The sequence below is a fragment of the Lemur catta genome, chromosome 23 (genome assembly GCF_020740605.2).
Source record: "Lemur catta isolate mLemCat1 chromosome 23, mLemCat1.pri, whole genome shotgun sequence".
Classification (NCBI taxonomy): domain Eukaryota; kingdom Metazoa; phylum Chordata; class Mammalia; order Primates; family Lemuridae; genus Lemur; species Lemur catta.
In genome coordinates, this window is record NC_059150.1 from 26991125 (window position 1) to 27279482 (window position 288358).

The 288358-nt window shown below is 38.2% G+C and overlaps 3 protein-coding genes and 2 pseudogenes across 4 annotated transcripts in view; 2 read left to right on the forward strand and 3 right to left on the reverse strand.

Moving 5' to 3' along the window:
- GLRX2 (glutaredoxin 2) overlaps window positions 1–7742 on the reverse strand; it is a 7858-nt gene extending 116 nt beyond the window's left edge. Inside the window, exons 1-4 of one of the 2 annotated variants that reach the window (XM_045536351.1) lie at window positions 7625–7742; window positions 3908–3971; window positions 1081–1257; window positions 1–169 (exon numbers count right to left, since the gene is read on the reverse strand). The exon at window positions 1–169 is cut by the window's left edge and continues 116 nt beyond it. In XM_045536351.1, the coding sequence (XP_045392307.1) occupies window positions 35–169; window positions 1081–1257; window positions 3908–3971; window positions 7625–7725 (477 nt within the window). In that variant the 5' untranslated portion in view covers window positions 7726–7742 and the 3' untranslated portion in view covers window positions 1–34. Of the gene's footprint in view, window positions 170–1080; window positions 1258–3907; window positions 3972–7429; window positions 7545–7624 lie in introns of those variants that run through there. The other variant, XM_045536352.1, reaches the window with a different exon arrangement.
- Window positions 7743–29148: 21406 nt separating this feature from the next.
- Window positions 29149–156726, forward strand: CDC73 (cell division cycle 73). The gene is made up of 17 exons (XM_045536353.1): window positions 29149–29468; window positions 31820–31925; window positions 35650–35719; window positions 41472–41534; window positions 41615–41667; window positions 44790–44878; window positions 50349–50565; window positions 57796–57894; window positions 60924–61002; window positions 62652–62716; window positions 113120–113177; window positions 121177–121212; window positions 121523–121610; window positions 138030–138191; window positions 140755–140855; window positions 150793–150934; window positions 151819–156726. Exons 1-17 carry the CDS (start codon window positions 29338–29340, stop codon window positions 151853–151855), a joined length of 1596 nt encoding a protein of 531 aa, XP_045392309.1. The 5' UTR covers window positions 29149–29337; the 3' UTR covers window positions 151856–156726.
- On the reverse strand, window positions 56523–57005 carry LOC123627098 (annotated as a pseudogene).
- LOC123627162 lies at window positions 82356–82456 on the forward strand (annotated as a pseudogene).
- B3GALT2 (beta-1,3-galactosyltransferase 2) lies at window positions 84157–91854 on the reverse strand. The gene is made up of 2 exons (XM_045536354.1): window positions 91228–91854; window positions 84157–86815 (listed from the first exon to the last, which is right to left on the reverse strand). Exon 2 carries the CDS (start codon window positions 86689–86691, stop codon window positions 85423–85425), a length of 1269 nt encoding a protein of 422 aa, XP_045392310.1. The 5' UTR covers window positions 86692–86815; window positions 91228–91854; the 3' UTR covers window positions 84157–85422.
- Window positions 156727–288358: the final 131632 nt, after the last annotated feature.

Below are 288358 nucleotides of genomic sequence, written 5' to 3' on the forward strand. Positions count from 1 at the left end.
CTGACATTTACTAGCAAAGTTTTGAATACCTATGTCACTGAGATTCTTCCCTCTTACTTTTCTTTAAATAACACTGATGAACTAATGGAAGCAATTTCCCTTCTTTGTGAAGCCTATGAGTGTCAGCTGCACCTCCAATAAATGTTCCATTGACAAATATTCTTGGAACCTGTTGGACAAATAAAGGATAGATTAGGCTTCCCCCAGCATCAGAACTGTAAGATCATTTCACATAATAATAGACATTCACACTCTGGGTACTTTTATGAGCCAGGCACCACACTAAGCTCTTTCACAAATTAGATCTTTAAATCTTTACAATCCTTGAGGAAGGTATCATTTTTAGCCTGATTTTGGAGGAAAATGAGGCCCAGGAAATTGCCCAAGATCACAGTGATAGTAAATGAAAGAGCTGGGATTCAAATCCAGGACAATCTGATTCTAAGACCCTTCTTCCTAATCACTATGGTTTATAAAAGATAAACTAAGCAGTCTAATTATTAATAATGTTTAAATGGTTATGTCTTACATTTGTTTACCAAAGGGGAAGAATGGGCTATAAACTTCTTTCATGCATATATAAACAAGAAGGAAAAAAGTGGCAATATTGTATATTTTTTGATTATCCATATTATGGAAAAATCTACAAATTTCAAGAGCCTATAAACATGAAGCATTAAAGCACTCCTATTAGCACAGTACTTGAAAGCCAACCCCTGTTCTGTATTGTCCAAGTAAAGGCAGGAGGGACACTTTTATCTCGCTTCAAGCGCCATAGACAAGCTCTTATGACACCATTACCCCCCCTGCTCCAGTCAACCCCCACACAGGCATGCACACACATGCACACACACACACACACACACACACACACACACACATGCACACACGGTAAGAATAAAAATAAAATGAATTAACTCTGCTGTTTCCTATTGCAAGAATCTAGTTCCCAGATCTGCAGTTTCTTTATCAATATAAGATACTCAATGTCTGGCTCATTTTCCTAACACGAGAGTCTAAGCTCTAGGTAAGCCAGGTCAGAACCTACGAAGGAGGAATAGCACCAGAGGATATACTCACAGTTCTGTCACCAGTCATTTGGTAAAGAGCATCTTGAAACTGGCTTCCGTATTCGAGCAAGTCCAATTCCACCACTTTATAGTTAACATTCATGTCATGGAAAAGCTTTTTTGCCATTTTACAGTAAGAACAGGATGTTTTTGAGAAAATCACTACACAATGATCAGAAATTGTTTCCTGAAATAAAATTTTAAAAAATCATCTTAATTCTAGACATTACCTTTTAGAATAATACTATAATGTTGTAGAAAGGGTGTAGATTTTGGAGTCTCATGATTCAGACTCAAACTAAGTCTCTATCATCTATTTTCTCATCTGTAGACTAAGGATATTATTCCCTTCAAAGAATGTTTTAGGAAAAAACGATGTAACAAATAGAAAGTACCAGGCATGGAATAGCAATATTACTAATAATAACAAATAATAATCACAGCCAATTCATATTGAGCAAACATTTCTGTGTGCCAGGCACTATTCTCAACACTTTGCCTTTACCAGGCCATTTAAACATCAATCCTGAGATAGGTCCTATTATCATCCCCACTTTGCAGATAAGGAAAATGAAGTACAGAGTAAGATAAATAACTTGTTTATGGTCCTCAGATAACAAGTGGGAGAGCTGGGATTTGAACCCAGGCAAATCTGGCTCTGTAGTCCAGGTACTTATTCTCTGGTATCCTGCTGCTCTAAGATTCAGTAGGAGTTCAGAAGGAGTTAACTCCTTACCTTCTATAAATTTCTTTGTTTTGAAACAGCAGAAGATATGATTTATTGTACACTTGTTACACTCAGCCACAACTGAGAACAGAGCTAGTCCAAAATGTCAGGTGCAGGGCAGAGGACCAATAGGCACTGTTTTGGTATGAGCAAGATGGGTCTCTCAGACATGGTCTTGGCGATGGGATGACAATGAAGTTCTAGATCCACTGAGAGGCAAGTTCTGGACAGTGGCGTGCAGTCCAGCAACTGGTCCCAGCATCCCCGGGCCCTGGTCTTCCACGTTTCTCTCTTGTGGCCTTCACGTGTGCACAGCTGGTGGTGTACTTGGGCCTCTGCCTCTTCCTTTTGTGCGTCAGCCTGAACATTCACTTCTTCCTCCACTTGGCTCTCATGGCACGGAGGTTTCTGGAAAGATGATGCTAGGGCCAAGAGGGTACCTTCCATAACTTTCAGTGGTGAGGAATAATGTGTGAGCTCTCTTTAAATGTAAGGCTTTCACTGATCCAGGTATAAACAACAGCACACTCTTCCACTTCCACCCCTTCCGATACATATTCATAGCGCAAAAGCTGTTGTCACTGCATTGATATTCTCGTACCGTTGGTCCTGGGAAAGCTACTTCCAGAAATGCTGAGTCAATGATTTTGAGACTGAGGTCAAAATCTGTAGTTTTTAAAAACTTTCCCAGATGATTCTTGTATCATCCTGGTTTGGAAACTAGTCTCCAGACCTTTACCACAATGACCATGAGATTTTGCTATGCATCTGCACAGCCTGTTAAGTTTACTTTGTCTTTTTGCTTTTAGATATATGAATGGCTAGGTCCTTTAAGAAATTTTCAATGGATAGGTTTAGTACCCACGCATTTGTCTAGGTTGTTCTTCTGTGGTGAGTGGTCATAGCAGCACCTTCGAGATGAAGGCCAAATATCAGAAAGTACAGTACCCAGGCAAAGTGCTTCAGAAGTTGTACCCACCCTCGGGTGTTAGAAGGGTCCTAAGTTATAGCCTAGCTGTCTGCAAGTTGGTCTGTTTTTATACTTTCTCTTCTGCTTACTCATAATATTTATTATAAAAGTCTCCCTCAGGGAGGGCCAGCCATACCAGAGATGTATATTAGTGAATCCATTTTACAGATGACAAAACTGAGGCTGAGGTTCACAATACCAGGATTTGACCCAACCCTGTCACGACAGCAAAGCCAGTGCTCTTCCCTCCACCACGCTGCCTCAGGTTACCGGCACACTGAGACCACTGTGAGAGAGAGATGAGCCTCGTGGGTGCCAATACGTAGTAAAAACAAGTAAAAACACTGACAAACAGATTCCAAAGTGAGCTGAAACTCAAGACGACAGTGTCAGGGTTTCTTGAACCCTCTTCCCAACTTTTCTGAAGTTCATCCTTACTTTACATCTCATGATGTTGTATTTTTATTTTAAAAAATGCAATTCCCTCACAACAGGTTTCTAGTATTACTGTTACATTCAACAGCTGTACGTTTAGCCAAATCAATTAAAGGGAAAATTTTTTTGTATGTGGTGATGGTGATAAGCAAGAAAAAGAAAAAAATGAGTATGTCTTATAAGCTGCAAGGGAAGAAAAACATACATATAAGAGAGTTTCTGGGGCAGAATGACTAAGCTTTGCAGTAAAAGAGAGGAGAACAAGAGAACACAGCAGCGTACAGTACGCCTGAGAGGATCATTTATGGAGTAACTACTGCATACTATGTTCTATGTTAGGGAAGAAAGCTGTTAAACAGCTGCCCGGGCCAAAATCCAACAAGATCCCTAGCTAAGGGCAGCTCGACTGCTGCCAACAGTGGACCTGAGGTGGGTGTGATGAAAAGGAGCAGCCGACCTCATAGAGCCAACTTAGAGGGGGTGAATACCTCACTAAGAATAAATCTCATAAATTTTTATTAGCAAAATCATCTCGGACTTCTTTGTTACATGGATTATTTTGACATATTTTAAAATAAATAGTAATTTAGTAATTCATTTTTTGCTAAGTTATATTAAGTCTGGATATTGAATAAGCAAAGTAAATACGTAAAATAATTCTTTTTCCACAAAGGAAAGTGTTCCCACATCTCCCATATCACTCACTTGGATCTGGTTCACAGGAGCAGTTGCTGACTTCCCCAAAGATGACGATACGCTGCTCCCCATCCTAAATGGAATTAAAAAGGTCAACATGGTTTATTAAGCATTGAAGGTAATTTATCACGAGTTCTATTTGAAGAAAACCTTATATACAAATATATCCAAACTTATAAAATAGAAAAAAAATTACTTATTATCAGTACAAAAAATCAGTTTACAAAGTATTCATTTACTAAAACCAAAAGGGCCTACGTGCTTATCTAACTAGCTTTCCAATGTCCTAAATTATTTAATAAAATCACATTTACTGTGTTTAAAGCCCATCACATTTTCATTTGTGACCATCAAATTTCAAATATTCTGTTCTACTTATTGGCCATATGACCTGACCATTGATTAAAAAATATAGTTTCCATTTTCTTATTAAAACTTGACAAAACTCCATGAACATTCTGTGAAGCAGAGAACCCACAAATATTTAAAGATTTCAAGGAAACTAAGATGGCTCAACCACAACAGTCCATAGCTCCAAATATTCCAGTCTATAAAGCGGGCACAGCAATCACTCTCATCTCTGAGGGTTTTGTGACGATTAAATGAATTGATACACAGAAAGTAGAACAGTGCCTTACACAGAGTAAGTGTTCAATAACCTTTGACATTACTACCATTACTTCCTGCTTATCGCGCCCCTCATTATGTCAGTATTCATTATCCAAAACCTAGCTGTTGGGAGCTTGTGAAAGCAAGCATTTGTTGTCGGAAAATATTCATTAAAAAAAACCAACCAGTTTAACATCATCAAATCTCTCTGTTTATCCCTAGAACCTTTCTTTCCCCATCCACTCATCCTTCTTGGTCAGTCAGGCCCTACTGCATTGTTGGAACAATATCAAATACCATGATGCACACTAACTGCAGAGTGAAATTATCACACAAATCTTACAACAGAATAAGATATAACAGATGCTTCAAAAGAGAATTACTCAAATATCTAAGAAATGAGAGCAAAGATTTGAAGCTTCAAATATTTTTTAAAATATCCTTATGATTATCTTGCAAAACTCAAATTTTGACAGAAAAATTTTCTCCAAATCAACAATTTAGTCATTCATTAGTGAGTGCATTTAAATTTAAATGTTCTCAAATATAAAAATAAGCTATTTTTATAATGTTTTCTTTCACTTTTTTCAAAGTTAATCCACTCTAAATGGCTCTTTCTAATATATGTTAGTTATCTTTGGATGATGAACATCTGCTGTATATAATAGTTTCCCTTTATCTTTAGTTTCAGTTACTAAGGTCAACTGTGGTCCAAAACTATCAAATGGAAGATTCCAGAAATAAACAATTCATAAGTTTTAAGTTCTGAGTAGCACGATAGAATCCTGTGCCATCTAGCTGTCTCCTGCCCAGGATGCAAATCCTCCATTTGTCTGGCACATCCACGCTGTGTACCCTGCCTACCCGTTAATCACTTCCCAGCCCTCTGGATGATCACACTGACTCTCACAGTATGGCAGTGCTTGTGTTCATGTAGCCCTTATTTTACTTAGTCATGCCCCCAAAGGACAAGAATAATGATGCTGGCAATTAGGATAGGCCAAAAAGGAGCCCTAAAGTGCTTCCCTTTAAATGCAAGGGTAAAAGTTCTACACTTAACAAGGAAAGAAAAAAAAATCGTATGCTAAGGTTACTAAGATCTGCAGTACAAGCAAAGCTTCTATCTGTGAAACTGTGAAGAGGAAAAAAAATTCATGCTAGCTTTGCTGTCACACGTCAAACTGCAAAAGTGACAGCCACATCGCATGTAAGTGCGTAAAGCATTAAACTTACCGAGACATAAACAGAAAATGTGTTACAAGGATGGCAATGTGTTAAGCCAGAAAGCATTCAGCCTCCGCAAAGATTCAGTAAGGGAGCTCTTGAAACGAGTGTTTTATTATTAAAATGATTGTTCTACTTTATTGTTATGATTGTTAATCTCTTATTCTGCCTAATTTATAAATTAAACTTTATCAGATATGTATGTATAGGAAAAAACATAGTATATACAGGGTCCAGTACTTCATTTATTTATTTTATTTTATTTTTACTACCAGAATTCCCTGACAGACAGGGTTCAGTACTATCTGTAGTTCCAAGCAGCCACTAGGGTCTTGGAATGTGTCCCCCATGGGTAAGTGGGGGGAATACTGGATAGTGATACCCCACACAGAATAAGGCAGCTATAACAAACATCACCTTCAGTTATAACAAAGACTAAGAGAGACAGGAACTACTGCAACTAAACATTATGACATTGTAACTATCCAATGCTTACAATCTTTTATTCCTTGCTTCCCAATAGATTAGCAAGAAAATCTTTAAAACAAAAAAGTCCTGTGTGTTTAATTCAGGAAGGAGTTAGGAGCAGCGAGCTGGGGAGACTGCAGCCAACTCAGGAGCGGGGTGCAGGTTTAAGAAAAAAGCAGGCTGAGTTCCTGAAGCCTAAACCAGAAAAGAAACGGTCAGGCAGCCCCGGCCTGGACCTAAGGAGGAGTGTCGGTGGAATAAGCCGGAAGGCTGTTTCTAGTTTATCAACTAAGAAAACAAACCCTTTCCACCAAGCCCAGCATTTGACTGTCATCCCAAACCACGTGTCTGTCACAGCATTCTTTTTATTTCTTTTTTAGCAGCCCACTGTAGTGATGGCATTTTTCATTTACTTATTTTTCCACACTATTTATTGTCGAAACAGGCTCTCCAGTAGACCTTTCATAAGAGATTGTTTCCGTGGGAAGTGAGAGGAGATAGGAGGTGCACTTTGAACCTGCTTTTTTCTTAAACCTGCACCCCGCTCCTGAGTTGGCTGCAGTCTCCCCAGCTCGCTGCTCCTAACTCCTTTCTGAATTAAAAGAGAAAGTTTCTGGAAGGCACTCGTCCCCTCGGATTCCTGGCTGACCTCTGTGACAGCGACCGCCCGCACGCGCGGAGGAAGCCGGGGCACAGCAGCCGCGCCGCGCAGACGGGGCGCCGAGGATGCGCCAGGCAGGCAAAGCGCTACGTGCCCCGGGGACACGTATCAGAAAAAACACCACGGGACCTCCGGGGTCTGTCAGTCCAACAGTTAACACCACGCGATTGGCGCATTCCGGAGGGGGTCTCCAGCTTGGTCTGGAAAGTGAATTACGAGTTTCTGCCGTCCCGCAAGACGGGGGTTCCCAGATGCAGACGGGGCGCTCCCCGCGAGGCGCGCATGCGCCCTGGCAGGCAGCGAGCCGCGGGCCCACGCGACGGGGGACGCAAGGAGAGCACTGTTCCCGTCTAGCCAGCGGCGCTACCAACACAAGTCACAGTGCTCAAATCCTTGGCCACTTAGTAGGAATCGTCACCTTCACCTCCTGCGGAAGGGTGGCCAGGTTTCACAATAAAAATGCAGGACGACCGATTAAGTTAGAATTTCAGAGAAACAGAGGGTAACTCTTCCGTTTTAGGGACGTCCAGTGCGACAGCCACACTCGGCCTGAAACCATCACTGTTTACCTGAAGTTCCGGTGTGTCGGGGCGCCCGGTGCGTGGCCGGCTTCTCCCCGGGGGCCGGTGAAGAGAACGCCACGCGATTCCCCGAGCCCCCGGGAGCCCACGCGACACGGCCGCTTAGGGCGCCCTCCTGTCCCCGCCCGTCCGGGCCCCCGCGCCCTCCCCGGACCCCGCCCGTGCGGCCGCGCGGCCCCGTACCCGGAGGCCGCCGCTCCCGCCGCCCCGCCGAGCCGGCCCGGCGAGCAGCTCCCGCTCCGAGCGAGCCGCGTCCCCGCCAGCGCCGCGCCGCGCCAGTACATGGTCACGTCCCTCGGCAGCCGCGAGCGGGGCGAGCCGAGACCGCGACGCCGGAGAGCCCGCCCCCTCCGCGCCCCGCCCCGCCGGTCTCCCGGGCGCCGCCCCGCGTCGTCCCCCCTCGGCGGCCGGGAGCGCGGAGACCCGGCGAGGCCCGGGGGCCTCCCTCGCCGCCCTCGCGCCGTGTCGCAGCCCCGCCCTGTTCCTGTTAGGGCGGGACCGGCCCGTGAAGGCTCGCCGGCGCGGGGACACGGTGTGCGGACACGGTGGCCAACGTTCTGGAGGAACCGAGGAGGAAGAAAAGGTCCGACACGGAATCGCAGCGCCCGCCGCCCTCCCGGCTTCCTGGCGGACAAGTTTCTGGGCGGGCGACGGGAGACGCGCCGGTGCCGCCCAACCTCGGGGCGGGCCGAGCCCGGTCAGCCGTGCGCGGGGCGCGCTCTCCGCTCAGAGCGAAAAGGAAAAAGTAATCCAATGCTGAATGTTTATTCCAAAGAAAACAAAGATTATGGTTTCAAAATAAAAATGAAATTAGAAAACGAAAGACAATGAAATAGCTCAGAGGTGTTTCTCCAGGGCTGTAAAAATGAGCGAGAGCCGCTAATGACAAGATTGTTTAGGCCACTCAGTGATGGTAATAATGGCTCTTTGTGTAGGTCAAGATTAGCCTTTACGTTTATTCACTCAGGACCCTGAAATCTATTTCCTAAAGTCAAAGATTAAATGGTATGTCTAAAATTCTAAGCAATTATTAAAACAATCCAGACTTTTTTTGTGATTTTTCGTGTTCAACTAAGTATAAAATTCATGTTACCAAGGTACAAAATTAGAACTTCTGTTTCTGAAAGTTCTTTTCCTACTTTCAAATGGGCTGTGGTTGACGACTTCATAAAAGAATGGAAGTTAGTTGCAAAACTAAATGCTCCCAGAGAGTGTGAAGTCATTCCTCATAAAGCCATATTTAACTTTAATAATTAGGCATGTTATCTATCTATACTGTGGGTTTTTTTAATTAACAAAGCCTTATTTGGGAAGTTTACTATATTGTTTTCGTTATTGTTGTAAGATTTTACCTTAGTGTCTCAAATTGTTTTACAAAATAAAAAATTTGAAACAATCATGTTACAGTTTAATTTTAATACCGTGTGGATGCATTATATCAAGCATATAATTCACTGGACAGATTTTTTTTTTTTTTTTTTTTTTGAGACAGAGTCTCGCTCTGTTGCCCAGGCTAGAGTGAGTGCCGTGGCGTCAGCCTTGCTCACAGCAACCTCAAACTCCTGGGCTCAAGCAATCCTCCTGCCTCAGCCTCCTGAGTAGCTGGGACTATAGGCATGTGCCACCATGCCCGGCTAATTTTTTTTTCTATATATATTTTTAGTTGGTGAGATAATATCTTTCTATTTTTAGTAGAGACAGGGTCTCGCTCTTGCTCAGGCTGGTCTCAAACTCCTGACCTCGAGCAATCCTCCCGCCTTGGCCTCCCAGAGTGCTAGGATTACAGGCGTGAGCCACCGCGCCCAACCTGGACAGATTTTTTTTTTTTAAAGTACTTCAGACAAAAATGTTATGGCTGAATTAAGCGAAATATATCGATAAATGTATTGATGACTTTCAACATCTTTGTGCTTCATAGGGTAGCTACGGAAGTGATGATTTTTGGTTATAGTTGTAATGATTAAATAGCACATTAAGAAGTATGTTGGCAGAGAGTAGAATAGTGGTTGCCAGGGGTTGGGGGAAGGGGGAAAGGAAGAGATGTTGGTCAAAGAGTACAGAATTTCAATTATGCCAAGTTCTAGAGAGCTAATGTACAGCAATGTGACTGTAGTTAAGAAAATTGTATTGTGTACTTGAAATTTGCTAAGACGGTAGATAGTAAGCGTTCTCATAAAAAAAAAAAGAAAATGTGAAATGTGAAATGTGATGGATATGTTAATTAGTTTAATTGTGGTGATTATTATACAATGTATACTGCTATGGTTTAAATGTTTCTCTGTTCTGAAACTTGTGTTATAATTTAATCTCCGATGTGGCAGTATTGAGAGGTGAGCCCTTAAGAGGTGACTGGGTCATGAAGGCTCGCACTTGAATGAATGGATTAGTGGATTAGTGAGTTATCATGGGAGTGGAAGTGGTGGCTTTATAGGAAGAGGAAGAGAGTCCTGAGCTAGCATGCTGTCAGTACCCTGGTCACACAATGTCCTACACAGTCCCTACTGGAAGAATGCCCTCACCAGATGAGCCTCTCAGCCTTGTACTTCTCCATAACTATAAGAAATAAGTTTTGTTTCTTTATAAATTACTGTTTCGGGTATTGTGCTATAAGCAACAGAAAACAAACACATATACATACATTAAAATTATTTAATTTTAAAATTAAATAAGTAGGCTGGGCACGGTGGCTCATGCCTGTAATCCCAGTACTTTGGGAGGCTGGGTGGGAGAATCACTTGAGGCCAGGAGTTCGAGACCAGCCTGGGCCAGTGTGAGACCCCATCACTACAAAAAATAGAAAAATTATCCAGGAGTGGTGGTGCATGTCTGCAGTCCAAGCTACTGAGGAGGCTGAAGCAGGAGGATCGCTTGAGCCCAGGAGTTTGAGGTCACAGTGAGCTATGGTGATACCACTACACTCTAGCCAGGGTGACACAGTAAGACCCTTTCTAAAAAAAATAAATAAATAAGTGACATTAAATGCAGTATAAATAAGTTCACATTGGAAATCTAATAACATTTGTTAGAACAGAAGGCTGATGATTTGCAGAAAAAAGGAACTATAATGATCTTCTTATTCATACTGAATTAGTTAAAATCTATAATTATTTCCACAATACAAATATGGGAAAGAGTAGAGCAATAATATAGGGAGATAATCAAGCTCTTTTGAATCCATTCTAGCCCCTTTTAATCTGATCAAGCAGCTTATGAAAGAGGCCTTCTCTTACAATATTACATAAAATAGCTAACACATTCTACACTCCCTATACCTCTTATTGCTTTATATTCCTCCAGACTATTTTATCTCTTCTTGATAATGTATGCTTGTTTGTATTCATATTTATTACCTGTCTTCCCCAAAGAATCTAACCTCCATAAAGGCAAGGGCCTCAATTATTTGGTTCACTACCAGATTTTCAGGTCCCAGAACTTTGCATATCATGTTGCAGACATTCAGTAAGTATTTGATAAATGGATGAATTATTTCATTGCATTTTGGTACAGAATATAATTTTTTTTTTTGGAGACAGATTCTTGATCTGTCATTCAGGCTGGAGTATAGTGATGTCACCATAGCTCACTGCAACCTCAAACTTCTGGGCTCAAGCGATCCTCCTACCTCAGCCTCCTGAATAACTAGAACTACAGGTATGCACCACCATGCCTGGTTAATTTTTAAATTTTTGTAGAGATGGAGTCTCGCTATGTTGGCCAGGCTGGTCTCAAACTCCTGGCCTCAAGTGATCTGCCGGCCTCAGCACCCCGAAGTACTAAGATTATAGGCATGAACCTCTGTGCCCAGATAGAACATAACATTTTAATTTAGCAGTCATCAAAAAAAAATTCACAGCTATCTATTGAAAAATAGTAGAATTTTTATTACAATATCTTATATAATGTAATTATTTCACTATTGTTAACCCAATATTTAGTTCTATTTCATAAGTCATAGAAAAAGAAGTATTTAACTCGAGCATTTCAAGAAATGAAAGTTTTATCATTTGTCTATCCAAACTAGAATCTCTAGTGCCGGGGGGTGGGGGGGGAACCTGTAGCCTTAAGGCCACATGTGGTCTTCTAGGTCCGTAAGTGCAGATTTTTGACTAAATCTAAATTTTATAGAACAAAAAATTTTATTTTTATTAACACGTTTTTGTTCTTCTTTTATATATATATTTTTTTTTTTTTTTTGAGACAAGAGTCTCACTTTGTTGCCCAGGCTAGAATGCTGTGGCGTCAGCCTAGCTCACAGCAACCTCAAACTCCTGGGCTCAAGCGATCCTCCTGCCTCAGCCTCTCGAGTAGCTGGGACTACAGGCATGTGTCACCATGCCCGGCTAATTTTTTCTGTATATATTCTTAGTTGTCCAGCTAATTTCTTTCTATTTTAGTGGAGACGGGGTCTCGCTCTTGCTCAGGCTGGTCTCGAACTCCTGAGCTCAAACGATCCACCCGCCTCGGCCTCCCAGAGTGCTAGGATTACAGGCATGAGCCACCATGCCCAGCCTATATTTTTATTTTATTTTAAAAATGAACATATTTAAAATCCCAAAGTATAAAATAAGTTTCAACAAAATAATCCTCCCAGATTGACCAGAACAATTAGAACATAAGTAAACCATAAGGGCTAACCTGACGGCTGCCATGCTCATGATTTAGCTCTAACTTCCCCTTCATGACAGGCACCACTACCACATGAGGCTGGCTAGCAAGAGTTTATGGGGGTCAAGTACACCAGTCTGTTATCAGCTCTTGACAACAGTGCACTGTGTTTCTGCTTGAAGTGGAATTCGTGAATAGTTGCAGGGCTCTACAGTATTTTTTTAATTCTGTCTACTTAACAGCCCATCATGTCAAAGCAGATGAAGAGAACACTGAAGGAAGAAAACATATTTTTTACTGAGGATTGGAAATTGCAATATTATCTTGTTTCTTCTAAAAATAAGATGATTTGCTTTGCTTGCTTTGTGATACTGCAATATCAACATTTAAAAAATTAAATGCTCATCATAATTATAACACTCATAAGGACTGCAAATATTTTAAATTGGAGAGATGTGAAAGGTTATATTGAAGAAATTAAAAGATGAAAAGCAAAAGCAAAGACAATTCTTTCAAGCAGCAATAAGACCCGGAAATAATGCCACTGAAGCAACTTATAAAGTAGCTTACATACTCGGAGGAAAAAAGGGAAGCCATTCAGTGATGTAGAAATTGTGAAAGAATGCATTGGTGAAGTTGTAGGATGCTTAGGCCCTGATGACATTTGGAAGTAAAAACAACTGTCTCTTTCAAGGAAAACCATAACTGATCAGCAGCATGAATCAGCCTTCAACTGAACAGAACAACTTCAAGCAGTACTTCAAAAGGACAATATATACTATTCAATTGTTTTGGATGAATTGATACTACTGACTGGTGCAGGTTTTATACCTCATTTGGGTCATAACAGAAGATTTTCTTTGCTACGAAGAGTCTACTCGCTTTGGGCACTCTTGGGAACTGAACATGGGAAATAAGTATCTTCAACAACTTTCAAGATAAATGTTGTGAAGTTGCACTGAATTTGGTAAATTTAGTGTGTGTGTGTACAGATGGTGCACCTTTCATAACAGGAGAACATGAAGGGTTTATTGCACAGATAAAAAAAGTATTAACAGATCCAGATGCTCTCAATTCTTTTCATTGTACCTTGCATCAGCAAAATCTCTGCACTGAAGCTACTATTTTAAGTGACACTTTGCAGCAAGTTATAAGTATTGTTAACTATATTTGTGCAAATGCAACACAGTATCCTCAGTTTCATAGCATGCTAAAGTTGAAGAATGACATATTTAGTGTGGATTTGCCCTATTATTCTAAAGTGCATTGGCTATGGCAGGTACAGGTGTTAGCCAAAACTTTATCTCTGCAAGAAAAGATAGTTAAATTTTATGAAGAACAGAATCAGCAATGTGAATTATTGAAAGAATATTTCTATAGGAATGCAGCATTTCTGTATGATATCATGTCAAATCAAAATGACTTGAATATTTCTTTGCAAGGTAAAATGAAGTCTATACATGATATATGGCCCAAAATCCAAGCATTTTGAAAAGAGCTATCTTTTTTCCAAAACACTTCTTCAAAAAGAAATTTCAGATGATTGATGAGCAGGATGATATATGCAAATCATTTGAAGAATACACAGCTGTTATAGACCTATTAATTGGAGAATACAATGAAAGTTTCACTGACTTTGAGAATCATGACATCACATTCAAATTAGCATTTCAGCCCCACCTAGCTGATATCACTAAGGCACCTAAGGAACTACAGATGGACTTGATTGAGCCCTCAGTAGATGACATTTCATTGTTTGATGCTAAGAAAGATCCAACTGAAATTTGGAAAAATGCAGTGGAATACCGACACCTCAGCAACATGCCCGAAAAATGCTTTCTTGCTTTTCAACCACTTAGTGCTACGAATCTACATTCTCCTACCTAACCCAAATCAAAATTGCCCTTAAGGTCACAAATGACTGACACTGACACAGAGGATCCAGCTGAAACTGCAGACCTCCATGCTGCAAACAAATATTAATATTCAAATGATTTCCAACAAAAAGCAGACATAACAAAGTCACTAAAAGTTTAGTTAACTTTAAAATTAACAAATAGTTTTAATTTTTTGAAATTATTAAGTGCATAGTAGATTTTTACAAAATAATGTGCATTTTTAAGTATATCTAATTAAAGTTTCTTGAATGGGGCCTTATTGATTATAGCTAAAGGAAAGCGGCCTTTCAACATGAAAAGTCTCCCCACCCCTGCCCTGGTTCCTTTTATCTCTAAATGTGTAAAGTGAGATAAATGCCATTAGTAGCTGAAGGATTTCCTTTAAATTGTCAAAAAAGGCCGGGGCATGGTGGCTCATGCCTGTAATCCTAGCACTCTGGGAGGCAGAGGCAGGAGATTTGCTTGAGCTCAGGAGTTTGAGACCAGCCTGAGCAACAGTGAGACCCTGTTGCTACTATTAAAAAATATATATATAGAAAGAAATTATCTGGACAACTAAAAATGCATATAGAAAAAATTAGTGAGGCATGATGGCACATGCCTGTAGTCCCAGTTACTTGGGAGGCTGAGGCAGGAGGATCGCTTGAGCCTGGGAGTCTGAGGTTGCTGTGAGCTAGGCTGATGGCATGGCACTCTAGCCCAGGTGACAGAGTGAAACTCTTGTCTCGGAGAAAAAAAAAAAAAAATTGCCAAAAAAAAAAAAAAAAAAGAGTTAAGAACACACACTGCTTATTAGTCATCATCATTACTCTTATTTAGTGTTGGATTAAAAATGTGATTTTTTGAATACAACAGATGCTTTTGTGTGGACCCAAAGCTATATTCAAGTGGAAAGATATTAAGCATATGTGAGATGCTTCCTGCAATTAAGCAACTGTATAATTCTCAAACTAAAATTCTGCTGTTATGAATAAATCTCCTTTAGTAATAATAGCAAAAAGATTCCAACTGTGTTTTCTTTTCCTTTTATAATTCTTGTCATAACATATATTTTATGCCCTTTTACTTATTTGCCTTGCTATAAAGTGAATTGACTTAGTATGGATTCTTCATTTATTTCATAGCATAGTTTTTATGTTTTTTCAAACATAAAATAAAAACAATACTTTTTTAAAAAAAAGAATACAATTATGATTCAAAATGAAAGAGCATGTACTCAAAAAGTAATTTCCCACTGTGAAAATAAATGAAGACTATCCCAATAAGACCAAGAAGAGGCAATTTATTCAGAGCTTGCTGTAGCAAGGGAGTCGGCCATCATAACTTGCAGTTTGACAGCAACTCAAAGGCGAGCAAGGGAGTGAGAAAGCTTCATCATGAGAAAGAAGGAAGGATTCAGGTATGCACTGATTAGAGGTTACTGGCTTGAGGAAGCTGGAGTCAAGCTAAGGGAAGCATGCTACATGACTGAACAGTCCTGACTGTTCTGGTGTGTTTGCTGCAGCAGTTATGGGTCAGAGTTCTGTTGTTATATATAGTCTGGCCATTATCCATTTGTATATTCAGTCTCTCACCATTAAATGATGGGATTCCACAAAGAGCTACACTTGTGTTCCTGGATTCAATAAATTTTACGTGCCTACCATGTGCCAGGCACTGTACTGAATAGTACAGAAATGATAGTAGCATTTATGAAAATGTAGGAGAATGCATAAGAGGAGAGCCTAGATTGAGTTTGAGGATTTGAAAAAGCATACCAGAGGAAGTAACTTCTAACCTGAAGTTTTAACAACCTTTGAGTAAGAATGGATTTAACATTTTTAAAGGGTTGAAACAAACAAAAAACAAAGAAGACTATGTGAATGAGACTATATGTAGCTTGCAAAACCTGAAATATTTTCCATTTGGCCCTTAACAGAAAAAGTTTACCAATCCCTGTTGTAGAGAAAATGAAGATACCCAATTATAAAACTACCTCCGCTTTGTGACACGAACCAAAGCAGAGCACAGGCCCGCGGCCTCCAGCGTTCTTCAGAATTACCTATCACAGACTCAAAATCGAGTAAGTCTATCTAACATCTTCTTACAGTACCACTGCACAGAGCACATAGTGCGCTGTCTCCCTTATAGCAAACAGTCAATACACCCAACTTTATTTGACTAAGAAATGTATGTCAAGAACAGGGATCAGCAAACTGGGGCCAAATCCTGTCTGTGGCCTGTTTTTGGATGGCCTGAAAGCTAAGAATGATTTTTGCATTTTGAAAGGTTGTTTCAAAACAAAGAAGAATATGTGACAGAGCCCATGTATGGCCTATGAACCCCAAAATGTTTGCTATCTGGCCCTTTATAGAAAAAAATTGCCAGCACTTGGTCAAGAACTGTGAAGAGTCTGAGATTTTATTTTACTTGCAAGCTGACAAGTTAGTTTGTCACAGTTTCATGGATGCTGGCAAAGACACAAGACTCTTGGGTCAACAATGAAGAACTCTTTATTATTGAAAGTCGTAGCCAGAGTGTTGACATATTTGCACTGCTTTCCTGAGTCCCAATTCCACAGGAAGACATGGAGGGTCAGATGACACCAGTATACACAGCAGGTTGCTCTACAAGAGGAGGAAGCAGGGCCAAAGGCCTAGCACTTTTTGAGCAAGCAGCAAATATTCTAGCAAGATTCAATCAAAAGCTAGTCCTCCTCTCCTGGGGAGCGAGTAGTAGTCATGCTGAAGTTTGCCTTGATGTATTTAGTTACCCTATGTGACTAGCTACAGCTACTCAGGATCAGGAGGTAGATGGACTTGCAGTTTGGCAGCCTCAGAAGAACTTGTAGGGATGCTCGGGGCCGATGGCAGACTCCCTCTCCCCACAGTGTACATCTGCTGGTGTGTGTTTGTAGGTCATTGACAGAAGTAAAGTTTCCACCAGGATTCAGCTGAGATCCTTGCCGCTGCAGAGTAGGACCTTCAACTCTCTAGTGTGACATCTGCAATCTTATGCATCCTCCTGACTAAGAGTCCCAGGCCCAAAGTGTGGAGGCAAGTTCACACTGAACTGAGCACCAGTGTTCTGTTGAAGTCCTTCACGTTGGATTTTATTTTGGTTTTCCTGGAAATAAGGTCCCCTGGGATCCTTCCATTATCTGATCAGACTTGTATTGTTCCTCACTAAAATTTTTTTTCTAGCCTTGTAACGTTTTCTCCTATGATCTGTCTGCTTGTCTAGTTGTCGATGAGAGGAAAAGTCCATAGAAAGAGACCAGGCAGAGGCCCTATCAGTCTACCCTTATGCTGGTCCTGGGGGCTGAGAAGTTCAGGTCTCCCCAGATCAGCGTCTTTGCACCAACTTTGCCTTGAGTTTCCATTATAAATTGTACAAAGACATCCTCCTTGGTCTTGCCTTTGTGTCTCTTTGTTTAATTTTATCTGCTTGGAATCAGGAGTTTTGTCCAATCCATATTTGGTGACCATTAGCCTTTGGCCAATTTCTAGAGATATGAAGTGCACAAGTACCATTTTAGGGAACACTGGAGTATTCATAGGGTCTTCTCAATTGAAACCTGCCTCTTTTTTGCCAAAAACCTACTTGCCTTATGTCTTCGCACTGTCTTGTTAACTTGTATGCTTACTACTCTAACCAGCACAATTTTAGCAAGGACATTTTGGGGTTACAGTAGCCACTTCAGCTACTGTTGACAAGAACAAGATTGTTCATGTAAGAGGTGCTTTAGAACAAAAAAGAAAGAGGCTTTCACGAAGAAGTTTTATTGTTTGTCTAAAACAGAGAAAGCACATTTTATTTAAGGTAGGAGACAACTCCTCTTTTGTGTCCTTATTTTGAAAATTAGTAAGTGCTGGCTTTTTCATTGCATGGCTTTATAAAATTGTCAAGGAACGAAGTTATTCTTTAAATCAGTTATAACTGTGCTTTTTTTGTTTGTGTACATGTTAAAATGAGTATTTCTGTATCTAAACTTTCTCTTTTTTTGTCTTTTCCAGAGAAAGCATAATTAGCTTTATATAGTGATAATTTCATATTTGTCTGAAGCCAACTCTTTCTCATTGTATTGTTTCTCTTTCTCCATTTTAGCCCTCTCTTCAAAAATTCTAAAGATTAATGGATCAAAACCCAAAAACATTCAATTACTGTGTGCTCACTCTAAGAATATCTAGTTTAGATAAAGTCAAAATGTATAAAAGGAAAAAAGTCATCAAACTCTTTGTTTTTATTTTGTGAACTCTGAAAAGAATATTTGCTGACTAGCCCTGGTTACCGTAGTTACAAGGTAAGAAGACAAGGACTTAGTTAATTCCAAGATAAGAATGAAACTTTTGGCATGATTCAAAATCTTTAAATTTTAATACCATATAAAAAATGTCAATAAAATATTTTGTTTCAAACAGGACCAGGGTTAAATTTCATATGGTTTGAACTTCCTAAATTTCCTACATTGGTTTTATGAGTTGAATAATTTATCACTGTTTCTATAACATGTTTACATTTACATATGCAAATGTATATGTGTGTATACATATATATAAGATTGTATTCAATGAAATGAAAGGGGACTAACATATCCTTTTTAAGGGTTAAATTCTATTAAAATCTTACAGTGCTAAAAAAAATGAGGATTTAATGTGTTAACTAAAATTGTAAATTCCAGACCCTTAATTGTCTTTAAGATGTTTAACTGAATAAGTTAATTAATAAATAATCTTTCATGTATGAACAATTTCTAAGTAAAAAATAGGCATGTCAGGTTCTGCACATAAGGAGTTTGGAAGTTGCCATTCTGTCCTAACATCAAATGAAAAGCTGAACAGATTAAAAATTAATAACGCTTCTTGGATCCAAGTGAGGATGCAGGGCAAACACTGCCCCCAAGATGGGAGAGACAGGTGAAGACAGGGAGTCAAGCAGAGACTCCTGTGTGGAAATGGCCACAGGAACCAGTGCCAGAGTAGGAAAATTTCAACTGTAATTGATAAATTGTTGGAAGCTCAGTGTGGACAAGTTAGAGAGTTCAAAATTCCAGAGGGATCCAGCCACGGTGACAGCCTCATACTTTTGTGAGTCTTATATCCAGGAGCTTGACCAGGTTCTCACAGTATGTATGGGAGAAAAATCTCCTCCTATTTTCAGCAGGAGGAGGGAAAGAGTAACCATTTGGAAATATACCAGAGCACTCTGTTCTTCTTAACCAGGCCTGCCCTCAGGAAAACTAGTCAACCAGAGTCTAACCTGCTGGGGTTTTATCAGAGCCTGATTGAGCAAAGGGATGGGAAATACCCAGCCTTAGCCACCTCTAGTCATCCTGTCCCACCTGTGGGTGGTGGGAGGACAGGGAACTGAGGAACACTCGTGAAATCCATGGTCTAGAGGCGCAGACAGGCTCACTGAAAGACTGAGACCTAATCAGGACTGTAGAGTACTTCCCCTCCCCCACACCTTACCACTGCATTACTGAAGGCCTATTTACATCAACTCCTTTTACTGGCTACATCATGCCCAGCTATCTGAAAGAAAATTACAAGGCTTACTAAACGGCAAAAAACAGACTTGAAGAGGCAGAGCAAGCATCAGAACCAGATATAGCAGGGATGTTGGAATTATCAGACCATAAATTTAAAACAATGAGTAATATGCAAGTGCTTTAATGGATAATGTAGACAGCATGCAAGAACAGATGGGCAATGTAAGTAGAGGAATCAAAATCCTAAGAAAGAACCAAAAAGAAACGTTAGAGATCAAAAACTCTTAAGAGAAATGAAGAATACTTTTGATAGGTTTGTTACTAGAATGAACATGGCAGAGGAAAGAATCTTTGAGCTTGAAAATCTCTCAGTAGAAACATCCAAAAATGAATGGCAAAGAGAAGAAAGACTGAAAAAACAGAACATAATATTCAAAGACTGTGGGATCACTACAGTAGATGTAATGTACATATGATGGCAATATCAGAAGAAGAGAGAAAAAAAATTTTTGAAACAACTGAGAATTTCCCCAAATTAATGTCAGATACCAAACTGCATATCCAAAAAGCTCAGAGAACAGCAGGCAAAATAACTCTGAAACAACAAATGCTGGTGTGGATGTGGAGAGATAGGAACACTCACACACTGCTGGTGGGACTGCAAACTAGTGCAACCTCTATGGAAAGGAATATAGAGATACCTCAAAGAACTAAGAATAGAACTACCATTTGATCCAACAATCCCACTACTAGGCATCTACCCACAGGAAAAATAGTCATCCTAGAATAAAGACATCTGCACTCGAATGTTTATAGCAGCACAATTCGCAATTGCAAAGTTGTGGAAACATCCCAAGTGCCCATCAATACATGAGTGGATTAATAAAATGTGGTATATGTATACCATGGAGTTCTACTCAGCCATAAAAAACAATGGTGAACTAGCACCTCTTATATCATCCAGAATGGAGCTAGAGCCTATTCGAAGTGAAGTATCACAAGAATGGAAAAATAAGCACCACATGTACTCACCATCAAATTGGTACTAATTGATCAACACTTATGTGTACACATGGAAGTAATATTCACTGGGTGCTGGGCAGGTGGGAGGGGGGTGGAGGGGATGGGTAAATTCATAACTAATGGGTGTGGAGCACACTGTCTGGGGGATGGGCATGCTTGTAGCTCTGGCTTGGGTGGTGCAAAGGCAGTATATGTACCCAAAATGTTCTTACCCCCATAATATTGTGAAATTAAAAACAAAACTACACTTCGGCATATCATTTTCAAACTACAGAAAAACACAGATAAAGAAAAAGTCCTGAAAAAAGCCAGAGGGGGAAAAAACCTTATCTATAAAGGAATAAAGAATTTTATCTGACTTCTCAGAAACCAGGCAGGCTAAAGAGAGTGGTGTGAAATATTTAAAGTGATGGAGCAAAAAAACCCACCAACCTAGAATTCTGTACCTTGCAAAATTATCCCTCAAAAGTGGAGGGGGAATAATGACTTTCTCAGACAAACAAAAATTGAGGGAATATTTTTACTAGCAGATCTGCCTTGCAAGAAATGTTAAAATAATTTTTTTAGCGATAATAAAAGTAACATAGGTCAGAAACTCAGTTCTTCATAAAGAAAAGATGAAAGAATGTACTTGATTATGTATGCTTATGTATATATCTTCTGTATATATGTATATGTATATATTCTTATGTATGCTTATATAGAAGTGAAATGAATGACAGCAATGATACAAAGCACAAGAGGGAGAAATTAAGATTATTTTGTTGTGACAAGGTACTACTACCACCTGTGAAGCAATATAGTGTTATTTGAAAATGGACTTGGATTAGTTGTAGATGTACATTGCAAACTCTAGGGCAAACACTAAAAAGAAGTAAAAAAAAGAAGGATAACTAATATGCTAAGAAGAGAAAGAAAATGGAATCATATAAACTGCTTAATTAAAACCAAAAAAGGCAGAACAAGAGTGGCAGACATAAATAGGAACAAAGGCAACAAATAGAAAACACCAACAAATATGGTAGATATTAATCCAACTATATCAATTATCACTTTGAACATCAATGGTCTAAATGTACCAATTAAAAGACATAGATTGTAAGAGTGGATTACAATATGAGATCCAATTGCATGTTGTCTATAAGAAATGCACTTTAAATGTAAAGACACATATAGATTAAAAATAAGTGAGTAGAGAAAAATATACCACACTAACACTAATCAAAAGAAAGCAGAGTAATATTAGTTTCAGATACAGCAGAGTTCAAAGCAACGAAAGTTAGGAGAGATAAAGAAGAGCATTACACATGATAAAGGGGTCAGTTCTCCAGGAAGACGTAACAATCCTTAATGTGCATGTGCCTAGCAACAGATAGTAAAATTATGAGGCAAATACTGAGAGAATCACAAGGAGAAATAGATGAATCCTCTATTATAATTGCAGATGTTAACTCCTCTGTATCAGACATTAACAGAACCAGCAGGCAGACAGTCAATAAGAACATAGTTGAACTCAATAATGTCCATAATCATCTGGATATAATTGACATCTATATACTACTTCAATCAACAACAGCAGAATAAACATTCTTCTCAAACACACGTGGAACATTCATCAAGATAGACCACATTCTGGGCCATAAAACATACCTTAACAAATTAAAAAGAATAGAAATCACTCAGACCACAATGGAATTAAACTAGAAATCAACATAGCTGGAAGATTCTAAAATACGTGGAGATTAAACAGTACACTTTTGAATAACATATGGGGCAAAGAAGAAATCTCAAGAGAAATTTTAAAATATTTTGAACTAAATCAAAATGAAAACATAACTAACCAAAATTCATGGGATGCAGCAAAAGGAGTGCTTAGAGGAATATTTATAGCATAGAATGTATATATTAGAAAAAAGGAAATCTAGAAATCAATAATCTAAACTTTCATTTTAGCTGGATATGGTGGCTCACACCTGTAATCCTAGTACTCTGGGAGGCCGAGGCAGGAGGATTGCTTGAGGTCAGGAGTTTGAGACCAACTGCAGCAAGGGCGAGATCCCATCTCTATTAAAAATGCAAAAAATTAGCTGGACAACTAAAAACAGAAAAAAATTAGCTGGGTGTGGTGGCGCACACCTGTAATCCCACCTATTTAGGAGGCTGAGGCAGGAGAATCACTTAAGCCCAGGAGTTTGAGGTTGCTGTGAGCTAGGCTGATGCCATGGCACTCTAGCCTGGACAACAGAGCAAGACTCTGTCTCAAAAATAAAATAAAATAAAATAAAAATAAATTTCCACCTTAGGAAACTAGAAAAAGAAGAGCAAATTGAATCCAAACTAAGCAAAATAAATGAAATAGTAAAAATTGGAGCAGAAATCAGTGAAACTGAAAATAGAAAATCAATAGAGAAAATCAGGGAAACTAAAAGCTGGTTCTTTGAAAAGATCAAGAAAATCAGTGAACTTCTAGCCAGGCTAGGTCAGAAAAAGAGAGGACACAAATTACTAACATCAGAAAAAGGCAGGCATGGTGGCCCATGCTTGTAATCCCAGCACTTTGGGAGGCCAAGGCAGGAGGATCACTTGAGGCCAGGGGTTTGAGGTGAGCCTGGGCAGCATAGCAAGACCCCCATTTCTACAAAAAAAAATTTTTTTTTAATTAGCTGGGTGTAGTGGTGCACACCTGTAGTCCTAGCTACTCAGGAGGTTGAAGCAGGAGGATCCCTTGAGCTCAGGAATTCTAGGCTCCAGCGATCTATAATCATGCCATTGACACTGCACTCCAGCCTGGGCAACAGAGCTGGACCTTGTCTCTCCAAAAAATAAAAAATAAAAATAACAATAAAAAATAAAAAAGAGACATCAGTATGGATCCCATAGACATTAAAAGAATAATCAAGGAACTCTGTGAACAACTATGTCCCACAAATTTGATAACCTAGATTAAACGGAACAACTACTTGAAAGACAATCTGCCAAAACTCACACAAAAGGAAATGGACAATCTGAATAGACTTATGTTTATTAAAGAAATCATATAAATAATTAACCTTTCAAAACAAAAATTACCAGATCTACACAGATTCACCTGTGACTTCTACCAAATATTTAAGGAAGCAATGATACCAATTATCTACAGCCTCTTTCAGAAGATAGAAGTAGAGGTAGTAGAGGTAATACAGTTGACACTTGAACAACAAAGTTTCCAACTGTATGTATTCACTGCAGATCTTCTTCTGCCTCTGCCCCCCATGAGAGAGCAAGCCCAAGCCCTCCTCTTCCACTTCCTCCTCAGCCTACTCAGTGTGAAGACAATGAGGATGAAGGTCTTATGATGATCCACTTAATAAACAGTAATTATATTTAATAGTTAATAAATAGTAATAAATAGTAATTATATTTTTCTCTTTCTTATAGTTTTCTTAATAACATTTTCTTTTCTCTAGCTTGCTTTATTGTAAGAATAACAATATAATACATGTAGCATGTAATACATGTAACATGTAATACATGTAGCATAAAAAATATGTATTGACTGTTTTTGTTATCAGCAAGGCTTCCTGTTAATATTAGGTTATTAGTAGTCAAGTTTTGGCGGAGTCAAAAGTTATAAAAGGATTTTTGACTATGTGAGCGGTCAGCACCCCTAACCCCCTTGTTACTGAAGAGTCAAATGAGTCATAACTTGTTCTATGAGGCCAGCATTACCTAATACCAAGTGGAACTTATCCCAAGTATGAAGGCTGGTTCAACATTTGAAAATCAGTTAATGCAATCCATTGCATCGATAAGCTAAAGAGGAAAAATCACATGATTGTATCAATAGATTCAGAAAAAAACATTTAACAAAAATCAAACACCATTTCAGTAAAGTGGGGAACTTCCTCAACCTGATGAAGAATATTCACACATACAAGAAAACCCTATAGATAATATCATACTAAATGGTGAGAAATTGAAATCTTTCCCACAAATATCAGGAATAAGCAAAAGATATCCCCTGTTACCATGACTTTACAACATGATACTGGAAATTCTAGCTAATGCAATAAGAAAGTAAATAAAAGGCTTGTAGACTGGAAGGAAGAAATAAAACTGTCTCTGTTCACAGATGGACATGACAGTCTATGTGGAAAATCTGAAAGAATTAACAACCACAACAAAAAACTCCTGGAACTAATAAGCAATTATACTAATAGTAAGGTTGTAGAATACAGAGTTAATATATAAAAGTCAATTGCTTTCCTATACATCAGCAATGAACAAGTGAAATTTGAAATTAAAAACACAATACTATTTACATTAGTATCCCTTAAAATGAAATACTTAGGTGAAAATCTAACAAAATATGTATAAGATCAATATGAGGAAAATTACAAAACTCTGATGAAAGAAATTTAAAAAACTAAATAACGGAGAGCTATTCCACGTTCATGGATAGCAAGAGTCAATATTCTCAAGATATCAGTGCTTCCCAACTTGATCTATAGACTCAATGCAATCACAATCCAAATCCCTGCAAGTTATTTTATGTATATCAGCAAACTGATTCTAGGTTTACATTGAAAGGCAGAAGACCCAGAATTGCCAACACAATGTTGAAGGAGAAGAACAAAGTTGGAGGAATGATACTACCTGATTTTAAGACCTACTATCAAGACAGTGTGGTATTGGCAAGAGAATAAACAAGTAGATCAATGGAGCAGAATAGATAGCCCAGAAATAGAACCACATAAATATAATCAACTGATCTTTAACTAAGAAGCAAAGGCAACAATGGAGAAAAGATGGTCTTTTCAACAAATGGTGCTGGAACAAGTAGAAACACACAGGCAAAAAAAAAAAAAAATGAATCTGGACACAGACCTTACACCCTTCACAAAAATTAACCCAAAATGGATCACAGACCTAAATCTAAAATGCAAAACTATACAACTTCTAGAATATAACATAAGAGAAAACCTAGATGAGCTCGAGTTTGTTGATGATTTTTAGATGTAACACTGAAGGTCAGATCCATGAAAGAAATGATAAGATAGACTTGATTAAAATTAAAAATTCCTCCTTTATGAAATACACTGTCAAGAGAATGAGATGACAAGCCACAGACTGAGAGAAAAATATTTGCAACAGACATATCCGATAAAGGAATGTTGTCCAAAATATACAAAGAACTCTGAAAACCCAATAAGAAAACAATTTGATTAAAAATGGACCAAAGACTTCAACAGGTACCTCACTAAGATATACAGATGGCAAATGAGCATGTGAAAAGATGGTCCACATCATGTGCCATCAGGGAAATGCAAATTAAAACAATGATATACCACTACAAACCTACTAGAATGGCCACAATCCAAAACAGTGACAACACCCAATGGATGAGAACGGGAACTCTCATTCATTGCTGGTGGGAATGCAAAGTGGTACAGCCACTTTGTTAGACAGTTTGGCAGTTTCCTACAAAACTAAATATTCTCTTACCATACGATCCAGCAATCTTGCTCCTTGGTACTTATCCAAAGGGACAGAAAATTTATTAATACACCCACACAAAAACCTGGGCACAGATCATTTATATCAGCTTTATTCATGATTGCCAAAATTTGGAAGTAACCAATAGGTCCTTCAGTAGGTGAAAGGCTAAATAAACTGTGGTACATTCAGACAATTTAGTATTATTCAGTGCTAAATGGGAATGTGCTATCAAGCCATGAAAAAACATGGAGGAAACTTAAATACACATTACTAAGTGAAAGAAGCCAATCTGAAAAGGCTGTGTACTGTATGGTACCAACTGACATTGTGGAAGAGGTGAAACTATGGAGACAGTAAAAAGTCCTATAAAATGGATAATGAAAATTTGCAGATGCTTTGTTACTATGTAAGGACAAAGCCATAATAAAAGTGGATCTTAATGAAAATGCTTTGTGGTATTAAACACAATATCAGAAATAAACTGCCAATGATCTGGAACTGACATTAGTGGGGCAATTTTAGGGGGTTTGCTGAGGATGTTTCCAATGGCATTCCATTGGCCAAGGACATAATACAGGCAAGACTAAAGGTAGGACATAGAAGTCAAGGCTTTGAGGCCCCTTTGAAGACTGCAAACTGTATTTAACACCAATTCACACAGGAATAAGTTATGAATATGTCCAAGTTATTGTTTGCCTATTCTCTAGATGCGCTGAGGCTTCTCCTTGTTGGAGAGCTATAACTCCATCCCTTGTCTTACACAAAGTTTAGAAAAAGTAAAGAGAACTAATAGAGTCCTAAAACTAAAATTATGAAAGTTCTCAAAAAATTGAACTTTCATGGCCTTTCATATTGCCCTTAGCCTTGGTGGTAATAAACATACCCCATTTAGTACCTACAGTTTACAGTTTACGTCTTCATGAATCAATAGCCTCTCCCCACCCATGTATTTGAAAAATTTGCTTCCAATCCTAAGTTCTATTCATTACAGACTAATGTGAATAAACGCTTCATGAGACTTAGGTTACTTCTAGAATTATCACTAGTAGGTTCAAGTGCATTTCCAAAATACCTACCTAAACATATCATAATTGATCTAAAACTCGGGTATCTGGTCATCTGAAAAGGCACCAGAATAAAACTGCCCTTGAGCATAGACAGAAAGTACCTTATCAAGTACTGGTAACAACTGAGGTAGTGATTAAACTCCAAGGTAATGATCTTGGATCCAACATACCACTTTCTTCTGATTGCCAGATATTTATTCTATCAGAAGAATTCAAACTAAGGATTGTTAGGATTTCTTCAGGAGCTGATGACTGGAGAAGCAGACAGTTTTTTTCCCAAAACAAAGAAACAAGACTATTTTTCTAATTTTTTTCTAATTAATTTTCTAATTTTGGAGGTCTGCTACTACTAATACTATCTTTTATTATGTCTTGACATCCTCCATTGAACTAATAGTAGTGGGTCACTTAAATGGATATTTACATAAAAACAAAAATGATCTGTAAATTTCAGCCATTTAGCTGTTAAAAGCAACTAATTACTAATGATATATCTCACTATTTTGAGTTTAAGAATCATTAACGTCAAAAACACAATTCATTCAAAAAGAGAGATTATTTGGTTATTACTTGAGTATGAAATAAAACTAAGCATCATTCGAGAGGGTTATAGTTGACTCTCCTGTCAGGCAACCTTGACTTCCCTGCACTCATCCATTTATTGCTTCAACATTTACTAGGAGCCTCCATCCATTTATTAACTTCACCCATTTATTAACATTACTAGGTTCCTGGTGGCAGAATGCTGTGCTAGACACTGGGATATGATGGCACAGGTCTATAGCCCTTTGGTTTTTTGTAGGAGGCGGCAGGCAAGTAAACTAATGCCTGGAATCAGGCAACGTGGATCCGGGTGCTGTACTCCTGGTATGAACAGAGAGTGTGGGGGAAAGATAAGAGCAGTCAGTCCTTTCTAACGCGTGTGTTCGGGGTGAGGTTCAGCAAAATTCCACAGAAGTGAGAACATTTGTGGAACAGAAAAATTTCACAAATTCACAGTTGCAAAAGCGCTAGAGATAATAGGAAATGAACCGCATAATTCTATAGCCACACTCCTCTGGGCTGCACATAAAAATTGACTTTTTCCAAAACATGTCAAGGAATTTGGTTATATCAATAACAAAGTTGTCTTATTTTTTCTTTTGCCATAGCAAAAGGTATCGGAAGAAAAATGGGGCCCATGGGATGGTTTGTTAACGCACACAGGCCATAAACGTATTCCAGCGCTCCCAGCACAGCCAGGGCAGCGGTGAGCCTCTGAGGGCCGTTAAAAAAAACTGGGTAGTCAGAAAGTGCTCTGATTCGGACAATTTGGGGTTTCTGTTCGAGTAAGTTTCCCATTTACGTCTTGGAACAGAGCCATCTGTACGCAGCCTTCGTGACTGGCGGGGAGAAGAGACCGGGATGGAGAAAGCATCCAAGAACCGGAGCCGGGGGATGCAACACGCGCGGTAGTTTGTTGACTGCTGCACGCTTTCGCCTTGCTCGGGCGTCGCCCCGCGCTCGCGGCCAACCGGGCGGCGCCGTGGGAAGGAGGGGGCTGACCCGCGTCAAACCGCAACCAGGAAAGAGCAGCGCCCAGAACTGCTCTTCACCCGGCTCGGTCTTCTCCACCCAAACCAACAGGCAACAAAGCTGGTCTCACACATCAAAACCAAACCCCCACCCCCACCCCACGTCCCCACCCCTCTGAAGGGCTTATCCGGAGCACTGAGACCCCGGGCCTTCGGCCAGGCCTGGTGCTGTCTAGGGCACGGCGATGCCAGTGCTCCGCGACTGCTTCGCTGGGCTCCCCCCGGCCAACGCGGGCCCGCAGCCCGCAGCCGCCCACACGGCCGGTCGCCGGACTCCCAGCGCGCGCTCCCGGGACGCAAGTTCCACCGCCGCGCGGGCGCGCGCGCACCTGTCGCCCCGAGTGCGCGCCGCGGGGGCCAGGCACGCGCTCGGCGCGGGCGCGCGCCCGGCAGGGCTCCCCGTGCGTGCGCCGTGCGCGGGTGCGGTGCTCCTGCGGCCCGCGTTCGGGGCGGGAGCGGGCTCGGCGCGGGCCTGGGAGGGGCGTTTCGCCGGGCGGCCCGGCTCCCCCTGGCGGCGGGCGTGCGGCGCGGGAGGAGCGCAGTCAGGCGTTCTCCGCGGGCAGCCGGCGGCGGGGCCTCGCCTGATCGCGCGGGGTCCTCGGCGGCCCGGTGGCTCTTTCCCCTGCTGCCGTCGCAGGCGAGGGCGGCTGTTGGGGCCGCTGCTGCTGGGGCGCGGCGGCGGCGGCGGCGGCGGCGGAGGAGGAGGGCGAGGCGGCGGGGAAGGAGGAGGCGGGCGCGGCGGCGGCGGAGGCGCCCGGGGCCGGCGGCGGCGGGGCGGAAGATGGCGGACGTGCTCAGCGTCTTGCGACAGTACAACATCCAGAAGAAGGAGATTGTGGTGAAGGGAGACGAGGTGATCTTCGGCGAGTTCTCCTGGCCCAAGAACGTGAAGACCAACTATGTGGTTTGGGGGTAAGTCCGGCACAGCTGCGGTCCGGGGCTGGCGGCCGGAGTCGGGCGCCCCCCGGCGACCTCTCGTTAACCCCTCCCCCCGTTTCCCTCGGGGATGGGATGGCGCGGGGCTCGGGAAAGTTTCTCTCCGGAGCAAAAGTTGCACTTTTGGGGTGAGGAGGGAGAGGAGTAGGAGCTCCTTCGGGAGCGGCCCATCTCTTTAAACCTCTGAGAAGGCAAAGGGAAGGGTGCCCTGGGAGTTCCTGAGTTTTCCAGTTCGTTTTTACCGACCTGCACCAAGTGCCGGCGGCGCGTGGAGCGGGTGCGCAGGAGAACCCGGAGCGGCCGGGGGCGTCCTTCCGTCTCTGCTGTTTCGAGGCTGCCCTGTGTTGCAGCGGTCCCCGCCGGTCCGTCAAGCTTCTGGTCTGTGTCTTCTCCTTTCATTAGTGGGGAGGGGTTGCCTCTCAAGAAGAGAGAAGGGAACCAACTATGTGAAGTTAGGACGGGAAGGAAATTTGGTGTATTTGGGAGAGTCATCAAAATCTGTGTTAGGGGTGAAGGCAGGAGTTTCTCGGGAGAAAGTGACTGGTGAAATGGAGTGTGAGCTTTACAGACCTAAGAAATTGATAATGTGTGTGATTTTGCGAAGTGTATTTTAAAGGGAAGTGTTTTGTAATGTTGGTCCACGTGGAGTTTTATGAATTTAAGTCATTCAAGAAAAACATCTAGTCACTGTCATTGGCGCTTCATTTGGATAATTAGAACCTTGAGCCAGAACTCCCTGCTCATTTTGTTTGATTGAATGGAGCGAGCTTTAAGAGTCGATGAAAACTAGTGGAAATTTTTGTTTGTTGGTTGGTTTTGTGTCTTTATTTTTTATTTTTTGGCCTTATAATTAGCTCTATGAAATGTTGATTAAGTGATGTCATTCTGAATTTCCTGTGTTTTTACTCTTTGAAGGAATTTGCATAGATAGAATTACATTTGATTGGGTTTTTAGTGGATTTTTTTTCTTTAAAAATTTGTTAAGGAGTATCTAGAGTGTATGGGGGTTCATTCTGAGAAATAAAACAATTTCTAACACCGGGGATTCCTGACTCAAAGGCAGGAACTTAATCTGAATAGAGGAGATTAAATAGGTAACTTGATGTGAAATGCTTTCTAGCTTGTAAGAAGAGAGCAATCACTTCTAGTTGGAGGTGTTCAGGGAAGGTTCCATAGAAGTGTGTTTGACATGTTTGTGTCCAACGAAGTTTTCTTGAATAAATGAATGAACAAACGAATAAGCTTTAAAGAATGGATAGGAATTGTCTGGGTGAAATGGTGGATTAAGTCTTGCAGGATGAGTGAACTCTACGCTTAAAGGAATAAGAACCGGAAAGGAAATCTGTTGACAGAAGTTCAGTGAACCCAGTGAAAAAGGAATACTTAGAACTTTTCAACACTGATTCACACCAAGAAATTATTTTTATTTTCTGTATGCTGTGTGCACATTTAAATATGTACATATATAAAAAACACGAAAGACATTTATGCATGCAGTGCATTCTCCAAGGTGTGGTTGTTACCCATGTACTAGATTTCATAGTACAATAATTGATAGTGGTATGTGGTTTGAAATGCATAGGTATAGAGGAAAAGTGGGAATAGAGGCTAGACAAGTAGGTTTAGGGCTGATTATAGAAAGCTGTATTCAGATGAAGTCAAATAATACATTGATATTTCTAGATGGGGAGAATGTAGGAGTAGGGTGGGATTGAACACTAGGTAATATATATGCTTGGATCAGAGAGCTTGCACCCCTAGACTACTTGGTTTATCACAGGTAGAATTATATTTTGATTTTGCGTCAGTGGTCTAGTTGGAGAGATATCGTAAGAATCATACTCCTGAAATTCAGTGTTGTGTTTACTGTAAGAATGTTGTTAAGGGTGTTGTTCAGCAGTTATCTTATTTTGAGAGAGCCATAGCATACATTTTGTATAAGTTTAGCACCAGTGATAGTTGTGCTTCTCCTAAGTAGTTTGTTTTCTCTGATGGATCCTCATCAGTCTGTAACTGGTTAGGTTTTTCTCTTTATTGACAAAGCCCATAGCATAAATTGGGCCTAGTTCTAAAAAGCATATAGTACCTTAGAGTATGAATTTTGTGTACCTTTTCTATTTTTTGCCTTTTGTCATTGCCTTCCTTTGTGTTCCTTTTCCCTAATGACATTCCACTTATTAGATGTTATACTTTATGTGTATCTTTGTTAGCCATGTTAAATCCATTGTTGAATGGCAAAGTTGTATAGATTAACTGAATACATGTAATTAGGCCCAAAGAGTTGAATTAGAATTGTGAGTAAAAAAATCTTGCCTTAATTATTTCAGGACTGGAAAAGAAGGCCAACCGAGAGAGTACTACACATTGGATTCCATCTTATTTTTACTTAATAATGTACACCTTTCTCATCCTGTTTATGTCCGACGTGCAGCTGTAAGTAGAATTTACTTTAAAATTTTTTTGTTTTGTTTTGTTTTACTTCTTGATAGTAGGTATCATTCAGTGTGGATAACTTCCCTCTTGGGTTTCAAATCAAAACAGTGAAAGGTTTGTATGAGTCTCTTGGAGGGTCAAAATTAGTCTATTGTGTGATTTATACAAATTTTTAGTCCGATTTTTTTCATGTAAAATGTGGGTAATGTTTATAACAACAGAAATTTTATAGGCATTTATAGGGATGTTTTTAAAAATTTATAAGCCTGGGGAAGGACTCTGATATTTCAGAACTCTAGTTTAATCTCAAGAAAACTTTTTTTAGTCATAAGGGTCAAAATTAACACACATCTTTTTAAAATTATTATTATTGTTTTTTGAGACAGTCTCACTCTGTTGTCCTGAGTAGAGTACCGTGGCATCAGCCTAGCTCACAGCAACCTCAAACTCCTGGGCTCAAGTGATCCTCCTGGCTCAGCCTCCCAAGTAGCTGGGACTACAGGTGTGCGCCACTACGCCTGGCTAATTTTTCTAGTTTTAGTAGAGGCGGGGTCTTGTTCTTGCTCAGGTGGATCTCAAACTTCTGAGCTTGATCAAGCCATCCTCCCACCTCAGCCTCCCAGAGTGCTAGGATTATAGGCATGAGCCATTGCACCTGGCCTTAAAATTATTTTTTAATCAACTCAGTACAACTATTTTTGTACTCTTGATAGTTGGTTTTAGTTTTTCCTGCTTTCTCAGCGTCTGAAAATTTATTACTCAGAGGAAATCTTTAGAAACAACCAAAAATAACTGATTTCACATTGATGAGATTCTTCATCTGTAGGGAACCAGTATAAGTAAATGGGCTTCAGAATTATTTGGATATGATAGCTGTATGACATGGTAAATTACCAAAAGTGCCCTTAAAAGATGATATTTAATTTTCTAAATGAGACCATCCCTCAGATTATTTTTGGTAGAGTTGAACATAAAATTTTTTTGGAGACATAATTGAAATAATCAAGTGTCTGGTTTTACTTTTGTCATTTTCACTTTACATGTCCATACTTAAAATTAAGTATGAAATATATTAACTTACAAATAACTACTTTTTCCCATTTCCTACAGTTCTTAAAACAATTCTATTCAAATTTTCACAAGCATCATCATTCTGTCTGTCATCACTAGAGCCAGTTTTTGATCTAACACAGTTGCTAGATTACCCATTAAGCTGTGTGAAATTTACTTCCATATCCTTTCCCTCCCTCCGTGCTAGCAATAGTTGAAGTTTCTGGCTTATCTGAGGTGTCCTTCAAACAATAGCTTATTATTTAAAGCATTTGAGAAAAATATGCCATCGTGTAATGGGCTTTGTAAGTATTAAACTGTAAGTTTCTGCTGTTTTGAACAACAAATACATATTTAGTGTTAAATACTTATTTAAAAAAATAAAATTAGGGTGAAACTACTTGGGAAATAGTGTGAAAAAGTAGTGACATCTCTCTCTTTAAGATTATTTTAACTCATTAGATCCTTAAAAACTGAATTAGGCAGTAATTAGAATGTTTTGTTGGATATAACCATTCATTTTGTGGTAATAAAGATTAAGATACTTGGTTTAGATTTTCAGATTATGTTTTAGAGGAATGGTTGTAGTACATAATGGATAGCTATAATTGTTACAGTGGTCCTTAGGACGCTTGGTTGCATAATTTAACTCTTATTTTTCTTAAATACTTGCCAAATTGAAAGGGCAGAATTCTAAAACCTAGGGTTCTATGAATTTGAGGTGTCATTTCCTAATTACTTTGTGCTATTTGCTCTTTCTTGTGAGCAGACCACTCCTGAAAATAGGAGACCCATACCTCCTATTTTAGTGTGAGTAGATGTACTTCCTTTTCAGTTAGCTATAATGTGTACATAACTCAGTAGTGACCAGATGATGAAATACCTCATCAGAGTTAGGAACAGTAAAGAAAATAAGTTCGGCCAGGCACAGTGGTTCACGCCTGTAATCTTAGCGCTTTGGGAAGCTGAGGTGGGAGGATCATTTGAGGTCAGGAGTCTGAGACCAGCCTGAGCAACATAGCAAAACTGACCCCATCTCTACAAAAGATGAAAAAATTAGCTGCGTATGGTGGCATATGCCTGTAGTACCAGCTGCTTGGGAGACACTGAACCAGGAGGATTGCTTAAGCCCAGGAGTTGGAGGTTATAGGGAGCTATGATGTTGCCACTGACCCTGTCTCAAAAAAAAAAAAAAAAAAGAAAGTTAGGTCAAATATTTCCATGTAGACAGGTTTAAAAAAAATGCAAGCCCACAAAAACTATGGACACTTAAACTTTCATACTCATAAACAGAACCTAAAATTTAGCCTGACCTTTAAGATTAATTTTTAATTGATTAAATACAGTTTATATGAATCATCAAGGAGTCAGTGCAGAATGTTTGGTGCAGTGAAATGTAATTAGTATTCAACATAAGATAATTGGCCAAAGATACTAAGGATTCATCTTCATTGTTGGTGTATAAGGTGACAGAAGATTTACACTATGTAATCCCATGGCCATCGGTTTTTCTTGCACTCTGCTATTTCTTGGCATTAGAAAAATGATGTGGAAAATTGTGGTAAAGACAGGATTCATTGAATTCCTGGCCCAAAGATGACTTGATGCTTTCTTCTTTACAAATAACTAAGGTAGGCAATGAAAGGAAAATTACACATTTTGGTGAAAAGGATATTTTTTCAGATTTAAGGTTTTATTTTTTCTCCCTGTTTACAGAATTTATTCACACTCAAGGCTAAAAAAAGTAATAGGTAATGTGGAAGTTAAACAACCACTACTGATGTTTTCCTGTATATTCTCCTATACTTTTTCCTGTGCCTCAACAACATGTGCCTATTGTGCCTATTATCAAAATTTAGTTTTAGAGGCGAATTTAGTTTATTTGAAAGAGTTTAAGTAGAATATTTTGAAGAGGTCTTGTTTGTGTGTGAGAAAAGAAAACATTTTGAGGATGCTGCTTTAAATGAGAAAGCCGTGGGACTAAAAAGGTATCAGTCCCACATGTGCACACCATCATGTGTGCAATTAAAAAATAAATACCTAGAGGAACCCAAGGAGAAAAAAAAAAAAGACCGGAATTGGTATTTTGAAAAGGGATAGATAGAGTCATTGTTTCATTTTTTATGATTATCTTTTGTATATCTTCCTGGAATTTCAAAAATGAAATTACCAAAAATTAATGTTGAAAAATTTTCAAGATTTTTATTAGTTTCTTTTAGCCTAGTCATTTTTTTGCAAATGTGATTTTAAATATATGTTACCAAAATATGTTGGAATAAAATTCAGACATTAGGCTAGGTGCAGTGGCTCATGCCTGTAATCCCAGCACTTTGGGAAGCTGAGGCAGGAAGATCACTTGAGGCCTGGGGTTAAGACCAGCCCAGGCAACACAGGGAAACCCTGTCTCTACAAAAAAAATAAAAAAATAAAATAAAAAAAAGCTAGGGATGGTGGTGCATTCCTGTAATCCTAGCTACTCGGGAGGCTAAGCCAGGAGGATTGCTTGAGCCCAGGAATTGGAGGTTATGGTGAGCTATAAATGGTGTCACTGCACTCCAGAGCCTGGGCAACAGAGCGAGACCCTGTCTCTAAAAAAAAAAAAACTCAGACATTATATGATGATAAGTTTTATGTAGTTATTCATTTGATATTTAATGTAAAATTTTGTCTTCAGACTGAAAATATTCCTGTGGTTAGAAGACCTGACAGAAAAGATCTACTTGGATATCTCAATGGTGAAGCATGTGAGTATTTTTTAAATTGCTCCGCCTTTTAAATACACATTGTTTCTTCCCCCCCTCCCCACCCCCGTGAAATAAGGAGTAGTGGGAAGAGAATTTATATTTCCACTAAAAAATTAACGTTCTTCAGCTTTGTCCATATGATTTTTCTTTCTTTTTACAGTGAATGCACTCTTTGCTCCTTAAAGCCAATCACCCGTTCCTTGTGTAGAGATTCCATCTTTGACAGTCTCAAAGGCTTTGTCTTTGTAAATTGTTTCTCAATTGCATCATGAGTTTTCTCTTTCTTTCCGGATTATTCCCTTTTAGAATACATAGGATCTCTCATCTTTAAAAGATGTTTTTGACCGCACATTCCCACTATCTACTGCTTCATTTGTCATCTTCCTTTTACTGCAGAATTCTTTACAAGAGTTGGCATGATATCACCGCTGCTTCTTTACCTCTCATTCTTTCTTGAGGTCACTCCATCCCACCAAAATAGCTGTTTATAAGGTCAACACTAACTTAAGGATTGTCACAGCCTTTTGTGTCTCTTACCATACTTGACCTCTCAACAACGTGTGATACTGTTGATCACTTCTATTTTGAAAGCCTTTCTTCATCTGGCATTGGGACACCAGACTCTTGGGTTTCTTCCTACTCATCGTCCACCTTTCAGTTTATTTGCTTACTGCTATGCCTGACCTCTAATTCTTGAAGTTTTCCAGGACTTGATTTTTTTCCTTTCTTTTTTAATCTTTAATCTCTGGGTGACCTCTTCCAGTTTTATGCTTTAAATATCTTATATGTAATGCTGATAAATTCCAAATGTTTTTCTCTAGCGCTGACTTCTTCCTGAGCTCCAGATTTGTAAATTCACTGTTAAATCTTCCCTTGGATGTTTAATAGGCATCTGAAATTTAACCTATCCAAAATAGAATGCCCAGTTACCTCTTTCCCATCTCCCCTCACACTAAACAAAATGAGTCTGTTCTTCCTGCGGTGTTCCCATCTGAGTGATGGCACCCGACTCACGCAGCTGTGTAAGCCAGAACTCTGGTGGAATCTTGGATTTCTTTCACATCTCACACCCATTCTATCCTCAAGTCCTTTTCTCTGACTTTAAAAGTATGACGACCTTTTACGATTCTGCCTCTACCCTGTTCCATCTTTCCCCGTTAGGTTATTGTATAGCTTACTCACAGGTCCCCACTCTTGGTTTCCTGCAGTGTAGTTCTGCCTAGCGCTTACGAGTGACGTGTTTGTGAAAAAGCATGTCAGCTTGATTGTGTTACTCCTCTCCTTAGGGCCATCCTGTGGCTCCCGTCACACTTAGAGTTCCTTTTCCTTACCCTGGCCTACATGATCTTGCTTCTGCCTAAATCTCTGTGACCTCATCTTCTACCAGTCTTCCTTTGCTCTCAGGAGTCAGTCTTACTGGTCTTTTAGCTGTTTTAATCTTAGAGTCTTTGCATTTGCTCTTCTCTCTGTTTTTAATTGTTTCTATATTGTTACTTGGCTTCCTTCCTTACTATCTCATTCAGATCTGTGCTCAAATGTGGCTCCAAATGTTGTTTGATCAGAGAGAGCTTCTCTGACCACTCTGAGATCTAAAATATAAAATAGCATTGCTCCCTCCATCCCTGTCTGTGTAGTACCATCCTGATTACTTTTCATCAAATCCCATACGTTGACCTGAAATTATATATTTGTGTACCTATTGTCTGTCTTGTCCACCATATGGTAAACCCTCAGGGGGCAGTTGTCTTGTTTATTGTTAAATATCAAGCATTTAGAATAGTGGTGCATAGTAGGTTCTTAACTGAATAAACATTGATTTGCTATCTTACAGAGTACAAATAAATTGATACAGAACTGTTTCATCTCACCTTCTCTGGGGTGGGGTTTACTACCTTTAAGTCATTATTCTGTGCTCCATGGTATTAAGCAGTAAGATTGATTTACACAGAGAATCTTGTGCATAATGGAAAGATCATCAGGCATCTTTTCTTCCTGTGCTGTCTTCATTCAGCAAGTATTTATGGAATGCTTTTTCTTAAAGGCCTTATGCTAGGTGCTATAGAAATTGGAAAATCCCTGTTGTAAACATATAAACATACTTACTCTAAGCAAAGGCGGTTTTATACAGAAGGTTAGAACCCTAGAGGAGGATCGAGGAGGGAATCTCAATTCTCCTATGGAAAGGATGGAGTTGGGGAAACTAGGGGAAGGCCTTTTTTTCTTCTTTTTTTGAATCAGAGCTAATTTAACTCTTTGGAGCAGTATTTCCATAACTTCTTAAATAATGAGAATCGTGTGTTACACTTGTTAAAAATAGTTTTTTTTTTTTTTTTTTGGCTTCAGAAGATCTGGTGTGGGTCTAGGATACTCTATTCTTAATAAGCATCTCAGCAGGTGAGCCTGAGAAATAGGTTAGTTTTGGGGGAGTACTGTAGAGCAAATGGCTTTTCTTTTTAGAACCCCAAAATAAGTTGTCATTTATCCATGCATCTCATTTCTTATAGTTTCTATAGGACAGATACATTTAGTCATCAAGTATATTGCTTTGCCAATTTAAAAAAAATTTAATAAAAAGGTCAAACAAATAAGACCATGTTCCTAGACAAGAACACATAGCAGCTTATGGATATTAGTTCTTAATTTATAAATTTAACATGGTGTCAATAAAAATCTCTAGTTTTTCTTGAGGAAGGGGCAGAACTAGATAAGATGTTTCTAAAGTTCATTTGTAAAAGTAAGCATCCTGAATATTTCTAGAAATGTAATGAAAAAAGACTAGCCATTCTAGAGTTTAGAACTGGGGAAAGATATTTCAACTCATGTCACATATTGTAAATATTACATATAGATATCATGTATCAACTCATTTCAAAGCTGAAGATTAACCTCACTAATAAATGAAGTGGTCTTGGAAATGTAAACATAGAAGACCAACAGTATAATGGATTATGTCATACACTTCACAGAAAAGATGATACAGTCATATGAAAAATGCTTAATTTTGTTCATGATAGAATTGCAAATTTAAACTATACAGAAATAGCATTTTTTTTACCTGATAGACAAAAATCTACAAATTTGATAATACGCTCTAGTGAAGCTATGAGGAAACAGTTGCTATACTATATTGTTGGTTATGATGTCGATTGATAGAACCTCCGTTGAAGAAATTGGCAGTGATATGTCATCAAAAATTTTACATAGAAATCCTATATCTGGGACTTTATCCTAGAGGTATGCTTGAAAGTGTATGAAGTGATGTGTGTGTGTGTGTGTGTGTGTGTGTGTGTGTATTTTCATAGTGCCATGGTTTGTAATGACAAGACTTAAAATTGAACTGCTCATTGATAGGAACCTAGTTAAATTAATTATAGTAATTCATATAATAGAATAAAAAGCTGTAAAGGGGGAGTTAAGGAAATGCTTCGCATATTGATATGGAAGGATGTGGGAGATAAATTGTTAGGTAAAAAACAAACCAGGGTTCAGAACAGTGTGTATAGCCTTCTACCTTTTGTATAAAAAGTAAAAATAAAAGTCTAATTTTGTATTTCTTGTATTTTCAGAAAGAAACTTTTGAAGGATATACAGGAGATTAACTGATTACTTAGGGTGATGGGAACTAGGTGGATGGGGACAGGTACACCCCTTTTTTATAGTTAAATTATTTTGAGCCATTCAAAAATCAAATGATTAATTTAAAAATAATTTAGGCTGGGTGTGGTGGCTCACACCTGTAACCTAGCACTATGGCTCAGGCCAAAAGATCACTTGGGGCCAGGAGTATGAGCCTATCCTGAACAAGAGTGAGACCCAGTCTCTACAAAAATAAAGAAAAATTAGCCAGACATGGTGGCAGGCACCTGAAATTCCAGCTACTTGGCAGCTGAGGCAGGAGGATCACTAGAGCTTAGGAATTTGAGGTTGCAGTGAGCTATGGTGACACCACTACACTCTAGTCTGGAGACAAAGCAAGGCCCTGTCTCAAGAAAAATAAAAATAAAAATAGTTTTCTACCAGTTGTGAATAACTAAACATTGCATGATTAAGGTGAATGCTAACTTAAAACTTTCTATCATGTATATACATTTATTTATTTAAATGTATAAGTAAATACATTTATATATTTACGTATTAGGTCATTAAATATGAAATGTCCAATTTCTAATCAAAAGTATAGTTTGTTATATCTCAAACAAGAAGCAGTCCAATTAATCAAAGTATGTGCCTAAACTATTGACACAGTTTTGCCATCTTAACGGTAGCTTGTTTATGCCAGTAGCGAAGAAGCCTGGAGAGCAAGTGGCAATGAAATCAGAAAAGACACGTCCCACAGCTTGTTGAGAATTGAATATTTTTCCTTGCAAGAAGTGGTCCAAAGCCTGGAAGAAGTGGTAGTCATTTGGTTCAAGGTCTGGTGAATATATGGTGGATGACAGAGACTTTGCAAGTTCAGCTTCTATAGTTTGAGCAGCACTGTTTGTGTGACATGTGGTTGAGCATTGTCTTGCAAGAGGATTGGCCTGTCTCTGTTGACCAGTTTTGGCTGCGTAATCACAAGCATCCTCATCATTTCATCCAACTGGTTGCAGTAGACATCTGCTACAATCGATTGACCAGGTTTCATGAAGCTGTAGTGGATAATACCAGCACTGGACCACCAGACAGACACCATTAGCTTTTTTTGATGAATATTCAGTTTTGGACTGTATTTTGGCACTGTGTCTTTATTCAACCATGTGGCAAACACTTGTGATTGTCAAAAAGAATCCATTTTTCATCACATGTAACAATACAGTGTAGAAATGGTTTGCCTTTATGTTGTGGCAGCAAAGAAAGTCAAGCTTTGAGACGATTTCTCTTCTGACACTCATTTAATTCATGTAGAACCCATCTATCCAACTTCCTTACTTTGCCAACAACTTGTTTCAAATGGTCCAATATTATTGGAATAGTGACGTCAGACCTTGCTGCTAATTCACACTGAGGTTCAGATGGATTTGGTTCCACTACAGCTTTCAGCTCATCGTTATCCACCTTAGTCTTAGATCACCCATGTGACTCATTTTTTCAAGATTAAAATCACCAGAATGGAACTTCTCAAATCATCGACATACAGTGCGTTCATTAGCCACATCCTTCCCAAACACTTCATTGATATTTCGAGCTATCTGTGCTGCATTGGTTCCATGACAGAACTCGTATTCCAAAATAACACAAAGTTTTGATGTATCCATGATTTCACAAAAATTGCTCTAAAAAAAATTTGAAAGCCAATCACAAGCCAAACCATGCATTTGAAAGACTGAGGATGTACTTTCATGATAGACATAAAACAAGAAGTGTCAAAGTGAAATGTCAGAGATAACAACTGTCAAACTTAGTATTTAAGGAAATCAGACATTTCATACTTAATGACCTAATATTCATGTTTAGGTACACTTTTGTGTGTGTGTGTGTTATAATATTGGAGTGTATTCTTTAAGTGACCAGTTAATTTCACCTAGATCATCTCAGTAACTTGTAAGCTAAAATGTCAAAAACAGTTTGTCCTCTTAGAGACGTTCTAATACAGGTTAATCTTTTTAATAGAATGCTTTTACAGAGCTGCCTTAAAACTTAATATTTTTCTAAGGGAAATCACCATATAGAATTAAGAAATATAACAAACCTTGAGCATTTCACTTATAATAATATCCAATATATGTATTCAAATGTTAACATTCTTATATGAATCTTTTTAAATCTTCAGCAACATCGGCAAGTATAGATAGAAGTGCTCCCCTAGAAATAGGTCTTCAGCGATCTACTCAAGGTATGTCTTGTCACATGTTTATATTGAACTTGCTAAAACCCATCCCAAACTATACATTTATTCACTTCTTTTTCTTGTAGTCAAACGAGCTGCAGATGAAGTTTTAGCAGAAGCAAAGAAACCGCGAATTGAGGTAATGGAACTTTATTTTAAAGGTGGTTCATATTGTTACTGAAATTGGAATTGTGTAGTAACAAGAATTCTCTGTTTTTGTTGAGATGGGGCTGCTCTTTGTTGCTTAGGCAGGTCTCAAACTCTTGAGTCAAGCTATTCTCTCACTTAAAGCCTCTCAAGTAGCTGGGACTACCGGTACCTACTATCACACCCAGCTAAAAATTAATTTAAATTTTTTTTTTTTAAGAGACAGTGTCTTGCTGTGTTGTCTAAACTGGCCTTGAACTCCTGGGCTCAAGCAGTCTTCCTGCCTTACTTAGCCTTCTGAGTAGCTGAGACTACAGGCATGTGCCACCCTTTCTGGCTGTAGGAGCTTTTTTTTATTCCTGGAAAACTTTGTGTAGTAGAAAGAACAGTTGATTAATAAGTAGCTTGAGCTATACTTTTAGCTCTCTCACATCTAAGCTATGTGGTGGACAAATCATTTTCTTTTCTTTTATGTCCTTATTGATGAAAATATTAGACTAGATCAAGAGTCAGAATACTTTTTCTATAAAAGGCCAGATAGTAAATATTTTAGGCTTTGTGGGCCAATACAGTCTCTGTTGTAGCTATTCTCCTTTGCTATTGGAGTGTGAAAGCAGTCGTAGACGATACATAAATAAACAGGTGTGGCTGTGTCCAAGTAAAACTTTGTAAAACAGGTAGTGGGCCGTAATTGGCTTTGGGATGTGGTTTGCTTACCTCTGGGATTAGGTGTTATGGGGATTTGCTTTTTTTTTCAGAGCTGTGAACATTAAGTACTTATTATAGTTACTTCATTAGAATATTGACACGACAGGTTCCAGATTTCTTGTAGCATTTTATAGCCAGCAAGTAGAATATTAATATTTGTTAATAAGGATAGTTCATGGGTAATAGAAGCCACAAAAGAAATTCTGTTACCTTTAGAGATCTCTTGTACAACATGGTGACTATAATTAGTAACAGTCTGTTGTATTTTGAAAATTGCTAGAAGAGTAGATTTTAAATGTTCTCACCATAAAACATGATAAGTATGTTAAGTAACTCATATATTAATTAGCTTGATTGAGCCATTCCACAGTGTATACATATTCTAAACATCATGTTGTACATGGTAAATATGTTTATTTGTCAATTAAAAAAAGGAATGCCATTGGCTTTGGAAGAAAAAGCTACTATACTGCATAAGACAATTAAACCTTTTAATTATATGCTTATTATATTATTTATATAAATGTATAATAAGCCCATCAGTTACACATAAACCCCCCTGAAGTGGTGAATAATGTACTACAGGCATACTTAAAATCTGAGAAATTAAACTGGTCATGTCAATTAAAACAGATAAAGGAATAACATTTGTAGTCATCAATCTTTTCATTTCAGACTCCTATAAAAATCAAAGAGTTAAGTGTATATACATTTTGTCTGCCACATAAACAGCAAAACATCCACAATTAAGGATAAGAAAGGTAACTTGAAGGGACAAGATTGGTTGGCAAATATTTACAGTAGAATCAGTGACAAAATTCATGCTAAAATAATATAATTTTAAGTATATTCTGAGGCATGGACCTGTTTTTTTTAAAGCAGTGATAGTAATAACTGACTCATTATTATTGCTTTGTGTGTGCTACGTGATATTCTAAGCACTTTATGTGTATTAACTCACCCTCACCACAACCTCCTGAAGCTGGTAGTAGTATGTGTGTCCCCGGTGAGCAAACAGGTTCAAAGAACCAGGATTAGAACCTGGGCAGTCTGGCTCTAGCCATTCTGCTAGACTGGGTACAAATTTTGTGGCAGTAAAACTGAAAATTTTCCCAACTTTCCTTGTGTGCAAGGCAGTTGTGGCCCACCATGAACAAAGCGAGAGAACCTAGGGATACCGTTTACTTGGAAAAACCTAAACAGCACAGTCTAATTATGTGAAAAAATGCAGTATGGCAGAGATGCTAATTTGGTAGGATTCTGAAAAATCAGCAGGAAATAGCATAATAAAATTCTTTTCAGATCATTTGTAGAGTTGAAATGTGTTAAATAAACAGTTGTATTACCTAAAGTTTTCATGCCCAGAATATGTCCGTTGAGGACCTGTAGGGCACTATGCTAGGAGAGAAAAACTTTGAGGACAGCAGAGATTCTGATTTGATTAAAATCTAGGCCACAGTTGTCTTTAAAATCAGCATTTTTTTAAGTAATTGCAGTAAGCTAGGTTATAGCTTTATTACAAATGGAAAAAATGTAATACATTTGCCGAAATATTACCCTTATATTCATTTCAGCTGATACGTCTGTTTCAAGATTTTTACATTAGATTAATAATAGGACATGAATTGGGGCTCAACATTTTTTGGGTCTGTTGAGTGTGCTGGTGCTTTCTATACAGTTTCATATTCCATCAGCTGTAGACACTGACTTGGCTCCTCAGTTTGTTTGTTGAATGTGGATGTTGCTCTAAATCAGAGTCACCAAGTTTCGTTTTTAAGCAACCAAATGCTTTTCAGACTAAATTTTACCTGTCATCTTAATATGTAGATTAGATAAAAGCTGAGTTACTTAGATTAAATTTCAGATAAGATCTGGAAGTAGCCCATGGGGCACTTTGTATGAAACTTCTAATGTTTTGAGGAACATGCTTTGAAAACCATTAAAGTTTCACTTATATTATTTTGATCTGTGCTAATGGATTCAGGACTTGTGGCAACAGACAAAAAAAAAAAAATCAAGACCCACAATGAAATTTTTGACTCTGGTGAATGCTTCTCATAAAATTTGGTTATAATTTTTCTCAAAGAGAAGGAATTTATTTGTAGTATGATATCTTTCTGAAGAAAGGTAGCCATAATATATTGTGGGAAGAACACTTAATCATAGGAAAAAAGTGACTAAGCAAGTTTTTTCTAAGCTTCTAGTTGATTTCAGTCTTATATATGATCCAACATATGTTTACTATTATTATCTTTATGTAACTAAAAGTAATCTTAAAGTTAATTTAAAGACAGTGATATGTGGAATTGTATAGGTGGAGATTTTGGTAACTCAAGTTATGTGTAGTGCTTTTTCTTTCTAAAAGTTAAATAAAAATTGAAAATACTCATCAGTGATTATTTCCAGGATGAAGAATGTGTGCGCCTTGATAAAGAGAGATTGGCTGCTCGTTTGGAGGGTCACAAGGAAGGGATTGTACAGACTGAACAGATTAGGTAAGGATTCTTTAAGTAGAAAGTAGGTAATTTAGGTATATATAAATGTATATGAAAAGGGTATATTAAAATGCTATCCACATTTACATTTTCCTCTTCCATTCATTATATATTTCTGTGCCCTAAGTTCACATGAATATGTGTGGACATGTTTTATGATGGGGGGGTTGGAGGCCTTTGTGCTTATCATGCTTTCTGGAAAGCCTTCTTGATTCTATTGCCATATTAGTCTTCTTAAAAATTACTTCATAATCTGACACTCATTTTATCATGTAAACTCTTGTTGATTTATAGCACAAGTCAGCAAGCTTCCTGCACAGTGCCACATGTTGAATATTTTTAGCTTTATAGGTAATAGGGTCTGTTTTGCAACTACTCATTCTTTATTGGTAGGGAAAGAAGCCATAGACAATACAGAAATGGATGGGAAGAGCTAGATTTGACCTGTGGCCTTAAGTTTGCTGACCCCTGATTTTTACTGTAATTAGAATCACTTCATAATATTTCGTTAGTACAGTATAATCCTTGTGGAAGTTTTATCCAAATCAAGATAAAGAGTATAACCTCACTCCCTTAAATTTCCTGTGTACCTTTGTAATTCCCTGCTTCTGCCTATCCCTACATCCTTTCCTCCCTAGGCAACCAATTACTGTTACAGATTAGTCTGTTTTTTCTAGAGTTGTATGTAAGTGGAATTGTGCAGTATGTACTCTTTATTTGGTCTGGGTTTTTAGCATGTTTATTTTGAGATTCATTATGTTGTTGGATGTTTCAGTAATTTATTCTGTTTTATTGCTGAATACTCTTCCATTGTATGGATGAACCACAGTTTACCCAATCACCTGGTTGTAGTCATTTTGCCCATTACCATTTTTTGCTATTACAACTAAAGTTGCTGTGAACATATGTGCAAGTTTTTGCAAGGACATAATGTTTTCTTTTGTCTTAGGTAAGTAACTAGGAGAAGAATAGTGGGCTCATATGGTAGTGTAGATTTAACTTTTTAGGAAATTGCCAAACTGTCTTCCAAAGGGCTAGTCCCATTTTATGTTTCTGTCAGCAGCGTAAAAGAGTTAGTTTTTCCATATTCTTGCCAACAGTTGGTATGGTCAGGCTTTATAATTTTAGTGATTCTATTAATAATAGGTCTTACAGTTTTAAGTTTTACATTTAAGTCTGTGATTCACTTTCAGTTAATTTTTTTAATGTATGGTATGTGGTATTGATCAAAGTTCATTTATTTTTTACGAGATAGGGGTTGAAGTTCCAATTAGTGCATATGGGTAGTCAGTTGTTCCAGCACTATGGAGTGTCCGCTGAATTGTCTTTGCGCTTCTGTGACATATCAGTTGTCCAGTTGTCCATGAATGTTTAGGTCTATTTCTTGACCCATTCTGTTCCACTGATATACACTGTTTTAATTATTGTATCTTTATAGTAAGTCTTGAATTCAGGTAGAATTAGCTGTCCAACTTTGTTCTTCTGTTTGAAGAATGTTTTTGGTATTTTAGGGCCTTTGCGTTTCCATGAGTTTTGGAATTACCTTGTCAATTTCTACAAAAACAGCTTGCTGGGATTTTGATTGAGATTGCATTGAATTTATAGATCATTTTGGGGAAAGTTGGTATTTAAAAATAACGAGTCTTTTGATATAAATAAGATAATATTTGTTTATTAGTGGAGACATTTAGTTCTTTTATTTCTCTCAGCAGTGTTTCATAATTTTCAGTATACTTGTATTAGTCACTTTTTGTCATATTTATTCATAAATATTTCATATTTTAATGCTGTTGTAAGTGGTATTTTTTAAATGCTGATTTCTGGTTGCTTATTGCTAGTATAGAGATACAATTGATTTTTATGTATTCTTGTATCCTACACTTATGATAAACTCATTGATTAGTTCTTGTAACTTTTTTGGTAGATTCCATCACTTTTTATAAATATTCAGTCACATTTTCTATATATAAGTAACATATTATTTATTTCCAAACTGGAAGCCTTTTGATTTCTTTTCTTCTTGCACTGGCTAGGCTTTCTTATTTAATATTCAGTAGAAGTAGTGAGACATTAGAGATTCTTTTCTTGTTCCTGATCTTGGGAGAAAGCATTCAGTCTTTTACCATAAAGCATAATGATATGCCTTAGGATTTTTGTAGCTTCTCTTTATCAGGTTGAGAGGGCAAATTCCTAATTTACTGGAAAGTTGTTTTTTTTTTTTAAATCAGAAATGAATGTTGTATATTGCCAAATGCTTTTTTTGGTTCTGTTGAAATCATATGGTTTTTCATTTTTGTCAATATGGTGAATTAAATTGATTTTTTTGAAAGTTTGCATTCCATGGATAAACTCTATTGCTTATTTTATTATTTATCTATTACAGTCTAAGAGATTACCCCAAAACATAGTAGTTTAAACAGCACATGTTCATTATCTCACAGTTTTCTTTGGGTTAGTTGTTTTGACATGGCTTGGGCTCTGTTTCTCAGTCCCTTAGAAGGCTGCGGTTAAATGTCAGCCAGGACCAAGCCTCATCTGTAGGCTTGACTGGGGAAGGATCTGCTGCTTCCTAGCTCACTTGTGTGTTGTCATCCTTATCTATTTTTTAATGAAATGTGTCTTTTTCCTCTGGCTGGTTTAAAGTTTTTCTCTTTTGCTGGTTTTAAGCCATTTAATTATCTCATGTTTCTGGGTTTTTTTTTATTGTTATTTTTTATTTTTAAATGTTTCTTATGCTTGAAGTCCATTAAGCTTCTTGGGATAATTTTTGAGTTTATAATTTTCATTAGGTTTGGAAAATTTTTGGCATTGTTTCTTCAATTTTTTTTTCTGTTTCCATCTTTCTGGACTCAATTGCTGCTTGAAGTTGTCTGAAGCTCATTTATGTTCTTTTGGATTTTTTTTCTTATATTCTTTCTTTGAATTTTTAAAAAAAATTATTTTGGATAGTTTCTTTTGTTGTGTTTTCAAGTTTAGTATTATTTTTTCTATAATTTCATGTATTTTTAGTCTCTAACATTGTAGATTTTATCTCTAGAAATTTGCTTTGTTTTAAAAAAAATGTATTCCAAGTCTCTACTTATTGAATGTATGGAATATAGTTATAATAATTATTTTAATGTCTTTGCAGTATTTAATGTCTTTGATTGATGTTTCTCCTCATTCTGGCCCATATTTTCCTGCTACTTGCATGGTTTGTGATCTGTGGGTGCGTACCAGACATTGTGTGTTTTACCTTGTTAAATGCTACATATTTTTGTATTTCTACACTTCTTTTTTTTTTCCTCCACATTATTTTTAGCCTTGTTTTGGGACATAGTTACATCACTTGGAAACAGTTTGTTACTTTTAGGTGTTGATTTTAAGATTTGTTATTTGAACAATGGTCAGTTTGGATCGTTATTCCCCACCCCACTGAGGCAAGACCATTCTGAGTACTCTGTCTAATGCCCCATGAATATGAGGTTTCATTCTGGCTGGTGGGAGCAGGTACCCTTCTTCACTTGGTGTGAGCACTGGGCATTATTCCCTCTTACTCTCTTGGGTGGTGCTTTACCCAGTCTTAGACAGTTTCCTCCTACTTATGTGCTAATCCGTATTCTGCTGGAATACTTGAGGGGGATCTTGTGTGCAGCTCTCTCCTCAGGTACCCTGGCCTATGAATTCCGACCACCTTGGTCTTGCTATAATCTCAGTTCCATTTCCTCAAGTCAGGGAGTCTGCTAACTCCACCTGGGTTTTCCTCCTTATGTCCTGTCTTGGACGCTTTCAAGGCAGTAAGCTGAGGTAGTCATAGGACTCACCTTGTTTATTTCTCATTTGTCAGACACTCATTGTCCTTCAGTGCTTGATATCTAGTGTCTAGTAAACCATTGTTCCATGTATGTTGACTGGTCATTTCAAGGCTGGAGGGTTAATCCAGTTTCTGTTACTTCATCTTGGCTGGAAGTAAAAGTCCTGTGATTGAAAGTTCAATTCAGGCTTGATGATAGTTTAGAAAAGTACCACAGTCCCCCTTTATTTATCCTCAGGGGATATGCTCCAAGACCCCCAGTGGATGCCTGAAACCTTGGATAGTACCTAACCCTTGTCCAGGAATGGCAGGGTTACCTTTTCACTTACAGGAAGCACTTGATGGTTTCTCTTTGGCAGTGGCATATCTGAATTGCCAGCATCACTATTCTTGTGCTCTGGGGCCATTATTAAATAAGGGTTGCTTGAACATAAGCGCTGCTGTACAGCAACCGTCTGTCTGATAGTCAAGGTGGTGACCAAGTGACTAATGGGACAGGTAGTGTGTACAGTGTGAATATGTTTGATAAAGAGATCATTCATGTCCCGGGCAAGATGGCACACAATTTAAAAGTTAAAGAATCGTTGATTTCTCGGATTTTCTGTTTAATATTTTTGGGCTGTGTTTGACAGTAGGTTACTGAAGCTGCGGAAAGCCAAACTAGGGGACTACTGTATTTGGATTTGGCTTAAAGTATGCTGGTATGCTTTACATTTTAAGAGAAAGTTACACAGTATTATACAGAGTGAGTCAAATACCGGATGCATATTGAGCATCTGCTATAAAGTACCTTCGTACCTAATCTAAATAAAATTAGAATACTATATAATGCTACTGTATTTAAACCTGCAGGAATTTTCGTCCTTTTTCCAGCTTTTGTGTAACGTATTTCAAGATTTTCATCTTGTGACTAAAGTAATATTTTTGTCTACTGTTATTAAGGTACCCAAACACTTTTTAATTCTTTTTCTCATATTACATGATAAAAAAAGATACTTTGCTTGAGATTATCATCTTATGAAATCTGTGCTTTCAGTGTTACATCTTTTTTTATAGTTCTGTAAGCATAGCTTCTCTTTGTTGCTTTACCTATTTGAAAATCAGGTAAAGGGAAGAAAAAGAAAACTGTTCAAAATATGGTTTCATCTTCCAGCGATTAAAAGGAGTAGTGTTTCTGTGGCATGTAAAAGCCTCTGTCACCTATAAAATACGTTGTACACTATGACATACAGGTTTGACACCTTGAAATAAATTTCAAAGAAAACCTAAGCTTTGAACTTTCTACGGAATGAATTTTTCAGCCTCCTTCCAAGGTGGCCTCTGTGCGTGTGTGTGTATAATTTCCATACGTAGAGGTGGGTTAGCTAATAAAGTTTCAGAAAATATAAAGAAAAGCACCCATATTAATGAGTCCTTTTTTGGAGAGAAGAGATGAAAAAAAGTGAAGATTTGCATTGACCCTTCTAAGAAATTACGGATTTGCTCAAAAAGTAATATCTTTACATGATTTGTTTATAAAAATCTTATTACAGAATATCAAGTGAATTTGACAGATAAGAAACCCTTAATTATTGCCATTAAAGTGTTTTTACCAGAAACTCATAAATGTAACAAAATGTATTCTGATGTGCTTCAGGAATCCCTGCTGTAAAAATTAAAAAAAGAAATTGCTTTTAGGTCTTTGTCTGAAGCTATGTCAGTGGAAAAAATTGCTGCAATCAAAGCCAAAATTATGGCTAAGAAAAGATCTACTATCAAGACTGATCTAGATGATGATATCACTGCCCTTAAACAGAGGAGTTTTGTGGATGCTGAAGTAGATGTGACCCGAGATATTGTTAGCAGAGAGAGAGTATGGAGGACACGAACAACTATCTTACAGAGCACAGGAAAGGTAATTAAACTATTCTACTTATTCATTAGAGTGTGTGTGTTTAATCTGTGATTGGTTATAGAATTGGTTAAAATTTATTAGGAAGAGGTTTCAAGCTTTATCTCTTTGAAAGATCTGTGAGAATAGATTTCCAAAGGGCCATATTTACCATTCCATTCTTAAATATGGTTGTTGGTCACCAAAGAAGCTGATGAAAAAGTTTGAATCAAAATGCAAGCCCCTTCACACATTTGTAAATCAAAGAGTGGGCCAGTTTTCCTGTTGAATCAGATTTTTGCTTAACTTAATGAACAGGGAATATTAATGGCAAATTCTCTGGTTATTAGTATCATCATTAATTTTTTTTCCCATAAAGTAGAGAACTTATGGAAATCAGTTAACAAACACTGATTGAGTGTATTTTATAAATTCTGTTGTGTGGGTGTAGCAACTGATTTTTTTATTAGTTCCTTATTAATGGAGATTTTTCGGTTTTCTTTTTGCCTCCAGGATTGTGGGATTTTCCTCCCTTTTTCTGACCCTTCTTTCCTTTTCCTCCCTACCTCCTCCTTTTATCCTCCTTTTCTCCTCCATCCCTTTCTCTTTCTACTTTGCTCCCCTCTTACAAATAATGCATTAAAAAAATTCTTGTACATATCTCTGTGCATTTATATGTGTGTATAGCCAAAGGATTAATTCTTGGAAATGAATTGTTGGTCAAAGGAGATGTATGCTTTAAATTTTGAAAAATAAAAATTTGAAAGATAATGATATCCATTATTTTAATGGATCTCCAAAAAGAATGCATTGAATCTGTTTCACGTACTTATTTTCATCCATCTTTTTCTCTCCCATAAATGTCAATTTTCTCATAACTTAATTTTCCACTGATGCACAATTGTTAGTAGTGATGATATGGTAAAAATGCTTGAAGAAGTATACAAGATTACTGATGAAATTGAGCTTTAACATTGTTCTAGGTAGATAGGTTTTGGTTGTAGAATTTTGGGATTTTATCTTTAAATTTACTGTGCTGTTCTGTTAGGAATAAAACTGCTAGCAAAGAGCATATAAAGAAAATTCTTTTGTACTTTGATTTATTTTACATAATCCTTAGGAAGTTGAGATTAAGAATTATTCTCCAGAGTTTAGAATTACAGAGAAATCTGAGGCTATGAGTAAACATCTATTTTTGTATTTGCATTGAAATGGTCTGCTGATACTAATTTTCACTGCCTAATATGCCTAATACTTGAATACTACTGTGATTTATGTTGACCCACCAGTGTTCATTATAATTACTGAAAAATCTGAAACTCATAGTAAGGGAATAAAACAGGTGATATACGCTGCCTTGCTTTTAGACCAAACATTAAATTTTCAAGTAACTGAGATGAACAATTGTCTTTGAGCTCTAGGTGGCAGGATTGTACCACCGCTTCAAAACTTAGTGTTCTAATTTAGTTTAATGTTGTTGGTACCACTGTATCTTTTTAAAGATAAGTTAATAATTCAAGAATTGTTTGATAACTAGGTTTGCCTCTATGAGTATTAACATTTAAAAAAATAAAAACCAAATATTTTGACTGATAGTCTGTGTACTGTTTTTATCCACTAAACTCTAGAAATACTCTTAGGTACTTACAGCCCTATAGTTTTTAGTCAGATCTTTATTATTACCAGTTATTATGGCCTTCTTATTTTTTGAGTTTGAGGAACAAAAGATAGTTTCAAGAGTCTATAAGAAATGTAAATATATTCCTTTATGCAGTTACATTATTAGTGCAAGCACCCCAAATAAAACAATCAGATTTTATAATGACTTTAAAAAAACATACTTTTAGGATGGGGGTCATGGCTCATGCCTGTGATCCCAGCACTTTGAGAGACCTGGGTGGGAGGATCACTTGAAGCCAGGAGTTCAAGGTCAGCCTTGGCAACATAGTGATACTCTGTCTCTACCAAAAAAAAAAAAAATTATCTGGGTGTGCTGGCATGTCCCTGTAGTCCTAGCTGTTTGGGAGGCTGGGTCGGGAGGATTGCCAGAGTCCGGGAGTTCCAGGCTGCTGTGAGCTATGATCTCACCACCACAGTCCAGCCTAGGGCGACAGACCCTTTCTCAAAAACAAACAAACAAACCAAAGAAAACACACTTTTAAAGTATAAGTTAGTATATGTTCATTGCTGAAAATTTGATAAAAAGGTGTCAGTAAAAGGAAGATAATAATCACCTGTAATTCTACCATACAATAGCTGATAATAACATTCTGATTGACGTTTATAGAGTGTGTTTCTTACTACTTTATTAATATTTTTTAAATGGTGAGATTTGCTTTTCACGTATTTTCAACTACTTTTATAGTAAGACTAAGATTTTATTTGTCTTTTTCACTGCGTTGACCTCTGCAGTGATGTGCAAAAGCAAGGGTTGGTGAAACCGCCGGCACCGTGACCTGAGTCAAGGCAGTGTCACTGAGCCTTACTGGAAGGCACTGTATTCTTCACTTGCTAATAATGTCCTTTATGAAGTTTTAAAATTTATTAACTTTGTTAAATCTTGACCCTTCAATATGGCTTTTTAATTTTTTTGTATGATGAAATTGGAATGTATAAAGCGCTTCTGCGGACCAAAATGCAACGGTTATCTCCATGAATAGCACTTGTGCCACTGTTTGAATGTGAGCTTAATCACCGTTTTTTTAACGGAAAACCATTTTTTATTTGAATAACTATGTTACTCAGATTTGAGTGGTTGGCAAACTTTTTTTTGAAAATGAAAGAAGTAAATCTGTTCCTTCAAGGTAAGCAACTGATGGTATTTTTTGCTGGTGGTAAGAAGTGTGAGCTTCCATGAGGAAATTAGAAGTTTGGGAAGTTTCTTTATGCTACTGTGACTGTAACAGCTTTCTGATTCTTACAGACTCTTCTGATGAGTTTTCTATAAATGATGATATTAACAAGTGTAATTTGTTGACATTGTATAATTCACCATGTTAATATTTGGAAAGTATGCATAACTTGGTGATATTTAGATGACCGTGAATGCTGTTATAAAATCATGCATGACCAGAAAGTCCATTTAAAGTGCAAGAAAGACTAAGGGATTTTAAAGTAACAATAGAGAAAGTGTATGGATGTGGTTTCCACATTGCATTAACCTTTAAGAAACTGCCACTTATTGTGTTTTGGTATGACAGCAAAGAAGACTATCCACAATTATCTGAAAAAGTATTACAGTATTCCTCCCTTTTTCAACTGTGTATGTATAGATTTTCTTCATACTCTTTGACGAAACAAGATAGCACAACGAATGTGGAATGTGGAAGCAGATATGAGAATACAGCTGTTTTCTATTAAGTCAGGCATTAAGGAACTTTGCAAAAATTTAAAACAGTGCCAGTCTTTCTTGTCACTACTTTTTGTGCATTTTGGAAAATTTTTCATAAGATATACTATATTTACATGGAATCTTATTTTTAAAGGAGTTTAAGACATTTTTCAGTTTTAATCTTTAATGCAATAAATATTGTAACTTACACAAACCAGAGTTCTTTGGGGTCCTCAGTAATTTCTAAGAGACCTGTATTTGCTGCTCTAAAGAATTACAGGAACTGGTTAGTACTATGGTACCATGGTAATCGTTGTTTCAAGCTGCCCTCTTACTGTGTATACATTTTTATTTGCATAATATTTATTTAATATCTACCAACCAGGGAAGTGTTAGGCACTAACTGGTGATGCATTGGTCCTAGCTCTCACAAAGGTCATATTCCTTAGCAGAAGACAGAAATTAAACCATAATTATGACATGCATTATAGGGTGGACATCCAGCAAGGGCAGTTAGCTTAATTGAGAGTAAAGGAAGAGAATGATACATGTAAGAATTCTAGAAGAAAATGTTAGAAAAACTCTATAGACATCGACCTAGGCAAAGAATTTATGGAAAAGACCCCAAAGGCAGTCAGAGCAACAACAAAAATAAAAAAATGGGACCTGATCAAATTAAAAAGCTTTTGCACAGCCAAGGAAACTATCACAAGAACAAACAGACAACCTACAGAATGGGAGAAAATATTCGCATGTCACATATCCGATAAACGGCTGATAACTAGCATCTATAAAGAACTCAGGAAAATCAGCAAGAAAAAAATTAACCCTATCCAACAGTGGGCAAAGGACACGAACAGAAACTTTTCAAAAGAAGACAGATGAATGGCCAAGAAACATGAAAAAATGCTCAACATCTGTAATCATCCGGGAAATGCAAATCAAAACCACAATGAGATAGTACTTATCTCCAGTGAGAATGGCCTTTATCAAAAAGCCTGAAAATAATAAATGTTGGTGAGAATGCGGAGAGATGGGAACACTCATACACTGCTGGTGGGACTGCAAACTGGTACAACCTCTGTGTAAAGTAATATGGAGATACCTCAAAGAACTACAAGTAAAACTACCATTTGATCCAGCAATCCCATTACTGGGCATCTACCCAAAAGAGCAAAAGATATTCTATTAAAAAGACATCTGCACTAGAATGTTTATAGCAGCACAATTCACAATTGCAAAGATGTGGAAACAACCCAAGTGCCCATCAATACAGGAGTGGATTAATAAAATGTGGTACATGTATACCGTGGAGTTCTACTCAGTCACAAAAAACAATTGTGATCTAGCACCTCTTGTATTATCCTGGGTAGGACTGGAGCCTATTCTACTATGTGAAGGTATCACAAGAATGGAAAAACAAGCACCACATGTACGCACCATCAAATTGGTATTAACTGATCAACACTTAAGTGTACATACAGTAATAACATTCATCAAGTGTCTGGTAGATGGGAGCGGGGACGAGGGGATGGGTATATACACACCTAATGGGTACAGTGCACAGTCTGGGGATGGACACACTTGAAGGTCTGATTCGGGTGGGGCAAAGGCAATATATGTAACCCTAAACATTTGTAACCGTGTAATATACTGAAATTAAAAGAATTTTAAAAATGAATATGCGAATAAAAAGTAAGGTAGGTGAAGTATTAAGGTGGAAAGAATGGTCCAAACCGAGAACATACAATGCTTGTCTAGATAAGAGAAATAATGTTATATTTGAGTTTCATGAGGGTAGAGACTATGTCTTTTTTGATCATCACTGTATCCAAGTGCCAAGTAAGATGTTTGGCTTGTAATATATTCTTAATGCATATTCCTTAAAATGATAGGTGATTGATAGGCAGAATGCGAAGAGCCCCAAAGACACTGTTAGACATTAGGGGGAAAAACCAAGAAAGAGCTGTGTGTCTTAGTCCATTTTTTGCTGCTGGATGCTACAGACTGGGTAATTTATAAAGAAAAGAAATTTATCTCGCAGTTCAGGAATAGGGTGCCAGCATTGGATGGTCATCCCATGGCAGAAGGCAGAAACAAGCATGTGGGACAAGAGAGAGAAATGGGGCCAAAGTTTTTCTTTTGTCGGGAACCCAGTCCTGCAAATAATGGCATTAATCTATTCATGAGGGCTCTGATCACCTTTTATTGCTGTTAACAATGGCAATTGAAGTTTTGGAGGGGATGTTCAAATGATAGCCCAAGGAAGAATATTTCATGAAGGAAAGGATAGTCAGATTAGTTACCTGTGTTGAATGTTGCTGAGATTGTTTATATAAAATTTTGTTTGAAGTTTATTTGTAAATGTAGATGGACTTATGATGGTTCAGCTTATGCTATTTTCACTTTACAGCGTGTTTGTCAGGAAGTAAACCCATTGTTAGTTGAGAAATATCTGGACTTATGATGGTTTGACTTGAAATTCCTCAACTTTGCAGTGGGTTTATCAGGGTATTAAATGGATTTTTGACTTTGTGATACTTTTGACTTACAGTTGGAATGCAACCGCATTGTAAGTTGAAGAGCACCTATATCTTCCAACTTGGAAATCCTTAAAAAGTACACACTGACTTTTTTCTTTTATTATAATTTATTTTATTGAACAATTTAGGAAGTTTGCAGCCATTATCAGTTCCAGTGCAATTGTGAATTCAGGAATCTCAGTGGAGCTGTTAGTATAGCTAACCCTGTAGGTAAAATACATGCATACTTTTTAATTATTATTATTATTTCAGCATATTGTGAGGGTACAAAAGTTTAGCTTATGTATATTGCCCTTGCCCCCAACCCCCGAGTCAGCTTCAAACGTGTCCACCCCCCAGGCAGTGCACATCGCACTCATTATGTGGTGTGCATACTTTTGATAGCACATTTGAAGGACTCTCTCTAAAATTGACTTCATTGGTTTTGTTCTCAGCAAACTGACCTGAGCTACTCAACATGGCTTTTATTGTTGCTGATGTTAGTGCATTTCTCTTATAACAGTAAATTCATGACCATCAGGAGATATCAATTTGACGTACATGGCATCAGGGCCTTCACAGCCACCATAGGCTTTTTCCTATCCATCCATTATGTTCTTAGGAAATTCTGCTTTACTTCCTTAGGAACTTTAGTAGTTGCATTATCTTATTTAAAAACAACTCTTCTGTGGCCAGGCATGGTGGCTTACGCCCAAAATACCAGCACTTTGGGAGGCCAAGGTAGGAGGATCACTTGAGGCCAGGAGTTCAAGACCAGCCTGGGCAACACAGTGAGACCCCATCTTCATTAGCGCTGTAGGCACCACAGCTAGGTCCCCGTGTACTGCCACAGCCCCTACTCCAGGGCCACCCCCTCAACCTCCAGCTGCCTGCCCCTATGGGTTCTGAGGCAGCTGGCAGCCAGAAGAATTACTTCCACAGGATCATACTGACTTTTAACAGTATCCCAAAATTTTCAACATCTCATGTAATCTGTAGCAATCTAAAATTAGCACTGGAGTTTATTATACAGAGAAGGATATAGTAGTTTATTTCTTTATGAATTAGGAAGCTTCTTTTGATAAGTCTGTTACATTTTTATTTAAATATTTTGTCTCCTAGTTATATATTTGAATAGATACAGAATATGAATACATGTGTAGCCAATTATGCAGTTTAGGTAAAACAAATAATAAAATGAATAGTACTGGGTTTATAACAGTTCCTGGGTCAATTTCTTAGTAAGTAGTTGGTTTTTACTTATGTGTAGAATGATGATACATCATTATGATACACTAGGAAGAACTAATAGGAAGAAAACTTAGTTCTAAATTGTTTATTAAGTAAATTTACTATCTTTGTATATTCAAGTGGACTTAATTAAAATAATTTATATTTTAGAATTTCTCCAAGAATATCTTTGCAATTCTTCAATCTGTAAAAGCCAGAGAAGAAGGACGTGCACCTGAACAGCGACCGGCCCCAAATGCAGCACCTGTGGTAAGGATGTTTTATTGCTTTATGATAATTTTAATGAAAGTGCCATGTGTATTTCAGTGTTGTAATTTTGAAGATATCTTAATGTTTTAAAATCAGTAGGTTCTAAGTCTTTTGCTGCTTCAATGCCACTGAAAGATGGGAAAGCCATTCCCAGAATTAAAAGTTACTTACTTCTGCAGTAATTCTTAACTGGAGTCATACCAAACTGTAGATGGCCTACTCATTATTGGCTGGGAACATAACTAATCATTGTTAAAAAATACAGATCCGTATTACCTTCCAGTTTGGGGCTCTCTTTGATATGATTGCTCTCTGTGACATCTTGGTGAATGTATTTCTCCTGACCCCTACCCATGTGGCCCTTTCAGTGTGCCTCAGTTTCAACTGCTCTGAAGATCGACTGCCTTCCTCTTTGAGATGCCACATAAGACCCACCCAAAGTAAATTTTATGTGTTACGTAATAGCCTATATTTAAACTCAAACATACGCTCCAATTTTGTTATATCCTTGGAGCTGTTACACTTTCATGAGTCAACAAAGGAAAAAAAAGTTCACATTTCTATTTTATATAGAGTTTTAAAAAGCATATTGAAATGTGGTAGAGTACTAATACATCTTTGTAAGAGGCAGTATTATTTTATTTTATTTTATTTATTTATTTCAGGATATTATGGGGGTACAAACATTTTGGTTACATGTTATGACTTTGCCACACCCAAACCACGATTTGAGGCGTGCCTTTCCCCCTACAATGCTCACCGCGTCTATTAGTTGTGAGTTTACCCTGCCCAACCCCCCAAATCCCTGAAGAATATTACTACCGTGTGAGCACCATAGTGTTGATTGGTTAGTGCCAATTTGATGGTGAGTACATGTGGTGCCTATTCTTCCATTCCTGTGATACCTCACTTCGGAGAATGGGCTCAAGTTCTATCTAGGAAAATATAAGAAGTGCTAGGTCACTGTCGTTTCTTACAATTGAGTACTATTGCATTGTATACATAAACCAAATTTTGTTAATCCACTCATGAATTGAGGGGCACTTGGGTTGTTTCCACATCCTTGCAACAGTGAATTGTGCTGCTGTAAACATTCGGGGGCAGATGTCTTTATTATAGAATGCATTTTGCTCTTTTGGGTAGGTGCCCAGTAGTGCTATTGCTAGATCAAATGGTATTTCTATTTTTAGCTCTTTGAGGTATCTCCAAATTCTTTTCCACGGAGGTTGCACTAATTTGCAGTCCCACCAGCAGTGTTAGAGTGTTCCTGTCTCTCCACATCCTTGTCAGCATTTATTGTTTTGGGATTTTTTGATAAAGGCCAGTCTCACTGGGGTTAGATGATATCTCATTGTGGTTTTGATTTGCATTTCTCTAATGATTAGACATGTTGAGCATTTTTTTATATGTTTGCTGGCCATTATTCTGTCTTTTGAAAAGTTTCTGTTCATGTCCTTTGCCCATTTATTGATGGGGTTGTATTATTTGTTCATGAAATCATTGGTATTTAACTTTTAGAGTTAGTAGATTTTTGCTGATAATTAGACAGATACTTTTAGTTGACTCTGCAGTAACTATTTCAGTGTACTGTTTGTCAGACGGTATGCTGGGGATCTGGAGACGCAGTGAGCAAGATTCACAGTCTCTGCCCTCCTTGAGCTTATAGTCTAGTAACGTAGACTTACTAGATTTAAAAAAAAAAGCGGGGTAAGTGCTATGATGGTAAAATGCAGGGTATTTATAATTATGAATTGGTTGACATTTTGAATAGCAGTTGATGGGAAATAATGTCAAACCTTAAAACACTTTAAGCATCATCTTTGTGACTGTAAATATTCTTTGTGTGTATTTACATAATCATTAGAATTGATGATTGAAAATTGTAATGTTTGGTACTTGATTACAGAAGTGTATACCTAGTTACTGTCTTGATAAGTATCTTTTATTTGGAATAATACTTGAGGTGGAATCCCACTGTAACAAAATGAAGAGTATTTCATTCTTCATGAATTTCCCAAGCAGCTTTGGGATTATTCTTTAAATATGCACTTTTAGTTTCTTACAGACTATAAGTTTTGGATAAGGTATTCATAAATTAAATAATGCATCATTAGATTGCCAATGCTTTCTAAGTATTTAAAAAATAACCCCTGTTACTTCAGTCATACCCTATACATTTATAATGGGTTTAATGTCATAGCTTTCATGTTTGTTTAATTTGAGGGTTAACAATTTGGTATGTAATTCAGTTAAAAGGCCCTAAAATTTAGCTCAATAAACTCTGAATTAAAGGGTTTTTTTTCTCTTTTGGTTAAAAAATCATAATTTGGAGAATATTATTTCACAAAGATACTTAAGTAACCAGAAGGAAATTATTAGACACACCCATTTTATTTCTGCTGAGAATTTTGCCTTTTGCCTTGGTGTAAGTATACTTAGGATCCTTTGCCCTTGTTCCTGATAGGAATGGTAGTTTTCTAGCAGTAAAGAGTATCATGAAAATAAGCATCAAATGACTAGTGGTCTACTTCCAGCTTTTTGTCTTATTGGCTCTAGTGAAAAAAAAAAAAAGCTTAGAAAATAAATACCCCAGGCTGGGCGCTGTGGCTCACGCCTGTAATCCTAGCACTCTCGGAGGCCGAGGTGGGAGGATCGCTCAGGGTCAGGAGTTCGAGACCAGCCAGAGCAAGAGCGAGACCCTATCTCTACTAAAAATAGAAAGAAATGATTTGGACAGCTAAAAAATATATAGAAAAAATATATAGAAAAAATTAGCCGGGCATGGTGGTGCATGCCTGTAGTCCCAGCTACTCGGGAGGCTGAGGCAGGAGGATCACTTGAGTCCCAGAGTTTGAGGTTGCTGTGAGCTAGGCAGACGCCATGGCACTCTAGCCCAGACAACAGAGTGAGACTCTGTCTCAAAAAAAAAGAAAGAAAAGGAAAATAAATATCCCTATTATGGTTTTAATTATGAGTATTAAATAAGTATCATTTAAAAATATTAACATGTAACTTTTATTTTTCTGCAGGATCCCACATTGCGTACTAAACAGCCCATCCCAGCTGCCTATAACAGATATGACCAGGAAAGATTCAAAGGAAAAGAAGGCAAGTTGCTTATTCTTCCCCTTAACTGTGGTTGTGCTGAACTTAAGAGGCAGTACGGCCTGATGTTTAAGAGCAAGGGTTGACAAAATAATGTCTGCAGGCCAAATCTGGCCCACTGCATATTTTTGTAAATAAAGTTTTTTTGGAACACGGCAATACTCATTCATCTATGTATTCTCTATGGCTACTTTAGCTCTGTGACAACAGTATTGAGTTGTTTCAGCAGTCTATATAGCTTGCAAAGTTTAAAAATGCTGTCTGGCCCTTTACAGAAAAAAAATTGCTAACTCTTGGTTAATAGATGGATTCTAGATCCAGGTAGCTTATGTCACAGTTAAGTTTTTTGTGTGAATTTTAATGTTACTTTAATTGCATCCATCTCATTTTCTCCTGTGTATAATTATAATACTAATAGTATTAGTACCTGTCTCTTAGGGTTATTGTGGAGATTGAACTAATTAATAAGTATTAAGTCTCCAGAATAGTATCTGTTATGTAATAAGCTATCTGCAAATGTTTGCTGTTATTAATATTAGTTCTGTTTCTAAAGAATTTATTTTAGAGTGATGATTCTATATATCAAATCATGTTTCCCAAATTATAAATGCATATATTGAGAACTTAGGAAACATAGACTTGGAGCAATGATGTAAGGACTTATTTTTGATAGCCTACATGGTATTGTGGCAATAATGAACCATTTCTGTGATAGGTGATTACCGAGGTGGGGCCAACAGGAGTATAACTTCTTGGGATCTTCATTCATGTTGATTTGATTCATGAAAATGTGAGATAGAAGCAAGTGGAAGTTTAAAATTTATAATGTTTTACCACATAACCTGAAATCTCCATTTAAGTTTCTTTAAAGGCTGTATATTGCCTTGATGCAGTGAATTTTGTGGGCTGACTTCATTTCCTAGATAAGGACACATGCTGAATATGTGTCGTAGAAAAGCAGTGCACTGTTCACTGCAGTGTTTTTCTTTAGGGATGAATTTATAAAAAGCAGAGATTGGCAACTTACAGCCCAAAGACCAAATCTGACCTTCTGTGGGCCAAATTGGGCTGCCCCCAACTGAATGCACATATTGTTCATCCTGCTTTTGCACTGCAACTACAGAATTCAGTGGTTCTGACAGACACGTTATGGCCCACAACGTGTGAAATATTTTCCATATAACCCTTTACAGAAGGGCATACTGGGACTCTGCTCTGGAACTTTCTCATTATTATTTACAACATGGCTTCCTACAAAAGGTATAACATATGCCTCATTATAACTTTGGAACACAACTTTTTATAATGTAGGGACTTCTTATTATCTTAGGTACTTTTAGTGGTACTATCATTGAGAATTAGTAGTGAGTAATTTGAAGGTTATAAAGTATTTTATTCAATGTGATTTTTGAACATAATTGCAGAGATAGTCTTAACCAGCTTGTATACAATAGGCTTATTGGTGTATAGGAAATATATTTGGAGGTTGGTGTCCTTTTTAAAGTTAGTATCTTCACAAGTACGTAATTCAACTTTATATATGGGCTTTGTATACTGTTGAACTGTCAGATATCATACAGATTATTATATTTGTTATAGATCATAAAATGCATGATTTATAAAATCTAACAGTAAACCCCTTTTCTTTATAGAAACGGAAGGCTTCAAAATTGACACTATGGGCACCTACCATGGTATGACACTGAAATCTGTAACGGTAAGTTGTTTTGACTGCAGATGGTCTTTTATTCCAGGTATTGTGTGTGAGTAGCAGATGTTGAAGAAAATCTTTGTTCTCTAGTATTTCCTATTTTGAACATTGTCTTTAATGACCAGTTGTGCTGATTGATCTGTGTGGTGTATTGTTCAATTCACCGGTATCCTGTCTTGTTTTTTGTTTTTTTGTTTTTTTTCAAACTGAGTTGAGTATGTGTAAATAAAAGCTGTTTCGATGAACTCACAAATAGGATGATGCTACCTGCTTAGATTATTTAAAGCCTTTGAATTACAGGGTCAGTTTGGGAGAGTTCTTTGCTGTAATATCTTACGTTCTTTAAAATGTAATACCTTATGTTCTTTAAAAAGGCAGATTGCAGTGGTTGATGTAATGCTTACAAAGTACATACTTGACAGAATCAAATACTTGGATGTCCATAAATATAAGCCTTCGGTTCATTTTTAGCAAACTTTTCTTTTTTATCTTTTTAACCCCTAAAGTTGTTTATTTCTAGATATTCTGCCCAAGCCACATTTAACAGTTTTAATTTTTATTTAGTGAATCCTAGGACTTGGTGATGTAGAGTAGGAATTCTGTTGACCTCTATTTGCATGTTTATATTCTAGAGTATTATACCTTTTGTACCTTAAATAAAATACTATGTATGTGTATTAATTAGACTGTCTATATACTTAAAGCACTAACATTAAACTTACTTTTGTCTTTGCTTGTGAATTATCAGATCTTTGTGGACTCTATGACATGGAATCATTATATAGTTGATGTGATTTTTCAGAATTAAGGTATATCTTTTCCAAGCACTCTGGGAGGCCGAAGTGGGTGGATCGTTTGAGCTCAGGAGTTTGAGACCAGCCTGAGCAAGAGTGAGACCCCGTCTCTACTAAAGATAGAAAGAAATGATCTGGACAGCTAATAATATATATAGAAAAAAATTAGCCAGGCATGGTGGCACATGCCTGTAGTCCCAGCTACTCGGGAGGCTGAGGCAGGAGGATTGCTTAAGCCCAGGAGTTTGAGGTTGCTGTGAGCTAAGTTGATGCCACAGCACTCTAGCACGGGCAACAGAGCGAGACTCTGTCTAAAAGAAAAAAAAAAAAAAAAGATATATCTTTAATACCTACTGGGAATTTACCATGCTTTATTTACTCATTTCCAGAAGCAGATAGCAAATAAGAGTATGGTATCTGATTTTAAAAGTTAGAATTTGTAAAAATTTTTTTGGACTTTAAATTGAGTTTCAGTTATTTTGTCAATGTACTTGTCTTAAAATATCATCAGATTTGTCTTTGTATTATTAAAATTGTATGAAGCTGGGTGCGGTAGCATTTTGGGAGGCTGAGGCGGGAGTATCACTTGAGGCCAAGAGTTCGAGACTAGCCTGGGCAGTATGTTGAGAACCCCCATCTCTACAAAATTTTTTTTAAAAAATTTGGCTGGTCATGGTGGCTCACGCCTGTAGTCCCAGACACTTGGGAGGCTGAGGTGGAAGAATTATTTGAGCCCAGGAGTTTGAGGCTGCAGTGAGCTATGATAGTGCCCCTACACTCCAGCCTGGGTGACAAATTTAGGTAGATTTCCAATATGTATGTTAAGAGGTGTAATATCACCATCAACTCTCACTTTCAGGAGGATCTCAGTCTCTCAGCTAGGTTATATTCTTTTTTTTTTTTTTTTGAGACACAGTCTCATTCTGTTGCCCAGGCTAGAGTGCTGTGGCATCAGCCTAGCTCCCAGCAACCTCAAACTCCTGGGCTTAAGTGATCCTTCTGCCTCAGCCGCCTGAGTAGCTGGGACTACAGGCATGCACCATCCTGCCCAGCTAATTTTTTTTCCTATATATTTTTAGCTGTCCAGATCATTTGTTTCTATTTTTAGCAGGGACGGAGTCTCGCTCTTGCTCAGGCTGGTGTCGAACTCCTGACCTCGAGCGATCCTCCCGCCTTGGCCTCCAGAGTGCTAGGATTACAGGCATGAGCCACTGCGCCTGGCCTCAGCTAGGTTATATTCTTAAAAGTAGGAACGCATGCATTAGTATCTTCCCCACCCTACCTTTTTATAAAGCTTTTATACATCCTTGTTGTAAAGCTTCCTTCATTCTCTTTGGTTGTTGATTAATTTGTTGGTCAACTTAGATTGAAGTGTTGAGGGAGAGCTGCGGTAGCAGTAACGTTCTGGAGCTGTGTCTAAGCCCAGGCCTGCAGAAGATGGAGATAGTTGTTTAAGGCTTTCTTCCTTAGGGCTCTCTTTCCTTTGTTTCCTTCCTCTCTTCCTTAAGCAGATACTTGTTGAGTGTATGCTATGTGCCATTGCCCTATGCTGGGTGCTGGAACATCAGAGATGAACAAAACCAGATGTGTTCTTGTGGACTTGACTGATGGTCTGGTTGGGGAGAGACACATTAGTCAGTCCCTCAAATGCAACATTGTGACTGTGCCAAGTAGGTAGAGGTATATACAGTGCCAGAAGAGCCTAAACCTGGGGGTTTTGTTGCATTAGTCAGAATACTTCATTGAGGTAAGACTTGAAGTAAGATCTGAAGTTTGTGTGGGAGTTAAATTGGTGAAGATGACAGGAAAGGACATTTTAGGAGCAGTGAACAAAAAGCAAGAGTAAAAGCCCTGTGATGGGAAGGAAGAGCATGGCAGGTAAGAAGACTGGCAAGAAGACTGTGCTGTGTAGATTGGAGGGATGGCTGTGGAAGTTTCTTCTGCCTGGGGTTAGGTGCAGCCTGCTTAGGCATAAGTGTCAGTGCACTAACACAGTGTGTCTCTTTGAGCATACTTCTGGAATCATTCACTGTGCCAACCTCAATGTGGCCCCAGATATGTTCCATTATAATTTAAATTTTTATTTTATTCACCAACATTTAAAAATAAGAGTTTGTCAGATAAACAGTCTGGATTTCTAGCTTCTTTCAAGAAGCTGTCTGGCATGACAGGGTGCTGGGTTCACATGGCCACAGCGGCATCCACCTAAGCAGTGGCTGCCTTCTGTGGGGAAGATATTTTCTCTAGATTGCCAGAGGCCTCACTACTGTGTTGTCCTTTATCTGGCCCTCGTCACTTACTTATGCTACCTTCATAGATGCTATTGGCCTTTCAGTTTGAAATTCCTGATAAGCAATGCCAGCTTATTAAAGAGAAGTTAATCAGTTGGAAACACAACAAATGTAAAGCTTTGAAGTCAGTCCTGGCTAGAATCCCAGCCCTGCTGCTCATCCTGCTGCTGATTAAGTTAAGATGGTGATTGAACCTTTATCAGTGGTGTTTTTATTTTACAGTAAAGATAATATAACTTATATCTTAGCATTGTTGGAGAGTAAAGGAGTCCCTGGGTGTAAAATGCTTAACACAAAGAAGGCTCAACAAATGATGGCTACTTTTATTATGAATTAATGATTCCATAATTAATCTTATTTTAACTTATATGTTAATGTAGGCAGCTATAGCTTCATTGATGTATTTAAGATTACCTGTTTGATGATTCAATTTTCATTCAAAGTTATAAAGACTCATTTATTTAAATACTAAGAGAATTATTTTCCTCTCAAGTAATTGGGGTATTTTTTACTACAGCTGTGTATGTTTATCTGATAGCAGAGAGCTTTTGCCTCTGACAGAAAATAGCTACAAAGAAGTTTTATAAAGAGGATGATAACTAGGTTAGCCTTTTCCATCTGTTAGGGCTCATATATAGAAAGAAATGTAAATTATTTAGATTTAAATTATTTACTTTGATCTAAATAGTATATAAAGTGTTTGGAATTTTAATATATTGTCACAGAATTATAAGTAGGAATATTACTTTTATAATATGTGATTTTTGGCACTCTGCATTTAGACTGGAATATTATTCTGCTTGAGAGTATTACATTGCACTTGAAATAATTTTCAAAACTGTTGGTTGTCTTGATATTTCAGGGAACAGGTTTTTCTATCCTAAGTCAGCCTGAACAGTATTAAGGTGTACCCCCTAAACAAAACAACATTATTTGGTTTCTTATGTATAAATAGCTTATAAAATACAAAAATTAAAATATTATATATAATAACCCATTATATCTCAAGCTTTTGAAGTTTATATACTTACTACTTGTTACATGAAGTAATATATCAGTGTTAACATAGTGTTTTGTGTACAGTTCATTTTTTTATCAGATCTGCATTTTCATAGACTTTTCTAAGAAGCCATCACTAAATTGAATAGGCAGTATTTTTTCTCTGTACTCTTAAAACATCCCTCATGTCCCTTGTATAGTTAGTTTCTTCTTGATTATTTCAGCTTTTTTTTTTTTTTTTTTGGTAATGTTCTAGTAATAGACTTGGACTGTATCTTATATAGGAGAGGTACGAGAGAGAACTTGCTATTATGATGTATTGGCTTATTTGTTGTGGCAAATTAAGCATCAGTTTTAGTTTTCTTGTCTGAAAAATGGTACAGCTTCCTTAGGGATTTGTTTTGAGGTTTAAATGTGTACAGTTATACTTTGTTTAGCATTGTTCTTTTTAGTGCTTTTTCATTGTAGCATGTAATTATGGTTATTGCAGAAATGTCTTTATATTAAATTTATAAAATATTTTGCAAATTTTTTATACTGAATGATGTAGATAATACTTTTTTTCTAGTTGGCTAGTATTTAGAATGAATACTTATTTAGAAGAGTAGGTATTAATTTCATTACACTTACACTTTTGTGGTAAGAGGTGTTAGAATATGATTTAAGCTTAATATTTTGTGAGCATAATCAGTATTTTGAGGCAGTATACTTAACGAAAAATGAATTATAGCAAAAGAACATATTAATTGATATCAGGGAATCTTCATATAAAGTGAATCTTATTTTTATAATGTTTTTCAGTTTATGTATCTTAGATTTATTGAAGATCCATTGCATACCGGATGGTACTTTTGGTGTAACTCTATACAATTAAACTCCATAAATTTAGCTTTGCATTTCCTTAAAGGGTAATTATTGTTTTACTCAAAAGATCTTAGTCATTTTAGTTAATATCTGTAGCATACCTTTTAAAATTAATTGGCCAGTGACCGTGTAGTTAATGCCACTGTTACATAACACCTGAGATTTACTGTTGAAAGATATATAGACACAGTTATTTTTGGCACATATGTCAGGAGTAATCTGGAAACCATTGTATAATAATTTTAAATAAGTTTAACATTGCCTTGCTCAAAGTGTTTTAATGTTGATCATTGTAAGAATAGGAGAAAATAGAAACCAGTTTGGAAATGTAATGGTGTTTTTTTAACAATATAATACAAATTTATACTGTGAAATTTGTTTGATTATATATGTTCTCTTAATTGTAGTTCAGTGTATAATGCTGTCATTCTACATAACTCTCAGAATTGCATAAAAAACAGATTTTAGTTTTCTTTTAGGCTAATATTCTCTTCTGGACATATTAGAATAGAGCTTTTTATTTCAATTTCTATTTACCTGCATCAGTACAAGTTTAATCCATTCAATTTTAACAAAATTAGTATATTAAACATATTTAATCACTTTTAAATTCTAACTTCTCGGTGTACTTATAGACTAACCACTACTGTTCTTTAACATACAAATGCTTCCATTTTAATACTTCTTTTCATTATTTTGAAGAACAAAGATTAATCTTTAATATTGCCTTTAATTTCATGACATGACTTGAACCAGTTTGTTCATATGAAAAACACTTAGTCTGTTTAATAACATGCTATATTTTGATGTTTAGGTATGTCACTGATGAGTGCTTTTCCATTGGCTGAGCTTTAATTTGCTACGTCAGTTTCCAGGTCTTTCAATCGATTTAAATCTTCAGGCGATTTTCAATCTTTTATATAATTCTTGCATACAAATATTATTTTCTTAGCTGTCTTAGTATTTTTGTCTTGGTCTAGTCAGTTCATCCCCTCCCTTCTTCCCCTTCCCCAGCCTACCAAACATCATTTGATCTTTAATTCTAAGTTTTGGTTTCTTTTCCAGGTCTTTTTCTTGATGGATGTTTCTTTTAGTGTTGTTCTTCTTGTCTTTGCTGCTTCTCATGTTCCTCTGTGAGTGACTGTTCCCATGTTTATTTTAAATATCTGTTTTTAAACTCTTATTTGCTTCTGGTCTGGACAAATCTTGCTATTTAGAAACTAAGCTTTTATTTGAAATTTCAGACTGTGAGTAAGTTGAGGACATTCATTTGAAATACTTAAAAATTAAAACTTTTTAAATCTTATTTTTGTTCTAGAGACAAAAGTCATATTTTAGGCCAGATGTGATGGCTCACACCAGTAATCCTAGCACCTTGTGAGGCCTAGATGGGAAGATCGCTTGAGGTCAGGAGTTTGAGACCAGGCTGAGCAAGACTGATACCCCATCTCTACAAAAAAATAGAAGAATCAGCCAGGCTCAGTGACACCCACCTGTAGTTCCAGCTACTCAGGAGGCTGAGGCAGGAGGATCACTTGAGCCTAGGAGTTTGAGGTTGCAGTGAGCTATGATGAAGCCACTGCACTCTAGCTGGAGCGACAGAGTGAGACCCTGTTTCAAAAAAAAAAAAAAGTCATACTATAGAACTTGGGTAGTGGTCTCACTGTTGAAGTTGACATATTTTATGGTGTCATTGAAAAAGCTTTTCTTTACATTTAAGTTTTTGTAACAGTATAAAAGATGAAATAGAGTTATTTTGAAATAAATACAATTAACAGTTTTACAAATTACAGTTAGAATTCATTTAATCTTTTATCATCATCTATAAATAATGAATTGGGGCTGCTATGAATTCTGTAATCATTTACCTCCCCAAATGTAGTATTTTTAGATATCTGCTTCAGTTTTCCTGAAGTATATTTTTGTCATTTCTGTTATAGATGTGTTGCCATAAATAGTCTAGAATTAAATTCCTAATATATTTCAGTAAACCAAATTTAAGAACTAAAATTAAGTAGCTCTTTCATCTTTCAGAAATTATTGAATTCTAAGTTCTCTTCTGTAGATGCCTTTTAGTTTTCTTTATAAAAAACAAAAGCCCCCAAATTCAGCTTTTGATATGATTATAATGTTTTAATAATTTATCTTAAAAGGCTATACAAAGTAATTTCAGTGTCCTTAGCAATTATTGAATTTTAAATAGGTAGAGTAACAATAATAACTAATCATTCTTATAGTAAGTTTATAGGTATATTATAATTCATCAAGAACTTTGTGTGTATATATATATTACCTTTTTTCAACAAAAGTTACTTTAGCAGTAACAAGAAAATAGACTTTAAAAACTTTACATAGATCAATGACTGTGAAAAAAATTAAAAAACTAAATAAATGATATTGGGAACTATTTTTTTTATCTGGATTAAATATAATTAATGATCTAATACTTTATAATAAATTGATAGATGTCAGTTTTGGGGAGACCTGTGATATATTTGAATTATTTCTAACTTTTCTGAGTCATTATTAATATATTTTAAAAGTTCGTATAATTTCTTTAAAACTTTAAAAATCAGTGTAAAGGTCATAGTATAGCAGATTTTACAAAAACAATGTTTTAGTATGTTATACTGTCATTTACATTTTATATTGGAACTATCTTATAGATTACGGAACACCAATTTATAGTCATAGAATCTGGTTCTAAGTGCCTGAATAATTTTCATTAGTATTTTTGTTACGTAATAGATCAAAGGATAAGTGACTGTTGGTGGTGAGCAGCCGTACAGAAGGTTTTATTGCCTGGGGAAGATCAGCTTGATTCCAAGTTGCCTTATAGGGTGGCATTACTTTAGTGATTTACCATGGCCCAAAGAAAGGCTGAGAAACTTGGTGATATTAGTATAGCATGAGAAATGGAATCATTTTAATCAAGCTTATGAGAGTAGCATCTGAAATCAAAAGCTGATTTATTAATTTACAGTGAGAAATGTAATTGCCAAGGGCACTGTATACTCACTCACCTCTATCTAGCACATACATATTGTCCATGTAAAGAAGCTACATTGGAAGTCACAGTTCAGTTGCACAGTGAGCACATAATAAATTATATCCTTTAAATGTTTAATGGTATTAGAGTAGGCTTGTATTTGCATCTCTTCATTAAAGAAAGACCTGTTGTAAGACAAGGGCATCTTTCTCCTTGGGGACTGCCTAGATAGATAAGTTTGTCATCATTTGCCATTGTGACTTCTATTCCTTGTCCTGTCTGACTAATCCCTCTCCAGATGAATATATGGTGTATCATTTCTTTAGATGTGTAGATTGCCAATTCAACTTTAGGATTAACATGTCTTTCTGTTCTCTTTGATTTGTTAAAAGATGATGGTGAAGCAGCCAGCTCTTTTGAATTTGAAATTCATAATGTAGATATCCAAGGGATTTGATTTATCATTAGAGAGGGTAGGAGTCATAGAATGATCTTGCTTCAAGTTTGAACTGTAGTCCTAGGATTAGTTCCATTTAGTTTTGCCGATTTGGAAGGGAAGAGAAGAGCAAGGATTTCCTACTGGATTCTGGAGGTCTGTCTTTCTCTCCCCCCCTCCCTTAGCCCTCTTTCCCCTCTCTCACTCTCCCCCTTTCCTTCTTCCTCCGCCTCCCCACCCTCGTCCTCCCCACCCTTCTTTCTTATGATGAGTTCTTACTGTATTGCCCCGGCTGAATGTGAACTCTTGGGCTCACTTGATCCTCTAGCCTCAGCCTCCTGAGTAGCTGAAACTATAGGCACACACCACCTTGCCTGGCGTAGAAATCACTTATTTCTATCTTTCACTTATTGCAGGTTGATAATCAAATTAGTGAGGCTATTTAAATCTCACCCTCTTGATTAATTCAGTAATTTCAGTGGTACAAAGACACTACAATTTAAGTGTTTTCTTACCATTGTATAAAAGTACTTAAGATTTAGAATGCAGTCAGAATGAGTATAAAACCAAATATAGTTAAAGCACAAATACAGAAGTACTAATAGTTAAAGCACAAATAGAGAAGTACTAATATGAGTACCACTGTAGAAGACTTTATATATAAATAGACATAATCATTTTGTGTTTGGATGAACATTTTACACAGCCTCAGGGTGGCAGCATTAAAAAATTCTACTTTGACATTCATTTGAAAAACTGAAGATATATATATATATACCATAATTACTAAGTATGAGTATTTTAATAAGAATAATTTGTGGATTATAATATAGTTCCCATTTTACTCAGTTGGTTATACTTATATAAATTTCATTTAGTGAAGTTAGCAGAACTATTTTCAGTAATAGGAAAAGTTTCTCCTACTATCTCCTTCTTCCATTTCCCCCTCCATGTATATATGCTTCCCTCCCCCTCCCACATGTACATACAACTGATAAAAAAATGATTGAGGTCTCCACTGGTACATTTAAACTAAGTATGCTGACATTTGTATTTGGTTTGCAATGAAAATCTACCATTTTTATCTGGGCTTTTATTTATTTTCTGCTATATTGATTTTTGGTGTTAGCACATTAAAATAAACAAGCCATCTTTTACCACAGTATGAGATTTACATGTAAGCACTATTTTGCCATATAATTTTAGGTTGAATTCATTAAGAAACAATTATCAAGTTTGTAATAAAAGCTAATTTCCGAAACCATTCAGCTGAATTCTTAAAAACTTAAGTGCGAAATTGTTTTTAATGAGAATACAAAAATGAAGAATCAGATATGAATGAAGATAGGTAATACAGCAGGATTTTTGTATAGTTTGTGTTTCCAGTATTGCCTTACATTTTTTAGTCTACAAGTAATTTAAGAGGGTTTAAGTGTAATTATTTAAATTGTGGATTGGCAAGCATTTTCTTTAAAAGGTCAGACAGGGCCTCACTCTGTTGCCCAGGCTGAGGTGCGGTGGTGGGATCATACCACCTACTGCAGCCTCAAACTCCTGGCCTCAAGCGATCCTCCTGCCTCAGCCTTCCAAAGTGTTGGGATTATAGGTATGAGCTACTACTCCTGGTTGCAGATAGTAAATATTTTAGGATTATTGACCAATAGACAAAATCAAAGAAATTATGTAGTTATTTATGTACTAAGAGATAAATCAAATTTCCATAAAGTTTTAATGACAAATAATATATGATTACAATGTGTAATACTGGTTTGCTGATGAGAAGAATGAAATTTCTTTTTTAAAGGGATAATATTTTGCTTACTTGGGGTTCAAAGTTAGTGTTCCCTATTACCCAAATTAATTGTATGCATCTACTAATGCTGATCTATAATGAGATTTTGTGTATTTCCTCTTTGAAAGAAATAGCTTTTCATACAGATAGGTACTGTTAAATACTATCATTTCATGAGCATGTGTTATTGATTGAGCATATTTGTCACTTGGAAGGCGTTTCTAGACCTCTAGTAGATTATTTTCTTGATATCTGCTTTTTTTTTAGCATGTCATTACATTAGAAACTTATTGTCAGTGGAGGATTAGGTGGAAGTTCTCCAATTGCACAGTTACACGGATTTTAACATAAGGAAATGTCTTTTGCATTTGTATTAAGGTCTGAAGAATGAGGCCTAAACTCTACTTTGGAAAATATGTCCAGTGCTGATTTGTGTGAGAATGGAATTGTCATTTCTTGTTTTAATTTTTGACAACATGGGAGGTATATAAGGTAGCATGAGATTACCTGTAATGCAAACAACTTTAGTTGTCCTCAAAACAACAGTAATAGTTTATTAAACAATCACTGTTTTGTCTTGAAATTTAAGTTGAATTCATTAAAAACAACCATCAAATCTGTAGCAAAATCTAATTTTTAAAGCCATTCAGTGTTTAGTAATAGTGGTTGAGGCTGGATCTTCTCATTCAGAAAAATTTAATCTTGGCCCTGAGCTCAAAAAAAATCGCAGTAACACTTTACTACTAACAAACCATTGAACTTATGTATGGTAGGACACATCAATTATTTCTAACAAAAGTTCGTAGAACTGATGATGGTTAATCTACGAGAGCAAGTAAAGTCACTGTTGATGCTAATGGCTTGGCAGCACATGATAAATAATAGTATTTTCTTCAAAATACCTGCTGATGAATAACTGTAGGCTATAGATGCCTAACATTTTTACAAGCTTGGTAAATTTGTCCATCTAAATGGTTTTCTGCTCACATATTCCCCATTATTTGTTGTAATACATCTTAACAGATTCTACTATGCGGTGTACTTGATGAGTGTTTTCTGAACTACTTTGAAATTATTCTTTCCTATAGTTGTTTCATGTAGAATATTCGTGGGGGCTAATTCCTCAGTCATTTCAAAACATAACATTGACTCCTAAAATAAACAGCTGAGTAGTATTAGTAACATCTGTTAACTCAGCAATAGCCAAAGAAAATTACACAGTCATTTGCCTTGACTTTTGATTGGCATTTGCAATCGCACCCAGTGTCCTCAGCTCTTCAAGCAGTAGTTCTTGATGAAAGGCTAATAGTCTTAAACAAGTTTATTTTCTCTGGATACATTTTTTTGCCTGCTTCATTCAGATAGAACTTATTTAACTCGCATTGGGTAAACTATTTTTCTTACTTGGCTAACAAATGAAGTTCTCAAATTTGCTTTGCAGCCTAATTTTGATTTTTGTGAAGAAATTCTATTGTGATGAGATATTTCATTTTAAACTTCTAATTTTTCTGACCATTGCTCTTCTGTGAGTTGGGAATGTTGTGATGGGTACTTAGTCTGGTAATACTGATATATTTCGTATTCTTTTAGCCCAGTTTTAGTGTCTTTACAGACAGTGCTTTGCCATCTAATTCATTAACAAAATCTGCATTTCACTGTGCCTTAAGAACACAGTACTTTTTTCGTCTTGTTTTGGTATGATATATATTCACTGGCAATTAAAAAATAAAATTCAAACGTCACTGTATGGCAGAACGCATGGCACACAGAATGCTGTGTTTTGCATTCATTCAACAAATGTTTCCTGAGTGCCTGCTGTGTGTGGAATACTGCTATGCTGTAGATCCTGGGGATACAGTGGTAAACAGGAGGGAGGACAAAAATATTAGTGATGTGTGCTTCTTGGAGGATTAAAATAGTGTAAAGCAGTATAACTACATCTTCGTGGTTTGTAGTGTGCCAACCAGCAGTGAGTACCAGCTTTAACACTAGTTCCTATAACAGATATTTAATTCTGCTGTTGTAGTACAAAGGCAGCATAGACAATAGGCAAGTGAATGTGTGTGGTTGCTTTGCAATGAATCTTTGTGGATACTGAAATTTGAATTTCACATAATTTATACATGTCACAAAATTACTTTTTGTTTTTTATATTATCTTGATTTTTTTCAACGGTTTAAAAATGTAAAAACCATTCTTGGGCTGTGGTCATATAAAAACAATTAATGGCCTGTATTTGTCTCACAGCTGTTACTTGCTAATCTCTTGACTTAAATTTTTATCAGTGGATATAGGGAGCAACAATTTTTTCTAATTCAGGTGATCAGTACTTGTTGAATTTTTTGTCTTTAGGAACTGATAGATGAATTTTAGGAAGGATACTATTTAAACACATACATAACTGTTAAGTAAACATAGTAACTTAATATATTTGTAAGAATGAAGACAGTTGCATAATGCCTGTTGCCTGTGTACCATAGTTAAAATTATCTTAGGAGATGTGAGAATATTAAATGAAAATTGTTAATGATGGATTTAGATTTTATACTAAAAGCAGTGAGAAACAGTATTATAGAATATACTTAGTTCTGAAGGAATAAAAGGTTTACAAATAAATCTTTTGTAATTGGGAATGTTTGATTGCTTAAAGTTAATAGGATTTGATTTTTGGTATTTTTTTAAAAGACTATTTCTCATAATGTCATAATGACATTTTTACTAAGGTATCTGCTGGATTGTGACATCATATGATATTTGGGGAACAAAGTTATAAGATGTTTTTGCTTTCTGTGTGTTTGTTTATTTGATTGTTTTTTGGTCAGTCAGCCAGGCTGAGAAAAGAGTGCAGTACAGAGACAAAAAAGCAGTTGATGAGAAAGACTGTAGAGTTAGATGGCAAATTTGGAGCTCAGGATAGTGTAAATGGGCATGGAGAAGAGAGGATCAGCAAACTCACCTCCCTGCAGTTGTAGAACCTGGTTCATCTTCCTACCTTAAATATGTTAGGACCAGAGAGATGTATAGTCCACCTCTTTTCACTTGTGGTCATTTTTTGACAGCCTGGGAACCATCTTGTATGGCCCAGTTCCTTAAGTGTAACCTTCCTTCACCCTCTCATCCAGTGTGTTGGTTTCTACCAGCTGTGAGGACTGCAGTTACCTGGCATTACATCCTTTATGTGTATTTGCAACTACCTAGCTTTCCTGCTCCTCCTACCCTGTGTTCTGAATATAAAGTTCAGGCTCTTCTAAACATAAAGCCTAAACTTAATCAGTACCTGGTAGCTTAAGATTATATGATTGTTGCTCCTAAATTATTGCTATTTCAAATGCCAACATGTACTAATTTGATCAAAGATCTAATTTTCTATTTCCAGACAGCTGATATAATGGGAAAATAGGGTTTTTTTTCTTTGAAATGAATGATGAGTGCCTTTAGACAGAGTGCATACTCATAAAATATGAATAATACCATAGCAAATTTTAAGGATTCTTGTCATCTTCCCTGAACATAATGGAACAGGAAAGAGGAAAATCTCTAGTTAGCTTGCACACTCAAGTCAGGCAACCTGCCATAGGACGTCAGCTCAGAGAAAGGAGCATCGTTCTCTAGTTTGCTGACCGGTAATGCCTCTTTGTAATTGTTTTTTTTCCTTTAGAGGGGCTCCTTTTTGCAAAGCAGCTAGCAAAAGGGGATGCTTTTTTATTTTTGTTTTCTTAATTCCTTAATTATGAAAAATTTCAAACATAAATTAGAGAAAATAGCACGATCTTCCATCTGCCCATCACAGAGATTCTGTAATTACCATTTTTAAACTATTATTCATCTGTTCTACCTCTTCCTTTTTTCCTGAGATATTTTAAAGCAAAATCCAGACATTGTCATTTTGTTACTGCACGCTTTGCATCTCTAAAACGTACAGACTTTTTTTACATAGCCATAGTGCCATTATTGTACACAACAAAATAAACATGTTGATATCATCAAATAGTTCTTTTCCCAGTTTCTTTGATTTTTCTGAAAACTGTTTTTGTAGTTCATTTATTGGAAATAGGACCCAAACAAGCACCATAAGTTGCATTTAGTTGTGGGGTATCTTGTTTCTTTTATTCTAGTTCATAATCTTTTTTGTGCCATGGACCTATTTGGCAGATTGTTGAATCCTATGAATCTTCTCTCTGAATGCTGTTTTTAATGCATAAAATAGAATGCATAAGATAAAGAAAACAGATTACATTGAAGGAAAATTATCCAGATATTTTAAAAATACACATTTATGACATAATTTGTGCTTCTTTACTAATGTATTAAATAACAAGATCTGGTGGCAAATTTGACAAATGCCAAAATTTTAAAGTCTGGTGAGCATACATAATATTTCAAGATATCTGTAACTATTGTAAGGTGATAATGAAAATACCTGATTTCTGTTAGTGACAAAGTCGCAACTATTACTAATATTTCTGTGGCTTGTTTATCTACATTCACGAAGGAAGGAAATGTTAATTTCAGTTAGAGGCCGATGAAAATAAAATTGTATAATTTTTTTTCTCATCAGAATTCAGGGACCTTCTGAATTCTATCCAGAAGTCTGTGATCTTAAGTAAAGGGACACTACTTATTAAGAAAAGTCTTGGTTGCAGTTTTGCTTCACTGCCTTTTTTAAAAAGTTGATTAGTTTTTTCTAATTTCAAAAAATTAAGGGGGGGCCGGGCGCGGTGGCTCACGCCTGTAATCCTAGCACTCTGGGAGGCCGAGGCGGGTGGATCGCTCGAGGTCAGGAGTTCGTGACCAGCCTGAGCAAGACCCCGTCTCTACTAAAAATAGAAACAAATTATCTGGCCAACTAAAATATATATAGAAAAAATTAGCCGGGCATGGTGGCACATGCCTGTAGTCCCAGCTACGCGGGAGGCTGAGGCAGTAGGATCGCTTGAGCCCAGGAGTTTGAGGTAGCTGTGACCTAGGCTGATGCCACGGCACTCACTCTAGCCCAGGCAACAAAGCGAGACTCTGTCTCAAAAAAAAAAAAAAAAAAAATTAAGGGGGTATAAGTGTTTTCGTTACGTGGCTATCTTGTATAATGCTTAAGTTGGGGCTTTTGGTGTGCTTATCACCAGAATAGTGTTCATTGTACCCTTAAGTGTTCATTGTACCCAGTAGGTACGTTTTTAAGTCTACATTAAGTTCTTTGAGGAATCTCCATACTGTGTTCTATAGAGGTTGTACTAATTTGCAGTCCCACCAACAGTATGCATGTAAGTGTTCCTTTCTCTCTGTACCCACACCAGCATATAGTATTTTTTTACTTTTTAATAATGGCCATTCTGGCAAGGGTAAGGTGGTATTGTGGTTTTAATTTGCATTTCCTTGATGATTAGTGACAGTGAGCATTTTTTTCATAGGTTTGTTGGCCATTTGTCTATGTTCTTCCAAAAAACTTCTGTTCATGTCTTTTGCCCACTTTTTAATGGTATTGTTTGCTTTTTTCTTGCTTATTCGTTTGAGTTCTTTGTGGATTCTGGATATTAGTCCTTTGTCAGATGTATAGTTTACAAATATTTTCTCCCATTCTGTAGGTTGTCTGTTAACTCTATTGATTGTTTATTTAGCTCAGAAGCTTTTTAATTTAATTAACTTCCATTTATTTATTTCTGTTGGGCAAAGAAGTTATGACTAAGACCCCAAAGGCAAATATAGCAATCAGTGGCTTTTATCCTTCTAGTTCTCTTTGCCTGGAACATTCTTCTCCTTGCTCTTAATAAGACTGGTTCCTTCTCATAATTCAGATCTCAGTTTAGTGGTCACTTTTTCAGAGACCTTTTTCTTCTAGTAATTTTCTTACTTGTTTTGACTTTCTTTTTTTTTATTAAGAGTCTAAAAGTAGAAACCATGTCCTTTTTGCCTTCCTCCATATCTTCAGAGCTGAGAACAGAGTACTTTGGTATATAGGTGTCACTTGAAAAGTATTTATCAAATGAATCTTAAGCCCATACTATGCATTATATTTTTAGTTACTTCCTGTTCTTGCATGTGTTTAGAGTGATAATTTTATTATCATTGTTATTGATGCTTTGTAATATATAGGTCCTCAGTGCCACTTGACAGTCCTTTTATATGTTGCTTGATGGTTCTTTATTATGTTGTCCCTGGTGAATCAGGTTGTTATACAGTGTTTTCTCTCTTGGTGAATGGCACTGTCATCTCATCAATGTTCAGGCCAGAATCTTGAGTATCATCCTTGCTAGGTACTTCCTCCCTCATCTCCAATAATATCCAGGCATCGTTAAGACCTATAGACCTTACTTCCTAACATCTCTTGGATCCCTTCTCTCCATATCACTATTATACTTGCTCACTACAGAGAGAATTTGATTTGATACTGTAAAAAATTTTCCTTTAAACAAAATAAAAATGCTTTAAACAAAAGCATGAGACTGTTTCATTGAGTCAGATTTTAGTTCGCTGTTCCTCAGTCAGGATTTTTTTTGTTTTTTGCTTTTTAAATCAGTCTTGAGGGAGAGAGACAATAATTTATAATGAGGTAGAAGGTAGGAATTGCATCAAAAGATTAGGTAGAGAGATTAGCCTTAACAAGGAAGAGAATCATTTATGAACCTTGTAGCTGGCCAAGGGTTTTAGGGATTTTGGTATTTATTCTAAGTGCATTGAGAAGCCATTGAAGCAGTGGATGACATGAACAGCTTTGTGGGTTTTTTCTTTTTTGTTTTTACTTTGAAACAGGGTCTTGCTCTGTTGCCCAGGCTGGAGTACAGTGGCATGATAACAGCTCACTGCAGCCTCAAACTCCTGGGTTCAAGTGATCCTCCTGCTTCAGCTCCCAAGTAGCTGGGACTGCAGGTATATGCCTGGCTGTGGTTTGTTTTTCCAGTAGAGATGGGGTCTCGTAGTGTTGCTCAGGCTGGTCTCGAACTCCTGGCCTCAAGTGATCCTACTGCCTTGGCCTCCTAAAGTGCTGGGATTACAGGCGTGAGCCGTTGTGGTTGGCAGCTTTGTGTTTTGACAGAACCATTTTGGCTGTCATATTGGCAACGGATTATGTGGTTATGAGGAAACTGGGTATAAAGGTATTGCAGTAGTTCAAAAGTGAAAGATGCTGTATTAGAGGGGTAAGATGAAGAAAAACAGATAGAGTCCAGTAAGGATCCAGGTCTTTGGGATAGATGGAAGGTGATTCCTGGTATTCCTTTGTGGTCAGTTGACTGGCGTTAGCCATTCACTGAGATGGGGAATGCTGAAAAAGTATTAAATTTGGGAATGAGAGAAGATAACTTGGGTTTATATATATATATATTTTAAATGTACATATACTTATAGACATTCATACAGACATACAAATACAGTTGACTCTCCGTGTCCGTGGGTTCCATGTGGATTCAGCCAACTGTGGATCAAAAATATTAAAAAACAAAAACAAAACCCAAAAACATTTGTACTGAACATGTACAGACTTTTTTGCATGTCATTCCCTAACAGCACAGTATTACAACTATTTACATAGCATTTATATCATATTAGGTATTATAAGCAACCTAGGGATTATTTGAAGCATATGTGAGGATGTACATATGTTATATGCAAACACTATACCATTTTATGTAAGATATTTGAGCATTTGTGAATTTTAGTATCCACGGGGAGTCCTGGAACCAATCCCTCCCAGATAATAAGGAACAACTTTACTTTAAATTAGAAGTTTTACTTATGAACTTTGATTAAAAGCTTTGTTTTATTTTTGTAAAAATCATATTTACTCATCTTTTTTTTTGCCCAGTTATTAGCTTTCTCTCTTAAGTGTATAGGAGTCATTCTCTTACCTCTCTTCTGTCAGGAAAAAGGCTGTAGCTATTTTTTTTTTTTTTTTTTACCTTGTCATGATACAAACAGATCTCTTATAAAGGAGTGCAATTTTAAACAAATTTTAAGCAAACGTGAAACAGTGGGCTAGTTCTTTCTGTTCATTAATTTCTAGGCGCAAACAACATATTACATTGTATCAGGCCCAGACAGTCATCTTTGTGGTTACTTTGGGGATATGTTGGCCTTCTTTCATGGTGGCATGATCTTAGGAACACAAGCCCCAAACTCTTGTTTCCCTGATCTCTTCCCAGTAATAAGGCATTTATTGCAACATAGTCTCAGCTCCATTATGTTGTATACACAAGAGCTTTTTTGCTCTTCTGAGGCTCTCTGTGGATACTGATTATGAACAGATAACAAAATCTTCAGCTGGTCTTTAATAGAGAAGTTGTTCTTGGATCCCTTTGTACCCTGATTTGTTCAGGTGGCACAGCGCACAGAGGGGTGGTCTTACAGAACATTATGGAATCATTGTAGGAGCTAGGAACAATTGTGTGACTGTTTGCTGGTAGTAGGGATTCTGGCCCATTTTAATATTTGATGTACATTTTCTGCCTTCTGGGAGTAATGTCTAAATGCTACATTGACATTCTCTGAGGTATATTAGAAATGTATTTAGATAGGGATTTTGGGGAAAGGAGCTTGTAAAACCTAGATTAATTTAAATAGTTAAATTTCTTAGATAAGCAAGAAAAAAATTTTACCTAAATAAGCTGGATAAATAGGCTTTACCACCTCACAGCTAAACAGTTTGTGAATAACAGTAGGATGAGTAAATGTAGTGCCACTTTTGTCTTTTAAAAATTATCAATTGTGCTTTAAAAGAAGCACATTTTATAATTTCTAAGTGCCACTTGCCTGTGTTTACGGATGTACCTTAGGCCCCTAAGTAGCAAGAGATAATCAGGTAACGCACATGCCTTTCAAAGGTTCTGGTTACCACTTATAAACAACTGAAAAGAAGAGAAAATAACTGGGGGATCAGATATTCTCCCCTTATCCCTGCTCTTTGTTTGCGCCTCAGGTGCCCTTCCAGTGTTGAAAATGGCTACAAAGCCTGGAGGCCCCGGCAAAGGGGAAAGAACAAGCAGAGAATGGGAGAATAGAGGGACGGGCCGGTTTTGCTTAGCTCTTTAGACTTTTTAGCAGCCGTCATATGTGAAATATATAGCAGAACAGCAGAATGATTAAGAACATGATCTTTGAAATGGAAACCTGCAGCTTTACTGGCTGTGTGATCTTAGATATTTAACCTCTCCCATGAATCTTTCTTTTCTATCTCTTAGGGTTGTTTATGAGGATTATGAGATCACATATGTAAAGTGTTTTAATACAGTACTAGGCACACTGCTTACACAGTCAGTAAATTGCTGACTCTGCTGCTGCTGTTATTGGTACTATTTTTGAAGGATTTGCTGGAAATAGATAATAAAATTCCAGTTGAGATTATGTGTGATTATGCTGTATACAATGAAGTGAGGAGAAATCTAAATTATTTGGTTAAATTAGAATTTCATTACTTCAAACCTTGATCAAAATAAGCTAGTGTTATAAGTATTGAAAGTTTTTGGTATTTTCATCTTCTAAAATACCTATTAAGTGCTCACTTCGGCAGCACATATACTAAAATGATACAGAGAATATTAGCATGGCCCCTGCACAAGGATGACATGCACATTCGTGAAGCATTCCATGTTTTTGTATACATAACATAATGAGTGCGATGTGCACCGTCTAGGTGATGGACACCTTGAAGCTCTGATTGGCGGGGGGGGGGGGGCAAGGGCAATATACGTAACCTAAACTTTTGTACCCTCATAATATGCTGAAATAAAAAAAATAAAAATAAATAAAATACCTATTAACACTTTGAGCAAAAAAATTACATAGTTGTTACAGTAATCATTCCTTTTACCAAATGGTAATACTGTCGTTTAATTGTATATTTTTATATATACAAAAACTACATAGTACTGGGATGAAGAAGGCACAATTAACAAATGGTGAGATGTTTAAATACATTATCTTGAGCATTTTGCTCAAGAAATCAACTTGCTTATTGTTGAGAGTGAAAAGTCAAAAATAATAGTACAGTATTTATTTTAAAATAAGGATTTTCAACAGTACTAAGAAACTTTATTTGATTTAGTCCTCTTTGAGGACTCAGAATGTCATAAGGTTATCATTATTTTCCAAGACAGTATTATTAGGAATATAGAAATGATTTTAAATTGATAACTGAGATAGGAGGAATTTAGGTGTCTGTTAAAAAATCTGTTTTTCATAAGTCAACTTTTTTAAACTTGAATTTTTCCAGAAGAAAATTACTATCTTGAAAGATCCTGCACTGTAATCATAATTTGTACAAATAGAGCTTGGGTTCTGTTTCTGTGTACATACCTGTGTACTGTGTACACACACATACACACACGTGTGTGCGGGCACACACTCCTTTTTCTTTTTTTAACTTCTGAAGTATAAATCAGAGAACATTACCCTGAGGGAAGGATTCCTTTTGTCTTTCATCAAACTTACTGATCTAATTTGGTGTTACCCTCTCATGTGTAACTTTTATTTAGTGATTTTGATGTTTCTGTAATCATATAGAATGAGTGAGAAACAGACTTGAACCAAGAACTAGGGTGTGTTACATACCAGCTTTCAGAATTACTGGATGTATGCTAGAATATACATTATTAACATAGAACACTTAGGCTACTGATTTGAGAGTCAGAGAGAAATTGAATGTTAATAGAATTCAACATATTAAATAAGTACTTAAATAGTTTTTTTGATTTTCTGCCTTAACAGATGTTGTAGTTCTGTTCTGGTGTTTTATTCCTTCATAGGAGAATCAAGGATAAAAATGATTATTATTAGAATTAAGATAAACATTCTAATTTAAGATGGATAAATTTACATACTTGTATAGAATCAAAACACTATTTTAGGCCGGGTGTGGTGGCTCACGCCTGTAATCCTAGCACTCTGGGAGGCCAAGGCGGGAGGATCGCTCGAGGTCAGGAGTTCGAGATCACCCTGAGCAAGAGCGAGACCCTGCCTCTACTAAAAATAGAAAGAAATTATCTGACCAACTAAAAATATATATAGAAAAAATTAGCTGGACATGGTGGCGCATGCCTGTAGTCCCAGCCTCTCAGGAGGCTGAGGCAATAGGATCGCTTAAGCCCAGGAGTTTGAGGTTGCTGTGAGCTAGGCTGATGCCACGGCACTCTAGTCCAGGCAACAGAGCGAGACTCTGTCTCAAAACAAACAAACAAACAAACAACAACAACAAAAAACCCTATTTTAAAGTTAGTGGGTTGGTATTTCTTGATTTGAAAATTTATGATGGAGGCAAACAAAATTACTGTGAAAATATTTGTATTATAACACTCAGTAAAGTTTTTTGTTTACCATTTTTTATTAAAAACTTGATAAAAGTGCATTGTATACATTGTTCATCCTAGAATCAAGTGTTCATCAAACATTTGTAGTTTTCCCCCCATCCCTCCCAGAAAGGTTTTTAATTGGTGATGCAGAATATTTGTCATCTACCGAATTAAAAACTGCAGGTTTGTAAACTTGGCACTCAGATAAAGAAATAGGTGCCATAAAATGATTAAGTATTGGCATGTGTACACCTGCTGTCAGGAAATAAACTTCCCGTATGTTGCAGTTTGGCAGACATGCATCTTAGAAATGTATTGAATGAAACTGCACCTGCACCTTTGTCTTTTTTCAGCAGTACAACCTATTTGTGCCTTTAAGTGATTGCTTTTGCATCAGTTATTTTTGTAGATCTACTTGAAGTCAGATATACTTGAAGTTAAATGGTGATGCTCTTTAAAGAGTGCCATGATTGATCTAATTAAATAACTCATTGAAAAACTAGCTTGGCCCTTAACACCAATGAGGAAACAATTTGTCTATTTTGAAACATTTAATAACTTTTTTTATAAAAACTTGAGCCTGAGACACATTAATTTTTTACATTTTATCACATCATGTCAAAATAATTTCCCCCAATATATGAGTATTAATAAAGGAAATTAAAATGAATATCTCAATTACTTTCAAAAAGTAAATACTTTGATGAGAAGTTCATTGATGAAACATCTGAGCTTTATGAATGTATTTATGGAGTAACTCAACTAAATCTTATTGCATGGAATACAGTTTTTAGAACCCTAGAATAGTCAGGTCAGAAAATTTGTCCTTTGCTCAGTTATAAAGTTTCCTTAAAATTGATATTGATGTTTTATTTACACTTAATTATGTATTAAAACAAAAAGCTAAATATAAAATGAAGGGTCTTTTGATTATCTTCATGTTTTAAATTAAAATTTATGTGGAAAATATATGCAAATACATTTTATTGGCCCCTAACATGGGGCTTGAACCATTGATTTATGCATGCTTGTTATTGCATGTTAATACACAGAATCCCCTTATACAGGTTTTTATAGATTCTTTTGGGATACTTTTTTGTTATATAATGTTGTAGTTTTAAGAATTACCTTTTTCAGAAATAAAAAAATAACTTTTTGAATTCCTTTATGTGATGAGTTTTAACTAAAACTTGTCCTACGGATGTAATCAGTTTTAATTATACATGCTTTTAGCAATATTTACAGATTGCACATTTGAAAAAAAGTTGTCTTTTCTAGTGTAGTTTACGGTGGCGATACCTGCCTGCCTTTTCTTTTGCTGCATTGGCACAGGCGTTGTGCTTATTTTGTTGTAAATGGTTCCAGTATTTTATCAGTTCACTAGGCTGGAACTGATGAGAGGTAATTAGGTGGCTGTATTTACAGCTTGAGTAAGAAACTCGCCAGTGATTGAACACAAACTCATTGGGAGGGGGCACAGGATCAATTCTCAACTTGGCAAGACAGATCCCTACATACACATCTTCCAAGTGCAAACGACGGATACCTAAAGAAACTTTAAAAATCTTTTCTGCCAGATCTCCAGAAAAAACATAGCCAGTTCCAGAACAGAAGACAGGGTAGCGTTCGCTTGGGTAGAGGTCTGGTGGCATGTACCACTTGCTGTCTTTGTTTCGATTAGGTGCGTATCCTCTCATTAGGTAACCAGTAAAATAGTTATGTCTAGGAGGCAGGTCTGGCTTCAGTAACTTATGTATTAAATATTCAGTGTTGACAAACATGTCACTGTCAGTTTTCATAACATATGGAATATGTGGACAGTATGTTGCAACCCAGTTCATACCCATTAGTGTTTTAATGGTTAAATTATAGTATGTATCTAAGTATTCTTGTTGAATGATGTCATGATATTGTCTGCTTTCTTCCAGTATTGCACGTTGAAGATAGCCATTTAGCTTAATACTTATGCCCAACAAGAAAATTCGTGTGATTTGGATACCAGGTGCTAGACTTTCATTGCCCCAGGTTTGCCTTATAGCTCTTCTAGCTTCTATTTGTCCAGGCTCTGCAGCTATTAGCAGTATTAAAAAAGGGCTTTTCTCCTGGCATTTTTCAGGCTCATTGATAATGTATTTGAAATGGTAAGAATTTGGATGTCCAGTACCTTTTTCATTGTAAATACTTCCATTGGCACTAAGTGTATTCTCCAGGCCTGTGACTCCTTGTGGTGACAGGTCTGTATTATTAGAGTTAGTTGCTGTTTGAGGCCTCAGAGTTTGAGGGACTGCTTCTTTCCAGATGTTTCGAAGGGAGCTGTGGTTTGTGTCACTTTTTGTAGAACGAAATCCTCGGAAAGTGTAGGTCACAGGGTTTTCTTTGAATCCAGTTCTGCCTGGCAGCCAGTCATGATGATTAAAAAACAAAAACATAGCAAAAAGAAACACTAAAGAAAGTACTCCGATTAGATGGGTACGGAACAGAGACCTTTTGGCATTCCAGGTCATCTTTGCAAAGCAGCAGTGTCTTCTCCTGCACTGAAGCATGTTGTAAATGTCCAGGAGTGGTATAGGAGGTACTGGTGACTGAAAATGTTACCTTCTTCTGAATCAATACTACTCTTTGGCAATCATTTTCTGATTTGCTCACGTCGTATCCCTCGCAGTCATGCTATAAAGATGAAGCATAAAAGTTTACAAAATACCAAATATGACAAAACTGCCTAAAAGGGACTTTGGATGCTCATAAAATTAAGGCAAATACGAATTTCTTAAGCTGTTAAAATATGATAACCCAGGAACAAAATTTATAATTTGTTTCCCATTGGCAGCATAACAACATCACTGAGAACAGGATTAATTTTTTTAACAATATACCTTTGTAGCAAAAGCTTCATTTTAAAGAGATACATTGGATTAATTTTCTTCTACTTATTTCATTGTCTCAGTACTTCCAGTCATTTATACTTTTGACCCAAGTTAAAGATTTAAAAGTTGTATGCATGTAGAAAAGAAAAAGGTTTCTAGATTCCTGAGAAAGGCCACGTAAGAAGGCCTGGAGAGCAGATGGAAATTTTATTGGCATTAATTAAAATTGATTTGACATACCATTGGTGGTATGGTGCACAGTCAGTGGCCTTTTTTGTAAAATGGTCATGTATCAGTTGTGGACAGACGGTGCAAGGTTGACTGTGGCAGAGTTCTGTTAGTCACAGTACACTGCTTGGCATGTTTCCACTGGCCCCTACTGTGTTGAGAAAGTCAATGAGAAGATGCACCTGTCAAAATTAATTTTCAGGGTCCAGTAACTTCAGTGTAGGATTTTTAGACAGTAATTAATGATGAAAATTTTTAAGTACTCTTTTCTAATTTTAACCTTCTGCATGTATGATTCAGGAGATCATTGTCCTTGCTTAGACTTAAAATTGGTTAAAAAATATGGCATGTAATTATTGTTAATTATCTATGGCTTTGGCAGAACACTATCACTTATCTCCGTGTTAGAATTAAACCAAGAACTACCTTGAACAGTCTTTCCAGTTTCCCTACAAAATACAGGTAGTAGCTACTATCATATCCAAGTACTTAACTTTTTAAATTTATTTAAAATGTATTTTTAAATTCTTGAGTTATGTTGTGTTCTAAGAATTTGTTAAATTTTTAGGGCTTCTAATAGCATAACAATTAGTGTTCGAGATTTTAAAAAAGGTTACAGAATATCAGTATGGGAGATTCATGCCACATATGAAGAGCTGGTTATGTTGTCTTGCAACAAGGTTTTCTGTGCATAGCACAAAGTTGTATATGTTTGTTCTGACTTTTTTCTGTTTGTTCTTAGTTTTTCTGGACCAAGGTATGAGGGGTGTGGGTGTAGAGGTGGGCAAAGAGCTGTAGTTTGAATTCCATTAAGAGAAAAAAACATTTGGGAAGAAGGACTAATGAATGTGTCATTTTTAATTTTTTCAACTTTTTATTATGAAAAGCATTTCTTTAAGCAAAAGAAAACAAATTAATTAAGTAATTTTATGCAGGATTATTTGCTTATTTGAAATTACAGTGTATATGTAAATACATGTGTTCATTTAGCCTGTGATATTGAGAGATTCATGGTTAATAAAAAATTTTTTTAACCCTGACATGATATTTAATTAACATGGAAATTTTCATGTAACTGAGTAGTTATAGAGTAAAAATCACATAAATAATGCTAAGTACTTGGAAAATATTGATTGAAAGTGTTACGCATAAATGAATGAAAGTACTATTCTAGTAGCAGCCACTAGGAGGAGCAAGTGGGTGGGAATTTGAACGAATTTCTAACATTTTTATAGTATAGGCACCAGTGTTTGAAAATTTGTAGTTCCTGAGATTACATAGTACTTTCAGAAGTTATAATATTTCTCAAATGTAAAAAATTATTTAATCATTTTGAGAGATACTAACTGTGTGTTTTTAAGTTTGAGATTTAAAAAACATCATCTATTTTGCTATTTATTAGAGTTTATTTACATGAATTTTAATCTCACATTACTATAATGAAGACCAAGGCTATTCACTGTACCAAAAAAACATAGTTTTTCTAGGAGGTAAGCTGCAAATAATACAGCTGAGCATTCTGATTTAGAAACTCATTTTTTCCTTCTTGTACTTGTAAATAGTTGGCCGTTCTGTTTAGACCAGGGAACTATTTTTAAGCTTTCATTTCTGAATGATATATTAGATAAATAATAATGACTCCCCCTCTACCTCATAAAGAGACCGGTAGATGTAAGGGTTATGTGTGTAAATTTAAAAGAAACAAAAGCTGCTTTTTAAATTTATTTGATTATCTGGTCTAAGTATTACAAAGATAAATGTATTAGCTTTCTGTTGATATAATAATGCTTGGAATCTGGTTGAAGTCCAATCATTTAGATTTTTTGAAAGTATAAATCTGATGGTTTAAAAAGCAATAAATATAAGGTCAGATGTTTGAATGACTGAATAAAGGACTAAATAAATGAATGGAAGAAAATAATCATAATTAATAAGTTATTTTTATGAAAGCAGTATATCTGAAGTGATGTCTCTAAAGTATTTCATTGTTACAGAAAACAGCAAATTATTACATATTGTAATCTAACATAAATACATAATTTTGGTCCTAGTTTTTTATAACAATGTGTGGTAGATATGCATCTTAATTAAACTTCATGATATTTGTATGTTTGTAAACATTAAGGTACTGAGGCTAAATGAAGTCTGTGTGTCTAGGCTTTAAAAAATTCTTTATTAAAAGTTTCTCAGGTATTATAATTTTTCTGTTAAAAAGAAAATAAAATTGAAATAACTCTACTTCCTTTTATTAAATGATAAAATTATTGTCTAGTTATTCCCTGTTGTATTTTAATTCTTGAAAATTGAGAACAAGATAAGAAAGTTAAAATATTTTGGTACGCAAAAATACTTCTGCACTTTTTACATTTTCAGAATAGAAATAGCTTTGATTTCTCTCTTATGATTCTTTTATGATAATATTTTCAAGTCATTAATGTATATTTACATCTGAAGTTCATGGGGATATTGTCACTGTAAAATGCTGTTCAGTACACAGAACCACAGTTTTTATCATTGGCTTTTAAAAGTTAATATCTTTTGTCTATTGGAACAGTCCTAGATTTAAGTGATTCTTTAATAGAGAAACTCACACACTTTAGTTTTGAGATGTCTAGCTTATAAAACTGCTGAACTGATGACTTTAACTTTGAGAGATAAAGGTATCAGGAGGTACTTGAGATTTTTACAACCATATATTTTCAATACTGTCTGATTTTAGTATTTAGATTAGAATCAAAATTCATGGTTATGAGTGAGAGCTGATGTTGAGATGTAATAGGGCCTGGTAAACTTGTTCCATCTTGATTTCGGAATGCAGTGCTTACATATGTCTCAAAAATGTTTGTCATTTGCGATTATTAAATAATAAGCTGTTGAATTCTGGGGTGAAACTGAGGAAAAATCAGGATCTTTGATAGGTTTGTAAAATTTTGGAAATACCTTTGATTTCTTGAGCCCTGAGTTGCTATGTTCTAACTATGATTGTTGCTAAAATAGTTTATTTGATTTATCTCTGTCCTGCACACACATATAGTGGCAGCAGTTAGACTACATATTAATGTAGCCTGGAAGTACATTAGCTAGATTTATATTTAATTTTTTGACCTTGTATTGCTGTTTATGGATATTTTTATATCTAAGTATTTTCATATTATGTGTTTGAATTTCACTTTTAAAATGATCACCAGGAACAACCTTAGATATAGTCATTTAGAATCAGTCTGTTACCTAAAATAAAAGCTCAGTATTTCAGATAGTGGAATTTTTAGCAACTATTGGTATCTCTTTGTTGAAAGTTGTATTCATGGACACTGTAATAACATGTGACTCTATTGTGGTGTTATGCATAAACTTACACTGTCTTATGTGATCCTATGCTAATGCTTCCCTTTTAGTATCTTCTTGTAGCTCAGGAATACTTAAAATTTGTTGATACTGTGAGGTTGTATTCATTATCTTTATTTAGGGAGATAGATATTGGAGGTTTTGTTACTGAAAGCTGTTATGTAGTAAGATTTTATTTTAAAAAGACTTTGGAAAAACTCAAGATTATCCGTGATACTATTTAATGTAATTTCACTGCCTTGTCTCTTTTGATAGCCATTTTTAAGAGAGCACTTTAATTTACTAGATGAGGATTCTGAATGACCTAATTTGATAAAGGTTTGCTATGTTTTCTATGAAGGGCTACAGATTTTTTTAAGTTTAATTTCTCAGAGAATCCTTTAAGCACATATTATTATTATTTGCCTTTTCTCTCTTATATGTCTATAATCCAGAATTACTCCAAGGTACATATTTAGCTGAATAAAGCAGTGACAGCTTGTCTTCTGAACAATGACAATTTTAAAAATCATATATAAAGGAACCCTTTCATACTTTCAAGGGCAGTGAACTGTGTAAACTTGTTTATCAGGTATTAGTGCCTCCAGGGCTATAAAAAGGTAACACATTTAAATGAATATCAAACACAAGATAACGACATACCTTTCTTGGTCAGGCCATTTATGTGGAGAGGATCATGCCCACTGAAAATACTTTTGGCACGCCATCACTTCAGCCAAAGAGATGCTATCGAACATGCGCACATCCCCCAACAGTCTGCCTCCTGCGATTGCTTTTCACAGTATCCAAAGTGTCCATCTGTCTGCTTGTCTTCCAGTTACCCTCCTTGTTCATATGGGTCCTAGTCTTCTGAAAATTTCCCTTCCTTTCATTTTCTCTGTCTTTCGTTAAACAAAGGAGCTGTAGTTGTCCGTTCTATTTGGAGCACTGTTGACTCTTCCCGACAGTTGATGCATTGAAGCTTTTTACATCTGCTGTTTTCCTGGCTGGACAATGCAGGGCTGTGTTCTCTTCTCAGTATCCATATTTCTAGTAATAACACTGAGCTGCAATGTAAAGCAGCCAGAGCTAGAATGTAGTGCTTCGATTGTGTTGGAGAAGAATAGGATTTACCTCTCTCTTTCGTTGTTGCTTGGCAGCTGCAGGGAGGATTTTGAGCAGTTTTACTGAGGTTTTAGGCTATAATATGAAATCCACAGTTCCTCAGCTGCTGCACAGGCAGGCAGCAGTTTAAATGTGGGCTTGACAGATGCTCTCTCTGACAGAGCAGAATTTAACGTCACTGCTTGGCTGAATCCCACGTGATTGTTTGCATTCATTTTGACTAAAAATCTAAGGTAGGGAGAAGTGCAGAGATTTTGCTTCCCTGCGATAAATTATATACACTCAGTACAAGTATAATGATGAGTGAATAATATGAAAATGGGATAATTATGAAATGAATGGCTATTTTATTTTTTGTAGTGTATTTCCTTTTTTTACTTTATGCTTAAGCACAGACTCTTAATGTTTTCTGTTAGATGCTGGTTTTCATGTTTCTTATAGGGTATAAGCAATGTAAGCTTTTATATATAAGTTGGTATAATTTAACCCCTTCAGTGCACTCCTCCTCTTGAAGTTTCTTTTTTTCCTCAAATTGCTCTGATTTTACTAACATATAGTTAAGACTCAGACGATTTATCTTTGTAACTTAGACTTTCTCCTATGTTCTGGAGTTTATGTAAATCAGTTGCTGTGGATTGCTTTCCTCACGTGTGATGTGATACAGCCCGTTTCTTTTTTGCTTTTATGTGGTTTCTGGTGTTCTTGAAAGGAGTAAAGATTAGTTTAAATCATTGGCATTTAATTTTTATTTACTTTTCCTATTCTTTAAAATTATATATATTAATAACAGAACTCAAAATAATATAATAGATACAGAACACTTATATAGGATCTTTTTGGTGAGTAATGAGATTTTATTAATTATGTTTACTTACTGTAATGTTTCAAGATGATTTAGTAACTTGCCATGAAGCAGATTTTGTAAGCACTACGTACTCTGAAATCTTTATTAATAAGGCTTCTTTCCTGGGCACTTTGGCACCTTGCTCCATTTTTCCGGCAGAGCATTGGTGCAGGGTGTGTGTGTGTGTGTGTGTGTGTGTGTGTGTGTGTGTGTTTTCTTAAATAGCTATAATTAACAGTTTTTCCTTCGAGACTTTAGGGACAGTAAAGAACTTGTAGAAATTTATGGTTTTGGAGCTTAAGCTATGTTTATAGTTGTACATACTCTTCATCTCATCTGTCTCCCCCAATATTGTCTGTTATTTCAAGTGAGTATAGATTTATCTTTTCTCTAATATTTAAAAAATCTTTATTCTCATATTTTTTCTTTATTTTTAATTCAGTGGTCACTAGCCATGTTCTCATTATATTTTTGAGCTTTGCTGATGAAATGTAATTTGTAGTTTTAGGAACCCCATGACTGTTTTTTAGGAGTATATGTGACTTTCTTAGAAATGTTAGAATGAATATTACGGAAAAAAGAGATACTTTTATAAATGGAAACTAAGGCCTAGAGCTTTGACTTTTTCTAGTTAAGTTTGAAGGAGAGGACTAAAACTCAGATTTCTTAGCTTAAGTCCCTGTATACACTCATACTACAATGCTCACAGAGTAACGCTTAAGAATCTACTTAAAATAATTTATTTTCCAAAAGTACACGTGGATTTTTGTAGATCAGTATTTATTTATTGGTGATTCCTTATATAGGATTTGACTATGAAGCTAGCAGCAGTGACTGTTTATTGTTTACCCAAAATCAGATTGTGTACCTAAGCCTACCTGTAAGTGACTTTTTCCTTAAAATAATTTTATTATTGTAATACCCATTTAAAAGATGAAGAACCATTAAATGGAGTTGTTAAATAATTAGCCCAAATATCAGCTAAATAGTGATGAGAAAGAGGCCAAGTTGGGAATTAAAACAACATTAAGTTCTTATCCTCTGTTCTTAAACATTGTAGTACATGGCACTGCTGGGGAAATTGAGGGAATTTTTCTTTTTGGTAACACTGGTATAACATACCCAGGAATCATAAATAGAATTATTAATATAAATGGATGTTTATATTTTCACTTTATTCGCCTTTATAAGCAAATATATATTGGTCAGTTACTGTCTGTTAACGTTTGCATTTTAAGCACAGCTTATTAAATGTTGGGGATATAAAGATGATTTAGACACATTCCCTACCCCTTTATCCAGGGAGGGATAAAACAATTATTTTTACCAATTCTTTTGATTGGACTTTATTTTTTTTGATGCCCCACTGGGTTTATTACGGATCTTGATATATTAAGAGAGTTCTGTGGATAACCCATTCATTAGTGGTTCCCTCCAGTATTGGTTTGAACCCCTGAGTTTCCAGTGGGTTTTTCTTACCTATGCTTGCTATGGGGCAAGTGTTTATACAGCAAGAGACTTCTAAAGATTGCTAACAAAAGCTGCCTGTGTACTTAACTAGAATTTAAACTCCTAAGTATACTTAACTAGAATTTAAACTCCTAAGTATACTGCAACCTATTTTTTAAGTTTAAGCTGGTTAAGAACTTTACATAAAAGTACAGAATAACAGAGCAGACATGAGATAAAAGTTCCTTTAGTGACTTTTTCTAGCAACCTACATGTTTCCAGTCAAGAGAAACTGTAAAAATCTTATGACAGGCAAGCTTGTAGAAGTTCTTCCTTTAGTCTGGTTTCTTTTAACATTTGAATTCTATGGTTAAACTAACTCAGTAAATGTGACAGGTCTCTTTGTCAGACCCAGCAAACTGGCAGCTATTTTGTTAAGTTTTATAGTTATAAATGGCTTGTAATTGTTACCTGAATAGTCTGTTTTTAATCTTACAACACAGTCCCTGGGGGAAAAGAGGTAGCCATTACTGTAAATATTGTGGCTCTAGAACTCTAGGCTAATTTTAGGATTTTCTTGGGCATATCTAGAATAGCCCTTAAGTAGCCAGAATTTAAGGACAGAATTTGCAAGGCCTCCTAATTCTCAGTTTTTACTGGGTATAGAAATAATTACTATTTTATTCATATAGCTAATTGTTTCTGAACGATTATTACATGATGAATCAGATGTAAATTTTCTGTTTCAGTACTCACTAATAGTCACTCATAGGGTTATATCATCTACTTATATATGTATATAAATTCAACTATATGTCTGTGGTAAAAAGATTGCAAGAGAAGCCGGGCACGGTGGCTCACGCCTGTAATCCTAGCTCTCTGGGAGGCCGAGGCGGGTGGATCACTCAAGGTCAGGAGTTCGAGACCAGCCTGAGCGAGACCCCGTCTCTACTAAAAATAGAAGTAAAAATTATCTGGACAACTAAAAATATATATGCAAAAAATTAGCCAGGCTTGGTGGCGCATGCCTGTGGCCCCCCTACTCGGGAGGCTGAGGCAGTAGAATCGCTTAAGCCCAGGAGTTTGAGGTTGCTGTGAGCTAGGCTGATGCCACGGCACTCACTCTAGCCCGGGCAACACAGCGAGACTCTGTCTCAAAAAAAAAAAAAAAATGCAAGAGAAAGAGGTAGGGGGTGAACACTTCTACTCGGGCGGATGATTTCTATTTAATGGGAATAAACATGAGAAGGGAACTGTAAATCTGGTCTTACCTACATTGGTCCCCATGCCTGTTTGTGCTTTAGTATGAGTAATTGGCTCCCGAATTCATTTATTTCAGCTAGTGCTCACCACGAGACCTAGCTGTCTTTTCCAATGCTGAGCAAAAATCTTAATGTTGTGGGTCAGGTGTAATTTCTACCATACCACTCTGAAAACTGTCATTTGACACAGTTATTTAGAGAACAATTTTAGTTTCATTGAGGTCACTAAACAATTTTGCACAGTAATGTAATGTTTGTCTGGAGTTTATCTCTCCTGACTGTTTTGATTTAAAACCAGATGCAGGCTTTTTCATTACATCTGGAAAAATGGCTTATTTTGGTTATTAAATGTTAATAAATAGTTTTTCCTTTTTGAAGAAAAATGTTTATTAAAAGATTATGATTTTCCTCTGAAGTCAATAGATAATTTGTGAACCAGTTTAATGTTTCTGTGAATTTAATTAGCCTGAGTGCAAATTAGCAATCTCAGAATGGCCACAAGTGTCAGTGTTTGCCTGCCTTACTTTTCTCCTCCAGTTTTTACCAAGTTGTGCAGCAGATACTCACGTTGTTTTAAGAATTTCTTTTGACTTGAAAACAAAGCTAAATTTAACTGTCTCTTTCAGGACCAATTATAGACACCTTAATCCATGGAAACTCTTAACAGTAAGCATTTAAAATCAGCAGTAATTTGGCAAAATACTTTATTAACTTGTATATTCTTTGGTTTCTGTGTAGCATAGCTATTTCAGTCAGGAACATTCTTGGTTCGAGATGTGGTTCTCAATGAGGGTAGTATTGGAGGTAGTAGTACTGCTTTTAAGGAAGTATTCTAGAAGTTTGTGAGGGTGTTTCTGGTTACCAGAATGATTGAGGGGCATTTAGTGAGTGAGGCCAGGGAAGGTAGTAGTCCTGTATGTGGTTTGTGGGACCGTCTTTGTAAACAAAGACTAGTTCTGTGTTCTGCAGGACTTCTGACTTTCCTGTTGGATATCTGTATGGGTGAAAGACCTTTATAATTAAGTGAATGTAAAACATAATTGGAATATAAAGTATATTTTGCACAGTTTTAACATGCACTAAATTCTTTAAGAATGTAAAACTACAGTGTACATTGAGGGAAGCTTATACTTTACTTTGTTCTGAACTTGGCCCGTAGTGTGCCATTTTAGAAACCAAATGATGTTCATGGTAATTAAATCACCAATACAGTATACTAGTCTGTGGGCATTTGTAATTATTGTATTCACTGTGACTTTATGTGTAGGTAATTAGCATCTGGTTAGTTCATTATGTCTCTTTTTTTTTTTTTTTTGAGACAGAGTCTCGCTTTGTTGCCCGGGCTAGAGTGAGTGCCATGGCATCAGCCTAGCTCACAGCAACCTCAAACTCCTGGGCTTAAGCGATCCTCCTGCCTCAGCCTCCCGAGTAGCTGGGACTACAGGCATGCGCCACCGTGCCCAGCTAATTTTTTCTATATAGATTTTTAGCTGTCCAAATCATTTCTTTCTATTTTTGGTAGAGACGGGGTCTCACTCTTGCTCAGGCTGGTCTCGAACTCCTGACCTCGAGCGATCCACCCGTCTCGGCCTCCCAGAGGGCTAGGATTACAGGCGTGAGCCCCCACGCCCGGTCTTTCATTATGTCTTAATCATGTCTAAGACTTACATACTAAAATACATATTTTTATCATAAATTTCTTTTTAAAAATTTCTTCTTTGTATTAGTGTATTGATTTTTAAAAATGGATGTGTAGATTGATCATATCACCTTTGCATTTTATTTCAGGTACTTAGAGGGGGTCAGTGTAAAGTATTTTTTATATAAAGGGGTTGTATTAAATCTGAAAGGCCTGTGACAGCCACTGACTGGGTCAGCGTCTTTGAATAAATTATTTCAGATACTTTCCTCCCCACTCCCTGCAAAACCAACACATTGTTGGTATTTAAAAACTTTAACAGTATTAATTTATTACACAGTGTAACAAACGATTTGTAAATCTAAGTAGACATAAAATATTCAAACTTAAAACTCCATTAAAACTGCACAAAGCAGCATAGTTACCGAAAAATAAGTTATTTGTATCAGAAAATATTCCTTAATTTAATAGCTGTAGTAGATAAGAAAGTAAGTGTTGGAAGTACTTAAAAGGATGTTTTTCCCAAAGGGCTTCTTTGAAGAAAGAAGGGAGCGTTGAGTATACTTGATTCTAAATTCCTGTAGCTATCTTCAGTATAATTGTTTATGGTCTGATTGAAAATAGGGACTTTAGCATAAAGAAACTTTGCAAAGCAGAAAAGAGGCATGCAAAGGTTATAGGACATTGGAAAGGTCATATTTGATTGTTGGAGTTTTATCTCTGTGACCCCCTCCCAACCTTCTTGGACTTTGTAAGGGATTCACTTACATTTAGCAAATACATTGAGCAGTTTTTATATGCAGGTTACAGGGGGATGTGAAATTCAACACTAGGTTCCTTTCTTTTAAGAATTGATAGCCTTGATGGTTACATAGATCATTATGAAGATAGTAAAATAACTGGAAATAAATATTATACAGTTATTTAAATTTTTGCCTTCATGCACAAACTCTTGTGACATCTGTTATGATGGTGTCACCCAGATGTCACTAAATTTTGATACTTTTGGTGTTTCCAGTTGTACTTGGCTAGTATTACATTTTTATCCTTTTAATTTCTCATGAAGTTCCAATATTTTTAATCCCCTCTAAATGAGATTAGATCTCACAGAAAATACAGTTGCTGAGTTTTATTAAGCCAAAATAAAATGAATATTTTTATATTTGTTTGTATCCTCCATTTATCTCCTTGGTTATTTATAAATTAGTGTTATCTATGTCTTTTTCATTAATTTCTCATAGTTGACTTCTTTATATTTCCTTTCTGACTTTTCACAGAATTTATATTTATTAGTATCTCTAGAATTTATAATGTTCCAGAAAACACTTAAGTTGACTGTGTATGTGTGTTGAGTTCAGGTAGTTTAGTCTCTGTTTTAGTGTACCTTCCTCAGTCAATTTATTGAATCAGAGTAAATGTTTTCTTTTAAAGCTTACAATGTTGCTATTTCTCCTTCTACCTATATTACCAGTAACTGTTATTCTGTGATTCCCCAAACAACCAAATTAATACCAGATTTGAAAACACATACCCTTTGATATAAGGAGCTGGGCAGGGGAATATGTCTTTATTCACATAGCACAAAAGAAGAGCGAGTTTATGTGGCTATATCATTATAACATTTTCTTTGAAGAAACCCATATTGGGTTATGTCTTCACACTTGATCAGTTAATTGGACATTCAAGTTGTACTATAATGGCATTGTTCTTAGTGAAAAGGTATTACTTACATTAGAAAAGTGGAATTTCAGAGCAGAATTGGACCTCTGAGGTCATCTAAGAATCGATTTTCCTCATTTTACAGGTGATATAACTAAGACTCTAAGAGGTTGTGGTTTTCTCAGTGTTCCACACTTAATGTGGCAGAGCCAAAGCTAGAACCTAGATCTTGAGACAATGCCTCTAGTTACATCAGTGTTTTTTTTTCTTTTAGTTCATGGACCCATAAGTTACACAAATGATCCTGTGGACCATCTACCTTACCCACGTCTTTCTGCCACTATAAAAATAATTCTGCCAGTTTTAAGTGAAGGAAGATAGTGCTTTTATTAAACCTCAGAGAGATATATAAGAGAATTGTTCACTTGTGCCAGGAGATATGAGATCATTATAGACTTTGATATTAAAGGAAATCAATGCCCATTCTTTGAATTGTCACTTATTGCAGTTCTATGATAAAACATTTCAACTACATTCACATGAATGTCATTTTTTAATCAGATAAATAAATGAAAAAAAAAGACATTTTCCTATATGTAAGAGTACTTCTTTTAAAGATTTTGTAGTCTGTCTAACTCTTTTTCTCTCTTTTGATTAAAATTTTGTTTGCTATATTAGTCTGGGTTTTCCATACAAACAGAACCAATGGAATCTGTTTCTATATCTGTTTATAATTTGTGTAATAAATCTCTTTGTGTGTTGTATATATGTGTAAAGAGATTTAGTATATTAGTTATTAGTATGTATTAGTATGTTAGTAGGCTATATATAGTGTATATAAAGTGATTCATTATGAGGAATTGGATCCCACAGTTATAGAGACTACAGAGTCCCAGGATGTGTAGTCAGTAAGCTGAGAGTGATTCTCTCTTACTCTGCCTTTTTGTTTTATTCAGACCTTCAGTGAATTGGATGAGGCCTACCCACATTAGAGAGGGCCATCTGCTTTACTCAGGCTACTGATTCAAATGTTAATCTCATTCCCAAAACACCCCCACAGACACACCCAGAGTGTTTAACCAAATATCTGGGCACCCTACGGCCCAGTCAAGTTGACACATTAAAATTAATCATAGTAATTGTCTCCATTCATCTTATTGCCAGCTAGAAGAATGTACAACTGATTCAGTGACACATATAAAAACTGGCTCAGCATGCCAAACATTTTAGAATGTGTTTGGTGAATCTGTGGAGATAAGATTTTCATGATCCCCCTAATTCTTCTTCTAATTTTCATCAAAATTTACTTATAAATCTCTTTTTGTGCAATTTATTCACTTTTGAACGAGCTTAATTTTCAGTCAAGAAAGCATTCTAAAGATTGATGCATGGAAAACTGGTGTTAATTTAGGTTTTTAATTGATGAATATCTTGCTTTTTTGTTATGTTACTTACTAGCACTGTATATTCCAATTTTGTCTATGACTGTAAAGAAAATGAACATTATATTCCCAGGTCAAAGTTTTACTTACTGTGATTACATTTGGGTGTGAATGGAATTTTTCTTTTTCTTTCATTGAGATTAAAATATTTATTTTAGCCTAGGCTTTTTGTATTTCAGGTAGCAGAAACTCACTCAAGTCTGCTTAAATAAGAAAAAGAAATACATTGTAGTGCTATAGGAATATTTTATAGGACCCAAGACTGAGAAGTGTAACTTAGCCTTTAAAACAACACAGAAATTGGGAAACTATTAGGAGTCAAAGAAGCTTTTCTCTGTTTCCATCTGGTGTCACATGGTTACTTGTCACTTTGTCTGCATCTGTATAGAATAAGCTTTTTTTTTTTAATGAGACACATTCTTACTCTGTTGCCCAGGCTAGAGTGCCGTGGCGTCAGCCTAGCTCACAGCAACCTCAAACTCCTGGGCTCAAGTGATCCTCCTGCCTCAGCCTCCTGCGTAGCTGGGACTACAGGCATGTGTCACCATGCCCGGCTAATTTTTTCTGTATATATTCTTACTTGTCTATATCATTTCTTTCTATTTTTAGTAGAGATGGGGTCTCGCTCTTGCTCAGGCTGGCCTCAAACTCCTGAGCTCAAATGATCCACCTGCCTCGGCCTCCCAGAGTGTTAGGACAGTAAGCTTTCTGACTGTTTGTGTACATAGTCATCCTCATAGCTAGCAAGCCTACATATAACTGTAGTTCAGTTTGCTCAGCATATTTCAGTATGGATTTCAAACTTCCAGGGAGAGAAAATCTGACTGGGTAAGCTTAGTTCATATATTTGTCCCTTATGGGCACAAACACTTCTGAGAAAAGGGACCTCACACTCTGAGCAGATATCCCTCAGAGTCTACTACAATTTATAATTGGACTTTATTTATTCTTTTTTTTTTATTTCAGCTTATTATGGGGGTACAAAAGCTCAGGTTATATATATTGTCCATGTCCCGCCCATCCCCCTGAGTCAGAGCCTCAAGCGTGTCCATTCCCCAGACAGTGCGCCTGGCACTCACCATGTAGTCATACCTCCATCCCCTCCCCCCACCCCCCCACCTCCCCGAATCAGCACCTTCAAGCACGACCATTCCCCAGAGGGTGCACAACGCATTCATCATGTAGGCATACACCCATCCCCTCCCCCACCCCCCCCGCCTCAGTCTGATATCCAGTTGGTATCATTCCCCAATGTGCATTTAGGTGATGATCAGGGAAACCAACTTTCTGGTGAGTACATGTGATGCTTGTTTTTCCATTCTTGGGATACTTCACTTAATATAATGGGTTCCAACTCTCTCCAGGAGAACCAAAGAGATGTCTTATCACCGTTATTTCTTATAGCTGAGTAATACTCCATGGTATACATATACTACAATTTACTAATCCATTCGTGAATTGATGGGCATTTGGGTTGTTTCCACATCTTTGCAATTGTGAATTGTGCTGCTATAAACATTCGAGTGCAGGTGTCTTTTTTATAGAATGACTTTTGTTCTTCTGGGCAATAATGGGATTGCTGGATCAAATGGTAGGTCTACTTGAATCTGTTTAAGGTATCTCCGTATTGTTTTCCATAGGGGTTGCACTAGTTTTCAGTCCCACCAGCAGTGTATGAGTGTTCCTGTCTCTTCGCATCCACGCCAACATGTGTTGTTTTGGGACTTTTTGATAAAGGCCATTCTCACTGGAGTTAAGTGGTATCTCATTGTGGTTTTGATTTGCATTTCCCTGATGATTAGAGATGTTGAGCATTTTTTCATATGTTTGTTAACCATTTTTATATCTTCTTTTGAAAAATTTCTATTCATGTCCTTTGCCCACTTTTTGATAGGGTTCGATTTTTTCTTACTGATTTTCCTGAGTTCTAAATATATTCTTGTTATCAGTCCTTTATCTGATGTGTAGTATGCGAAAATTTTTTCCCATTCTGTAGGTTGTCTGTTTACTCTCATGACTGTTTCTTTGGCTGTGCAGAAGCTTTTTAATTTGATCAGGTCCCATTTATTTATTTTTGTTGTTGCTGTGATTGCCTTAGGGGTCTTCTTCATAAATTCTTTGCCTAGGCCAATGTCTGTAAGAATCTTTCCTACATTTTCTTCTAGAATTCTAATAGTTTCCCACCTAAGGTTTAAGTCTGTTATCCACTGTGATTTGATTTTTGTGAGAGGTGAAAGCTGTGGATCCTGTTTTAGTCTTCTACCTGTGGCTATCCAGTTTTCCCAGCACCATTTATTAAATAAGGAACCCTTTCCCCAGAGTATGTTTTTGTCTGCTTTGTCAAAGATTAATTAGATGGCTATATGAGGATGGTTTTATATTTGGATTTTCTGTTTTGTTCCACTGGTCTGTGTCCCTGCATTTGTGCCAATACCAAACAGTTTTAATAATCACAGCTTTGTAGTATAGTTTGAAGTCTGGCAAATTAATACCTCCCATTTTGTTTTTGTTGCTTAAAATTGCTTTTGCTAAACGGGGTCTTCTCAGGTTCCATACAAAGCGTAAAATTATTCTTTCTATATCTGTGAAAAATGATGTTGGTAATTTAATAGGGATTGCATTGAATCTGTAGATAACTTTGGGTAGTATGGACATTTTAACAATGTTGATTCTTCCGATCCACGAGCATGGTATGGTTTTCCACCTATTTACATGCTCTGCGATTTCCTTCCTCAGTGTTTCGTAGTTCTCCCTATAGAGGTCCTTTACCTCCTTAGTTAAATATATTCCTAGGTATTTTATTTTCTTTGTTGCTATTTTGAAGGGTATTGAGTCCTTAATTTGGTTCTCCATTTGACTGTTATTGGCATATATGAATGCCTCTGATTTGTGTGTATTGATTTTGTATCCTGAGACTTTACTGAATTCATTGATCAATTCCAGTAGTCTCTTGGTTGAATCCTTGGGGTTTTCTAGATATAACATCATATCATCAGCAGAGTGAGAGTTTGATTTCTTCTTTCCCTATTTGGACTCCCTTGATTCTGCTCTCTTGCCTGATAGCTCTTGCAAGGACTTCCAATACTATGTTACAAATAGACAATCTAATGAATAGACTCAAAGAGCTGAAGAAGGAAGAACAGACCGACCCCAAACCCAGCAGAAGGAGAGAAATTATTAAGATCAAATCGGAACTAAATGAAAAGGACAACAAACCAACCGTAAGGGAGATTAATAAAACAAAAAGTTGGTTCTTTGAAAAAATAAACAAGATTGGCACACCTCTGGCTAGACTAACCAAGAGCAGAAAAGAAAAAACTCTAATAACCTCCATCAGGAACAGGAAAGGAGAAATCACGACCGATGCCACAGAGATACATGATATCATCTATGAATTCTACAAAAATCTTTATGCACACCAATTGGAAAATGAGGAGGAAATGGACAAATTTTTAGAAACACACAGCCTTCCTAGGCTCAACCAGGAAGAAATAGAATTCCTGAATAGACCAATATCTAGATCTGAAATCGAAACAGCAATAAAAAACCTTCCCAAAAAGAAAAGCCCTGGACCAGATGGGTTCACACCTGAATTTTACCATACCAACAAAGAAGAACTAGTGCCTACATAAACTATTCTCCAATATCGAAAAGGATGGAATTCTCCCTAAGACATTTTACCAAGCCAACATAATTTTAATACCAAAACCAGGAAAGGATGCAACAAAAAAAGAAAATTACAGACCAATATCCCTTATGAAGATAGACGCAAAAATTCTCAATAAAATCCTAGCAAATCAAATCCAAGTGCTTATCAAAAAAATAATCCATCACGACCAAGTGGGCTTCATCCCAGAGATGCAGGGATGGTTTAACATACGCAAATCTATAAATGTAATTCACCACATAAATAGAAGCAAAAATAAAGATCATATGATCCTCTCAATAGATGCAGAAAAAGCATTTGACAAAATTCAACACCGTTTTATGATAAGAACACTTAACAAAATAGGCGTAGATGGGGCCTATCTAAAAATGATGCAAGCCATATATGACAGACCCACAGCCAACATCATACTGAATGAGGAAAAACTGAAAGCATTCCCACTTCGAACTGGAACCAGACAAGGCTGCCCACTGTCCCTATTACTTTTCAACATAGTATTTATTCTTTTAAGCATATTTTGTGCTTATTCTTTTTTTCTGTTTAAAAAAAATTTTGGTAAAACATATATAAAATTTATCATTTTAACCATTTTTAAGTTTATAATTCGGTGGCATTGACTACCTTCACAGTGTTGTGCAGCCATCACTGCTATTCATCTTGAGAACTTTTTATCATTCCAAGTTGAAACTGTGTACCCATTAACCAATAACTCCCCATTCCCATCTGCTTTTAGCTCCTGGTAACCACCTTTCTACTTTCTGTGTGTGAATTGGACTATTCTAGGTACCTCATATTAGTGGAATGATAGATTATTTGTCCTTTCATGTCGAGCTTATTTCATTTAGCATGTTTTCAGTCTTCATCCATGTTGTTGTATGTCTTAGAATTTTATTCCTTTTAAAGGCTAAATGACATTCCATTGTATGTATCTATTTTATTTTGTTTATCCATTCATCTGTCAATTTGACATTTGGGTTGTTTTCACTTTTTGGCTATTGTGACTAATACTGCTATGAACTTGGTCCTTGCTTTCAGTTTTTTGGATATGTACTTAAGCAGAATTGCTGGATCATGTGATAATTCTTTAAGTTTTTGAGGTACTGTTTGGCAGTACCATTTTTATATTCCTACCAGCCATGCACAAGAATTTCAATTTCTCTATATTCTTATCTATGCTTATTTTGTGGTTTTTTTTTTGTGGTTGATGTTCTTTTATTTTATTACTGTATTTTGATAGTAACCATCCTAGTGAGTTTGAAGTGGTGTCTTATGGTTTTTGATTTGCTTTTCCCTAGCGATTACTGAGGTGTCCAGCATATTTTCATGTGCTTATTGGCTGTCGGTATATCTTCTGTGGAGAAATGTCTGTTTAAGTCCTTTGCCCATTTTTAAATTGGCTGGTTTATTTTGTTATTGAGTTGTGGGAGTTCTTTGTATAGTCTAGATATTAATTTCTTATCAGATGTTTGATTTGCAAATCTTCCCATTTTGTGAGTTGCATTTTCACTGTGTTGATAATGTCTTTTGCATAGAAGTTTTAAATTTTGATGAAGTCCTGTTTATTCTTTCTTTTGTTACCTGTACTTTTGGTTTCATATCCAAGGAATTAATGCCAAATCTGGTGTCATAAAGTTTTTCTTCTCTGTTTCTTCTAAGAGTTTTATAGTTTTAGCATTTATATTTAAGCCTTTGATCCATTTGAGTTAGTTCTTGTATATGATATAATGTAAACTAATGGTCCACTTTTGTTCTTTTGTGTGTGGATATCCAGTACCCTCAAAGTCTTTTCATTTGTTGAAGAGACTTGTCCTTTCCTCATTGATAAGAAAAGGTCTTGGCACCCTTGTCAAAAATTAGTTGACCATATATGCAAGAGTTTATTTCTGGGCTTTCTTTCTGTTCCATTGATCAATATGTTTGTCTTCATGCCAGTACCACACTGTGTTGATTATTATAGTTTTGTAGTAAGTTATGAAATCTGGAAGTTTCAGTCCTCCAACTTTGATCTTTTTCAAGATTAGTTTGGCTATTTTGGGTCTCTTGAGATTCCATGTGAATTTTAGGATGGATTTTTCTTTTTTTGTAAAAATGTTGGTATTTTGATAGGGATTGTGTTGAATCTATAAGTTGTTTCAGGGAAATCTTAATTTAGCCTATGAGCAGAGATTTTTTTTTTCATTTATTTGTATCTTCAATTTCTTTCAAGTCTTTTGCATTCTTTGTTAAATTTTTTCTGAAGTATTTTATTCTTTTTAATGCCTTGTAAATGGAATTGTTTTCTTTCTTTCTTTCTTTCTTTTTTTTTTTTTTGAGACACAGTCTCACTCTGTTGCCTGGGCTAGAGTGCCGTGGCGTCAGCCTAGCTCATAGCAACCTAAAACTCCTGGGCTTATGCGATCCTACTGTCTCAGCCTCCTGAGTAGCTGGGACTACAGGCATGCGCCACCATGCCCAGCTAATTTTTTCTATATATATATTTTTAGTTGGCCAGCTAATTTCTTTCTATTTTTAGTAGAGACGGGGTCTCGCTCTTGCTCAGGCTGGTCTCGAACTCCTGAGCTCAAATGATCCACCTGCCTCGGCCTCCCAGAATGCTAGGATTACAGGCGTGAGCCACCACGCCTGGCCTGTTCTTTTAATGTGTTCTTAAATTTGGTTTGCCACCACGCCCCGCCAAATTAGTGTCTTATAAAAGGGCTGGAGCTAACTTGCTTAGGCCCTTTGTTGCCCTTCTACCTTCTGCCATGTTAGGACACGTGCTCATCCCCTGCAAAGGATGCAACGACAGGGACCATCTTGGAACCAGAGGGAACTACTCTTACCAGACGCCAGACCTGCTCATGCCTTGATCTTGGACTTCCCAATCTTCAGAATTATGAGAAATACATTTGTATTATTTATAAATTTCCCAGTCTGTAGTATTTTGTTGTAGTAGCACAAATGGACTAAGATATGAGCGATTTGATAGAGGTACATACGGAATACTGAAAGGTCACAAGGGAGGAACATTTGAGTTATGGGAAGAGAGAATGAGGAAGGATAGAAAGTAAAGTTTGCTGAGGGAATTCTTCAAACCAGAGGTAATGAGGTGTAGTATTTAGAAGCATAGGCTTTGGAATAAAAAGGGCTCAAATTTGTTCTGCTACTATTAGCCATGTGACCTGGGGCAAGTCACTTGGCTTTTTCAGCTTAAATTTTCTTATCTATAAAATAGATATATTATCTACCTTAATCAGTTTGTTTTGGGGTTGGGTGATAGAGAGAACGTGGCCCAGCCATTTAAATAGTTACATCTTTGGAGAGAGTTGCTGGGCATAGGCAAGGAAATGGATTATTTATTTTCAAATTCCAGAGCCTCTTATGTTTAAAGGGAAAGAAGTGCAATGCTTTCTGAATATGTGAAGTATTTTCTGTGTTAGCAAACATTGTGTTCATATGCCTCCAGGTTATAACAAGTCTGAAAAAAAGATTGTGCTTACTATTTGTGTTGAAGTGTTTTGGTTCTGAAATCCTTTGTGTTTCTTACCCTCAATTTGTCCCCAGAGTTGCTACAACAGGTTTTCCAAAATACTCTTAAAAAAAAAAAAAAAAAGACCTATTCAGCGTATTATACTTAGAAATTCACATGCTTATTTAAACATCCTTATATTTGGGAATTCTAATTATCAAATTCACATTTCATAGGAATAAGTTACTTTTTCAATAAAGGCAAAGGCATATACAAGGGTATAGTTCATATTTATGTAATTTTTAAAACATGTGACTTTTGCTCATTAATACAAGTCAGAAAAGTAGATTATAAATTCCTAAAGTCTGCATGTATATTCTGTGTATTTTCTTCATTAAGAGTTTTCAGTATTTCACTGTTTCATGTAAACAGAACTTTTCAAAATTAACTAAATATATAGTATATTCTTTTTCATACTGACACTACAAATATTTTTTTCTTATGGTATTAGATATTTTTTCCTACTTGTTTAAGCAACAGATACTAGTATTTTGTCTCCCAGTACCAGAAGATTTTAGATTATCTTGTTTGCTAAAATAAGGCAAGCAAGGATTGCTTGTAAACAGCATACTTTGTTTTGTCTTGTTATGCTTGGCAAATATGATTCTATCACTATTTTCCCCTTCCATTTTAATTCAGTTATTTCTTTTTCAGAATGCTTCAAATCTTGGTGAAATTGTAATGCTCCTGATTTTTCAAGAGAAAAGCAAGTTTTCCTCTCCAGTTAACACAAGTTGTCAGCTCTTTTGGTTGTTTTGTGCTGATACCTTTCTTTTCCTGGCTGGGTAGTATTTTTTTCCCCAATCCAGATATCTTTAAAATATAACTGTCAGTCTATTCTATGTTACTGCCAAGTTATTATTCCTATTTCTTAATACATGCTAGATACACTGCTGTGTAGCCTTTGAAAAACTATTTCACTTTTGTCTCTTCATCTTTAGAGTGGAGGGGAGTGGGACTGTGTTGTGTGTTTCTGAGGTGTCCCTTATGCAGTGAATTCTACAACTTTATTTCAAGATAATGGAAATCAGAGTAGAATGTGCTTTTAGCTCTTCGGTAGTGTTAGCTAGGGCATCCTAGCAATGGCTATAAACTAATGGCATGATAAGTAAGGATCTTCCCAATTTTCTTTCAAAAACCTCGTTGTGTGCTGTTGTGTCATGGCCGTATAACTGTGTGTGTATGTGTGTACTAACTCACAAACTGAGGAAAGTGCTGCTGCTATAAGGACTTTGACAACTCAAATTTTCAGTAAATCTAAGAAGACAATTAGATAAAATGTTTTCTGTGACAACTGACAGAGATTTGTCTCAGCCTATTGAGAGCAGAAAAGATGTACGTGGGTGTGTAGAGTGATGAGATGGGGAGTTTTAATGGCTCATATAATCAAGAATGGTTTGGGGTAAAGTAGGCCTTGCAGGGCACTAGAACTGCCCAGTGGGTAATAGGTTATTAAATATGAAATGTCTGATTTTGAATAAAAAATGTGGTTTATTATATTTCAAATAAGAAGCAGTACAATTAATCAAAGTATGTGCCTAAACTACCGACACAGTTTTGCCATCTTAACAGGGGCTTTTTTATGCCAGCAGCAAAGAAGCCTGGAGAGCGAATGGCAATGAAATTACGAAAGGCACTTTCCACAGCTTTTTGAGAATTGATTATCTTTCCTTGCAAGAAGTGGTCCAAAGCTTGGAAGAAGTGGTAGGCAGTTGGTGCGAGGTCTGGTAAATACAGTGTATGGCAGTTTCCACGTCTAGCTGCTCTAGTTTGAGCAACGTTGTTTGTGTGACATGTGGTTGAGCGTTATCTTGCAAGAGGATTGGCCTGTCTCTACTGACCTATCTCGGCTGCTTAATCATGAGCATCCTCATCATTTCATCCAGGTGGTGAATTTGCTATAATCAGTTGACCAGGTTTCATGAAGCTGTAGGGGATAATACTAGTGCTGGACCACTAAACCAACACTTTTAGCTTTTTTTGCTGAATATTTGGTTTTGAACTGTGTTTTGGCACTTCATCTTTATCCAGCTATTGTGCTGAACACTTGCGATTATCAAAAAGACCCCATTTTTTATCACATGTAACAATATGGTATGGAATATTTCGCCTTTATGTTATGACAGCAAAGGAAGCCAAGCTTTGAGATGTCTCTCGTAACACTTGTTTAATTCGTGTGGAAGCCATCTATCTAGCTTCTTTACCTTGCCGACAACCTGTTTCAAATGGTCCAATATTGTTGGAATGGTAGTGTCAAACCTTGATGCTAATTCATGCATAGTTTGAAATGGATTCACTTCCACTACAGCTTTCAGCTCATCATTATCCTCCTTGGTCTCAGGTCACCCACGTGGCTCATTTTCAAGATTAAAATCACCAGGATGGAACTTCTCAAACCATTGATGTACTATGCACTCATTAGCCACATGCTTCCCAAACACTTCGTTGATATTTCGAATTGTCTGCACTGCATTGGTTCCAGAATGGAACTCACATTCAAAAATAGTATGAATTTTTTACTTATCCATGGGTTCACAAAAATTACTTTAAAAAAATTTGAAAGATAATCAGAAGCCAACATATGCATTTGAAAGAATGAGGATTTACCTTCACAATAAGAAAACCCAAGAAGTGTCAAAGTGAAATGTCAGAGATATCAACTGTCAAATTTAGTACTTAAGGAAATTGGACATCCCATACTTAATAACCTAATATAAGGGGTGTTGTATTCCACCTCTTCTCTTGCATTTTAGCTTCATTCTCTCCTTCTGCCAGTAAATTTTTCTCTATGAGTGAAGGGAGATATGATCATCAGTTATTCTAGGCTTATCTCCTTATAGCCTTGTGGCGAATGAGCCCTACCACCAAGCTCTAGTTCATAAAAAAGTAATCCGAGGGACGAAGGACACTTCATTGGCCTAGGCTGTAACATGTGCCTTCCCCAGTGACCAGGCAATAGGATTTATTGCCAGAAAGGAGTGGTTGGGTCATCAAGCAAAGATTGCTTACTAGACAAACAGAAAATACCCATTATTGGTATTTAAAGGGATCAAGTTTTTTAAAAATAATTTATTTATTTTTTTATTTCAGCATATTATGGCGGTATAAATGTTTAGGTTACATATATTGCCCTCCTCCTCCCCCCCCTCCCCGAGTCAGAGCTTTAAGCGTGTCTGTCCCCCAGATGGTGCACATCATCCTCATTATGTATGTATACACCCATTCCCCCCCTCCCCCCTCCCATCTGCCCGATGCCCGATGAATGTTATTCCTGTATGTGCACTTAGGTGTTGATCAGTTAAAACCAATTTGATAGTGAGTACATGTGGTGCTTGTTTTTCCATTTTTGTGATACTTCACTTAGAAGAATGGGCTCCGGCTCTATCCAGGATAATACAAGAGGTGCTAGATCACCATTGTTCTTTGTGGCTGAGTAGAACTCCATGGTATACATATACCACATTTTATTAATCCACTGATGTATTGATGGGCACTTGGGTTGTTTCCACATCTTTGCAATTGTGAATCATGCTGCTATAAACATTCTAGTGCAGATGTCTTTTTTATAGAGTGTCTTTTGTTCTTTTGGGTAGATGCCCAGTAATGGGATTGCTGGATCAAATGGTAGGTCTACTTGTATCTCTTTAAGGTGTCTCCATATTGCTTTCCACAGAGGTTGCACTAGTTTGCAGTCCCACCAGCAGGGTATGAGTGTTCCCGTCTCTCCGCATCCACGCCAGCATTTATTATTTTGTGACTTTTTAATAAAGGCCAGTCTCACTGGAGATCAGTGATATCTCATTGTGGTTTTGATTTGCATTTAAGGGATCAAGTTTTGAGCTTATTCAAAAGTATACAAAAATTCTTAAGGGTTGTAATTTGTAATGAAAAAGGTTTTTTTTTTTTTACATTACTTACATATGCTTGCACCTTTTGCCTGACTCGTGTTATAAAAGCCATATTCTTTGGTCATATATCAATATTATATGTATATTTTAGTAGTCAGGTGGATCATTTTTGGTTTGTGTAGTTCTCTTTATATGCACATAATGCTGTATTCTGGTGATTTTGAATTTAGTCTGCTCTATTCCAAAATAAGAAGGTCTTTGATTTGGTTCTATCCAGATTTACAGTTAAATGTGGACAGAAGATGTCTGCGTATGTGTTTGTCCATTGTTCTTCTTGTCTTATTTCCTTTATTTTACCTCTCTTTATATTTGCAATTAGACCATACTCCAGGAGACAGTATTTATTATACATATTAGAATAGATAAGTAATACGATTAAAGTTCACTGTATTATTTTACTATAATGTCTAGTTGATTTCTCTTTATGCAGGAACTTGGGATAAGAAGCTAACATTTCTTTAGTTGGATTCCTATTTAATGATTATTCCTTGGTTTTTGATTTTTAAAAATCTAGATACAGTTCAGTTCAACCAACCTGTGTTGAGTGCCTACTATGCTCTGGGCATTGGGGTTACATGTCCTCAACATGAATTTAGAAACAAATACAGTCAGAAAATTTCCTCACATTATAGTGATATTAAATATTTGATATGCTCTCCACCTTAATTATGACTCACCTTTTCTTATGTTTAAATTCTTTTACTTTGGAGAAAGATGTCTGTATTTTAAGTGAGGTTGATGAATTTTTACAAACAATACATGCATGAAACCAGCACACAGAATGGCTCAATATTAAATATAGCAGTATATAACTAAATGCATAATAATGAGAATATTGGAAAAAATATTTTACAGTTCTCAGGTGCTTTTTATTTATTTTTATTTATTTTATTTTTAACTTCAGGGAGTTTTTGCTAGTTGCCACTGTGGCTGTTTATTGTTTCCTCTAATAAAGAATAGTTTGTGTGACATTCTAACTGAATGCTAGGAATACCTAAGCACTGTATTTGCTTCTAAATTGAAGTGAAAGTATTTTTTTCTGCTGGTACTAATTCTTATAGTCATTTATTTTAGAAATATACTGTGGGGAAATGATTTTACTATGTAAAGTCTCAAATTTTTGACAGGAAGGTAGTATAATTACAATAAATATTATTTAGCAGTATTTCCTTGGAAATGTTTCCTATGATGCTGATACTGATTTTATTATTATGGACTCATGTAACTCCCTGATATTCATCAAATTTCCTTCTGTTAAGTACAACTAGAGTAAAATCTTTATGAATTCATAGTCGTTAAAAAATTTTCATATGCAGCTTTCTTTAAAGAAAAATGTGTTACTAAAAATTAGTGTGAATGATAGAAACTATTGCACTAATGACAGACTTTTTGCGTATCTTAAGCATTTCAGAGGCATCTGTTCCTGGGTATAATTGATGTACTTCAACATTTAGCATATTTCCTTGTACATATTACATGCTCAGTAATTAGTTGAGATTTGTTACTTAGTTTTTAAGATACTCTCATCTGCTCTTAATTCAAATGTAACAAATCTCATATTTATAAATGTGATTTTTTTTATTTTATAGGCATTTATTTGAAATGCTTGTGTTTTTTTCATACACTCCAAAGTAACATTGTTTAGATTTTTCTAACATAAGATTATGTATCATTTATTCATTTTGATATGGTTTAAGGAAAAAAGATTGACTTGATTTTAAAACAGGTGATGACATTTTTGAGAATATTAAAATTGTCACCGATTAAGCAGATCATTAAAAAAATTACATTCTTACAGTTAACTATGTTAACTATTTAAATTTATTTTTCCACTAAATATCTCTGTTACTGTCTCGTGACTAATAGCATAACAGATAGGGAGAGTTTTTTTTTTTTTTAAACAACTCAGGGTCATAATACGTTCAGTGGAGTAACTGAGTGAGAGAAGCAGAAAGAGAGTGAGAGATAAGAGATTTCTTTACAGTAATTAAAGTGTTGAACTGTTATGTAAAGGAACCTTGATGTCATATATCGATTTTCATTCTTTTAAAGGAGGGCGCCTCTGCCCGGAAGACGCAGACCCCTGCAGCCCAGCCAGTGCCGAGACCAGGTAAAAATGGAAAACGTTGGTTTTTGTTTTTTTCAAATGATTATAACAGTGACCCCCTTTTTTGGTATGTATAATACTTTGAAGAAATTGAAATTTTACTTAAAATACATTGAAAAGTTATTTTTCTTCAGACTGTCAATATTGTTTAAGCAGATCTCAAAACTGTGATAATGTACATAAAATGCTGTTAAACTTCAGTCAACACCATTAATAAAACTTTATATTCTTAGAAAAACATAAAGAAGTTAAAATGAAAACCATGTTGAATTACTTATTTTCCTGTAGTGCATTAACAGCTCAACTGGATTTTGTAATATTCTTTAGTATAATAATATTTTCCCTAATTTGATTCAGAGATCCTTGATAAAATAGATTATAAAACACTGTGCTTTTGAATAATGAAGTTATAGCATAAGAACATTTATTTGACTAAATCAGTATAGTTGAAGAGTTAAAATTTTTAAGAAAATGTTTTTGTTTTGGTTAAGACTTTTTAAAGATGTTTTAATAGGCTGTTTATGTGTATTCATCCTCTCACCAATTCCCTGTCCTAGTTCCATGAAAGTACATGCAGATGTGAATTTTTCCCAACAAAAGCACAGAATTATAATTTCAATAGACTGATACGCTCCTTTGATGCTTGCAATTTCAGATATCTGTGTTATTGAGTACATAAAATTCTGTACTATTTTTTAAAAATGTGTTAAACAATGGTAGTATTAAAGTTATTATGGAAAGATTTTCCTCCCTCTTTCTAGCACCTAAAAAGATTGATCTTTATAGATGCATGTAGATACCAACACTGTATTTGTTTGAGGTCTTTTGAGCTTGATTTTGGGTTTGGTGTTTGTTTTATTTTTACATTTAGCATAATTTTGGTGTGATGCCATACCACCTTTTTTTTTTTTTAAATCCCATCAGTGCTGTTGAAAGTGAATATGAAGAAAGTAAAGAATAGGAAAGGCACAGGCAAGAATTCAACTGGGCAGTCTTCCCCATAAATTCGACATTTGGCGGTATCAGTAGTGCAGATTTGGAATGGTTTTTTCTTTGTTTTTTGAGAAGGAAAGAGGAATTTTTTAATTTGCTGGCAAATGCAGAGGTTCGAGGACTCCTGCCTCAAAAGTACCAGTGTCCTTGGATATCTTTTCATTCACAGTATGTTTGCACACAGGCAAATTCTACAATTATGTAGTTTATAAATATTATTTCTGAAAGCACTTCAAAAGTATGGTATTGGCCGGGCGCGGTGGCTCACGCCTGTAATCCTAGCGCTCTGGGAGGCCGAGGCGGGCGGATCGCTGGAGGTCAGGAGTTCGAGACCAGCCTGAGCAAGAGTGAGACCCCGTCTCTACTAAAAATAGAAAGAAATAATGTGGCCAACTAAAATATTTATAGAAAAAATTAGCCGGGCATGGTGGCACATGCCTGTAGTCCCAGCTACTCGGGAGGCTGAGGCAGGAGGATCGATTGAGCCCAGGAGTTTGAGGTTGCTGTGAGCTAGGCTGACGCCACGGCACTCACTCTAGCCCAGGCAACAGAGTGAGACTCTGTCTCAAAAAAAAAAAAAAAAAAAAAAGTATGGTATTAAGGTTATGTGGGGCATATGTTGGAATGATTTTTGCAGTCAGTTTCACTGTGTCCTGAACCCATACATCCATGCTCCCCTTAGACATGGCTAGTATTTCTTTTTTTTTGGACACTGGGTTTGTTTGAGATCTTTGTCATTTGTATGTTTGAGTAGGAGTGGGAAAGAGGAGTGCAGATTGTATGTAATTTAGGTAGAGATGGGTATACCAAAAGCCATCATTAGATTGTAAGGAAGAATAGTTCAATTCAACAAATACTATTTGAATGCCTTCCATATACTACTAGGTTCTTTGCCAGAAACTAGGAGAAGCTAAAGGAGCCTTTTACAGGAAGGAAGAAAAAAGTGAAGAAAATAGGTAAGGACAGATGTGCTTGGGCCCAAAGAATACCACTTAGGAAATGCAGGAATGTTGTGGAGGCAGCTGAATCACAGATACAGAATTGTTTATTTTCTTTGGAAGGGAGAGATGGGAAGTTACGGATTATCAATCTAAAAAAGATCTTATGAGAAATTCAGAAATGGTACAAAAGGGGAAAAACCACCACTTGAGGATCCTAACCCAGTTTTGTGTTCTGTGATGTAAAATTGTCTCCATTTCACATTTTCTCAAAATCAGCATACTAAGGAAAGGGGTTGAGGGAGGCACTGATGCTAAGCAAACGATTTTGTTCAGGTGTGCTTGTGATCAAATGAAGTTAAAGGGGCTAGGTTTTACCAGCCAATTATGTGATGCAGTGGAAGATCCTATGTAAAGGAGTTCTGAGTCTTTTTCAACTCTTAAAATCCTATCATACTTTTTCAGTTACTCTGCCAAGGTACACTGAGGATTAAACTGATGGAAATTAATCTGAACTAATGCCTCTTAGTGTCTCACGTATTCTGATGCTCATCCATGAAAATTCTCCTCTTTCTTTTTTTCACTTAACTACTTGACATTCATAGTTCCACAGTTCTACCCTCCATTCTAAAAGAAATTAAGTTTTTAGCTCTTATTTGTCAGTAAGACCTGATTTGAATAGATGGTAATAGTTTGAAGTCTTTATTTGTCCTAATTAGTGTATTATTATTTTGTTGCAGAGATGTTAAATGTATCTGCTTATGGGGTGCAGCCCAGTTTTAAAGGGATATTGTTTAATATCTAGCATGTTCACCTGTATTATCTTTTTAAAATCTGAAAAAATATGAGTGCCCAAAATATATCTGGCAGTATAAGATGAAGGATTATAGAATTATAACTGTTGTTTGTTGGTTAGAGTTTAGATCATTTAGAAATGGGGGAGTGAACCTCCTATTCTCTCATTGAGTGAGATAAATCAAGAGTGGAATTTCATTTTTGACCATTTAAAATTTTTTATTTCCCTTTTCATCAAATATTTTTTATTTAGTGCTCATGTGTCAGACAAGTCCCTGAGTAAATTTAATGTTTTAAGGTGTTTACAGCTAAACACTTTAAACTTTGAAACCTCTAAAAATTCCCAGCCTCTAAAAATTCATTTAGGGACTATAACTAACACAAGACACATGTTTTCTAATGGATTTAGACATACAAGCATTTGATAAGCCATAGTCCTGGACTTCGCTGTCATTTCCTTTCTGTAGCCAGATTAAATCTCTTACACATATCCCTATCTTTCTTCTCCCCTCTTTCTAATACCTACACAGTCCATACTTTACTTTTTCAGCTTTAATTCTTCTAACTCATAGATCTTCTGAGATACTTAGTTGGCCTATAGCTCTAGTTTACGTGCTTAATACTACTCATGTGAGATTAAAAGAGTTAGCCCCTGTATATTTTATACAGATTTCCAATGCTAGTCAATCATCCAATTTATAATCTAGGTACTGGTTGAAGTACTTCTACTCTCATTTCATAGTTTTAAATCTATGTGCTAATGATTTCTAAATTTTTATCTCCAATTCAGACATCTCTTCTTATCTCTAGAATCTTACATAACTGTCTGTGTAACATTTGGACATGCCATCGACATACTGAAATAAAAAACATTTTTTCTTGATATTTTCCCTGAGATCTCTTACTGCACACTCTCCTGCTGCTTCATAAATAAGTGGCACTACCATCAGCTCTATTTCTTATGTAAAAAACTTAGGACTTATTTTTCATTCATCGCATTTCCTTCTTATCTAATGTCAGTGGGTTCTGTCAGATTTACCTTTTCTGTATCCCAGATCCATCTGTTTCTCTTTAACTCCACTACCATGACTCCAGTTGAAACTATCATTATTTTTGTAGACCACTACATCTTAAAGTGTGGTTTGCAGACCATGTCAGTCTGCAGCCTTTTTATTTCTGGTCCCTAACAGGATACATATAGAAATGGAAGGTAAAATACTGTCATAGCATCTATGTACGTGATCATTTTTCTAGAAATTCATTGTTACTGCCTTGGATTGGAATTTAAAATGAAAACAAAAACTCATTCTTAACCACACTTAATTTGAGTAGCACTATTGTAATAGTCCTAACTGTGCTTTCTGCTTTCACACTTACACTCCTTTTGATCCCGTATTTAAATTCATTGTTTTTCCCTTACAGAAGGTGTGGCATGAAAATCAAATCATGTCACTTTATGGCTTAAAAGTTATAGGACTTTCGGATAGCACTTAAATACAAACTTAACATTGCATAAAAGGCCCTACTTGAATTGATCTCTGCATATATTTTTAACCTCATCTCCTGCCATTATTCCTTTCTTCCCTATGGTCTACACATTTGCCTTGTTTCAATTCCACAAAGCATAGTAGTTTCTTCCTGCCTTTGGCATTTGCCACATTCCTACCTCTTATCTGGACTGCTCGCCCACTTGTTCTTTGCAAGTTGGCTTCTTTTCATCCTTCAAATTTCATCTTAAATGTCACTTTGTTTGAGAGTCTTTTTCTAAGCATGCTATCTAAAAGACACTTTTCTGCCAGTATATACTCATTTTGTTTCTTAATATGTGTGCAGATTTATGTATGTGTTTGTGTTTTTGTTACGGTGTGGCTCCCCTGCTCTACTGAAAGCTCTTTGAGGGCAGGGATTACTGCTGTTTTATTTGCCATTTAATAATAACTTAGCAGAGTGCCTTGTACATAGCTCTGAATAAATATTTGTTTATAATTATATTTGAAATCAAACAAAACAACAATAATAATTTTTTCTTATGGCTGTTCATAGCTTGCAGATTGGCAGTGCGTTTGCTTAAGTAATGGTAGTGGCAGTAGAAGCAGCAGCAGGTAGCATCATCTGTAGCTGCGGGGGTCAGTAAATGGTAAATATGTGCCAAGACTTAACGTGCATTATTGTTTTAAAAATCCTCACAACAATATCAAGATGTAGAAACTATTCTCTCTCTTTTACAGTTGAGGAAACTGAGGCTGAGCAAAGCTAATCAACTTGCCTAGGAAGTGGCAAAGTAGGGCTATGAACTAAAAATCATCTGAGTACAGACCCTTGCTGTTGATCAGTATGTCACGCAAATTCCTTGTGTGATGCTCCCCACCCCCTAACCCTTACCCTCATTACAGTCAAGCTTGTCATTAGCGTGTTCCCAACAGTGTCTCAGCCTTGGTCCTTACCTACTAGGGAGCCTGTTTGTATTCTTTTGTAGTTATTTGTACACTTCTAAATTTTATTTTTAAATAAAAGCTTTTGTATTTTGCCTTTTTCTTATATTAGGTCTTCTCAGCCTTGAATTTAGTAAATGTTTGTGTAGATTCCTGATCCCATTTGTGGGTTTCCTTACCAAATCCGTGGTTATTTGAGTCACAAATTTCCGTTTTCTTTCCTTCCCTTTTTTCTTTCCTGTTGTTCCCGTTAGTCATTTTCATAGCAGCTCCTGTCTCCTGTTTATCTATCCATGTATCTGTCCATCTTGTCATCCCTTGATCTCTCCAACAAATGCCAAATATTTACTGAGACTGTATGATATTATAGATGACACTATCTTAGCTAATCACATTTATCTATGAGCCCTGTTTTTCAAAATGATTTGAGAAAGTTTTAGTATTTTTTTTTTTCAGCAAGAAGGAAGATGAGAAAGCTGTAACAAATACATGTGTTTGTGGGCTTGTATTTGTGTGTATAGTTACCTGCTTTATGTGGCTGGAAAGATCACACTACTGAATGCTATAATATTTTGTCACAGTCCTCTATAGAGGATTTCAAAGCATTAGTTAAAATGTAGCATTTTGCTGCCTTTTTAATGGAACATACTCCAAAAATGTGTGCGCCCATGTGAGGCCCTTTAAAGGTGGTATATGTTTTTGAGAACTGATGTTGGATTAGCAGTTTAAATCTCCTAAATTTTTATTTATTTTTGTGATTAAAAAAAAAACAAAACTCCAGCACAGCATGTGGCACGTTGAATGCCATCGATATATTTTTACTGTATGGATAAATACTGATAATTGAATATATAGCATTTTTATGCTGAAATGTAAAATGTATTTATCTTGGATTACCCTCATACCAACAAATATTTCTATGCATTATAAAGTTCATTATATGTACAGATAATAAGATATGAATATTTATGGGGTTTTTTTTGTTTGTTTGTTTGTTTTTGAGACAGGGTCTTGCTCTGTTGCCTGGCTTGTTTTTTTACTTATTTATTTTTGAGGCAAAATCTCACTCTGTTGCCAGGGCTAGAGTGCTGTGGTGTCAGCCTAGCTCACAGCAACCTCAGACTCCTGGCTTAAGCGATCCTCCTGCTTCAGCCTCTTGAGTAGCTAGGACTATAGGCATATGCTGCCACACCCAGCTAATTTTTTTTTATTTTTAGTAGAGACTGGATCTCACTCTCGCTCAGGGTGGTCTCGAACTCATGAGCTCAAGCCATCTTCCCACCTCAGCCTCCCAGAGTGCTAGGAATACAGGGGTGGGCCACTGCACCTGGTCCTGTTGCCTGGATTAGAGTGCAGTGGTGTCATCATAGCTCACTCCAACCTTAAATTCTTGGGCTCCTTCCTGCTTCAGCCTCCTAAGTAGCTGGGACAACTGGCACATACCACCACACCCTGCTAATTTTATTTTAAATTTTTTTTGCAGGGACAGGGACTTGCTGTGTTGTTCAGGCTGGTCTCAAATTCTTGGTCTCAGGTGATCTTCCCACTTTGGCTTCCCAAAATGCTAGGATTAGCATGAGCCACTGTGCCTGGCTCAATATTTGCGTTTTTATAACATGATCACAATAAATGATACAGTGATTTCCAGATAATATATATCTGACTTATTATCTTTAATGCACTCCTTCTTTCCTAATAAAATACAAAAACGAATTTTTAAAAGAGAGAAAAATATAAGAAATATTTATTCTAGGTCTTAGTTTCTATTAACTTCTTTCTCTTTCCTCCAAAATGGTTAAACACATTCCTCCCGCACTGTGTTATTTGCTCTTGTAGTATTCTGTTTTTACCTTTATTACAGTGGTAATAAGTCTATGATGAAATTATTTGTTTTCTTTTTTAGTTAGACTTGAATATCCATGAACATAGATACTCAGTGGTCTGCCGTTATCTGTAGGGGTTAGATTCCAAGACCCCTGTTACCAAACCCTGATTTCAGTCAGTCAGAACACATTTCTATTTATATCTTCCACCTACAAATTTAATGTCTTTTCCATCTCAGCTAAGCACTTATCACGCACTGTGGCCATAATGTTTACAGTTTGAGGTGCAACAGCAAAACTAGCATGAATTTCTTTTTCTTTTGCACAAGTTTATGGAGATAGAAGATTCATTCTTATCCTAGATCTTAGCCACCTTAGCATATGATTTTTTTTCTTTCCTTATGAAATTGAGAACTTTCACCTTTTCACTTAAAAGAAGCACTTTGTGGCTTGTCTTTGGCAGTGGCATATCTGAATTGTCATCATCATTACTTTGCACTTTGGGGCCATTCTTAAGTAAAATAAGAGCTACTTGAACACAAGCACTGCAAAACTGGGACAGTTGATCTGAATAACCAAGATAACTGCTAAGTGACTAAAGGATTGTGGCATATAGCACCACAGTGAGCTGGACAAAGGGAACATTCACATCCCAGGGCAACATTTCATCACGCTACTCCGAAAAGCATGCAGTTTAAATCTTATGAATTGTTTGTTTCTGGAATTTTCCATGTAATATTTTCATACCACGGAGGACTGCAGGTAACTGAAACTGCAGAAATGAAACCGAAATAACGGGGGAATATGGTATATCCACTTTCATTGTGACTACAGCTTGTTGAATAATTATACATTTTAACATTTTTGTGAAGTAGAGAAATTATTATTTGAGAAGATTACAGTTATGTTTTTCTATTTTACAACTAGTCATGTGACAAATAATTTTTGGTCTTATTTGTAAGTTGGAAAATAAGAATATGGTTTTTAACATTCAATTGTGATTTTTCCCCCCTCTTTATAGTTTCTCAAGCAAGACCTCCCCCAAATCAGAAGAAAGGTGAGGCTGTGCATGTGATTTTAAACTGTCTTTATAAAGTAAATATGGATGAACTAGATTGCAAAACCAGGGCTGTTATTATGTTTTTGTAGCTATATCAAATGTTTGTGCATGGTATCCATTCTGATTAGTCAGTGTTCAAGCTACACTTATTATTAAATGTTTTTAATATCACTGTGGCTTAAAATATTTTTTAGCTCAAAAGAATTAAAAGTTACAATTTCTAAACTTTTAACTTTTAGTAAGGAAAGTAAGTGTAATTCCGTTTAATAATAATATATTTGCTACCTATAAAATTTTGTCTTTACAGGATCACGAACACCCATTATCATAATTCCCGCAGCTACCACCTCTTTAATAACCATGCTTAATGCAAAAGACCTTCTACAGGACCTGAAGTAAGTAATTTACTAACCTGTTTTCATAGGACTTTGAGATATCATTGAGGAGTAGTAGTTACTAAGTCAGCATTACCTATTTACAGAAAACAAAATTTTAGTTTCTGTGCTATAGGCTTTACAGATAGTCTGAAGTATAATTTTTCAAAACAGTACATTATTTTATATCTAGATCCTGTAGGGGAAATTACAAAAACTTCTGGCTAATATCTTAATGAAAAGGGTACCATTGTATTAATTTTAATGTGAACCTTTTTGGTTTTCTTTTTTCCTGAAGAGTTTGAGGAGTTTATAAAACAAATTCAGGTTCTTTCTGTATATTTGACATATTCCCTAGGAGGAGAAGGTGAGTGGGTGGAGGCATAATTATTTAACCTAATTAAAAGTAAAAGTTAAAAAAGTGAAAATGAAACCTATACTCTACATTAAAACTTCCAGATGCTTAACTTTTTGAAATTTTTAATGTCTCTATTCCTTCCCCATTTCCTTTTTAAAATGAATACAGTTGGACTTGTGCTCAATTGTTCTAATAAACAAGTGCCACAGTGATGGGCATAAAAATAAATCTTTCCTTTCCCCAACCAGTTTCAGACTTAAAATTTAAGTGGTTTACATATGTTTTCCAGCAGCATTTCTCCTTATATTAATGAATATGAGTAGGTGCACAGATTATGACTATTAGAAATTACACTACTTCCTGGATTGGTGGTTGTTTACGGAAGAAAAATAGAAATGTTAAAATTGTTTTAAACAATTTTCAGTGATATATACATTAGCAAATTTTAAAATGAGCCACGGTGAAGTGATTTTCAGAATCCTGTCAAGTTTTTTAAACCCAACATTACAAGCGGTTTTTTCAAATAGATTTTTTTTTCAGTCATACAGATTATTAAAACAAGTAAATACTTTACACATTCAGTTGGCGCGTTAACTGCCCTGTCAGTCATATTTAACCCAGGCTAGTTACGAGCCCGGGGCCTTGTGAAGCGTATGTACCTTACAAGTTTCTTTACCTTGGGAGCCATGAGAACTATATAACTCACAGAAAACAATAAAAAATAACAAATTTTTCATTATATTAGAAAGGATTGTTTTGTTTTTGAAAGTTTTATTTTATTTTTATAATAAAACACCGTGGCCCCAAGGAAAAAAATTTTTTTTCCTAGTGTGGCAATGTGTTAAACACTGCTGGCTGATACAGGGTTTTTAGATAATTCCTTCTGTCAGAATGTTTTTCATTGAATAGGGGAAAGAAAATGGAAGAACTCAAAATTATATTAGTAACACAGTGTTTTGGGGGATAAGAGAGGTGCTGTGAATCCCTAGTTGGAGAAAAGGGGTTAACAGTATTCTGCTATAGTATTTTTTTTTTTTTTTTTGAGACAGAGTCTTGCCCTGTTGTCCGGGCTAGAGTGTCATGGCATCAAGCTCATAGCAACCTCAAACGCCTGGGCTTAAGCAATCCTTCTGCCTCAGCCTCCCGAGTAGCTGGGACTACAGGCATGCGCCACCATGCCCAAGTAATTTTTTACTATATATATAATTTTAGCTGTCCAGGTCATTTCTTTCTATTTTTTAGTAGAGACGGAGTCTCACTCTTGCTCAGGCTGGTCTTGAACTCCTGACCTTGAGCGATCCTCCCGCCTCGGCCTCCCAGAGTGCTAGGATTACAGGCGTGAGCCACTGCACCCGGCCTCTGCTACAGTATTTTAATACTGTTTTGATACTTTCTTATGGTACTTCTTATTAAATAGAAATTGTCAAATTGTCTGGTTGTGTCATGTATCTGGTCATTTAATTCTGGTGTGTTATGAGTTTGGCCTGTTGCTTACTACTCTTAACATGGTTTTATTTGAAGAAATCCTGGATGGAAGGCATGACCTTCTGGAGTAATTTTGTGATTGCTTTTGCCACATGCTCCAAGAATATCCCAAGCCTTAAGTTGATTTTTGTGTTAAAGATCAGCTTGAGGGTTTCTGGTCCACTAGGATAGTATAAATTCAAGTTCATGTCAGAAGTGAAGGATATTGGAGTTGGCCCTTGGCTGACAAATTAATCAGAAACCCTTTTTCTTGCCCTACTCCAGAGCCCGATAAAGATGGATGTGCTTCCCTGTCACTTGAATAGAAACAATTTTTCCCCAAGTTTATCCTTTCATCGATTGTGTGACTGTTCTGTGGGTTCTAGTTGTAGCTTTGTGTCCTTTCCCTGTGTGGGTGGTGAAGAACCAGTCCTCAAAAATACGTATACTTTCCTCCCCTACAACACAAGTGTGCTTGATTGGTTGTCACTTTTTCTTCCTTTGTAACCCTTGACTATTTTTGTTCTAGCTCAGCTATTCATTTCATGTGTGTGTTATATTGTATTTAGCATTTCTAGGTGTTTATAGTTGGAGGATTTTATGCTATCTGGTACACTGTATTATTGGAATTGGAAGTTTATAAGATACATTTAACCTATTTTAATAGTAAGTTATTAATCTGCCAAATGTGCATTAATCTGTTAAGACAACAGCAAATTTCTTAAGTCCTATTCCATAATTGTTTGAGTTGTACCTGAGGAGAATTAAAAATATAGAATATTTCATAAAATATTTGCCTACTTGGCTATAAATAGATGGTTTGAGTTTGGGGTACATCCAACATTAGAAATAAATTTTAATCTTTAATCATTCATGCTGTTGCTTCAGCTGTGAGAAAGATTCAGATGATTTTAGTGATAACACTCACTTGGGGAGATTGCTGTGTATGTTGAGTTTGTTCATTCAACAAACTAGATCTATAGAGCAATAACTAAAAAGCAAACTGCTATGTAGATAAATATACCACAAGCCCAACCTTCTAGGAGCTCACATCATAATAGTGTTGATATGTTAGGAGTTTCTACTTGCAGCTGATGAGAAATAAAATTTGTTCCAGCACTTAGTATAAAACCCAGTGAAGGAGCAAAGGACACACCATCCCAAAATATGCCAGATAGGTATATTGATTATTTTGAGTTGAAAACATTGGAAAAATTGTAGTTTCAGAACGGCTGAGCTGAATTAATTTTTGTATATGGCGAGAGAGAGTGAGTCCCATTTCATTTTTCTGCATGTGGCTATCCAGTTTTCCCAGCACCATTTGTTGAATAGTGCTTCGCTTCCCCAATGTATGTTGTCTGCTTTGTCAAAGATCAGTTGGTTTTAGGTAGATGGTTTTATATCTGGGTTCTCTATTCTGTTCCTTTGGTCTATGTCTCTACTTTTATACCAGTACCATGCTGTTTTGGTTACTTTAACCTTACAGTATAATTTGAAGTCAGATAATGTGATGCCTCCAGATTTGTTTGTTTTGCTTAAGATTGTTTTGGTTATTCAGGCTCTTTTTTGGTTCCAAATGAAGCATAGAATTATTTTTTCTACATCTGTGAAATATGATGTTGGTATTTTGGTGGGAGTTGGATTGAATCTGTACATCACTTTGGGCAGTATGGACATTTTAACAATGATGATTCTTCCAATCCACAAGATGTTTTTCCATTCGTTTGCGTCATCTGTGATTTCTTTCTTCAGTGTTGTATAATTCTCCTTGTAGAGATCTTTCACCTCCTTGGTTAAGTAAATTCCAAAGTATTTTATTTTCTTTGTAGCTATTATGAATTGTATTGAGTCTTTGATTTGACTCTTAGCTTGATTGTTATTAGCATATAGAAATGCTACTGATTTGTGTATATTAATTTTGTAACCTGAGACTTTGCTGGATTTATCAATTCTAGGAGTCTTTCAGTGGAGTCTTTGGGGTTTTCTAGATACAAGATCATATCGTCAGTGAAAAGCAATAGTTTGGCTTCCTCTTTCCAGATTTGGATATCCTTTATTTCTTTCTCCTGCCTGATTACTCTGGCCAGGACTTCCAGTACTGTTGTGAATAAAAGTGGTGACTGTGGCCACCCTTGGGTTGTTCACTTCTTAGAGGGAATGCTTTCTACTCTTCCTCATTGAGTATGATATTGGTTATGGGTTTATTATATATGGCTTTTATAATCTTGAGGTATGTTCCTTCTATGCCTAGGTTGTTGAGGATTTTTAACATGAAAGGTTGCTGTATTTTATCGAATGCTTTTTTTGCATCTTTTGAGATGATCATATGGTTTTGGTTCTGTTTATGTGGTGAATTGCATTTATTGATTTGCACATGTTGAACCATCCTTGCATCCCAGGGTTGAATCCCACTTGACCATGGTGATTATTTTATATAAGAGACTTAAATGTAAGGCACGAAAACATAAAAATTCTAGAAGACAATGTAGGAAATGCTTTCTTAGACTTCAGCTTAGGCAAAGAATTTATGGCTAAGACCCCAAAGGCAAATAAAACAACAACAAAAATAAACAAACAGGACTTGATTAAATTAAAATGTTTCTGCATAGCTAAGGAAATAATCAGTAGAGTTAATAGATACCCTCCCAGAATGGGAGAAAATATTTGCAAATGATACATCTGATAAAGGGCTAATATTTAGAATCTACAAAGAACTCATACAAATTAGCAAGAAAAAAAACACAGGCTCATTAAAAAGTGGGCAAAAGATATGAATAGAAGTTTTTCAGAAGAACATAGACAAATGGCCAACAAACTCATGAAGTGCTCAACATCACTGATCATCAGGGAAATGAAAATTAAAACCAGAATGAGATATCACCCCTGTCAGAATGGCCATTGTTAAAAAGTCAAATACAGTAGATGCTGGTGTGGATGCAGAGAGAAAGGAACACTTATATGCTGTTGGTGAGACTGCAGATTAGTACAACCTCTGTGGAAAACAGTATGGAGATTCCTCAAAGAAGTAAGTGTAGACTTACCAGCAGTCCCACTACTGGATATCTACCCAAAGGAAAAGAGGTCATTTTATCAAAAAGACACCTGCTGCGCTTGAATGTTTATTGCAGCGTAGTTCACAGTTGTAAAGATGTGTAATCAACCTAAGTGCCGCACCATCAATACATGAGTGGATTAAGAAAATGTGGTGTGTATATATACACCATGGAGTACTACTCAGCCATAAAAGGGAATGAGGTATCTTTTGCAGCAACTTGGATGGAATTGGAGACCATTATCCTAAGTGAAATATCTCAGGAATGGAAAAACAGACACCACACGTACTCTCTAACAATTGGGAGCTAATGGATGGGCACACATGGGCACAAAGAGTTGTAAAGATCATAGGACATCAAGAATGGGGGGTGGGGGAGGAGGGGAGGGGTTAAAAAACAACATATCAAGTACAGTGAACACTGTTGAGATGATGGGCACACTCAGAGCCCTGACTTAAGCATTATAAAAGCTATCCATGCAACAAAATCATTTGTACTCCCTTAATATTTTGAAATTAAAAAGAAAAAGGGTAAGCTGACCTGTTTCTTCCTGTATGCAGTCAGTGAAAAGGATTGCTCAGGATGGGAGGTCCCCTTTCCATACTGGGGTGAGAAAAGAACCCTTATCACCAGGAATTGAGGGCACAGTGGACCTAAATAAACATACTTAATGAAATAACCCTTGTCTTCCACCTGCTTTACATTCCCCCATCACCCCCGTGTATCTCCTCATGACTCTGGTAGAAAATTTTACTGCCCTAGCCAGATTTTCTTTATCCTATCATTTCTTGTCATATTTATTTCTCTTTGTCTAAAAAATATAAAAGCGTCTTGCTTGGTAATTTCTTTGTACTTCACTTTCTTGGAAGATCCCCATGCACATGTAAAACTAATGAAATGTATATGCTTTTCTCTTGTTAATCTGCCGGCTGTCAATTTGGTTTCTATATCCAGCTGAAGAGCACACTTAAGAACTACAAGAGGGATTGGGGGTGATCTCTGGCTCCTCCCCTGTAACAGTTTTATGCCTTATTGTTCAAAGTGAAAAATACTGTGTCCTTTGACTTTTTACAAACTTGAATCACATCCTGAAGATGAGTTCAAAATCAAATTGAACCTCAACAGTTATCAGCCATTAAAAGCTTTACCTAGTTCCTCTCACGGATTATGTAGTATTGGTGAGAATGTACATGATAGTGATTTTTCATAATCTAAAGAAATACTTGAAATTTATTATTTTCTACAATTTGAGAACTAAAAAGGATATATAATACATTTAGCTTGATCCGCTCTTTCTCTTGAATGAAAATACCAACAGATAAAAGAACCTCAAAGGCTATTTGAACCTTTTAACTCTGCTAGTTAGTTGCAGGGCAGGAAATAAATCCAGGTTTTCTGATGACCAATTTAGTAGTCTTATCATTTGGACAGCAGAGAGACCTAACAAACATTCAGAATTAAAAATTTGAGTTTTATTCTGGCTCTGATAATTGTGTGATAACAATAAAGAGCAAAACAAACTCTTGTACAAAATTCAAGGCCTAAATTCAGTATTAGGATAATTATAATATTTTGTAATCTGGTTTCCTGTTGAAAATTTCTTATTAAATATTTTTAATGGTAACTAGAAAAATACTTTTATTTAGTAACATAATTAATATCTAAAAGAAGAATGTGAGTGCTTTGGCTTTTTTTCCTCAATAGAGTAAGAGTGACAATTCTTTAAGAAAGAAAATCATACTGCTTTTAAGTAACTTATGACTGATGAAAAATCAGAAACAGAATAAGTTGCAATACTTGCTGATTTCAGGTTCTTTTAAATACAGAGTTCAGTTTTAAGTGCCTCTAACTTAAATAGCTTTCTTCATAAAATCTAGGTAGCCTGGCATGTACAAGTATATTCATACATTAAGATTTTTTTAAAAGTACTTTCAAATCACAAAATAGTCAGTGAACATTTTCAATTGATATTATGGAAAGAAGAAATTTTTATATTAGGCTTTTATAGTAAAGTTCTAGTATTCTGGCAGATATGAGTCTTTTGATAGCCTGTGCCACATGATGAGATTCTTCAAGTGATCTACAACTGTATGCATAAGAAATACAATAATTTTGGTCCTTGAAAAAGATTTGATAATATAATTAAAAGTGTCTGAGTCACTCCAAAGTGGAATGCTTTATTTTAAAAAATTGTTTCAGTTTTGTACAGGCATTCCACCTTTTAATCAATATACTTTATTTTATAATCTGTGAAATAGATGCATTTTTTTCTGTTTTTTTGGTTTTATGATAGTTTCTGTGTCTTGCAATCTATCACCAGCCTTTCCAACTAAATTATGATTTCCTCACAGACAGGGCTTGTTTTGTTGTTAGTTGTAGCTACATTGTTTAAAACAGTTTGCCTAATAATGAGTATTAAGTAAATGCTTGAGAAAAAAAAGGAGGGGAGAAACACATTGAGAAAATTGGAGAATAGGAGACTTGTGTACCTGAAATTCATAATTTGTGTGTTTGTGCAACCTGTGAATTAATTAAATGCATTTATCTCCAACTTGAAATTCCTTTTTTGTTACATAGTAGCCATACACCTGGGACTTGATTTCAGTTCCCATGAAGCTTCATTACACTTGGTATTGGATTTTTGCATTTACTGTATTTGAGTATGGTGATCTTTAAGGCTCCTTCTAACTCACTTTTATGATTTGTGAATTGATATGATCTAGTTCTCACAAATTTTAATAATTGGTATCTCTTTATATTTTTTATAAAATGTGTTTGGCTGGTTACAAAAAATTTCCCAGTAACTTTGTGAAATGATAAAAAAGAAATTCTATGCGTAATCACTCTCCAGAACCTTTGCAGTGCACATACGAATGTATTATAAATCTAATATTTAAATATTATCTTAACTAGAAGATAGTAAATAGTGCAAAGAAATCACAAAGTAAGTTTTAGTGTTGTTCTCTTTAACTTTACTTATTTACTACAGAGAAGCCAAACAATTAAACAGAGCACATTCTTAGGATAGACCATGCCTAATTTTTCTTCCAAGTTTAAAACACTCCATTGTTTAACACCTCATTGCAGCTGACATCTCTACAGTTTGAGTTATCTGGAAGCTTTACTATGTAATTAATGCATAATTGAAATCTCCTCCACACAATTATAGCACTGGCTGTAACCCATAGCTCAAGTTGGCGTAGATTCTATTTGGTTTTATGTAAAATTGAGGATTCTTTAGTTTTCTAACCTTTCAGTAAGTAAATGAAACAAAACAAAATAAAACCCAGCTTAATCTTTAACATCCTGAATAATAAAATTAAGCTTATATTATGGAAGTATTAAAAAAATACCCATTACATCGATAAACATGATCATGAGAGAAGTTTAGTGGGACTGTGAGGTTATTTAAAATAACCGATTGGATGCAACTTCCTGGTTCTGGCTGTGGCGGCTGCCTCACAGGCAGAGTTCCGCAGAGGGCAGACAGATTGTGCATGGGGAGTGCTCAGAAGCTGACAGAGGGGTTCCTCCTGCACCCTCTAAATGTTGTTCAGCACATGCACGTGAAAAAACTACTTGAGGCCTGGGAAACAAACCACTGTGAAAGAAGTGGGCAGGAAAATTACTGGCATTTCTCATGGGCTGAGAATAGTTCTTGTTCTCAACAGCCATAGGCAATGCAAAATGATACAGCCACTTTGAAAAAGAATATGGCACTTTCTTATTTTTTTTTCCCTCAGCACATTGAAGATATTACTGCACTGTCTTCTAGTTTCCTGTTGAAAGTTAGCTATTAGTGTGGTAAATCAGTCCTATGAAGGAAATCTACTCTGTGTGGTTACTTTAAAGATCATTTTATCTGGTATAGCTATATGTGACTTTTTTTTAATGTGTTCTACTTGGGATTTGTTAGAATTAAATCTGTGTATTGGTGTTTTTCATCAGTTCTGAAAGCGTTAGCCCTTAATCTCTTTCGATATTCCTTCTGTTCCCCATCCCCCCTTTTCTCTTTCTTCTCTTTCTGGAACTTAAATGAGATATACTTTTCATTCTATTATGTCTTCCTTGTTTTTTAAATGATTCTATTTTCCATCTCTTTCTTTCTCCATTGCCTGCATTTTTGATCATTTCTTTAGGTTTAACTTACAGTTGTCTTTCTTCGGTCATGCTTTAATCTCTTAAACTTCAGTTATCTTATTTTTCAGTTTTAGTGGCTCTGCTTAGTTTCTTTTTCAAATCTTTGGTCTGTTATCATAATTTGTTTTTCCCTGTATATATTTGCAAGATTGTTTTATAAGCATTGATCTTTAATATTTGCAGCATTTGCAGTCTTTAGTTTTGTTTTCTTTTGAATGTTTCGTTCATGATACTTTGTTTCCTTCTGTGTTTTGTTTTTTACTGTTCATTTTACTGTTGTGTTCATTGTGTTTATTTTTCATTGTGTTCATTTACTCATTTACTGTTAATTTTTCTTGGAATTTCTTCCTGTGGAAATTCTTTTAACTCTGAGTCAGTGTGAGAGGACACCAAAGAATATTTGTATTTGTGTCTGCTAAGCATCTGGGAGCATTACCAGTCTAGCATCAATTTAAATTAAATTCTCTGTTTGAGGTTTTTAACATCTAGATACTGTTGTTCTTGCTGCAAATTTGAATGAGGTCCATTTTACAGTTTTGAGACATTTGTTTTTACTTGCAGTTGCCAGGGTAGGGGTTAGGAGTAGGGGAGGAAAGAGGTTGAGCAATGACATTATTTCTACTTTACCATTATATTGAACTTAACCCCTGAGACTCAACTTTATGAGGGAGGGGAACTCTTTTAGCATCCCTACCTTGACCAGAATTTGGACTTTGTTTTCTGTTCCAGGACCCCAGTGAAATATAGTAAAAAAGAAAGCTCAAGTTTAATTGGCAAATGCCTTCCATGGATAGCAGCCAGCAGTGTTCTTCTTTCTTCTTTGGGTCCCCCTCCTTACTCCATCTTTGGCACAAAGATTCTTTACTTCTTGCTAGCTAGCTCAGAGATGCTTGTAAGATGTGTTTTTTTTCTTTCTCTCTATTTTTTTTTTCCTTTTTTCCTTTCTATATGATTAGTGATATTGGGCATTTTTCCATATACTGGTTGGCCATTTGTATGTTCTCTTCTAAAAAATGTCCATTAAGATCTTTTACCCATTTTTCAATCAGATTGTTTTTTCCTGTTGAGTTGTTGGAGTCCTTATGTATTCTGGTTGTTAACCCCTTGTTCAATGCATAGTTTATGAATATTTTCTCCCATTCTGTAGGTTGTCTCTTCACTTTGTTGATTGTTTCCTTAGCTGTGCAGAAACTTTTTAGCTTGGTATAATCCCATTTGTCTACTTTTGCTTTTGTTGCCTATACTTTCTAGGTCTTATTCAAAAAAACTTTGTCTAGACCAATGTCCTGGAGTGTTTCGTTTCCCCAGTGTTTCTTCTAGTAGTTTCAGGTCTTAGATTTAGGTCTTTAACCCACTTTGCTTTGATTTTTTTTTATTTGGTGAGAGATAGGGCTCTAGTTTCATTCTTATTCTTATTGCATATTGTTATTCAGTTTTCCCAGCACCATTTATCGCAGACCCTGTCCTTTGCTAAATATATGTTCTTGTTGCCTTTCTCAAAATGAGTTGATTGTGGATGCATGGATTTAGTTCTAGGTTCTCTATTCTGTTCCTTGATTCTGTTCGTTGCCAGTACCATCCTGTTTTGGTTACTATAGCTTTTAGTATATTTTGCTGTCAGGTAGTGCAATGCCTCCAGCTTTGTTCATTTTGCTCAGGATTGCTTTGTTTATTCATCGTTTTTTTGTGGTTCCATATAAATTTTTGGATTTTTTTTTTCTATATCTGTGAAGAATGTCATTGGTATTTTGATAGCGATTGCATTGAATCTATAAATTGCTTTGGATAGTATTGAGATGTTTTTTATACTTTACAATTTTTCATTTTCTTTGGAAGTTTTCTTCTAGTTACTTAGGAGTCTGCTACATTATCATACCAGAAGCAGAATAAAAGACATAGTTTTTAAAGATCATAATTTGTTAGTGTTGAGTCATGCCATTGCTCCTTAAATCTTTTTAAAAAATGTATATAAAAAGATAATTGTAATAATCCTGAATGGAAGTCTCAGGAATATCATGTGTTTTATCTAAATCAGTCTTTCAGACTGATTTTTCAGTTCAACCAGTATTTGAGGATGCTAAATGTAAAGCAGCATGCTAGTTGGTATGAGTGCCATATATCTGAATGACTGGCTCTGCCCTAAAGAAACCTGAAGTCTAGCAGAGAGATGACAAATTTTGTAAATTACCAAAATAAAATAAAAACTGCTATAAAATTATAAAAAATTGAATTCTACTTTGAATAAAGAAGATAAATTCATAGTGAAACAAATATGGCTTAAATTTAGAATTTAAATGTCTAAATACATCCATAGAGATATATTTAAAGTTAGATAAGTTAAAAAACCAAAATTATCATACTCATCTTACTTGAATGTCAGATGCATTGTCCCTTCAGGTACCACCTTATAAACTTGACAGCTGTGTTTGTATTGATAGACCAGAACTGATTTGTTCGAACTTCTTATGCAAGAGGAGGCATGGGCGTAAAGTACTACTGTGTGTTATTTAAGACCCAAGTCTGGGCAGTACTTGATAAGATTAATTTTCATGCTCTTTTGCATCCTAAATCTATTCCATCTGGCCTTCACTATTAGGTGGTGTGTCTAAGCTGAGAGTAGAGTTGTAATGGAACAGGATACATTGATAATTGACCTAAAGTAGCTGAATTGATAGTGCCGTAGTATATGGCACTTTAGTCACACTCTTCAGTTAGCTAGAGCATTGTATACTTTGTTGATTCTGAGATACACTGTTATTTTTCATGATTTAATATGTTTGAAATTGGAATGGGTCTTGTAATTGATGTATCTTAGAGTTGCTGTGGCTAGGTGGCTGTCCTGACATCGTTTTTATTATCTGCACGTGGATAAAATGGTGATGGCAGTTCAGAGTTTCATCAGTTCTTCTGAGATGTGTGCATAGGTGGTATATATATGAGTTTAAATGTAGTTTAAAATGTCTTCAGAAAGATACACTGATTTAGTATTGAAACAAACAGTTATTATGGAGGACTTAAACTGATTTCAAGACATACTATCAAGTTGCAGTAATCAACACATTGTGATAATGATGTAAATATAGACAAGTAGATGAATAAAAACAATGGAGAATGCAGAAATGGACCTGCAGTATTTTTCACAGAGATGTCGAGGCAGTTCAGTTGAGAAATGAAAAATCATACCAACAAATGGTACTGGAACAAGTGGATAAACCGATGGGTGTGGGGGGGTGATTCTCAACCATTACCTAACACCATACATGACATTTAGGATAGATCATATAGCCAAACTTAAAAGCTAAAACTGTAAAGATTCTGAAAGAAAACATAGGAGAATGTCTTTGTGACCTTGGGATGTACAAATTTTTTTTTCAAGGATGAACTAAATAAGAGAAAAAAGAAAGATAAATTAGAATTCAGTAAAATTTAAAACTTCTGCTTGTTGAAAGACACCACTAAGAAGATGGAAAGGCCAACTACATATTGGGAGAAAATATTTTGATTGCGTGTTTCTAACAAAAGATTTATGTAGAGAATTTGCAAAGAACTCCTACATATCAATATTAAAAAGGCAGTCCAATTAAAAGTAAGCAAAAGACACTTCACAAAAGAAGGTATACAAATGGCCAATAGGACATGAAAAGATGCTCAGTATCATTAGTCTTTGAGGAAATAAAAAATTCAAATCATGATGAGATACTGCTTCATAACTCATTAGAAAGACACATTCAAAAAACTGGGACTCTCATACATTTTTAGTTAGAGTATAAAATGGTACAGCTGCTTTGGGAAACTTTCTGGCAGTGTCTTATAAAGTTACACACACCCTGTGTTCCAACAGTTCCACTCAAAGATGTTTTTGTAAGCAAAATGAAAGCATATGTTCACAAAAGCTCTTATACAGAAATGTTTACATTAGCTTTATTTTTAATAACCCAAATTTTGGAATTTCCCTGCTATAGACTGAATGTTTGTTGCCCCCCCCCACCCTCCAATTTATATTAGAACCTAATCATCAATGTTAGGATAGGACCTTTGGGAGATGAGTAGGTCGTGAGGACTCCGCCCTCATGAGTGGAATTAGTGAATGGGATTATGGGAGAGACCCTGGAGAGCTCCCTTGGCCCTTCTGCCATGTGAGGACACAATGAAAAGACAGTTGTCTGTGAAACAGGAAGTGGGGCTTCACTAGACACCAGAGCTGTCAGCATCTTGATCTTGCACTTCGCAGCCTTCAGAATTGTGAGAAAAAATTTCTGTTGTTTATAAGCCACCCAGCATGTGGTATTTTTGTTATAGCATCCCAAATGGATTGACACACACTGAAACGCCCACCAGCAGGAGAATAGTGTATTCCTACAGTAGAATTCTACTCAGCAATAAAAAAAAATGAACTACTGATATGCCCCACGGCATGCATGATTATCAGAAACATGAAATTGAATGAAAAAAGTCAGGTGTAAAAGAATACATCCTTTATGATTCTTTGTATAGGAATTCCCAAAACAGGCAAAACTAATCTGTGGTGATAGCAGAACAGTGGTTATCTACTGGGAGAAGGGGGTTGATGATGGACTGAAAAGTGGATAAGGAAACTTTCTGGGTTGAGGGAGGTGTTCTTTATCTTGATTGAAATGGTGCTTACACTGGGTATACATTTAGCAAAACTCATCTGTTTGCATATTTCACTGTATGTAAATTTTATGCCAGTAAGAATGTTGTATATGCAAAATACACTTAAATTACTCCTTGTTGGAGACCTCAATACCTTATTTTCTTGCAAAACAGGTAATAACCAAGTTCTTTAGGGAACCTAAGAAAGAAAGGTACCAGTAGTTGAAGCTGTGTTGGTTTTTTTGTTGTTGTTCCTGAGATACATGCAAAATGATTGTCTACCACTTACATCAAGCAGGGCATTCCAAGCCAGGAGAAATAGCCAGTTCTCTAGAGGGATGATGGCTGTGATTAATGTAGAATATCATTAAGGCATTGTCATAGTTTAATTGACAGTATTGTTTTTTCTCTTTCATAGTGGTACAATATAATGGTGTATCTCACAGTCATTGGTGTTTTAGATTTGATGAACTACTGTAGGGTGAACAGGTAAAATTTATATTGACTAGATGTGTAATACTAATCTTTTTAGTGGATTTAAATTTAGGAGAAGAGGTCATAAGATAAGTCCTTTTGATATCTAATGAGATCAAAACTGAAAAGCATTTTGAAATTTTTTTTCTGCTAACAGAGAAGGCCACTATTCTAAGGAAATACCTAGATATTATCAGAAATTAAAATGCTAAGTCGTGTAAAAATTCTAGGATTATGGTTAATTTTAAAAACCATGATAAATGACTCTGAACTTTAATAAGACACATCAACCAATGTATAAACATGCAATCCTATGTTACTCTTATTTCTTAGGCATCAGAAGTCGAATTAGGTGTTTGATAGACTTTTTTATTAGTTGGGTGTTACAATAGATCAGTCATATATAATATGTATTTTATAATTCATTCATTAAAATTTATAAGTAATTTTATGTAAGTAAATTTATACTTTCACACAATATTATAATTTCAGAAGCTAGAAAAAGAGATGCAACATTATACTTAAGAATTTAAAAATTTTAAACCCCATTTAGATATAGACTGAGATAAATTAAAGCAAAGCATTTCTCTTGGCAGTAAAATCTCTTTGTTCTATTTCTCTGGAACATAAGTTCAAGAGGGCAGGGACTGTGTTTTGTACAACTATGTATGTTACATAACTTATAACACAATGTATTGTGCATACTGTTCACTTAAAACATTTTTGTTAGTTGTAGCTTTTTATTAGAACTCAGTTTCCAACAATGCATATGTTAATATATTAAATTTTTAAAATAATGTGTTTCATTATTGAAAGTATTAGTACCGTCTTTGGCATTTTCTAAGTGAGCTTGATTAATAAGTAAAATAACCAAAAGCCATAGGGAGCAAATGATTACCTGGGGAAAATTTTAAAATGATATGGAAATCTTAACTTTTTCATCAGATGTGAAATGGATGTCAGAACAATCAGCTCAAAAACAAAGTTCAGTATTAACATGATCACCATGTACTAAAATCTTTAAAAACTATAAAATTAATATCACTATCTGATGAATCTAATATGTGGTATTGAAAATTTTCAGGGAACTCCACCATGGTACAGGCTCTCATGCATCATCTTTGCCCTTTAACCCTTTCATTTCTCCTAAACTTTAGAAGCATAGTGATACTCTCAATGCAGTGATCGTATTGCCCCATTTACTTGGAGGGATTAGCCCGTAGCTAATAAAATATGCAAATAGACTGTTAGGATTATATATATTTAGAAAATGAGACTGTTTTATTTGAAATGCTTTGTGAACACTAGCAAATTATAGAGCTGGCAGTAGGTCTCCAGATTGCTAAATTATTTTTGAGACTATCTGTTTTGAGAATTTGAATCGTATAAGTAGAGTTGAAAAATACTGCCAGTTGATAATACTAGCGGTATTTACTAAAACAGACTATTGGCATACACTGATTTAATTTTCCTACTTTAAAATTTTCAAAGCAACTTCAAAGTTTGATGGCATTTTTGTAATTTTGCTGAAGCATAAAATGTGAAAAAGGGTGTTTTGTGAAGCTCCTGAATTGGCTAAGTTTCCCAGTGAAGAAGCCTAGTAGCTTCTTCATTTCAGGTGACTTTTTTTTTTTTTTTTGAGACAAAATCTCGGCTAGACAGTGTTGCCCGGCTAGAGTGAGTGCTGTGGCGTCAGCCTAGCTCACAGCAACCTCAAACTCCTGGGCTTAAGTGATCCTACTGCCTCAGGCTCCCGAGTAGCTGGGAGGCATGCGCCACCATGCCTGGCTAATTTTTTTCTATATATATATTTTTAGTTGGCCAGATAATTTCTTTCTATTTTTTAGTAGAGATGGGGTCTCGCTCTTGCTCAGGCTGGTCTCGAACTCCTGACCTCGAGCGATCCACCCGCCTCGGCCTCCCAGAGTGCTAGGATTACAGGCGTGAGCCACCGCGCCCGGCCTTCAGGTGACCTTTTGATTTTTAATAAAGTTTCCCTTTGTCATAAAGTTTCCCTGTACTAGCATTGGAGAAATTAAGTATTAGTGTGGAGAATGCGAAGTGTTAGTTGAAGGACTATAAATTGCATGTTTACATGCACACACACGTACAGACACCCCAACTTAGAGTCTAAGTGAGCTTGAGTTCCATTTGGCATGCGGTGGGGGAGAGACCCATACTGTTTGAGCACTATGGTGTGTATATGCAGAGTAGGTTTCTTTAAAAATAAATGTCTTTAGTTTACAATGATGTTTAAAAATTATTTCAAAATATAATTTATTTTACCATTTTCATCACATTGAATACATTTGACTTTTTCTCATCTATTTTTCAAAGATTTGTCCCATCAGATGAAAAAAAGAAACAAGGTTGTCAACGAGAAAATGAAACACTCATACAGAGAAGAAAAGACCAGATGCAGCCAGGGGGCACTGCACTTAGTGTCACAGTCCCTTACAGAGTAGTAGACCAGCCCCTTAAACTTATGCCGCAAGACTGGTAAGATACTCTGTATTTTTAAAATACTCATTAATGTTTGTCATGGATTCTAAATAGAAACTATCCTTGAAAACTGGGCTAATGTATATAGATCTAATTTGGTCATCAATAATGTTAACGTTCTAGTAACACCTAAATAACCTTTTATTTGGGGTAGGTAAACTTTATCTTATGAGAAGAAACACTCTAACTTCTGGAAAACATACATGCAAAAACATTCTTTCTGCTTGTTCATTTGTTTTGTATCAGCTTTTAGAATGCAACAAATTAGACTAATGTTGTTTTAAGGTCCTATATTTTAGATTTTTGGTTTGGAGAATTCAAATTCTCTGATAAGAAATGATAAGTGAGGGCATAGTTACTTTTATTGTAAGGGCATAATGTAAGAAAAATAATAAGCTCTTTTATCATGGTTTAGCTCTTTTATTGCATTAAAATATTGTTTAACAAAATATTAAGCTCTTTATAATATAAAGTGCCTATAAATTCAGATATATAACTTTTTAAATTATTCATTAAGATGGAATAAAAATTCAAAGTGTGAAAGTACGTATCTGTGATACAGAGAATGCAACACGTGGCACATTAGGTGAAATTTACTTTTGTGTAGTACTGGTTAGTGATCAGACAGGAAGTCAAGTAAGTCGTTGATAACATTAGTATGTTAAAAATTTACTAAAGAATAAAGGGTTCCTTTATCATTTTCTCCTGGTACCCAACAGATACTTTGAGTAATATATAAAGTGAGTAAGACGAGAATTTCAGATATTAAGCTTAAAACCAAGTAGGAAAGTTACCCCATTTGTATTAATACTACATGTTTGCTGTTATTTGTAGAAAATAGTACAGACAGTGTGTACAGGTGCCATCACCAGTTTAAAATACGGCTTGTCTCTGTTAGCTGGGGTCTGCAGCCATTGGTGTCGTGGCCCAGGAATAACATATCCCCTACCTCTTTCTTTCCTTTTCCTTTAATGGTCCTTTAAAGAATTCATGGGGAGTAGCATTTGTGTTACCCTCCTTCCCTGTTGATCCTATGGGACCTGACAGGATCTGGGTGACCTCTAGCTAGCAAATCCCCTTTAGTTTGGCAGGCACGTTGGGCTTTTAACTGTTGTGTGGCACGAGTTACATCATAAAACTGAGGGATTAATAGTGTCCTCCATTACCAAAGATGATTTTGACTTTTTGGGGGCATGTATCCTGTGAAAGGGGGGATTTTTTTATTTAAGATTTAATTTTAGCCTCAGAGATTTTGAGCAGGTTAAGAATTTTAAGCTTGCCATTTTTCACAGCAGCTTTGATAGCTGCTGTAGGTCTTTCACTTGAATAGAAGGTAACCCTGGTTTAATGTTTTGTTGGATGTATAGAGTCTTCATCTAATGCAGTGGTTATCAAAGTGTGGTCTACTGGCCTGGGCATTCCCAAGACCCTTCCACAGAGTTGCAAGGTCAAAACTATCTTCATAGTAATACTTAAGATGGCTATTCTCATGATTTATCCATCCTCGAGTAGAAATAATAGCATACACAGTGCCAAGATTAATAATTTATTCTTCTCCTTTCTTCCCTCCCTCCCTTCCTTCCTTCTTTCCTCCTTTTTCTTCCCCTTATTCCTTCCTCCCTTCCTGTTTTGTTGTCTAGTATGCCCATGCACTTCTGTTTTCTCATCTTTAAAATGAGGATAGTAATAGTATTCACCTCACTGGATTGTTTTGAAGATTAAATGTGTTAACATCATAAGTAATGCATAAAGTGCTTAAAAACAGCACTAGCACGTAGTAAATGCTCATAATACGTATTACTAATGTAAATAGTCATTGTTGATGTTATTGTTTTGTTCCCACCTCTTTATTTGTAGGCTTAAACTATTTATGGCAGTACTTACTATAACTTCTCAATTTAATTAAATACTATTTAAAATAATGAAATATGAGGGCCTACAAAGAGATTTGTTCTTCCCGGGAAAACTAGGTTGAGTGGTTGGAAAAACAAGGGCTTTAAAAAAAAATCTTAAAGAATTTAGAGTGAGTGAAACAGTTGGAAAATTACAAAAGTCTCGATGGTGGGTTTCTGTCCTCAGTTTACTTCCCAAGTAATCAGAAGAACTCTAGAGTTAATGTAATGTCATGTTTTTGATTAAGTAAAATATTTAAGATGTTTTTGAATTTTAAATGATTTTTTAAAAAAACCAAACTGTTTTGATTAATAGATCAAATACTGTTCCTATTGCATTGGAAAAGTGGGCCCCTACTCTAAGAGAAGGGAAGAGAAAAGGCTAAAAAGATTACACAAAAGTATTGTGTATATAATTGTGTTTAAACATACTAGGCGACTTAGGTGTAGATGCATGGGAAGTGTAGCAGTCATTGATGTGCTGTGATGGTAACGTCATCTTGAAAAGCTGGTCATGTACTTACTGTTTTTGTCTCACAGAAGGATCAGTAGGAGATTATATCACATGGATAATTATGAAACTCTTTCCTTAAGGATTTGTAGTAACTTAAAGCTAAAGTTTGGGATATTCTCCCTCTCTCCCCCACCATCCCTTTTTCTACTTGTAGGGACCGGGTTGTAGCAGTTTTTGTGCAGGGTCCTGCATGGCAGTTCAAAGGTTGGCCGTGGCTTTTGCCTGATGGATCACCAGTTGACATATTTGCTAAAAGTAAGATTCTCTTTGTATTTACTGCTTGTCCAATATAGAAATGTTCTCGCTTTATTTAAGAGAAAGAGCCATATGGCTCTGCATGTATGACGTGTATATCAATGAGTTGCTATTAAGTAACATATAATGTGAACTTTTCAGCACCTGTGAAATACTTAATAAAAAGCCTTTTTATCCATTTATACTTTATGGTTTTATCTAAAAGTGAATATTGCCTATCCTGCAACATTAATAATTATTTTTTAGGTTACTTCAAAATTAATATTGTTGCATGTCCATACATTGTTACTAAAATTGATACCAGTTTTAAATGGGTTGACTTTTGCTGAACAGAAATGTTTAGCCATAACTTAAAGTGCCATAATGACATTTACTAGCTATTCCCATCATCTGGAATGATTGTGGCATGATTGGCTTTTTCTCTTCATTCAGATTTCAGCTCAAGTGTTCTCTCTTTAGAGTCCTTCTCTAATCATCCTGTTTGAAGTAGCCATCACCTACTCGCAGTTGCTCCCTAAGCCATTTTATTTTTTTGATAGCACTTAATGTTCCTTGACATTTTCTAATTTTGATATCTTTATTGTAAGTGTTCCCTAGTCGGAATGTAAGTCCCACAATGGAAGAGACCTTTCCTGCCGTATGCACCTTTTGTGTCCTCAGCACTGAAGAGGACCTGGCATAGGGGGATTTTCACTGAATATCTGCTGAGTAAATTATTTCATGTAGCTTATGTATTTATTAAACATATTGGCATAAATTGATATGACAAAAGTAGATTAATTTAGCCTTTTTCTTTGCAGAAAGGGAGTATTCTAACAGTTATTTGGGTATTCAATTAAATTAGCATTGGCAAATTTAATTTCAAAAAGTCATTCTCATAACTTCTAATAAATATGTTTATTAGAAATTACAACTTTAGTTATTATGAATGTCGACTATGAAATATCCAGCATTTTTAGCAACCCCAGTTTTTGTTAGTGGTAACACCATTCCTCCATAGAAACTGCCCAAGCTTGAAAGTTCTAATCATTTGTTGTTCTAGTACCTTCATTCATTTTAAAAAAATGAACTTGAATACTACTGACATTGTGATAGCTTTTAATGTTATTTCTGAAACTTAAGCAATACGTAGAGTTGGTAAATAGAAAGTTAAATAGAATGGGAATTTTAATCAAAGTAAAATGTCACTGAATGCAAATTCTGTGTTTTGCGTATTTGCTTGCCTTGTTGAATAGTATTATAACAAAAAAATTAGAATGTCTTCAAGATGTAGATGCTTTCTGAATTTCTTTAAGAATATAGCAGTGTTTTGTTTTTGTTCAAATTGTTAGTCTTCCAAAATTTAGATAAGAATTTAGAGAATTTTTTTAACGGTAGTCATTGATTTTCTTTTATGAATGATTGTTTCTCTTCAACCTTCCTTCAGTTCTAGCTCTTTTCTTTCGGCATTTAAGAATACTCTTTCCCCTTCCATCTTAAAACAAACAACAAAACAAAACCCTTACCCTTGACCTCACCCTTTTCCTCTAGTTTCTTCTCTTTTTCCTTTTACAACTATGCTTTTGAAAGGATTGTCTCTACTAACTCACTTTCTATTCAATTTCTGTTCAAATCCACTACAGTCTGCCCCTTGCTTTCCACTAAAACTATTCCCACCAAAGCCACCAGTGACCTAAGTATTGGAGACTTTTGACCTCTTATTAGGATTTTACTCTGTTGACTCATGTCCTCCTTTTTAAAAGTTGTTTTCCAAGTATTTGCTATACTTTATCTCAGATTCCTTTGCTACTTTTTCTCTGGCTATCTACTATGCTTGAATCTTGAACAATGTGGGGGTTAGAGGCACTGACTCCCTGTGCCTTTGAAATCTGTGTATATGTTTGGACTTTTCCCAAACACCTACTAATAGCTTACTGTTGAGCAGAAGCCTTACTGATAGCGGTTGATTAGCACATATTTTGTATATTATGTGTATTAAATATTGTATTCTTACAATGAAGTAAGCTAGAGAAAAGAAAATGTTATTTTATTTATTTATTTATTTATTTATTTATTTATTTTTTGAGACAGAATGTCGCTTTGTTGCCCGGGCTAGAGTGAGTGCCGTGGCGTCAGCCTAGCTCACAGCAACCTCAAACTCCTGGGCTTAAGTGATCCTCCTGCCACAGCCTCCCGAGTAGCTGGGACTACAGCCATGCGCCACCATGCCCGGCTAATTTTTTCTCTCTATATATATTTTTTAGTTGGCCAGCTAATTTCTTTTTATTTTTAGTAGAGACGGGGTCTCGCTCTTGCTCAGGCTGGTCTCGAACTCCTGACCTCGAGTGATCCGCCCACCTCGGCCTCCCAGAGTGCTAGGATTACAGGCATGAGCCACCGCGCCTGGCTAAGAAAATGTTATTAAAATCACAGGGAAGAGAAAATATATTTACTATTCCTTAAGTGGAAATGGATTATCATAAAGGGTCTTCAGCCTCATCATCTTCACATTGAGTGAGCTGAAGAGGAGGAGGAGAAGGATGAGGAGGGGCTGGTCTTGCTACCTCAGGGGTGGCAGAGGTGGAGGAAGGTCAGTGTGTAGGTGGCTTGTGCACTCCCAGCCTGTGCTGTTCAAGGGTCAGCTCTGTATGTGTATGTTCCCGGTTCTCTCCTCCCTTAATTCTAAATACCCTTTTTGAGCTCTCTTCCCCCTCAGAAATTACTGATGGAATTCTTAAGTTTGGTTGCTTTATGTAGTTTCAGATGTCTCAAAGGCTTTTTTCATTCTTTTTTATTATTTTTTCCTTATTTTTGTCTGATGGGATCGTTTGAAAAGACCTGTCTTGAAGTTCTGAGCTTCATTCTTTTGTCTGGTCTAGTCTATTATTGAAGCTTTCAAAAGTATTTTGTATTTTCTTTGATGAGTTTTTCAGTTCCAGAATTTCTGTTTTTTTTTTTTTTTTTTAAGATATCTATCTCCTTGATACATTTTTTTATTCATATCCTGAATTGATTTTCTGATTTCTTTGTATTGGTTTCCAGATTTCTCTTGCATCTTACATAAACTTTTAAAATATCAGTAGTTTGAATTCTTTAGCATTTCGAAGAGTTCTTTTTGATTCCAGTCTGTTGCTGGGCAACTGTTGTGGTCCTTTGGTGGTATCACATTTCCTTGCGTTTTCAAGTTTCCTCTTTCCTTCTGTTGATGTCTGCGTATCTGGTGTAGCATTCACTTCTGGTTTTTTGAAATTGGTTTCATAGGGAAGAATTTTTTTCCTGAAGATGTATATGTGTTGTTGGTTGGGTAGGACACTTTGGATTTGATTTTGTGTGCAGTAGTAGTGTGACCTTTATATGATTTTTTCAGAAGTACATGGGGTCAGTGGTATCTGTGATTTCCTTGATGGCTTAGGTATGATTATTAGTTGAGACTGGTAAAGTTTTGCTGGGGACTTGGATGCCAGCTGAGCCAGTCTTCAGGCCCCAGTGGTAGGAGCAGTTAAGTCATTGTTTAAAATGTGTCTTATATGAATTCTTAAGAATGAATTAAAACAAATCATCAAACAAATTGGAAAGGAAAACATGTAGTAAGAGTATAGAAAGTATTAAAATGTTTATTTACATTTAACTTAATAATTGACAAAATTATGTATTTTACACATATAAAATAAGTATTTTGAAAATGGGCTTTTGAACCTTATAACATATAGCCCCTTTAATGAATTTGTTTAAATTCAAAATGAATAATTTGTGTCCATGAAACACTTGTTTCTAAAAGTAAATAATGTAGAAATAATGTTTGTGTATTTTTCCTGTGCACAAATTATTCATTTTAAATTTTTATCAAGAATTTTTCATTGTTAACATCAAAAGCCAATATGTAACAAGCAATCCATAAAGTAGCTATCAGAAAAAATGCCCAGTTAAATGTTTTCTCTTTAGACACCCCTAATACCAGGTGATAATAATGATTGTAACAACCGTATGCTGGTAAAAAAGTAAAAATTTGGGGAAAAAAGTAAACATTTTACATGTATACATGTAAAACAAAAGCTTCATTGATGATAAACTCTTTGGAAATGTAATAATAAACTGGTGGGATGATTGAATTGGGTTATTACCGAGAGAAAGATTGTAAACATTATTTTATGGCCCACCTATTAACTGTTTTCAGTGCACATCAATTGAGAAATTTTGCCATAGAGTTTATCATCTATCTGCCCAACACTCAGTTATGTTTTAAAAATGAAAATCACATCATTTTACCTTCTTTCTCTAAACTTTCTAGTGGGTTACTATCACTTTTGGAATAAAATTCAGATTTCTATAGCTGAGATGGTTCTATGTATAGGCCATTGCCTACAAAAAAAAAGTTAGACTTAGGCTGGCTGTGGTAACGTGCACTTATAATCCCAGCTACTCAGGAGGCTGAGGTAGGAGGATTGCTTGAGCACAGGAGTTTGAGGCCAGCCTGGGCAACATAGTGAGACCCTGTCTCTAAAAATTATACTTGTTGGTAGGGCATTCATTCCAAGCTTGCCCCCATCTTCAGACCTTTGTGTGAGCTTTTTCTTCTGCCTGAAATCCTTTTCCCAAATCTTGTCGAGACGTTTTCAATTATCTACTTCTAGGTGATCGCCTCAAGAGGCCTTCCCTGAACCAACTCTATTGAAAAAAACTTCCCACATACTTTTTATGTATTTCCTTATCCTATTTTATTTTCCTTCAGTAGTATCTGTACTGTCTGAATATAGTAAATTTATCTGTTTAATTGTTGAGTCTTAGAATATAAACTCCCTGAGGGCCGAGACTTTGTCTTGGTCACTGTTGTATTCTCAGTGCCTAGAATAGTGCACTGAGATGTAGCAGGCACTCACTAAATGTTAGGTATATCTTTGTTTGCATCTTTTTCCTATTTTTTAAAATTTTCTTTTTAAAAATTGACACAAGCTTGCCATAACAATTGTACATATTTATAGCGTACACAATGATGTTTTGATACATATAATGTATAATGATCAGATCAGGGTAATTAGCATATCCATCATTTCAAACATTTATCATTTCTTTGTGTTGGGAACACTTAATATTCTCCCTCTAGCTATTTAAAGCTATGTTTTTGTAAATTATGTAGTCACCCTACCGTGGCATAGAACCCTAGAACGTATTCCTTCTGTGTAGCTGCGATTCTGTACGCTTTAAACAAGTCTCTCTTCAGATCCCTCCATTCCCCCTACCCTTCCCAGCCTCTTGTATCTTCTGCTCTACTTTTTACTACTATGAGATCAGTTTTTTTTTAGCTTCCATATATGTGTGAGAACATGCATTGTTTAACTTTCTGTTCTGGCTTATTTCATGTAACATAATGTCCTCCAGACTCTATCAAAAAGCTGTTAGAAGTGATAAACAAATTCAGTAAAGTTGCAGGATACAAAATTAACATACAAAAGTCAGTGGAGCTTTTATACACAAACAACAAACTAGCTGAAAAAGAAATCAAGAAGGGAATCTCATATACAATACGTACCAAAACCAAAAGAAATACCTTGCAGTTTTCTTAACCAAGTTCCGTGAGTTCTCTCTCATTCCCCAGTTATCTGTTGAATACTCTGTTACCATTTATAGTTTCTACCCTGTTGAAGAAGTCTCTTTATCCTCTAGATTATTAAATTGTATCATTAGTTTCTGCTAAACAATCATTTTCCATGTCACTTAGATAAAAGTCAAAACTCTTCAGTGTAGCCTGCGAGCCCAGCATTTTGAACCTCTGTGGTCTTACTTACCCCTTCCCTACATTTGTTTGCATGATGCAGTTCTGTGACATTTCTTGAGTTTTTAGGCTAATCCATTTTCTCTTTGAGCATGGTTGTCTCGTTCACTGGGTTCCTTTTGTTCTGTGCTTGCTTAATTCTTATTTGACCTTTAGGTCTTAGATTAACATCACTGCCTATGAAATCCTTTTCTGACTGAATTATGGTCTGTGTAAGGTAATGGCATACCTCATTTTATTGTGCCTTGCAGATAATGTGTTTTTTTATAAATTGAAGGTTTGTGGCAACCCTGCATCGAGCAAATGTATCGGCACCATGTTGCCAACATTATGTGCTCACTTGGTGTCTCTGTCCCATTTTGGTAATTCTCACAATATTTCAAACTTTTTCATTATTATATCTGTTATGGGGATCTGAGACTAGTGCTCTTTGATGTTGCTATTGTAGCTGTTTTAAGGTACTATGAACCATGCCCCTAGAAGACTGAGAACTTAATCGATCAATGTTGTGTGTGTATGACTGCTCCGCCCATCTGCCATTCTCTCTCCCTCTCCTTGAGTGTCCTTATTCCCTGAGACACAACAGTGTTGAAATTAGACTAATTACTAACCCTTCAATGGCTTCTAAGTGTTCAAATGAAAACAACAGTCATACAACTCTTATTTTAAATCAAAAGCTAGAAATGATTAAGCTTAGTGAGGAAGACTGGTCAAAAGCCAAGATAGGCCTCTTGAGCCAAACTCTTAGCCACGTTGTGAATGCAAAAAGAAAAATTCTTGAAAGAAATAGAAGTGCTACTCCACTGGAACACATTAGCCTTATTGCTGATAGGGAGAAAGTTTGAGTGGTCTGGATAGAAGGACCAAACCAGCCACAACATTCCCTTAAGCAATGCCTGGTCCAGAGCAAGGCCCTAACTCTCTAAATCCTGTGGAGGCTGAGAGAGGTAAGGAAGCTGCAAAGAAAAATTGGAAGCAAGCAGAGGTTGGTTTATGAAGTTCAAGGAAAGAAGCCATTTCCATAACATAAAAGTCTAAGGTGAAGCAGCAAGTGCTGATGTGGAAGCAGCAGCTAGTTATGTGGAATATCTAGCTGAGATCGTTTGTAAAGTTTGCTACACTAAACAGCAGATTTTCAGTGTAGATAATACAGCCTTCTATTAGAAGAACATTCCATCTAGGACTTTCATTGCCAAAAAAGAGAAGTCAATGCCTGGCTTCAAAGCTTCGAAGGACAGGCCGACTCTTTTGTTAGGGGTTAATATAGCTGGTGACTTTAAGTTGAAGCCAGTTACTATTCTGAAAATCCTAGGGTCCTTAGAATCATGCTAAATCTGTCCTGGCAGGTGCTTCATGCCTGTAATTCCAGCACTTTGGGAGGCTGAGATGGGAGGATTGCTTGAAGCCAGGAGTTTGAGAGTGCCTGGGTGACATAGCGAGACCTGTCTCTACAAAAAATAGGAAAAATTAGCCAGGCATGGTGGCATGTGCCTGTAATCTCAGCTACTTGGGTGGCTGAGTCGGGAGGATTGCTTGAGCCCAGGATTTCAAGGCTGCAGTGAGCTTTGATCAGGCTGCTGCAATCTAGCCTGGGTGACAGAGCAAGACCCTGTCGGGGGTGGGGGTGGAATTATGCTAAATCTGTTCTGTCTGTGCTCTGGAAATGGGACATCAAAGCCTGAATGACAGTATATCTATTTACAACATGGTTTACTGAATATTTTAAGCCCACTGTTGAGGTCTGCTGCTCAGAGGCTGAGAGTAAATGATTCCTTTCAGAATATTACTGCTGATTGACAGTGCACCTAGTCACACAAGAGTGCTGCTGGAGAGGTGCACAGAGATGAGTGCTGTTTTCATGCCTTCTCATACAACATCTGTTCTGCAACCTGTGGGTCAAGGAGTAATTTCAGTTCTCAAGTCCTGCTATTTAAGGAATCTGTTTCATAAGGCTACAGCTGCCATAGATAGTGAATCCTCTGATGAATCTCGGTAAACTGAAAACCTTTTGTAAAGGATTTACCTCTCTAGATGCCATTGTGAACATTCGTGATGCATCGCAGGAGATCAGAATATCAACATTAACAGAAATTTGGAAGAAGTTGATTCCAGCCCTTATGCATGGCTTTGAGGAGTTCAAAACTTCAGTGGAGGAAGTAACTAACACTGTGGTGGAAACAGCAAGAAAGCTAGAAGTAGAAATGGAGCCTGGAGGTGGACCTGAATCGATGCAGTTTCATGATGAAACTTAAATGGATAAAGAGTTGCTTCTTACAGATGAACAAAGAATATGGTTTCTTGAGATGGCACCTACTCCTGGTGAAGATGCTGTGAACTTTGTTGAAATGACAAGAAAGAATTTAGGGTATTACATTTACATAGTTGGCAGCAAGGTTTGAGAGAATTGACTCCAGTTTTGAAAGAAGTTCTGCTGTGTGGATAAAATGTCAAATAGCATCACATGCTCCAGAGATGTCTTTCATATAAGGAAGTGTCAATATGGCAAACTTCATGGCTTTCTTTTTTCTTTTTTTTTTTTTTTTTATTTCAGAATATTACGGGGGTACAAAGGCTTTGGTTCCATAAATTGCCTTTGCACTGCCCGAGTCAGAGCTACAGGCGTGCCCATCCCCCAGACAGTGCACACCGCATCTGTTAGATGTGAATTTACCCATCCCCTCCTTCCCTCCTCCTCCCCCACCTGCCAGACACCTGATGAATGTTACTTCCATATGTGCCCGTAAGTTTTGATCGATTAGTAACAATTGGATGGTGAGTACATGTGGTGTTTGTTTTTCCATTCTTGTGATACTTCACTTAGAAGAATGGGGTCCAGCTCTATCCAGGATAATATAAGAGGTAGTACACCATTTTTTTTTTAATGGATGAGTAATACTCCATGGTACACACATATGCCACATTTTATTAATCCACTCATGTATTGATGGGCACGTGGGTTGTTTCCACACCTTTGCAATTGTGAATTGTGCTGCTGTAAACATTCTAGTGCAGGTGTCTTTTTTATAGAATGTCTTTTTTTCCTCTGGATAAATATACCCAGTATGGGATTGCTGGATCAAATGGTATTTCTACTTTTAGTTCTTTGAGGTATCACTATTCTACTTTCCATAGAGGCTGTACTAGTTTGCAGTCCCACCAGCAGTGTATGAGTGTTCCTGTTGGTCTGCATCCACGCCAACGTTTGTTGTTTTGGGACTTTTTGGTAAAAGCCATTCTCACTGGAGTTAGGTGATATCTCATTGTGGTTTTGATTTGCATTTCCCTGATGATTAGAGATGTTGAGCATTTTTGTATGTTTCTTGGCCATTAGTCTATCTTCTTTTGAAAAGTTGCTGATCATGTTATCCATTGTGAGTTAATTTTTGTGAGTGATGAGATACATGGATCCTGTTTCAGTCTTCTACATGTGACTATCCAATTTCCCCAGCACCATGTCTTGAATAGGGATTCTTTTCCCCGGTGTATGTCACAGCCACCCCTCAGCAACCATCATGGTAATCATTCACCACCCATTAACATGGAGGCATGACCCTCTACCAGCAGTGTGATTATTACTTGCGTGAAGGCTCAGATAATTGTTAGCATATTTTAGTAATATTTTTTCATTAAGGTATGTGCGTTGTTTTTTCGACATAATGCTGTTGCACACTTAATAGACTATAGTATAATGTAAATATAACTTTTATATGTATTTTAAAACCAAAAAAATTGTATGACTCACTTTATTGTGATAGTGCTTTAATGTGGTGGTCTGGAACTCAAACAGCAATAATCTCCTAGGTATGCTTACACTCTTCTTTATCTGTGATACCCTACTTTCCTTATTGTACTGTACTGTTCGAATAATCTTTTTCTTATTCTCCTTTACCAGACCATATGCATTGTATCTTTCCTTATTCCTCATTTCAGTCTCCAGTGGCTGGCACTTATAAATCCTCAATAAATATTTATTAAATATATTTGAGTATACTATAGTGTTTTGTATCTATTTGAAAGCTCTACCACTTTGGTTATAATATATCTTCAATTCATGGAAGAGAGATTGAAGTTTTTTCTTTTTAGGTTTCTGGTTACTGTCTGGATTGGAATTTTAAAATGTTTTCATAATTTTGATTGTAGTTTGACTAAAAAATAATTACTTATCTTCCCACCCCGCCTCCCATGCAGTTAAAGCCTTCCATCTCAAGTATGATGAAGTTCGTCTGGATCCCAACGTCCAGAAGTGGGATGTAACCGTGTTAGAACTCAGCTATCACAAACGTCATTTGGACAGACCAGTTTTCTTACGGTTTTGGGAAACATTAGACAGGTAATTCTGAGTCTAAAGTTTGCTTGTCGGCTTTATTGTAATTTTTCTGACTCCTTAATTTAAATTTTAAGTTTCTTTAAGTTATTAACCTTATTTCCCAGTTCCCTTCTTTGAACATTGTCTAATTTGATGCTGATCAATTAACAAATGTTTTTGATATATTTACTTAGAAATAAAAGGTTTATATCCTTTATTTTAGAAGGAACACTAAACTAAGCCAGAAGGCCTAGATTTTAGTCTTGGTTTTATGATCTGGCTCTAATGAGCTGTGTGACCCTTTTGAATATTATTTTCTGTCTATCCAAGGAGCTTGGTTTAAGTGAACCCTATGTGTTTTGCAAGCACCGAAAAACTCTGGATTCATTTGAGTCATAGCTCATGAAAGATTTCAGTTTTTAAATGTATTTTAATTGCTAATACAAATAAAGTTCTTAAAGCCATTTACATTAATAAGTTTTGTAATTGGCAATTTCAGAACAGCATATGATCACATTTAATAACACTAAATCTATTGTTCTCTTTAAGGTGCCCATTAAAATCTGTAACTTTCTTGGTGTAAGTCACTGGATGTTATAGGTTTCCTCAAAGTCACAAATGATTGAGGTAATCTAATCTAATTATGACTGATTAAGAGAAATGCTTATCATTCTAGCTTAGAAGCTTATATAGAATTTAGTAAGAGGAATGTGTTCTCTAGCTTATTTCAGAAATCCTTAAATTCCCAAAGGTCACAGTATCAAATTTCCAATTTCTTATAAAACAAAACATCCTGTTCTATTGTTGATTTTAAGTTTTAAGAAATGTCAGCTTATTTTTACATGTAATATTCTAAAAATTCTAAAATTCCTATAGTTATTTTAACCTATTATAATATTGTTTTTCAGGTACATGGTAAAGCATAAATCCCACTTAAGATTCTGAGTTATTTGGTTCCTCTATTTCTGGAAATCTGGATTAAGAAGCATGGATATACCTTGATCTAAAGACTGAAACTCAAGCTTTATGAATTTATCAGGAACTTACAAATGAAGAAGGTCATAGATGGATCTTTTATAAGACCTTATTTGATTCTTTGTTCTTCAAAGGGGTGATGCTTGTCATCCATATAAGCAAACTTTTTGGCTTACAATTATTTTTTTAATATTAGCCTTCTAGTCTGTAATGGAAATTGTATATTTTGATAGAAATTTTTTCTCCATTGGTTAAATGAGCATTACTTAAAATTTGTTTCCTTAGAAAATAAATGCAGGTTATAAATGTGTGTATATTTAGAGGATATAAGGCTCTCTGAGCCTTACTTGCTTCTGATTTTTCATTGCTCTATAATTCCTTTTACTGAAAATTCTGTGTTATGAATGGTATTAAATTTTATTCTCTGGAACTTCCAAAACCAAGCAAAAGGATGTGACTATTTTGAGTGAATCAAAATGTCAACCTCTATGTATACTATATCTACACTTACTCTTTATTTAAAAAGGAATAATGAAAAATCAAGAACAATTCTTCAATTTTGGTTGAACTGTTCAGCCTTTTCAAGACTTCTTATAAATGAACACATTTAATGAATGTACATTCTTTTCACTGACTTTGGTGATTTTAAAACTTAGAATGATATATTTCTATCTGTGATATCTTTTCATTCAAAATCTCAAAACACAGATTAAAAACATAGTAGGCTGTAGTACTTTTTATTTGGGAAGCCAGAGTATGATTTGGGGGAAGGAATATGTATCAGCCCTGTTACAGTGTAACTTTAAGTTCCTTATTTTTTCTCATAAGTCCTCCTTTGATTTCTTATTTTATATGGTGTAGGATTTTGAGTCTTCTAGTTCTATAGGCTTGTAGATCTTGGAGTTCTTTTCTTCCATTATCCCTAAATATTGATAAACTCCCAGGCACCAAAGAACACAATTGCTTAATTAAGTGTCTGAACAGAAACAAGATGAAATCACTGGTATTTTTATGTGTGTATTCAATATGGTATGAAATATAAAGCCTATATTTTAACTTAGCAAAATATTTTACTATTTCTCTACTTTAGATAGAGTATTGCATCCAAGGTACAATGAATGACCATTTTCCTTGAGTTTTGATTTTCACCTTTTACTACTTAGAAGCAATTGGGAATCTTAACTCTTCTTAACTGTTATTGCCAGTAGAATTTTTGTTAATCATTCAGTCTTACCTCATCTTTTTCTCTATTTTTTCCCCAGTGATTCTCTCTTAGGTTAACATTTTTGGTAAACACTTAGCTCTTTTTTCAGCTGACATTACCTAAACCTCTTTTTGAAATTTAATGCTATCATAAAAATGAGAAGCAATTATTATTTATTTTTTAAGTCACCACAAAAATCCATACCAATAGTAAATAGAAAAGATATTTGTTCACATGGAATTCACAAGGCTCTTCAGAAGAAAACAGTTAACATTTTAAATTAGTATATTTTAGTATATTTATAAGGTTTGAACAGATTTTGCTCCCATTTTTTCCTTTCTTTCCTGCATCCCCTCTCCTTGAAGATACAAGAAAATTCAGACTTGTTCACATTAGACTTTCTCAGCATATAAATCTGTTTTCAAAATAAATTATGTATTGTGTAAACTTTCTCCATGATGAAATTGTTAAGGACTAGAATCTGTAATATTTTTATGTAAGATTACTTGTTAAGACTACTACAAGTGGACATGAACTACCTTTCCATAAAGATTTTTGGTATTTGTACTTATATATGAAATTTACTTGATACAGAGTATGGTTAAAATTGGGAACATCTACTTTGAAACAGGGTTTATTTTTCTATTTTGAATTTGCCTTATGTATGTTTGAAAGCTTATGGAGATACTGTATGGAACATTAAGAAAAGTACAAATATGCTTTACCATGTATTTTAAAATCAGACCCTTATTATGTACTTTTTGTTTGTTTGTTTGTTTTGGATCGTTCAGTCCCTTAAGTCCAGGTAGTTAATTTTATAGCCATTAATTCTAAAAATCAAAAACAGAAAACAAAATTTTCAGCCAATCACTATTCATTCTCCCATGACTCAGTCCTATAGCAACACCTAACACAGTGCCTTGCACATAGTAGGCATTCAGTGAATACATGCATGAATGAATAATGTATTTTCAGGATAACTGATTTATTACAAAAAAGTAGTTTGATTATACTTCGTTTTGGAGTTTGAGAATACGGAATTACAGGCAGTAAAGAGGCATAAGTAGATATCTTAATGGAAATGAAGTGTACATTAATAACTTGACTTACCCATAAGTTACTATGAACTGGAGACACCCTTATTTGCCCCACCTATAAAGGAAAGCTCTATTTATTTATTCATAGGACACTCTTCTGAGTCAGGTAAGAAGCGTGTAGGTTTCAGTCAGTAGGTCTCAACCCAGACTACATATAGAATCATTTGGGAAGTTTTAAAATATATTTATGCCTGAATCCTGATTCTGATTCTGATTTAATTTGGGATGAGACCTCATCATCAGTATTTTTTTCAGAGTTCTCCAGGTAATTTTAATGTTCAGGAAGGATTCAGAATCACTGGTTTGTTATTGAAAACAATACCCAGTATTAAATGTTGTTTCCTCCTCCTCCTCCTCTTCTTTTCTGTGTGTATGTGTGTTTGGTTTTTTTTTTGTTTGGTTGATTTTTTTTTTTTTTTTTTTTGGCTACCCTTTGCACTAGATCATCCCAATTATTGGTGATACTGGCTTATATTCCCATATGACAAATTCAGATCTTAATTATTTATTTAATATAGAATGAGTATTTTGCTGTTTAATATTTAAACAATGTTTAATATATTTCATTATTAACTAGTATTGTAGTTTATGATTTGTTCCCCATGTGTCCATATCCTTTACTAACTTTTTGTTTTTAGCAATACATCAGTAATCCATACAGCAACAACTATTTCATAATGAGGAAAATCTCAACTTTTAAGGTAGAAAGAAGTAAAGTATTAATTTCTTATCTGCCATGCAGAATGAGACAAACACAATTTGCTTATGAAAGGAAAGAGGCATACTTTTTCATTATCTACGCAGGAAACTGAAAGTAAACTAATTCATTTAAATAAGATTCATTATCTAATAAACATTGAAGGGAATATTTTTCCTAAATAAAAATTTTGTGACTCCTAACAAAATTAAATTGATGACACTGTTCTTTTTTGGAGGGTGGGAGAGAACATTTGTTGAACTCTAATGTAGTATATAAAATTCTTTGAGACTAGCCTTGTATTTTGTAATATTACAAATACAGCAGTTAAAAAAGCTGGTCAAAATCAATGACTTAGAAAGTGGCATTAAACTTTGTGTTTTGAAATTGCTTGTTTAAATGCAAAATTATAACTAAGGCAGATACTTTTTTAATTTTAATTTTTAATTTTTTCAGAGAAGCTTATTAAAGCCTTCGTATACATGTTTTTTAAACACAGATTCTTAATAAAGAAATTGTTGGTCTTTCTGGTTGAAGCTCATATAGAATCCTGAGAAGAAATAATTTATAAAATAAGAACTATAGAAATTTGTTCTCAACTGAAAAGTTGGCAGCTGCTGTTTTTCCAAAAATAAGAGAAAAGACAATATGAAAATTAATTATATTAGTCTTAATATTACTTGACTGAATTTCCACTATTTATTTACTTATGTTTGAGATTCACCTAGTTATTCTAATGATAATTTATTAACTTTAAAAATAAAAGGGGAAAATGACAGAATTCGACTTAAATTAAGAATTAGAGTAGGAACTTTGAAGTCCTGTATATTCTGGCACATCCATTGCGACATTTGGAAGTGTATTTGCCCCAGCACTGTTTCTGTGTATGTTGGAATAATAACTAAGGAAAAATTGAAAATGTACAGTAGATGTATAAAGAATTATGTTTAGTAAATACGTAAAAGGTAATAATACTTGCAGGTTATTGATCTGTTTGGGTTTGTGTGTATTATTTTAGGCAGTGTTTACAAAAGTATCTTGGAAGTTATAAATATGTGCCATTTACTGAAAAGCAGTAAGCATTTTTATATGTATAAAGCTAATGAAATAAAACTAGTTTAATTGCCAAAATTTCAAAAGTGGGGTTATACTATGTCAAATTTAAGCAAATGATCTATCTCTCCAAGAATTTTGTTTGCCGTTGAATTCTGTTTCCCTCCACTTTGAATTTACTAAAAGCTACTTAACCTCCAAGTTTGGTAACAGTGCTCAATAAGTAATGCAGTTCATGTACATTGAGTAGGCACTATAAATGATTGTTTAACCACAAATTGATACTATTGCTCAAACAGTGGTTCTTGAATAGAGCTTAAGTTTTGGGAGCTGTGTGACCTGATAAAATGTTCTTCTCATTCTGATTCCGTTTTGGCGGATTTTTAAATCTTAGGTTAATTGTAAATAAAACATTTTGTAGTGCTTTATATTTAAGAATCTTAGGGACATTTCCACCCTTTCCTTGTCCCCAACCAAAAAACTATTCATACCGAGAAGGCAGAAGCTGAATTGTGGGCTGGAATGTCATCTTAACGCGAAGTGGACCTTGAGATTTGTCAGGCATAGTATTCCTCAGTTTTGGGAATAAATATAAGTTTTCACTTTGAAAACTAATGAGTTAAATCCATTTACAGTCTCTGTTAATAAGTTAAACCGTGGAGAATCATAGTTCATAAAGGGTAGCAAAAGCTGCATACTTGGCTGAACTTAAGTTTGATTATGCTCCAGTTTTCTATGTTATTATTATTGTAATAGAATTGAGTGTGTCCTAGTAAATTATTATACATTATCTTTACAGTTTGAGCATCCTGATTTTCACGTTTTATGGTTTCAAAGCAAACTGTACTCTCATATAATCAGGTCTTCAGCAGCAGCAGCCTGTCATTGGTACTAGTGGTTGAGACTCTCCTGTGACAGAATTTCTTTAATGAACACTTTAATAGGCTGCATTCAAACTTAATTTTCATTCAGTCATAAGTGCCCACTTTAATACGTATTTTATTCTGCTGTTCTGTTCCTTTGATCATCTGCTCTTGGGGGAGCAGCTACATAACTGAAATAGATATAGCATGAGTTGTAAATGCTATTGAATGTTTGTAAGGCTCAAAGGTGTTAGTATATAAATAACAGCACATTGCCAAATAAGCTTTTTTTCCTCTCCTCTTGTTTTCTAAAACACTTTTCTTTTATATTTATCATGTAATGATCAGCATTTATGGTGAGTCGGAAGTGAACATAGAAAACATAACGAAGCTCTGAGAAGGCTGTTGTTGTTGAGTCTAATAATTATGTGTAGTTCCTTTGACATAGGATTATAGTTTATAGTTCATCCTTACCTAGACAATGCTGATTTATACTACATAACTAATGTAAATAGGGCTGAGGCCATAGTGAAGCAGAAGACATTTGAGAGATTCTTTTTATCACATTTGGATATTTTATTGGACTGTGCTTTATTTGCCAACAAATTCCAAGTGAAAACACGTTGGGTTTCACAGCATTCACTGTGATAATATGTTAATGTATACGCTCAGAAGAACTGCTTTCATGGAGTTTACAGTGTTAAAACTATAAATGTGGTAATGGCATCTCTTCTTTAAATTGATAAATGATGTAAACAATTTTCTTTATAATGAGTTTGAAAGTGTTTATTAAGTCAATGTGTGTCTAATGTATGAGGAAGATCAAGTGAGTTTCCTTATGTCTCATTCAATTGTTTTAGCACAATTGAGCATCACTAATGTTTATGGTGGTTTTGACTATAAAACTGTTTTAAAATATTTGTAGTTTTACATAATGTATTTTTATTCCCTAATGGATCGAGTACAAAACGGAAGTATAAAGGTCACTAATGATGAAATAAAATAAATTGAGGAGCATTTATTTTATTTTAGTTTAAGGCTATTTAGTTTAAGGCTAAAACAGTTTGATGTAGGAATTTGAGGTGAAAAAATCATGTAGGAACTCCAACTCAATGGGAAAATATAGTAGGATCTGGACAGTTATCTCTGTCCTTTTGGGGTTGTGCTCATGAATTGAAGCAAACCTATGGTGTGGCTTTTCTCCAGCAGTGTTTAACTGCTTGATTGCAGATGTAGAGAATTGCCGTTAGATTTTTACCTATTTTGATGGAATTGGACACAGGCCAGGGAGTTGAAGATATTTGCAGGGTGATGATTGTAATACTGGAACATGGAAGCCAGGTTCAAAGAATAAATGATAGAAAGGAGATGCTGGATGGTGAGACAGCGATGCCGTCTCATGAACTGAACGCTTCCATGAAGTGAGCCTGAAAGATGAGAGGAGGGGACGATCAGAGGGTGAGATGCATCAAATCAGAATTTCAGAGGTGATCTGATATTGACAAGAAAAGGTCAAGGCCTTAAGAGTGTCTGTGACAGAGAGGAGGGAGGTGATCTCTGAGATGAGGATCAAGGCCCTGTGGTGGTTCATGTGAGTGCTGAAGCAGCTGAGAATGACGAGAGAGGGTAAGAAGGGAGAAGAAGGTAACTGAATAGCATGAGCTTTACAGGATCCATACTTAGTAAAAAAAACAAACAAACCTGATTTTATATCGAGATCAGCACATGAATGGACATTTAGATATTCCAAGATAAATTAATAAAATGTTAAAGGCAGAGATCATTTCAATGCCTTCTGACATCCAAATTGGAAAAAGATTTTGTGTACTTGTCCCTTTGGCCCAGATTTGAGGGCTTTTGCTATACCAGGTCTTGTTTTCCCCAGTTGGCTCCCACATGAGGCTAGTTCTTTCGTAGTCTTTGCCTCTTCTGTAGCTTGGTGATACTGGGGGTGGGTAAAGCCTTCACTGGAAACCTGGCGCTCTACTCTTATTTTGAGCTTTCATTAAGTGCCGATACTGGGGTCACTTCCCTACTTGTATGCACAATTCATTAGTAAGGGGGAACACCCTGAATGGTTCCCAAACTGCTGGGGTGCTGGAAAAAAGGAATCCCTGCAGATACTGGTGGAAGGAAAGGGTTTTTCATTCTTGAGGATTTTTCTTTGGCTTTTCTATAAGCTACTTCTTCTACCCTTAGTTTGCTTTGTTCTAGGTTTTGGGGGAGAATTCTCAGGAGGTTGTTACCTTTGTTTTCCTGCAGTGAGGTGGGTTAGATGCTATTCTGAGCCTTATCTAAATCTTACCTGAACCCATTTCTTTCCTTGTTAGCATGAAGTTGTGCACCTTTTCCTGTTTGGTGATTGATTTTGAGTTTTTCCTCCTTTGCTCTCCTGCTAATTCTTTAGTTGTGATTCAGCTGTGATCCAGCTTTCCTCCATTGTCTTCACCGAGAAGTGACCTTACCTTTTCTTGACAAAGGAAACAGAAGCATGGACTTCTCAATACTAAACCTTAAAAACTTGGATGCATATAATGTGTGTATCTTTATTTTCTTTTCTCCTATTCCAATGGTTTAAATATCCTGTCACCCATCAGGAACTTGTTCATTCATATGTATTTCTCCTACCACTTCTACTCTGTCACATATTTTGCACTATTACTGTTTCCTCTTCCTTGTGTTGCCGTCTTGTCCCTCTGTATTTATCCCTTTCCTCCCACATTTAAACTTGGCTGCACCTTTTCCTCTTAAACATAACCACGTTGTAGGGAAACGGCTTGATTATGTGTCTTTAACTCTGTCTCCTCCTACTCTGATTCCATCTCTAACCACCTGTTGGATAGAGCAGTGGCTGTGGGGCTGGGCCTTGGGGCACGCAGAGTAGACTGCTCCTCGGAGTCTACCAGAATATGGAGGGAGAGCTTGTCTTTGATTTTCTTCCTGTCGAATCCAGATGGGAGCCGATAGACCAGCACCTATGAAATCTTCAGCAAGGATCTGAACTGAAAGATCCTCGCTTTCAAAGATCCAAGGACTCAGAGGACAAGTGGCGTAGCTGGCACGTGCGGTACTGGGCAGACTGACTAGCGTGGCTGCTGCAGGGTGGGCTCAGTTCTCCCCACGGGGCTGGGGGAGGACAAGGTGGAAGAGATTTTCCTGCTGTCATCTGTGACGGTGACTGGCAACTTGCTGATTAACCGGTCAGCGCCCTACAGAAGGCTTCTCCTGCTCATGAATTTATTGCCACTCAAAATATCCCAGTTTGACTTGTGCTAAAGGGGGAATGGCTGAACGAAGGAAAACAGTCTAAGGAGACCTAAAGAAAAATAGCATCGAGAGAGGAGGAATACTCAGGAATGGGTGATGAAAAAGAATTGCTGGTGGAGATAGATAACAACTTTAATTTTGAAAAAGCACCTGAGAAAATCGCAGCATAAAATAAGCTTTCTAGCAATTAAAACACATTAAAATGTAGAAAAAGAGAGGGATGGCCACTATTGGGGACCAAATTAGTGGCCTAGAATATCATATTGAAGTACTTATCTCTAAGAAAGCAAAACCCAAAGACAGATTTCAAAAATGAAAACATCTAGAAGAGAATTCTATATTTAATGGGAATAAGTGAATAACATAACCACAAGGAGAAAAAGGAAACAGGAGGGCACAATTACTAATACTGGAGATTTTCACTAGTTTGAAAGAGCTCTCACTGTGTAGATTCCAGGCAACACTAGGGGAAAAAAGACACCTGGGCAGGTGTTTCATTCAAATACTTATTGTTTACTTTCTGCCAGTGACAAGCACTGTTGTAGTTGCTGGGGCTACGCGGCACACGACATTGGCCATGCGGGGTTGAGTGGGGAGAGAGAGGCAGTAAGTAAAGAACAAACATGTCTCAGATGGTGATAAGTGATACAGAAAAGCAGAGTAGAGTGACTAGCCCATGTTGAGATAAGGCAGTGGCAGGTTTACTATTTTATATGGGTGGTCAGAGACATCTCAGACAAGGTGACATTTGAGCAGCAATTTGAAGGCAGTGGGATTGAACCTGTGCTATCTGTGGAGAAAGCACTCCAGGTAGGGAGCAGGAAGTTTGGAAACCCTGAGGCAGAACCCTGCCTGCTTTTTCCAGGACTGACAAGGAATCCACTGGGCTAGAGATGAGGGAACAGAACAGTAAGAGATGCGTTTAGAGAAACGGCAGGAAACAGGATTATGTACAGTATTGTAGCCGATTATACAAACTTTGGCTTTTGTTCCTCACTACGTACAGAGGCCATGTGAGGATTTTCAGCAGAGTGACACCCATGTGATTTTAAGTTTTAAGACTGTGACTCAACCTTGCTGAAGTATAGACAATTATAGGAAGGAAGGGCAGAAGTCAGGAGACAGGACCGTTGGATATTACAATAATTTAGACAAATGATACAGGTTTGGGCCAGTGTGGTATCAGTAGAGGAATGACAAATGGTCAGATTCTGGGAATATTTTGAAAGTAGATGGATAGGACATGGTGTGTGGGATAATAGCCAACTTCAAGTTTTACTTATTTTTTGCCTGAGTAACTGAAAGGATGGGATTTTTGCTCACTATTATGGGAAAGATTGTATAAGGATCAGATTTTGGGATGGTAGCAGCTGGGGAAATCAGTTTACTTTTGGAATGTTGAGTTTGAGATGCCTGTTAGATATGCAGGAGGAGATATTCAAATCCTTGAATTTCAGGGTAGAGAGAGGAGTTTACAAAGGGAAAAAAAAAAAAGAAAATCATATGTGCAGGCTTTAGAGAAAGTCTGCAACCAAGAGTCCCTTTCCCAGATAGGATCATTCATCCTGAGGATATGCAGGGATCCAAAGACTGTACCCCGTGTAACTTCACCTAAGGAAAGTGGCCCCAAGAACTTAGAACAAGCAACACATTAAAACAAAGATCTGTCATTCTATGATAGAGTGACTGGGAATTTGTAATATTAAGTGTCAAGTAGGTATTCTTCAAGCAGAAAAGACGTACTACATGGAAAATCTCACGCTACTAGAGCCACCAGTACCAAGTAAGCTGTCGCAGCAAAACTTGGGCGTGAGGACTGAGCCAGGGAATATGGTGAACAAAAGCATTCAGAATTTCTCATCCCTGCCGAGAACAAATGTTTGACTTCATGGAAGATGAAAAACATTAGTTCTTGCAACTAATCAGAAGCTGAATATTTTTGACAAATAGCTTTTTAAAACCCACTGAAGCACTGTGGAATATGTTTAAAAAAATGTATCGAGGTTTTGGAGATTTTTAAATAGGTCAGGAAATTATTTCCAAGTTGTGCAGATTTGAAAATTTTGATAGGTAATATGTTTTCAGCCACAAAAGCACAAAATATTTTCAATAATGTTCAAAATGTTTCACAATGTTCTTGACATAGCACAATTTTTTTTTCTAAAAGTAATTATTCATTCATTAAAGCAGAGTTCTGGCTATCTGCTTTTAATAATCTTTAACCTTGCCATTTGTTTGTTCCCATGGGCTTGCATTAGTACTGTTAGCTTTATGGGGGTTTCTTTTTTTTCTTAGAGATCTTTTTTGTGTTACTTTTCCATTTTTGTGAAATGTCTATAAGCTGTTGTCTGTCACAATATGCTAGATAAGGGAATGAGGACTTCACTGTTAGGTCTTGTTCTTTCTCACTTCACCTTGTATACAGATCAAGTGAAGGCATCTGTATCAATCCATATATTGACTATTAATAAAGCTTAATTTAAATGCAAATACATATTTTGATGTCTTCTTATAGAACCCCACTGAATCATCTTGCATGCTCCCTGTGGTGTGTATGCCCTAGTTTGGAAATCTACAGCACTAAGTAAAAATCTTTTAATACAGTTATTTATCTAATAGTAGTGTATGGATCATCAGCATTAGCATCCTATGGTGGGGAGTGGTTGTGTGAGTGTTAAAATGCAGATTCCTTGGCCACATCCCAAACTTAATAGGTTTTTGTAAGATTCCCAAGTGGTTCATGATGCACTATTTTGAGAGAGACCAAGTTTGAAACCCTAAGGCCTAATTATCTTTTCAGCCTCCCAAAGACCTAGGTTCCAGACAGAGGTACTGATTTGCAGTCTTTCTGTGTGCCATTCCTTTCACATGTCCATACCTTAGTAGGCGTTCCTTTCCCTGCTTGGAAGATGTGTTCTTACCCTTTAAGCCTCAGCTTAAATTCACATCCGTGAAATCTACCTTAGTATTTGTACATACCAAATAACAGATACGTGTTTTTGTGATTCTTTTTACACTTTATGAGCAGCATAAGGTATTTGCCATTGTTAGTATTAGCCTATATGAGAAAAAAATCAGACCAGAATTAATGCTCTTAGAACTATTTGAGCAAAGATGTGTTATCCATGTTCTGACTGATTTGAGAACAGAAAACCAAGTAAATCTTCATTGCCCATATGTATGATACAACTCACTTTAGTAGCTTAAATCTACCTGTATGGGGATTATCTCCGAAGAAATGAAACACAATAAAAATGAAATCTATGTGGAAGACTAAGCAAAGGCATACCGATATGTAGTAAGGAATAATTAAAAGTCCCCATTTCCTCTCTCCCAAACTTTCATAGCACTAGCACATCCTTCAGTTACAGCACCACTGTGTTGAAATTCATCTTATTTCAAGATGATAGGATGTACCAGTTACCGATTTGTCATCTCTCAGCTCCAAATCTACCCTTTTTGCCTTGCTTTGTAATCTTGAAACTGGACCCTGTACAGGTTTCTGCTTTGCCAGCTGGCTAGTGTAAGGTTTTGTCACTGGAAGGACACAATAAGGCAATAGCGAGGGGAATGGGCTTTCTGGTTGTGATGTGCTTGTTTGATTGGCTACCGGCAGATTGGCCTACAGAAGTCCTGGTAGGGACTCTCCTCAGTAGCCTTAAGTTCAGCTGCAGCCTAGACCCTCCTGCAAGTTTCTCTGCTGGATCTCTTGTACATAGCTGGTGAGGATGTAGAGTATTACAGTTACTCAGGAAAATAGTTTGACAGGTTCTTAAAAAATCAAGCACACAGTTACCATACAACTCAGCAACTGCATTCTTGGGCGTTTATCCCGGCAAAATAAAAAAACGTATGCCCACATATTCGTGTGTACATAAATGCTCACAGCAGCTTTATTTGTTATAGTCAAAAACTGGAAACGACCCAAATGTCCTTCAGTGCGTGAATGGTTAAACAAACTGTGGTACATTCATATCATGGAACACTACTCAGAAATAAAAAGGCACAACTAGCAATACATGCAACACCTTGGGTGGATCTCAAGGGAATTATGGTGAATGAAGAAATGCCAATTTCAATGGTTACATTCTGTATAATTCCAATTACATAATATTCTCAAAATGACAAAATTATAGAGATGGAAAACAGATTAGCTGGATGCCAGGAGTTAGGAATAGGGTGGTGACGAAAGGAGGAGGGTGGGTGTGCAGCCGGCTACCATGTGGTTGGCGGTCTGGCCAGCCTGGAACCGACTCATGCCTGGGTCTGCAGTTCGCTCGCCGACAACCCGAGCGTCTCTGGGTGCCGGGGTGCAGGCCCGCGTCATCCAGCGGCGATGCAGGCGTGTGCTCCTGGCAGAGACTCAGTCACCGCGGGAGAGCAGAGGCCTGGGCTCAAAACTGCCACGCTTTGACTTTTCCCACGTTGTGTCGGCTGTAGCAAGTCACAAGTCCAGCCTGGGTCAAAAGGGTGAGGAAATAAATTTCACTTCTTGATTGGAGGAGCTTCAAAGTCATGTTATAAAAAGCATGGATAGAGGGAGGTCATTAATTTGGACCATCAATCTACCACAAGCCTGTAGAGTTTCCTGAAGGTTAGAGATTATTTATCTTTTCATCTTATTTGGCAAAATGCCTTGCACAGAGTAGTATGTCCTCATATGTACTTACATGCATTTACTTACTAATTTTTACAACCCTGTGAGATTGGTTCACTTATTCCCATATTGCAGGCAAGGAAAGTGAGGCACAGAGACCTGCCATGGTCACACAGCCAGGAATCACTCTATTTGCCATGTATTGTCCATAATTGTTATCATATGTCCTGAGTATTATAGTGTTATTGACAGTAGTTCTTTTTCATTTCCATTTCCCAGTAGATGTCATTTGACTGGAAGAGTTGCCATTCTCTTGTGAAAATGCAAGAGCATAGCTTGACTATCATAAGCTTCACATTTTTGTATGGAAGTATCAACAAAGATATCACCAAGTATAGTCTATATTTTCCTCAAAAAGCATAGCTGTGAATCTGTCTGCTTAAGTATTTGTTTAAGTCCTTGGTTAAACTGCATGATAGAAATGGAATTAAAGTTAGTTTACACTATTTTAAAGAAGACATTTAGAGTCTGGACCCTATTACCTATGCGAGAACTTCAATATGTATACTGTGAAGTTAGTAAAACTTCTGGTAGAACTTCCTGAAACTGAAAAAAGTATCCCCAAGTTAACGAGTTAATTGTCCTGGTGAGTGAGCCTCTTTAAGACAGTCCATTAAATGTTGGCTAATGCCTACAAAATACAGTGATTTTAGTTTGGATGAGCTATGCCTTCTAACAGTAGCTATTTAACAAGTCCGATTGCATTTTAAAAACCCTTCTCACCATAGACAAATCATGTCATTAGTATAGAGAAATAAAGTTTGCTACAATAATTGTTTCCAACCATTCTGAGTTGTTTGCTGAAACACTTAAAACAAGTAGAAAGTAGATCATGAATTAAAATACAATCCCAACGCTGTATGACATCAAACCTAATTCCGCTGATATCAGGCAATTTCTACTTTGGCTCCAGTAGGGTTGTATCGACATAGACTCCAATATGATTAATATCGTAGATGGTTCCTGCCTATAGAATCAAGGGTGGTGAAATGTTTATGAAAGCTCCAAAGAACATTAAAAATATTCTCAGAGAAAAGCATGCTATAACAGTGATGAATACTAGAATTATTGTGCTTGAGCCCGTATCTTATACTTGAGAGGAAAGAGAGTAGGTTACAACTGGGCAAGGCAAAATTTCAGAAATGCAATTCAACCTTACACAAATGTGCTGCAAATTACTAAATCCTTCTTCCCTTCCTATTTGCGCAGAGTGCTGTCCTAACAGAGTACCAGACACCGGGTGACTTAAACAGCAGAACTGTTTTCTCACAGTTGTGGAGGCCGGAAGTCTGAGATGGAGATGTCAGCAGGGCTGGTGCCTCCTGGGCTTGTAGATGACCGTCCTGCCTCTGTGTGCGTCTGCGTCCTCACCTCCCGTTCCTATAAGGACGCAGTCACATTGGAGTGGGCCCCACTCTCATGTCTTCATTTTAACTTAATTACTTCTTTGAAACGCTGTCTTCCAATATAGCCACAGTCTGAGGTACTGGGGGTTAAGGACTTTAAGACATGAATTTTGGGGAGCACAATTCAGCCCGTAGTAAGCATGAAACCGGAAAAAGGCCCTGCACTTGCCTATAGTACTCTAGAAGCTCTTCAAATCTAAATTTCTACGAAACATACACACGTAGTAGCAATCTACAAACCAGACATTGTTAGTGTGCTCGCATTGTTAAGCAAGTCTCGCTTTTGACATTGCTGGATTGTAGTTTTTCTTGTGTAATCTTTTATTTTTCTTCAGGTGAAAATTTCAGCAGGCCCCTGCACTTTTCTCTTCCCTTTTAGATAACAATACTGTAGTTAATTTAAGTCATAATATGTTAATTCAGATATTAGAATGTATAGTTCATCAGAACTCTTGAACTCGATTTATTATCAGTTGTGTCCTCAACCCTTTCCTGCTGGTTGGGAGGGGACAGTGGTTGGCAGCTTCTCCATTTCTTCCTTCCTTCTCCCCTAGTCCCTCCCCTGCCCCCAGCGCCGACCCCTCCAAGGCCGGAGCCAGGAGGGAGGACTGGTAAGGAGGGAGGAGGGGGAAGGAGGGAGGACTGGTAAGGAGGGAGGAGTGGGAAGGAGGGAGGAGGGGGAAGGAGGGAGGAGGGGGAAGGAGGGAGGACTGGTAAGGAGGGAGGAGGGGGAAGGAGGGAGGACTGGTAAGGAGGGAGGACTGGTAAGGAGGGAGGAGTGGGAAGGAGGGAGGAGGGGGAAGGAGGGAGGAGTGGGAAGGAGGGAGGAGGGGTAAGGAGGGAGGAGGGGTAAGGAGGGAGGAGGGGGAAGGAGGGAGGAGTGGGAAGGAGGGAGGAGGGGGAAGGAGGGAGGAAGGGTAAGAGAACAGGAAGGTCCTGGGTGAACTGGCCCCCTGGAGGGCCCCCTGGGGGGACTGCTACTCTTTGAGCCCAGTGTAGGTTTAAAGGAGACTTGGTTTCTTGGGGGTGCTTTTGTCGGCTCTCCCAGGTCTCCTGCTGGGGACCTCTCTGCCCCAGTCTCCGTGGCCTGGGAGCTGCCTGTCTCTGTTCCCGGGGGCCGTTTGAGACGCTTCCCTCCAGGGCTGGGGACACGGCGTCACCTCCAGCCTCTCGTTTCCCAAGATCCCTCTGCGGCTCCAGGGACCGACAGGGACAACTCACGCCAGCCCCTGCCCCATGCAGCCACGGCTGGCCTGCAGGGCTGGGGCTCGGGCCACCGTCCATGGGCTCACTCAGGTGCCAGGTGGCGGAGTTCTGTCTCACCCGCAGCTCCAGAAACGTTGCTGGTCCTGCTTGAGCTGAAGGAAGGAGCCCCTGCCCCGTGCCCCCCACTTCCCTGCGCCTCGGTCACAGCAGGGCCAGCAGGTGCCCCTCGCTGCCGGCCCTTTACAGTCTGAGACTCCGGATGCTCCTTGGCCAAGTGTGCAAATGGTCATCGGGTTTTGGAATTTCGCATCTATTGTATCTTCTGTCTCAGACACAACTTTAATTTTAACATCTTTTACATGTCTTTATTATCTATCTTCCTCAGATGAAAGCCATCAGAATTTCTAAAGTCACCAGTGTGGAAAACAGCAGCTTATCTGAGGCCTTCTAGACTACAATAAGAGGCGCATCTGATACAATCTCTTCTGGGTTATAAATGCAAGAAGAAACTGTTGTTTTTTTTTTTTTACTGAAAAGCCCAGAAAGTATTGTTAGTGGTTTGTGTCAGCTTGCATTCTACATGGTCACGCTAATATTCTGTATTGAAGCGCTGGAAAATTACATTAAATTTGTTATTTGGCCTGCCAGATACAGTGATGAAAATAACTTAGCTCTTTGCCTAATAGTGTCACTTTTTTTTCTGAATCATTTCTAAGAGAAGAATATGATTTTTTGGTCACTTGAGAAAACATAGTTTGTCTTTTATCAGTTTAGAAATGTGGAGAAAAACAATCAGTTTAGCAAAGTTCTTGATGGTATTATTGGCTTTTATGTGTAATGTACTTTTTCATAAAAATATATTCAGCCTTTTTTTAAAAAAAAATATTTTTGATTAGTCCCTTGAACAAATCGAAGCCCGAGAATTTAAAATCTTTTTTCCGAAGTATTCTCTTTTCCAAAGGTAAGTCCTAGAATTTAAAATTAAACTTAAAAGAGTCATCTTCCTGTAAGCCCCTTTCCCATTTATTGCTGTAATTTTCTAGTTGTTTTGTTTCTAACTGCAACTTGAAAGACTTCTCGCTGCCCCAGTGTTGGTGCGTGTAGTCCTCTAATTATCAACAGCTGCTGCTGCAGAGGAAGAGTGGCTTTTACTGTGTAACAAACACATCGAATCTTAACAGTTTAAAACAATAAACATTTGTTATTTTTCACGAATCCGTGGGTTGGCTGGTCAGCTTTTTCGGGCCTGGGCTAGCGTGGTGCGGGCTGGATGCTCTGCCGTGGCGGGCCGCTGCTCGACCGGTCGGCCTTGGTTGGAAGCGTGGTCTGGTTGCGGGGGTGTGGCTTGGCTGAGACAGCTTGTCTCTGTTTCATGTGGTGACTCGTCTTCCAGTAGGCTGTCATAGGCTTCTTCACACAGTAGTCTCATAGTTCTAGAAAAACATGAAGAAAGTACACGCCCATACAGGCACTTTTCACACTCTACTTAGATCATGGCTGCTGATGTCGCATTGGCCAAAAGAAGCTCCACAGCTAAACTCTGATAAAAAAATGAACACGTGCATCCTGTTTCCCGACGGAGGAGCTGCAAAGTCACAGTGCTAAGGGGTGTGCCTATGAGAACAAAAGAATTTGCTGCCATTTTTATATCTACCATGGATGTCTTAGCCACATTTTCTCTCTTGATTTTTTTCATGAGGCTGCCATTGAAAACAAACAAAAACAACCTCTTGGTAAAGCAAATAGGCTCAACTTTAGTGTTTGTATTTTATGTTTTTTTGCCTTTTAAATAAAGTCATATATGGCCAGGTGTGGTGACTCATACCTGTAATCCCAGCACTTTGGGAGGCCTAAGAGGGAGGATGGCTTGAAGCCAGGAGTTTGTGACCAGCCTGGGCAACATAGTGAGACCCTCCATCTCTTAAAAAAAAAAAAAAGTACTTCTTCTGCATCTGGACCTTATTTAAATAAATAAATAAATAGATAAAGTCATATAATCTATTACCTATTTTGTGTTTTCCTTTATATTCATTCTTATTTAGCATACCTCCTTGATTGTAGGGTTTAGGGCCCACCATCCATTAGTAATTATGGTAACTACAGCAAAGCTATTTCTTTCTTCTCCATATAACATAGGGTGTCAAGAATAAAATTTTGATTTACAGTTGAGTTAGAAAGTGAAAATAAAACATTGCAATAATTGGCAAGTATGCTGTAAAACTGCCATTTAAACCGTGTGCTGTTTCTCCCCAGGTAAGTCAGTTGAGCAGACGCGGGCTGCCGCTCCGCGGTGCCGCCGCTCCGGCGCTGAGGCCAGTGGGCAGCGCGAGCTCTGGTCTCGCCTCCGCCGCCGGCGCTCGGTGGGGAAGGCAGATAACAAGCAACTACACAAATAAGGGGTTTTATATTGTTATTAGCTTTAAAAAATAAATGATAAACATAATGACTGAGAAAACAAGGATATTTGGTATCACTGCTGCTTGAGTGTATCAGTCGCGCATTAAATTTACTGAGTGATTTGCTGATTCTGTATAAAGTCAAAGTGTGCAAAAATCAATTTTGTATTTATACGAGTGAATTTATAAAAGGCCCAACAAACAGAGGCACACAGTTCTGCAGATAATAAAGTAGTTTCTTACTTCAGTTTTAGCAAATCTAAGGAAATAAAATAAGTGTGTGTATGTGTATGTGTATATATGTATATATATAGAGAGAGAGCATATTTACACTGAACTTCCAGAAAGCTTACATCAGTGTTTTTGGTGGTATTCAACCAAAATCCGTTTTTAATTAAAGGGAGGGGTGGGTGAAGGGGGTGCTTGGGGGTAACGTGTGTGGCACCAGTGCTGGGTGCGCTGAGGGGCCTGACTTCACCACAGGGCAATACATCAATGTAGCAAGAGTGCACTTGTACCCCACACATATAAACATATAAAAACAAATGGGAAAAAGTCTCTTATACACACACACATATAAGAAAGGGAAAAAACTTGGAGGGGCATGGGAGAGCTCACAGAATTGAAGAGAAGGGTAAAGAATTAGAAAGAGAAAAGAGAGGCAGAGGAACTGGAGTGGGTGTGGGTTGGCGTGCGGAGCAGGTGGAATGCATTAGTGCCTTCTGTCGTGTAACTTGGCAGTATTCTCCCACTCTGGATGGTCCTTTCTGTCCCACTCCTTGGTTCTGGGCTCAGTTATGGGACTGGTTTCGGTCCCTGGGATGTTAGTAAATATGATGCAGGCAGAAGCTTGAGGAGAGCTTGCACAATAGTGCTGCTTTGCTGTTACTAGTCTGTCATCGCCACGAGCACAGGCCAGGCCAGCCTGGTGGAGAATGACAGCCATACAGCCCAATCTCTTCTGTCGTCACAGTTAACAGCCAGCTTCCCGCCAGACCTGGGTGAGCTCAGCCAGAACAAGAAGGATCACCCAGCGAAATCCAGCCTAAATCATTGATCTGCACATTTATGAGCCAAAATAAATGCTTATTTTTTTTTCAAGCCACTGTGTTTTAGAGTAGTTGGTTATATAACATTTTTGTGGCAAAACATGATCGATGTAGAAGAAGCGTAAAAGACAGATGCCTGTCTTAGGCAGAGCTATTTTCAGTGTTTTTGTCATTCTGCTGGGGATTCAAATTCTGTCAATAGAGGAAGACTGACCTCACTTGGGCCATGTGTCTGTACACTGGCTAGAAGGGGGCACGTCACCCTGACTGTCGCTCAGGCCAGACTTTATTTTATGGAGGGCGTGTTATATCCCCTAAAATGGGAGAGTGAATATTGGTTTGCCAAAAATAATTACAAAGGCCTTTACCAAATAATAGTATTTTTTTCAAAAGTATTTTATGGTATTGACAAATATCTAAATATTACAGCGTTTTAAACAGAAAAAGATGATTCCTTATTTCCCTTAAGAGTCAGCTTGATTAGGAATTCCTTTATTCATTCAATAAGAATTTATTGGCTTGCTACCATGTATAAGGCACTGTGCTCAGGCTAGAGATGCAGAAATAGCAAATCTGTGTGTGCACGTGTGTGTTTCTATCCTCAAAATCTTTACCATTTGGAGAGCTGGGCAATGGATCCCATCATCATACTGCAGAAGAGTGCTGAGCAGAAACATGTGTGAAGTGGGCTGAGAGAAGGATGTGGGTGGCTCCTGCCTCCACCCAGGGGGCTCAAAGAATACAAGAGAGGGTGATGCTTGGATTGATCCGGAAGGTGCATGAGAACTGAGAAGATTGTCTCAGGCAAAGGGTACTTTGTGTGCAAAGACAGGAAGGAATGAGAGAAAATGATGAATAGAAGGAATTACTTGTATATAATATAACCAGAGCAATGGGAACTGATTAGAATGAAAAGCAGATAGTGGCCAGATCATGAAAGACCTCGCTTAAATGTTAAGGGGTTTAGGCTTTGTCTGAAGGTGAGAGAAAGATATTAAGAAATTATAAATAGGCCGGGCGCGGTGGCTCAGGCCTGTAATCCTAGCACTCTGGGAGACCGAGGCGGGAGGATGGCTGGAGCTCAGGAGTTTGAGACCAGCCTGAGCAAGAGCGAGGCCCCGTCTCTACTAAAAATAGAAAGAAATTATCTGGACAACTAAAAATATATATAGAAAAAATTAGCCGGGCGTGGTGGCGCATGCGTGTATTCCCAGCTACTCGGGAGGCTGAGGCAGGAGGATCGCTTAAGCCCAGGAGTTTGAGGTTGCTGTGAGCTAGGCTGACCCCACGGCATTCACTCTAGCCTGGGCAACAGAGTGAGACTCTGTCTCAAAAAAAAAAAAAAAAAAAAATTATAAATAAATGAATGGTATGTGCATTTTTTATTATGGTAAAAAAACAGCATAAAATGTACTAAGTTAACCACTGTTGAGTGTACAGTTCAATGGTGTTAAGTCCGTTCACGTTGTGAAAAGCTCTCCAGAACAGTTTCATCTTGCAAATCTGAAACTGCGCTCAGTAGACCGCAGCTCCGCTTTCTCTCCAGCCTGCGCCCCGGGGACCCGCGGTCGTACCTGCGACTTGCACGAGCGGCGCCGCCTTAGACCCCGCAGGTAAGTGGAGTCATGTAGGGTTCGTCCTTCTGTGACTGGCTTATTTCACTTGGAATAACGTCCTCAACGCTCATCTATGCTGTAGCAGATGGCAGGATTTCCTGCCTTTTTAAGGTTGAATAATATTCAGCCTTCATTACATTGCATGTACGTGCCACTTTTTGTCCGTTCATCTGCCGGGGACGTTTGTGTCGCTCCTGCCTCCGGGCTGTCCTGAGCTGCGCCGCGGAGAGCGTGGCGTGCACGCGGCAGCGCGGTCCCTCTGAGCCGCGGGGCGCAGGGCAGCCGGCCGGGCTGCGGGGTCCCCCGCCCACGCGAGACCGGGTCCCTATTCAGATGGTGGCGGCTGGGGTAGGGCAGGCTGGAACCCACTGGAAAAACAAGCTTATAAAATCGAAAATACTTCCAATGGAACAGTTGGATGCGGTGCGGGAGGAGGGGATGCGGGGAGAAGAGGGGGTACAGCCGGGCTACAGCAGCGGAGGGAGGAAGCCGCTTGGCGTAAAGACACGTCCCCCCGGGAAGGGTTTGTGAGAAGGGGCTGTGCCTGACTCAGTGGGAGAGGAAAACGCTGGAAAGAAACAAGGGGGCCCACGAACACTTCAATGTCCAGATCTAATTGACGTGCAGGAAAAAAAATTTGTCGTGGGAATTGAGAGGTTAGTTGTAGCCACACCTTTTTTTTTTTTTTGGTGACCTTGCAGCGTGAAAGAGCACTTAGAGAAGAGTCAAGGGAGGGCTCTGTGCCGCGAAGCAACTTGTGGATAACTGTTTGTTATAGGGTCAAAGGCTGCATGTGACGCCGGAGACACTGGGCTCGTGCCCAGCTTTGAAGCTCGTGAACCTCTCATATGCGCAGTAACCCTGGAGACCTGTCCGCTCAAAATTACCTCTGCCAAAGTCAGGCATGCATGCTGTGTGGTGTGATCCAGGACTTAGTTTATACATAGTGCTTAGGGAAGTAGTTAGCACTCTAAAAATGTGTGTGTGTGTTTTTTTTTTTTTTTTGCAGAGTCCCACTTTGTCACCCTGGCTAGAGTGCCGTGGCATCAGCCTAGCTCACAGCAACCTCAAACTCCTGGACTCAAGCGATCCTCCCGCCTCAGCCTCCCGAGTTAGCTGGGACTACAGGCATGCGCCACCATGCCCGGCTAATTTTTTCTATATATATTTCTAGTTGTCCATATAATTTCTTTCTATTTTTAGTAGAGACGAGGTCTCGCTCTTGCTCAGGCTGGTCAACCCCTGAGCTCAAACAATCCGCCCGCCTCGGCCTCCCAGAGTGCTAGGATTACAGGCGTGAGCCACCGCGCCTGGCCTTTAATATTTAAAATTTTGCTACTGTAATTTCTTTTTCTATGTATTTCTATTTTTCAAGCGAAGCTGTAGTTTTTCTGGACATTACTTCAAATGTACAGAAAAGGTGCAAGAAAAGTATGAAGAAAACCCATATATCCTTTACCTAGATTTACATAGTGTTAGTATCATTGCTAGCATGTGTATATTAACGTTTAAATGCTTTAACATTTGTGATTGCCCTCCTTCTTCATCTCCCTCTCTCTCTTTCATTCTCTTTCTTCCCTCTCTCTTCTCCTTCTCTAAAACATGCCCCACCCACACACAGATACACACAGAGTTTTCCTGCCATTCGAGAATAAGTTGCAGACACCATTGTCCTAGTACGCCAGCGTGTGCTGGCTGAGAATGGGGACGTTCTCTTGCATGATCACGGTAATCAATGTAAATAAATTTAACATTGATGCAATACTTTACGGTCCATTTTCCAATTTTGTTAATTGACCCAATAATATTCTTTTTCTATAGCATTTTTGCCTCTAGTATAGATCTAGTTTAGAATTATACATTAATGTAATTGTTATACCCTTTAATCTTCTTAAATCTGAAAGAATTCCTCAGTCTCTTATGACACTACCATTTTTAAAGACTACAGTCACCTTCTTTTAAATAAAATGTTCCTCATTTTCTGTTTGTCAGAGCTTTTCTCATGACTGGACTCGGGCAGTGTTCTTGACAGGAAGCCACGACGGTGCTGCTGAGTCCTCGAGGTGTCACATTGGGTGGACACAGTGTCCCTTCCCCTCCTTGCTGATGATGCCTCTGATCCCTTGGCCAAGCTGCTGTCCAACTTCTTTCCTACATACTTACTATATGTTTCCTTTCATATTTAATAAGTGATTTGTGGGGAGATACTTTTAAGACTGTGCAAATATCATGCCTCTCGTCCAGCTTTTCCTCCGAGATTTAGCAGCCATTGACATTCCTTGCCTGAACTAATCTTTCCCATGGTGATTACAAAACGATGGTTTTCTAACGCTCTCTCCACATCTGCCAGCTGGCAGTCAGCAGTCTACTGTAAGCAGGAACCTTTCCTTCTGCCATTCATCTATTCATGTATTAATTTTTATCAGTTTGGACTCATAGCTTCCTACTTTTTTAATGACTTATAATTCATTATTTTTTCACATTTGGCCAGGGGATTCCCTTCAAGCATCTCGTGTGTCTGTGTGATGTTCCTCCATCACATTTTTGAGCACTTTCTTACTTTCAGCCATAAGTCTCACAAAATTTAGCTCTGATAATCTGCATCATGTGATGCTGTAAGTCTAATATAAAATGTAATAATTTAGTTCACATAAGGAGTCATCATCTAGTGATAAAATTTATTTAAGATCTGCCTATATATAGCACCCAAAGATAGACTTTCATCTGAGAAATCTATAGTTGCTACCTTAAACTTACATCGATTGACGGAAAAATCAGCTGTAAATCATAGAACAATTTAAAGTATTTTAATAAAACCTTGCTTTGTAAATGTTAAAGGTTTTTATTTGGTGGCCCAATTTAAATGAGATATTGCCTATTTTTTTAAAACTTCATAGAAATACCATTATACAAATAAAACTTTGAAGACAGAGTCTCTCTGGGAACGAGCACTTTAACTAGTGGGCCCCAACCCAGCAAAAGTTTTCAATTTGCTTTTTATTATTTTGTCATATTAGGATACTTTAAACAAGGTATTTGAGATTTCTTGAGAACTTTTGCCCTAGATATATCTTTTTCCATTTCTATAATTCAACACCATATCAGTGTTTTATATTAATTGTCCAATTTTCCCGTCTTTGTCTTTTTATTTCACACTGATGCTTTTCCTCTCGTGACACGTTTACCTGCCAACTTTTGCTACAACAAAGAGAGATCAAAGTTATAGAGATCAGAGATCCTTGTCAGAAGTCTTATTTTAGTGGACATATTTTCTTGTGCCAAATTATTTGAACGGTATTTGGAGTCAGCTCTTCAGGGAAATGTATTTTCTTTGTGTGTGTTACTCTTTTTAACTTAGTTCATAGCACCAGGAGTAATTTTCTAACTGCATCAGGGTGAACAAAAATGCAATAGTACACTCTAATAAAAGGTAGTTCTAAAAAACTAATTCAGCAAGTATTTATAAAGTACTTCCTATGTACTTGGCACTGTACTGTTTTAGGGCATCAGAAAAGTTCTATCGTGTTCATTCCCACGAACAGCTTAAGTCTTCTAAGGAAATGTAAGACAATCACAGCCAATATTAGATGATAGTACCACGGAGAACCACTGGATTGGGTGCTAAAGCAGAGCTACGGCTTTGACAGTGCTGTGTTTCAAAATCATTCTCAGAGTGTACTATTTATCTGTTGTTGTGCAACAATGTATCCTGAAACTTAGCAGCTTCACACAACCAACGGGTATTGTCTCACAGTTTATGAAGGTCGGAAATCCGTGAGCGGCTTGGCTGTGTGGTCCTGGCTCAGGGTCTCTGTCGTGGCTGCCGTCATCTCAAGGCTTAGCTGGGCCGGAGAACGTGCTTTGGAGCTCACGCAGTCACTATGGGCAGGCCTGAGTTCCTTTGTGGCTGTCGGCTGGAGTCTTCAAGTCCTCTCCACGTGAACCTCCCCGTAGGGCTTCTCCTAACATGGCAGCTTGCTCCACCCCAGTGAACAATCTAAGAGGGAAAGACAGTCACAGTCTTTTTTATAACTTAATAGAAGAAGTAACATTGCTATTGGTCACACAGACCAACCCTGCCAAATGTGGCAGGGACAACACAGAAGTGCGTCAGGAGGTGAGATTTACTGGGAGCCGTCAGAGAGGCTGCCATATCCAGAAACTGGCCGGCGTCACCAGGAGGCACTGTGGCTCTGCTAAGGCGACTGGAGAAATTGGTCCCTGTGTGTCCACGGAAAACCCCAAAGATCTTATCTGCTGGCGGCTGGACCATTTACAGCGGTCTGCCTGGGGCCCAGGTGGATGACTGGGTGAGATGGCCTTAATTCTGAGAGTCTTGAGGAGGTGTGGACACCTTGCAGTAGCAGGAAGTTGGAAATGGTAAGATTTGAGCCATCCCCGGGATACTGCCTCTTGCTAGCTACCTAGCCTTTCATAAATTATTTCATCCCAGCATATTTATTGAACCTGGTGATTTGTTAGTGGTCAACAAATTATTTAGACCCAGGTAGAACTTTCAATGTGGTGATATACACCTTAAAGAACTAATTTCATAATCATTTAATTACAAGTGATGACAATAGGGTTTTTTTCCCTAAGTCCACAGAAAGTTTACGTTCCTCTGCTCCCAGGTGGGGACAACAGGCTAGTGTGGAGCAGATGCGCAGAGGCCTCGCGGTCGTGCAGCTGTGGAGCTCACGGGCAGCAGCTACCTTGGGTTTAGAACAGAGCGAGGCTGTTCGGGTGGAGGAGGAGCATCGCTCGCAAACTGCTTCTTTCTTGATGCTGCAAATTCTGAGAAGTCAAATGTCATCTCATATGACTATATCTTTAGGTTCTCACCTTTATCTTCAGCATGTTGAATGATAGTATTTCTGGGAAGACTTAAAACTACAGAAATTTGTTTCTGTTTAGGATACATCATTTCTGCTGCAGTCAGTAGGCACATTTAAAAAAATAAATTAATCTGTAAAAGCTATTGGTGCTTGGGCAATTAACTTATTAATAATACTTGATGTGCTTCACATCCTCTAATTTATTCACATTAATAACAGTTGAAATTTTAGTTTAGTTTTTTTTTTTTTTTAAGGTTGGAATTGCTTTTATTACGGCGCGGGGACCCTGTGGCCAGGTCGGTGTTCTGCCGTCACAGAGGCAGCGGCAGCCTGGCACCTCCCCCTGCTGCCCGCCCGGATTGGTGGCGCACGCACAGCCCAGAGAGGGCGGAGGCAGCGCTGGGGACTGCGGAGGCCCGGGCCGGGATGGCGCTGGAGGGTCAGCGCGAGTGGCCCGGCAGCGTCCTTGAGCCACACGCTGCGGGGCCGGGGCTCCCTCAGAGACAGGCAGGCGGGTTCAACGGGGCCCGCAGTCTGCAGAGCCCCCAGCCATGCCCAGCCCGGGCCCTCGGCCTCCCGGCCCCGGCCTGGGGTGCCAGGGCAGGCACAGAAGGCCCGAGTCCCCAGGGGAGCTGAGGCCGGAGGTCGCGGTGTTTAGAGGTCGGGCTGAGCTAGGAGGCAGAGCTGAGATGGCGCTGCAGGAGCTGGGAGGGGACCGGGACCAGGCTGGGGCCCCCGGCCGGCTGGCTCCTCGTCTTCCCGTGGGGAAGGGGCTTCTCCAAGCAGGCAGGAAGAGACGGCTGCCCCGGACCCCTGCCCCCAGCAAGGCCCACTGAGTGAGCAGGCCCGTCCTGGGAACACCGGGGGCAGGACACGCGGGCCGAGAGCCCTCCGGGAAGGGCCTGGCCCCAGCTGCCCTCGGCGGCCAGACTTGGCCGGGGCTGTGTAGGGCCACCTTGCCCAGACGGGAACCTCCCTGGGGAGACGGGAGGGTGGCTCTCTACCCGCCAAAGGACCTGGCTGTGGCGAGTGGCAGGGAGAAGGGAGCGGGAGGCCCGTGGGGGGAGGTGGCCCATCGTGCTAGGCCAGCCCTGTCCCTCAAGACACAGGCTGTCTGGACAGCAGACACATGCTAACATTTAGTCTGGTCTTTTTGGTTAAATCCTAGGCGCTGCTTGGGAGGACGACACCTTTAAACGTTAAAGAAAGACCCAGTTGGTCGGGCGCGGTGGCTCCCGCCTGCAATCCCAGCACTCTGGGAGGCCGAGGCGGGTGGATCGTTGGAGCTCAGGAGTTCGAGACCAGCCTGAGCAAGAGCGAGACCCCGTCTCTACTAAAAATAGAAAGAAATTACCTGGACAACTAAAAATATATACAGGAAAAAATTAGCCGGCCATGGTGGCGCATGCCTGTAGTCCCAGCTACTGGGGAGGGTGAGGCAGGAGGATCGCTTGAGCCCAGGAGTCTGAGGTTGCTGTGAGCGAGGCTGACGCCACGGCACTCACTCTAGCCCGGGCAACAGAGCGAGACTCTGTCTCAAAAAAAAAAAAAGAAAGACGCGGGGATCCGGGCCACGTGCGGAGCGGGAGGGCTCAGGCCACTGCAGACCCGGCCCCAGGGAGGCCCAGTGCCCCGAGGGCTACGCGCAGCCGCAGCCGGAGGAGGAGGAGGAGGAGGAGGAGGAGGAGGAGGAGGAAGCCCTCGAGGCCGCACGCGGGAGTCAGCCCTCGCGGGACGAGCTGGGCTTGGGGCAGCTGAGCAGGCGGCGTCGCGACGCCTCTGGGCGGTGCGGGCGTCCGCGGAGCAGACCGGCAGGGCCCGGGCACAGGGGCGCGGCCCGGGGACAGGGGCGCGGCCCGTGTCGTCGCCATCAGCCCGCCCGTCCGGCCGCCGGGAAGCGCCAGCCTCCTTCTGGCCTGGGTGGCGACACCTCGGTCTCGGTGCCAGGGCCCTCGAAGCCGCAGGAGTCACCGTCTTTTTTATGACTTAATAGAACTGAAGTATAGTGAGTGCGGAGAGCGGAACCCGCACCCCTCAGTTCCCTGTTTCGGTCGTTATCTCCCCCAGGATCATCCGCATCAATTGATTTTGCCTAATTTTGGGCTTTATCCACGCGGAATTATATGTATGCATTTCTTTGTGTGGGGTTCGCTCCGCCCAGCGTCGTGTTTGTGAGGTTCGCTGCGTCGCTGCGGGCGGCAGTGGCCCCCCTCCCCCCACCTGTCCCCCCGCCTGTCCCCCAGCCTCCCCCGCTGCCCCCTGTCCCCCCCATCTCCCCACCTGTCCCCCCGCCTGTCCCCCGCCTGTCCCCCCACCTGTCCCCCCGCCTGTCCCCCAGCCTCCCCCGCTGCCCCCTGTCCCCCCATCTCCCCCACCTGTCCCCCCGCCTGTCCCCCCGCCTGTCCCCCCGCCTGTCCCCCCACCTGTCCCCCCGCCTGTCCCCCTGCCTCCCCAGCTGTCCCCCCCTCCGCCTTCCCCGTGGACCCCCCCCCCCCGCGTCCCTCGCTCCGCCCCCCCCCCCCCCCGCCTTCCCGCCGCGCGACTCCGGCGCGTCCCTTCTGCTGCTCGGGGCGCCTGACTGCGCGGTCCGACGCTGTTAGAATACCGCTGCAGGCATAGTCTTGCACGTGTCATTTGGTGAACGCAGCGTAAGTATGGATTCCGTGGAATACAGTCAACGCTTTAAAAAGGTCACTGTCGCACCTGCGGAAGAACGCAATGGAGGAAAGCAGGCTCAGATTGGAGAGGCAGGGGCCTGCTGTCGCCGTCCGAGCACCAAGGTGACAGTGCAGATGGCGACGCGCTGGGTCCCGGAGCCGTCTGGGAGCGTTGTCAGTGCTCAGTTACTGACTGGCTCACGGGGTGAAAGAGGCAAATGTCTAGAACCCCGCTAAGATTTCTGACTCGTCTAATGCGGAAATTCGTATTTTATTCGTCATTTGGCCATTCTGATTTTAACGACTTGAAAGCCATTTGTGGAAGTGTATGAGTTATGATCGCTTGAGTTCAGAACTTTGAATTTAAAAAAGTAATGATTTCAGAAAGTCAACTAAAACAAGGTATAATTTATTTGCACACAATTTTTACAAAAACTCAATTCCTGTAATCTGAAGCTTACAGAACAGATATTTATATATTCTCCTGAAAGTGGTTTTAAATGTACTCTTCAGTGATGTTCCAATTACAAGTGTTCAAATAAAAACATGTAGATAGATAGGAACTCGATTTCTATTCCTATAGAGAATTCAAGCATTTTCACTTTTGTCATGGCTTGATAGAGATTGAATTATATCGCTTGATGGCTGGATATTGTGTAAAATGAATTGTTCTCAATTCAATTTCTTATAGACCAATGCCTTCATCCCGCAAATTGCTATTGTAATTGATACCTAATTGGTAGGCTTAGCAAGCAGGGACTGAAGCTGAGTGAGCAGAAACAACCGTTGATTTCTCCCTGAGCATGGATTTGGATGCAGGGTGTGATGCTTAAGTAGAAAGCAGTGTGGGAACTTCCACTACCTCGGTTGTTGCACGAAGATTCCGTGTTCCCAGCATCAGACGACATTTGGTCCTTCACTGAACCTCAGCTTAATAAAAAGCGATGTGTTGCAAAAGATTCTTAGTCTCATTTAATTATGGTTAATTTTTTTCTTTTCCTTTCTCTTTCTAAATTATAATAAATTGTCTATGGAAAAAGAAAATAACTGGATTTAAATCCAGGTGTAACCTGTAGCTTAGATATCAATGTTTTTTATTTCTTTGTTATGACATTGTTATTGAAAAAACTAATTTTTCTCATCTTTCAATCCTGCAGCTGGTTGTAGCTTAATTTCATGTCACATGTTTTGTTTCTATTTCATTTAGTAATCTGCTTTTTCGTCTATGACATATCACTTCTAGTCCTTACTTTGCCCCTGAAAACTCTCTGTGCCATTCTCCATGCTTCTTTCCACTGACATGACCCACCGGGCAGAGTGCTGGGTGCCAAGGAGGACGTGAGTTGTGGAAAGTACGGTCTGTGTCCTCGTGTTCTCCAGTTTCAAATATACTTCATACAGAAAATCAGAATAGGTTTTTGAAAACATTTATATTGTATTCATCTATAAAAGCCCTGACAAAATGTCCAATATGCTATTGTTGTGGGTGTGATACAGATTCACACTCTGCTACAGGGTAGCAACGAGGAAAGTGCATTCGAGTGTGAGGCAGAAAACCTAAGTATTAATTCCAGGTGTGTCACTTGCTAGCCATCTAATCTTTTGACAGGTTGCAAAGTCACTTTAAGCCTTGGTGTCCATGCTATAAAATCAGGATGGTTCCATGCAAAGCTGAGGGAAAAAAAAAAAATTGTCAGGGTGGTAATATCTGTTCTACTGATTTGATGGGATTATTGTGAACATCAAATGAGATTCTGAGAAGTGTTTGAAAAACTGAAATGAGCTCTATGAATGTACCATGAAATTGATTTTTTATAATGATTAGTTGTATTAGTTGAATTGTTGTTTTTACTGCTTGTAACAGAGAACCAAATTAACAATGTCTTAAAATAGATTGAATTTTATGTCTTTCTCATGAAACAGTATGATCTGCAGTCATCGAGGGATCAGTCTTCATTTTATCTTGTTGCTCTGCCATCTGTAGGGTTTTGTTGTCATTTTCAAGGTCCACCGTGGTATAGCACTTTGTCCAAATTTCAGCCAGTTGTGGGAATGAGGCAAGAGAAATGGAAGGGAACAGCCTTTCCCTTTGAAAGGAACACGCTGCTTCCTCCCATATACTATCCGCACTGCAAGCAGTGAGCACGAGGGCCCCCAGCTCCATGGGGGGCCAGGAGATGTAGTCTTTATTCTGGCAGTCAAAATTATAGACATTATTACCAAAGAAGAAGGGGCAAGCAGATACTGGGGTATACTTCCAAATCTCTGCTACATGAATTGAGAAGAATACAAATAGGACTGAACCTTAAAAGATATGTTCTAGGATAGCATGATCACATATATAATTTCTAATTTTCTTGTAGCTACATTAAAAAAGTAAACAAGAAACAGGCAAAATTAATTTTAATGATGTATTTTATTTAATTTAATATATCAAAATTTCAACATGTAATCAATATAAAAATTATTAATATGATATTTTACATTTTGGGGGGTACTTAGTCTTTGAAATCCAGTGTGAAATTTGAAATGATAGCAATGGAAGAGAAGAAACCTTCTGCATCATTACCTGCTATTTTTACATTTCATGTAATGTTTTGTTTGTTTATTAATTCAATAAATATTTCCTGAGTAGCTACTATATTCTAGGCACTGTACGAGGCACTGGGAATATAGCAGTGAACAACACTAACAAGGTCCCTGTCCTAATGGAGCAAACATCTAGTGGGGAAGATTCGGGCAATAAATAAATAAACAAGTAAATATTTCTTATGTCAGGAGATAATAGGTGGAGAATAATATGCAGAAGGATAAAGCAGGGTAATAAATCAAGTGAAAGAAGATCCATAGATATCTGGGAGAAAATTGTTCCAAGCAGTGGGAACAGCAAGTGCAAAGGCCCTGAGGCAAAGAGTGCTTGGCGGTATGTAAGAAGGCCAGTATGGATAGGGCAGAGCCAGTGAGAGGGAGAGTATAGGAGATGAAATCAGAGATGGAGTAAGGAAGCATGTTTTAAAAAGATGACTGCTCTGCTGACAGTATGCAAGGAGATGACAGGGAGGTCTAGAAGGAAGCTGTTACAACAATCTTGTTGCGAGGTAACCCTGTTAGTGGAGCTGAGGAGAAATGGCAGGATTCCGGATGTGTTTTGAATTGAAGTTGAGAGAATTTGTTGATGGTTTGGATGTAGGTTGCGAAAGAAAAACGAAAGTCAAGAATGCCTCGAGGTCTTTGGTTGGAGAACTTGGAATACATAGTTGCCTTTTATTGAAATTAGGATGACTGTTGGAGGAGGTTTATCGCATATTTGTGTGGCAGGGCCAGCGGGGAGTAGGGAAGAGCTCAGCTTGGGACTTGCTAGATTTGAGGTGTCTATTAGACACCCAAGTGGAGGTGGCAGGCAGACAGTTGGAGACAGGAGTCTAGAACTCAGACGAGAGATCATAGCTAGAGAGATCAGGGCTGGAGGCATCACTGTATGTGTTTAAAGCTACCAAATTAGATGAGATTATTAGGAGAGGGGGTAATTCAAGGTAAGAGGTGCAAGGACCATACCCTGGGGCACTCTAATGTTTCTAGGTTGTGCTGATGAGAAGGAATTGGAAAAAGGGCAGAGAAGGCATGGCAAGTGGGATGAGACCCAAGAGAGTGTTGAGCACCAGAAGCCAATGAAGAGTTCCAAGGAGGCATGAGGATTCAACTTTTATACCATGAAGAGGGAAAACTTATCCTTGGATTTAGTAATATGGAAATTATTGGTAGCCTTGACAAAAGTTGTCACTTTCTTGGAGATTGGCTACTTCAAGAAAGAATACTGTTTCAAACAGTTCCACAATGAGCATCCTGATATGTACGTATTTGGTCAGTTGTTTCCTTGGGATCTACTCATAAATTGAATTGCTAGACCGAAGAATATATGTACATGTTGTTACTGAGAAACACTTTAGAAAGATCATATCATAGGTATCATATCATGGATGATCATATCATAGGTAGAGGTATGTGTGTGTGTGTGTGTGTGTGTGTGTGTGTACATGTAAAATATATATATATATATTTGACTATTTCCTTCTCTCTCCTACAAAGGTAAGCCATATTAAAAGCTTCCATGTTTATAATAAAAAATTTAGAGACAACCAAAAGGGTAAATTATGATATATTCATTCATTGGAGTAGTATGTGATGATGTAGACAAAAATTGCCTATATTGAAAGTGCACGATGTGATGACATGACACACATATATGCATTATGAAATCTTTATCACAATCCAGTTAATGAACACATCAGTCACTACACGTAGTTATTGTGTGTGTGTGTGTGTGTGTGCACACGTGCGCTGAGGGGTGAGGATACCTAACACCTACTTTTAGCAAATTTTAGGTAAACAATATGTTATTAACTGTAGTCACCATGCTGTACATTAGATTCCCAAAACTTAGTTATCTTACATCTCACATTTTGTACCCCTTAACCAACATACCTGCGGAAAAAAGGATGATGATGTAGAAAAATATGTAATGACATGGAAATTTTACATGTTATGGTAAACGAAAAAGCAGATTATAAAACAGTACAAACTGTTAGAGATTTATTTAAAAATTGGAAAAATAACTATCAAAAATTTTAAGTTGTTATATTTGGATTGGAGAACTCTGAGTTGTTTTAATTTTATTCATTGTGTTTATTTACATTTTCAGCATTTCTATATGAACATAAATAACATTTGTAGGCAGAGTAAAAAGCTTGAAACATATTAATTCCGTTAAAGAGAAAATAAAGACCGTGAGACCAAAGATTAAGTGTTGAGTGGAAAAGTTTTGCACGGAAAAGCAGAGAACCCAGTGTACAGTCCAGGGTCTGTGGGTGGAGGTTTGGAGGGGAGGACCTAACTCTGTCTCATATAAAAAGCAAAGTCTCAGTGCTGCTGACTGGCTGGTGCTAGGTAGGGACTAGGTTGGGAGGGTTGACTAGGTAGGGACAAGCTGGTTGGGAGGGTTTTTTGCTGTGCATGTGAAGCGCTTGCCTAGGAGTTACCACATCCAGCTGCCTGCGTTTGGTCAGGTGAGGGTCTTGAGTGGGGGTTACGAGGCTCAGCAATCACCTTAGCTAGATGACCAGGTTGGTTTTCATCAATTGCAAACACACATTTTGATTTTTTGGGTTATTTTCCCTTTGTTGACAAACATTTCAGCTAAAAAACTTTAGTTACATTTGGCCAAACTATTATTGGAGCTGCTTTCTAAATAATTGGCTTGATTTTTTAAAAAATGAAACTGAACAATTATAGTAATGTCATACAGACAGAGATATAGTTATACTATTTTGAATTCTGGTCAAATACTGTCAGAAATTTGATTGCGGTTTTGCTGTGTAGATGCCTATTGAGTAGGGAGGGAGGGCTTAAATCGAGTGAGAATCCTTATTGGGGCTTCAGAGTTCACCTGTTTCTCCTCTACACTGAAACTATGGGTTCATGTCAAGTTTAGAATGGTGATTATCAGATAAACTTGGGGAAGTCAAAGGACTCCATTTTCTGGATATCTAATTGAGAAAAGTGTGTGTGTGTGTGACACACGTACATTTCACTATTCTTCCAACTAGAAGTAGCCCTTTGTCATTATTAGAATATCGAGAAGAATGGAAGTGAGAGAGTTCAGGCAGATTCACAGGGTCGTAGAAAAGCTTCGTACTTGCACACAAGACTGAGGAAACCAGGCCTAGGTTATCTGAGAAAGAGAAACATGAAGATGTGTTTTCAAATGTAGATCCAAAAGGGAGACAGGCTGGGTGCATGTCCCTTAGCTACAGTCCAAAGCGTTGCCCATCCCAGTCATACATAAGGTCCAGATTGAAAGGTCCTTGGCCTCATGGCATCCGCATGAGGAGTGGTCGTCTGAGAGTTAGAAAGTCTGGCTGCTAGGAGTGCTGGGCTGCTTGTGCTCAAGACTCATGCAGAAGGGAATAAAACAGTCTTAGCCCAGTTCAGACTAGGCTCCAAGTTCAGACTAGGAACCCAGGAACCATGGCAAGACCTTGACCAACACAAGGCAAGTCCCACTTGGCATTTGCTATTTTCAAGCATAAGGAGAGCATTCATGCCAGTGTCTACGGTGGGTCTGAAATCCGTTGATATGGGGGTAAGTAGCTCCAGGTGGGAAAACCTGAGGGTGAACTAGGGCAAAGCGCTGTCATTCTTGTACAAAATTTCAATATAACTAATAAAGACAGAGTAATAATATCAGAATACAATAGCACTAATGCTTTATTAAAATGTAAAGAATCAGTGTCCTAATAAGGTTCTTCTACCCCAAACTGCCAAAATAGATACTGGGATCAGAATTCTACAAGATGCAACGCACACTTAGGTGGAAATCTTAGGCTCCTGCTAGGATTTAATTGAAGTAAAGGAGCCAAGATACACAATGCATGGCCTAGCATGGTGGTCCTCAGCCCTGATTACGCAGTAGAATCACCTGAGGGGTTTTTAAAACTCCTGATGTATCAGCCTCACTCCAGACTAAATAAAATCATCGTCTCTGGTGAGTTGGTCCAAGCAACAGTTGGTTTTTAAGCTCCCAGGTGATTCCAATGTATGGCCACGTTGCAAAAAAACTCTTCTAGAAGAATTTAGCACTTAACACAAAGGGTGTTCAGCAATGACAAAATGGCATTACATCTAAAATGGGGGATAGAGTGTTGGCCATGATTATGAATTTGTTATATCACTAAAAATTAATCGTTCATATTAAGGTAAGGGAATATTACATTATTAGTGAGTCAGTTTTTAGCCGAAAGTAGGCATATGTCATACATTCCTGTGTTTCTGGCTTCTAGGAATTTCTTAATGAAATTTCCAAATATCTTTCCTGAAATTTTTATTTGTTGTGATGTTTCCCAGTAAGATCAACTTATAGAAGCATCAAGGAGCAATATTATCCTAATGTTTTGTTTTGTGAAGTGCTCTTATTTGTAAAGAGGAAGATGCCAATGGAAGGTAAAGATAGGCAAAGTAAGACAGCTGGGATTAACTCATTGATGATGAGGCACAATCACTTGAGTCCTAAATACCCTTTCTTTCAAGATTTTGGATTCAATATATTTTACAGGTGAGATCTGCAATGCATGTAAAATGAGGCCAATTTGGTAAGAAATTGTTGATATTTTGCTTTGGCATAATCTTGGTCTGCTTCATCCACTGAATCAGTCGGTCAGTCAGTTCCTTAACTTACTTGTCCTCGTACCCCGAGCACCTGGCCTGGGCCAACCACTCTAAGAATCACTAGAGAGAGACAAATAAGGCTCTCTGTGCCCTTGAGAAGCTGGTGGAGGAGACAGAAGTATAAAGAATTTTTAAACAACATAGAAGGACAGTGGTAGAACTATACACAGGGTATCAGAGATGGGGCAGAGAATCTGTGAAGGCTTCTTGGAGGAAATGTCAGCTTTGTTCTAAAAGGATAACTCAAAATTAACCTTGGAACTACGAGTGGGGAGGCCATTTCAAGCAAAGGAGAGGGGGAATTACCTTTTGAACCGTTCTATTTTAGATTCAAGAAAAAAGAAGTTGCTGAGCATTGGGTCTATGCACAGAGAAGTAATTTGTGATTTCCACTGGTATTGAAGTCACGTGTGAGTATATAATACTACAGAAAAAAATGGAGTCAGGAAGTTACTGTTCAAAGAATAAATGTTTTATGATGTGCTTTTTATTAGCATATTTTACATATTTTTCTTCTTTTGTGCTTAATGTTCAGAATAGAGCTTTCTAGGCAGTTTCAGATATATTTTAATATTTATTGAGTGCTTAGTATATAATGCAGGCTCTGTTCTGAAAACTTTTTCAGTATTAACTAATTTAATCCTCATGGTGAGATACAGGAGACACTATGACACAACCCCGCAGTGCAGCTTGTTCAAGGTCGTATATTAAGTAGAAAATCTAGAACTTGAACCAAGGCAGAATCTTACTGCTGGCTGTCATTGACAGTCTTTATCAAAGCTCCCATGAAGAATAATAGAACATGATTCCAAAAGTATTAAAATATTGAGTTTTAATCTTCCTCTGTGTGATAATTTTGCCATTCTTCTTTTCTGACAATGATAAATGCATGGATAAAGCTTGATTGGGATGGAAGTCTTTTGGTGGAAAAAAATTGAAGAGAAAGTACATTCAAATTAATTTTGAAGTAGCATTTGAGAGGCTGAGAGGAGAGCTGTCTCTTGGCACAATGCTCTTCAAACTGCCTGTCACAAAAATCCTCTGAAAGGGACATGTTGGGAGGGCAGAGCGGAGACATCTAACCCTTTCACCAGATAAAGAATGGATTTCGATATCAGATGCTTGCCAAAACAGCAGCCCGGGAGAGAGCTCACCAAGAAGGAACTTGACACATTATAAACGGGATGGAGCATAGGAACTAGATATTGTCATGTCTAAGCATGCAGACAATTACAGCAGAAGCCAAAACAAAGTATTTCACTTGAAGAAAGCCCAAATGAAAAGAAACAAACCAGTGTGTCTATACACTACGTATCTCCCAGAGGAAATAATACTATCAAATATGAGGCACATTCACCAATTAAAATGAATTTCGAAGGGAGAAGTTGTTCTAAGTCTTGTTCCAAATTATTAGGGATAATATTTGGCCTAAACTCTATTTTTCTGTACCAATTTGACATGGATTTTACTCCATTTTGGAAGACTTAAGTTTAGTAAGGAAAACAGCACATGGAAATTAAGGCTCACAATCCCTTACCTGCAATTCTGAAATCGAAAATTCTCAGCGAAGTAAAAGTCTTTCATAAGTGTGGCACCAAAACATATCTGGGTGCAAAACTTGACCTGAACTGACACGAGGTTATAGATATTTTTATTTATCACACTTAGGGTAAATATTCATATATTTTGATGCAAAAATCTTAATAAGTTTCATTCTATGGAGCTGTTTTAGACTCTGCGGTGGGCATTACATAATAAATAGTGTTTATACAATATTTTTAAAAATTTCAAAAACTCTGAATTCCCAAATCATCTGACTTCAAGGCTTTCCAGTGAAGGATTGTGGACCTGTATTGGCAAAGTGAATGAATTGTAGACTTCCAATTTTTAATTGAGATTATTTTCATCTTGTACTCCTAGTTGCTTTGGGAAGAAACATTATTTATTAAAAAGTATATGGAACACGCTGGGCACGGTGGCTCACTCCTGTGATCCTAGCACTCTGGGAGGCCGAGGCGGGAGGATCACTTGAGCTCAGGAGTTCGAGACCAGCCTGAGCAAGAGCAAGACCCCGTCTCTACTAAAAATAGAAAAAATTAGCCAGGCATGGTGGCGCATGCCTGTAGTTCCAGCTACTCAGGAGGCTGAGGCAGGAGGATCGCTGGAACCCAGGAGTCTGAGGTTGCTGTGAGCTAGGCTGATGCCACGGCACTCACTCTAGCCCGGGCAACAGAGAGAGACTCTGTCTCAAAAAAAAAAAAAAAAAATACTATATGGAACAGCCAAAATGCAACTTTTTTGAATCATTCATATTAACAGAGCCAAGATAAAGTACTGAAAATGTTTTGAGACATTGTTTCAAAGAAAAAGTGACTTTTCTTTTTTCAGTGTGTGAAGCTGTTCTGAAGAAGAAAGTTGAGTTGAAGCTGAGGTGAGTCTTCAAATCTTTGGTGGATTAGATATCACAAGATTAGATGCCTGTTAAAATAAATTCATCAAACACATAGATTTGTTACAGCATGCCAAAGTTTAATTTAACTCTCAGAAAGTAAACCAACAGAAAGACAAAAAAAGAAAAACTGTTTCAAGAAGTACAATAAGCATATATACTATTGTCCGATTGTCTGTCCGGGAAAGGGTAGCCTAAAAAAATTGTTAAGTTGCATATGAGATGGTTACTTTCAACAGAAAAGTAACATTTCAACACCTTAAATGTTAAGTTTCATTATGGCTACAAAATTTTATTAAATGTTTGTGCAAGCTAAGCAATCACGAACCTTGAGGGCTAGTAACATCATGGCACCCTTATCAGTTTTAGATTGTTGGTCAAATACATAAAGAAAAGGAATTCCATTGTGAGCTATGAACTCCCGTGTGGCACAAAAGGCAGCCATGTCTATTTGTTTGCATGTTGCCTGTGGCTGCTTTGATTGTGAAGGCAGATTTGAGTGGTTACAGCGGAGATCATGTGGCTACAAAGCCAAAAACATTCACTGTCTGGCCCTTTACAGAAAAAGTTTTAGAACCTTGGTTTAAATGATGAAAATACACTTTTTAAAGTATCAGACTAAGCACACAGCCTATTCCAAGCAATTGTGTCTAAGCAATTCTTTTCAAATTTTTTGACATTATTTTTGTTATAAAAATTACCAAACGTTTAGTTATCTATGTTTTGTATTTTTTTCTTACCAAGCAAACTTCCTATGTATTGCTTTTTTAAATCTAAATTTTTTTTCTTTCTACATTTTCTACTTGAAAACTTGTCTCCTAGACAAGTTAAATAAAACACTGGAATTCAATGTCATGTACACAGTTCCTCTTATATTACCACTGATAATAAAGTGCATTTTATTTTATGACATTCCTCATAATAGGCAAGTATTGGAATAACAGGTAAACTATCAGATGACATCTAATAAACAGATTTATGTAGTGGAATCCTGAAGTATTTCCCTTGAATTTAGTAGGTGAGTGGATATTCTAGATAATGAAGCAACATTCCAGAAAGTTATTTTCTTCTTCCTTCTGAAATAAGTACTTACTTCACAAGTTTAAATTATCCTTTAAGATTAGCTTGAAAGGAATATTTTATTTTAAAAAGCTAGAAGCTTTCCCTCAATTTTACATTAATTTTATTGTTGTCATTTAATACAATGCCTGGCAATTTAAAATTAAGAATGTTAATACAACTATATCCTAAGAAATAATTGAGTTGTAATACAAAAGGCTTTTCAAAAAATTAAGTTTCCTATTGAATTCTCGTTTGGAACAACCAAATGGTTAAGTGCTCTTGATTAATATTTAAGAATCTCTGTGACTACATTTGCATACATGTATATTATGAAAACATTATGTGAAATCAGCTCTGATTTGAAATAAAGATTTGGAGAAGAGCATTTATATGCCTACACTTTCACATTATATTACAGTATAGCAAATGATCAAATTATATTACAGTATAGCATTTGATCAAATGTAAAACTTAGATTATTAGAACCATGTGATAAAGTTTAAACTTACTGATTATTTTGCATGGCCTAGTTGAATTTTATTTAATTATAATATTTGTGTATTTTCAAAATGATTGAAAATGATTGAAAATGATTTATAAGTACACATCAGATATCTGTTCAACTATTTTAGTATAGAGAATTCTGGGTTTATAAAAATTAATAAAACATGGTTTCTACCTTCGAGGAGTTTATAATCTTAGGAAAGAGATAAAGTATATATAAAAATAACCATTTCCTCATTCAACATATATTTAGTCTGTTACTTACTGTGTGCATGGCATTATCTGTGAGCTAGAAATGCAACAGTACACAGCATAAGCTTAATTTCATGGTGTGCATATAGAAAAAGCTGAGTGAAAAAGGTCCTGGGAAAATGGAACAAACATACAAGAGAAATTAAAGTGGAAAAAAATAAATTTTGGCTGATAGCATAGGAATTAGGGGGAGAAAATTTCATGGAAGATGAGGCCAATAAAATGAGCCCAGAAGGATGGAATAATTCAATATGTAAATAGTAGGAGGGCATTCCCAGAATTGAGAGGAGAATGAACAAGAATGCAGAACTGAGGAAGTTGTATGTAGACTATTTAAAAAATAGCAGTTATAGTATAACTACTTTGGAAACCTTTTTTGCCAGTTTCTAATAAACCACTACACTAAGGATATCTATAACCTAGATTTTCATCAAAGTACCCATAAGCGAAGCCAAAGGTCCTTACCCAGCATATGCTACAGACACACCCTTAAGAGGGAGGGGGAAAGAAGTCCCATCTAAACAAAAGAAAATTCAAAACAAGAAGCAACAGGTGCTCCAGATGAGAAGGAATCAGTGAAAGAACTCTGGAAGTGTGAAAATCAGAGTGAAAGGAACCCCTCAAAGGATCACACCAGCTCTCTAGCAATGGGTGGTAGCTAAAATGAAAATACTGACATGACAGATAAAGTATTCCAAATATGGATTGTCAGGAAGCTCATTGAGATCCAAGAGAAAATGGAAAACCACCTCAAATAAATCAGAAAAATAATTAAATAAATGAAAAATTTACTAAATAGATGAATATATTTTTAAAAACAAATAGAATTTCTGGAGGTGAAAAATTCATTTCAGAAAATACAAACCACAGTGGAAAGTTTTAAGTATGGATTAGACCGAACAGAAGAAAGAATTTCAGAGCTTGAAGATAACTGTTTCAAATTAACCTAGTCAGTCACAAATAAAGAACAAAGGGTCTGGCGCGGTGGCTCACGCCTGTAATCCTAGCACTTTGGGAGGCCAAGGCGGGTGGATCGCTTGAGGTCAGGAGTTCGAGACCAGCCTGAGCAAGAGCGAGACCCCCGTCTCTACTAAAAATAGAAAGAAATTATCTGGCCAACTAAAAATATATAGAGAAAAAATTAGACGGGCATGGTGGCACATGCCTGCAGTCCCAGCTACCCGGGAGGCTGAGGCAGGAGGATCGCTTAAGCCCAGGAGTCTGAGGTTGCTGTGAGCTAGGCTGACGTCACGGCACTCACTCTAGCCGGGCAACAGAGCGAGACTCTGTCTCAAAAAAAAAAAAAAAAAAGAAAAAAAAGAACAAAGAATCAAGAGAACTGAACAAAGTCTATGAGAAATATGGGACTATGTAAAACAGCCAAATGTAAGTGTCATAGGCATTCCTGAGTGTGGAGAAGAAACAGCACAAGGCATGGAAAAACTCTTTGAGGGAATAATCAAGGAAAACTTCCCTGGTCTTGCTAAAGATTTAAACATCTAGATACAAGAAGTGCAGTGAACACCTGGGAGAGTCATTGCAAAAGGGCATCACTAACGCGTGTGGTCATCAGACTGGCCAAAGTCACCACGAAGGAGGAATTTCTGTGAGCCATGAAGTGAAACATCAAGTATTCAGCCATAAAAAGGAGTGAAATGTCTTTTGCAACAACTCAAATGGAACAAAAAATCATTATCCTAAGTGAGATATCTCAGGAACAGAAAAACAAATACTGCGCGTTCTCACCTATAAATGGGAGCTGAGCTAGGATACACAGGGTTGCACTGAGTGGTATGATGGACACTGGAAACTAAGAAGGGGGTGGTGAGAGGAGGTGAGGGATAGAAATTCCGCACTGGGCGCAATGTGCATTATCGGGTGATGGGCACCCTAGAAGCCCTGACTTCACCCCCATGCAATTCATCCATGTAACAAAAACCACTTACACCCTCTAAATCTATCAAAATGAATTTTTTAAAAATGACAAGTCATGCTTCCTTGATTCCCATCACTTTTAAGTCACTAACTACATTTTCTTGTCCTCAGAATTAGGTAAAAAACATTCTCCTTATTGATGCTGTGCAATTTGAGTGGTGGAAATTGCCATCTTATTAAACATAGAAATACATTGTATTTGTCTTGAAAGCTTAACGTGCACTAAGACTATTCCTGTGACCACTACGTTAATGTTTGTGGTAGATTCTTACGGTTGTTTTCACAGATGTGCTTAAGCACAAAAGCATGGCAGAACATTGTGTGTGATGGCTTTGATTTCTACCTGACATACGTTAAAGTCTAATGATGACAGTCCACTGAGTAAGCATGTTGGCACTAGGTCTAATATAAATATTAGTAGGCTAGTCCTGTAGATTATAAAGCTGAGGAGTTAATAAATATTTATTGAGAATCTAGTGTGTGCATAGCATTGTAGTAGTTACCATGAAAATACAGAAAAAAACATATATTCAAAGAGCAAAATTTACATTAAAAGATACAAATGGCACTTCAGCTAAATGAACCTAAGAGACCAGTGGCTTCTTCTACTGTTAAAGTCTAGTTTGATACTACAATCTTGGGCAATCTATACAAAGAAAGTAACAAATGGTGGGTTTTGTAGCTATGAATGTAAAAAACTGTCAGTGACAATCTACGTAATCCAACCCCAAACACAGATGTTCCTGTTTTATTTCCATTATCCTGTGGGGAAAGGAGAACCTACAATGTCATTTCTTTATCGACAATGTTGTAATCATCACTAACTGAGGGAGCACCTGATAACAGAATCACTGTTGGGAAAGAGAGAGCAATGGCCTAAGAGAGACGTTTATGCTTATCTGTGTCATCTTCCTGCTCTCATCACGTCAACGTCAGAGTCTCCTGACGATGGCCGATCCCACAGTGCAACATGCTGAACGCCTGCTAGAATTCCTCAAGTTCAGGAAGTCAGAGATGCCAGACAGGACGGATCGGGGCCTCTGTGCGTGGTCTCCCACCATCCAGCCTGGCACCGACCCTCTGCTGTTTTTAGGACTCAGATTCACCCAAATACAACTAGAAACCCAACAGCCACTAAAAAAATAATTGCCCTTAATATGGTCCTTAAGAAGAGAAAAATCCTAAAGGCCCACTACATACATTAAGATGTATGCAATATTTTACACAGATACACACTTTTTACTATAGACTGATTCACAAGCTATCATATTTGAGGCTGGGATACGTGGGGCTGATCTCCATTATGTCATGATTAAATATTTTTCTGTACATTATTTATGTGAAGTATTTAAGTAAATCATCTATAAGGGAGATTTTAGTAAACATTTTCAAAACAATAAAAATCCTGCGTTTCAAATACTACACAAAAATATAAGCAATTTCATCTATAAAATAAAATCATTAGAGATAATCATTATGAGGCAAGTAAGTGACAAACAGGTAAAAAGTGTTATGTAATTTTGAAACTGCCATCATCTGGAGCAGGGTCAGCAAAATACAGCCATTGGCCAAACACGGCCAATCTTCTGTTTGTATAAGTGAGGTTTTATTGGACACAGCCATGGCCTTTACGTGCTGTCTCTCGCTGCTGTCCTGCCACAGCGGCAGCGTTGAGTAGATGTGACAGACACTGAACGGTCCTTAAAGCCTTAAAATATTATCCAGCTCTTTACAGGAAAAGTGTGCTGACCTCTGATCTAGAACATACAACTAATACTCTGCCCCCACCCAAAGAAAGACAATCTGTTTGGTAGGTAAAATACAATACTATTTAGTAATTGCCAAAGCCAAATCAAATTGAAGGACTTTAGAGCGTAAGCATAATATTCAAGCTTTATTATTGTAAAAAGACTTAAATAAACCCAACAATTAGTAATTATAGTTGATATCTGTTGTGTTCCTACCATGTTCCAGTTACTCTGGTAGCCAGCATACATATGTCATTTCTACTTTTCAAAACAACTTTCTAGGTATCTATTGGATGTACTCATTTTACACCTAAGGAAGTTGAAATCAAGACAACTTACTGAAGGCTACCATTATAAACTAGATGTTTATGTCCCCCTAAGGTTTATATGTTGAAGCACTGACCTCCAATGTGATGGTATTCAGAGATGCGTATCTGAGAGGTAATTAGGTTTGAATGAGGTCATGTGGGTGGAGTCCGTGACGAGATTAGTGCCCTTACAAGAGAGATGAGAGAGCTTATTCTCTCTCCCTCTCTCTGTCGTGGAAGGACACAGCAGGAAGATGGCCCTCTGCAAGTCAGGAAGAGAACACAACTATGGTGGCACCCCGATCTCAGATTTCTATTGTCTAGACCCCATTCCTTTCTGGCTTGCAAGGTTTCTGTGGAGAAGTCTGCTGTCAGTCTTCATGTTTTAAGTTAGTGAGATACTTGATGTATATATTAATATATATGTATATATACACACACCACATTTTCTTTATCCACTCATCAGTTGATGGAACTTAGGTTGATGCCATGTCTTTGCAATTGTGAATTGTGCTGCGATAAACATATGAGTGCAAGTTTCTGTTTGATATAAGGAATTCTTTTCCTTTAGTGGGATCCCTGGATAGAATGGTAGGTCTACTTTTAGTCCTTTGAGGAATCTCTACACTGTTTTTCATAGAGGTTGTACCAATTCTTTGTCATTCTTGAGTTAATATTAGTGGAACAGGGGGAGCAGGAATAGGTGCATGTATTTCCTAAATCGCGTCAGTTCTTTCAGCAAGTATTTACGTGCCTTTTATGTGCCAGGCACTGAATTAGTTGCTGGAGATTGAATTGTAAACAGGACAGAAAACCAAGCTGCTGGCGTCCATGGAGCCCCTAGGCTTACAGGTGGGGCAGTGGGCACCTGGGCCACTGGCCGAATACTGATGTGGAGGAACAGAGATGGCATCCTGGAGAAAGTGACATTTAAACTAGAACATAGATTTACAAATTCAAAAAAAAAAAAAACCTGATGATATTGTCAGAAACTCACAATGAAAGCATAAATCAAGAAGATTAGACCTTGTATAAATAAATGCTGATGGTTTCCTTTACACTGGGCACTTTGCTAGATGTTTTCTATCAATTAGTTTACTTACTCTTCACAACAATGCTCTGCAGTACATCTGATTATTCACATTTTATAGACGAGAAGCAGGCTGTGAGAGGTAAAGTAATTTGCTCAAGTAACAGCCAGCGAGTGGAAAAGCCAGGACTGGAGGCAAATCTGTCTGTCCCCAGCTGTGGTCATGAGCAGTATGTAGTCAGGGGAGGCATCTAAAGAAATAAAGGCTTTGTCTCATAACCAGTATGCTGAGTTCAGAATTTTAACAGGGCACGTACACAACGAAAAGGAGGCAAGGCATCAAGGACAAATGTAAAGGAGAAGCATAAAGCTATTTTTTTTTTAAACACCAGAGATTGATACCAAGAGCATAAACTTTTAGGGTGCTCCTAACCTGAATATCCTCACAGAAAGGCTAATTAAACAGAATGAACTGCAGTTTATAGAAAAGGCCAGGATTCAGGTGTCACTAGAGTGATGCTCCTTTCAATTGTAGGCTCCATGAAGGTGGGAATTTGTGTCACTTTCAATCAGTGTTGTATTTACCTAGAACGGTGGCTGGCATGTAGACAGTTGGCACTATAATCTTTCTTTTCTTTTAAGTGCCTATTGTGTGCTGGAAGCACTATGTTCTTAGTCTCAGCGCAGCCACCAGTTTCGAAGAGTTGACTCACGATAGCCTTACGGACAAGATGGAGGAATGTGATTTGATAAATAAAACCATAGAGATTTGATGAATCTATTGATATTAAAACGGATGGGGTTCCCCAGGTGTGTAGCACAGTGACCTCTTGGACTACACTGGTCTACTTTTCCACAAATCTTCTTCATAAAGAAATACAAATACTCCTGGCCAGCCTCTTCCTTGTACTGGAATTTAGTGTATGGATCACAGCTCGACTTAAGCTGCGAAAGGTACTTGCAGGTTCTGAAAGTCCCTACAATCTCTAGCTGCTTATAAAGAATAATTTGCTGCAATGGGATGAAAATAGAGAAGACACGCTTATAAAACACGTGTCTGACGTGTGTCTTGGAGGGATGGGCCAGCCAGTTAGTACGCTGGATGAATGAGGAATCCAAAAGATCACAATAGCTTAGCAGGTTGGTCTGAATCCAATGAAGATATTTTTAAAATATAAGATGGAGAAAATCTATTTTGACAGTATGTTATGTGAAATATCTTTGGGATTTAATTGACTGTAAACTCATTACGAGTCTATTATAGGAACTGACTGCTCAAATTAATACAGTTTTTTTACTGCAGTAGAAAGCCAGGTGGGTGGATCGGTGCCGGTGAGGGACCCACGACCCCGGGCGCCAGGGCCCGGCCCCGCTGCTGCGTCCACGCCAGGGGTCCCGCTCCAGGAGGGGCGTCTTCGCCGATCCAGCCCGCAGGGAGCCTGTGGCCTAGATCCCGGCCACACCTCACCTGATGGCGCCACAGCCTTGTTCTGGTCCCCTTGTCCACAGACTCGCCTTCTCCAATCCGTTTTTCTCTTTCTTAAAAAACAGACTGTACCGTTTAGAGCAGTTTTACAGCGAAATCGGGCAGCCGCGTCCCCACAGATCCACAGCCCCCCCACTGTCAGCGTCCCCCATCACAGCGACACATTTGTTACAGTGGAGGAACCTGTGTGGACACATCATTGTCACCCAAAGTCCACAGTGTACATGACGGTTTGCTCTCTGTGTTGTGCCTACTGTGGGTTTTGAGAAATGTGTGGCGACGTGTGTCCCCCACCCACTGTAGTATCATACGGAGTGTTTTCAACGCCCCCAAAATCCTCTGTGCTCTGCCCGTTCGGCTCCCTTTCCTCCCTTCCCCTAGAAACCGTTTATGTTTTTACTGTCTCCGTAGCTTTCCCTTCCCTAGAACCAGTCACTTTTCACACGGTGGCCACACTGCTCTCTCTGCGATGACAGCCTTCTCGGCCACCCTCCCGCTGCGCATCGCTCAGGGTCGGCTGTAAACGCTGTGCTGATCCGGCAGTGACTGAGGCCTTCACGTTCTCGTGTTTCATGCTGTGGAGACTAGTGTGTGAGTGTGTGTGTGTGTGTGTGTGTGCGCGCGCGTGTGTGTGTGTGCGTGTGCGTGTGTGTGTGCGCGCGTGTAGGGAGACCGCTCAACCAACAATGAAACTTACAAATCATAAAACGAGCTCATGTGGCAGTAAGGGCTACAAAGAGGATCAAACAGTGAGGGGATAGGGAGAGGTCTCCCAAAGCAGGGAGATTCGAGCCGAGAGGCGCATCCTGAGCAGTCAGCCAGGGCAGGTCTTGGTGATGAGCCCTGCAGGCCCTGGAAGGGGCCAGTGCAAAGGCCCTGAGGAGACGCCGAATGTGGGTTTAAAGAACAGAAAGAGGCCAGTGTTTTGGAGAGTGGTCAGTAGGGGCCGTGGGACGATGGATGCTCTGAACAGCATCTATGGAAGACAGAAAGGAAACTGGCATTTGTTAAACCTTTTTATTTATGTTACTGCTTTTACCTTTGAAGATACAGTTGGCCATCCATATCTGTGGGTTTGGCATCTGTAGTTTCAACCGACCCCAGACTGAAAATATTAAAAAAATTAGAAGGACTTTTTCCTTGTCATGATTCCCTAAACAGTACAGTATAAAAACTACTTACATAACATTGTCATTGTGTTAGGTATATAAGTAATATGGAGATGATTTAAAGTATACAGGAGGATGTGCATAGGTTATATGCAAATACTAGGTCATTTTATATAAGGGACTTGAACACCCACAGATTTTGGTGTCCTGGGGGCCCTGGAACCAGTCCCCCACAAATTGACTGTATTTGAAATTATCACTTTTTACCAGAAGGAAACAAAAGAAAAGATTGCAGGAGTTCAATAGCTTGCCCAGGTTCTCATAGGCAGTAGCAATAGAATTAGGATCTGAACTAAGTTACGTCTGGTTTCAGACACATCTTCTACCTTTATGCAATTTCCTCAGTGAGAGTATTCAAGATGTTTATCTCTGCAGAAGGGCTTACCCTGAGTGCCTTTTATTCATTTTTATTTGCATTGTAGTTATCTCTTTTTATATTTGTGGTATCATTCTGCTTTAGAAAGTAAACTACCAGGAGTCATGAACTATGTCACTTGCATTTAGCCAGGTTTAAATATAAAGTCATCAAGACTGCATTTCAGTGATAAATAAGAAATTAATGTGCCTTTCAGCAGAACCTCCCTTAGGATAAGGGAGCAATTTAGGGCTTGTGAGATAATTGCTTATTATATGTAATCCTAGAGTTTATATTCTAGTTTTCCTTGTTGATGATGTCAAAGAGTTTAGCAGTATATGTCAAACAGAGCAGAAGTCTGACATTTAAAGAGATTTCTTTGTTCTTTAGATAAAATGACCCCTTTCAATTTTTTAAATAAAACAATAAGGCATAAGATATACTGAGACATGGTGGTTCATCTGTAAAATATACAGATAAGGTGGTCTGTTAAGTTATCACAATATAAAAGCACAAAAACGAATGCAATGAGCACCACCCTGCCTCGTCTGCTGCTGGGACTGCAATTGCACCTTGGCTAGGGAAGAATTAAAAAGCAAGGTTGAACCTTTAAGTTGGAGTCTCCTGGGTTTCCCGTTTCTAAAGAAAATCCTTTATTTAGCTCTCTCATTTGAAATTGTTCAGTGAAGTCCATAAAGATAACAACAATTGATAGACTAGATCAGTTATAGTAGCTGGACTATGCACTTTGCTCTTGCATGAAACCTCCTAGGTTTCTGTTTTGTTAAATAAAGAATACAGTGTTTCTATGTGATAGGCCAGAATAATTTAGAATTGTACTGTATTGTGTTTAATTATGTATGATCAGTTTCTGCCTGAGCTGAGCCAAGCTGGCTTTGTGCAGAAGTGTGGAGGTAGAAGGGAGAGCAGAGATTTTGGCTGGGAAATTTAGCTGTGCAATGATGAAACCGAACTGGTGTGTGGAACGTTTGGTGGCTAGCTTATGGGTAATGTTATAGGAACATGTAATTAAAGGAACCACAGTAAAAATACTGTAGAAAAAATACCAGTAAAGAAAAAAAAAGTAGTAAAGATAATACAGGGACTATAAGGCGTAAAGGCAAAATAGGAAACAGCCCAGGCAATGTGGAAGTGTAAGAAGGATGGAAGGGACAAAATACATAAGCCAAGTGCAGGAAGCCAAACTAGAGGGTAAAATAGCTGTGGAAACAGGTTAGAATTTACACAGGAAGATGGAGAACAAAGCTGAGAGCAGGTGAGAGGGAAGCAGAGAGATAGATTGAAGTCACGCCAACAGATAGGAAGTAATAGAAGCACTAGATCAAAGCAGCTTCCATGATGGAACAGCAGGGAGGGGAATGAGAAATAAAAGAGAAGCTAGGTGTGTGACCAATTTCTGATTTCTTGTCTCTGAACTTGTTTTGTTCTTGGTAACAGATCTAGCAATAAAGCAAAACATTTCAATGCTTCCATTTAAAAATGTGATTCCAAAGGGCAAACCTCAAAAAACAAATGGAAGATCGGCTGTTTCAAAATAGGTCACCCCATGTATGATCACTTTAGCAATAGCTTATAACCCGTCTCGAATTTTCTGTTTTTTCCCCCGTTTGCCTTTAGTGAGGTATTCTGCATTTTGTCAGACGGTGCATTGTCAGGGTGCAAAGTGCAGCAGAGAACAGACTTTTGATTCGAGTGCTGTAGCTTTTGTTACTTAAAGTACCAAAGCATTATTAGTTAGTCAGATTTATCGATTGACTGAATGTTCAGAGCGTTAGGGAAGGGGGTGAGGCGGGAAGTGGTTCTGGTTCATGCTTTGGAGCTGATTGCTCTCAAATAGTTGTTTCTTTTCTCAAGTTTTTTTTCTGTTTTCTGTTTTTTTCCTCTGTGGTAATAACCACAAAACATGCAATCTGTTGGTGTATCTCATTTTATTGCATTGCAGATTTTAAGTGCTTCTATAGTCTCGTATATAAATCACTTATACTTTTGTATGACATTTACTGTTTTTAAATTCAAACTAAGTTGCCGCATGACAAGATAATTGACAAGCTGCATCACACTGCGAATGCCCGCAGTAGACTGCCTTTCTCCCGCCTCCCTGTTGCCATCGCTCCGCGGCTGACAGGGAAGTTCCACAAACAACAACGGTAACCACCATTGTGCACACCCAGAAACAAACTCAGGGAGACTCTGATGCTTGTTCTTGAATAGGCCAAATGCCAATCTGATGAAAGTAACTTGGCATCTTATTTAATAAGGGAGAAATGACTGTGTGGGCAGATGGGGTTTTATTTCAGCAAGAACGGGCTTCATGCTGTTTTGTGTAGCTTTGGATTCAGATGTTGTGTCCAGGTGTGGTCCCCTTGTTTCCCCACATTTCCTCGCACCTGGCTTTGTTCCCGGAGGTGTGCCTTCCCCTTTCCACACTCCGGGTGTTGATTCTCCATTGCCAGGAGTCATGGGTTAAAGGTCACGGTCAAGAGGGACCAGGGTGGTACTAAAGAGACTTTTTTCCTCCAAAGAATTACAACTTTAGTTTATAGACTTTCCCAATGTTCTCCTCTTTTCCAGCTATAGCAGGATAGAAAAAATGTTATTCTAGTAACAAGCTCTGGAGTTTCTCATGCGGAGAGACCTCTGACGCTGAGGGGTGGCAGGTCGAGCCTCGAGGGCATGATCTGGAGAATGTGCAACAGTGAGACAGGTGGGGACCTTCTCTGCCAACAGAGTCAGGAGGCTTCGGGGGAGGGGTCAACAGTGTCGGAGAAGGAAACAAGGCCGGAGGAGAGCAGGAGGGGGTCCCGACACGATGGGCTGCAGGAAGGAGGGCTGCGAGAAAACTAGGTGCGAAGGTGGTCAAAACACTTTACGAATAAGAGCTAATATTTAATTGTAAACTATTGGCTGTGATGTGATGTAAATGTTTTCCACTATCTGAAATTTTTAGCGCAGTTGTGCTCTATCTGCACCCTGTGTTGGTGTCATTTTGGGGAGTGAAGAGATGCGGGGTGGCGTCCAGCACAGGTGACACAGTTTGCAGAAAGGATGCCGTGGACTGCAGGGAAAGATGCTCCCAAACAGAAAGGACTGCGGGAGTGGGAGGCTTGGAGACGGAGGTCACCGGCGCGTCTGGGGAGGCTGCAGCAAGAGAAACGGGCATTCTGGTTTATTCGTTTGGACTCAAAGGGCAAGGTGACCTCAGAAAACACTTCTGCTTTCAGTTCTCCTCGCCTCATTCTGCATATTGTAGCTCAGTTCACGTAGTAATCCAAGTGCTGTATAATCATTATTGGGGTTCAAAGGCACATAGGCATACAGAACACACGAGCGCTGGGGGGGGGGGCTGGTGGAGTCCAAATTTGGGGCTCAGACATGTCTGGATGTGCCTTGTAAACTGGAGTCAGCAAAGTCTATTTCTTTTTTTTCATTTCAGGATATTACGGGGGTAACAAACATTTTGCTTACAGGTTTTCACTTTGCCACACCCAAACCATGATTTGAGGCATGCCCTTCCCGCTATAGGCTCACGCGTCCCTTAGCTGTGAGTTTACCCCCCACCCCCACATTTCCATGGAGCACGAGGAGCCTCCTGGGGGGACGTCCCCCCCCCACAGAAGAGTCGGACCGAGCTAAGCCACGAACGCGGCTCCGGGCGGAGGTCAGAGGGCGTTTCAGAGCGCGGTCGCGCTGTCCTTGTCCCGGCTGCCCCTGAACTCCTAGCTGTGTCTCGGGAAGAGGCAGGGGTCTGTGAATAAACAGATTACAAATTCTAGAAGAATTGGGGAACAATGACGTCCGCTGCTTGGGTAAGTCAGAAAAAGAAGGCAGCATGCAAAGGCAGAGAAAGACAGTCTCAGCCCCTTCAGCTGAGACCGCCGGGGGACTTCAGGGCTTCAGGACAGCAGCCTCAGGGGTGGCGGCACCGACGGAAAGAGGAAACCGTCGCCACAGCGACGCTGACGGAGAGCCAGCCTGGCGCTGCCCCGGGAGCTCTACAGGCAGCTCGTGTAACCTTCGCGAAGCAGCCCTGGGTGGCAGATACTCCGGTCGCCCCCGTGTCACGTTAAGGGAGCAGCCGCCGACCTGGGAAGGCGCGGAGCGTCTCGGATCCCCGGTCCCCCGAGCCGGGCGCTGTCACCGCTGTCCTCCCTGCCCGGCGGCACCGGCGGGGAATGGCTGGGGACCCGCGCTGACCCGGTGTTGGGCTGGGTGTCAGGGGCAGGGAGAGAAGCCTGGAAGCCGGGATTCGTGCGTTCACGCCTGTGGGGACCAGACCCCTGAGCACACACGCCGCATTGCCTGGAGCCCTGTAGGGCGGCCGGCAGGGGCTGTGCCTCAGCGGGCAGGGGACACGGGACGCGCGGACAGCCCTTCGGCAAACGCCGAGCGAGCGGCTACTCGGCGCGCAGCGTCATCCTTGACCGCACGGAACTCCGGCTGTGAATCACACGAGGACCAGATCGCAAAGGACGTCAGGGTGAAGATAAAGAGATTCGACATGTTCGTAGGTAACTACACACAACCCGGATAGCGGCTCTTGAAGGTTTCACATAAAGGCCGTGGCCCCAGGTTGACGGAGATGGCGTCTGCCAGGGAGCGGGTGGAGTGGCCCGTGGGGACAGGCAGAGAAGGGTTAGAAAGAGCATCTCACCTGGGCACTGAAAGCACAGTCCCGTGCTGCTCACCTGGCACGTATGTAAACGATTAAGACTTTTCTGCCACCCACACGCAACCCATAGACTCATCTTCCGCGGCTCCTTGGTGACCAGGAGTTGCAAGCCCCGGGCCCAAAGCACCGATTTTCTTGGTAAACATCTTCCAGATGTGCTTAAATGGCCTTTTTTCCTTGCTATGAAATTCACACCCACAGAATGTTTTCTTCTGGCTTAGCACCTCCTTAGGCTGTCTCCTTCTGAAGATGCGAAGGGAGCTTTTGCCTTTCATACAGTTCCTATGTCTTTTTTCCTTCTTCATTTTCTCCCCTGACCAACCTGAGCACTTATAAGAAGAGATCGTTTTATAGCTCATATAAAGCTCTGCTCAGTGCCAGAACGCAAGGCAAGCTCCTCTTCAGGCTGATCCTGCCTGCTTAAAGCAACTGATAAAGTTTTCCCTCTTCTCATTTATTTTCTTGGTGGTTTTATTGACGGAACTTGGCACATGGCTCAAGATTTTAACGTGTTCTTTGAAGCATCTGCTACCCTCCACCTCCTACAGTCTGCAGGTCCCTCCTTTCCCCGAGTCCCGTTGTTATTTTCCTCTCTAGCCACGTTCGCCACCAGCCGCAGCTGAGCTCTCTCTGGCGGCTCTTGCTGGCCCTGGCTCTGGACAGGTGGGACAGGTGACTCTGGTTCCCCAAGCAGAGAGCGCTGCTTGGGTGTCGCTGCTCTCCTCACCCCTCCCTCTTTCTCCCTTCCACGTCCTTTTATCTTGCTTTCAATCTTAAAAATGATTCTATTCTATTTTAATCAGTAAGCATTTTGACTCCTGAACACCTATTCTGGACTGACTCATCCTATGTTCTCTCAAGCCTCATCTTCGAACTCTTAATTTAACTAAAAATAATTTTTAGCTCTCCGAAATTTTGATTTTATGCTTTTGCATTCCAAAACAACTGACCCCAAGCTTCTGTTTCTCCATGAGTTGGCTGCAGTAAAAATGTTTGATCCCAAGGAACCTCACCTACTTTCCCCAAGAGCAATAATTCATTAAAGCTCAATAGATATTTGTTGAATAATTAAAATCAAGCTATGGATAGATAGTTAATGACATTAAAAATACTCCCCATATAGTAATAGATTTTTAAAAAGCAGTTTACAAGGATGGATGCATAGTAAGACCTAAATTTTGTTTAAAAAGTTTATATATGCACAAATAGAAAACAAAGCTATCAATATATAATGCCAAAATGTCAACAATGGCTTTCTGATTGAAGGAATCATGATCAATTTTTATTTTCTTCTCCTGGCTAATATATCATCCAGATTTTCTATGTGAAAGTTCTACTTTTGTAAAAAGAAGAAGAGCTTTTATATTAGCAATAACATTTAAATATGCCTAAGACCCTACATTTATATTTTACCACATCTTTCTTTGTCTTTCCCTATTTGATTCACAATTACTTTTTGGAAAAGGGTGTTTTTATGATGTCAGAATTCAAATATATTGCAGTAAAAGGGACTTAACCATTTCCCAAAGGACTTGTGGGGTCACCTGTACCAGTGGAGGGGGGTGAAAGTGAGGAGTTGATGTGATTTTAAAGGGTTAGAAACTAATCTAGGGACTAGGGAACTGACCTAAAAAGCCTATGTCTTTGCAGAAACCACCAGCCTTTTTTTGTTTACTATTGAAGTGGCACTTATTTTAAGTCCTTAACACACATTTATTGAGTATTCACTTGAGTACCAGAAGCTATTCTGGTGTCTGGTTCTTCCTTAGCCTCCTGGAATGTATATTTCAGCAGGACAGACAGAATAAGCCAGCACATAGTAATAAGTGTTACAAAGAAAACAGAGAAGGATCTCTTAGCTAGGCTCATCAGGAAGATGGGTTAGTGGGTGGTGTTTGACTAGAGACCCAAATGACACCAAAGAACAAATCATGTGAGGGTCTCAGGGAAGACTATTTCAGGAATAAGGGATGTTGCAGATGCAGAAAGTCCCGAGGCTTGATGAGCTTGGCCTATTTAAGGGACAGCAGAAAAGCTGGTGTGAGAAGGATCAGTGAATAGGTGATTGCTATGGTCTGGATGTTTGTCACCTCCAAATCTCAGGTTGAAATCTAATCCCCAATATTAGGGGTGGGGCCTAGTGGGAGTTGTTTGAGTCATGGAGGTGGATCCCTCGTGCATAGATTAATGTCCTCTGTGGGGGCAGGGAGTGAGTGAGTCTTTGCTCTGACAGTGCCTGTGAGGCTCGTTGTTCAAAGGAACCTGGCACCTCCCTCCTCTTTCTCTTGCTTCTCGTTTTGCCAAGTGATCTCTGCACACACCAGCTTCCCCTCCCCTTCTGTGAGCGGAGGCAGCCTGAAGCCCTCACCAGAAGCAGATGCTGGCGCCGTATTTCTTGTACAGCCTGCAGAACTGTGAGCCAAATAAACCTCTTTTCTTTATAAATTACCCAGCTACAAATAGCCGTTTCTAGCAACACTAAATGGCCTAAGACAGCGGTAGAGTGATAGGAGGTTAGAGAAGGGTGTGGGAAGGAGCCAGCTCACCCCGGGTCTGGTAGCTCATGCTGTGGAGTTTGGTTTTTTCCCCTAAATGTGATGGGTAGCAACAGAATGGCTTAATGCAAAGGAGTGACAAATTGACATATCTAAAAAAAGGGTTAGTCTGACTGCCATGATTACTATCTCACTTTTCCTCTAACTTTCAAAATTTCCCAGATTTATAATAGAGAAGGAAACAGCCAAAGGAACTCTCTAATATTATTTGAAAATTCTACCCACTAAACTCAGCTGTAGAAAATTTTAAATTTTATCAACTCTATTTAGAGAGTTTCTTATACTGAGGTAAGGTGGTTTGTGAGGAAAGCTAGGCTCTGCCTGAGTAATTTTGGAAATGGAATCTTTTTCTTTCCCTGAGTGGTCTGTAATGTTCTCTGTGTATAAAAGTGCCGCATGGGACACTCTGTGGGTTTTTCCCCTGAAGAGAGCAGAGTTAAGACTCAGTAAATAACAATTTCATCTTAAAGTATTATAATAGAAAAGTAGATCTGTTTGGGGACAGTTATTATTTAAAAACCATACCACAAAGTTGGATAACGAAGTCGTGCCTGTTTTCATCAATTCATATAGTAGGGTTCAAGGTTCTCAGAAAGAGAATACAGATTTAAGGGGAACTGGATTCTAGGAACTATACTGTTATTATTTCTGCTTTGGAAACTTTCAGATGGCTTTGAAAGGTTTAGATGATTTATAAATTAGAAACATTTAGTTTTCTGATCTGGTTTGACAGTTGTTTTGAGAAATAGTTTATATTTGCATGGGTTTTTTCAATATGTTTTCTTTATGAATGAAAACAAGTATTTGAATTTTTAGCATCTTTTATTAATTGGTTACCTTAATAAATTATTCTTGCGAGACCTTTACCCTGTTGTCTAATCCTTAGACACTAACAAAAAGATGCTAGTTGAAGCAGACTGTGCTGCTGATTATGGGGTGCTCTATTTGTATCAAGAATAAAATGAGTCTAGGGAAAATTGTTCCACTGCCCTTAGAGGCTTATTAAATACTAATTTAAAAGTCTGTGACATCTTTAGGAAATTAAATCTTCTGGTTGTAAAACTTCCCACTTCCACTTTGTTTCATGTGGTTTAGAATAAAAGGAGCTGACTGTTCTCATCTCTTTATATATCAGGTTTTAATTGTCTAGATCAGGATTGGCAAATAGATTTCGTGTCATGTGCCGACCGTTCTCCAGCGGTTGTGGTTGCTGCGAATGACGTACTGAGGAAGATTCTGTGTGTTTGTCCCTGCTCTGCAGGAGAGAGTTTAGTGCTGTAGGAGCCAACACCCACCGTGGGCCCAGGAGTCAGGCCGAAGCTGCGGTGCCCTGCGTTTGCTAACCCTGACTTAGCTCTTACTGAAGACATGTGTTTGCAGGTTTGCGCGTAACCTGTGAACAGATTGTCTTTAATAAAACCATTGCTTGCATTTTAAAAGCTAGTAATGGCAATGTGGTGTAGCTCAAAGAGCAATGTATTGATAATTAAAACCTTTTATTCTAGTGTTGAACAGAAGCGGCGACAGTGGGCATTGTTGTTGGTCCTGATTTCAAAACAAAAGCTTCTGACATAAGCTGTTGGCTTTTGTAGATGCTTTGGTAGGCAGAATAATGCCCAGTTCCACCAGGTGTCCCTGTCCTAACCCCTGGAACCCTGGATGTGGTAGGTTATATGCAAAGGGGAATTCAAGTTGCCAATCAGATGACCTTGAGGTGGGGCGATTCAGGGGGATTATCTGCAGAGGCTTTACGCAGTTCCAAGCGTCCTTGTACGTGGAAGAGGCAGGCGGGACAGAGAACCCAAGAGTGAGGGCAGCGTGGGAAATATTGCTGGCTTTGAAGATGGAGGAAGAAATGGGCCATGAGCAAGGAATGTGGGTGGCTTTGAGAAGCTGGAAAAGACAAGGAAACAGATTCTCTTCCAGTGCATCTAGAAAGAACCCCGTCCTGCTGACCTCTTGATTCTAGCCCAGTGAGGCCTATATCAGAATTCCAACTCTAAGATAATAAATTTGAGTTGTTTTATAACACTAGATTTGTGGTAATTTTTAACAGCAGCAAGAGGAAACTGATAAGGTACTTACTGTTTTACAGAATAAGGAAGTTACTTTCTGGTCTTAGTATATTAATTCAAAAAATGGATTGATGGTGACTTTTATCAAATATATATATATTTTGACTATTTGATGTCTTCTGATCTTTAAATGTGAATGATGTGTGCTGGTACTATCAGCTGGGCCTTGGTGTTAGTACAAGCTGGTTGGGTATTTGTAGCTGGGCCTTGGTGTTCTCCTGGTATATTCTATTGTGTTCTGGTCACAAAACATCAAAATTATACAGGTCCAAATACTGCTTTCGCTGCATCCTAAACATTTTGGTTAATCTCAGAGTTATTTTTAATAATAATAATAATCTCAGATTATTTTTATTAATCTCAGAGTATTTTCTAATTTCTCTTGTGATTTCTTCTTTGGCTCATTTTTTTTTCAAAGAAGTGTGTTGTTTAATTTCTGCATAATTGTGAATTTTCCAAATGTCCTTCTCTTACTGATTTCTAATTTCCCTCATTACAGTCATAATATATATTTTATATGATGTTAATTCCTATACATTTATTGAGAGACTTGTTTTATTGCCTAACATATGGTCTGTCTTGGAGACTGTTCCGTGTGCACTTGAGAAGCATATGCATTCTGTTGTTTTGGGTGGAGTGTTCTCTAGATGTCTGTTGGTTTAGAGTGTTTATAGATCTCGTTGGTTTATAATGCTGTTCAAGTCTTCTATTTCCTTGTTGATCTTCTACTTGTGTATAATCTTTTGTCAATATTTGTGAATTTGGTTTGCTAAATTTTGTTTAGAATTCTGATATTTTGGTGTAAACATATGGGGGTCCCGTGGGTTGAAGGTGGGAATGGTAGATGTTATCCTTCAGGAGAAGTTAATGCTAATTACTCGTGCTAGAAGCCAAGTGATGCCACTGACTGGAGCTATTTCACGCTCTTGCTCAGTGTGGAAGTCTTACAGTTACTGCTGACCCAAGACTCAACTTTTCTTTTTCTATGTTGCATTGTTTCTTTTATTGCTGACTAACAAATTATCATAAACTTAATAGCTTAAAGAAAGGCACTTCACCTATGGGCCCTCTCCCTGCCCCCAAAAGAAAAGAAAGACAAATCTGTTTTTTACATTTATGCTGGGTCAGACGTCTGGGACAGTTTAGCTCGGTGCCCTGCGCGGGGTCTCGCAGGGCTGCAGCCAAGGCGTCACCTGCACGTGGAGGCCTGGCAGGGGAAGGGTCTGCTTCCACGCTCATTCGGGCCGTTGGCAGAATTTGCTCCACTGCAGCTGTGTGACTGAGACGCCTCACTTCTCGCTGGCTGGTGGCTGGAGGCCACACTCCGGTTCTGTCCTCATTTCCCTACCAGGTGGCCCTTTCCATAAGCAATTAATAATGCGACCATTTGCTTCCTTAAGGCCATAAAAATATAGTTCTATACTCTACAAAGAAAAAGTCCTATGTAATAAAACATAGTCACCTTTACGATTATGTTTGTGACCCCACTTTATGATGGGAGTGACTTCCTATCACCTGTGCCATAGAGTGTAACCTAAGCAGTTAAGTGATATCCCTTCACCCTTAGTTAGAAGCAAGTCACAGTTCCCATCTGCATTCCGAGAGGAGATTGATTTAATCTGGGACTACGTTAAGGTGTGTCCACCACAAAGGCAATAGAGGGGAGAGAACTATCGGATTGATTCTTCCCCTTTCATATGGGTCTGTCCTAAAGCAAAGACAGCTGTCGGATGACTATGGAAAGAAGCCTCCTGAAATGGAGTAACTGGTGGTGCTTGTTAGGAAGCTGTGGCCAGTTCAGTACAGCATCTTCTTGATTTTAAGCTTCTTTCTCTGCCTCCCATCCCCTTCTAACTTGTCACCTCCTTTTCTGGGATTGTATCTTTAGATCACATTGAAACTTTGTAAAAAGAAAAAAAAAAGGATAGGCTCAAGATAGTTCGTTGCCCAGTTATGAAGTGTTACGAAAGCCAGGGAGCCTCTATAACAGCATTTGAGGGAGATTCTCATTTCCTGTAGCTGTGGGCCTGACTTTGCCAACAATCAGGTTTATCTACTTATTTATTTATTTTTCAAATTTATTTATGTTTTTAAAACCAACATATAAGATTATACGTATCTACCATTTACAACATAATGTTTTGAAGTATTGTAATGTGCTAGATACTGATGTTACAGTCAAAGAAGGACCACGTATACAATGGTGGTCCCATAAGATTAAAATGGGGTTGAAAATTCCTGTTTCCTAGTGATGTTATAGCCGTGACAATGTTGTGGCACAATGCACCACCTTCTCTGTGTTTAGATACACCAGCATTTGCCCGCAGTATTCCGTACAGGAACACGCTCTGCAGGCTTGTGGCCCAGAAGCAACGGCCACACCACACAGCACAGGGGCACAGGGGGCCACACCATCAGGTTTTCTGTGAGTGCTCTCTGTGATGCTCATGCAATGACAAAATCACCTAACAGTGTATTTATTAATATCAGAACGTATTCTCATTGTTAAGCAATGCAGGGCTAATATAGACATTGTGGGATGGTTAAAGCTGTCTAATTAATAAATACATTATCTCACATAGTTACCAGAACTTATGGTGAGAATACGTAATATCTACTCTCTCAGTATTTTTCAAGAATACACTGTATTGTCATTAACTATAATCACCATGCTGTACAATAGATCACTCGAACTTACTCCTCTAGCCTAACAGTAATTATGTATCCTTTGATCAATATCTCCCTATTCCCCCCTGCCCCAGTATGGCTTGGATGTTTGGCCTCTCCAAGCTCATGCTGAAATTTGATCCCCAGTGTTGACGGTGGGGCCTGGTGGGAGGTGTTGGGGTCATGAGGGCGGACCTGTCACAAATGGCTTGGGGCCCTCCCTGCCACAGAGCGAGTTCTCAGTTTATTAGTTCACACAAGAGCTGGTTGTTTAAAAGAGTCTGGCACCACCTCCTCCCTCTCTTGATCCTGCTCTTGCCATGTGACATGCCTGCTCCTCCTTCACCTTCCACCTTGATTGGAAACTCCCGGAAGCCCTCACCAGAAGCAGATGCTGCCAGCATGTTTCTTGTACAGCCTGCAGAACTGTGAGCCAAATAAGCCACTTTTCTTTATAAACTACCCAGCCCCAAGTATTTCCTTTATAGCAACACAAATGGACTAACGCACCCTGCAACCGTCACGGCCACCTCTGGTAACCACCATTCTACTCACTACTTCTATGAGATCAACTTTTTAAGATTCCACATATATTGAGATCATGCAGTGTTTGTCTTTCTGTGCCTGGCTTAATCACTTAACATAATATCCTCCAGGTTCATTCATGTTGTTGCAAACGACAGAATTTCCTTCCTTTTTATGACTAAATGGTATTCCATTGAGTATATATACCACATTGTCTTTATCCACTCATTTGTTGATGGGCATTTAGGTTGATTCCATATTTGGGCTATTGTGAATAGTGCTGTAATAAACATGAGAGTGTTAGTATCTCTTTGACATATTGATTTCAATTCCTGTGTCTATATACCCAATAGTGGGATTGCTGGATCATATGCTAGTTTTATTTTTAATTTTTTGAGGAACCTCCAGACTGTTTTCCATAATAATAGCTATTCTAATTTACCTTACCACCAACAGTGTACAGAGTTCTTTTTTCTTCACAGCCTCACCAATACTTGTTATCTTCAATCTTTTAATAGTAGACATTCTAACAGAAGTAAGGTGCTATCTCATTATGGTTTTGATTTGCATTTCCATGATGATTAGTGATGTTGAGCATTGTCTCCTATACCTGTTGGCCATTTGTATGTCCTCTTTTGGGAAATATCTATTGAAGTCTTTGTCTATGTTCTTAATCAGCTATTTGTTTTCTTGCTATTGAGTTGTTTGAGTTCCTTATGTATTTTATTAGATGGATGGTTTGTAAATATTTTCTTCCATTCTTTAGGTTGTCTCTTCACTCTGTTGATTGTTTCCTTTGCTGTGCAGAAGCTTTTTAGTTTGATCTCATTTGTCTTATTGCTTTTGTTGACTGTGCTTTTGAGATTGTATTAAAAAAAATCATTGCCAAGACCAATATCATGGGGCTTTTCCCCTGTTTTCTTTTAATAGTTTCATAGCTTCAAGTATTACATTTACATTTTTAATCCATTTTGAGTTGATTTTTTTATATGGTGAGAGTTAGGATTTAATTTCATTCTTCTGCATGTGAATATGTGGTTTTACCAGTACCATTTATTGAAGAAACAGTTCTGTCTCCATTCTGTATTCTTAGCACCTTTGTCAAAAATCATCTTGTTATAAATGTGTAAATTTATTTATGGGCTCTCCATTATTCTATGTGTCTGTTTTATACCAGTACCATGATGTTTTCATTATTATAGCTTTGTAGTATGTTTTGAAGTTAGGCAGTGTGATGGCTTCAGCTTTGCTCTTTTTACTCAAGATTGCTTAGGCTATTTGGGGTCTTTTAGGGTTTCGTATAAATTTCGTTTTTTTTCTATTTCTATGAACCATGTAATTGGTGTTTTGATAAAGATTGCATTGAATCTGTAGACCACTTTGAGCAGTATGGGCCTTTTAGCAATATTAATTCTCACAATTCATGAACATGGGATATCTTTCCATTTATTTGTGTCTTCTTTAATTTCTTGCATCAGTGTTTTATAGTTTTCGGTGTAGAGATCTTTCACCCCCTTGATTAAATTTATTCCTAAGTATTTTATATATACTTTTTGCTTTTGTAAATGGGATTATTTTCTTAATTTCTTTTTTATATAATTTGTTGTTAATGTATAGAAACACTACTGGTTCTTATATGTTGATTTTGTATTCCACAACTTTATTAAATCCATTTACTAGTTCTGTCAGTTTTTTGGTGGAGTTTAGGGTTTTCTATAAATAAAATCATGTCCTCTGCAAATAGTACAATTTAACTTCTTCCTTTCCAATTTGGATGCACTTTACTTCTTTCTCTGGCCTAATTAATTTGGCTAGGTCTTCTAGTACAATGTAGAATAGGAGTGGGGAGAGTAAGCATCTTTGTCCTGTTCCACATATTAGAGAAAAAGCTTTCAACTTTTCCCCATTCAGCATGATGTCAGCTGTGTGGCTTTGCCATATATGGCCTTTATTATGTTGAGGAAACTTCCTAACTTTTTGAAAGTTTCTTTTTTTATCATGAGGGGATGTTGATATTGTCAAATGTTTTTTCTGTTTCTATTGAAATGATTATTTGTTTTTTACTCTTTATTCTGTTAATGCCATATATCATGTTTATTGATTCTTGTATGTTGAATTATCCTTGCATCCCTGGGATGAATTCCACTTGATCATGATGAATGACCCTTTTAAAGTGCTGTTGAATTTGGTTTGATAATATTTTATTGAGAATTTTTATTTTTTTGTCTATCAGGGATATTGGCCTGTAGTTTTCTTTTCTTGTGCATGTGTCCTTGTCTGGTTTGGGGTTAGGGTAAGGCTCACCTTGTAAAATGAGATTGAAAATATTGCCTCCTCTTTAATTCTTTGGAGGAATTTTAGAATAGTTGGTATTTGTTCTTCTTTAAATATTTGGTAGAATTCAGCAGTTAAGCCATCAGATCTTGGGCTTTCCTTTGATGGAAGACTGTTTATTACTGATTCAAACTTCTTACTTGTTACTGGTTTATTCAGACTTTCTATTTCTTAATAATTCAATTTTGGTAGGTTGTCTAGGAGTTTATCCATTTCTTCTAGGTTACCCAATTTGTCAGTATAATTGTTTATAATAATATCTTATGATTCTTTCTATTTATGTGGTATCAGTTGTAATGTCTCCTTTATCGTCTCTGATATTATTGATTTGCGTTCTTCTGTCTTTTTTTTAGTCTAGTTAAAGTTTTGTTGATTTTATTTATTTTTTTTCAAAAATCAATGCTTCATTTTGTTGTTTTTTTGTATTGCTTTTCTAGTCTTTATTTATTTCTGCTCTAATGTGTATTATTTCCTTCCTTTTTATTAATTTTGGGCTGCACTTGTTCTTATTTTTCTAGTTCTTGAGGTATAATTTTAGGTTGTTTATTTGAAATCTTTCTTCCTCTTTGATGTGTGAATTCATTGCTATATACATCCCTCTTAGAACTGCCTTTGCTCTATCCCATAGGTTTTGATATGTTGTTTTCATTTTCATTTGTTTCAAGAAATTTTTAAATTTCCCTTTTAATTTCTTCATTGACCTATAGGTTATTCATGAGCATATTGTTTAATATCCATATACTTGTGATTTTTCTGATATTCCTCTTATTATTGATTTTTAGTTTTATACCAGTGTGGTCTGAAAAAGATACTTGATACAATTTCAATCTTCTTAAATTTGTTAAGACTTGTTTTGTGGCCTAACATAGTCTATTCTGGAGAATATTTCATCTGCAATTGAGAAGAATGTGTATTCTGCAACTGTTGAATGAAATGTTCTGTATATTTCTCTTAGGTCCATTTGGTCTAGGGTATAGTTCAAGTCTTGTGTTTCTTTACCAGCTGTGTGCCTGGATGATCTATCCATTGCTGAAAGTGGGATATTGAAATATCCTACTATTATCGTATTACAATCTATCTCTTCCTTCAGATCCATTAATGTTTACTTTATGTATTTAGGTGCTCTGATGTTTGGTACATATACATTTACAATTGTTATGTCCTCTTGCTAAACTGATTCCTTTATCATTATATAATGACCTTCTTTGTCTCTCTTTGCAGTTTTTGACCTAAAACATATTTTATCTGATATAAATATAGCCTCTTTTGCTCTCTTTTGGTTTCCATTTGCAAGTATTCATTTTCAGTCTGTATGTGTCCTTAAAAGTGAAGTGACTCTCTTGTAGGTAGCATATAATTGTATCTTTTAAAAAAATCCATTCAGCCACTCTGGTGTTTTTATTGAAGAATTTTATTCATTTATATTTAAGGTAATTATTGATAGATAAGGACTTACTACTTCCATTTAAAAAATTATTTTCTAGTAGTTTTGTAGACCCTCCCTCCCTCCCTCCCTCCCTCCCTCCCTTCCTTCCTTCCTTCTCTCCTTCCTTCTTCTCTTACTATCTTCCTTTGTGGTTAAGTGATTTTCTGTAGTCATTGTTTTGATTCTTTGTTTTTATTTTTTTTGTATCTATTTAGGTTTTTGCTTTGTGATTGCCATGAGGCTTACAGAAAATATCTTATAGCTATAACTGGTTATTTTAAGCTACTACTAATTTAAATTTGATTTCAAAAAATCCTCTACACTTTCACTGCACCTTCCTCTTTTTGAAGTTTTCATGGCACAGATTACATCATTTTATATTGCATATCACTTAACAAATTATTGTAGTTATTATTTTTAATAGCTTTGTCTGTTATGCTTTATATTATATAACATATAATATGTATAAATTAACTTACACGCTGCCATTACAATATTAAAGTATTCTGAATTTGGCTGTGTACTTATTTTTATTAGTGAGTTTTATACTTTCAAGTGTTTTTGTGTTACTCATTAATGTCCTTTTCTTTCATCTTGAAGAACTCCCTTTAGCATTTCTTATAGGGCAGGTCTGGTGGTGATGAACTTCCTCAGCTTTTGTTTCTCTGGGAAAGTCTTTATCTCTCCTTCCTTTCTGAAGGCCAGCCAGCTTTGCTGGGTACAAAATTCTTGGTTGGTAGTTTTTTTCCTTTAGTACTTTGGGTAAGTTATCCCACTCTCTCCTGGGCTGTAAGGTTTTTGTTAAGAAGTCATCTGTTAGGCATATAGGGACTCCCTTATATATTATTTGCTTAAGTTTTCTTGCTTCTTTCAGGATCCACTGTCTTTGTCCTTTGAAAATTTGATTATAATATGTCTAGGGGTAGTCTTATTTGGGTTGAATCTGACTGGAAACTTTTTACCTTCTTGTACCTGGATATTTATATTTTTATCCAGGTTTGGAAAGTTTTCTGCTATTATTTCTTTGACTATGCTTTCTATTCCTTTATATTTCTTTATTCCCTCTTGAAAACCAATGACTTGAATATTTTCTCTTTAAATCTGTCCCATAAATCCCATAAGCTTTCTTAATCCCTTTTAATTCTTTTATTTCTTCTCTGTCTGTACATTTTCAAATAACCTGTCTTTGAGTTCACAGATTCTTTCCTCTGCTTGATCCATTCTGCTGTTGATGCTTTCTATTTCATTTTTCATTTTGTTCATTATATTTTTTAGCTCTAGGGTTTCTGTTGGATTTTTTAAATTATTTCTCAATCTCATTGTTAAATTTTGTATTCTGGTCACTTAATATTTTCCTCATTTTGTTACATTGTTTCTCTGTATTTTATTGAAGTTCACTGAGTTTCTTTGAGTTCTTTATTTTTAATTTTTGTCAGGAAGTTCATACATCTCTGTCTCTCTAGAAGCAGTCACTAGTACCTATTGTTTTGTCTTTGTGGACAAAAAATATTATGTTTTCCTGATTGTTCTTGATCTTTGTGGTTGTGTGTTGATATCTACATATTGAAAAAGTAGATACTTTTTCCAATCTTTGCAGTCTGGCTTTGTTTGGGAATGCCTTTCAGCAGTAAGCTTGTTCAGAGGTTCTGGGAAGATCCTCTGGTTTGGTCCCAAAACCTGTAACCACTGGAGCCATTGCAGCACTAGATGTGTCTGCCTAAGCTCGGTACCATTGCAGCTGGTGCAAAGCTGAGCTGAAATCCTGTGGCCAGCAAGGCTGACATAGCATTTGAGTGTACCTGATGCTTACAGCTGGCCATTGAGGCCTATCTATTGCTAAGGTTTGTTCTGAGCCCAAGGCCACTGTAATCAGTCAGTGGTGATGGAAATTACGGGTCAAATTTGCCTGGCAGGGGCTATGGGTTCACACCTGGTGTTGGAGAAAGACTGGAGGCTCAGTCCACAGGTACTGGTCTGGAGTCAGGGCCTACTGGGGTTTTATGGAGGCAGGCCTGATGTTGGGGGTCCAAGGCAAAATCCTATGCTTCCTTCTTTCTTTTCCCCTAAGCAGATAGCATCTCTCTCCATGCTATGCTGCCTGAGGTTAAGGAAGGGGTGTCATGGGTAAGGTAAAACTGTCCTTTCTACCCTCTTCAATCTGTCTTTTCTTATTATTATGCTATAACCATACATGAGAGGTACAGTGATCTCTCACCTGGTTTCCTTAGCTCTTATGAGGGTTATTTTGTGCATGGATAGTTGTTCAAATTGATGCTTCTGCAAGGGACAGAGGGCACAGGATTGCTGGAGAGTCCTTCTACATCTTTCTCTTCCCTCATCCAAAACTTAATTTTTCAATAGCAGTGATAGACTAGGTATCCCAAAGTAGAAAATCTCAATTACTACCCATTGGAATATAGATACTGCCCTTCCCATTGAGAGGGTGGCTTTCTATGGTATTCACTGTTACTGCCTCTAACTGAAGAGTAACTCCACTACTTATGTTCTTGATTCCATAACCTTCAGTCTCTTCCTTACATTTTTTTCTATTTGTCTTTCTCTCCTGTGTCTTCAGTATCTCCCCTACCCATGGCTCTTTCCTTTCAGATTATAAACATGCTCTGTGGCTACCAATAACAAGAAAATCAAGCCAACTCATCTTTTTTGACATTGTTTTTCTGTACCATACCCTGTCCCCACCCTTCTGAATCCCTTTCCCCATAACCACTATACTACCACTCTGTCTTCATGTTTCTCTTTGAATTTAAACTTCTTAAAATAACAGTCAACGCTGAAAGCCTTCACTTTTCCACCTCCCATTCACTTCTAAACTCATAGCAATTTGGCATCTACTCCCAACACCACATTGAGATTGCTTCTGTTTTTTACACTCAGTTAGAAATTTCTGGTTTTTATTGCACTTGACATTTCTATAGCACTTACTACACTTACTTACTCCTTTCTAGAAGCTTGCTTTTCTATTGAATTTTGAGACACCACTTTCCACTGGTTTTTCTGAATTCTCTCTGGCATTTTCTATTTGACAGTTTCTCTTCTTTTGTGCATACCTTGAAATATTGTTGTCTCCCAATTTTTTTACTTCAGTGCTCTATTATCCACATATCTATATGTTGATGATCTTAAATACATTTGCCATATCATATTTTTTTCCTAACCTCTAAGACCAGTGTATCCAACTCTCTGCCAGTCATATCCACTTGGCTGACCCATGAACATCTCCTTCCATACTTGTCCCAAACTAAGCATATTTATTCTATGAATAGTGCCTATCAACTATGTGTCCAAGCCATACATATTCCTACATTCATAGAGCGCATGGTCATCATCTCTTCTTATTACATAAAGAAACTTTCTCTTTGTTTTGTATTTCCACTCAACCAAGCCGAAACTCCAGACTTTTCCTTAGATCACATTTATCTGTAAACTCCTACTTCTAATTTGTTCTCACATTCTGTCATTTCTATCTCCTCTTGATTTTTTTTTCCTCCTATTTACTAGGTCACCTCTGTGGCTCAGGTCCTTATCATTTCTTATTACAATGAAAATAGTACCTCCTGCTCCTAACTAGTTCTACTTCTTTCTTATCCCTCTTTTCCAGTGCTTTACAAAACTGTCATTCTGACATCATGATTTACTTAAAATCCTTCAGAGGCTTTCTGTTGCCTGACATTGGTACACAACACTATTCGTTTCTTGATCATTGCTATCCTTCTCCAGTTTTATCACTCACTCATCCAGCACATACCCTCTCAATAACAGGTTTATTGAGGAATTGCATCTTGTTGGAGTATAAATATAAATTATTGAATTTCTGCTTATAATACACTTTATAAAGTTTCCTGTTTCCATTGGATAGTCACTCCTTAAATTTTTTATGAAGATTCCACAACTTTCTGGTAATCTTTATTAGAACAGCCCAATTTCAATACTTAAGAATCAGTCGAGACCATTTAGAAATTTTTAGGCTTAGTTCAAAGCTTGGCTTTCTATTAATATCTTCCCCTCAAGCCAGCTGAAGAAACGTTGTGTTCTGGCTCTGGAACAGCTCCTCCCCATATCTCTTCTAAGCCCTGGCTGCTTTAGTCTTTGGGAGTAGGGAAGAGGGATTGGAGGAGAAGAGGTCATTCTGATGTAGTATGATGCTGGTGGCCTTTGCTGATGTTATTGCCATGGGGATTTCACCTGGCCCTCTGTCTCTGAGGAACTTCCTGGAAGAGCATCCATGTCTCATTCTGGTACCTTACTATGGTTTGGATGTTTGTCCTCTCAAACCTCATGTTGGAATTTGATCTCCAATGTTGGAGATGACCCTAATGTCTTTGGGTCATTCTTATTGTTTCCCTTGAGAGCTGGTTGTTAAAAAGAGCCTGGCATCTCCTTCCCCTCACTCTTGCTTCCTTTCTTGTCATGTGATCTCTGCACATGCCAGCTCCCCTTCACCTTTCCGCATGAGTGGAAGCAACCTGAGGCCCTCACCAGAAGCAGATGCCGACACCATGCTTCTTGTACAGCCTACGGAACCATGAGCCAAATAAATATTCTTCCTTTATTAATTACTCAGCTTCAGGTCCTCCTTTATAGCAACATTAAACAGGCTAAGACATATTACCAACATTATTTTCTCAAACACTTTCTCTGGGTTGGACATACTATTGCTTGGCTTCATGGCTTCTGTCTTATCACTAATCTCCATGTTCCTTCATGTGGAGCTACCGAACTTCCAGAATGCTCTTTTGTAGTCTCCTAATTTTTCAGAGACATTTTGTCCTCCAAATCCTCCTGGACATCCTGTACCGCAGTTTCCTCAGGCCCTCCTGAAACACACTACTCCAACAGGCCTACTGCATCCAGAAAACTCTAGATTAGAATTCAGCATTTACTTCTTTGTTCAAGTATTCTACCAAGCTTGGGGGTACTCATGGAAAGCATCATTTTCTTCCCCTCACGGGGGCACATGAACTGTGAAGGACACCCAGTAAGCTAGCTCACAGAGCCCTCTCCCGAGGTCTGTCTCACATGGTGAGTGACAGTACCTAGGTGGTACAGAAATCAGTGAATGTGTTTAAATATGACTGGAGATTGATGGTGGCAATGGTTGCAGGACAATGTGAATGTACTTAATGCCATAGAACTATACACTTAAAAATGGTTAAAATGGTAATTTCATATTATGTATATTTTATGACAATAAAAACTCCAATATTTAAGTACGAAACAGCACAGTGATTGGGTGGTTTCTGTAGTTCAGCAAGTTTCCAGTCATGGAAGGAGATGCCAGTTTTCTTTCCTTCCTTACAGATTTCTCGGTTGGCTTTTCCTGGAGCCCTCTACTTGCTTGGGGGAGAGAATGCATCTCCCTTCCGTCTCCAGTAGCGAAGGAAGGAAATCGCCACCTCTCATGACAGGCACTGCACGCCCTACAAGGACGATGACTTATTTCTCCCCTGTACATCACTGGGAGTGAGAATGTTTGCTTCTTGGGTGGGGCCGTTGTGACCTGGTGCTGCTCAGTAATCCCTGTGAGGATGTAAGTAGCTTATCCACTGGGGGTGGGGTCTGTTTAGAATGTGAGGTATTTAGTATTTTTTGTTCCCTGCTTGGGCATTAGCCTCAATTCCAGGATAAGATAATCTCACTTGACATTCTGTTACGTAAGTTTGTGCTGATACATTAAAGGATAATATGAAAAATACTATAATAAATGTATGACAGACTAGAGAGACACAGAAATTTAAGGATCTGTCATATCACCTTGCTCCTTTAGATAAACATTTCAGGTCTTCATTTAGAAGTGAGAAGAATAAGGGAGATATCCAGCAACATGCATGCTGTGGTTCTGATAGTGTGCGTGTTTCTCCTGCACATCTGCTTGCGGTGAGTGCACAGCCGGCCTGGTGCCTCATGACATTTAGAGGCAGAAGAGACCCCGACTCCGGTGGGTGCAGCTCAGCGTCAGGTGTTGACAGGGGGGTGCAGCCACTGCCCTGGCAGTGCCCACGGCTGTGCCTCCTCTCCCTGCTCCCGGCCCTGCCCTCATGCTCAGCCTTTGCAGATACACGGTCCCAAGGTTTCCGCTGAAATCGAGGTAGTTCCACAGCGATTGGCCGGAGCAGGCAAGGTCCTGGGATACCTAACTTGGGTGCTCAGGGGAGTCTAACGGCTGTCAGTCTTTATCTATCAATTTGGTCAAACGGCCAGGGTCCCATCTGGACCTTAGCAGGTCCTAACAACACTTAGATGCTCTGTTCCACAACTTCAAATTAGGGTTGTTTTTGATTGTGGTAAGTCAGCTGACAATAGACGTAAGGAGTTCCAAGGATCATGATAAGTTGCTGTAAGTGCAGCCACTACCTGGAAAGACCATAAACTTCTTAAGCGCGAGCGTGACCGTGCTTCGTTCTGCAGCAACTCCGGCACGAGCGGTCCCGGTGCCACCCTGTGGAGGAAGCAGTTATTAAGGATACTGCATGTGCTAGGCCAGCTGTACGTAATTTTTGGAATATGGCTTTAGTTCTCTATTTCGAGAAGACATTTTATTCAGTCCCCAGCGGGTCAGCATTACTGAGACACCCGATTCATCAGAGGCCGCGGGCAGGGCGAGCCCAGCTGGGGCAGGAGATGCCATGACTGCAAAGCGTCGGGAGCGCAGTCCTGCCAGGGAGCCGCTGCGTTCAGCTCCAGCTGCCGCGTGTCCCACCAGACAGCAGCTGCCATCCGACAGTCCAGATTTTACAACACGTTCCTAAGAGACAGTGTAAAGAATTCTCCAGTGTCGGGAGTTATTTCAGAGATGTTTGGAATGATACTCTCAATTACTTAAGAAACTTGCTTGAGAGAAACTGCTGTGTACTCTGATGAAAGATACTAGCCCCAAAGTGGATAAACCTTTCATTATGGGGTACCTTACAGCAAAAACAACACTTTCTCCCTATTATCTTAGATGCTGGTTTCAACCTTCAGGATGGTTTATATTCAGAGTTTTAGCATAGAACTGAATTTGATAAAAATGAGTTTTTTAATATTCCATTTTATATTGAGGTAGAATTTTCATACAGCAAAGTGCATAGATATTAAGTGTATGTACAATTTAATGAGTTTTGATAAATTATATTCCTATGTAACCATCACATTGCCATTAAGATAAAGATAAAGATTAAGATAAACCCTGGAAAATTCCTTTGTTCCTGCTTCTATTCTTCCCACCCACAACAGGCAAACATGTTATGCTTTTTGTCACTATAGATTAGTTTTGCCTTTTCTAGAACTTCTTATAAATAAACTCACACAGCATGTACATTCAATGTCAGGCTTCTGTTGCCCAACATGATATTTTTGAGGTTCATCCATATTGTTGCATGTATTAGTAGTTTTTTAAATTTGTGGGATCCTGTAAGTTAATTTTTTTCACCAAATTTGAAAAATTTTTAGCCATTATTTTAAGTATTTTTTTCCCATCCATTTTCTCCCTCTTCTCTTTTTGAAACTCCAATTACATGTGGTTAGACTATTTGATATTGTTACTGGCTTGTTTTATGTTTTGTTATAACACATCTCTGAAAGCCCTTAATGTTTCCTAAGCCTCTCTAATTTGGTAGGATTCAAAACTTCAAAATTTGTCTTTCCCAGGGTACAGTAAATAAATTCTTTGTTGCATTCTTTCTGAGTTCCAGCTCTTTCTTTTTCTGAGCTCCTTGGAGTTGTTCTTGATTATACACAGTTCAGGGATTAGTCAAGAATTTTAATAGAATTTCTATGTAGACTTTGGGGGCTTTCCCCTTCTTTTTTGGGTTTCCCTCCTCAAATTCCTACTATTCTGGGAGCTGAACTCTACACATACTGACTTCTCAATCCAGTAAGGCTGTGCCTCCCTGTGTAAGTTCTCTCTGCTCCGTGTCCTGTGTGGACGGGGAAGCTCCCAGGGGAGAAACTGTGGACACGGGAACCTCATCCAATGGATGTAGTTTTGTTACTTTCAAGGATCGAATCTTCTCTAGCTTCTGTTTCTTATGGTTGCCCTCTGGTGTCTTCTAATCGGTTTTTTTTTTTTTTTTTCTTTTTTAAAATTTTGTTGGGAGGTATGATTGTTGCCTTTCAGAGGCTTAGTCAAATATAAACCACTTCACCATTATTAAAATTGACTATGAGTTTTAAAATAAATATTTTGTATTATACACATAGTAAAGTATGAAATTTGGGAAATGAACAAATGAATATCTAGAGATGTTTTTTCCTTCCTCTCTGGGCTCATCCTATTTCCCCTTTCCCTGGAGACTTGTGTTTAACATGCTTGGGCCTCCATGTCTGCAGGTTCCATGTCCAGATTCAACCAACTGAGGATCAAAAATATTCGAAAAAAATAACTAAAATATAACAATACAACAATTAACAAACAGATAAAAAACGCAGTATAACAAATATTTACTTATCATTTTCATTGTATTAGGTACTATAAGCAATCTAGAGATGATTTAAAGCCCATGAGAGGATGTGCACAGGTCATGTGCAAATGCTGTCCCATATTTACATGAGGGCCTTGAGCATCTGTGGATTTGGGGATCCGCAGAGGTCCTGGAGTCCGTCTCCCATGGATACCAGGAGGACTGTACTTGTTTTTGTGCACATCTCAGCCTTTTGAGTCTGAAGTATTTTCCCCTCTGGCATTTCTAGTCTTTGCTCAGCACTTTTCCTGATCATAGTATCCTTCATACTAAACTGTGATAATCAATTTGCTTGTTTCTGTAGCCCTTTTGATGCACGGGGGCATGGGGACTTTTCCCTCCCTCATATCTAGCTCATGATTGGGCACATACTAGGCACTTAACACATAAATGTATTGATGAACGAAGAATTAAGTAAAAGAGAAACAGTAAAATGGAAATTTGAAACTCAGATTTGTGGAGCTTCTGTTTTTGGGGAAGTCTTTAAATGGTGATTTTCTATACTGAATTTTGTAATAAATTATTGGTATTTTGGGTTATTTCAACATTAAATATATATTGAAAAATATGTAATTTTATACAATTGGAAAGGCAGAAAAAGGCCCTAATTCACTGCTTCAGCTGGTTGGAAGTTCACAAGCAGGTCAACAGGGAAGGGGAAGATTAAATCCTGACTTATCTGCTCTAATTTCTCTTAAACCATAACTCAGGACAGGACTTTGGAAAAATATTAATGCACTAATGCATTCCAGAGGAGTGACAGTGGCTTTATGCCACTTTAGTCACATAGTTTACATTTTAATCTATGATCAGCTAAGCTCTATTTTGCCAAGTAAGATGACCTGAACCAGCTACTACAGAAAATTCTAGTAAGATTACGTAAAAGACTAATGTTAATAAATGATCTGCTTTTCTTTTTGAAATAAAAGTGGCAAAGATACTGAAAAGGAAAGTTAGGAGAAGGTCTGGACCTATGTAGCCATTCACAAACTGAAAGGGATTGAATTTAATTATTTTGTGTTCTTTAATTTCACTGTAACATTAACCAATACAGGCACCGATTCCTTCGTTTATTTATCCCTTCGTGCACGTTCATTTTTATGCATATGCTGCGTGCCAAGCTTGGTGCAAGTTCTTGGATTCATACAGATGAATAAATAACACACACTCCTTTGCAACAAAGGCCTCGCAGAAAACTACTAGCATAATGTACCTTGAAATGTGTAAAGGCTGAGATATAACAAAGCGCTATAAGAATCCAAAGAAGGAATGTTTAAGTTTACTTGGAAAGAAATAGGGAGTATACCTGGGAAAGTGACTTATGAATTGAAACTTAAAAACGAGGTCAAAGTTTTTTAAAAAGTCATGTAGTAGAGTTGATATAAAGAAGTAATGGATATAGAATCTGTTATGTTCTCCTGGATAGAGCTGGAGCCCATTCTACTAAGCGAAGTATCCCAAGAATGGAAAAATAAGCACCACATGTACTCACCAGCAAATTGGTTTCCCTGATCATCACCTAAGTGCACATTTGGGAATAACACCAATCGGGTGTCGGGTGGATGGGGGTGGGAGGGGATGGGTGTATACCTACATGATGAGTGCGATGCACACTGTCTGGGGGATGGACACACTTGAAGCTCTGACTTGGGGGGGCGGGTGGGGAGGCAAGGGCAATATACATAATCTAAACTTTTGTACCCCCATAATATGCTGAAATAAAAAAAAATAAAGTTGACAAGTTAAAATTGTAAAAAAAAAAAGAAGTAATGGAGTGGAGAGGGGAGAAATGCCTTTCACTCCTGGGTTAGTAGAAGGAAGAGCATGGAGCTACGGTCTTACAAGATAAAATGGCAATGAGGCTAATGTAAGTACAAGTCAACCTGCTCAGATGTGAATTAAAGTCCTTTGTGATAACTGTTTTGTCTAGTGCTTCAAAGTGGTGTATGTCTTTGGGCTATTGTGTGTCATTTTATGGTAGTGTTATTTTATTCTCTTATTACCAGTAGTTTTAAGATTAATATCCACCAACCTATGCTATGCAACTATGCTTGAGGGTACAACTGCTAATTTGGAGGATTTGGCTTGCAGACATGTTTTATTTGGCCAGCACAATCATTAAAATTTTTTTTTTTGAGTTTGAATGTATTTACCAGTTTTCAACAACATTGACACCTCTTCACCGCCTATCATGTATTGCCTCACTCACTCAGGCTTTCTTGCTGACCCCTAAAGTGTTTTAGTGAGCGATCCTTAATCTAGAGGCTGGTTTTATGATCGTTTGAAAACTTTTTGGAACATAAAACTCAGTATGAATAAATAATTGGATTAAAGTTGATTTTAGAGGTTGTGCTGTTTTGTGTTATTATGATTGAATCTGGGAACATTTTGTTACTTTGGACAGCATAATAAACAGTGTTGGTTTTAATGGGCGGATTATTGGGCATTAGTCCAAATTATCCAGCCAGAAGGGTTTAAATTACAAGAGCCTGGAAATTAGCTTGAACATATGCCTCAGCAGTGACCTTAGGAATGCAGAGTTAGTGAAGCTGGCGAAGAAATTGTTGTGTTGCACAGTATCATGCTTGTAGAAAGGAAAACAGTGATAATAAAACAATTACGAAACAGAGTTATTGCAAGGGAATTGTTTTCTTTGTTAGAAACAGAACAAAGGCTCTCCGGGTTCTGAGTAAGGGGACCTTGGACACAGTCTCCAGGGGGGCAGTGGAGGTGATTCCAGTGGTCTCCGGAGTTTCCTCCCAGACTTGTACCTTCCCTTAATTTAGGTCATTTTGTCTCCTGTGCTGATGAATGAGCTCAGCCCCCAGGGATCTGCCTCTCTCCCTGAAAACTGCAGCCCCTGTTTAGATGGAACCCCTCTGTGTTTTCTCCTGCAGCACACCTGAGACAGAGAAATACTCACAAGTAGCTCTATTATTAATATATATTAAGGGAGAGCTCTCAATCTCTCTCTCTCTCTCTCTCTCTCTCTCTCTCTGTGTATATATATGTATGTATATAAAACTTAAACAGCACAGACATTGAACGATTTTCAGCATAGTTGTATTTTTATTTGATTTTATTGCGGGTAAGAACACTTAAACATGATATCGACCCTCTAAACCAATTTTGGTCCTCAAGCAGCTACACTGCCATTTCCTAGGGCTCACACAATTTACCGGGTTCCTTGCTCAGTTCATCCTTACCTCTACCCTTACCAGACGTCTCAGTCTCTGCCCTAGCAGGGCCCCCTCTGAGGACCAATTGCTTTGCTGTTCTGACTCCAAAGAACTTCTCTCATGACCCGTCTGGTAAGGATCGCAACTATTGTAAAAGACTTTTCTTTTTAGGCCAGATATGGTGGCTCATGCCTGTGATCCCAGCACTTTGGGAAGCCAAGGTGGGAGGTTCACTTGAGCTCAGGAGTTTGAGACAAGGCTGGGCAACATAGCAAGACACTGTCTCTAAAAAAAAAAAAAAATTAAAAAAAAAATTTTGAAAACATTAGCTGGACATGGTGACGTGCACCTGTGGTCCCGGCTACTTGGATCCTATCACCTCACCTGGGGTGAGCTGATCCATTGAGCCCAGGAGTTCGAGGTTACAGTGAGCTCTGATCATGCCACTGCACTCCAGGCTGGGTGACAGAGTAAGACTCTGTCTCTAAAAAAAATAAAGACTTTTTCTTTTAAATTGTTAAGTTTATTTTCTTACAATCTTGAGATTATTCACTCTGTTTTAACATGTGACAGATAGTCTCCTTTTTCAGTAGATTTGCAGCCTTGATATTGATCTCTCTCTCCATCCATTAATGATGAGCCTTTTTGGCTCAGATGATTAGCCACACCCACTTTTGAAGCTCTCTAAAATTCATTCATTCAAATGAGACCAGTTCTCCTTCTTCCACAGGGATAAGACTTTGCTTAGTTGGGGGTTACGTAGCTCCTAGTCATAGAGTAGAGGAAACATTCATGGAATAATGAAAGGGTCGGTTTCTGGCCATGTTCGTCAAGAAAAATATCAGCACAGCTGCCTGTTTTCTGCTTCCATTACGGTGCCTCAGTTGACAGTCCTTGGTATGCCAGTGTGATTGTGCTGGCACAAAGCTCTAGAATGATCACATGAAATACCCATCAAAGCAGTTAAAGTGACGTGTTCTACCTACACCGCTGTTGACTGTTGGCACCTGCTGGATTCCACTGTTTCTACAAAGGCTGCTGGTGACTGCCAGTCATTACCGTGCTAATGACACGTGTGTGCGTGTGTCCTTGTCTGCATGCGTGGGGAAGAACAAACAGCTAAACAATCACCACACCGGAAACTGACGAACATGTCTGTTAGTGTCTAAGGCCTCGCCTGCCGGGGCTCTCGTTGCAAATAATTTGTCAATAAAGTACATGAAAGGTGGTTCTGCTGAGAGTTATTTTTTAGTAAATATAACATGACTTTTACATTAAAAATAGTATATTCACTGAGAAAAAAAGAACTGTGTTGCTGCTGCCTTTCCTTAAAATATTTTACAGACTTCATTATAGAAATTGCCTTCACACCATAGCCTTCAGCAAATTCTTTTGCATATTCTCGATAATGGTAATTTTTCATCATTTATGAGCAGTTTGATTTTTGGAAATAGTCAAAAGTTATTTGATGTGAACTCTGGTAAATAAAGTGGCATTTTAATTTTGGAGAAGGGAACAAAATTGGGTGTGATGAAAACTAATGAGAGTTTCTTATGTAACTCAACTGGCTATCTCAGCTCTTTCCCTTCCCATCTGCTTCGCTGGGGAAGACACGGTTGTGTGAATATCAACACGACATTGGCAGGTGCCTGAAAAGCTTCTGACAGTCTCTTTCCTAACCAGAAGATTTTAACTTTAAACTCTCTCATAAAAAAGTGGACAAAACCTCTTCTGTCTGCAAGGTGCTTTAGTGTAACTCCTACCATGAGACTATACATTTTGTGAAAGACAAGACAGTATCTTTTATGTCACTTTTGTATCTCCCACATCTAATACACTTCATGGCACATAGTGGCATATTCGATAAATATTTGTTGAGTTGAATTAACAAAATGTAAACACACCAACCTTCCTCTTCAATCAACATTGATCCTACTACCACTGGTGCAAGCCGTGCTAGCAAGATGACCTTCAGATAATTACAAATTGTAAATGACATGTAACTAAGATTATACTGTTAAATATAGATTATGTGCTTATATTAATATGTTTTAAAAGATAATGAGAATTGTTTCATAATGTTCAGCTATGATTATTTAGATTTTGTTGTGGTCTCAGTAGGTAATATCACAGAAATTATGATGATTTTCAAGGGACTCTTGCTCCTCTATTGAGGAGGAAGAGTGACCCTGCTAAATGTTGGTCGGAACTCATCATTCTTCACCCTCAGTTCTCTGCTGGCTTCACATATATTAATGTAGGCTCATGCAAATGGGCTTTGGACTGGCTCATCCCATTTTCTGGAATACTTTTTCCTCAGATATCTGCATGGTCAAATCATTTATTGTTTGTAACTCTTACCTACAAACTGTAGGATTCTAGAAGATATTTTTTTTCATTGTCATTGATTTTTATGAGTTTTTTTTTTTCAGGAAAAATGAGGTTCAATTTGGAAGTAACATAATTTGAAATAAAATTAACTAAGGTAAAAAAATTCAGAAATGCTATTAATAGGCAGATAATTCTGTTGAAGTCATCACAGGTAGATTTAAAAGCCTGTCTTTACAGAATTTCATACCTTTTCAATTTAAGGAAAGTAGATGCAGAAACATGATGATTTTCTAATCTTACTTATTAGTGTTGGTTGATTATTGAACATCTTGGTTTTTAAGTACATTAATATCATGCAGTGACAGAGTAATAGTCTTTCAAAATTATTGTCAACATTTCTTTGTCATCAATTAGCCATGCGTTCTGTTTTATTGGGGGAAATTTGCAAAAGATCATGTGGAGAATATATCTTGTCGACTTTTTAAGTAAATATAAAGTTTAAAATGAAAATACTAATGTATATTCTTAAGTGTAAATTTTACTTTACAAAGATATATGATCTTAATTGAGACATTAGAGTTTTATTTAATTCCTTTATATACTCCTTTATTATCACTCCATTTCCAATCAAGTTATGAGAATCATTACTATTGCAATGATTGAAATCTGATTTTAATTTTTTTAATCCATGTTTCTAATTTGGATTTAGCTGTGGAAAACATGTACTGAAAAGGAGAGGTATCACGTTGTAGTTTTATAAGGGAAGCTTTAGTACTGGGAATAGAAATAGGAACTGTTTCAATATACTTTATTTAATTTTTGACCAGAAAGATCAATTTTGGTGACTTTGGTTTGAGAGTTAAACTGTAATTGGTATTTTAGGTAGACCAGGGGTTTTTTGCTGGTATTTTACCAGGAAGGAGATTTGTAGATTAGTAAGGCCAGAGGAGTTTTAGTTTTGAATTCATTGTATAGAGTACATGACATGGAGATAAACGTGGTTTGCAGCTCCACTTTGGAAGAAGATCATCATTTATTAGCTTTTTTTTTGACATTAAAATTTTTTATTTTTATAACAGCATTATTGTACAAATCAAATAGAAATCCCTCAGTAAAGCTTTCTTTGTTATACACTTCAGAATGTTCCCATTCTATTTTAAACTTATAGTAAAAATGTGATTTCAGAGTCCCAATGTTCTAATGCTCAACTATATAGTTCTTCCTGAGATAGATGAAATGTTAGGATCAGATTTGTATCAACTTCTAGATTATTGGTTTTCCTCTCACTTTCTTCTTTGACTTTGGAAAAACGGCTGCCAAGGTTGATTTGAGACCTTTTATGACTTCTCTCACTCACAGACTCAAGTATTTTTGCACTGACCTTTGTCCCTCTCTCAGGGATGGAGATAACTTGATACTACTAGCCACAAAGAAGGAAATTGAACATCAAGGAGAGAGAGAAGTAAACTAGAGAGAAGCAATACCAGTGGATTTTAAGGCCAAAAAGAATAGAAATTCCCTCTGGGTATTTTCACACAGAATCAGGTTATAAAAGCAGATAAAAATGTTTTATTGTTTCAGTTTCTTTGTCTGGAAGCATAAAAAGAGCTGAAGAGATGGCAGGGGAGGGGGGGGGCGTAAATTCGCACTTGACAAACAGCTCTGAGAATCTTGGTAGGCTGAATCTACACAGTTGCAGGATGTCTTTTTTCTTTTTACCTCTTCTGCGTGTGAATACATTGCTGAGTTCTCACTGAATTTTGAGCATCTGGGTTTCACCTGAAAGCCCACAGCACGTAACTCTGGACAGATTACCAACTCTTTTATTGCTAAGACATTAGTCCTTTTTCCATATCTCCTCAATGATGTATGCCAGCATTAAGGCATATTCGCATAAAAGTTATATGCTTATAAAGCCAGCGTCATATGTTACCATCAAGAATGATTATTTTTATCATGACATTTATCACTATCTGGCATATTTGTGTTGCTTATTTGTTTGTTTATTGTTTGTGTCCTCTCATTAGACAGTAACTCCTGTGAGGAAGAGTACTCATCTTATGAGTCTATATTCTATCAGAGCTGTGTCATGGGCACAGTAGGTGTTAGATGTTGGTTGAATAAGTGGATAAATGAGTCACTCTAAGCAGATATTTTCCAAGGTGAAATAGTGTCCTATCTTCACTTTGCAGAAATTTCTAACCACTATTTGGAGATCTGTCAGGTTTTAGTCTGAATATGTCCATTCTTGGCACGCTCATGGCTGAAGAATGACCAGACATGCCAAAGTTAGGCAAACGTGAAAACGAGGTTTATTGAGGACAGAAAGATAGGATTATAGGGCAAGAGTGAGATATAGGTTTACAGAGCACGGTGCATATGCCACAGATGACGACTGGACCTGCTGTTGAAGCAAAGGGACAGCCAAGAAAGGGTACAAAAAGAGACTGGTTGTGGTCTGTGTCTTGTTTTATAGTGCCTGGTTCAGGACCTCCCTAGTGGCTCAGAAGTCACCATGGAACCACTTTGGACAGGTGGGAGTTGCATTGCTCCACATGCGAGGGGTTCTAGGTCAATCCAGACTCCATGGCACCTGTGCTGCTTGGCCGGGGGTTGGGGGGGGAGCGAAGCCTAGAGTCCTCTGCATCCTTTTGCAGGTAGCACACCAAGTTCTGATTGGCAGATCCGTAGGGTGTCCCCTCCTCCCCCAGGTGTGGAGAATTAGGGTGGGGCAAGACCACAGGGGGGGCAACAGCACCCATTTTCACGCCTAGGAGACCCGGAATCCCTTGCTAGTTACCTAACAGATCCACATCTGTATGTCCAACTGCCTATTTGACTTTTCCACTGGAATGTAGAAGGAGCTCAGGAAATTTCATCCCCAAATATGACTCCTTGGTAAAAAGAGCGTTTTGAATTACAGGCCCTTGGAGATCAACAGGCCCTTCGAAAGGGACTTCTCTCAATCTGCATAGCCAGAAGGACCCATTAAAAGAATAATTGACTTCCCTTTTCCTCCATGTTATCTCAATATATTGCAAGAAACATAATCAAGAATGCAACCAGATCTGGCCCAAGTCATTTTAAACATGTACCTGTCTCTAAGGTTAATCCACAGGCAATCTGTTTCCCCATCCATTCATTCTCCCAAGTATCTATTCATCCCTCCTACCACTCACTTATTGCCCCTAAACAGAATTACCTATATCCTCATCTCCCCTACCCCTCTAAAAAGTGGGCATAAAAATACCTGGATCCCATATTGGGTAATTGCTCTGTGATTCTCCCTGTGCCCACGCGCGGTAAGTAAACCTCTTCCTCTTACTAATCTGCCTTCATTGTGAGTTGCTCTTTCAGCAGACTTTTGGGGGAAAGGGCAAGTTTCCCTCCCCCACAATGTCTAACAGAATCTCACACTTAACATGTCTGCAATATTCCTCCTAATTTTTCAAACCAAATCTGTTCTTAGTCATATACATGTCACGGTCATCTTGTTGCCGCCCAAGGTCCACTTGCCTGCTGCCCGCGAGGAAGCTCGTATGCCGAGTCAGCAGGATTTAGACCAGAGAAAGAGTTTATTCCACGTAGCTAAGTGGGAAGACGGGAGAAATTTCTCAAATCCACCTACCCAAGCATTTGGGAGACGGAATTTTTTTTTTTTTTTTTGGAGATGGTCTCACTCTGTTGCCTGGGCTAGAGTGCCCTGGTATCAGCCTAACTCACAGCAACCTCAAACTCCTAGGCTCAAGCGATCCTCCTGCCTCAGCCTCCCGAGTAGCTGGGACTACAGGCATGCGCCACCAGGCTAATTTTTTCTATATCTATTTTAGTTGTCCAGATAATTTCTTTCTATTTTTAGTAGAGACGGGGTCTTGCTCTTGCTCAGGCTGGTCTCGAACTCCTGACCTCGAGCCATCCTCCCGCCTCGGTCTCCCAGAGTACTAGGATTACAGGCTTGAGCCACCGCCGCCACCCCCCCCCACCCCCTGGCTGGAGACGGAGTTTTTAGAGACAGTTTGGCGTAGGCAATGGAGTCTGTTCATTAGCTGCGTTCAGGCGGAACTATAGGCTTGTAGAAATTGTCTTCTTTGCTGACCAGGTTCTTGGGTGGGGGTCACTGAGCCAGTTGAGTCAGTTCCTGGGTGTGGACTGTTGGTCTGTGTGGGTCAGCCGTTCTACTGGGATGCAGGACCTGGTAGATATCTCAGAAACTGCCCCTACGTTTCAAAAGGCTGATATTATTTACGGAGAAAGCTAAGAATCTTTATGACCTCCTGCTGTGTAGCTCCGGAGTGGCAATTATAGAGAAGTAAACAGGGGGACAGTGGCTAATTATTATCATTGTTCTTATCTGGGCCTGTGCCTTATTTTTAGCTAGGCCCTTACCACAGTTCTCACCCTGAACCCCTTTTTATTAATTTATTGGAGCAGTTTCAATCTCAAGCAAATGGTCACCTGATTTTTCTTTTTCTTTCACTTCCTGTATACAACCCATCAGATCCATCAGTAAGTTTAATTTTTTTTCATTTTTTTCTTTTTATTTTTTTTAGGGATAGGGTCTTGCTTTGTCACATAGGCTGGAGTGCACTGGGGTAATCATAGCTCACTGCAGCCTTGGACTCCTGGACCCTAGTGGTCTTCCTCCTGCCTCAGCCTCCCAAGTAGCTGGAACTACAGGTGCAAGCCACCATGCCTGGCTAACTTTTTAAATTTTTTTTTGTAGAAATTTGGTCTCACTATGTTGCTTAAACTAGTCCTGATCTCAAGTGATCTTCCCTCCTTGGTCTCCCAAAGTGCTGGGACTACAGGTGTGAGCCATTGTGCCCAACCTCCATCAATCAGTAAGTTTGGACGTTCTGCCTCCAAAGAAAATTCTCAAATCTGTGTGCTTTTCTTTATCTTTCCGTTTTCCACTTGGAAAACGCACTACCAGCCCTTATGTCGACCTCTGCAATGACTGCTATGTGGTCTCTCTGTTTCCATTCTTGACCTCCTACCATCCATTCTATGCCCAGCAGCTAAAGTATTATTTAAAAATCGTAGACCACTTTAGAGTCGTTTTTCTTTACCATTAGAATACAATCCAAACTCCTTCTTATGGCTTTAATGATTTCCATATTCTGGTTTATTCCTCCTCTTCCACTTTGTTTCGTTTTACCTTTCTCACTACCCTCCAGGCACAATAACCTTCGTCCTGTTCGTTAACCAGGCCAAGGTCACACCTGAATCCAGGGCCCGTTGATCTTGTCTAGAATCTCTGCTCTCACCAGAGTTCCAGGTTGCGGTGAGCTCTGATCGCGCCACTGTACTCTAGCCTGGTGACAGAGCGAGACCCTGTCTCTAAAAAAAAATAGTGCTCTGCTTTCAGTCTTGTCATTGCCAGTTCAGCTTATCATTCAGGTATCAGCTCCAATCTATAAAGTGGCCCCTAGTCACGCTTCATCACATTCCCTAATTTATTTTCTTTATAGACTTTATAAAGTGATCGCGTAAACCATAAACTTCTCTTCTAGAACAGAAGCTCCACGAGAGCTTAAAGCAAGGATTTTTCCTTCTCGTTTCCTGTCATATCCCCAGGGCCTAGAGCAGTGCCGGGCGCGGAGTAGTGGGTGCTTGATAAAATACCGTAAGCGTGGGTATGTCCGTGGACGTAAAGACATGTGTAGTCACAGAAGTTAGAAAAGATAGCTGACACATCCTTGCTGCTCTCCTTGGAAATGGAAAAGTTTCAGACTTGCTAAAACCATCACCTGATGCAGAGATAAGGAAGGAAAGAAAACACAGATAGTTTTTCTGAGCTCTAAGCTACTGGGGGAAAGGCAGGGGCAAGGAGAAGCCTGTCTGTTCGCGTGGCTGGAAAAGAAGTCCGGCGTCCGTGTGAGTGTTCTGTCCCTAGTGCGGACGTGCCAGGCTCCGTGTCACAGTGCTGTCCTGCCAGCTGCCCCTTCTCTGAGACGTGAGGGTGTCACCTTGCAAAGGCTACGTTCCATAAATCTCACTTAAGCAGCAATCAATGCCTTTTCTTTAAAAGTGGAGAGTTTCCATTAGGTTTTAGAAAGTAAGGTTATCTCTGAGATGTAAATAATATGTTAACATTGTGCTGGACTCTACAAAGCCAAGTACATTAACTTGGAATGTGCTGAGCGCGCGGTAAACTGATATCTGGCCTGCAGTTGCCGAGGAGGCCTTTTGTCTTGTCTTCACATCGGAGAGAAAATGCAGCGGAGTCCGGGTCCGTTGATTGCAGGCCGGGTGCTGCCCTGTCTGTTTCGGGCCGGGAAAACCCAGGAGGGCCGCTGGGTTGCTCAGTGAGTGGCTGCTTGCTGGGCGGGCTGTTTCAAAACCCTAGAAACCGTATGTGTAAGTTTAATCAGAGTTTGGCCCGGAGGAGAATTAAAGAGAAAGGAAGTTCCATGAGTGGAAGCAGGAAGCAGCCAAAGCCAGCCTGCAGAGAGGCAGTGCGGGCGGGAGATCGCGTTCTTAGGAGCGGCAATAGGCCGCGCTTTTGACTTCCAGATTCTTTCGCTTGAGCTTCTGAGTCTGGACTCCGGTGGACCGGAGCCCGTCTCGGCTTCTCTTCCCGGCCCTGCAGGGCCTCCCCTGTGCGGTCTCCCCTACCAGGGAAAAGCGACGGGCTCCAGCCCGCGCGACGTCTGACTCGGGCGCGGCCGCGGCGGCCCGGGAAGCCCGGCTGGCACCGGCTGGCACCGGGTGGCACCGGGCTGCCGCCGCTTTCCCGGGTGGCACCGGGCTGCCGCCGCTTTCCCGCGTCTCCTAGGCTGTCGGGGGGCCCATCGCGGGAAATGAGACCAATGAAGAGCGCAGTCCCGTGGAGGCTCAGAGGAACCCCTCTTCGTAGTTATTTCGGATCCTCGGGGGACACCTGCTACAGTAGCTCGACTGCGCGCTGTGGACTGTCTACTGTCGCCCAACGCGGACTCGCCCCTGCGCACGGGACGGGGCGTCCTGGCTGCACCCGCGGCGCCCGGACAGAAGAGCTTTAAAAGCCGCGTCTACACGTCCTGAGTGATGAGTGGGTTCTCGGTCTTAGGAAACCCAGCACGGACAAAAACAACAGCCACCAGTAAACACTCAGAAAATGGTCTGGATACGAGTTTAATTGCTTATGTGTTCGTTGCTTTCTCTGCTTCCTCCGGGAGCTGCGTTCCAGGGTTCATTTCCTTCGCCACCTTCTCTGCCTTCCTGGAAACACAGCGCTAGCTCTGCAAATCACAGATAATTTCGAGTGTACCGTTTGCCAGGTATTGGGGGAACAGAGATGAAGAAAACCTCAAGAGAATCTAAATAACCCAGGCAGGCCAAAACACATGTAAACAAATTCAGTTTTGTACAGTATTTTCAGTATAACAGCGTGAGTGTGCGCAAGGACAGAGACAGCACTGATGGAAAAACCTGCTTAAACCCACGTGAGGTGTTAAGAATGAGATCCCTAAACGCATTCAGGAAGAGCACTACTGAAGCGCCAGCCAGCTGACCGACTGCGGTGTTATTTCTGGCATGATTTTCTTTCTTTATTAGAGGGTAGAGAGGCTACCGTCTAGCTTTGTTCTAGTCATTTCTTAGGTGTAGCCCTATTAAAGAAAATTTGAGATCAATGATAATGTTGTATTTATGTAACTCCTATATATTAACTGGAAGACAAGCTTTTAAGTAAGAACGCCAAAGACACAGAGAGGTCCTTTTAGACACAATATATAAAAATGATATTCCATTTGGTTTTTTGCATGGTTTGGCAGCTTCAATTCTTGTTTGTACTCAAGCCTTCTCTTTTGATCTACAATCAGAATATGTTTTAGAAATGTACCAATGTATGATAAAATTTACTTCTAAAGTGGACTTAAACCGGGTCTTGGCTTAGATGAGTTTGTTTAAGCTAAGTCACTGTGAACTCTAATTTCTACGTGGTACTTCAGCTGCACAAGCATGGAGTTAGCTGAGACTGGCGCAATGCAATGAAATGATTATTAGATTATTTTAAATCAGAATTATGTGATAATTCATGCTGAAATTAGAAGAATTTGAAGTGAGTTCTTCTTTTTCCTTTTATGCTATAATGGCTTCAGTTTAAATTATATTATTCAAAGGGTACTGGAGCTTTCATAAATTATTCATTTGCAAAGATTTAGCTATTTCAAGCCACTTCCCCCGAAACAGAAGGGGTGAGTAGAATGGTTTCATTTTGCTGAAGCATTCATAAATATCCTTCTGCCTTCCTTCCACAACTGACTTGGGTGTCTGTTGGTTTAAGGAACATTTACTTCCCACTATCAGGTTATCTCATGTAATAGTTCCACTTTCTAGAACAATTTGGGAATGAGCTTTTTCTCATTCTGATTATCACACTAAATTCAAAACAGAGAGAAACATTAAAACTGTTTCTCTGGGAATTTCAGCAACTCTTGAATCTTTCCATAAAAGCTAGTCTTTTCCTTAACATTTATGATCTCATGTCTTTCAGGAGAAGCAATAGCTGTTTCCTTTTTATGTGTCTTTCTACCTATACAGATATCTGTAGTAATCTGCTTATCCTCTGAGATATTCTTGTACACATATTTTTGTTACAGTTAGGATGATGATAAATTAATTCAAAATATTTCTAAGCTTGGTCTATTCTGGGTGTTAGTCTGGACCAACACTTTCCATTATTGGACACAGATGCTTATCTGTAATTATGCTTTGGAGAAACCTCATGAGCAAAGAAATTCAACTTTAGTCATAGTTATAATTTGTAATTGTACAAAATTTATATTCTGCAATCTGTATGAAAGATTAACTCAGTAATTGAAAGATTGTTCTCTTCCTAAATCAAGTATTATTTAGTATTGTTAAAAGAAAAGCTTGAGGCAAATTAAATTTAAGAGTTTAATTGAGCAAGGAAACAGAACAAAGCAAAAAAACAATGATTTGCCAATCAGGCAGCCCAGAGAATCAGAACAGATCCATAGAGACCCAGGGCTGACACATATGGAGATCTATGGACAGAAAGGGAAGTGACATATATTTGATAGAAAATGGAAATGAGGTACAAAACCAGCTGGATTGGTTACAGCTCAGTTTGCCTTGTTTGAACACAGTTCGAACAGTTGGCCACCTATGAATGGCTGCAGCTTGGCTGCTGTGATTGGCTGAGATTGGCTATTATTGCAGAAGCATATACCTAGTTGAGTTTTCTGTTTGCTTACTTATTAAGTTAGGTTGTGTTTCATACATAAGAACTCAAGTGTGCTAGCACAGAGGCTTTCTCAGGCCGGATTTTAGCTTGACTTAACATATCAATGGTGTTATTTAGTGTAATATATTTTTTTATTTCAAAATATTAAGGGGGTTCAAGTGTTTTTGTTACGTGGATGAGTTGTATAATGCTGAAGTCAGGGCTTTAGCGTTTCTGTCACCACAGTAGTGTACATGGTACCTGATAGGTATGTTTTTATCCGTCACTCCCTTCCCACCCTGTCTTCTTAGTTTCCAGTGTCCTTTACACCACTGTGTGACCATGTGTACCCGTCATTTACCTCTCACTTATTAGTGGAACATGTGGTGTTTGTTTTTCCACTCCTGAGGTACTTCAGTTAGGATAATGTTCTCCAGTTCTACCCAAGTTGCTACAAAAGATGCTGTTTCATTCCTTTTTATGGCTGAGTAGTACTCTGTGATGTGTATACATATATATATATAAACACACACATATATACACACACACAACATTTTCTTTATCCACTCATCAGTTGATGGTTCTGGCAGCACAATTCACAACCTTAGTGTAAAATTTTCAAGCTTTGTTGGGTTTCTAGTTCTGAGTCATTTACCCTTTTCATTTCCTTGCTTCAAGTCTCTGGATTGCAGCTTTTGCCCTTGATTGACCTGGTGTTAAGTGAGAATTGGAGATAAGTGTGGGTGGAGAATTACACTGGGGGACATTTCTGTAACGATAGGTTGAGGGCAGCCCAACAGGAAAGAGTAGCAGGTTCAAAAAGTGATGACAACTAATGCTAGAGAGCAAAGGAAAGAGGAGCAAACGGGTGACAAGTGGAAGCAAAAAATATAGAAAACTGATTTTGTAATAAATTTGGTAATAAAGTTAAGGAGACCAAAGGGCAGTAACTACAGAATGAGGAAAGATTATCTGAAGCTCGGACAGACTTGAACATGTTTATCTAGAGAGAGCAATGAGTGAGAACGGGCAGAATTGATGGTGCAAAAGAGAAGGAATCATAGTGAAAAGTTCTTGTGGGAGAAAAAGGGAAGATGAAGAGCTCATGCGGAGGGTCAGCATCATCGGAGAAGCAGAACGAACACCTTTTGAGAGGCTACTATGAGGAGAGAGAGATATGAAGACAGAGATTTTGATGGTCAATTTTATTTGTCAACTTGGCTAGGCTCTTGTACTCAGTTGTTTGGTCAAACAGTCTAGAGTTTGCTCTGAAGGCATTTTTAGAGATGAATTACCTTTCAAAGCAGTAGACTCGGAGTAAAGCAGATTACTTACAATAGCTGGGCCCCTCGAAGCAGCTGAAGGCCTTGAGAACCCAGACGGGTCCCCTGGGGAGGGAGGGGTTCTGCCTCCAGGCTGCCTTGGGACGTGCGGCTGCAGCATCGGCTCTGCCCCGGGTCTCCGGCCTGCTCTGCAAATCGTGGGCTCGCCAGCCTCGCGATCGCGCAAGCCAATTCCTTAAAACAAATCTTTCCCTCTCTACCCGTGCACATCCTGTTGGTGCTGTTTCTGGGAAGAACCCTGACTCGTGCAGAGATTCCAAATGCAGTGGAAGGATCTGAAGACGCTCCTGTTAGCCATGTTGATCTTTCTGGTAAAATGGGAGCCTAAGGTATGTGATGAGAATGAAGTGTGGGCTTAAAAATAGAAAAGTTTCCAAAGAACCTTGAGGTAGGTCCCTGAGACTGTGGCTTCTTTCAGAATGAGGAACCTATTTTATCTATTTTGTATCCTAAGATCATGGCACAACAGTTGGCATTTTGCAAGTATACAGCAAACGCTCGCTGTTAGTCAAATAAGCTGAACAAAAGGTCTGGGAAAGGCCCAGCCAAGGTGGATATCACGAATTCGGAGTGAGCGAATTGTCATGGCTCTGTGACTTTCTGCCGTGATATTCGCTTTCTGGAAGTTGGAGCAGAAAAAGTGGCCCATGGGGATGAGCACAGTGAGAACTACTAAGGGTCAAGAGGTCGAGAACAACCAGAGTGGTGCGAGTGAACTATGAACCAGGAAAATACCGACTGTGAGGCCCAGGTGGGTTCGAAGTGAAAGGGTCACATTGGGATTATTGGTCTAAGAGAACTGGAAGGAGCCAAGGGGTGAAAGGACTTTGTGAAGACAAGAGGCTGTTTCATGGGAGAAGTGACGTGGGGAGATAAGAATAAAGGAGGCATTTGTCTATGAGTTTCATTAACTGTTAGGACTTTGGAGGCAGAATCATTCTGAGTGGGCAAAGTAGGGGGGAATAAATATTGGAGTTATTTAAAGAATATACTTTTATTTTGCTGTCTATACATATCTTAGTTCTTTAATATATAATTCAAGAAGGCTGTAACCAAGAAAACATATAGTCAATAACTGCATAGCATTTCCTACTTTTATTATAAAAATATTGAGAGTGGCACACGGCACTGGCAAGATACTTTATTAGGTTCTGGGTCTTTATAGACTCCAAGCAGGTGTTGAATAGAAAGAGCACTGAACTTGGAATTAGAAGATCTTGGTGTAAGTCCAAGCTTTGCTATTTGCTAAATGAATCAACTTGGGTAATTCTATAACCTCATAAATGTGTTAGCTTACGAAAGGTTAATGATAACAATATCTTTTAGGATTCTTGTAAAGATTAAGTGAAATGCACAAAGATTCTTTTTAACTATAAAGTTTAAATGCTGGGTAATATTTTATAAATATTAATTAGACATGGTACTATTTTTTGAGGGACATTCTACTTGAAAAAGATAGTTAAGGGCTCATTTTTAGTTAGAAAATTGCATAATTAAATTAAAACATCTTAATTATGTTTCCATTTTAATATATTTAATAATTACTAATATTTGGTAGAACAATATTTATTGTTTAACTCAATGGAAACCAAAATACAGACTTAAAATGCACCTGAGTGCACTGTAAATGTTGTGATTCTCCTTGTTTACAAAAGAAAAATTCTTATCATACTTATTGTTCCCATTCTCTAAGAAGAGCCATGGAACAGATTTGTGTTTGTGTTTAACTTACTTTCAATAAAATAAATCCCTAGACATAGAAAAGTAACTATCAATTATATATACTCTAGAATACAACCAAAGTTAACCAAAAGGATTCATTTCATGTTAGAGTTTAAGCCAAGAATAAAGAAATAATAATTATGCAATTACACAATTTACATAATTATTTTCTCACTAAATGTTAATTTATTTTTTACAATTAATTCTGTAAGTTCTGAGATTCAGGCTCTTAACAGAATTCCTAGACAGGTGTCAAATATCTACCCCGAATTTACAAATTTTAACTTGAGCATTAAGCTCCTGTGTAATCAATACAATATTTGATATTAAAATATTTGAACAATTAGCATCGATCATTTCCTGCACCTGAGGTGATATTTACCACATTGTACGGTACATGTCATGACAGTGTGCAGTAAGAATCCTTTCACTTTGGACTGTAAGAGGAAGGAACTCTTTCCATCAACATGGCTTTAAAAGACCCCCTAGTGCTCTGGCCTGATTATCATGCAGAGCAAAACTCACATTTTGGCAGGAGGCAGGCAAGAGAACACAAGCACAGAACACTCCGGTTAGAGAAAAAGAGAGTTTGGGATTCTTGTAGTCATTTCTGAGAGTATTAGGGTATAAGCTGAGCTGCTGCAACAAAACCCCTGGAAAGTGGGGGTTAAATGAGATAGGATTTTATCTCTCTCTCACATGTTGGAGAGCAAGGTAGGTGAGCAGTCCAGGGCAGGCAGCATGTCCTGCTTCATGAGTCTGTCCAGGATCCCGGTGGGACAGCCTTGCCACCATCAATATGTGACTTCTCTCTCTGGATCTAAGGCAGCTCCTTTAGGTGTCCCATTTCCCAGCCATCAGGAAGAGGAAAAGAGGAATGAGGCAAACTCTTTCTCTCTATGGATGTGAGCCAGAGGTTGCTCATATCACTTCCATTCACATCCGCTTGTCTAGAATGTACATGATCACAACTGCAAGAAAGGTTGGGCAATGTAGTTTCTAGCTGGGAAGATGTATGCACTAAAATTGGTGATGTCATCCTTTCATCTTCCCTCTCTCACGATTAGCATGTGACCCATACCTGGGTCTGGGCAGTCCAACCTCCAGATGATTTCCATTATTCTCCACATTCCTAACAGCGCTCTGGCCTAAAGTATCATCACCCTTGCCTGGTCTACTACAATAGCTTCCTGACTGGTCTGTGTGCTTCCACTCTTGCCCCACTAGGTCATTTCTCACACTGTAGCCACTAATTTTTAAAAATATAAACCGAGTCATCACTCCTCATTTTAAGCCCTTTGCTGTCTTCCCATTTCCACAGAGTAAAATCCACACTGTGCACCGTGGGTCCTAAGACCGGCAATGGCCTGGCTCTAGTCTGTAGGGCCCCATTCTTGTACCCACTTTCATCCTGTCACTGCCTTCGACCACTCTGGCTTCCACCTTTGCTGGAACACAGTGATCCCTTCCCCACCTCGGGCACTTGCACTCGCTACTCTTGTCCTGGAAAGTGTTTGCTGGTTTCTCTGAACGGCGAGCTCGCCCACACCTCTTGGCACTCAGCACTGTGTCAGCTCTTCTGAGACTCTTTCCTGACTGCCCTCCCAAAAGCTGCATGTCCTGTTCACAGTTACTCTTCATTGCATCACCTTATTTTCTTCATCACATTTATTAAATTGTACAATAATCCCATTTGTTTACTTATTGATTGATCATTTGTCTCCTTTCATTAGAAAATAATCCTCAGGAGGGCAGTTTGTTTGGCTTCCTCCCTGGTTCTTGGGTGCCGGCACATAAGTGAATGTCTGTTGAACAAGTGACTGAGTGAGCTGGGTGCACTCTAGGTATCTCTTACTAATATACTTTAAAAGAGTGGAACTGGAATGTTTGTAATGCAAAGAAATGATAAATGCTTGAGGTGATGGATACTCTAGTTATCCTGATTTGATTAACTCACATTGCATGCCTGTATCAAAACATCATGTGTACCCTATAAATACATACAACTGTTATGTACCCATAATAATAAGAAAAGAATCTGCTAGGAAAAGTAGGTAAAAGAACCTTACACAGCTTTGCCTCCATGAGCTTTATTTCTGCCTTGGGTACACCGCACGCCATGCCTAAGCCATGAATTATCGACCTCAGTTGGTGTTTGACGGTTCTGCCATTCTCCTCTGGAGAAGGTTGAATGGTGCCCCCCAGAAGTTACATTCATGTCCTAATACCCAGACACAGTGCACGTTACCTTATTCGGAAAAAGGGTCTTTGCAGATGTAATTAAGTAAAGATTCTTGTGATGAGAGTACCCTAGATTAGCCCAATAGGCCCTAATCCAATGACAAATGTCCTTGTAAGGGCAGAGGGAGATTTGTGATTCAGAGGAGAGCATCGTGTGAAGACAGATGCAGAGGTGAGGGCTGTGTGGTCACATGCTAAGAAGGCTTGAACAACCAGGCGCTGGAGGAAGCAAGCAAAGATTCTCCCCCAGAGCCTCTGGAGGGAGCACAGCCCTGCTGACAGCTCTCCATCAGATGTCTGGCTCCCAGCCTGTGAGAGACCAAATTTCTGTCATTTCAAGCACCTGAATAAATTTTAGTATAGGTATGTACCAAATAGTAGGGGGGACCACACATATACCAAAAAATTACTTCTTGTTTATCTGCAATTCTAATTTAACATGGCATTCTGCATTTTTATTTGCTAACTCTGACAATCTTACTATAATCCCAAGAATATTTGAAAATGAAGAATTAACAGGGAATGATTTATAGTTTCTGCCAAGTAAGAACTGGCATCAAATTTAAAAAATCAATGTAAGTAAAAAGAAAGTGAAATTGGTGTCACAGAAATTTTAAATATGCTACAAAATTCTGAAATTTTGTTCAGAAAAGTAACTAAGCAAAATGCTTGGAATTATAAAAGATTTTTTACATTTTAAATTGGATCTAAAACTGTCTTAGAAATAGCTAGTTTGTTTCTTGTGACTGTAAAAAATAAGAATTAAAGTTCATCTGATCCTGACTTAATGTTTTTTTCAAATCCCTAGGGAATTTAGATCCAATTTGGGACTGCCTCTTATTTCAACTACCAACAGTTTATTAGATTCAGCTTGAACATAGGTAAATTGAAACACAGGAATTTAAAAAAAATTACACTGAAAACAGCTTTCGATAAGCACATTAAAGATAATCTTCCCCAAGGGCCTGCAGGTGTTTCTGGAAATGAGCGAGGCACCTCTAGAAACCAATTTTTGCCTCGGGAGCAACTAATAAACACCCATAAGGCAAAATTTTGTTTTCCTGTTTAGATTTCTCATTCTCTACGTTTATAATCACCTTCTTTTTCCCTCTTGTAGGAAATATCATGCAGGCTATTAAATAAGTAATTAAATCCATTTTAGAATCAGTTGAAAAAGCAAGTGGGGTGGGGGAGGAGGCCAGAGAGAGAGAAGAGAAAACACAAAACAGAGCGATACCTCGCACCCCGCCCCGGAATCTGTGTGTCTCCTCACCGAAAGACTAAATGAATTGGATGGATTTCATATGTCTCTTGAAAATAACAATCAGTTGTCTGTGGTGGGAAAACCAGGTGAAAAGAACCTTATGCAGAAATTTTTCTCTATTAGCTTTATTTCTGACTTGGGTATACTGAAAGTTATCCCTGAGCCAAAGACAACCTCCCTTCTCCCTTGCAACTGAGGACTTTAGACTCAGTAGGAATGAAGAGCAATCGAGAGGAGAGAATTAAAGAAGGAGCCCTGCATGTGATTCGGGTGGGGCGGTGCATATGGGGGGGGAGGCTGCCACAGGAGAACAGCAATTTGGTAATGATTTCTGATCAAACACAAAGCAATAGGAAGTCATTGATCAGTGAGTGCCTAAGGAATTTTCTGGAGGGTTTGATATTTGTTCATTAGCTTATTCCTCAATCACATATTGAGTACTTAATATACATCAGGAATTATGTTATATGCAATTTTTTTGGGTTTTTTCCAAAGAGAAATTCTTTCCTGATTTTAGAGAGTGGACTGTATGTAGAGAGGAGGAAGACATGTTAAAAAAGAAGTAAAATAAGACTAAGTGCTATGAGGACAGAAATGTTTATGGGGCATAGTGCACATACAAAAGAGATGGGCACGGAGTGGCTATCAAAGCATTTATGGAGTTGGTGCCCAGCTTAAATTTTGGTGCTCTATGAGATTAGCCAAAGCTGTTCTCTGAGGTTAGGCACAGGCTTAAAAGGAGCTAGTGAACATTCTGAGAATATTAAACAAAATAATCATATTATGAATAGCTAACCTTTATCAGGTGCCTTGTGTGTGCCAGGAGCTGTGTATGTATTATGTTAATCTTCACAATAACCTGATGGGGAAGGGATTCTTATCTATGTTTTATAGATGTGGACACAGGGTCACAGGCTTGAGGAATTATCTAGGTTTGCACAATGACTGAACCAAAGAACGAACTTCTGATTGCCACGCCTTCCACTTTGCCTCACTGCGTGTGTGGTAGGAAACACACACACATATTAACAATTGTTCTGAAGTGTGTCCTACTTAACGTGTGGATGATTTAATAGTTCAATTGTTTTCATGGAGAGAAACTTATTTCCTTGATAAAGCAAATGTTGGTAGTTCTTGATTTCGGGGGCTTTGCTCCCTGCTAGCGCCATGGTGACTGTGAAATGTGGTCACCAGAGAATGCAGTGCTTTGACTCAGTCACAAACCAGACACATTAGATTTAGCATCCACTAGGACAAACTAATCTGATCGACGTGATTTTTGATATGTAGGTGTCCCTTTACTACATGTGCCTTATGTTGTTAGGAGATGGCTTCTATTGGCATCTTTTGCATGGGATGACCATGGGTCAGTGAGGGCAGCCACTCTAAAGTGTGCTTTCGGGCACTGCTCCTTCAACTTCAATGGTCCTCTGATTCCCTGGGCACTTTGTGCATCTGTGGGGCTGAGGTGGGGCTGACGTTCTGCGTTTCTCACTGTGGAAGCTCCCAGTGAGCTGGGACTGCTGACCCGCAGAACACACTCTGAATAGCAAGGGCTTCAGACGAATGGAGACCATCCTTCGGATTTAGAATCTGCCTTGCTCCCACAGTGCCGTGTGACTTAAACAATTCATTAGAAAATAATTACTGGGTGCCTGCAATGTGCAGACACTGTGCCAAGCACAAGATACACATGTCAAATTTCAAGAACCACGAGACTAGAGCATGAAGAGAGATCAGGGTGGACCCTGATTCACCAGCTGGGAGGTGTGTGGAAGAGAAGAATCAAAGTCTCAGATTAGAATCTGGGGACTGTCAATACCAGGGAAACCTCGTTAGGTCTTGCCAGGCCCTGCAACTTCAACTGCCTCTTAGATTCTTTCACATTCTGTGTGGTGGAGATTCTAGGAAAAAAAAGGCCTAGGATCTGGAAGATTTGAGCCGCAAACACTGATGGAGTTTGGGAGTGGAAATAGCAAATTAGGGTGAATAAATGGGATTAACAAAGAGGACTAATAAATGTTTGGTTGAACTTCACACCTAGTGATTTTTGGAGAGACTCTTAGAATTTCCTTAAACCGAAAAATTTCCAATTATACTTTCAGTAAGGAGAATCAATATAATTCCTTTAGTATAAAGAATTCTTGTCCATGTAACATGTACCTGGCTTTTTATTCCCTTGGCTATATGGAGTAAGATGAAAGCAAAGTCCAGCATTGGCTTCATCTGGTAAAATTACGATAAAGGATCAAATGGCTTTTGAAGTACACATAGAATATTCATTTCTGATTCATGTTCTTTCCAAATACATCATGTTTTGGAAGACTTTCACATACCAAGTGGACTAAAAACAATTCAATTTTGATCCTGTGTCTGTCTTTTTTCTTTTTTTTAGCAGAACTCTATCAATACCTTAACTTTGTCCTCACAACTCAATTTTCTGATTATCTTTATAGGTTTAGAGCAGAAACTCAGGGATTTTGTTAGAGTGCTAAAAAAAAAATAGATGATACTGGTAATCAGGAAATCAGGAAAGGGAAGACATAGGGCTCTCTACCACCAATAACTTTCTTTCTGGAGTGTTTACTCAGTGGCCAAATATTTTGTTGCAACCCTGGCCAATCATCTTTTATTGGTAATTGTATTAGTTTTCTACTGCTGCTTACCAACCTACCCCCAAGCCCACCAGTTTAAAACGAGCAGTGGTCTGACGTAGGAGGTCTTATTTCCTCACGACGTGAGCCTCATTCTAGGGTAGTTTGAGTGTCCTCATGACATGGCAGCCAGCTTCCTCCAGACTGAGCAACCTAAGAAAACAAGACGGAGCCTTGATGTCTTTTATGACTTAGTCACACTCTGTCATTCCCGCAACATCCTACTGGTTACACATCTGTTGTGTGTAGTGTGGGGGAATACACAAGGGTGTGAGTAGGAGCCATAAGAGGCATATCGGGGGACAGAGATTGTTGGGGGCCATCGTCAAGGCTGGCTGCCACAGTAATGAAAACTTGAATAAATCAAGTAAGTATTATCCCAAAGAACTGAGATTATAGATTCCATTAAAACCATCATCATCACCACATCGCTGGGCATGCTGCTTTGGAGGTATTCCATGAAGCTGCACAGTCACTAATGAGGTTAGTTCTACAAATAAAGGCATTGTCAATAACATCACTTCAGCCATGAAGAGCAATAGTACCTATGAGTTTTGGTTTCCATTTTTGACATATCCGCTGGCCTCTAAATTGAGAACCTTAGGTCTCATTGTGAATCAGCTTTAATGGATGGTCGGACCAGGTAAAGTCGGGGGTCAGCAAAATAGCTAATGGATATATTTTCAGCGATTAAACTTGGAAAGGTACCAGTTGCTTTTAGTCAAAAATTTCTCCCCATGAGGATTAAGCCCATGTTTCATGGAAAACAATCACCCCATCGCTTCCTAATACCTACAATCTATAAAAGGCTACTCTGTGAAAAGCATTCATGGATAAGGAGTTTCATAACTCTTTAAAAAGTCTTCCCTGTTTCCCTTTCTTCCTTTTTGGGGCTCTAAAAATGCCATTCCTTATTTAAATATGATTAAATTCTAAGACAACTTGTGCCAAATTGTAAACTTAGAATTAACGTAGGTTGTGAACCCAACCAGATGCCTTTTAAATGTCTCACTAGAGATGAATAAGGACATGGAGCACACAAGGGAGACTCGACACAGGCTGCGCACAGGTCCGGGTCAGACCTCGTTCTGTTACTGTCTCCTGCAGCTCTGCCGGCCACCCGAGAGGGAGCGAACCCACTCCGTGAACCTGCGGTCACTGCCATGAACTGGGGACACGTAGAGAGATCTTCCAAACAAGGCGGATCCCGTGCTTCCGGGTTCAGAGAAGAGAGTTGACCGGAGAGCGTGGGGAGAGGTGTTCTCTGGAGATCGTGGTTAGCCTTCGTGATTCGGGAATTAAGGAGCGAGCCTTTGAACTTCAGAGAGGAATCCTGGTTATGGTCTTATTTTAGCTTTCTGTTCTGTCAAAAAACTTAAGTGCTAGTTATATTCGAGAGCAGTTTGATTTTACCACCTGAGGAATAAATCAAGAAAAAGGGAAAATTTAAAATGGGCTACTTAGGTGGGTAGCAAGCTTAACTAAATCATTAACACTCTAGTGGCTCTGCTCATATTGATTCTGGAAAGCAGAGGTGCAGCTGAATTCACTTTATCTTCAAATTATCACACAGAAATCCCTCCCTGTTTTTATATATCTTTACTGATAAAATAATGCAAACATGCCATTTAAAGTCTAACGGGAACCTGACTCCTTTTTTCAAGGATTTACTACCCATTTTGTGGGTAGGATGTTTGTACAATTCCCAGAAAACAGACCTTAGCAATCAATGCTTGGCGCCCACGGACAGAGCAGGGAAGCGGCGGGCAGGGGCACGCATGTGGGCCTGCAGGAGATGTAATCGAGGTCACACCCCAGACGAGGACACAATCTGGGAGTGCGATTAGTAAATAACCTCGATGCTCTACCTCGTGCCCAGCTTTCTCTGTAACGTCAGATTGGCCATCCATTCATTCATTTTAAAAAAGGAATAATATTAATATCTCTGGTGTCTATTAGAATAGAATAGGTAATGCTGCAGTAATAAGCAACTCCCAAATCTCCTTGGTTTAAGAAAACAAAAGGTTTGCTTCTTGCTCAGCCATGTCATTCGTGGGTCTGCTTGGGGTCACAGCCGTGTGACTTCACTCTGTGATACAGGCCGACGGAGCCGACCGTCTGGGACGCTGCCACCTCAGCGAGACAGTGAGCTCGGTTTTAAAGTTTTCGCGTAGAAGTAGGTCACTTCAGCCCACGTTTCATTGGTCAAAGCATGTCAGTGGCCAACCCCGGTCTGAAAAATGCAGGATGTACGATCTTTACTCATAAGGGCGCTGCCAGTCACCTGGACAAGCCCACTGTCCCTGGGCTGGGGAGGGATAATTCTTTAGGGAGGGACAGCAAATACATTAATACAAACACTAATACAAACCATCAAATGCAATGAAGGGGCAGTTGAAATAGGACTAGAAAATGGTATAAATGTGACAGTGCTTGTGAATTTATAAGAACAAATTGTACAGCCCTTTATTTATGTCCTTATTATTATTGATAGTAATGGAGTGGTATCAATAGACAGGGAACTTCATGAGTTAAATATTTATTGAATGACTGGATAAGACAGTAGCTTTAAGGAGTCTGTTGTTTAAAAGGGAAGGTAATATATGCACAAAATACCAAAAACAGTGCTAAAGGAAAATTATAAAACATTATGATAATTCATCAGAAGAAATGATTTCGTTCAGTTGGAGAAATTCAGGAATGATTCAGATAGCTTGGGCATGTTGACGTTTTCTCCAGCAACACTCAATAGCTAAAAACCAGCAGTGGCCTTGTCCAGGTGACTAGTGATTTTGGGTATCTTTGCCCTTTGAAACCCAGGACATTTCCCAGGGTTGGGTAAGGCCATGAGGTGAAAGGACAGAGGCCTGCAGGTTCGAGAGAGCCAGTGACAGCATCACTGGCTAATTGAGATCCATGGTGGGGAGGAGGGAGGTGATCTTAGAGGAGGGTAGTGGATGGGAAATGGGAGGACACACATTCGGGAAGCTCCTTGGCATCCCTGTGATGCCTCAGCTGTCAAACGGGTGTGATGACAGTCATATGTATGAAAGCGCCTGTCCTAGTGTGGGTCGGATTGTGGTGCTTGATGGAATAGTGCATCAATAAATAAATGATAGGCCCTCAATCAATATTGGCTGAATGTGACTCTGGAAAGGGGCTTTACTGAGTGTGGTAATAGAGAAGAACCAACGGAAAAAATACTATTGTGAGTGAGAACAGGGCTCATTGGATTGAGCCAGCGGAAAAGATCAATAGAAGGTTGTGGTCATTGCAGACTTTTTCTTCACACGTTAGGCCCTCTCTTAACCTGGCACCTCCTGCTTCACTGATGCCTTTATTCCCTCTGTAAATCTCACTGCACATAAAGCTGATGGCTGCACGTGCTGCACACTCACGCTGGAAGACCGCTCTCCAGCAAGCTGTGATGCATTTGCTTTCCTCATTTGGATTTGTCTGCGTAGAGAAAACACTGTGCTTTTCCCCAAATCTGCTTATGCCAGTTGCACCTGAAATGATGCAACTTATTTAAATATTACATAAACTGAAGAAATATAAATGCATAAAGAAGAGAACATTGCTTCCATGAAAAGTTAAGTTGAATGATGTATAGAGATGCAATAAAATGTAATTGCTAAAAAATACTGCTCTCCAAGTAGATGTAGATGAGAAACAGAGCACTGAAAAAAATATTCATGGTGGAGCATCACAGTGAGGATAAAACTGTGGGTCTGGAGCCAGAGCTGCCAGGGTTGAAATTGGGCCTCACCCACTTTACAGCTGAGTGACTCTCAATGCCTCAGTTTCCTTCTCTGTAAAATAGGAATAGTCCCAATCTCATCAGTTTTTTATGTGGCTACAGTGACATGTGTCACAAACTATTCAGAGTTAGGCCAGACTTCACAGGTTAAGGGCACAGTTCTCCATGAGACTCCTCTCACCTCAAAACCAGCTACAGTTTAGGGTCCTTGGGCCACCCTGACTTCTGACGAGCTGGGTACAACTTGGGGGTTTCTGCTACCCCATCAGGATGGATTATTTGCTAGAAGAACCCACAGAGCTTGGGAAAGTGCCGTATAGGCATACTTAGGATGTATTGCAGGTTTGGTTTCAGACCACTGCTGCCCAGAGTATATGAAAGTTGTTTGTGCTACACTGTAGTCTTTTATGTGTGCGATAGCTTTATGTCTAAAAACAATGTACATATCTTAATTTAAAAATACTTTATTGCTAAAATATGCTAATGATCATCAGAGCCTTCATCAAGTCATAATCTTTTTGCTGGTGCAGGGCTTGCTTCCCTGTTGATGGCTGGTTGCTGACCAGGTGGTGGTTGCTGGAGGTCAGTGTGGCTATGGAACTTTCTTAGCATAAGACAGCAATGCAGTTGCCACATCAGTTCACTCTTCCTTTCATGAGGGATTTCTCTGTAGCTTGTGATGCTGACTGGTGGCGTTTTACCCACAGTGGAACTTCTTTCAAGATTGGAGACAGTCCTCTCGCCCACTGCTGCTTTGCCAAAGTAAGTTTATGTAATATTCTCAATCCCTTGTCATTTCAACAATGTTCACAGCGCCTTTGCCAGGATTAGATTCCATCTGAAGAACCCAGTTCCTGTGCTCATCCAGAAGAAGCAACTCCTCTTCCATTCAGGTATTACCATGAGATTGCAGCAATTCAGAAACCTCTTCAGACTCCACTTCCAATTCTAGTTCTCTTGCTGTTTCCACCACATCTGCAGTGACTTCCTGCACTGAAGTCTTGAACCCCTCAAAGTCATCCACGAAGATTGGTATCAACTTCTTCCAGATTCCTGTTAATGTTGATATTTTAACCACCTCCCATGAATCATGAATGTTCTTAATGGCATTTATTAATAGAATGGTGAATTCATTTCAGAAGGCTTTCAATTTACTTTGCCCAGATCCATCAGAGAAATTACAATCTATGGCAACTCTACCCTTATAAAATATAATTCTTAAATAATAAGATTTGAAAGTCAGAATTACTCCTTGATCCATGGGCTGCATGTCTGTTAGCAGGCATGAAAACAATATTCATCTGCTTGCATATTTCCATCAGAGCTTTTGCATGAGCAGGTGCATTGTCAATGAGCAGTAATATTTTGAAATAAGTTTTTTTTCCTGAGCAGTAGGCCTCAATAGTGGGCTTAAAATATTCAGTAAACGCTGCTGTAAAATAGACATGCAGGCTGTGCTGTTCCATTTCTAGAGCACAGGCTGAGGAGATCTAACATAACTCTTAAGGGCCCTACGATTTTCAGAATGGCAAGAGAGCATTGGCTTCAACTTTAAGTCACCAGTTGCATTAGCCTCTAACAGAAGAGTCAGCCTGTCCTTTGAAGCTTTGAAGCCAGGCACTGACTTCTCCTCTCCAGCTATGAAAGTCCTAGATGGCATCTTTTTCCCAATAGAAGATTGTTTCATCTACATCGATACGATGTTGTCTGGTATAGCCACCTTCACCAGTGATCTTAGCTAGATCTTCTGGAGAGCTTACTGCATTTCTACATCAGCACTTGCAGCCTCAACTTGCACTTTTATGTTATGGAGATGGCTTCTTTACTTGAAAACCTCATGAACCAACTTCATGACCAACTAGTTTTAAAATTCTTTTTGTAGCTTCCTCATTTTTCAGCCTTCATAGAACTGAGGAAAGTTGAGCTTTGCTCTGGATTGGACTTTGGCTTAAGGGACTGTTGTGGCTGGTTTGATTTTCTATCCAGACAATTCAATCTTTCTGCGTAGCAGCAATAAGGCTGTTTCACTTTCTTCATTTCCTTTTTTTTCCTTTTTAAAATATTATGGGTATACAAATGTTTCTGGACATGTATCAATTTTGTTATGCTTGAGTCATGGTCATAAGTGTACCCATCCCCCAGATAGTGTTCGTTGTACCTGTTAGGTAGGTTTTCACCCATGTTCTCCTTCCCCCTCCCCCTGATTGATTTCCGTGGAGTTTTATTTCCCTCTGTGCCCATGTGTGCTCATGGGTTAGTTCCAATTTAATAGCGAGTGCATGTGGTGTTTATTTTTCCATTCTGTAGATACTTCACTTAGGATAATGGTCTCTAGTTCCATCCAAATTGTTGCAAAAGGCCTTAATTCATCCTTCCTCATGGATGTGTAGTATTCCCTAGTATACAAATACCATATTTTGTTAATCCACTCATGTACTGATGGGTACTTGGGTTAATTCCACATCTTTGGAATTGTGAGTTGTGCTGCAAAGTGCAAGAGTCTTTTCAATAAAATGACTTCTTTTCCTTTGGGTAAATACCCAGTAGTGGGATTGCTGGGTCAAATGGTAGGTCTACCTATAGTTCTAAGAGGAATCTCCATACTGTTTTCCATACAGGTCATACTAATTTACAGTCCCACCAACAGTATATAAGCATTCCTTTCTCTCTGCATTGATGCCAGCATCTATTTTCTTTGGGCTTTTTAATAAAAGCCATTTTAACTGGGGTAAGTTGATACCTCATTGTGATTTTGATTTGCATTTCCCTGATTATCAGTGATGTTGAGCATTTTTTCATATGTTTATTGGCCATTTTTCCATCTTCTTTTGAAAAGCTTCTGTTCATGGCTTTTCCCCACTTTTAATGGGGTTGTTTGTTTCTTGCTGATTTGTTTGAGTTCTTTGCAGATTCCATTTGTTAGCCATTTATCAGATATGTCTTGCAAATATTTTCTTCCATTCTGTAGGTTGTCTGTTTGCTCTGTTAATTATTTCCTTGGCTGTGCAGAAGCTTTTTAATTTTTTTGAAATTTTTGTTGTTGCTGTTATTGCCACTGGGGTCTTGTTCATAAAGGTCAATATCTAGAGGAGTTTTTCCAACATTTTCTTCTAGAATTATTATGGTTTCATGACTTACAGTTTTCTTTTATTGATTTTGAATTAATTTTTGTGAGTGGTGAGAGATATGCATCCTATTTCATTTCTTTTGCATGTGGCTATCCAATTTTCTAAGCACCATTTATTGAATAGGGGTTCTTTTGTTGTCTGTTTTGTCAAAGCTCAGTTGGTTATATGTGGATGGTTTTATATCTGGACTGTCTGTTCTGTTCCATTGGTCTATGTCTCTGTTTTTGTGCCAATATCATGCTATTTTGGTTACTACAGCCTTGTAGTATAGTTTGAAGTCCAGCAATATGATGCTTCCAGATTTGTTTCTTTTGCTTAAGATTGCTTTGGCTGTTCGGCTCCTTTATGGATTCAAACCAAGTTTAGAGTTTTTTTCTGTGGATCTGTGAAATATGAAATTGGTATTTTGATGGGGATGGCATTGAATATGTAAATCACTTTGGCTACTTATGGACATTTTGGCAATGTTCATTCTACCAATCTATATGTTTTTCCATTTGTTTTTGTTATCTGTAGTTTCTTTCCTCAGTGTTTTGTAGTTCTCTTTGTGCAGATCTTTCACCTCCTTGGTAAAGGATATTCCTAGGTATTTTATTTTCTTATATCTATTGTGAATGGTATTGTGTCTTTTATTTGGCTCTCAGCTTGACTGTTATTGGTATATAGGAATGCTGCTGATTTTTGTGCATTCATTTTGTAAACTGGGGCTTTGTTGAATTTGTCTATCAATTCCAGGAATCTCTTGGTGGAGTCTCTGGGGTTTTCTAGATATAAGAGCGTATCAACCTCCTCTTTCCCAATTTGGATATCCTTTATTTCTTTCTCTTGCCTGATTGCTCTGGCTAGGACTTCCAGAACTATGTTGAACAGAAGTGGAGACAGTGGGAATCCTTGTCTTGTTCCAGCTCTTATTGGGAATGGTTTCAGCTTTTCTGCATTCAGTATGATGTGGCTTGTGGGTATGTCATATGTGGCTTTTATAATCTTGAAATATTGTCCTTCTATGCCTAATTTGTTGAGGGTTTTTTTTTTTATCATGAAAGGGTGCTGGATTTTGTTGAATGCTTTTTCTACATCTATAGAGATGATAATATGGTGTTTGTTTTTGTTTATGGGGTGAATCACATTTATTTATTTGCATATGTTGAACCATCCTTGCATCCCTAGGATGAAGCACAATTGGTCATGGTGGATTATTTTTTTGATGTGCTGTTGAATTTGGTTTACTAGTATTTTATTGTGGATTTTTTGCATCTATATTCACAAGGGATATTGGACTGTAGTTTTCTTTTTTTGTTGTGTCCTTTCCTAGCTTTGGTATCAAGGTGATACTGGCTTCATAGAATGAGTTTGGGAGGATTCCCTCCTTCTCAATGTTATGGAATAGTTTCTGCTGTATGGGTGCCAGCTCTTCTTTATAGGTCTGGTAAAATTCGGCTGTGAATCCATCTGGTTGGGGGCTTTTTTGTTGGATGATTTTTTATTACTGCTTCAATATTATTGCTTTTTATTGCTCTGTTCAGGAGTTCTATTTCTTCCTGATTGAGTCCTGGGAGGTTGTTTGTTTCCAGGAATTTGTTCATTTCTTCTATATTTTCAAGTTTTGTGTGTAGAGATTTTCATGGTATTCGCAGATGATATTTTGTATTTCTGTGGTATCAGTTGTAATATCTCCTTTTTCATTTTTTTTTTTTTTGAGACAGAGTGTCGCTTTGTTGCCCTGGCTAGAGTGAGTGCCATGGCATCAGCCTAGCTCACAGCAACCTCAAACTCCTGGGCTTAAATGATCCTACTGCCTCAGCCTCCCGAGTAGCTGGGACTACAGGCATGCGCCAACTTGCCCGGCTAATTTTTTCTATATATATTTTAGTTGGCCAGATAATTACTTTCTATTTTTAGTAGAGATGGGGTCTCGCTCTTGCTGAGGCTGGTCTCGAACTCCTGACCTCGAGCGATCCACCCTCCTCGGTCTCCCAGAGTGCTAGGATTATAGGCGTGAGCCACCGTGCCCGGCCAACCTTTTTCATTTTTGATTGAGCTTACTTGGGTCATTTTTCTTCTATTCCTGGTTAATCTAGCAAGAGGTCTATCAATTTTGTTTATCTTTTCAAACAATCAACATTTTGTTTCATTGATCCTTTGTATGGTTTTTTTATTTCCCATTTCATTTAGTTCTGCTCTGGTGTTAGTTATTTCTTTTCTTTTGCTGACTTTGGGTTTGGTTTCTTCTTCCTTTTCTAGTTCCTTGATACATGTCATTAGATTGTTAATTTGTGATCATTCTGTCTTTTTGATTTAGAGATTTAAGGCTATGAATCTTCCCTTTAAGATTGCTTTTGCTAAATCCCATAGATTTTGGTAGCTTGTGTCCTGTTTCTTCTTCAGCTTGAGGAATCTTTTGATTTCCACCTTAATTTCATTATTGACTCAATAATCATTTAGCAGCAGGTTATTTAATTTCCATGACTTTGTGTAGAATTGTTTCAATTGGAATGGATTTCTAGTTTTATTCCACTGTGGTCTGAAAAGATAAGTGATATGATTTCTATTTTTTTGAATTTGTTGAGACAAGTTTTGTAGACTAAGGTGTGATCTCTCTTGGAGAATGTTCCATGTGCTGACAAGAAGAATGTATATTCAGTAGTTTTTGGGTAAAATATTCTGTAAATGCCTGTTAGGTCCATTTGTTCTAGAGTCCCATTTAAGTCCAATGTTTCTTTATTTATTTTCTGCTTGGATGATCTGTCCAGTTGTGTAGTGGGGTGTGAAGTCCCTAGCAATTACAAGCTGCTGTTTATCTCTTTGCTTAGATCTAGTAGGGTTTGCTTTATGAATCTGAGTGCTTCTGTGTTACATGCATAAATATTTAGGATTGTTATGCCTTCTTGTTGAATTGCTCCCTTTACCATTATATCCTGATCATCTTTCTCTTTCTATACTGTTGTTTCTTTAAAGTCAATTTTATCTGATATGAGAATGGCTGGTTACACCTGTTTTCTCTTGGTTTCCATTTGCATGGAGTACTTTTTTCCCATCCTTTTATCTTAAGTCTATATGAGTCCTTGTGTGTTACATGTGTTTCTTGGAGACAGCACACAGTTGGGTTGTATTTTTTTTCAGCCATTCAAGGAGCCTATGTCTCTTGGATGGGGTATTCAGACCGTTCGTGTTGGTTGATATAATTGATATGTGAGATACTGTTCTGTTCATCCTATTGGGCAGTACCTTATTGCTTTGTTTTATCTCTTGTGCTATTGTTTTATATGAGCTCTGAGCTTTTGATTTTGTGTGGTTTTGCACTGGCGGGTGTCTATTGTGCTGATCCATGTATAATGTGGTTCGGAGTGTTTCCTGCAGAGCAGGTCTGGTCTTGACAAATTCCCTCAGTGTTTGCTTATCTGGAAAAGTCTTTATTTCTCCTTCAGTTATGAAACTTAGTTTTGCAGGATACAAAATTCCAGGCTGGCAATTGTGTTTAAGAAGACTGAAAATGAGACTTCAATCCCTTCTGTCTTGTCTCAGTTGAGAAGTCTGCAGTTAGCCTGATCAGTTTTTCTTTGTAAGTTACTTGATTTTTTCACTTCATAGCAAGCAGGAGTTCCTTTTTCCTGTTGACTTTTGCCAGTCTGATGAGTATGTGTCTTGGCGATTGCTTCTTTGCAATGAATTTCCAAGGTATTCTTGAGCTTCTTATACTTGGATGTCTAAGTCTCTAGCAAGACTAGGGAAGTTTTCCTTAATTATTCCTTCAAATAGGTTTTCTAGCCCATGTGTATTTTCTTCTTCATGCTCAGGGATGCATATGATTCTTATATTTGGCTGTTTTACATAATCCCATGTAACTTGTAGCCTTTGTTTATTTGTCTTAATTCTCTTATTCTTTATTTTTGACTGACTGAGGCAATTCGAAAGTGTTGTCTTCAAGCTCTGGGGTTCTTTCTTCTGCCTAGTCTAGTCTATTCTTAAAGGTTTCCACTGTATTTTGTATTTCCTTAAATGAATTTTTCATTTCCAGAAATTCTATTTGGTTTTTTACACATATGTCAATCTCTGTAGTGAATTTTTTCATTCATTTCCTTAATTGTTTTTTGGTTTCTTTGAGTTCATTTTCTATTTTTTCTCGGATTTCATTGAGCTTCCTTATAATACATATTTGGAATTCTTTATCTGTCATTTGAATATTTTTATTTTGGTTGGTATCCATTGCTAGAGAGATGGTGTTCCCTTTTAGGGGTGTCCTTTCATGCTGATTTTTCATACCTCCTGAATTCTTTTGCTGATTCATTCTCATCTGGAGCAGCTGTTGCTTCTTATTTTTGGATTTTCTTTTGTTTAGATGGGTTTTTTTCCCCACCCCCCTCACTTGTAATGGTGTGTCTGTAGCATGTGTTGGGTAAGGACCTTTGGCTTTCCTTGTGGGTGCTTTGATGGTGGTCTAGGTTCTGGATGGATTTGGTTATAGATATCCTTAGTGTGGTGGTTTTCTCAGTTGGTTGTTCTTTATAGGCTGTTGCAGTGGTGAGGTATGTGTGTGGGAAGATTCCCTATCTCTCTTTAATGAGGGAGGATCAAAGTCTTTGAAATAAATCCTTTCTCTTTCCCCAGCCCTGTGGTCTTCTTAACAGTGTGAATTGTATTGGAATACCCATTTCAATCTCTGAGACAAGAGATGGTGCTTTGTGGTAAGAATAACCACATCCTATATAATTGAGTCAGTAACTGATATAAGGGGCTGTGTGAATTTACCTCTCTGTTAGTAGGTGGTCCTTGTCAGAAAGAACAGGCTTCCGTGTTGTTGCTGGGACCTGTAACTGGCTCTAGTTCCTTAAGGGAAGTGTTCAAATGCTCCAGGTGGTGGGTGGGCCCAGGAAGTTCCACGTGAGTCCATATTCTCCACCATAGCAGAGGTGTATGGGGGAATGAGGCTGGGCTGGCCTGGGTCAGGTAAGCCTGCCCTCAGGCTCCACAAGAGTTGGTAAGGTAGCTGTGTTGGCAGGGGTCAAAGGTATACTCCCATGCTATCAGGGAGGGGCTGAAGTGGCCCCATCAAGCCAAAGTCTGTTTGTGGACGAGGGGCCATCTGAGAGTCACAATCTGGCTGTCAGGAGCAGGTTTCACTCTTCTGCCCCACCTACTACTCTGCAGTCTCCCTCAGGTGTCTGCCAGCAGGCAGGAGCTCAAACTAGCTGAGCTTCCCCCCAAGTATGCTGTGACTGGGACCCACACTGCACTCTTTTCAGTACTGCCCATGCGGGCTCCCTTGCCCCCTTAGGTTAATTCACAAATCTCCCTTCCATGTCTCAGAGCAACACAATCAAGTCCTGGGGGTACAGTATCTAGCCCGCAGGCCTGAAATTTTGGGTTTCCAAAGTTCAATACCTTACCATGCCAGGGAGAAGCATGCTGGTTCCAACTTGCCTATGGGGTGCTCAAGCAGGTTTGATGTCCCTCTGCTTTGGGGTGTGCCCTCCTTGATGGAGCAGCCAGGCAAGCAGCACTAGACAGGGGCAGTTAGCAGACAGCTCGTAGGACGAGCACCCCTTAGTCCTCTGCAGTTCTTTAAGAGGAAAGGTTTGAGCTCCACGTTCTGTGGAAGTCCTGGTGTGGTGGAAGGACCAGTGGAGGGGAAGAGCACTTCTGTGAGCCCTGGCTCAGTCATCCCTCTTGGCATCCATGGGTGGGGGAAGTGAAGAGGAGCAAAAGAGTCTAAATGGAGGAAAGCTGGCACTCTGGTTGTCTCTGTCTCCCTTTCCTGAAGGCAGCCCACCTGGAACGTCCAGGCTCTGTGGTCATGCAGATCTTTCAGGACCCACCAGCCCCCTGTGGCTTCCGCAATCTGGGCCAGAGTTGGGAAATGTTTGTGTAGGAAAACATATGATGAAAACGAGGGGCAGGAGAAAGGCACACAGTGGGTGGAGAAACAATATAGCATCTGCTCTCTTGGCTTGGGTCTGTGGGAAGCAAGCCCAAGGGAGCTGGGAGCCTGGATCTTTGTCTTCAATAAACTCCCAATTCACTGGTGGCAGAGGCTTTTGGGCTTGTGAGGGTAGAAAGGCTCTCCACCATCTTGGGAGCCCACTGACTGCCAGAGATATCAGGGAGGGAGAAACAACCTGCTTCACTGACCCTTCTCACTGGACTCCAAGGTTCTTGGTGGTTGATCTATGCTGATATCTTGCTCCTTGTTCTGGTATGCAACTCTTTCCTGTGGAATCTCTGGTAGGTTCTGGCACTTTTCACTCAGAATTCTACCTGATCTATGTTTATTTGTTTTTTCTTTTTCATCTAAAACTTTTCCTTCTTTCTGAGATGATCTAGCAGCTGGTGTCTCTGGTCTGCCATCTTGTCTCCAGAATCTTTCACTTTCTTATCATTCATGTGTTCCTTTAAGTTGCACTTTTAATTTCCTTCAAGGACTTTTCTTTTTTTTTAATTTCAAAATACTAAGGGGATACAAATGTTTTTGTTACATGGATATAATGTTTAAGTCAGGTATTTCAGTGTGCTTATCACCAGGACAGTGTTCATTGTACCATTAAGTAAGTTTTCATCCCTCACCCTTCTCCCCATACCCTTCTTAGTTTCCAATGTTCTTTACATCTATTTCTGCCTGTGTGTACCCATTGCTTAGCTACCACTTATTAGTGAGAACATGTGGTGTTTGTTTTTCCATTCCTGAGATACTTCACTTAGGTTAATGGTCTCTAGTTTCATCCAACTTGCTGTGAAAGACATTTTGTTTCCTTTGGGTACCCAGTGGTGGGATTGCTGGATTGAATGATAAGTCTACTTTTACCTCTTTGAGAAATCTTCATACTAGTTTCCATAGGGGCTGTAGCAGTTTGCCTTCTCACCAACAGTTTATAAGTGTTCCTTTCTCTGTGCATCCATGCCAGCATATGTTGTTTTTTGATTTATTATTATTTTTTAATTTTGGTTGTCATTTGTAACAGATGCTTTTGATCTTTTAATTATGGTCATTTTGACAGGGGTAAACTGGTACCTCACTGTGATTTTAATTTCCATTTCCATGATGATTAGTGATGTTGGACATTTTTTTAATATGTCTGTTGGCCATTTTTCTATCTTCTTTTGAATTCTGTTCATGTCTTTTGCCCACTTTTTGATGGAGTTGTTTGTTTTTCCTGCTGATTTGTTTGACTTCCTTGTAGGTTTTGAATATTCATCCTGTGTCCAATTGTTAGGTCTGGTGGAGGGTAAACAGGTGGCAAGGAAGTGGCTAAGTGTGGAGAGTGGGAACCGAATTGTAGCTAGGAACTAAATTGCAGCTAGGAACTGTTCCCTGTTGGGAACATATGTGGTAAAATGTTCCTAGTAACCATTAGCTGACCTAGAGCTCATTACCATCTAGTTAGCATAACATGGGTGGAGGTTCATGAAGAATTCTGGGGAATACACATTTGTAGTAAGGAAACTGTTACATAACCTACCTTGTTATGTAGCCTGTTACGTAACCTGTTATATAACACCAATCTGTCAAACACCCCAAAAGGCAAGAAATGACAACCAATCCTGCCAGAGGAAAGACAGGACAAACTAGTGAGCTTATTTCCTTTGCTGTGCAGAAGTTTTTTAATTTAATTAAGTTCCATTTATTTATTTTTATTGTTGCTGTATTTGCTTTTGGGGTCCTAGTCATAAATTCTTTGCTTACAACTATGTCTAGAAGAGGTTTTTCCTACTTTTTTCTAGAATTTTTATGGTTTCGGGTCTTACAGTTAAGTCTTTAATCCATCTTGAATTAATTTTTGTATATGGTAAGAGATAGGGGTCCTGTTTCATTCTTCTGTATGTGGCTACCCTACCCAGTTTTCCCAGTATCATTTAATGAATAGGGTGTCCTTTCTCCAATGTATGTTTTTGTCTGTTTTCTCAAAGATCAGTTGGTCATAGTTATATGGCTTTATTTCTTGGTTCACTAATCTGTTCCAGGGGTCTGTCTGTACTTTTATACCAGTGGCATGCTGTTTTCATTGCTATAGACTTGTAGTATAATTCAAAGTCAAATAATGTGATTCCTCCAGATTTGTTCTTTTTGCTTAAGATTGCTTTGGCTATTCAGGTTTTTTTTTGGTTCCATATGAAGCTGAGGAGTATTGTTTCTAGATCTGTGTAATAAGACATTGGTATTTTGATGGGAATTGTATTGAATCTGTAAATCACTTTGGGCAGTATGGACATCAATCTTCCAATCCATGAGCATGGGATATTTCTCCATTTGTTTGTGTCATCTATGATTTCTTTCATTGGTGTTTTATAGTTCTCAGTACAGAGATCTTTCACCTCCTTGACTAAGTATATTCCTAAATATTTTATTTTCTTTGTAGCTACTGTAAATGGTCTTAAGTCCTTGACTAGACTCTCAGAGTGACTGTTATTAGTATATAGAAATGCTACTGATTTGTGTATGTTGATTTTGTAACCTGAGACTTTGCTGAATTTATTTATCAACTCTAGGAGCCTCTTCATGAAGTCTTTAGGGTTTTCTAGATACAAGATCATATTTTTGGCCAACAGGGATAGTTTGATCTCCTCTTTCCCAATTTGGGTGCCCTTTATTTCTTTTTCTTGCCTAATTGCTCTGTCTAGTACTTCTGGTACTATGTTAAATAGAAGTGGTGGCAGTGGGCACCCTTATCTTGTTCCAGTTATTAAGGGGAATGCTTTCAACTCTTCTTCACTCAGTGTGATGTTGGCTGTGCATTTATCATATATGGATATTTTGAGTTATGTTCCTTCTATGCCTAGTTTGTTGAGGGTTTTTATCATGAAAGGGTGCTGTATTTTATTGAATGCCTTTTCTGCATCTATTGAGATGATTGTATGATCCTTGTTTTTGCTTCTGTTTATGTGGCGAATCACATTGATTTGGGTATACTGAATCATCATTGCCTCCCTGGGATGAGGCCCAGTTGATTATGGTGTATTACCTTTTTGATGTGTTATTGAATTTCGTTTGCCAGTATTTTGTTTAGGATTTTTATATCAATGTTCAAAGGGACAGTGGTCTGTGGTTTTCTTTTTTTTGTGTGTGCTTTCCTGGCTTTGGTATAAAGGTGATACTGGCTTCATAGCATGTGTTATGGAAAACTCCCTCTTTCTCAATGTTGGGAAATAATTTCTGTAGGATAGGTGCAAGTTTTTCTTCATAGGTCTGGTAGAATTCAGCTGTGTTTCCTTCCGGTCTGGGGCTTTTTAATTGGGATATTTTTTTATTACTGCCTGAACCTTGCTGCTTGTTACCGGTCTGCTTAGGATTTCCATTTTTTCCTGATTCAGCCTTGGGAGGTTGTGTGTTTCCAGGAATTTATGCATTTCCTCTAGGTTTTCTAGTCTGTATGTGTAGAGAGTTTCATAGTATTCGTGGATGATATTTTATATTTCTGTGGTATCAGTTGTATTTTCTCCTTTTTCATTTCTGATTGAGTTTATTTGATTTCTTTCTTTTCTATTTCTGGTTAATTTGGCTGTGGTCTACTGATTTTGTTTATCTTTTCAAAGAACCAACTGTTTTTTCCTTAATGCTTTGTGTTGTCTTTTTGGTTTTCATTTCAATTATTAATAGTTCTGCTCTGAGCTTTGTTATTTCTTTCCTTCTGCTAGCTTTGGTTTGGTTTGTTTTCTTTTTCTAGGTCCTTGAGGTATGACATCAAGTTGTTAATTTGTGATCTTTCTGTATTTTTGATGTGAACATTTAAGACTATAAACTTTCCTCTTAGCACTGCTTTTACTGTATATCATAGATTTTGACAGCTTGTGTCCCCTTTTTCATTCAGCTCAAAGAATCTTTTGATTTCCATCTTAAGTTCATCATTGATGCAAGGATTATTCAACAGCAGGCTATTTAATTTCCATGACTTTGTATAGATTTGAGAGTTTCTCTTGGAATTGATTTCTAGTGTTATTCCACTGTGGTCTGAAAAGATATATGGGATGATTCTGATGTTTCTGAATTTTCTGAGACTTGTTTTGTGGCCTAAGATATAAGCAATGTTGGAAAATGTCCCATTTGCTGATAAGAAGATTGTGTGTGTGTGTGTATATATATGTACATATATGTATAAAATATATTTTCATGGTAGAGTGTTCTGTAAATGTCTATTAGATCCATTTGTTCTAGTGTCTCATTTAAGTCCAGTGTTTGTTGGTTTTCTGTTTTGATGATGTGTTTAGTTTTTCGTTTGTGTGTTGAAGTCCCCTGCAATTATGATGCTACTATTTATTTCTTTAGTTAGATATAGTAGAATTTGTTTTATGAATCTGAGACCTTCTGTGTTAGGTGCATATATATTTAGAACTGTTATGTCTTCTTGTGGAATTGCTACCTTTATCATTATATAATGATCATCTTTGTTTTTTTTTCCATTGTTAATTTAAAGTCAATTTTATTTGAAATGAGAATGGCTGCACTTGCTCACTTTTGGTTTCCATTTGTGTGGAATATTTTTTTTTCCATCCCTTTACTTTGAAACTGTGTGAGTTAGATGAATTTCTTGGAGACAGCATGTATTCGAGTTGTGGTTTTTCATCCATTCAGCCAGTCTATGCTTTTTCAGTGGAGCATTAGGACTGTTCATATTCAGTGTTAGTATTGATACGTGGGAATCGGTTCTATCCATTGTGTTGGGTGATATCTTGTCATTTTGTTTTCCCTCTTGTGCTAGTGTTTTAAAAGAGCTGTGAGCTTAACTTTTGGGTGTTTTTATACTGGAGGGTATCTTCTGTCTGTTCTATGTATTAATATAGTGCACTTTTGAGAATTTCTTGTAAGGAAGGTCTAGATAGTGACAAAATCCCTTAATATTTGCTTGTTTGGAAAAGTCTTAATTTCTCCATCATCTTTGACACTCAGTTTTGCAGTATATAAAATTCTTGGCTGTCAACTGATCTGTTTAAACAGACTAAAAATGGGGCCCCCATCCCTTCTTGTAAGCCTGTAAGGCCTCTTCTGAGAAGTCTGCTGTTTGCCCAGTGGGGTTTCCTTTGTTGTTTTCATCTTGCAGCTTATACACTTTTCTTCTTCATTTTGAATTTGGCCAAGTTGATGACTATGTGTCTTAGAGATGTCCTATTTGTTATGAATCTTCTTGGTGTTTGACAACCATCTTATATCTGGAAATCTGAATCTCTGGTGATACTAGGGAAATTCTCCTCCATAATTTCCTTGAATAAGTTTTTTGTGCTTTTTGCTTTTTCTTCTTCTCCTTCAGGGAGACCTATAATTCATATATTGGCCTGCTTTGCATAGTCCCGTATTTCTCTGTGTGACTTGTTCATTCTTTTTTATTCTTTTTTTCTGTATCTTTGACTTACTGGGTTAATTTGAAAGCCTTGTCTTCAAGATCTGAAATTCTTTCTTTCACTTGGTCTCACCTGTTGTTGAAGCTTTCTGCTGCTGTATTTTGAAATTCCATAAATGACTCTTTCATTTCTTTAACTTCTGTTATATCTTTTCCTATGTTGTCTATCTCTTTAGTGACTTTTTCATTTTTTCATTCATGTCCTGAAATATTTTTTTGGCTTCTTGGTCTGGGTTTTCAACTTTCTCTTCAGGGTCCTGTGTGGTGGCTCACGCCTGTAATCATGCCTGGGAGGCCAAGGCGGGAGGATTGCTTGAGGTCAGGAGTTTGATGTTGCTGTGAGCTAGGCTTACGCCACGGCATTCTAGCAAGACTCTGTCTCAAAAACAAATAAACAAACAAACCTTTCTCTTCAATCCCATTCACCTTATTTGCCAGCCATATTCTGAATTCCATCTCTGATATTTTGACAATTTCCTGTAGGTTGTGGTCTGTGGCTGGAGATCTATTGTGATCCTTTGGGGGTGTCAAAATAGCTTGTTTCTCATGTTGCCAGAGTTCTCATTCTGGCTCCTTCTCATCTGAAACCTCTTCTCCTAACTCAAGACCAATAAGCTTGCGGTGCACCAGTTTTCCTCTGCTGGCAGCGCTCCTGCTTACTGCAGAGAAGCAGAGGTCCCCGGTCGGCCACTTGCTACCGCTCTGGAGGACTGACCGGCATGAGATGGGCAGATGCACTGTAAGGGTTTGACACTGCTGCTGTCCTGTGTCTCCTGTCTCACTGTTCCCCTGTGGTTGTCCCTGGCCGTCCCTGCATTGCAGAGTGAGTAAATTCCACACCTAGTTCTGCCAGCAGCGGTGATTGTCGGCCTGTGTCAGCTTTAGCACTGCCCCACTCAGGTCTGTGGGCAGAGGTGTTTGTTGACTTGTGCCAGCTTGAGTGTAGCCCTGCCCGTGTCAACTGGCAGCGGCAACTGTCAGCCCGTTCCCGCTCGAGAAGTGCTCTGCTCCGATCCGTGGGCGGAAGCGGTTGGAGGCCAGCGCCAGCTTGAGTGCAGCCCCGCCCGGGTCCCCCGCTGGCAGTGGTGGTGCTTGGCTCCTACCCACAGGGCTCACGAGGGGGCCTGGCCTCCTCACTCTTTTCTGGTCGGCAGGGGAGCTGGGGAGGCAGCAGCAACGGCTCTGACCCCGGTAGAGGCAGCGCTCTGGGTCTGGGGTCTCCAAATGGTGCCAGTCACAGCACCCGGGATCACAGCCGGTGGAGCCCTGCTGTGCCCGCTCTCTGCGCACGGCTGCACGTCTTCTGTCAGCTCCTGGATTCAGTCCTGTGGCTTCCTGCAGTGGAGTGTCCCTACTGCCACCCGGATAGCAATTGGGGTGGGGGTGGGGGAACCGTGGAGCCTAAGTGCTCTCTCCTCTGTGCCTTCTCCATGTGCAGTTGCTGTCCCTGCGTGCCCGCGACCCCGCCGCCTGCCCCGGGCGCCCCTGGTGCTGCAGAGCACGTTGCCTCCCTTCACTCTGGGTGTCTCCTGTCCCCTCTCTTCTGATTTGCACGCGATGCTCTCTGAGACGGTCCCTCTGAAGTCGGCTGTTCACTCGCCACTTGCAGTCCCTCCCCTCCCCCCGTGAGTGGCGCGTGCCGGCTGCTTTCATTCCACCGTCCTGGCCCCTCTCTCTCCTTCGGGAACTTTTCCTTCCCACTCGCCGCTTGGCTAACTGGCTCCAGAGGCCCAGCTTTCAGCCGGTCTTGGATTTCAGACGTACCTTCCTCAGTAAGCATAATTATTTCTAGCTTTCAATATAAGGTGAGAGACATACAGCTCTTCCTTTCACTTGAACACTTAGGCGGCATCGCAGGGTTATTGACTGGCCTAACTTCAATACTGTCGTGTGTCAGGGAACAGGGGCCAGAGGAGGGAACGGCAAGTCGGCGGAGCAGTCAGAACACACATCGCGTCTATCAGTTAAGTTTGCCGTCTTACGTGGGCATGGTTCGTGGTGCCCCCAAACATTTACAATGGTAACATTAAAGATCACTGATCACAGATCAGCACAGCAGATATAATAATAATGAAACAATTTGAAATGTTGCTAAAACTACCAACATGTGAGCCAGAGACATTAACTGAACACATGCTGTTGGGAAAATGCCACTAATAAACTTCATCAGTGCAGGCTCCTGCGAACCTTCCATTTGTAAAAAACACTATATCTGCACAGCAAAATAAAGTGAAGTGCAATAAAGTGAGGTATACCTGTACTGCAGTTTTATTATGGCAAAAGGTTACAAATCAGACCCCGCCAAGAGGAGAGATGACAGGGTAAGGTCTGGGATCAGCCAAAATGCCAGGCTCCCAGGCTTGCTCTCCCTGTGGGGTCCTGAACACTATCTCCTCTGCCCAGCACCCTGATGTGTGACAGTGCCCGAAAGTACTACTAACTAGGGAAGCCCATGTGATCTCTTTCAGAGATTAAACCTTTGCAGAGTTTTAACTGGGGCATCATCACATAGGCAAGACTGATTGGATCACTGGCTCACCGTCTCCAGCCGCCCTCCCCCGGCTGCTACCACGTGGCTCAAAGCCCCGTCCCCCAACCACATGGTTGCTTTTTGTGAAAGGGCATCAAAATCTTTCTTGTAAGAACACATTTTTTTCCCTTTCCACCCTGTCTCATCTTCCCTTTCCACCTGTCTACTATTTTTTTTTTAATTTTTGATTTTTTTTGAGGATCACGAACTTCATTCAGATTATATTTAACAAGTTTTCCTGTGGGAGAGCCAACATTCCAATTCATTTGGTATTATTACACATACTGATATTATTACAGTTATTCAGATCACTGAGGCCTGTATTAACAGTAATAATGGCATCATTATGATAATGGCAAATGTTGAAAGAGATGGCGAAAATGCTGTGAGCTGGTAAAATTTAATGGCTAGTAATGTTTTTAAAAATGGGTTTTCTAAATATCTGTTATGCAATGGTTATTTAATATAAATTCATAGCTAGCATTTACTGACTATAAGCTATATATTGGCCTCTATTCCCAAGATACTATCTTTACATCTGTATCTGCATCTATCATCTATTTAGCTATATAATAAGTATAAAATACCACGGTATTTTTCACAGTTCAAAAAACATGCTAAAAATGTCTTGTGAATATCCAAGGCTAAAAAACAGCATGCAATGTTTTCCAATTGTATTAATATCTGCCCCTGCAATCCTTTTTTAGTGAAATACCCGTTATTGCCCCAATCAACACCAAACAGGGCAATCTCTCCAAAACAAAAAAACCTCAAACACCTCCAAAAACCAAAAAGTATGTCTCAAAGCAGCTCCTAGCCAAAGCAAACACAGTATTCTTGATGTTCTCATGCAAAAATAATTTGTCTTGTAGTTTTCAAGAAGCTCTTAATACTTTGACTATGTTATTTTCTAGTTAATTGTTTTTTAAATGCCAGTGTGGAATAGAAGTAATATGAAATAAGTATGAAAAGCCAAAATGTCAGCAGGACATAAGAGTCTAAGGCTGAATGAGGAGGCAAAAACACAAAGAAGCGGGCAGAGAACATTATTGTTACACAAACTATACCAATAGATATTTATAGTATGACTGTGCAATTAAGAATATGTTAAATTATGTATCTAATACTTAAGAAAACATTTTTGGAATGGTAGCTGTAAACTGATTTAAAAACCCTTTGTTTAGGGCATCAAAATCAGAAAAGAGGAGATTACACTATCCCTGTTTGCTGATGATATGATCTTATATCTAGAAAATTCTAAAAATTCCTCTTAGAGACTCCTAGAATTGATAAATAAATTTAGGAAACTCTCAGGTTACAAAATTAATGTACACAAATCAGTAGCATTTCTGTACACTAATAACAGTAAAGCCAAGAGTCAAATCAAGAACTTAGTATCATTTGTAATAGCTGCAAAGAAAATAAAATGTCTAGGAATAGACTTAGCCAAGGTGGTGAAAGCTACAAGGAGAACTGCAAAACACTGATGAAAGAAATCGTAGTTGACATGGACAAATAGGAAAACGTCCCATGCTCATGGATTGGAAGAATCAATATTGTTAAAATGTCCCTACTGCCCAAAGGGATTTACAGATTCAGTGCAATTCCCAACAAAATGCCAATGTCATTTTTCACAGAACTAGAAAACACAGTCCTAAATTTCACATGGATCTAAAAAGAGCCCAAATAGCCGAAGCAATCCTAAGCAAAAGGAGTAAACCTGGCGGTGTCACGTTACCTGACTTCAAATTATACTACAAGACTGTGGTAACCCAAACAGCATGGTACTGGTATAAAGAGAGGCACATACAGATCACTGGAACAGAATAGAGGACCCAGAAATAAAACCATGTAGCTACAACCACCTGAGTTTTGACAGACAGAAACATACACCGAGGAAAAGACGCCCCATGCAGTAAATAGTGCTGGGAAAACTGCACAGCCGCATGCAGAAGCGTGAACCTGGATCCCTGTCTCCACCACATATGAAAGTTAACTCAAGACAGATTAAAGACCTAACTGTAAGACCTGAAACCATAAAAATTCTACAAGAAAATGTAAGAAAAACTCTTTTGGACATTGTCCTAAACAAAGAATTTATGACTAAGTTCCCATAAGCAAATACAGAAACAACCAAAATAAATGAATGGGACTTAATTAAACTAAAAAAATTCCGCACAGTGAAGGAAATAGTCAGCAGAGTAAACAGACAACCGACAGAATGGGAGAACATACTCACAAATTATACATCTGACAAAAGACTAATATCCAGAATCTACAAGGAACTCAACCAAATCAGCAAGAAAACAAAAGTAATCCCATTAAAATGTGGGCAAAAGATGGGAACAAACTCTTCTGAAAAGAAGATAGATAAATGGCCAAAAAGCATACGGAAAAATGCTCAACATCACTAATTATCAGGGAAATGCAAATTAAAGCCACAATGAGATACCACCTTACCCCTGTCAGAATGGCCAATATTAAGAAGTTAAAAAAAAAAAAAGATGGCGCAGATGTGGTGAGAATGCTCGTGCACTGGTGCTAGGAGTATAAATTAGTGCAACCTCTGTGGAAAGCAGTGTGGAGATTCCTCAGAGAACTAAAAGTAGACCTACTGTTTGATCCAGCATCACTACTACTGGATATCTATCCAAGGAAAAGAAGTCATTATATTAAAAAGACACATGTACCCAAATGTTTATCACAGCACAGTTCACAGTTGCAAAGATAGGGAATCAACCTAAGTACTCATCAACTGATGATTGGATAAAGAAAATGTGGTATATGTATACTATGGAGTACTACTCAGCCATAAAAAGTAATAAAATAATATCTTCTGCAGAAAATTGTTTGAAACCGGGGACCCTTATCCTAAGTGAAGTATTTCAGGAATGGAAAAACAAACACCACGTGTTCTCACTTGTAGGTAGGAGCTAAGTGTTGGATATATGTGGTCATAAAGTGGTGTAAAGGACACTGGGAACTAAGAAGGGGGAGAGTGGGAGGGAGGTGAGGGATCAAAAGTGCCCAACAGGTATTCTGTACACCGTTGTGGTGACAGTACAGTGAAAGCCCCGACTCAGCGTTGTACAACTCATTCATGTAACACAAACACTTGTACCCCCTAAATCTATTGAAATAAAGACCCTTTTTAAAAAAATTGTTGACTATCTGGAAAAGTAATGTGTACAAAGTATCTTATCTCTAAGAGGTTAATGGACAGGAGAGGTGGCCGTAATATGACGGAAGGAACACTCCGATCAGGAGAGGGGGCCACTTGCCAACTCTCACATTGGATAGAGCTTTTAATTTCTCTGAACCTAACATTCCTCAGGTATAAAACAGAAATGGTAATGTCTGCTTCACAGGATTATTGTGAAAATAAAATGAGACCAAATATATGAAATCACCTAGCACTTGTCTAGAAGACAAGACTATTATTAAGGTTCTTTAAAACTAACTTACTGCTGTTATTCAAAGACTAGAAAGCCCCTGAATAATTCAATTTTCCTAATCCTTTACCTGTTGGATATATTAAGTTTTGAGTTTTTTTAAAAAGTGAACTTATGGTTAACAAGGCCAAATGCTGAAGGATGGAGGGACAATGAAGTCTGAGAATGGTAGTTGAATTTTGCAGTTACTGGTGATTTTCAAGAGAGCAATTTCACTGAGTGGTGAGTGTGCAGGCCTGATTGCAGGAATGCTTGTATCACGAGGAATTCCCTGAGGTAGCTGGGTACAAAAGGAGAGGAAAGAGAGATAGGGCAGAAAGATGACGAGTATTCGGCAAGGTATTTTTTTTCCCCCAGAAGGTGACATCTTTAAATTTATTGAAGGTCAGCAAGAATAAAGAGGAAGAAGATAGTGGGAAAAGTACAGGTTTAAGAATCAGATTTGTTTCAAGTTCAATCATCAACTTACAGTGTGACCTCAGGCACGATCCTTAACCTGTCCAAGTCCCCGCAGAATTGAGGTGCCCATACCTGCCTTGTCTTTCTCATGACTTTAGGGTAAATAGCATTTGAAATTAAGCCTTTAAAACACCTTGTGCATTATAGAGTGTGTTATCATACAAAGCAAGTAGAAAACAATCTTTTCAGAAGACGGGCTCTCCTTGTCCAAGGTGCTTACCTGTAAGGCTGCTGCCATGAGGATTGTCTTCACCTGCTTGTGACAGACAAGGCTGGCCGTTGAAGAGGTGTTTATTGAACTGAGTTGAACAGAGACGGTGCTGACATGCAAATGCACGTTCAGGTTATGAGGTAAATCGCTCCTCCCCTTTTTAAGCTAAGAGCCCTTTCCCAGCTCTTTTTGGACATTCTACCTGAGTTCTTTTTGCTTTTTAATGTACCAACTCCTGTGCAGCCTGTCAGTTCTGTGTTCTTCATCTCCCGCAGCTTAACTGCACCTCTCGGTGATTTTCTGAGTGAAAAAATTGCCTGCCCTTTGTTTTCATCAGGGTAAAGCGGTACTCAGGCCACTTGCACAAGGAGGAAGAACGACTGTTTGGAAACCCAGTGTCAATTACGGCTTTTTCAAACCATGTTGTATTTTGAACACTGTGGTATCAACACAGTCAAAAGTTAATTTTTTTTTATTTTGAGCTGAGGGACTGTGAAAGATCTTCTGAAGTTTGCGTTTTATATATAACCCCATAAATTCTGATTTAGTTTATTTTTTAGCTTCTGAATTTATTTTTGGCACAGCTTATATTACACAGGGCCAAAGAGGGAAAAAAAAACTGTAGACTCTCCAACATGAATGTCAACACCTTAGAAGGAAAAACTCCACACAGATGCACAGATTGTAACAGTTTGCTTCCTGATTTAGAAATTCATTCTTCAACCAAGCGTCATGCTGGACCTGGGAAGATAAAGATGATCAAGGCATTAGGTATGTTATTTCCAATGGAATTTGACATATAAGAAAATAATTGCAGTTCAGAATGATGAATGCTGTCCCAGAGGTGTGTATAAAACCCAGTGCTGGTACGAAGGAGTGTCAGGGAAATCTTGTAAGGGACCAGAGGTGGCCATTGGGCAGGGAGAGGGTAGAATGGCAGCACCTCACACGCTGCTGTCCCGGTTACAGGCCGCAGCAAGCTGGTGGCCACTTACCCTGGTAAGTGTGGGGCCCAGAAGGGCAGTGTGATCAGATTTTTGTTTTGTTATTAGTCTTTAGTATTTATTATGTTTTATAGCTTTATTGGGATAAAATTGACATGCAGCAAAGTACATGTTTCTAGAGACATTTTGACACACGTATGCACCAATGAAATCATCAAGATGACCATTAAGTAGCAAATATATCCACCACTCCAAACGCTTCCTTGTGTCCTTTTGAGAGCCTGTTTAACCTTTCTTTTCTCTTTGTACCAAGTAACCAAAGATCTGTTTTCTGGTGTTTTAGATTAGTTTGCATTTTCTAGGATTTCATATAAATGGAATAGTATGCACTTGGTTTTCATCTGGCTTATTTCATTCGGCGTAATTGTGTTGGTGTTCATCCATGTTGTTGTGGGTATCAACATGTCATTCTTTTTTTTACTGCTGAGTGGTATTCCTCTTTATGGATATACCACACTTTGTTTGTTTGTTTACTTGTTGATGGACGTTTGGGTTGTTTCCAGTTTTCAGCTATTGAAACTAAAGCTGCCCTGAATATTCCTGTACACACGGACTTTTGTAAGAGCACATGTTTTCATTTCTCTTGGGTAAATACCTAGAAATGGATGGACAAGAGCATATGGAATGTGTAGGCTTAATATTTTTTGAAAATTTCACATTGTTTTCCAAAGTGGTTGTACCATTTTACATTCCCACTAGCAGTGTGTGAGAGTTTCAGTTCCTCCATACCCTTGCTGACACTTGTTATGGTTAGTTTTTTTTTTTTTAATTTTAGCTGTTCTACTAGGTGTGGAGTGATTTCTCAATGGTAGTTCTATCTTGCATTTTGCTCATGACTAATGATGTTCAGCATCTTTTCATGTGCTAATTTCCATCGATATATCTTATTTGTTGAAGTGCGTATTCAAATCTTTTTCCCATTTAAAAAAATTAGGTTGTTTGTTTTTTATTATTGAGTTTTAAGGGTTCTTTATATATTCTGGATACAAATCCTTCATCAGACATAGGCAAATAATTTTGCCTGGTTTATGACTCCTTTATTGTCTTAACCACCTTTTTCAAAGAACCAAAGCTTGTAATTTTGATGAAATCAAATTTGTCAGTTTGTTCTTTCAGGGATTGTACTTTTTGTGAATATAAGAAAGCTTTGCCTAAGCCAAGATCACAGAAGCTTTCTCCTTTGTTTTCTTCTGTAAGTCTTATAGGTTTAGGCTTTACATTGAAGTTTGTGATCCATTTTGAATTAATGTTTGTATATGGTGTGAGATACAGATCCATGTTTAAAATTTTTTTTTAATATAGATATTCAATTGTTTCAGCACCATTTATTGAAAAATACTATTCTTTCTCCACTTAGTTGCTTTTGCCCTTTTGTCAAAATTCAGTTCCCTATATAAGTTCGGATCTGTTTCTGGATTCTACAATCTGTTTCATTGATTTATTTGTCTCTCTTTCTGCCAATGCCACACTGTTCTGGTTACTGTAGCTTTATAATGGATCTTGAAAAAACACATAATATTAATCCCCCAGCTTTTTTCTTCTTTTAAAAAAAGCTATTGTGGCTATTCTAGGTTCTTCACGTGTTTATATGAATTCTGGAACCAGTTTGTCAGTATCTATACAAAAGTAGGCTGGGATTTCAGTTGTGAGGGAGATTTAAATTTTTTTTGTACATTTTTTTGTACATTCAAAAAATTATATTTTGATAGATTTAGGGTTACAAGTGGTTTTTTGGTTACATGATGAATTGTATAGTGGTGATGTCTGGGTTTTTAGTGTGCCCATCACCCAAATAGTGTACATTGCACCTGATAGGTAGTTTTTCTTCCCTCACTCCCCTCCTGCTTTTCCCCATTCTGAGTCTCCAATGCCCATTGTACTGCTCTGTATGCCCCTGGGTACCTGTAGCTTAGCTCCCACTTACACATGAGAACATGGGGTATGTGGTTTTTCATTCCTGTGTCATTTCACTTAGGATAATGGCCTCTAGTTCCATCCAAGTTCTGCAAAAGACATTATTTCATCCTTTTTATGGCTGAGCAGTATTCTCTCTCTCTATATATGTGTATATACATATACACACACACACAAACACACATATACACACTCACACATGCACCACATTTTCTTTATCCACTCCTTGGTTGATGGGCACTTGGGCTGATTCCACAGGAGATTAAAATCTTAATAATAGTGAGTGTTCTGCTTTATGAAATATTATATCTCTCCATTTTCTTAGGTATTTGTTAATTTCTCTCAGCAATGTTTTGTAGTTTTGAGTATACAGGTCTTTCCTATGTTTTGGCATGTTGATTTATTATTCTATATTTCATATTTATTTATACTTTTTAACAAATAGACTTTACTTTTTAGAGCAGTTTTAGGTGCATAGCAAAATTGAGCAGTGTACAGAGAGTTTCCACACACCTCCTGCCCCTATGTACGCGCAGTTTCTTCCACTGTCAGCATTTGGTACTGGAATGGTACATTTGTTATAACCCATTAATCTACATTGATACATCATTATCACTTGAGGGCCATAGTTTACATTAGCGTTCACTCTTGGTGGTGTACATTCTATGGGGTTGTGAGAAATGTGTAATGAAATGTGTCCACTATTACAATACCATACAGAGCAGTTTCACTGCTCTGAAAATCCTCTCTGCTTCACTTGTTTATCCCTTCTTCTCCTCTGTCTTCTTGTAACCAGTGATCGCTTTACTGGCTCCATAGTTTTGCCTTTTCCAGAATGTCATATAGTTGGCATTAGACAGTGTGTTCTGGCTTCTCTCACTTAGTAGTATGTATTTAAAGTTTTTCCATGTCTTTTCATGGCTTTTCTATTTTTAGTAGAGATGGGATCTCGCTCTTGCTCAAGCTGGTCTCTAACTGCTGACCTCAAGCAATCCTCCTGCCTTGGCCTCCCAGAGTGCTAGGATTACAGGTGTGAGCCACCACGCCTGGCCTGTTCTTTTAATGTGTTCTTAAATTTGGTTTGCTGATATTTTATTGAGGATTTTTACATCTTTGTTTCTCAGGGATATTGGCCTATAATTTTTTTTATAGTGTCTTTGTCTAGCTTTGTCATAAAATGAGTTTGAAAGTATTCCTGCATTTTCAATTATTTTTTGAAGAGTTTGACGAGAATTGATATTAATTCTTCTTTAAATATTTGGTAGAATTCAGCAGTGAAGTCATCCAGTCCTCAGCTTTTCTTTATGGGAGACTTAAATTACCAGTTCAATCCCCTTACCCATTATTGGTCTGTTCAGACTGTCTATTCCTTTATGATTCAGTTTTGGTAGGTGTGCACATCTAGGAATTTATCCATTTTTTTCTAGATTATCCAGTTTGTATATAATTTTTCATAGTAGTTTCTTATGATCCTTTGTATTTCTGTGGTATCAGTTGTGATGTATTCTATTTTATTTCTGATTTTATTTATTTGCATAGTCCCTCTTTTTCTCCTAGTCTAGCTAAGGGTTTGTTGATTTTATTTATCTTTTCAAAAAACTAACTGTTCATTTCACTGATTTTTTTCCATTATTTTTCTAGTCTCTCATTTATTTCTGCTCTGATGTTTGTTATTTTCTTTTTCTGCAAATTTTATGTTTAGTTCGTTCTTTTTCTAATTTCTTGAGATGTAATGTTATATTGTTTATTTGTGATCTTTCTTCTTTTTGATATTCATATTTATTCTTATAAATTTCCCTCTTAGGACTGCTTTTGCTGCATGAGTTTTGGTAGGTTGTGTTTCCATTTTCAATTGTTTCAAAGTATTTCCTTTTTTATTTTTTCTGTGATCCATTGGCTGTTTAGGAACACATTGTTTAATTTCAACATATATGTGTATTTTCCAAGATTTCTCTTGTTATTTATTTCTAGTTTCATGCCACTGTGATCTGAAAAGATACTCAATATGATTTTAATTCTCTTAAATCTGTTAAGATTTGTTTTGGGCCTACCATATGATGGATCCTCGAGAATGTTCTGTGTACACTTGGGAAGAATGTGTATTCTGCTGCTGTTGAATGGAAAGTTCTGTATGATGTGGGTCCATTTGGTCTAAAGTGTAATTCAAGTCCAATGTTGCTTTATTGATTTTCTGTCTAGATAATGTGTCCTTTGTTGAAAGTGGGGTATTGAGTTTCCCTGCTATTCTAGTACTGTCTCTCACTCCCTTCTGATTGTTTAATAATTGCTTAACGTATTTAGGTGCTCTGAGGTTGGTTGGGTACCTATATATATTTACAATTGTTATGTCTTCTTAGTCAATTAACCCCTTTATTGCTCTGTAATGACATTCTTGTTTCTTTTTATAGTTTTTGACTTAAAGTCTATTTTGTCTCATGTAAATCTACCCTGCTCTCTTTTTGTTTCCATTTGCATAGACTATCTTTTTCTATTCTTTTTCTTATAGTCTATGTGTTTCCTTACTAGTAAAGTGAGTTTCATATGGTTGCCTTGCATTTTTTAAATCCATTCAGCCACTCTGTCTTTTTATTGAAGGATTTAATCCATTTACATTCAAGGCAATTATTGATAGGTAGGGACTTACTACTGCCATTTTGAAATTTATTTTCTGATTGTTTTGTAGGTCCTCTGTTTCCTTTTTTCTCTCTTGATACTTCCTTTGTTGTTTGATGGTTTTCTGTGGTTGTACGCTTTGAATCTTTTCTCTTTTTTTCCTTTCTTTTTATATTTTATGCAACTACTATAGGTTTTTGCTTTGTGGTTACCATGAGGCTTACATAAAATATTTATCTTTAAAACAGGCTACTTTGAGCTGATAACTTGCCTTCACTCACATACAAAAACTCTACACTTTCACTCCCTGCCCCCACCTTTTACGATTTTGATGTCAAAATTTCCATTAATTTTCTCAAATTGTAGTCCTTAGCAACTTACTGTAGCTACAGTTGTTTTTAATAGTTTTATCTTTAACCCTCCTAGTAGGGATAAAATTGCTTTATATACCACCCTTACAGTATTAGAGAACTCTGAAGATGACTATGTATTACTTATACCATTGAGTTTTTTACTTTCATATGCTTTTTGCTTTTAATTAATAGTCCTTAATTTGGGCTTAAAAGACTCGCTTTAGGAATTCCTATAAAGCTGGACTAGTGGTGATGAATTACTTTAGATATTGTTTGTCTGGGAAAGTTATTTCTTTCTCATTTCTGAAGAACAGTTTTGTCATATAAGATATTCTTGATTGGCAGTCTTTTTTCTCCTTCGACAAACACTTTGAATATATCTTCCTGCTCTCTCCTGCCTGTAGGGTTTCTGCTGAAAAAAGTCTGCAGAAAGCTGTATCGGAGCTCACTTGATGTGGTATGTTTCTTATCTCTTGCTGCCTTCAGCATTCTTTCTTTGTCTTTGATTTTTGATAATTTGATTATGATGTGTATTGGTGAATTCCTATTTGTGTAGAATTTGATTGGCAATCTCTAAGCTTCCTGTACCTAGGTGTTGTCATATTTTGCCAGATTTGGGAAAGTTTTAGCCATTATTATCTTAAGTATGCTTTTTAGGTCTTTCTCTTTTTTTCCAGAAAATCCTATTATGCGAAGATTAGTTGGCTCGATAATGTTTTGTAATTCCTGGAGGCCTTCTTGATTCTTTCTTCTTTTGCTCCTCTGTTTGAATAATTTCATATGTCCTGTCTTTGAGCTCACTGATTCTTTCTTCTGCTTGGTCAAATCTCCTGATGAAGCTTCCTATTAAATTTTTTAATTCAGTTATTATATTCATTATCTATAGAATTTCTACTTGTTTTTTAATTGTTTCTATTTCTTTGTCAAAGTTCTCATTTTGTTCATAAATTATTTTCCAGATTTCATTTAATTTTCTATCTTAATTTTATTGAAGTTTTCTGAACTTCTTTAAAAGGATTATTCTAATTTTTTTGTCCTTCATTTTATAGATCTCCATTTTCTTCTGGGTTTGTTACTGGAATTTTGTCAGTTTCTTTTGGCGGTATCATATTTCCCTAATTTTTCATAATCCTTGTGTCCTTATGTTAATGCCTGCACATTTGAGGAGATGACCACCTATTCCAACATTTGCAGGTGTTCTTTGGTGGTGATCGATTTTTTAATGTTTAGGCTAGCCTGGGATTCTGGATGGGCTGACTGGTAGCAACCTTGGACAGGCAAACCTTGGTGTCAGATTCTCTAGTTGGGCTGAGTCACTTCTTGGGCTCCAAAGTTGAATGGTACTGCTGGCTGTGCTTTATGATCTAGTGATACCACTGGCTGGACTGTACCCTCAGGTGGGGCTGCTGATGGGGCTTTGCAATAGTCTTTGATCAGGCAGGTGTCTTTCCTGGCTAGTTGGTACTGTTGTTTGGAATCTGTAGCTGGGCACAGTAGTGTGATGGGCTTCAAGACTCAGTGAAGTCTCTGGGGTTGCTCCTCAGCCACACAGGATGGACAGGGCCAGAGGCTGTGCACCAGGTATGTGTGGACGTGGGCGTGCCTTCTGGCTTAGGGTAGGTTCAAGCAGAGCACTGAGATTTGAAGGAGTCATCATTTGCAGCTGGGGTTGGTTGGGGCCAGATGCTCCTTTTGTGGCTAATCATTGACCTATAATTGCCTCTTGGCTTGGGGAAGGCTTAGTTGGATCACTTCTTCACTGCTAGTGTTGAGTGGGGCCAGATGCTCTCTCCACAGGTAATTGCTGACCTCTAGTTGCTTTCTGATCTATAGAAGACTTAATGCAAGCACCAGAACTTGGTTGGACCACCTGTCCATTACTAGGGTTGAGTGGGGCCTCTGTTTTGCTCTGTCTGCAAGTAATCACTGACCTGCAGTTGCCTCTTGACCTGAGAAAGACTTAATGAGAATACCATGCTATATGGGGAAGTTGGCTAGGGATTTGAGCCTGGAAGACTAGAGGATCGTGTTTCCTGCAGTGTGATGTTGTTGGCACATCCATTGGCTGGAATGCAGAACAACCACTAAGATCCATGTGTTGGTTACTGTCAGGTACACCCCTGTTCTTTGTTTTGAACTGACCCCAGGTAGTTTAGCCCTGTGAGTACTCCCAACGTTTCCTGTGGGACAAGACGCAAGTCTCCTGCACAGCGTCCCAGAATGGCGGGGAAGCTGAATGTCTACCTCCAACTCATTTATTCCACTGTAGAGTCCAGGGGAATTCTTTGTGTGGTGCTGTGCCAGCTTGGGGGAGGGGCAGAGCCATGGTCAAAAAGAACTACTTTTACCATCTGACCATGGCTTTTCTCAGTTCTGTGGTCCAAGAGGGTGTCTCAGCCTCACTCCCAAGCTGGGATATTCACAGTGGTATTCTTGCCTGTGGATAACTGCTAATTGGGGTTCCTGTGGCGGGTAGCAGGATGAAGCCAGAGAACTCCTATTCTGCCATCTTGCTGATGTTACTCCCCCTGATTTCTTTAATTAGAGTTTTATGGTTTTCCTCATGTAGGTCTTATACATATTTTATTAGATTTATACCTAAGTACTTCATTTTTATTAAGCAATGAATGCAATTTTATTGAGTATTCTTATTTAAAGAAAGGATGTTGAAAAGAATTAAAGTATAAAGTGAAAAAATAAAAATTCACAGCCACATTCAGCTTATCCAGAGTCCTAGGGGAATTAAGTATTCTGGTTAATGACATTTTTGTACATCTGAAAGGTAAAAATTGAGCTAAAATATAATCTCAACTTGATTTTATTGAAATCCTGAAAAGTGTATTATATTCTTTCTGACTTTAGTATAAAAATAAAATTAAATAATTTAACATCTTGATGATTCAAAAATGTCCTTATAAATATAAACATTTATATTTGGTTGTAGATGTGGAATATTGAGATGAATCAGTACTGGCAAATGCCCTCGGGGTTACAGAAGCGGAATGACCATGTGTTTTAGCTCATTTGCTGGTAGAATGATTCTTTCCTTCCTAGTACTCTTACAGTGTACATTTTATCAGTAACTCTGTATCAGTTATCAGAGTCTGTCTCTTCACAGTGATTTATATTCATGTCTTTTTATTCCCTCTGGATTATTAGTTCCTAGAGGGCAGGGACAATGTTCTTTATGTTTTTAAACCCCATAGTACCTGGGTAAGTACTGGATATGATTAATTAAATCAGGTACACAAAGGACTCAGGAGGATAAGAAATTTCAAGCCCCTTTGGATAAATTGAGATATAATTAAATACATAGTTAAAAAATAGTAAAAATGCTAACAGTCCAATATTGGAGCAAGACAAATAGTCTACATCTTATTCTAAAGTTTATCTCTGTACATATGAAGAGTTGAGTAATGTATCTATGATCCATCAAGAACACATGAAGAGAGTGAGAGATGAATAAAAATGAAAAAAAGAAATCTCTCCAGTAACTCTAAGGATGAAAGAGAAGTTTTACCTTTTGGAAAAGGAAGAGGAAGAAAGCTTCCTTATCTTTTAGAAGGAAGAGGAAAAAAGCTCAGGCTTGGTTAAGTGTTTTGTGTTCTCATTCCCATCTAATGTATTGTCATGAAGCCAATGAGAGAGTTCAATTAATTAATTGAACAAATGCATATACTGAGCACTTACTATTCAATTTTCACTTTGCTAGGGAAATTCAGGATCTACTTTTTAGGTATTTATTGTCTAGCTGTAGTCTATTTTTTCTGAAATGGAGTTTTTCTTTAGGGTCAGGAAGATAAAACCCAGGGATGAGTTAGAACTTTAAGGTACACTCAAAGGTTTTTTCTTCACACTATGAATAATTCTTACTTTGGCTGTTTGAAAATTGAATGTGGAAAAAGGATAACAAGACCCTAGTTTGAGAGAGAAAGAACTTTTAGGAAGATTTGGGTGTACCTTGACAGAATTAATTTCTGCTTTTAAAATTTTATTTATAATTTATGATTTCTACTCCTGCCTACTTTCCAAGCAAGGTTAAACTAAGAGTGAAATCTTCTTCTTCTTCTTCTTGTCTGTTATCTTATGTGTATTGAAACAGTCATATTACAAAACTGAAAAGCACAAAACGTGGCTAGATCCTTATTTCCCACGGAGACTGCTTGCACCTCCCGGAGAGCCGTGTGAAGCAGGTGACAGGAAGGTTCTGCCACAGGAGGGAAGAAGCTACTGAGAAGCATGTTGATATTGTTTCAAAGTTTTTGACTGTATAGGTTGTAGAAAAAAAAAGATCTTAGAAAAACAATGGAGAATACTGAACTCAGTACTGTTTTTCTAATCTACTGACTTCTAAATATGAAAGATTCTATTTTAAAATACATCCTTCTGTGACAATTTTTCTTTCCTGATACATTTTGGTATGCAGTTAATTTTATAAATTACTTAAAATATAACATCTATTTTGGTAACTCATTGAAGCAATTTGGTAACAATTGAATGTAGGCCTTGAATAAAAGGGTAATAAATATAGGGTTGATTAAAAATAAGTCCCTCAAATGATAGAAACAGGTTATTTCAACATATTCTATTTCTCTCACAACACATTCAAACAGGCATGTCCAGATTTTGATCCCCTGAAAGAGTTATGGAGAAATAAAACAAGTACTGTAGACATTGTATCTGTGTATCTAAAAGTGTATGCAAGTATAAAAACTCTGTAGTGGTGAATGATAAAAACAATCCTTTAAATATTTATTCAATTACTCTTTCATAAGAATAAAGAAATATGGTATCTAACATTTGAAACATTACCGTTTTTAAAAAGTGGTGCTATTTTATTCCTAATCTCTAGTCTGTAGGTAATATTAAGGTGAGCTATTAGGTGCTATTATTAAATAAATCTTCCTGTTAGTTAAGAATATGTAAATTTTTACCACATCACATGAATAACATCACGGCTAATGTCACTGACATCATCACTGGCTCTGCATTTGATTGGTCACCGGGACTGTCAATGTCAATGTCATGTGGCTCACATAGCAGGTCACTGGTTTTCAAATGACGGTCAGTGGAGCCCTGAGGCTCTGTAGATGTGCCTCAGGTGTCATCCAAGGGGAGCAGTAAGAGCTCAAGCAGACAGCACAGTCCCCTGCCCAGGTTTGAATTAGAGCAGTTTCATGTTTCCCTGTTTTTTATACTGGAGTTCTACAAAAATCTTCCTTTGAAAAAAGGAAATATTACAAAGAAGATATTTAAAACGCCATGATATAGATGCACTTCTTAAGCTTTTCTTTTTCTTTTTTAAGCTTTCTTTAAAATAAAACCTTATTTTATTTTATATTTTTAGAGACAGGGTCTCGCTCTGTCACCCAGGCTAAAGTGCAGTGGCACCATCATAGCTCACTGTGACCTCAAAGTCCTGGGCTCAGGTGGTCCTCCCACCACAGCCTCTCAGGTACCTGGGACTACTGTTGTGCAGCACCGCACTTGGCTAGTTTTTCCACTATTTCTGATGGGATCTTGCAATGTTGCCCAGGCTGGTCTTGAAGCCCTAACTCTAGGCAATCCTTCCTTGCTGGCCTCCCAAAGTGCTAGGATTACAGATGAGAGCCACTACTTCAGGACCTTAAGCTTTCTTTATCTATCTCTCCTTTCTTATTAAAAAATCATCCATGGAGGCCACACTGCATGCAGGTCACAGGCCTGTTTGTCCCGTGTAGAGGGCAGTGAGTCTCTGGCCTTTGGCCTCCAGTGAAGAAGGTGTTCAGGAGGCCCATGGGTGTCGCGTCCCCTCGAGCTTTGCCAGTCGGAGCTCTGCTGCCCCCCGTGGCCAGAATGGAGGGGAAGGGCAGCCCAGGGGTTGGGGGGCTGTGTTAGTCCCAGGGCCTCGCAAGGCAAAAAAAAGACCCCCCCCAAAATTCATCCATGGGTAAAGCTGAGATGAAAATGGAAGTAACTACAAAATTATCACCAAAAGCACAATAATAATTTGTAATTGCTATAGTTTCTAATGGCATATCATTAATGATGTCTTACTGAGAGATGTGGCAGAGGAAAACTAAATTACCAGTTATGTCTAACTGTCTCTACCTGCAACTCCAACTATTTCTTCTGATTTTAGAAGGCAGATAGGAGAGCAAGTGAATGAGGGAGTGGTGCTATTCAGAGGATAGTCTCGAATATGTTCTAATTTATAAAAGGGAGTAAATCGTTTGTATGATTGACATTCTAATTATTACTGTTAAGATTGTTTTACCACTCCTTGTTACTAATGACATCACACTGGTTGAGGATTTTCTATGGTAAGGAGCTGAGAGCAGGAAATTATTGTGTTGATTTTAAAATATGAAATGTCTGCCTTGCAAAGGATGCATTCTGTTGGGAATACCTTAGATTTTTGAAGTAAAAAAGTTCTTATGCTGTGTTTATTTATTTATTTTTTTAGCATAATGTCAACAGAAGAGAGTTAGTACATCCGTGGAGGGCGACTCGTAGCTGTGGCTCACAGGACTGGCGTGGGAGCCCTGGGCCCACAGAGGAGCCGGGGTGACCGGGAGGCACAGCTCAGAGGAACAGGGTGTGGCCCCGTTAATAAGGTACCTGAAATGAACCCAGCAGCTTGTTTGGCGTACCATAATCCACGCAGTAGAGTTTTGTGGGAGATCTGTAGAAAAGTGGGATTGATGACAGAAATATAGTCAGGAGGATAGTAACCATACTGCTAATAGAATAGTAGGCCAAGGCTGGCATGTTCTTTTCTGGAACAACTCCTGATTCACAAATGACTGACTTAAGCTAAAACTGCCATGGACTAGCTATGCTGACAAGCTGTGCCAACCGTGAGTATGGGCTGGGCCTGGGGGCACAGCACATGGGACGGTGACAAGTGGGAGATACCTCCGATAACCTGACACACCTTCCTTCATTTTAGTAGTGGGCTGGTTGCGGATGGCTGGGCAGTGGGGGGGAGGGGGGAGGGCCACTGAAGTAAGCAGTTATGAAGTGAAAATGTTCAAGAGGGAAAATGCTTTGAGGCCTCCTATCCTCACAACCAGGATTTCTGAAAATGTCCTGGGTTGCTACTTGCCATGGCACATGTGAAAATCCAAAGAACCAATCCAATGAAATTTGCTGTGGTTACACTCTATCTGTATCTTTATAAATCAATCCTTTTCCTGAAGGAATGATGAAGGGTTGAGAAACTGCAAGCCACTGATATTACTAAGAGGGATTACAAGACCTCAGCAGGAATTTTGCTTCAAAGTCTGAGGAAAATTGCTTAAGGTGTGTTTTGCCAAGTGCAGGGCATGCCTCACAGACAGTAAAATATCCAGCTGTTGGACTTCAGAGCATTTGCGGACCACGCCAAAGGAGGAAGGTGAGAGGATGTTTAGGATATTTGAATCAGGAAGAAATATCTTCAATCAGATACATTGTTGCTTTCTCTTTTAGGAAACCAACATTATGGTTGAAGATCTGGCTTTATAGTCAGACACACCTAGGGTGGAATTCCTTATTGGTCATGTACTTTGTGACCTTGAATAAATTATTTAACCTTGCTAAATCTCACTTCCCTTAGCTCTGAAATGGCATAATAACGATAATTTTCTCAAGGTGAGGATTAAATAAACTAATGCTTGCAAAGTTTCTGGCCACTCTTCTGATTTTCATTATTATGAGTACTAATAATTATTGACATGCAGGATCATGTAAAGCTTCTGAAGTGTGAGAAATTACAAAACACAGATGTGACCCTCATCATCATTCTCAGTGGGTGGGGTAGAGGGGGAATGTGAGAGACAGGGGCATGCGGAGGGCTTTCTCTAAGGATGACCTGTTATGCCTCTAATCAAAAACACCTGTCAAGCTTGGGAGAAGTGGTAACGTCAGCTTGAATTTAAGACAATTTCAGATTATCTGGAAGACTGGCCCAGCGGATTGTTGGGAGGCTATTTGCGTGGGCTACGCGGGACTTCAGGGAGAGAAGGAGGAAAGAAGGAGCAGGTTTGGCCCATCCGACCTGGTAGAAATGCTTGTTTGTTTCTTGCTTGTCAGGTTTTGCATTTTACTCTTGAGACACTGAATATAAAAACAGACAATGGCCAAGCATGTATGACAATAGACGTCTGACACACATAAGTAGCCTGAAAGCCAAACCACAGCCTCTTTAGCGGCAAGTCCAGGATGCCAAACTGCAACCTGTGCAACAGATGGCCCCAAAGGGTGATGACTTGGTCAGTGACTGCGGAATTTCCTTTTTCTTTGCCTCAACTTCCAATGCAGGACCAACCAAGGAAAGCCAAATAAGCTCTTCGAACAAATCACACAGATGCTCTGATGCTACTTAGCCTGCCTCCAGCTTCCCCATGGCAACGATCTCCTCCAGTCAGAGTATACCTGAAACCTTCCCTTGTTTCGCTACACAGCTTTCCACTCCACATCTGCCTTTGAGTCTCTGCCAAATGCACGTGACGTGGCAGACTCTCGTGCCCCTCTGTAGGGAGTGCCCCATGGCCGCTCTGAGTAAATACTCTGTTTGTTCTCGTTGGGGTTGTTTTCACTGGTTACCACATTCTACAGCATATATGTCTGTTTCCATGAAACAGTAATGTTTAACATTGTAATGGATTAAATTGCCAATGAGTACAGTAAATGTTTGAGTGCTACTATATTGAATCCTGTACCCCTGCGTGTTTGCAAGCCCTGGTTTGAGAAGCACTGACTTTAGGATCACAGGATCTTTTTTTAAACAAATTTTTTGAGGTATAATTGACATACCATATAATTCACCCGTTGGAAGCATATGGTTCAATTGTTTTTATTAAATCTCTATGTTGTGCCACCATTACCATAATCCAGTTTTAGAAAATTTCTATTGCCCCCAAAAGCTCTCTCATGACCGTTTGTAGTCACCTCTACTCCCCCAGCCTAAGACAATCAGTGGTCTGTTTTCTGTCTTTATATAGTTGCCTTTTGTAGAAATTTGATATATGTGGAATCCTTAAGAAACAGTAGTCTTTTGTGTCTGGTTTCTTTAAATTAGCATTATGTCTTTGATGTTCCCCCATGTACCATAAATTTGATCTTTTTATTGCTGAATAGCATTCCATTGTGTAAATGTCACAGTTTACTTATTCTTTTACCCGTTCATGGACATTGGATTTCCAGTTTGAGCCTATTAGGAATAAAGCTGCTATGGACGCTCATGTGCAAGTCTTTGTGTGGACATTTTATTTCTTTTGGGTAGATGCTATGGAGTAGAATTGCTGGGCCATATGGTAAGTTTATGTTTAACTTTTTAAGAGATTGCCCAGCTGTTTTCCAAAGTAATTGCACCATTTTACATTCCCACCAGCAATGCATGAGGGTTCCAGTTTCTCTACACCCTTAGCAGCACTTACTGTCTGTCCTTTTGATTGTGCCCATTCTAGTGGGGACGTAATGGTGTGTCATTTTGGTTTCAGTTTGCATCTCCCTGGTGACTAACAATATTGAGCAGCTTTTTATGTGCTTATTAGTAATTCATTCATATATCTTATTTGGTGAAATATCTATTTAAATCCTTTGCC

Coding starts and splice junctions, on each gene's coding strand:
- CDC73 (XM_045536353.1), top strand. CDS start 29,338: ATGGCGGACGTGCTCAGCGTCTTGCGACAGTACAACATCCAGAAGAAG. Junction 35,720..41,471: donor ATATCTCAATGGTGAAGCAT/GTGAGTATTTTT, acceptor TTAAATCTTCAG/CAACATCGGCAAGTATAGAT. Junction 41,668..44,789: donor CAAAGAAACCGCGAATTGAG/GTAATGGAACTT, acceptor GATTATTTCCAG/GATGAAGAATGTGTGCGCCT.
- B3GALT2 (XM_045536354.1), bottom strand. CDS start 86,691: ATGCTTCAGTGCAGGAGAAGACACTGCTGCTTTGCAAAGATGACCTGG.